Source organism: Carcharhinus amblyrhynchos, chromosome 7, assembly GCF_965287045.1.
Source record: "Carcharhinus amblyrhynchos chromosome 7, sCarAmb.v2.hapA, whole genome shotgun sequence".
Classification (NCBI taxonomy): domain Eukaryota; kingdom Metazoa; phylum Chordata; class Chondrichthyes; order Carcharhiniformes; family Carcharhinidae; genus Carcharhinus; species Carcharhinus amblyrhynchos.
Window position 1 is genome coordinate 46,721,264 of NC_137330.1, and position 230,042 is coordinate 46,951,305.

Here is a 230,042-nt window from a genome sequence, read left to right on the forward strand (position 1 = left end):
CGCCCACCCAAACATATTGAGACCCCTCACCCACTGTCTCCTTCACCCACACAAAGTAAGACCGCTGCTCACTAACTCCCTCAACCACACACTGTAAGCCCCTCACTCACTTTCTGCTCCTCCCCCCCACACACAAGACCCTCACCGACTGTCTACCCCACCAAACAGTAAGACCCTCGCTCACTGTCTCCCATACACAAAGACCGCTACTCATTGCCTCTCCAGCCACACACACATTAAGACCCTCACTCACTGTCCCCCTTAACCACGCACAATAAGACACCCACTCACTGTCTGCTCCATCCACACACACAAGATCCTTGTTTCCCCTACCCACATGAAGTACGACTCTCACCCACTGTCTACTCCACCCACGTATGGTAGGAACACACCCACCCCTCACTGTCTCCCTCACTGAGACACAAGAAGCCCTTATTTCTTGTCGAATATTTGCCAATGGTTCGAAGGGGGTGTGTCCACCAGCCCAGCTTCAACAACCATAACGCGATCGTGCTCAGAATTCTGAGCTTTCGCCTGTAAGTTTTATTGGTGATTGGTTGAGTATTTCACACGTGGCTCGGACTAGGGGCTTTAAGTTTATTCAGACGGCTGCAATTTCCAAATTAACTGCAAAACTCACGGATACTTGTGAGAAAGAGAAGGGCAGTGAGAATAAGAGACATACATCATGAAGCAGTTGTGGAGTGGCGTTCTCTGCTGTGTCCTTATGCTGATCCTCCAAGTTCGTGGACTTAATTACCGTTTTTACAGGGTCCCGACCCAGAGAAATCGGATCTCACCGCCGGTCAGATATACCAAACCAGCTCTTCCACAGCGCAGTAATGTTGCACAAGGTACATTGAAAAATAATAGCAAGTTTCGCTCTTTCACCTGTACGCAAGATCTTACTCGTCACTCACTTGATTGAAAAAAGTCATCTATCATTTCGTACAAGTGGTTTCTGCTTTCAATTCTAATCGTTTGAGCATGAGTAATTCCAACTGTTTACATTTGACCGTTGTAAAATGTTTTCGAGGTTTATTTATCTGCAAAGAATGGTGGTTGTCTATTTGACAAATAGATCCTCCCCAAAATAAACAGACATTACAAGGCAAGCTGTTCGAGAACCACGCTTCAATAAATGTTGATCTCATCAAATAGGTGTAACTTGCTTAAATTCCCCTATTTGGCCACAAACAGGATATTTATCGAAAAATATCTTGATGAGAAATAAATATGTTGGACACTGAAGCAAATATTATTATGAATTTCACGTTTTCCCACGTATGGTTCTGACTGGTCAGTTTTATAATTGTAATCGTAATACATTTGGGTTCCATTGTATATGTTGAGAAATTGATTTTTTTTTCAATCGTATTTGCAGCTGTGCATCAATTGGTCAATTTTAAAAGAAATGTTTCACATGCCGAATTAACAGAACACAACAGAATACAAAGAATCAGACCGCTAAGTGTTAGACTGCAATAATTTGTGGGCAATTTGGGTAATAACTGAGTATGTCTAATCAAAATATTGTGCTGGGCATCATTCTGGCATTGTATTCCTTCTGTTTCTCTCCATCACTTCTTCATCTGCACTTGAACTTGAGAGATCCGGATCCTCCATGTCTGAATTCCGACTCCTGTAATTGGTCACCTCTGTAAGTTAAGGATAATTATCTGATTTAAACATTCCTAAACAACCTGATAATCCTCCAGGTTCTGCACATTAATTCTTGATATCTTAAACTTAGAGCTTTACCGATCAGATGGAATAAAGTAGAAGCCAGATTGTTTAAAAGGTTTAATGCAAAAGTAAAGATACACTCAATTCTTCCCATTGCTACATACTCGATTGTAATAGGAAGGGTGGCGGGGGTGGTGGGCGGCGCTGGAGGGAGACAAACTACGATAATCTTTGCAACACTTGCTCGGGATGGGAGAGCCGTTTTCTGCATCGCTTCTGAAATTCATTTCTGATCTCAAATCCGGGGGTAAAGTGCACCTTTCTTAAAATCTCCAAACACAGCCATGGGAGGGCTGTTATTCTCCCCAATACCCTGTGTACTCATGTCCAGTTGCCTTGCATATTTTGATATCCCCGTGCCCGTACCAATGTGCGGCAAAGTGCATTCAACTTCAGGAAAACCTGGAGCCCATCATCTGAGAGAGGTAACTCACACGCTGCCAATTAGTGCACATTAGTGGCGCTGCCACTCCAGCATTTATGCTTTCACGCTCACAAATTTTAAGAAGATTTACAGAGAATCCAGGCCTTTTCTAAATTTTAAACGGCAGCCAGTGGCTGAAAACGGAAATAGAAACAGAAAATGCTGGAAATACTCAGCAAGTCAGGCGGCATCTGTGGCGAGAGAAGCTGAGTAAATCGTTTCAAGTCAGTGAGCTTTCACCAGATAGAAATGTAATGATGCAAAAGCCAGAGAGACTGGTGTTCGGTAAAGACACAAAGATGGAGCGAGAATGGTTTTATAGCAGCTATCCGAATGCAATATGAAGGCCTAAAGAGAAAATAAGGCAGCAAAAAAGACCCCAAGAAACGGGAGCACAGTGATTAGCACTGCAGCCTCACAGCAATGGGGACCCGGGTTTGATTTCCGGCTTGGGCCACTGTGTAAGAGTCTGCACGTTTTCTCCGTGTCTGCGTGGGTTTCCTCCACGTGCTCTGATTCCCCAAACTCCGAATGACGTGCTGGTTAGGTGCATTGACCATGCTAAATTCTCCCCCAGTGTACCCGAACAACACTGGCGACTAAGGGATTTTCAAGTAGCTTCATTGCAGTGTTAATGTAAGCCTACTTGTGACACTAATAAATAAACTTGAACCACCTCTCCCTTTCTTACTCTCCATTAGACTGTAATTTTGTCTAACTCATCACTGTCAAACATTCAAATACCTTTTTAACCATCTTGTCTGCCTTTTGTCTTTCCTTCATCTTTCTGACCAGCTTTTATTCCTTTAGTCTAACTGACTCGACATGCTGTCCCTCGGCCTCCTCTCAGTCCACATCAGGTCGTCCTCATATGGAACTAAGCCATTACTCCGCAAAGACAAATTCTGAAATGATTGTCTATTTATCTCGCAAGCTTTGAAACCTTGGGCAAAATGTAGTGGTAATCAGATAGCAAGATTGGCATGATCTGTGAGCAAGGAAGGACGAGTGCAGCTACACCTTTGTCAAAGAAAGAAATCTTTGTAACGTGGTCACCTTGTTCAGCATTAGCCAAACTCAGCAGTGTGAAAGGAAGACTGACACATTTGATCTGCCTAACGATAGGAGCTAGTGCAAGGAGGCGAAATTCATAAATGAATGATAATTCACCATTAACAGAAACAAATGACCACCAGAGGCTGCACTGGAGTTTCTGACCTAGAATCATAAAATCCCTACAGTGCAAAAGGAGGCCATTCGGCACATCAAATCTGCATGACACTCCAACAGAGTGTCTTTACCCACCTCCCCCATGTATTTACCTGCTAATCCCCTTAACCAACACATCTTTGTTCAGTAAGGGGAAATTTACCATGACCAATCTACCTCAACTGCACACCTTTGGACTGTGGAAGGAAACCAGAGCACCCAAAAAGACAGACACAGGGAGAATGTGGAAACTCCACACAGACAGTCACCCAAGGCTGGAATTGAACCCAGGTTCTTGGTGCTGTAAGGCAGCAGTGCTGACTACTGTGTCACCATGCCTTCTGGCGCCAACTTCTGTTTCCGTTTCATTTAAGTGGAACCTTCCCCTTGTGAATTTCTGAGGGGTTCTCCAGCTTGTCCTTCAACAGGAGAGAGGCATGATCCCATTAAAAAGCTGTAAATATTTCTGCTGGTCTGGATCTTCTTGTTAGTGGTGAAAGAACCATTTGGCCAGGCTATAGAATGGAGGCATCCTGACAAGGGGTTTCTGTTGCAGCATTCTGTCATCTTCAGGTGCCAGGGCATGATCCGGTAAGGCTCCTCAATCAGTCCAAATGAATAATCTGTACTGAGCTATGCAGGAAGTATAAAGCAGTGCAGATTAGTGTGAAACCATCTACAGAAAGCCAATACAGATTGGGGAGAAGCAGATTATCTCTGGCAACAAGTTCTGAATTTCCACTCATGCACACGAGAAGTTGCTGACACATCTGTCATATAATAATACCGCACTGAAAGTCTATATGATACTATTACAGTAAAATTGACTACAAATTAAATTCAAATTATATGTAAAATTTGAGATAAAATTAAGAAATACATAGATTAGGAGGTGAGGTGAAAAACAGAAAAAGCAAAAGACTAATACTTTATTTAATTATAATTTTCAACATTAACTTACTTCTGAGGGAATGAGATGCTACACTTGTAAAAAAAAATTAATTCCCAGAGCTTTGGTTTAACATTTTGTTAAAAACTCACTTACCATTAGACATACAAGCCCAAACCTTTTCAGTTATCTTTAGTGAGGAACTAAAGGGCAAGTACGCAGGTTTATGACATTACAGTAATGTCACTGCGGTGATTATAGGGAGACTCTGTGGCACAGTGGTTAGCACTGCTACCTCACAGCGCCACAGACTTGGGTTCAATTCTGGCCTTGGGGTTTTTGATAAGAGAGGGGACTAAGGGTTATGGGGAGAGGGCGGGAATGTGGAACTGAGCCATGACAGATCAGCCATGATCTTATTGAATGGCGGGGCAGGCTCGAAGGGCTATATGGTCTATTCCTGCTCCTATTTCTTATGTTTCTTATGTCACTGTCTGTGTGGGTCACTGTCTGTGTAAGTTAGACAAGTCCTCAGGACTGGATGGAATGCATCCCAGGGTTCTGAAAGAAATGGCAGAGGTGATAGCGGATGCCTTAGTAATTATTTATCAAAATTCGCTGGACTCCAGGGAAGTGCCGGAAGATTGGAAAATGGCTAATGTTATGCTGCTGTTTAAAAAAGGTAGCAGACAAAAGGCAGGGAATTATAGGCCGGTTAGTTTAACGTCTGTAGTTGGAAAAATACTAGAATCCGTCATCAGAGAAGAAATAGCGAGGCACCTAGAAAATAATGATTTGATAGAGCAGACGCAGCATGGATTCGTTAAGGGGAAGTCGTGTTTGACGAATTTATTGGATTTCTATGAGGATGTGACTAGTGTGGTAGACAGAGGGGAACCGGTGGATGTGGTGTTTTTAGATTTCCAAAAAGTGTTTGATAAGGTGCCTCATAAAAGGTTGCGGCAGAATGTTAGGGTGCACGTAGTTGGGGGTAAGGTGTTAGCGTGGATAGAGGATTGGCTGTCTAATAGGAAGCAGAGAGTTGGAATCAATGGGTGCTATTCTGGTTGGCAGTTGGTGACTAGTGGAGTGCCACAGGGATCGGTGCTGGGACCTCAACTATTTACCATTTACACAGATGATCTGGAAGAGAGGGCTGAGTGTAGGGTGACGAAATTTGCTGAAGGCACGTAGCAAATTGATGAAGCAAATTGTGTGGAGGGTGTGGAAATCTGCAGAGAGATCTGGATAGGCTGGGTGAGTGGGTGAGAACCTGGCAGATGGAGTATAATGTTAGCAAGTGTGAGGTTATCCACTTTGGTAGAAATAATAGTAGGAGGGATTATTATTTAAAGGGTGAAAAGCTGCAGCATGCTACGGTGCAGAGGGACCTGGGGGTCCTTGTGCACAAATCGCAAAAACCCAGTCTGCAGGTGCAGCAGGTGATCAAGAAGGCAAATGGAATGCAGGCCTTTATAGCGAGGGGGATAGAATATAAAAGTAGGGAGGTCTTGCTGCAACTGTACAGGGTACTGGTAAGGCTGCAGCTGGAGTACTGTGTGCAGTTTTGGTCGCCGCACTTGCAGAAGGATATATTGGCCTTGGAGGGAGTGCAGAGGAGGTTCACTAGGCTGATACCGGAGATGAGGGGGTTGGCCTGTGAAGAGAGACTGAATAGACTGGGTCTCTACTTGTTGGAGTTTAGAAGGCTGAGGGGGGATCTCATAGAGATGTATTTGGTAATGAAGGGGATAGATGGGGTAGAGGTAGAGAGATTCTTCCCGCTTAGAAAGGGTAGCAGGACTGGAGGGCACAGCCTCAAGATAAGGGGGGTGCAGTTTAGATCAGAGTTGAGGAGGAACTTCTTCACTCAAAGGGTGGTGAATCTCTGGAATTCTCTTGAAGTGGTGGAGGCTACCTTGCTGAATATATTTAAGTCACAGGTAGATAGGTTTCTGATAGACAGGGGAATTTAGGGTTATGGGGAGAAAGCAGGAAAGTGGAACTGATCCACTTTAGATCAGCCATGATCTTATTGAATGGTGGGGCAGGCTCGAAGGGCTAGATGGCCTACTCCTGCTCCTATTTCTTATGTTCTTACGTTCTTATGAGTTTGCATATTCTCCCTTTGTTTGTGTGGGTTTCTTCCCACAGTCCAAAGATGCATGGGTTAGGTTGATTGGCCATGCTAAATTGCCCTTTAGTGTCAGGGAGATTAAAAGAGTAAATACTTGGGTTTACAAAGATAGGGCCTGGGTGGGATTGTTGTTGGTGCAGAATCAATGGGCTAAATGGTCTCCTTCTGCACTGTAGGGATTCTAAAGGCTCAAAGAGTGCACTCTGTGGAAGAGTAGCATATCTCACAGCAACTTCTGCCTTTCTGCAATTAACCATACATATACAGATGCCAGAGGTTGCTATCAGGTTTACCTTGCAATAGTGGTGAATATAGATGTCTGCCTCAATGTTATTATAACAGAAAAATCTGAGTCAATAACTTTTTTATACAGTCATATTTTTTATCCTTCTTTGGTACATACTGGAATTGAAATGCGATTGGGCATGTCTTCACTTTAAAAAAAATGTCAAACTTATTTAAAAGGAAGGTGAGCCTTCTTATTTTTTTCCCTCTTTAATACCAACCATTGGGTATGCCATCAAAAGAGATCTGACAGCTATTCTATTGAGGTGAGGATTATGCTCCTGCAGTTTTGAACTTTCAAAACTCTACTTCACATTCTGTTCCACAACATATCTCCATCCATCACTCTGCTTTCACCAACCTCAATTAACTTCTACTTGAGGACACAGATTTCAAAATCCTCATCTGCACCTACAAATCTCATCACATTCTCTGCCTCCTTTTATTGGCAATCTTTGACAGACCAGAGGCCATAAGATGTAGGAGCAGAAATAGGCCATTTGGCTAATTGAATCTGCTCCACCATTCAGTTGGTCATGACTAATCTGATATGAACAGGAGGAATTTGTGAATAAGTTCTGATTAAGCACAGTACTTAAAGATTAAGTGACGTCAAGTAGATGTAGAATCCCATTCGCCAAGGTGAAAATTAGCATGTCATGTACCAAACTACCGTTGCTGCTTTCCATAATGGCAAGCGATGAAAGGTAATTTGTTATCTTACTTCATGCTACTGGCATAACATCCACTTGAAATGGTAGCCAGTGGAGGTTATTTGCAGAAAATGTATTGTTTTGCTTTACAGGGTTACTGGTGAATCCCTGAAAGCGGAAGGAGTTAGAGAAACAGTTTTCCCACTTGCAGTGAATATAGGAAGGACAAAGACAAAGAGATACAAGTAAAATAATTAGGTGGGTGTGTGGGGGTAGGGGTTGCTGATGCAAAATCCAATGTACCATACTCACCCCTCCCTACCATTCACTATAGCCATTCATCCTAGCTTTTACTGGATGGCTATGCCTGATTCACTGTATCCCCCTGATTCTGGCCTCTTTCACATTCCACTGCCCTTTCCTACATCAGTGGTGATAAACTTCACAGCCACATGGACCCTGCAGTTCATAAATCTCTGAGCTTTTCAAAACTTTTCAACCACTGTTCACCATCTATTTCAACTCTGTGAAGCGTTCTGGATAATTTAAATGTACTGTATAAATTTAATATTCTCTTGTGATGCCTCACAACAATTGTTGTGAAACCATTATTATTTATTAGGGAAGGCCAGTTACATTGAATGACGTTTTGTCTAGAGCTTCACTTCATCACTTCATTGTCACTGGGTTTAAATCCTGAGATTCCTTGAGCATCTTTACGATGTAAACTGCAGCATTTCCATAGATGGCCACCCAGACTTTCTCAAGGGCAATTCGGGATGGACAATAAATAAGAACATAACATGACAACATAAGAAATAGGAGCAGGAGTAGGCCATCTAGCCCTTCAAGCCTGCTCCTCCATTCAATAAGATCATGGCTGATCTGAAGTGGCTCAGTTCCACTTTCCCGCTTTCTCCCCATAACCCTTAATTCCCTTGTCTGTCAGAAACCTATCTACCCGTGACTTAAATATATTTAGCGAGGTAGCCTCCACCACTTCAACGGGCAGAGAATTCCAGAGACTCACCACCCTTTCAGTGAAGTCCTCCTCAACTCCGATCTAAACTGCCCCCCCCCCTTATTTTGAGGCTGTGCCCTCTAGTCCTGCTAATGTTGAGCTTGCCTGCAAATAACATATAAAACAAAAAAAATACTTTGAAGAACCTTCCCTCAGAAGATTAAATACATAATTGTGATCAGTGATAAGATGTGTTTGTCTGTCACAGGAAGGACTTTGATAAGCTGAATATTTTTTATGTGCTTGAGTTTATGTTAGTGATCTCTAACAATATACAATTTACTCATATTAATAAAACGCTATTCAGTTTAAAGAAAAAAGTTGAATTTCAAATGTGTGTGTTTTAGAATACATCAAGAACAAACTTTCAACGTTTTAAAGCATCAATAAGAACATAAGAACATAAGAAATAGGAGCAGGAGTAGGCCATCCAGCCCTTCGAGCCTGCCCCACCATTCAATAAGATCATGGCTGATCTGTCGTTGCTCAGTTCCACTTTCCCGCCCTCTCCCCATAACCATTAATCCCTTCTCCTATCAAAAACCCATCAACCCGCGTCTTAAAAATATTTAGCGAGGCAGCCTCCACCACTTCAACGGGCAGAGAATTCCAGAGATTAACAGTAACTCAGGTACTGCAGGTTGGGATATTTGTTTTTCCTCAATTGCACTGCCATTCATTTTTCAGCACTGGATCATGTTAGTTATCATTCCCAGAAAGAGTCTTAAACACTCCAACATATTACCTTTTCATGTGACTACTGGAGCATTGTACAAATGGCAGGTTAACTGTATTCTTTTAATGATAGATTTGCAATTGACTTATAGATTTGCAATTTGATTTTTTTATTAGGAAGAAGCCTATGGTGCTTGACATTGTTATAAAAGTAGTGAAGATGCTAACATAGATCAAGAAGTAGCCATTTCTTAATATAATCTTTGGATTTTCAAAGTCTAGATTGGAGAAGGAAGGAAAGCAGTCCACAGTTTTAAGCAGTGGGAAAGAATGAGTTCTATTATGAAACACTGCCAAGCCACGATGCCAACACAGCAAGTATCAGGGAAAAAGTCAAAAAGAAAATATTTTAAATTTCTTTTACGATTGCATAAGACATGCAATACACGTCTTAATTCTTGCTGTTCTGACCTTGGTTAACTTTCTGTCAATGCTTCCCATTGCAAACTGCTAATTTAATATTTTGAATTTTGCTCGGGCAAATATCTCAATGTAGTTGTCGATTCCACCAGGAGGTGGCCTTGTAAAGTGAGTTTCTGATGTCTTTCTCCCAACACTTTTCTCACCTCGCACACAAATGAACGGTATGTATACCACATCACTTTTTTAAAAATATTGTAATGCTACACATGTGTACCTTTTTTATATTTCTTACTTTCACAGAAGCACAATGTAAAAGTCGACCCCACGATTTGGTTTTTATCATTGATAGCTCCCGTAGTGTCCGACCTCAGGAGTTTGAGAAGGTGAAAGTCTTCCTAGCTAATATGATTGACACATTGGATGTTGGACCAGATAGCACCCGAGTGGCAGTTATCAACTACGCGAGTACTGTGAAAGTAGAGTTCATGCTCAACACCTACAATAACAAGAACGCCATGAAGCGGGCAATTTTAGAAATTGAGCCCCTTTCAACCGGCACCATGACTGGTTTGGCCATTGAGAGTGCGATGAACGAGGCTTTCCTGGAGTTGGCGGGAGCAAGAGCTGAGGAACATGGTATCTCCAAAGTGGCCATCATTGTGACAGATGGGAGGCCCCAGGATCAAGTGGCAGAAATATCTGCAAGTGCCCGGGCTGCTGGAATTGAGATCTATGCTGTTGGGGTGGACAGGGCTGACAAGCAGTCACTCAGACTAATGGCCAGTGAACCACTGGATGACCATGTCTTCTATGTGGAGACATATGGTGTGATTGAAAAGCTGACTTCTAGATTCATGGAGACGCTTTGTGGTAAGCTATTTCTGTTGTCACTAAAATGCAGTGATGTAAGTTAAGCAAGTAAAGTAGCAATCTAATAATGCACTGTGCTTCCACACTATCTAAAATTGTTTATAGTACTTTGCAAGCCCTGCTATCTGGATTTTGTAGATCATGTTAGTTGAACGAAAGAAAAAGTTGAAGCAACTTCTCAGAGAAAATGGGCGTTCCTCAGAAGAATGACAAGTCATTTTAAAAACACTCATTTCAGGTTGAAGAAAAATCTAATAAAGCGTTCAAGAAATGGGGAAAAACATAATGAGCTAAAGAATCCATCTCTGTACAAATAGAAATAATAAGACATTGGGGGAGAACTTACATGGAGGGTTTCCTGTCATCAATTGTTAGTTTAGCAGAAGAGCCACAAAAATCTGAAAAAAATTAAGCAAATTGGTAAAGTTAGAGCAGAAAAGGGGCAGAAGTCTCTTGAGAATTCCTCAATTCACAAATACACATGTCCACTTGATATTTTTGGATAGATTCCTTTATGAGTACAGAAGTGAATAGATGGAACTGACTTGCCCAATACTATTGCCTAAACTATCCTATAAGTGTAACAACTCACACATCTTGAGTGTAGGTAATGGTCTGGTGATATTATTGTGAGACTATTAATCCAGAAATTTAGCTTATGTTCTGGGGACCTGGGTTCAAATCCCACCATGGCAGCTGGTGGAATTTGAATTCAATAAAAAATATCTGGAGTTAAGAATCTACTGATGACTATGAAACGATTGTCAGAAAAACCCATCTGGTTCACTAATGCATTTTAGGGAAGGAAATCTGCCTTCCATACCCAGTCTGGCCTAAATGTGACTCCAGAACCGCAGCAATGTAGTTGACTCTCAACTGCCCTCTGAACAAGGGCAATTAGGGATGGGCAATAAATGCTTGCCAGCCAGCTATACCCATGTCCCACAAATGAATAAAATAAACTGAAGTTTGGCCAACTTATTAAATATGAAAATAAGAATTAATTTTCAGTTTGAAAATATACCTTTTTATGCTAACAGCATGATTTTTAAAGCTATCTACTCTCCATTCTGTCACCATAGCTTCACCAAAAATGCAGTATAAACCCTAGTTTGCATATTGGCCATCAAAGTTTAGGAAGGATGTCAAGGAGAAAGAATAGAGGGAGTTTACGAGGTTACATGGAGAAATTGGAGAAGAAACTCATTGTTCTCTTTAAAGATGAGAAAGTTAAGCAGGGAAGGCATTAACAAAGGCAACAAAAATTATAAGAGGCTTTGAAAATGCGAATTGGAAGAAACTGTTTCATTTGACAGGTGGTTTTGTAACCAGAGGATATAGATTGAAAATAATTGGCAAAAGAACTAGACAGGAAATTGAAAGAAATATTTTCACACAGAGAGTTGTTAAGAAAGCACAATGTGAAAGTGTGGTGGAAGGAAACACATTCAATAAGAACTTTCAAAAGGCAATTTGACATGTACTTAGAGGAGACTAATTTGCAGGGTTATGGGGAAAAAGCTGGGATATGGGATTTGACAGTTCTTTTAAAGAGCTGGATACAGGCTTAATGGGCTGAACGGCCTATTGCTGCTGAAAGATCTATGGGTCTATGTTCAGAATTTAAACCACAGGACAATTAGTATCTTGTTGCACTTCCGGTGAAGTTATAGCAGTGAAGACAGCTCCAAGGAAATCCTAGGCCATCAGTTTCTAAAATAAATTTTCACCGGACATATGTGCTGCAAATATTACATAAATGCTCATTTAAATTTAGAGTTACGCAAGACCATAAGATATAGAAGCATAATTAGGCCATTTGGCCCTTCGCGTCTGATCCACTGTTGAATTATGGCTGATGTGGAGCAATCTCAGTTTTGCAACCAAAATGGTGGAATGTAAATTGTGTGTCAATGCCCAAATTGACTTTGAGGTGATGGGCTTAACATCCCCATCAGTGTGTTTCTCTTCTGATTGCTCTGATGTCAGGATAAGCTCTGATAACAGATTCTGATACTAATGAGTTTCAAGTTATACTTCCAAATGCCTACTCAAAAATAAATGCAATTCATCCCGTGCCAACATCTAATCAGAGTCAAATGATGAGCTCCAAAGATTCTATGTGAAAAATCTAATTTCAAAACAAATAATTTGTTAAACCATTGGCCTAGAAATTCAATCATGCAATGCTTGTTTTAAAGAGCCAAAATGAGTACCTAATGGTCCAGTTTAGTCAATGGCATGCATGCATTCATTCTGAGCTTCAGGTTTGGCACCTGACATTTTGGTTAAGGCTCCTACATAGGTACCTAATACCAAACTGGAAGTATTACAAAGCATTATTATAATACTTAAAAGTAAAGTTAAAGTAAAATTTATTTATTAGTCACAAGTAGATTTACATTTACTGTGAAAATCCCCAATCTATAACCATAAATGCCTTTGTGAAATTGATTTGTCATTGTGTCTGACTCACCAGGTGATAGACTTGCTTGGGAACTCATGGTGGCAACAGGCAGAAATGATTGAGTTTTCAGCTCTTCAGGATTGTCCTGGAAGCTTAAGAAATTAAAGGTTAATTTCCAAGTCATTGATGTGAGCCATCCAAGAAAGGAAACAAAAGGGCCAAAAAAATTGTATTTTCATTTATTTTTCTTTGAACACTTTTGTTCATTGGTCATAAAAATCTCGGATATTGAAGAAAACTCTGTTTGATTGACTGTCATGAATCATCTGTAAGAAAAAAGCCAACACTTTCCAATTGGTTGAGAAAGTGGAGCATTGAGTTTGACCATGGTGGGCCATCGATGTCAGGAGTGTGAGGTTGGGTGGGATGGTGGGAGGCAGGAGATCATTTGATGACAACGGGACAGGAATATGTCTAACCAGAGATGACAATCCTAAAGAAAGATTCGTCAGAATCCCAAATTCAAGGCTCATCCACTACATACGACTGAGTTGCTGCATCATCCTTTTAGGCAGCTGGTTAACTTTGGAGAATTTTTGATGACATTCAAGCCTTTAACAACTCATTTGCGAATTACGTTAATTGGCCTGGATTCTCCCAGAAAAAAATCCATGTTCCCAATTCGCGTGAAAATGGGAATAACACCCGCCAATTTTTTGTTTTGGCGTGATTTTCAGATTGAATCTCTTGACACTCTGTGCATCATAGAGTGCCCTGGCAGGATTCCCTCTGAAATTCCCACCCGAGAGGCTGCAGCATGGCGCTGAGCGGGAAACTGCGCATGCGCCAATCTGTCAGAGCAGAGATCAGCGTTTGCGCAGTGACCCCCCCCCCCCACCCCCCCCACTTTTGCTGACTAGACCTGTAAACCCTCCCAGACCTCCCTGGGCAAGCCCCGGTGTACCCTCCGCCGCCCACCCCATCCCACCCTTGGCAGCTCTGACCACCGCAACCCCCCCCCACCACCAGCCCGGTCCCAACGACCCCCCTCGCTACCCCCACCGGCACATTGGATAGAAACGTCTGCCCTTCTCCATGGTGCATCTGGTATTGGAGCACATTTAATTGGACAGAGTGGTGGTGGGTGAGGGAACTGCCATCTTCCAACCTGCATCCTGATTAGTCTGTGGTGGGAAGGTCTGTGGATGGCTTTCCTGCTCCATCCCCCTGTAAATTGCCACTGTGACTTAAGGGCCCCAATTCCACCCCCTCACCCTTCCCCATCAGCTGCTGTTATTAGCCCAGTAGCAGGGAGGGGTGTGGTGTGGTGAGGATGACCACAGGTCTGAATCTGAAACCTGTGTAGGGTTTCTTGTGGGCTCCCGGGAGAGTAAGTCTCTCATTCAAAAGCACCAGGCACTGGGAACGGTGGGGGCGGGTGGGTACCTGCTGAGAGCCACCCTCTGCCCATTCTACTGACCTCCACCCCCTCCCTCCTGTCATCACTCATCTCTAGTCTGGGATCCAGTGACGATCTTGGCTGAGTGTCACATCAACAGCAGCCACTGCCTCCCCAGTGACAGTGCCATTCAGTAGAGCCCCGAGGTGCCAGAACTCAGAGAACCATCTCTCTCATTCCCGAAGTATCCCACCTTGTCATGGTTGACTTTACGACTACCATCCAAAGCATTGTGGATGTTCCTACAACACATTGACTGCAGCAGTTCAATAAGGCAGCACACCAGCCCCTTCTCAAGAGCAATTAGGAATGGGAAATAGGCAATAAATGCTGACCTAGCCAGTGGTACCTATATTCCATGGTCAAATTTGAAAGATCCTCCTTTACATAGAAACATAGAAAAACTACAGCAGAATACACACCCTTCGGCCCACAGAGTCATGCCAAACATGTCCCTACCTTACAGATTACTAGGCTTACCTATAACTATCTTACTAAGTTCCATGTACTTATCTAAAAGTCTCTTCAAAGACCCCATCAAATCTGCCTCCACCACCATTGCCGGCAGCCCATTCTACGCACCCACACTCTCTGAGTGAAAAACTTACCTCTGACATCTCCTCTGTACCTACTCCCCAGTACCTTAAGCTGTGTCCTCTTGTGGGAAGCATTTCAGCCTGGGAAAAGCCTCTGACTATCTGCTGGATCAATACCTCTCAACATCTTATACACCTCTATCAGGTCACCCTTCATCCTTCTTCTCTCCAAGGAGAGAAGGCCGAGCTCCCGCAACCTATCCTCATAAGGCATGCTCCCCAATCCAGGTAACATCCTTTGTAAATCTCCTCTGCACCCTTTCTATGGCTTCCACATCCTTCCTGAAATGAGGCGACCAGAACTGAGCACAGTACTCCAAGTAGGGTCTGATCAGTGTCCAATATAGCTGCAACATTATCTTTCGACTCCTCAACTCAATTCCTCATTTGATGAGACCATACTGGCCTTCTTAACCACAGCTTCAACCTGCGCAGCTACTTTGAGCACCCTATGAACTCAGACCCCAAGATCCTTCTGATCTTCCACACTGCCAAGAGTCCAACCATTAGTATTATATTCTGCCGTCCTATTTGACCTGCCAAAATGAACCACTTCACACTTATCTGGGTTGAACTCCATCTGCCACTTCTCTGCCGAGTCTTGCATCCTATCAATGTTTCACTGCAACTTCTGACATCTCTCCACACTGTCCACAACACCTTCAACCTTTGATTTTTTTAGTTCAGCGTTACGAATCTTGCTCTCAACTGACTTCAAGTATCGGGTGGAATTCCCCAGTCTCATCTGTATGCAAGAATGGAAAATTTGGCATTCTGGTCAAATTCCATATACTTTCAATGGCATCGGAAAACCCCAGCCACAAAGAAGAATGGAAGATTTCGGCCATTAACACAAGCACACATTTTGAATAAAGACAATAGCTAAATTCTATCTGCTTTACCATATTTAACGGGAATAATTAAAAATTATCTGTGAGCCCCCTGTAATTGTGTGTTCATTTATTGTGTGTTCATTTACCTATCCAAGTTCTTTAAGGAAGTGTTCCCCAGTGGTTACAGCTTGGGAATCAGAAGGCTGCTGTGTTTCTACTGGGGACACTGCAGATGGCCAGTCTAACTTTGATCAGATCTGGACCCCAAGCACTTGTTTGCAGGTTAACTTGGATTGGGCATTCTCGCCCAGCTGGTTGTGTGGCACTAACAGTGGCACTGGTGAATGCTATGGAACGGGCACACGATCATCCTGAAAGATCTCCATAGGTAACTTCTCCACAAACCAAAAACATTGTGGAAACTCCTGCCATTACAGGCCCTCAAAGTCAATGTGATTGACCATTCACTGCATGTTGGACAGAATGGTTTCCATTCTAATGGTGAAACCTTGATACAGGTTGGAGCTAGACCCTATTCATGCTCTGAGCCATTACACAGAAGTTCACTGGTAAGTTTCCATTCTTCTGTATCTGGGCTCTCAAAGTCAACATCTGAGACTGCTGCAGGTGTGCAACACCCAGCAAGCCTCCTAGATCCTGCACTCTGCAGTTCACCATTTGCAGATCCCTCCTTTAGTCTTGCCTCTAAAGTATGCATGGTTCCAATATCTGAGATCTTGCTCACGAGGGCCAGACTGAACAATGATGTAACTATTGGAAGGATGACTTCCCCTCTCTGGAGTGTACTGTGGGTGCCAACACTTTTAGGACCTAGAATGAAAGAACAGGTCAAGGCTGAGATTTTCGTGTGAATGAGAGCAAAGGGGGATGAGTCACTGTTGGAAGCATCTGCAGCTTGTAAGGTGCGATAAAATAAGAAAGTGAAAAAGGATAAAGAAGCCCTGGACAACATTTTCCTCTATGTTGCCACAAGACACTTACCCTGCCCATAAAGGCACATTTCCTTCTATCGCAGACAGAGTTTGCATGGAGGCATGCTCAGATTCCTCTGGTCACAGCTTCCTGCTGAATGTAGTGTGTCGATGTTCTCCAAACAAGAAGAAATTGTATTGTTGACATGCTTGTGAGGTGTTTTGAGGATAAATGAATAGTTTGTCTGGTGTGTGGAAAATGTGTCGGTTGAAGATTTATCAATAGTAATATCACAGGATGTCAAGAAGAGGTAGTTAAATTTTATCTTGTTGTCAATGTCATTGTCTAGCACTAGTGAGACACTATAATGAGACATTACAACCAATTGACACCAATTATCCCGAGACACTGGAATTTTGTGATGGCTGCAGTTAAAAACAAGTGGCATGACTTACCTGTGCCTCCAAAAAGCGAACCAATTAACCCTCTTGGGTTTGTCTGCAACCTGCTAGGGAGCCCCCGTCAAAGCCTCCACTCCTCCCCCCGACTGGCCTTATGTCCAACTTACCTGACCCACCACCAATCTCTGGTAAAGACCCTGGGGCACGATGGGCAGTGTCCACTGCTCCCAGTTGTATTGCCAGCCTCTAATTTCAAAGTAGTTTTTTGGGGAGAGGGTGGGGGTGGGGAGGTAGGGAGGGGTGGTGGGGCCTTTTATTACAGTTTTCAAAATTATTAAACGTTCTGATGAAGTAACTGAGGGGAAATTGTTTCCACCTTGAAATGGGCTGATTATCAGAAGTTGTAGATTTTAGATAATTGTTTAAAGAACCAAAGAGGAGATTAGGAAAACTTTTTTCTACACATCAACTTGTTATGCATGGCCTGAAAGAGTGGTATAGAAGATTCAACTGTAACATCCAGAAGCTAATCAGCTAAATACTAAAGAGGGAAAATCAGCATTGCTATGGAGAACAGGCAGAGCAGTGGGACCAATTAGATGTTTTTTTTCAAAGAGGCACGCGATAATGAGGCTGAGCGCCATCACAGGCATGATGGTCCCAAGGCCTGTGCCATATCTTTTCCATGATTCTGTGAGTGTTTAATGTCTGACAGTAGATAAAACAACACAGGATTATTTGCTAGAAGTTAAGTGATGAATATTGTACAGCTTAACCATGTTAAGTACTGGGTCAATAAATGTATTATTGCCATACTGTCAAACATTCATACTGAATGCGATCACATTTTTATTAATAATTATAATCATCACATGTTTTAATGAATATTATACTGATAATTAAAAATACTCCTATAATACCTAGCGCAAATACTGCAGGAGTTCCTTAGGGCAGAGTCTTAGGCCTAAGCATCTTCAGTTCTTTCACTGATAACCCTCCCTTCAGTATGAGGTCAGAACGGGGTGCTTTATAATTGCACAGTGTTCAGTTCAATTTGCAACTCCTCAAACAATGGAATAGTCTATGTCCACATGTAGCAAATCTTGGACAACACTCAGCTGTGGGCTGACAAATGGCAAGTAACTATAGCATCTCACTAGTGCGAGACAATGACAATCTACAACAATATAAACTATCTCTTCCTGACATTCAGTAATATTATTAGTGATGAATCCCCAACCATCAACATCCTTGGTGTTACCATTGACAAGCAACATAACTGGATAAGCTACATAAATATTTGGCTCCAAGTGAAGGCCAAAGGCTAGGTACTCTGCTGTAGGTAACGCACCCAAAGCTTTTCTACAAGGCACAAGTCAGAGGTGTGATGGAATACTCTCCATTTAACTGAATGAGTGAAGCTCAAAACACCATCAAGGACAAACCAACCCACTTGACTGGTATCCCATCCACCTTAAGCATTCACGCCCTCAATGCAAAGTGGCAGCAGTGTATACCATCTACAAGATACAAAGCAGCAACTCGTCAGTATCATCAACAGCATCTCCTAGAACATGTGATCTAGAAAGTCAAGGACAACAAATATATGGGAAGACCCTCACCTGTAAATCACACAGTATCCTTGACTTGGAACTACATCAATGTTCGTTCACTGCTGCCAGGTCAAAATCCCAGAACTTCCTTCCTAAAATCTCTGTGGATGTACCTACCTACACCAAATGGACTGCAGCAGTTCCAGAAAGTGTCTCACCAACTTTCTCAAGGGCAATTAAGGATGGGCAATCAATGCTAACCTTGCCAGGGATATGAGCAAATATAGAAAAGACAAAAAAAGGAAAATAACACATCATCAAATTACAAATCATTAAATTTAACTTTCAAATAATTTTGCAAAGATTGAATAGATAGAATATAAATAAATGAAAACTGACATTTCCCATTATAGCATCATTTTAACAATGTTGTACCTACAAAGTATCAGTGAAAAATGATAGATCCCTTTTGCTAAAATATTATTGAATGTATTATCCATACAAGGGGAATGTGGTGAGAGCACATTGTTGTTTATTTATTTATACTTACATTAAAAGGAGATTGTGCGTGCATTTGTTCAAATTTACAGTGAATAGTGTAATTGGCTGACCTAAGAGCCCTGATTAACATATTACTCGTAAGAGCTACATAATACTGATTTCATATATCACATTTATTGTTGATATACCAATAAGAAATTTATTTGTGTTATCAGTGTTTTTAATATAGATTATTTTTCATCTAATGTTGCTGTCAAAGCCTTTAAAAAATATCTGTTTCAGGTGTGGATATGTGTGCCATTGGAAACCACGATTGTCAGCAAATATGTGTGAGCACTACAACATCCTATTACTGCAGATGCCGTCCTGGTTTTATATTGAATGAAGACAAGAAAACCTGCTCACGTAAGCTACTTATTACAGGGCCGGGGGGGGGGGGGGGGGGGTGGTGCTTAGCCATTTTATGAAAATCTGAGAGGTTATAGCTGGTAGTGGGTGGAATGAACATGCCTTAGTCCCGATGAAAATCATTAGCAAACATTCTTTTCTCTTTTCACAGTTCTTGGCAAGATTTAATAACCTTTTTGTATCTGTACCACGAGCATAGGTACTGATTTGGTAGGTTCTATTTGCCAATAGGTTTTACACTAAAAAGATATTGAATGAATTTCCCAAAGAAAATGGGCTGAGCTTTCCCAGATCATTCGCAACAAGCTGGGAGGTGGAGGGTAAGCAAATCAGGAGGGGAGCATATCGTCTCTCCACTGCTATGCCATATTGCTACCAATGGGAAGATTAGCAGCCCTGTGGCTCACTGAGAGACCAATTAAGGATCACTTCCAGCATTCGCAAGCATCTTGTCCAAGTTGAGAGAACTCTGGCAGGTCATGGGGGGCCCTCTCTGATAGGCACACCATGTTCCATGGGACACCACCCCCAGCCTCCTGGAAATAAAGGCCAACTGTGCAGGGACAATGCCACCAGTGTTTAACATAAGAACATAAGAAATAGGAGCAGGAGTAGGCCATCTAGCCCCTCGAGCCTGCCCCGCCATTCAATAAGATCATGGCTGATCTGTTGTGGCTCAGTTCCACTTTCCCGCCCTCTCCCCATAACCCTTAATCCCCTCTCTTATCAAGAACCCATCAACCCGCTTCTTAAAAATATTTAGCGAGGCAGCGTCCACCACTTCAACGGGCAGAGAATTCCAGAGATTCACCACCCTTTGAGTGAAGAAGTTCCTCCTCAACTCCGTTCTAAACCGCCTCCCCTTTATCTTGAGGCTGTGCCCCCTAGTCCTCACATATGCCACCAGGGTCCTGTTGCTAGTCCAAAAAGAATCAGCTCACACTTTTTGCTTGGCCACAGGACTTCATCATTCAGCCCAATGTATTTTTAGATACATCCCGATAGTTATTTAATGTTCCACTCCAGAGAAAAATCAAGAAGTATAAAACAACACTTCTGATTTCATATTGATAGAATAAGTATAACAGATCCCGCTTTCCCATTAAATTTCTCACTGGGTCATCTGCTGTTTTATGAAACTGGTGTCAGTAGGAAAGATGCAAATAATTGAGTGTGCCCTTTATGTGACCAAAGGAATAGGGCGAGTGAGATGGGTTAAATGTTATTCCTTCTCATTTCTATCTTCTTGTGTTAATATAACTGATAATACATCAGTTACCAGAGTTATAGGTAGAGATTTATTTTGTTGTCTTTATTTTTGTGCAACTTTTATTTTGCTAAGTTTTCTTTGTCTAAGCCATTCCGCTTGACATACTCACCAAATAGTAATAAAGTCATCAAATCCATGTCTTCTGTATTCCTGCACCAGTCTGGATTACAATCCACTCACTCAAGGGTTAGAAGAAAATATTGGAACTGCTGTAACTGATTTCTAAAAAGCTGAGTTGTTCAGTTTGCAAACCAGTGCAGCATTCCTGAAAACTGGGAATCATTGTCCACAAGTTTCAAAACTTGTGGACAATGTTTGATATCTTTGATATCTTGTTACCCAGGTAACATTTACTATTCTCTCCGCCCTTTCACATTTATTCTTGTGCTCTTCCTCGCATTATTAATGTTGACGTCAACTAAACTTCATATGGCCAATATTAATAGTTTGTGATTATTGTCACGATTAAAATACATCAATGAATTTCAAGTTGCTTTTCTTCATAGAATCTTATGGATGATATACATTAATTTTGATGAAATATTTTAGGTGAGAATGCATGCGCCTCTGGGAACCATGACTGTGAACAAATTTGCGTGAACACTACAACGGGCTTTCAGTGCAAGTGTCGTCCAGGCTTTAGATTGAACGAAGACCAGAAAACCTGCTCACGTAAGCCACTTGCCATTAAGGATTTGCCACGTTATGTTGAACATGGATTTTCTTGTAGGATCGTAGTTGGTTGTGGGTGATAAAAGCCATTGCTTTGTGCTTACAATTTGAAAACAATCATCACCATTCATTCTGTTGCATAGATTTTTGCTGCAAAATTCATTCATGTAGTGCCACTTCTCATGGTGCTACACAGACTGCACTGTGTACTATTCTTCAATGATTTGGTAGCAGGCTGTTGTGTTCACCAGAATACATTCAATCGCAGTTATCCTGATGTCACACAGCCCAACCTACTGATGTGACGCTGGATTTCCAGCTTTGAGCAATGCAGTCCTGGCAACACCTATATTGTCCACTCCTGAAAGAAAACAAAGGGGAAAAAACAAGGTTGGGCCCATTGCAACATTAGTTAAAGGACCAGCACCTTTTGCAGGTGAGCTAAATGTTTGGAACCTTTTCTATTGGAAAGCATCCAAAAGTACTCTGGGCTGTTTTTGAAGATATTTCGGTGCATTTGCCAGAGTGTTGCTGCATCTTCACAGGGTTGTCAGAACAATAGATGACCTGTCCTTACAAAGGCTATAAGGGCAGCTGCAGCAGTCCCTCTTCTGCAGCACCACAGGCGGATGAAGCAGAGGCTGTGGAGAAGGCAAGCTCTGCACCGTGCCATCTGTCAAGTTACAACAGGATTCTTCTATGTTCTTTAACTGTAACAGAAGGCTGTCTGGCAAACAATGCACCCAGTATCTTGATGCGCATGTCTATCAATGCTGTCCTGTGTGCTGTCCACCAACGTGTTCATGAATCCTCTGCAATGCATGCAGAGTCACTGAAGTCACAGAGTCAATGCATGAGTCACTCATGCCCAGTGACTCACTATTTGCTAATCCCTTTCTAAACTAAGTGTAATGCCACTGTCTGAGCTGGAGGCTGCAAGTATCAGATCATGGGCCTGATTTTACCATTTTCATTCTAAATGCTGAATCTGGGCACAATTCAGATCCGACTTGGAAATCTGCTTTCAGGCATACATACTTAGCCTGAAAAAAATCGCTATGGACAGGGCTGAGCACACCCAAAGTAATAGGAACTCTGAACTGCGCACGCACAGTTAGAAAAAAAAATTGAAAATCACGCCGCTGTCACATCGCTCCTGGGCCGCAAAAAGCAAATAAAGCGGCCTGGAGTGAAAAGCGGGAGCAATGGCCCCCGTAGTTTTCACCCCCATCCCCATAGCTTTTCTTTGAGGCAAAACCTTCTTTAAGAGGAGCAAGTTATCTGTCCGCAGCAATGTGGCATCGCATCCTGTGTGCACAAAGATCGTTGGCAGAAGAAAGCAACCTGTAATTGTAGGAATTTACATAAAAATCATTCAGCTGAGGCAGGTGGACATGTTTTAATTCTTATCCATGGAGATCAGAAAGGGCATAGGCATGCCACAAATTACAGACCCCATGTCACAAACTACAGACCCTGGGGCAAATTAATTTGGTTGCCTTTGTCTCTTTCTTTGTTGTCACTTATGAGTGTAGGTATGATATTTGTTAAAATTGCTAATAGGTTATAGACTAAAAATAAGTTGGATGGATTGTCCAAAGAGGAGAATATATTTCTAGATACTTCCTGTAATAATGTCCAGGAAGAATACTTGAGGTCCTAACACAGGAAAATGTTAAGAAATATAAAACTTTAAATTAGCTTTCACACTAATAGAAACAATAGAACAGATCCCATTCTCTCATTTGGGCTATTAGAATGGCATCTTTGCTATTTTATGGATCTGGAGCCAATAGGGAAGATCAAAAAAGGTAAGTGCTTCCTTTACATGGACCAAAACAGGAGAGTGAGTGAGATAGGTTAAATGTTATCTTCACAATTCTTGTGACAATATAGTTGGGAATAAACAAGTTTTGGTGCTATGGACATAGATTTATTATGTTGTACTTTCTTTCATATTGTATCTTTCTTTTATTTTCGAACTTGTTCTCTGTTCAAACCTCGGCATGTCACCCCATTTACCACACTCACCAAACACTAATAAAGTCATCAAATCCATATCTTCTGAATTCCTGTAGCGGCCCTGATGCTGTAATTAACTGATTCATGGATTGCAAGTAAATACTGAAACTGCTGTTCTGATTCCTAATAAAACTAGTTAGTTCACTTTATAAATCGACTCAACATTCCTGATACTAGGAATGACTAGTAGTTCTAGGGCACATTTGCACTGATATTTTGAAATTGAGGCAGTAGTCACTATTCTGTAATTTATCATGTTGACTTTTGTTCTTCCTCTCATTGTCAATGTTGGAGATCAATTAAATTGATTCATAAAAATGTTACCAATTCATTCAGAGGTATATAATTCCATATTGTGCATTATATAATAGCAATATATTCCAGTGAAGATTCCCTGATTTCACTTCAGTGCATGGGAGGAAATAGTGAATCGATTTTTTTTCAAAACAGCTCCAGATGAAGTTCAAATACTCAGCACAATACCAATATTCAACTATGCAACTTGCAATTACATAGCACCTTTAACAGTATGTCACTAGGTGTCTCACAGGAGCGTTATCATATAAAATTTGTTATTGAGCTACATAAAAAAGTAGGTAGTTGGCCAAAAGCTTGGTAAAATGGAAGGCATTTTGAAGGAAGAGTAAATAGTAAAGAGCTTTATTTAATTTGAATTAAACACTATCTAATCGATTTTAATGCCCTCTGAAATAGCTTAGCAAGTAACTCAGTTTTACAAATAATCTCTAAGGAGGTCCACCACTTTTTCAGGGCATGAATCATATCTTTGTTCCCATTACCTGCATTAAATTATAATAAAAAACATTATATCTGGACAATGCTAGCATTTGTGTTGGGGTGTTAATCGCCATTAAAATACAGGTTTAGGGTGTGTTGCTTCACCAGCTTTTATGGATAATATACATTAATTTGAATAACATATTTCAGGCAATGATATGTGCGCCGCTGGAAACCATGACTGTGAGCAAATATGTGAGAGCACAGCAACATCTTATTACTGCAGATGCCGTCCAGGTTTTGTACTGAATGAGGACCAGAAAACATGCTCACGTAAGCCAGTAACCGTTGTGTTACCTGTCCAGAATTTAATAGTCACAACCACCAAATACCATCCATGCCTTGTGAATTGTTGCATCAGTCTGGATATTACGATCTTTGATTCCAAGTTGAAAGTCAATGCAGGAATTATTATTCTGATTCCTACTGAAACTAGTGGTTCAATTTACAAATCAACATTTCTATTAATAGCAAATGATATTCTACCAGTTTCAGAACACATTGGCCTGAAGTCTCCTGCCGATCACATCCCATTGCCGCTGTCAGTGGGGACGGAGAATTTAGTGCTCAGCCAAATCTCTGATCACTGCAGCAGGACCAGAGAATCCCACTAGTGTGAATGGCCAGAGAACCCTGCCCATTGTCTTTGACATTTTGTTATCCAGGTAACTCACTGCCCTCTACAGCCTTTCACACTTAACATTTTATTGGAAGTTATTCTTCCTCTCACTGCTGATGTTGAAAATCATTTGATTTGATTTATAAAAAGGATAATGAATAACTCATAATTCCAAATGTATTGTATTTTCTACTATAGCAAATCTCAGTGAAAAATTGCCTAACTTCACTTCGGTGCATGGTGGGGAATAATAGGACAAATCCTTCAAAATGAAAAGAAACATCTCTAGTTGACATTATGAAGTTCACATATCCGGCAGAATACCTATACTCAACAATAATAACTTGCATTTGTATAGCAACACTAATGTAGTAATACATCCCAAACTGTTTACAAGAGCATTCGCAAACCAAGTCGCACAAGAACATATTAGGACAGTGACCAAATGTTGGCCAACAAGGTAAATTTGAAGGAGTGCTTGAAGGAGAAGACAAAGATGGAGAGCTTCATTATATCTAGTCAAGCATGACATTGTTGGATTTAAATGCCTTCTGATCTTCCCAAGTAACTCAGTTGTGTAAATAATCCCCAAAATGGCCCATCACTGCCTTCTTGGGACACCATTTGTAGCTATTCACACCTCATCGACATTAAATATTTTCAATTGCTTTGCATGAAAGATGTTTTGTGTTTTTCATTATTGCTACCATTAAAGTACCGTGATTAATTTTAGGTTGTTTTTCTTCATAAAAATTACATTACATTTAATTAAATATTTCAGCTGCCGATATGTGTGCTGTTGGAAACCATGACTGTGAGCACATATGTGTGAGCACGGCAACATCATATTACTGCCGGTGCCGTCCTGGTTATATATTGAACGAGGACCAGAAAACCTGCTCACGTAAGACATTTATCATCATTGCATTCTTTAACCAAATTTCCACAGGCCACTTAACAATCCCACCAAATACTAACAGAAATTATTGCTTAGCCAAGTCTTGGGAAAATCGTTGGAGCCTCTACCATCACTAACTACAGCACCAATCCACAACATGCATTGAAAATCTCATTTTCCTTCAGTGCATGGGAGGAAATCATGAAACAGAACGTCAAGGTGGAAATTATTATATTTGGCTGACACAAGTTCACATACTCAGCACAATACCAATATTCAAAAATAGCAACAACTCGTATTGTATAGCACCTTTATATAGCACCTTTAACATGGTAATATGTTCCATGGCACTTCAGAGGTGTGTTGCCAAATAAAATTAGTCACAGGGCCCAATTTTACCATTGCAGGCACGAAAACATAATAAAGACAGGCGTGAGGCCATTAACGTGATCTGTGCCCTCGTCCGCACAAATGCCCAATTTACCCAGGAATAGCCATGATCCGATTCATGCCCGAAACAGGTGCAATGGAGATTTAAATGCCTTTGCGTGCATTTAAATTGAATTAATGAACTGCCCGCCCAACTTCATCAGCATTTCCCTCTTTACCACTGCATTTGCCAATCTGGAATTGGGCTGAAATGAACATGCTGAATAAAAGTCTGTTTCAGGTACTCCAGCTGCTGAAGGTGTGAGTTCAGAGCTTCCAACGGCTCTCTGACTTAGATCGTTGTCTGATTGGTGGGGGGAGAGAGGCAGGCCAGATCATCCTCTGATGAGGGACTGGGGAGGAGGAAGAGGTGGGTCAGATGTACCTCTGGGTGGGGGGGTGGAGGAGAGAGGCGGATCAGATATATCTCTGTTGGGGGGGGAGGAGTCCAGATGGATCTCTGCTGAGGGGGATGGGGACGTTGCAGAGGAGTCCGCTGCCACTCTGCGGGCGATCGATGGAGGGGAAGGGGACAGGGGATCGTGATTGGTCTGGGTAGCGGGGTGGGGTGTGTGATAAGGGGGTGGGGATGATGTTTGTGGGATCCATTGCTCCTGCTTTTTGCTCGTGAGCTGCTTCCTCTGCTTTTTACGGCCTGGGAATGCTGTGACAAGGGCATGCTTTTCCAAATTCTTTTCTAACCCCGCATGAGCAGTTCAGAGCTCTGATCAGGCAAGCCAAGCCCTGCCCACAGCACAATTCAGACCCACAATTTTTTTTCAGGCCAAGTGCTAATGGGGGTGTCTGGGAACAGGTTTCCAAGTCGGATTTGAATTGCGCCCAGATTCAGCACTTAGAATGAAAATGGTAAAATCGGGCCCACAGTGTCACCTATGAACAAGTTAAAAACAACTTAGTCAAAAAAGAATATGTTGAAAGAGGAACCAAAGGTGGACAGCTTCATTTAACTCTAGTCAAGCTACATGGTTGGTTCTGACTGACCTTTGGTGTAGTCTTGCAAGCAACTCATTTGTACAGATATATGACCCACTAAGTCATCCCACCACCATCTTCACAGCGCATGGAGGTAACTTTTGCCACTTTATCCACATTAAATATTTTTAAATGCTTTGCATGAAATATATTAACATTTACTTTATTATTGTTGCTACCATGAAAATGCAGTAATGAAATTAAGTTTTCTTGTTCACTATATTTTAAGGAAAAGGTATAATAAATTTTCTCAACTATTTCAGTTGCGGATATGTGCGCTGCTGGAAACCATGACTGTGAGCACATATGTGTGAGCACAGCAACATCATATTACTGCCGGTGCCGTCCTGGTTTTACATTGAACGAAGACCAGAAAACCTGCTCAGGTAAAACACTTACCATTTACACATTCTTTAACCAAATTTCCACAGGCCACTTATCAATCCTGCCAAATACTAACAGAAATTTTTGCTTAGATTTGCTTAGATAATGATGGGAAAAGAGTTGGAGCCTCCACATCACTAACTTTTGTGCCAGTCCACCACATGCATTGAAAATCTTCTCATTTTACTTCAGTGCATGGGAGGAAATCATGAAACAGTATATCAAAGTGGAAATTACCATATTTGGCTGAAATAAGTTCACATATCCAGCACAATATCAATATTCAAAATTAGCAACAACTTGCATTATATAGCGCCTCTAACATGGTATACATTCCATGGCACTTCAGAGGTGTGTTGCCAATCAAAATTAGTCACAGGGTCCAATTTTACTATTGCGGACGTGAAAACTTGGTAAAGTCAGGCATGAGGCCATTAGCATGATCATCGCCCGAGTCTGCACAGACGCCCACTTTACTGAGGCCCAGGAATAGCCACAATCCGATTCATGCCTAAAACGGGTGCAATGACAATTTAAATGTATTTGCATGCATTTAAATTGAATTAGTGGGTTGCACACCCAACTTTATCAGCATTTCCCCCTTTACCATCACATTTGCCAATCTGGAATCAAGCCGAAATGGACATGCTAAATAAAAGCCTGTTTCAAGCGCTGCAGCTTCCAATGGGTCTCTGAATCAGATCATTGTCTGGAGGTGGGGGTTGGGAGGGGGCGGAGGGAGGCCCAATTGTTGTCTGACTGGGGAGAGTGGGGGGAAGTGGGCCACATCATTCTCTGGAGAGGGGGTTGGGGAGGGGGGGGAGGAAGAGGTGGGTCAGATGTATCTCTGGTGGGGGGGAGGGGAGGCAAGATGGCACTCTGGTGGGGGGCCGGGGGTGGGGGTCGTGGGTGGCAGGGGATCCGCTGCCACTCTGCAGACGATCAATGGAGGGGAAGGGGGCACGGGGTTGTGCTCGGTCTGATAGCGGGGCAGGGGTGGGTGGATAAGGGGGAAAATTATGTTGTGGGGGTGGGGATGATGTCTGTGGGGTCCATCGCTCCCGCTCTTTGCTCCTGGGCCGCTTTCTCTGCTTTTTGCGGCCCAGGAGGGATCTGACACGGGCGTGCTTTTCCAAATTTTTTTCTAACTGCACATGCACAGTTCAGAGCTCTGATCAGGCAAGCTAAGCCCTGCCCACAGTGCAATTCAGACCCGCTACTTTTTTTCAGGCCAAGTGCTAATGGGGGCGTGTGGGAACAGGTTTCCAAATCAGATCTGAATTGCGCCCAGATTCTGCGCTTCAAATGAAAATGATAAAATCGGGCCCACAGTGTCACCTATGAACAAGTTAAAAACAGCTTAGTCGAAAAAGAATATGTTGAAAGAGAAACTAAAGATGGACAGCTTCATTTAACTCTAGTCAAGCTACATGATTTGTTCTGACTGACCTTTGGTGTAGTCTCGCAAGCAACTCATTTGTACAAATATATGACCCACTAAGTCATCCCAACACCATCTTCACAGCACACAGAGGTAACTTTGCCATTTCATCCACATTAAATATTTTTAATAGCTTTGCATGAAATATATTAACATTTACTTTGTGATTGTTGCTACCATGAAAATGCAGTAATGAATTTAGGTTTTCTTGTTTACTACATTTTAAGGAAGAGATATAATGAATTTTCTCAACTGTTTCAGCTGCAGACATGTGTGCTGTTGGAAACCATGACTGTGAGCACATATGTGTGAGCACAGCAACATCATATTACTGTCGGTGCCGTCCTGGTTTTACATTGAACGAAGACCAGAAAACCTGCTCACGTAAGACACTTATGCATTCTTTAACCAAATTTCTACAGGCCACTTATCAATCCTGCCAAATACAGAAACTTTTGCTTAGATAATGATCAGAAAAGAGTTGGAGCCTCTACATCACTATCGTTTGCACCAGTCCACAACATGCATTGAAAATCTTCTCATTCTACATGGAGGCATGGGAGGAATCATGAAACAGTATATCAAGATGGAAATTACCATATTTGGCTGAAATAAGTTCACATATCCAGCACAATATCAATATTCAAAATTAGCAACAACTTGCATTATATAGCATCTCTAATGTGGTATACATTCCATGGCACTTCAGGGATATGTTGCCAAACAAAATTAGTCACAGTGTCAACTATGCACAGATTAAAAACAGCTTAGTTAAAAAGGAATGTGTTGACAGAGGAACGAAAGATGGAGAGTTTCATATAACTCTAGTCAAGCTATGTGGTTGGTTCTGAATGTTCTCTGGTGTAGTCTCACAGGTAACTCACATGTACAAATACATGACCCACTAAGACGTCCCATGCCATCTTCTCAGGATACAGTGGTAGCTTTTTCCACTTCATCCATATTAAGTATTTTTAATAGCTTTGCACAAAATATATTAACATTTAGTTTTTGATTTTTGCTACTTTTAAAATACAACAATGAATGTTAGACTGTTTAGCTCCATCAATTTTTAAGGAAAAGGTATAACAAATGTAATCAAATATTTCAGGTAAAGATACCTGCTCCATTGGAAACTATGACTGGCAACAAGCTGGCAAAGCAGTTGGCACTGCTGCCTCATAGCTCCAGTGACCTGGGTTCAATTCTGGACTTGGTTGACTGTCTGTATGGTGTTTGCACATTCTTCCTGTGTCTGCGTGGGTTTCCTCTGGGTGCTTCAGTTTCCTCCCACAGTCCAAAGATGTGCAGGTTAGGTGGATTGGCCGTGCTAATTTGCCCCTTAGTGTTAGGGGCACTAGTGGTGTAAATATTTGGGGTTCTGTGGATAGGGCCTGGGTGAGATTGTTGTTGGTGCAGGCCCAGTGGGCCGAATGGCCTCCTTCTGCCCTCTAGGGATTCTATGACTGTGAACAGATATGAATGAGCATGACATCATATTACTGCCAGTGTCATCCCAGTTTTATGTTGAACGAGGATCAGAAAATCTGCTCATGTAAGACACATACCATTAACTCATTTGGTAACCAAATTTCCACAGGTCACTTAACAGTCCCACCAGATACTGACTAAGTTTCTTGCTCTTACTCTCAATGGTAATGTTGAAAATTGATTAAATTGTTTATAAAAATATGAATAAATCTCTCATGGGTATGTAATTTCAAATTGAAGGTGCTTTACTCAATAGGATGGGAAGGTCTTACAGCACATTAGATATGCATCCCACCCACTGAGTTAGAAACTTTGAGATCAAGTCCCACTCCAGAATTTGATGGCCAAGGTTCATAATGCAGCCAAACAGGTGGAGTATCAGCCTGTAACTCATTTCAACACACGCCACTAGCAGATTGTAAGAGTGAGAGAGATTATTGCCCAATCAAGTGAATGAGAAGTGTTGGAACCTCTACCATCACTATGCATAATTCCAATCTGAAATTGTATGTTGTATGACAACTTGGATTTCCAGAAAAATCTGTAACACCTCGGCACCAGTTCATTAGAATATCTGAGTGAATGTCTCCTAAACTCACTTCAGTGCATGGGATGAAATCATGAAACAATACATCAAGGTGGAAATTGCTGGGGGCGATTCACCTGAATTTGGCTCTAATTGCCCATGCTGGTGAGAAAACTGGAGAGCTTTCCTCTGGCATTAGAGCAGCAGCTGCGAGGTGGAATTCACCCATCCTAAACATTGAAATGGTGCGTTAAACAGTCGGTTTGGCTGTTCACAGATCTGGGTGCCCTTTCTAAAGGGAAGCCCGATCTTTGTGTTCATAGAGAGGCCTTCTTACCCCTACAATGGAGATGATGACCACCCAATGACTAGGGAGAACCCCAGCCCTCGATAAAGAGGAACATCCTCTCTGCCCCTCCCCCACGCTCCCCTCCCCCACACCACGCAGTCATGAGGATGACCTGATTCACTTCCCTGAGCCCCTCTCATCCTCCCTCCTCCTTGGAAATGCCAGCCTTTTACTACCCCCTAACATTTACACCCTGGCAGTGACAACTTGGCTTGGTTTGTTGGATCCCTCAAGGAGCCAAGGAGATACGTCCAGTGCCCATGTGCTCCTCTGCTGCTGCCTGGTTAAAGAGAGAGGGTCCCTCAAGGGTCATGGTGTTTTATGAGCTTGGGCTGGGGCAAAGTGTTGAGCTTAGCAATAACCCCTGGGATGGGGATCTACTGGCTAGATGGCCCCTTGGAAACCTAGAGACTCCTGGCATGGTGATTTCAGGCATCACACTGAACAACATGATCATTCCTGAGTGTCAATTATGAATACTTGAGGTGACCTGGTCACTTAGATTGCTATGCCCCCTGGACAGCTGACAGGCTTCAAAATCCCAGCAGTATTTCATTCAGCAGAAGTGATGCCCCTTTCTCTCTCTCAGAAGTTGCAAATGTGAGAAGACCCCCATCAGTCAGTCACTTTCACAAGTGGGGATTCTCTTCTCCACACCTACTCACTCAACTCCATTTCATTAACAGAGCACTTTTTCAACTCTCTGGGCCTTCCTAGAAAGTTCACAACCTTTGAAATCCCTTCAAACTCTTGTTTCCATTCAATTTCCATCAATTCCTTTTAACTTTCTTTTGACTGACAGCTCAATGATTTTAGACAGCATATGTGGTTAGCTTTATTTTATTGATCTTTCCTTTTACAGTTGAATGCTTCTTACGTACTTACTTTCCCCCGCATCCCCCATCCCCTGTTCCTAGCAGCAGTGTTTACACAAAAGATGAATTGAAAGCACTTAGCTGCTTTTGAAGTTGCCTGCAGCCGTGACCACCAAGTCATCTAAGAACAGTCTAGGAACACCTTATTCAAAAATAAATATGTTGAGAATGGAGCCAAAAATGGAGAGCATCTTCTAACTCTCTGCATAATTGGTTATAGATGTCCCCTGATCTACCCCACTGCATAACTCAAATGTACAAAGAATCCTGAAGATGTTCCACCACCATCTTCTCAGGTCACTGGTGGTAGCTTTACCCAAAAGAACAAAAACAAACAAAATTACAGCGCAGGAACAGGCCCTTCGGCTGCCCAGATGAACTAAAACTCCCTACCTTTCCAGGGACCATATCACTCCATTCCCATCCTATTCATGTATTCGTCAAGAAGACCCTTAAAAGTCAGAATCGTATCTGCTTCCACTACCTCCCCTGGCAGCAAGTTCCAGGCACCCAGCACCCTCTGTGTAAAAACTTGTCTTGTGCATTTCCTTTAAACCTTACCCCTTGCACCTTAAACCTATGCCCCCTAGTAATTGACTCTTCCACCCTGGGAAAAATCTTCTGACTATCCACTCTGTCCGTGCCCTTCATAATCTTGTAGACTTCTATCAGGTCATCACTCAATCTCCGTTGGTCCAGTGAGAACAAACCAATGTTTCTCCAACCTCTTCTCTTGGCTGATGTCCTCCACACCAGGCAGCATCCTGGTAAATCTTTTCTGTACCCTCTCCAAAGCCTCCACATACTTCTGGTAGTTTGGCAATCAGAATTGAACACTATATTCCAAGCGCGGCTGAATTAAGGTTCTATACAGTTGCAACATGACTTGCCAATTTTTAAACTCAATGCCCTAGCCAATGAAGGCAAACATGCCATATGCCTTTTTGACTACCTTCTCCAACTGTGTTGCCACTTTCAGTGACCTGTGTACCTGTACACCCAGATTCCTCTGCCTATCAATACTCTTAAGGATTCTGCCATTTACTGTATATTTCCCATCTATATTAAACCTGCCAAAATGCATAACCTCACATTTATCTGGATTAAACTCCATCTGCAATCTCTCTGCCCAAGTCTCCAACCAATCTATATTCTGTTGCATCCTCTGATGCTCCCCATCGCTATCTGCAAATCCATCAACCTTTATGTCGTCTGCAAACTTACAAATCAAACCAGTTATATTTTCTTCCAAATCATTTATATATATTACATACAGCAAAAGATCCAAGCACTGATCCCTGAGGAATGAAACTTGCCTCGGCCTTCCATTCAGAAACGCCCACTTCCACTGCTACCTCTGTCTTCTATGATGAGCCGGTTCTGTATCCATCATTCCAGTTCGCCTTTGATCCCATGCAACTTCACCTTCTGCATCAGTCTGCCATGAGGGACTTTGTCAAAGGCCTTACTGTGTGTGAGGTGATCCACTTTGGTAGGAAGAATGGTAGGAAGGACTATTACTTACGTGGCGAAAAACTGCAGCAGGCGACGGTGCAGAGGGACCTCGGGGTCCTTGTGCATGAGTCGCAAAAACCCAGCTTGCAGGTGCAGCAGGTGGTCAGGAAGGCGAATGGGATGCTGGCCTTCATAGCGAGGGGGATTGAATATAAAAGTAGGGAGGTCTTGCTGCAGCTGTATAGGGCATTGGTGAGGCCGCAGCTGGAGTACTGTGTGCAGTTTTGGGCGCCGCACCTGCGCAAGGATATTTTGGCCCTGGAGGGAGTGCAGAGGAGGTTTACTAGGCTGATAACGGAGTTGAGGGGATTGAGCTATGAGGAGAGGCTGAATTAACTAGGCTTGTACTCGTTAGAGTTTAGAAGAATGAGGGGAGATCTCATTGAGACGTATAAGATGATGAATGGGATGGATAGGATAGAGGTGGAGAGACTCTTCCCGCTCAAAAAAGACAGTAGGACTAGGGGGCACAGCCTCAAGATAAAGGGGAGGCGGTTTAGAACGGAGTTGAGGAGGAACTTCTTCACTCAAAGGGTGGTGAATCTCTGGAATTCTCTGCCCGTTGAAGTGGTGGAGGCTGCCTCGCTAAATATTTTTAAGAAGCGGGTTGATGGGTTCTTGATAAGAGAGGGGATTAAGGGTTATGGGGAGAGGGCGGGAAAGTGGAACTGAGCCACGACAGATCAGCCATGATCTTATTGAATGGCGGGGCAGGCTCGAAGGGCTAGATGGCCTACTCCTGCTCCTGTTTCTTATGTTCTTATGTTCTTAAGTCCATTAGTCAGCATTCACTGCCCTACCCTCATCAATCATCTTCGTCATTTCCTCAAAAAACTTGACCAAGTTAGTGAGACACGACCTCCCGTCCACAAAACCATGTTGCCCCTCGCTAATATGTCCACTTATTTCCAAGTGGGAATAACTCCTGTCTTGCAGAATCCTCTCCAATAATTTCCTACTACTGACGTAAGGCTCACTGGCCTGTGATTAATTACTTGGATTATTCTTGCCCTTTTTAAACAAAGGAACATCAATAGTGATTCTCCAATCCTCTGGGATCTCACCTCTAGCCTGTGAGGATATAAATATTTCTCTCAAGGCCCCAACAATTTCTTCCCTTGTCTTTCTCTGTAATCTGTGATCTATCCCATCAGGCCCTGGGGACTTGTCTGTCTTAATATTTCTCAAGAACCCCAATACCTTCTGCTTTTTGATTTCAGTATGACTTAAACTATCTGCACACCCTTTCCCAGACTCATCATCCACAAATCCCCTTTGGTGAATACTGACACAAAGCACTCATTTAATACCTCACCCATTTCCTCTGCCTCCACACATAGATTCCCTCCCCAGTCCTTGAGTGGGCCAACTCTCATCCTGGCTACCCTCTTGCACTTTATATATGTATAAAAAGCCTTGGGATTTTCCTTAATCCTGCTTTTTGTGACCCTTTTAGCCCTTCTTACTCTTTGCATAAATTTCTTTCTCCTTTCCTTGTATTCTACATCTGCTTTGTATTTCCCAGCCTCCTATCTTTGACAAATGCTTACTTTTTCTCTTTGACTAGGCTTACAGAATCTCTCCTTATCCTAGGTTCCCAAAACTTGCCATACTTATCCTTCATCCTTTGCCGGCCCTGAATCCCTATCAACTTGCACTTGAAAGCTTCCCACATGCCAGATGTTGATTTGCCCTCAAACATCTGCTCCCAATCCACATTCTTCAGTTCCTGCCTAATATTGTGGTAATTAGCCTTCCCCCAATTTAGCACTTTAAATTGAGGACTACACTTATCTTTATTTCAAAGCTTACTGAATTGTGGTCACTGTTTCCAAGTCGCTCCCGACTGAAATGTCAACCACCTGGTTAGGCTCATTTCCCAATACCAGGTCCAGTATGGCCTCTTCTCTAATTGGGACTTTCTACATACTGTTTCAAGAAGCCCTCCTGGATGCTCCTTACAAACTCTACCCAGTTGATGCACCCTAAATATTTTTAATATTTCTGCATGAAAGATGTTATTTTGTCATTGTTGCTATCATTAAAATACAGCAATTCCTCTTCACCATGTTTTAAGGAAAAGATATATTAAATTAATTAAATATTTCAGGTAAGGATATGTGCGCTGCTGGAAATCATGACTGTGAGCACATATGTGTGAGCACGGCAACATCTTATTACTGCCTGTGTCGTCGCGGTTTTATATTGAACGAGGACCAGAAAACCTGCTCACGTAAGCCAATTAGCACTAATGCATTCTTTAACCAAACTTTGAGAGGTCACCAAGAGTCCCACAAAATACTAACAAAGATCTTTGATCATCCACTCATTCATAATGTTGAAAATTTGTGAAATTATTTCATAAAGATATGAATAAATCTCTCACATGTTTGTAATTTCATATTTAGGGCATTTTATCTCAATAGGACGGGAATGTCTTGCAGCACATTACATAAGCATTCCCGCCTCTGAGTCAGAAGCTCAGAGTTCAAGTCCCATTCCAGCATTTGATGGCCAAGGCAGAGGCATTTATCATATAGCCAAACAAGTTGAGCATCAGCCTGCAAATCCTTTCAACACATGCCACTAGTAGATTGTATTAGCAAGAGGAATCATTTGTCATGATGAGAAGTGAGTTGGTGCCTCCACCATGACTACGCATAGCTCCAATCTGAAAGTGTATGTTGTATGGCAACTTGGATTTCCTGAAAAATCTTTAACACCTCAGCACCACTTCATTAGGGTACCTGAGTGAATGTTCCCTAAATTCACTTCACTGCATGTGAGGAAATCATGGAACAATACAGCTAGGTGGAAATCACTGTTGTTGGCTAACATAAGTTCACATATCTAGCACAACACCCATATTCAAATGTAACAACAACTTACATTGTGTAGCACCTCTAATATCTTAATACATGCCATGGCACTTCAGAGGTGTGTAGTCAAACAAAATGAGTCACAGAATCACCTACAAGCAGGTTGGGAACAGTTTAGTCAAAAAAATATGTTGGAGGAGGAGCCAAAATGGAGAGCTTCATTTTAATTCTAGTCAAACTGCAAGGTTGATTCTGAATATCCTGAATGTCTCATGTGCTTCCAAATAATCTCAAAGAAGACCTGTCACCACATTCTTAGAGCATTAGTTATTGATTTGTTCAAGTTAATCACTTTGAATACTTCTAATAAAACATTTTTTTGTGGGCAATGTTTACCTTTTTGTTTGTGATTGTTGCTATTGTTAAAATACAGCAATGAATTTAGGTTGTTTTCTTTCACCAATTTTATGAAAAAGGTGTATTAAATTTAATCAAATATTTCAGAGAAAGATATCTGCGCCGTTGGAAACCATGACTGTGAACACATATGTGTGAGCACGGCAACATCATATTACTGCCGGTGTCGTCCCGGCTTTATACTGAACGAAGACCGGAAAACTTGCTCACGTAAGACACTTACCATTAATGCATTCTTTACCCAAACTTTCAGAGGCTACTTAATTTAACTGTCCTTCCAAATACTAATAACACTTTTTTCTCTTTCTCTCATTGTTATCACTGAAACTTAGTTAAATTGTTTCATAAAAAAACGGATAAATTACTCCTGGTGTGTGATTTGATATTTAGGATATTTTACTTTAGTAGAATATCTTGTTGAAAGTCTTCTAATTTCACTTCAGTGCATGGGAGGAAATCACCAAGATGGAAATGAGTATTTTTGGGTGACATTACGAAGTTCACATATCCAGCACAATACACATATTCATCCATATCAACAACTTGCACAATATAGAACCTCTAACATGGTAATAGATGGCACTTCAGAGGTGTGTTGCCAAACAAAATTTGTCATTAAGTCACCTAAGGATAGACTACAAATAGCTTTGTCAAAAAGGAGTATGTTGTAGGAGGAGCCAAAATTGGAGAGTTTCATTTAACTCTGGTCAAGCTACATGATTGGTACTGAATATAAGACATAATTGTAGATTTGCTCACATTACTCACTTAAAATATTTCTAATAAAATAGCTTATGTGGGAAATGTTAATCTTTTTGTTTGATTATTTCTACCACTAAAATACAGCAATGAATTGTTTTCCTTTTCCATTTATTGTCAATAAGATACATTAAATTCAATTAAATGCTTCAGGTGAGGAAATTTCAGGTGCACCATTGGAAACATATGTGAGTGCACAGCAAAGTCCTATTTTTGCAGGTGCCATTCCAGTTTTATACTCAACAAGGATCTGAAAACCTTCTGAAATAAGCCACTAGCCTCTAGGTTTTTACCATGTTATGATGGACATTGGTTATTCTATGTGATTGTAGTTGGTTGTAGGTGTTGCGAGCCTACGTGTTGCCTCGGTCCCTCTGATATTAAAATGTGATCACCATCGATTCTTTGCCCTTTACACAGTTTGTGGAAAGATTTATTCCTTCATTTTGTACTCATATTGAGTGTAGATATGATAATTATTCCATTTGCTGAAAGATTATATCCTAAAAATATGCTGAACTAATAGACTATGGAAGAATTTTTTTTAGGTACATCCCTCTGTAACATAATTCTGTTTCATTATAAGCAAACTTCAAAAAGTATAAAGCATTAGATTTGCTTTCACACCACAACACAAAATACAGCAGATCCCACTTTCCTGCTCAGGCCAAGAGAATGACTTCTTTTTTGTTTTATGAATCTGAAGCCAACAGGAAAGATAAAAATGTTTGAGTGTGTCCTTTATATGCATCAATAGGAGAAGGTTAAATGATATTTCTTCATATTTCTATCTTCTTGTTATTGTATAATAAATGAGTTTGTCATTTTGGATATAGATTTATTTTATTGTTTTCCTGAAAATTTTATTTTCAAACTTGTTTTCTGTTCTAATTTCTATAGACCAATTCACTTCACACATATATCAACTCCATGTTTTCGGAATTCTGTTCACATTGTTCTTTTCCTTGTAGTTGAAGCCTTTTTCTGTCCAGTTTGTATATCCTGGCTTCCTTTTCTCTCTGGCTTTCTCTTTTTCTTTCTAATGGAATTCAGTTCAAGTGTTTGCTCTTCCCTTTCTTTCTCAAACTCAGCTGGCATGTTCTTACCACCCCATCCCACCCATCGATTAGCGCGGCAAAGCGGGAAAATAGCATGCAATGTGAGAAACCAGAATCGTGTTAGGTGGTTTGCTATCTTCCCAGCCACTATTTCCTAGCATGAATGGTTTCATGCCCAAAATGGATGTGAAGTCTATTTGCATGTATTTGAATGGATTTCAATATCATTAGCAAGCTTGGCATGGCTGCTTCCCCACCTCTCAGATGCTTCTCACCTTGTTGGTGAGGCGTCACACAGCATGAATCCCAGCTGCTCTATAAGAGTCTGGGTTAGGTGCAGCGGTAGAGAAGGGGAGCAAGGAGTTGAGTACCACTGAGCACGATGGAGATCCACAGTGTACAAGATCTGCATGTCCTTTGATGGGCTGCTATACAGTGAATACTGCCACAGGCTCTGGCTCAGTAAGGAAACAATGCAGCATCTATGCCAGGTTCTCGAGGACCGGGCACTTTGTGTCATAGGGACACCTGCTCCAGTGGCAGTGAAGATCAGAGCGACCCTCAACCTTTATGCCACCAGGTACTTCCAGGCAGGTGACTACATCAACTTTGACCTGAACCAGGCCCAATAGGAAACTTGGGCTACAGGCTACGTTGCCATCACTGGCATGCCCCATGTGCAAGTGACCATGGACGGCATGTATATTGCCCTGTGGTCCTCATATGACCAGGCAGGAATGGGTTCCACTCCTGAATGTGCAGATCATGTATGACCACAGGATGATTATCATGTAGCTGTGTGCATGACAGCTTCATCCTGCGCAGCTCCAACATCCCTGGGCTCTTCAAGGGATGGCCCGTAGGGACAAGGGATACCCACTGTGTCATGGCTGATGATGCCAGTGCAGAGACCTGAGAGTGGGGCAGAGACCCGTTATAATGAGGCCAACGCTGCCACCTGGTCCATCATGGAAGGTGCTTCGGGCCGCTGAAGATGTAGTTTTGCTACCTGGACCGCTCAAGGGGTGCCCTCCAATACAGCTCCATGCAGGTCTCCCACATCATCGTGGTCTGCTGTGCGCTCCACAACCTGGCACAGCAGTGGGGTGACATCCTGGAGGAGGAGGAGGATTGGAGATGGGGGTGACATAGTGGTGGGGGCCCAGCAGGATGTGGAGGAGGAGGCCAAGGAAGAGCCAGTGGATTGAGGGTAGGCATTGGCAGCAGGGATCTGGCAGGGCAGGGTGGCATGGGAGGCCCTAATCACAGAAAGGTTCTCCCAATAAGAAGTGTGGGGTCTATCCTCAGCCTCCCCTGAAATCTCCAGTGTGCGCTTCTCAAATAGGGTGAGGAGACGCAGCTCAGGAACCCCACCTCCGGTCTTCTCCTGCACCTGATGATTATTGACTTGCACAACTGACTATATCCATGTTACCATCAGGTACCCATTGATGAACCAGAAAGGCTAATTAACAGGAAGGTTTATCGCTCCTTGAATGTGCAGTTGGTCTGAGACCACATGCATATGCATGCTTTCATTATCCACCAGTTAAACTTTCTGCAGCCTCTCCATCTCACCCTCCAGGTCAATAGATAGCTATTAGGGGAGTAAGGTTATTCTGAGAAGTTCCTCACTCCTCTACGTGTGCTAGGAACAGAAGCACTGAGGCATCACAATGAGAGCCATCTGCTCACCAGAATAGAAGTCTATCAGGCTACTAATGATGCAGTTTTGCTGTCTGGAGAGCTCAGGTGATGCTAAGCAATGCACATCTGCAAGGGGCTCATAAATAGTCGTGATCTGTTTGTCCTTCACACTATGGCCATTCAAAAAGTGATCCTTAATGATGTAAAACAGTGCAAGGTCTGTGCTGGTCAGAGGAAGTGGAGGAACAGGACATGGGAGAGGATGGGACAGAGGAAAGTGGAAGGGGAAATTACTGCAGCATGAGGTGCTCTGACCAAACATAGACAGGTGCCCAGGCCTGGTGTGTCAGAACAAAGACTTCGCAGAAAGCATGATTGTGAAAGATCTCTGATCCAGCAGAAATTTCTTCGGGACTTAGCAAAGGTTATGAATTCTCCAGATCTGCGCTTTGGCAATGAATGTCAACAGTCACTCAGGACTGTGCAAGCTTTGCCTCTTGGAGATTGAACTACTGCCTGGAATCTTCACTGTCACTTCACTGGTGAGGAGCTACCATTTTGTTTACATACTCTTATTAGTCTTCGACTTCTAATATAATTGTGCATTTCACTTTATAAAGATTTTTTCTTTGAATTCTTGGCCCATCAAGAGAGGAGATATTCCAGTGTCTCAAGCAAACTGCAGCAGGACAGGCAGCAGAACAATTTATTAACTACCTTCCAAACACTTGCCAGCAACCTCAACAATTGCTCCTGAGGTGGGCACTTTGTCTTATCTGCTCTGGTGACGGATCATTTCCATTTCTTCCTCCTATTTACATGCTCCCGTGGTAAACTTATCCCTTACCTCAAGACGTAACAAGTTCTCTGATTGATAGTATGAAGTTCACATATACAGCATATTACTGATAGTCAACAACAACAGCTTAACCACTGGAGTGTGCCATAAGGGACTTCACAGGATTGTTAGCAAATACAATCTGTCATTGACCAATTTAGGACCAAAAGCTCAATAAAATGGTATGTTTTAAAAAGGCTTTTAAAAGATAGGAGAGAAGTAGAGAGCTTCATGTTACTTTGCAACAGCTCACATTCTTAATGCCTCTGATGTGTCCCAGTCTGGTTGGACAAATAATCTTTAAGAATACCTATTTCTCATGGCTTAAGCCTTGCTTACATTACCCACACAAAATACTTCAATAAAATGTTTTACATGGAACATGTTAATGTTCTTTGCTTTGACAAAGAGTCGTCTGGACTCGAAACGTCAGTTCTTTTCTCTCCTTACAGATGCTGCCAAACCTGCTGAAATTTTCCAGCATTTTCTGTTTTGGTTTCAGATTCCAACATCCGCAGTGATTTGCTTTTATCCAGATGTTAACATTCTGGTTGTGCTTATTCTAGCACTGAACTTAAGTTGGTATTTTTCACCAGTTTTTATGGTGGAGATGCATTAATTTTAATGAAATATTTCAGGTGAGGATATGTGTGCCATTGGGAGCCATGACTGTGAGCAAATATGTGTGAGCACAGAAACAGACTATTACTGCAAGTGCCGTACAGGTTTTATATTGAACGAGGACCAGAAAACTTGTGCAAGTAAGCCACTTATCTCTGTCAGAATTTGATTCCTTCAGAACACAATTCCACAATATTACATTCTCCATAATTTTACAAGATAACGTGCACTCACTTCTTCTATTCTTGGTTCTGGTTCTTTTTGGGTTATTGCTGCTTTGATATTAATTAATTTGAAGGATGTGTGATTGTCTTGCACCAATTAACCCTATCATGACTTGTAACTTCCGGAGTTCTTTGACTGAATTCTTTGAATTTATTTTCCTAACACCCGCCTGCCTCACTTTTAAAGTGTTATTGTCAAACAGTATTTTACTGACCAATTATGTACGATGATTTGTGATTTCAATGATTGTCATTTACTTTGTCATTTCTGCATAAATAATTTTCATTTAAAAAATATTGAATGATTTGCTATTCCATTTTACAAAAGCAGTTCAATTATTAGTAAATAAAACTGAGTTGGTGGCTTGTTCATTATCACTGAATAGAATTTTACTTCGCAGAAGAAGCTCAGAGAAAAATCACTATTCAAGATCCGTGCGAGTGTGAAGCTCTTCTTGATTTCCAAAGGAATGTCCAATCTAATTTTCAAGAGCTGGCTAGTAAAAATATCCTTTTAGTATTTAGTTAGTTACCTTCATCCAGATTATTTGTTGCAGATTGCTTAATGGTTTCTGTAACTGGTTTTCTTGAATCTGTAAATCTATCAGAAGCTAAAAACAGTTGCTGAAGAAATAGTAGAATACAATAAGCTGAATGAAGAATGCTTTTCTCTTGGTTACAGTTGTTATACAGTACCACACAAACATCACCTTTCTGAGAAGCCTGATAGATGTAGCAGAACACTTTGCACATGTAAGGGTGATACTTGGCTGACCTCAACGGAAAAATTTAGCTGATATTATTGAGTGGCAGTGGAAAAATTCAGCACAGGTTCATAACTGTTCATTTTATAGAGTATAGAATCCTTGCAGGGCAGAAGGAGGCTGTAATAAGTCTTCAGCAGAAGTCTCTTCATTTACAATTCTAACAGCAGAACACAGAGTGCTATCAGTCAGCAGTCTACCTTCAGAAGTGCCAGAAGAACTGACATTCCCAGTTAAATACAAGGGAAAGACTCCCTGATTAGCCCATCAATTGAGTCCTTAATCAGGATGTTCATATTTCATTAGGCCAACTTTAATAGCCTGATTGAAGCCATTACAGAGTCTGCTCGGCCCATGGAGTCTGCACCAATTCTCGGACAGAGTATCTTATCTAAGCTGATGTAGATGGGTGCAGATGGAGTATAAACAGTGTTGAGTCTAATACTACTATCATGCCTGTAGGGAAGGATCAGAAAGGGAATAAAAATCAGAATTAATTGAAAGAAAGAAAATATTTAATTAAGTGCACATTTTTAATGTATAGATAATTAAACAGTTAGTACAGTAATATACAGTTCTTAACTATTGTAAAATTATTTTGAACAACCTACTGTCGTAATCCTTAACTTATTTTATACTAGATCGTGTAACAAAAAAAATGCAAGCATTTGAATACCAACTGGACCAATACTGAACACTCTGTGAGCATTCTGTTTAAAGAGTGCATGCACTACTCGTCAACCGTTTCATTGAGCATAGTTCTTTCCAAGCTTTTACTGTAATCTTGATCTGACTAGTTACTTTTACTTCCATGCTGCGACTATAGGTTTTAAGAACTATAACAAGGCATAGAATATTAACATGTGCCGTGAAGCAAATTGAAGCCGTTCATTCAGGTTTTACTACATACTAGCTCAGCTGCTGAAAGTATTGATTTTACAACTGTGATGTATTGCATAAGTGCTATTTATCAACATTTGTCTTGACTGTATACACTTCACAAATGAGTAAGTGGGTAGACAAAATAAATTAGAAGTAAAAGAATGCTTAAATTTATTATGTAAGAAGATCACTACCTGATTGATTTTATTTGTCATTCAAAGCCAATCTCTGGACTTAACTGACCATAATTTCTTATCACTGATAAAAAGTGATGCTATTGACAAGAATATTCATAATGTATATTTGAGTTCAGTTTTAATGTATTCTATGTTCAAATCCAGTAAAATGTATATTTGACAGTAAAGAAGTTCAATGAATTGTGTTTCATTCCATAGTGTTAGTGTTCCCAATCCAAATATAATCTGTAGCTTATAAAAGGCTATGTGAAGTTCCTGACTCAGTAAGAATATGAAAATGCACCAACCCACTAGTTTTCTGTTCATTCATTTCCACAAACATGTATTAAAACTTGTATTTAATTTTATTATATTGTGTCTTTATTCAATCACTTTGCTTTTGTGCATACTATCTCATGATCTAACCTAATCTGGTCCTAACATTTACCAGGTGATATAAAACAAAATATTTTCCTATCACCCTTCAAACTTTAGCTTAAAATTAAAAGTCTATATTATTTAAGGCATTTCTTAGTAAAGCAAAATGATAAAGCATAGAACATTTGCACTCTCCCTAACTGATTCTTCCTGCCACATAATATCTCAGTATTCCAGTCCTTATCACCAGAATCACTGGCAATTTCTTCTGTTAAGGATGATTTTCCCTTGTGGATGGCTAGGTTTAGCTGAGACATCAGTGTTAACTGTGGGTTCACAGATGGCTAATGAGTTCTTTCTTGGCCTCACAGACTGTCCAATTACAGGCCATAGGCCAACAACGTGGTGGTGGATTGTGGACTTGAACAGCTGCCCTTGCTTTCATTCCCTCTACTGTTCTCTCTCAGTGGCTGCAGTTCTTGGATTGGAAGGTCTTGAAGCTATTTTTGATGATGGATTACTATTCTGGTCATCTGCTTCCCATGTTTTGATGTCAATAGAGCAGACCTTCATAGAGGTTTGTCTTTGAAATGTTTCTTTTGGGCTCCATGTGAATAAGCTCTATTGTGCAGCTGACTAGAGTACCTGTTTGGGCAGTCTTGAGTCGGGTATTCTAATGAACTGTCCTGTTCATCCCAACTAATAAGATTGTCATGGCTTCTATACTTGGCGAGTGTTGTGTTGGAGGATGCTCATTTTCTTTCTTTTGTTCTCTCACTTGATTCACAAGATCCTTCTAAGACAGCACTGAAGGTGTTCTCGGGCTTTGGTATGACATTTATGAGTTGTCCAAACCTCAGCACATTAGGGTAGCATGGCAATAAGCACTACCTGATCCTTGCCAACATGATTTTCAAGTTTGCTGATGACACCACCATCATGGGTCAGATCTCAAACAATGATGAAACGCAGTACAGGAAAGAGATAGTGAATCTGGTAAATTGATAGGATGACAATGATCTCTCCCTTAATGTCAGTGAAAGAAAGGAGACAGTCATTAATTTCAGGAAAGGTAGTGGCCCTTTCTTTCTTTTTCTTCAGGAAAGGTGGTGGACACATGCCCTGTTGACATCAATGGGGATGAAGGTGGAAATGATTTAGAGCTTCAGGGTTTCTAGTTGTCCAGATCGCCAACAACCAGTCCTGATCCCTCCACGCTGACACTATAGTTAAGAAAGCCCACCAACACCTCTACTTTTTCAGGAGGCTAAGGAAATTTGGCATGTCCAGTACGACTCTCACCAACATTTACAGATGCACCATAGAAAGAATCCTTTCTGGATGTATCACAGCGTGGTATGACTCTTGCTCTCACCAAGACCGCAAGAAATTACAAAAGAGTTGTGAATGTAGCTCAGTCCATCACGCAAACCATCCATCCATTGGCTCTACACGTCCCACTCCCTCGGAAAGGTAGCCGGCGTAATCAAGGACCACATGCACCTCAGACATACTTTCTTCCACTTTCTTCCGTTAGGAGAAGATACAATTGTGAAATCACGTGCCAACCAACCCAAGAACAGCTTCTTCCTTACTGCCATCAGATTTTTGAATGGACGTACCTTACATTAAGTTGATCTTTCTCTACACCCTAGCTATGACTGTAACACTACATTCTGCACTCTCTCCTTTCCTTTTTCACATGTACTCTATGAATGGTACACTTTCTCTGTATAGCGTGCAAGAAACAATACTTTACACTGTATACCAAAACATGAGGCAATAATAAACCAAATCAAATCAAATCCGTACTGAGTCTGATACTGAGTATCCAAAAAAATTCCACTGACTCTGTTCTATCCAGCCATATGTTTCAAAAAATAGCAGCAGGAGAGCCAGTGTATAACTAGATTATGATGCATACTATAGTTGATTTATTATATGTGTCAGACACCACACTGATCCTGCTCAAGTATCCTTCACTAGCCTGATGCGATAATGGACCAAATTTTGCTATTGCAGGATAGCTAACAGCATCTATCATTAGCTAGACTTGAACAAGTACATGTAAAATTACACAAGATAAACAATACAGAAACAGGTCATTCAGCCCAGCTTTTCTGTGCTGATGTTTATAAACCACAAGTCTCCTCCTATTCCATCTCAGTCTGTCACTATAACTTCCTATTCCCTTTAACTCACGTAATCAGCTAGTTTCCTTTTGAAAGAATCTAAACTATTTGCTCCAACCTTACCATTTTGATTCTAAGTGCTGGGTGGACTTGAAACTGGGAGAGTTTCAGATCCAACTTTTAGACCTGTTCTCAGGTGCCCCCAAATGCAGTCTGCCTACAAAAATATCAGTGATTCCGAATTGCGCTGTAGAAACCTGTGGGTGAGGCTTACCCTGCCCGAAACCCTGCAGCTCTGATCAGCGCCTCCAACTGTGCATGCACAAAAATAAATGATAAAATGTGATTCCCCTGACACATCACTCCCGCGCTGGATAATGCCTCCTCCTGGCCCCCACAGACATTGCCCAACCCCCACAACATTACTGACCCTTTATACCGCCACCCCTTCTGCCACCCAAACCAATCACAGCCCCCAACTCCCCTCCACTGATCTCAGGCAGAGTGGCAGCGTACACCCCCATCCCTGCACTGTTCATAGGCAAAGTGGCAGCAGGCCCTCCTTCCCCCTGTCCCCACCAATCTCAAACAGAGAGCCTCCAGATCCTCGGCATTTACCTCCTCACTAGTTGGAGCACCCAAATTGGAATTTTGTGAATCATGTTTGTTTCGTGCCAAATTTGTATGGATGAGTGCATTTAAATGGTCGTTGTGCCCATTCCAGGTATGGTCCTGATCATGGCAATTCTTGGGTAATCGTGGATCACGCCACTCATCTGACTTTACCAATTTTTCGCACCTAAAAATAGGCGCAACTTGATGATAAAATAAGGCTCAGTAAGTTTATTATACTAACTATTCTTTGAGTAAAAAAACCCTTCTTATTTCCCAATCTATCTTGTATTTATTGCCCCCTTCCTTTTGGATTCTCCCAGAAGTGGAAACATTGTCTCTACATCTTACTCCACTTGTAATTTTTGTAATTCCATTTGGAATTTTAAAAACCACCATCAGGTCTCTATATTGTCTCTACATGTTCTTGCTACCAAAATGCATCACCTCACACTTTTTCACATTGAACTTCATCTGCCACCTATCTGCCCACTCCGTCAACTTATTATGTCCTTTTGAAGTTCTACACTGTGCTCTTCACTGTTTACAATACTGGTAAGTGTTGTGCCATCCTGCAAACTTTGAAATTGTCTCTTGCATTCCATGATCTAGACCATTAATATAAATCAGGGAAAGCAAAGGTTCCAATATTGACCCCTAGGGACACCACTACAAACCTTTTTCCAGCCCCAAAATATCCACTGACCATTACTCTCTGCTTTCTATTATTCAGCCAATTTTGTGTCCAAGTTGCTACTGCCCCTGTAGAACTTACTGTACTGTAGAAATTATCTATATTCACTCATAACTATTGATGAGGTTTACATCATGTATAAGGTATGAATACTATTAACCAATCACAGCATGGGCCATCTACTTGATTATCATATCCAATCAGTGTAAAGGTTTGAATATGCTATCTGGTTTGATTTATCACTGGCTACAATGTCATTAACATAACTTGTGTCTGATTGTATATATCAATTATTCTCCCCATGTCCAAGATCCCTCATGTTTGATGAATTCTCTTAGGATAGGGAGATTCGATAGATAAACAAACCCTATATTCAAGCTGTAAACATTGTTGCCTCCCTATGTTATCTTTAGACCTTTTGGTTGTTTGAACAAATTGGAGAACATCCCCTCATTGTTTCAGTCTGCGAAGGTTGACACCTACAATGTTTCTGCCCAAGAACTAACAGCCTGCAGTTTGTGCCCTTGGGCACTTATTCACAGCTAGCAGTGCATTTGATTTTTTTTGCTAAACTGCATCCTTTAACCCTTTCAGTGAGCGTGATTATTAGTATAGCTACTAGCTCCTTCAGGAATAATCTGAGTTTATTGCTCAACCGTGACTGGATCCCTACTATGTTGCCTTCTCCCTGTATCTGGTGTGTCCCTAATCCAGTGAGCAATCCATGTGCCCCAGCAAAGTCCCAATCTCATCCTTAATGAGCTCACAATTTCCTCCTCAATAGGAATAATTGGCCTCAGCCCAAATTTGGCAGACTTTCAGGGTCCACTTTTCACTCAAGGAAAATCATCAGTGGCAGGAGCAGCAATATCAACTGACGAGCCAGTTTACCGTATTATTTTTAGAGCCCTCCTCCCTCCATTTCAGCCTCAATCAGGACCTAAAACTCACCCAGTCAGGTGTCTGGGACCTTCATGAAGAGAAATTTTAGCATATAGCTTTAATCAATCAGATTGAAGAATTGAGAAATAAGAAGGAAGTGTTTGAGTGGATGGATTCAATGTCAAATCAGGTGCACAAAGAGAAATAAAAAGAGGAAAATAAAGCATGGGTGAATGGAGAGGGCAAAAAGATAGAAGGGGGAAGAGAAAAAGATTAAATAGAATTTTACATTTTTAAAATCTCCAACAGTTAAAACCTGGAGAAATGAGTGTTCACAGTAAAAAGTCTGACAACACCAGGTTTAAGTCCAACCGATTTATTTGATAGTAAACTCACAAGCTTATGGGGTTAGTCCCTTCGTCAGGTGAACACACCACGAAATGAGTGTTCACATTTGTAATATTAACCTTCAGTGCCAACAAGTTTGATCAGTATTGACAACACTTACCATGCTGTTAAAAGAGTACTTAGACTGAAATGTTTTGTCACAGCTGCCTGAGGCAAGTTTTAGCATGTATCTACAATCACAGCAATCACATGCAATTTCATGCATTTCATTGTAAATCAAGAATTTTTTTTGTTATTTTGTGTATAAGGACGGTAGCTTTCTTCAGCATCTGTTTCTGTAAGAGATTTTATTTAACTGATATTAAGATTACTGCCTCTAGCCTCATCACAGTCACATGACTATGGAAAGCCAGAGATGTCAATCAGACTGGTTACATTTCAAAACCCAAACATTTATTTATTTATTAAGCCTTATTTATTAGATTCCCGAATGATAATAAATTTAACTTCAAAGACTTGTTTTAAGTATGTGTGTCACTCTTTCTCCAAGCCCCAACATATATTTTATTTTTCTTGTCAATCTTCCACCCTTTATTCTCTGTCCTGAAAGTTTTGTCTATTTTCAGAGATGTAGTGGTAGACACCCTTTTGTACAAGGATGTCAGCAAGCTATTCAAGTCTGGAAGAATCACTGTTGTCTCCAGTCCTGCCTGCACCTGATTTGCACATTTCTGGCAGGGATGACTGGAAAATGATCAGGAGGAGTATGAATCCTAGATGACTTTTCCTTTCGCAAATTCAGGACATAGAGGCCAATTGGAGTTCTTGTGCTGTCACCTCAGATATGATTAACTAGCTTAGCATAAACTGGAAACAAATTATTTTTCATCCTGTGTATCTACGTGCTATGCATAAGGTGGAAGTTCCTTTAGAAATAAAAGATAAACTATTGTTCCCTCCTCCTTTCTCTCCACAACGACACTGAAGAGATAAGATTTCGATTTCCGAGGCCGTACTCTATCGTGCAGCCACAGTCAAGGCTGTTAAACAGTTCACTCACTTCTGCAGCATTAACACTATTCCTTTAACAATATCTATACAATTACAATGAAGGTTTATCACTATCATGATTGCCTTATTGCAGGTACCTGTACTGACATTGCTTGTATTAACATATACCTGTATTAACAATGTTTACATTTTGCATACTTTTCTCCAGAGTCGTGACTCATCTCACATTTTTGCTAAGGATGAAAGATGTTAAAAAAGGAGGCCAATATGACACATTTCCACACAGTTATCATTATAGAAAATATGAGCAGTATTCCCAGATGCCAGAAAAAAAATGAGCAAGCAATTAAACATTCATTTAAAAAGGAATACTTGGATGTTGATAAACTTGGAGGGCGATTCAACCAGCCCGCTGCCCTGTAGTGCGGTGGGTTGGGAGACATCGGCAGGGGCCTGTAGCAGGGCTCGGGACCACTGTCTGGCCAATTGAAAATCTCACAGGCCCTTTCTTTGACATAATCAGTCTCGCACCAGAAATCAACGCAAGGCTGATGACCATATTGAAGTCTCAATTTCAATATGATTAGAAAGCCCGGGACTATAGTCTCTAGACCTGTTAATGTCTCTCCACCACCCACAGCCCCCCAGGAGAAGTTTTCACCAGCTGGGTTTACAATTCATCTCCATGAAGGGGGATCGTGCGTGATCACCCCATTGGTAGGACAGAGACCATTGAAGTACGCCCAGAAGGTCAGAGACAGGTGAGCCTCTTGGGCAGTACCAGCCTAGCATCCTGGCACTGCCCACTGGGCACCATGGCACTGCCCACCAGACATTCTGGCATTAATCACTGGGCAGTGCCAAGGAGATGGGGCCAGAGGGGCAAGCCTTACTGGGGTGGAGCCGATCGGTGGTGATGGCGGGCAAACCTGCTGCACATTCTGCAGTGGCTGGGAAGAAATTAGAAGACTGGCAATCAGGAAGCCGGCAATGGGAGAATCAGTGCACATGCGCTGATCTCCCTACTGACAGATCGGTATGTATGCAATGGCTGGCTCAGCATGTTGATTCCGGATTTTCCTGTGGGAATTCCACAGTAACTTCATTTGTGTTAAGGTAAGCCCTACTTACTCACTAATAAATAAATTTTATGAGGCCTCCCACCCCCAACTTACCGGTGTGAGTCCCCCTGAGGCAGTCTGTGGAGCACAGAGTGCCGGAGATTCATAAAACGAAGTACACTCATTTTCCCGTCTGTTGGGCACTTCATTGTTTAGGGAGAATCACCACCCCTACCCCACCCCCCCCAGCCCCCGGCCCCCCACCCCCACCCCCCACCCCCAGTTACACTGATAAAGATGTCAGCTGCCCCTCTGTTGGTAACACTCTTTCCTCTGAGTCAGAATAATGTGGGTTTAAGTCTCGCTCCAGAGACAAGCTGACAATCCAATGGAGTATTATGGGAGGGTTGCACTGTTGGAGGTACCATCGTTCAGATGTGGCGTTAAAGCGAAATGCTTTTTGCACTTATTCTGATGGAAGTGGAGGGGAGTTATTCCTGGCGTTCTGGCTAACATTTAGCTCTCAATCAACATCACAAAATAAGACTATTTGACATTGTCATATTGCTATTTGCTGGAACTCACCTTGTGCAAATTGGCTGCTGCATTTCCTACATTACAGCAGGGAGTACAATTCAAAAGTACTCCATTGATTGTAAACTGCTGTGAGGTGTCTGGTGGTTGTGAAAGGTACTTTTCAAATGCAAGTATTTTTGGCCAAGGTGGAACAGACAGTCCGAAAGTAAATATTAGCTGGAGGGGAGGGGATGTGGCAGCAATTTTGCTAACACAAATGTGGACAAGAATGATAGAAGGTTAAAATTCTTTCTGTGTGATGAAAGTTGGAACTGTGGTCTCAGAAATTATAGGCTCCTTAGTTTGACATTTACTATGACAAAATTATTATGGCTTATTATAATGGAAGTAGCGGACAGACATCTAGGGCAAAGTAAAGGCAATAAATCCAAGACAACATGAAATATAAAAAAGTAGTATTATCCACTGGAATTTTACAAAAAATTCCAGACACCACATCTTAACATCTTAAGGTGTCACTTTAGGCAGTGTGCCATTGACATATCAAATAGCAGGTTCAACTCAAAATGTCACTAATATAAGCTCTTTTGCCAATCACAATTTTTTTCTGTTGTTAAATATTCTTGACCATGTTGGTGTGACATACTAATTATTACACATGTGAGGACGTTGAACATAACTCAAAGACCTAATAAAGACATTCTTTCTATTTCCAGCATATGGTTTGAAAATGGTCCACTATCTACTTGGGTTGGGCAGTACATCTACATTCCCTGGTGATTGAGTTGGTTGTATATGGGAAATTGTGAGAATGATCAACCTTTCCAGTCCAAGAAGAATATTGTTAAATGATGCTCTATATATTATTCTGTTTCCTCTCTTTAATATTTTAACTATTTTTCTATAAACAATTTGATTTCTCAGAGGTCAAGAAATAAAGTTCAAAAATGGAGCAGAATGTCAGGAGAGAAGTTGAGCAGATATTAATATATATGGCCAGATTTTAATTCTGTGGAACTGGGTGAATTTTGACTCAGCTATATTCTGATCCACAGAATCACAGAATATAATTAGAGCGTTACAGCGCAGAAGGAGGACATTTGACCTGACATGCCTCTGCTGCCCTTTTGGAAGTGATCCAATTCATCACACTGTCCTGCCCTTTCCTTCTCGGTATGCACATTTTCCTTCTTCAACTGTGTATCCAATTCTCTTCTGAAAGCTGTTATTGAACCTGCTTCCATCCCTTTTTCAGGCAAAGCATTCAGATCATTACAATTCATGGCATATAAGATGCCTCATAAGTCACTTCTGATTCCTTTGCTGTCATCATCTTAGTTCTGTATCCTCTAGTTACTGACCTTTCTGCCATTGAAAAGTTTATTCTCATTTACTCTCACAAATAAACTTATCATAATTTTGAAGATGTCAGTCAAGTTATCCAATGTTCCTTTGCTCTGAGGAAAGCAACACCAGATTTTCTTCACGTAACTGAAGTAGTATTCTGGTACTATTCTGGCAAATTTCTTCTGAACCCTCTCTTTGGTCTCGATATTTTTCCTAAAGTTGGTGCATTTCCCAACCTCAGGATGTCCCAAAACACTTTACAACCAATTAAGTACTTTTGAAGGGTAATCACTGTTGTTATTTACTTAGATAAATTTGCACACAGCTTTCTTATCCTTCCGACTATCTTACCTAGGCCCCGTGTAATTTTGTACACCTCAATTAAATCTCCCTTCAGCCTCCTCTGTTTCAAAGAAATCAACCCTTGCCTATCCAATCTTTCTTTGTAGGTTAAAATCCTCCATTACCAGCAAAAACCTTATAACCGTCTTCTGTATCTTCCACAATATGATCGCAATATGTAATGCAGTGACCACAACAATACACAGTACTTTAGCTGCAGTTTCAGTATAACCTCCTTCCTTGTATACTCTATGCCTTGGCCAATAAAGGAAAGTAGTCTGTATACCTTCTTGACTGCCTCAAGCACCTCTACTACTACTTTCAGGGATATGTGAATATGCACGCCAAAGACCCACTGCTCATCAACACTCTGATAATTCTACCATCTGTTGTATATTCCCTTGCCTTGATTGTCCTCCCCAAATGCGTTACCTATTATTTTTCTGGATTGAATTTAGTTTGGCATTTTCCTGCCCACGACTTAATAGCAGGAGAACATAAGAACATAAGAAATAGGAGCAGGAGTAGGCCATCTAGCCCTTCAAGCCTGCCCCGCCATTCAATAAGATCATGGCTGATCTGTCGTGGCTCAGTTCCACATTCCCGCCCTCTCCCCATAACCCTTAATCCCCTCTCTTATCAAAAACCCATCAACCCGCGTCTTAAAAATATTTAGCGAGGTAGCCTCCACCACTTCAACGGGCAGAGAATTCCAGAGATTCACCACCCTTTGAGTGAAGAAGTTCCTCCTCAACTCCGTTCTAAACTGCCCCCCCTTTATCTTGAGGCTGTGCCCCCTAGTCCTACTATCCTTTCTGAGCGGGAAGAGTCTCTCCACCTCTATCCTATCCATCCCATTCATCATCTTATACGTCTCAATGAGATCTCCCCTCATTCTTCTAAACTCTAACGAGTACAAGCCTAGTTTATTCAGCGTCTCCTCATAGCTCAACCCCCTCAACTCCGGCATCAGCCTAGTAAACCTCCTCCGCACTCCCTCCAAGGCCAAAATATCCTTGCGTAAGTACGGCGCCCAAAACTGCACGCAGTAGTCCAGCTGCGGCCTCACCAATGCCCTATACAGCTGCAGCAAGACCTCCCTACTTTTAGGCCATTTAATCCTTCAAGCCTGCTCCACCATTCAATAAGATCATGGCTGATCTGAGTGTGGTCTGAACTCCATATTCCTGATTACCCTCAGTGACTTTTGATTCCCTGCTTCGTCAATAATCTATCTCAGTCTTAAAAATATTCAAAGACCCTGCTTCCACTGTTCTTTGGAGAAAAGAGTTCCGAAGACACAGAAAAAATTCTCACCCCTGTCTTAAATGGGAGACCCCTTATTTTTATACCATGTCTCTTAGTTCTAGTCTCTCTCACTAGAAGAAGCATCCTTTCAGTCTCCAACTTGTTGAGGCCCCTCAGGATCTTACACGTTTTAGTAAGATCACCTTGTATTCCTCTGAACTCAATGCACTGAGCTCTGCAGAACACACTGGGGACAGTCTTTCAGTCACAAAAACACACAATGACCATTGACGTTTCGAAGCCAGATGATGCTTTGTCAAAGCTAAAAGGCATAGAAAGTGGGAGATATTTATAATGCAGAGTGAGGGAATGAAAGATGAATCATAGCCACAGAAACCAAGGGAAGAGGCTGCTAATGGTAGTCCATAGAGAGAAAAGAGGGTGTGAATTGCGAAACAGCGGAGAAATCGGAGGGTAAACTGTGACAGATGAAAATGTGGGGGGAGGGGGGACACTCTTTCTCCCTACTTTATCCCTCCTTTCCTTACTTTTTTTCCCTCTTTGCTTCTCCTTTCCCTTTTTCTCAATTTTACCTCTCTCCCACCCATTTCCCCCCTCCTCCCCCATCTTCATCTGTCACAGTTTACCCTCTGATTTTAGCTTCTCTGCTGTTTGGCCATTCACACCTTTCATTCTCTCTATGGGTTGCCATTAGTAGCCTTTTCCCCTAGTTTCTGTGTCGATGACTCATTTTCCTTTCCTTACTCTGCAGTAGAAATATCTCCCATTTTCTATGCCTTTTAGCTTTGACAAAGGGTCATCAGAATGTCAGCTCTTTTCTCTCCTTACAGATGCTGAGAGATTTTCTAGCATTTTCTCTTTTGGTTTCACATTCCAGCATCCGCAGTTATTTGCATTTTTACACAATGACCATTGCCCTTTGCTTCTGCCACTGAGGCAATTTTAGATCCAACCTACCACTTTCCTTTGGATCCTGTGGGCCTTTTCTGACCAGTCTGCCATGTGGAATCTTGTTAAAGCCTGGGAAAATTGATATAAACTGTATAAAACCACTACTCTCAACAACTCTTGTTACTTCATCAAAAAATAAATCAAATTAGTCAAACACGACTTTCTCTTTATAATCCATAGTGGCTACCTTAGATTAATCTATGCCTCCCTAAATGATGGTTCATCCTTTTTCTCATCACTTTTTCCAAAAATTTGGTCACCACTGAGATTAGGCTAACTTGTCTATTATTATTAGGACTATCCTTTCCTCCCATTTTAAGCAATGCTAAATACCTCGATACTTCCTATCCACCTTATTTATTCCATCCAATATTTCATTCTCCTCCTTTTCCTTATCAACAATGTCTGTTTCATTTCTAGTTTTAATAAAATTGGACACAAAGTATTATTTAAAATTCATGTCCATGTCTCCTGCCTCCTATCTTAAGTTACCTTTTTGGTGTCTAATTGGTCCATCTCTTTCCATAGTTATCCTTTTGCTCATTATGTATTAGTAAAACATCTTTGGATTGTCCTTGCTAATATTTTTGCATGCCTCCTTTTGGTTTCCTAACTTGTTTCTTTCATTATACCCCCTAACCTTTTTATGGTTCTGTAGCATTGAACTTTTGGCACTATCATTTTTTTTGTATTATTGTGTTCCGAATGCTCTTTGAATCATTCTTTGAATGCTCATAGAATCCCTGCAGTGCAGAAGGAGGCCATTCAGCCCACTGAGTCTCCAAATCTCTGACAGAATATCTTACCCAGATCCTCTCCCCTGCCCTATCACTATAACCCACGCATTTACTGTAGCTAATTCACCTAACCTACACATCTTGGGACACAAAAGGGCAACTTAGCATGGCCAATCTACCTAATTTGCACATCTTTGAACTGTGGGAGGAAACTGGAGCTCCCAAGTAGACTTAGGGAGTATGTGCAAATTCTGCACAGGCAGTCACCCAGGACTAGAATTGAATTTGGGTCCCTGGCTCTGTGAGACAGCAATGTTAGCTACTGTGCCACCATGCCATCCGTAATTTGTGAGTCTGACTCTTTTTGTGGAAACATACTTGTTCTGCATTTCTTCTGGCTCCTCCATGAATGTGCCCCACTGCTCTAGCACTGATTTATCTTCAAGTAACTGTTTCCAGACAATTTTTACTGTATCATGACTGGGATTTTTCAAAGGGGCTCTGAAAAATCACAGTCCCAGAAATTATACAAGGATTGCAAAGCTCTAGGGCAGTTTCACATTTTGAAAGAGCCAGCAGGGGAAATGAGCAGGGATTGCACCCACACTTTATTAGCCTTTGGCTTCTTAAGGAACTTGTTAAGATCTCTGTCAGAACAGAATACAATTTTCAAAGTTCTCTCTCGTAAATAGCCTTCTATCTGCCAAAATTCATTATCTAAAACTAAGTTCCAAACTGTACACTATTTTGTTGGGTTTGCTACCAGTGGCTTGTATACCAGTCATTGAAAGCAAACATGAAGGTGCAGCAAGAAGACAAATGGTATGTTGGCTTTCATTGAAAGAGGACTTGAGTACAGGAAAAATGATGTCTTATTGCAGATGTATGGGTCCTTGGTGAGACCACAGCTGGAGTATTATGTGCAGTTTTGGTCTCCTTATCTTACTTGCCATGGATGGAGTACAACCAATGTTCACCAGACTGATTCCTGGAATGGCAAGATGTCATGTACAAAGATATTGAATCGACTAGGCCTATAAAGTTCTCCCAAGCGCATTTTAAGAATTCTGCACCCTTCGTACCTTTCAGAAATGTAAAAAATAGGAGGAATAGACATTTGACTCCTGGAATTTATTCCATCATTCAATGTGATCATGGTTGATCCTCTATCTCAATGCCATCCTCCAGTTCTCTCCTCAAATCCTTTCACAGCTTTAGTGTCTAGAAATCTAACTATTTAAGTATATTCAGTGACTTGGCCTCTACAGCCTTCTGTGGCAGAGAATTCCACAGGTTCACCACCCTCAGAGTGAAGAAGTTTCTCATCTCAATCCTAAATGCCTACCATGTATCCTGAGACTGTGGTTCCCTTTCCTAAATCCTCCAAGCCAGAGGAAACATCCTCCCTGCATCCAGTCTGTCTAGTCTTGTCTGAACTTCATATATTTTAATAAGATTCCTCCTCATTCTTCTAATTTCCAGTGAATACAGGTCCAGTCGACTCAGTTTCTCCTTATACAATATCTTACCATCCCGCTGTGGTCTCACTAAGGACCTGTACATCTGCAAAAAGACACCCTACTCCTGTACTCAAATCCTCTTGCAATGAAAACCAACATACCGTTTGCCTTCTTACTACACCTTCATGTTTGCTTTCAATGACTGGTGTGCAAGGATACCCAGACCCCTTTATGCAACAACATTTCCAATCTATCACCCTTTAAATAATACTTTGCCATTCTGTTTTCCCCCACTGAAGTAGATAACTTCACTCTCATCCATGTAATACTGCAACCTCCATGTATTTGCCCATTCATTCAACAGTCTAAATTGTGTTGAAACCTCTTAACATCCTCCTCACCACTCATTCCCAACAAGTTTCACATCATCAGTGAACTTGGAAATAAGACATTTGGTTCCCTCACCCAAATTATTAATGCGTATTGTGAAAAGCTTGGACCAAAACACTGATCTCTGCAGTACTCCACCAGTCACCTGCCACTCTGAAAGGACCCACTTATTCCTACTCTCTGTTTTCTGTCTGCTAACCAATTTTCAATCCATGCTGATATACTACCCAAATTTCATGTGTGTAAACTTTGTACATGAACAACCACTTATGTGGGACTTTATCAAAAGCTTTCTGAAAATCCAAATACACTAAATCCACTGTTCACCCTTCACTATTCTGCTGGTATGGTGAATTCTGCTTTTACATTGAATTTACCCAATTAATGTTAGGGTAGCTGAAATCCCATATTACTATCCTTATGTTTCAGTACTTCTCTGCAATTTGCCTAGGTACTTACTCTCCTAACACTCTACGTATTTCATAGCACATCCAGCTATGCAACACTCATAAGGCCCGATTTTACCTTTGCATCGCGCATGTTTCTGGGCGCGAAAAAATGGTAAAGTCAGGCGTAAGGCTATTAACGCAGTCCACGCCTGTGTCCATGCAGATGGCCACTTTACCGAGGCCCGGGAATGGCCACAATCTGATTCATGCCTGAAATGGGCGCAAGGGCGATTTAAATGCATTTGCATGTATTTAAATTAAATTAATGAACTGCCTGCCCAACTTTATCAGCATTTCCCCCTTTACCACCGTGTTCGCCAATCCGGAATTGGGCTGAAATGGACATGCTGAATAAAAGTCTGATTCGGGCGTTTCATCAGTGAGGATTGGTGAGGAGGTGAGTTCATGGCATCCAATGGCTCTCTGCTACTCACGGGCGTTCTGTTGTTGTGGCCATTTTCTGTCTTGGGTTCGTGGTGGCTCTGCAAGTCTGTGGAGGGGTGGGGAGCTGTTGCTCTGCAGGGTCTCTGATGTTTGTCTTGCAGCATGGACCCGGGTCTTAACACTGACCTCGGGTCTTGCAGTGATGTGGGTCCCAGCACACTCAGCTCACTTCAGGCTGAAGAATGTGCACAAAGCCCTTGCAGATAGCACTGCTGCAGCCTCTCAACTTTACCAGGAGCTGAGATTGTGGGGAGCATGTGGCTAGGGGGATTGGGGGGCATGGGGGGTGGTGGCTGCGATTGTCGATGGGCTAGGGACAAGCAACATTGCATGACTTCCACATTTATTCATCTCCACCTCCCCCCACCGCCCTCCCCTCCCCTCCCCTCCCTTTCAGAGTAACGAGGTGGCTTGCTGTTCTTTTCATTGTTGCTGGAGTTGAGGAGGAGGAACTGGGGGAAGACCGGAGGGAGACGACCACCGGAGGAAGGAGGTGGCCACCATTCACCCAGTGCCAGGGCATGGGAGAAGGAGGGAGCAGAGACCCCGGCAGCTCTGTGCATGAGTGTCCTTCGAGAAGATGTTGGACACTGTGTGCCACCAATGTCTCCAACTCCGAAAGGATACCATGTGACACCTGTGCAACCTGCTGCAGGACCTGGCACCTAGGGGAAGGGGGGTAGGTTCCCACTCTTGTGGCTGTCAGATTGACAGCCGCTCTGAAGCTTTACATGGCTGGCTCCTTCCAGAGCCCGAGCGGAGATGTCTGTGGCATCTCCCAGTCTTCAGTGCACACCTGTGTCAAGCAGGTCACTGAAGCCCTGTATGCCCGGGCTGGACAGTACATCAAATTTAACCTGGACCAGTCCCATCAGGAAGCCTGGGCTGCAGGATTCGCTGCAATTACGGGGATGCCGAATGTGCAGGGGGCGATCGACTGCACCCACATCACCCTCAGGGCCTCCTACAGACTCCATAATGATTTGTTAATAGGAAGGGGTTCCATTCCCTGAATTCATGTGCGAGCACAATATGACCATCATGCACGTCTGCGCCAGACGTCCAGGTAGTGTGCATGGCAGCTTCATTGTCAGGAGCTCGGATATCCCAGAAGTATTTGACGGGGAGTCCAGGCTGTGGGAGTGGCTCCTAGGTGATATGGGTTACCCGCTTTGGACATAGTTGATGACGCCTGTGTGGATGCCTGTGACTGAGGTGGAGACCTGCTACAATGAGGCCCATTTAGCCACTCGCACAACAGTCAAGAGGTGCATTGGGCTCCACAAAATGCAATTCCAGTGTCTGGACCGATCTGGAAGGGCCCTTCAGTATGACCCCCTGATCTTCTCCTGCATAGTGGTGGTGTGCTGTGTCTTGCACAACCTGGCTCTGCAGCGAGGTGACATGTTGGAGGAGTAGGCCGTGGAGGGTGACCAGTTGGCTGTCACTGGGGAGGATGACCAGCAGGAGGAGGAGGAAGAGAAGGAGGAGGAGGAGGAGAAAGAATGCCTTGGAACACCAGCCAGGTGGTGGAGGGCTGACATCTCACCTGAGGCATGCAAGGGCACAAGGGAAGTTCTGATAACCAGGTGGTTCAGTCACTGGGGATGGTGATTGTGTGTCCCCCCACTGCCACCAAATGCCTTCTATTTATCCTGCTCGTTGTCATACCAGAGTGATGGGCCTGGGTACTCTGTGTTAGTGAACTTTTTGCCAGGCAGGAGGGGGATGACGACTCGCTAAGCACCATGCTGATGATGCCCTGGTGCAAACTAGACTGACTCCTACCTGAGCTCCACATGCACACTGGCACTTGGGCCCACATCTGTCAAGTGGATAAAAAATCTGAAACCCCCATACAGGTCCTTGGGGTGGGTGGGGTGGAGGACGAGAGGTAATCGCTCATGGGGTATGAGAGACCAATGGATTCCTTTTCTCAATGACATTGCATTGAGGGGCCACCCCAACTGATATCACCATGAGGTATCTATCGGGTGATTGTCAGTGGGGCAGGAATCATAGTCGAGACAACTTGTTCGCAGGTGGTTGTTGAGAAAAAACATGTATTTACAATAAAGGCATTCAGATAAGCTGTCGTAACATAACAACTTGTGAAAAGAAAATGTAAAGGTGCTTAGATTTCTTCCTAACTAGTGCAGCTCTTCACCCATGCCATCTCAGTGCAATTACAACTTCCTAACTTTACGTGGCCTACCATTACGTCTCAGGGATTCCCAGAATGTACATTGGAGGTGGAGGGGGCCAGCTGCCTACCTCGTCCCATGGCCTGTGATGCGCGTGGCGGGTGTCCTCTGGAGGGCCTGGACTTTGAGCGCCCTGGCCGGTTTCCGGGTGCTTGGGATGTTTCCATGGCACCCTCTTCATCTCGCTGCTGCTGAGATGCCCTGGTGTCAGGAAGGGGGGAGTCAGAAGGTTTGCCATTTTCACAGTCTCCTGGCTGGAAGGCCCAGGCATGGGCTAAAGCTCTTCCTCCTCCCTTGGGGTCCCTTTTGGCGCCTGGGTGCTTCTGCAATGAGGCCCAGAAGCTCTGGTGTCACTTGGCACTGCCAGTCTTGGAAGACTACTTGTGTCCTACCCATGGTGGTCGACCCTTCCACAATGGCTGCTTGAGTTGTGGGCCATCTCGCAATGGCCACAGCAAGGGCCCCTCTAGGACAGGCCCATGCTTTGCAAGCCCTCAGCTGTGGCCCTCTGAGACTGGGCCATGCTCTGCAAACCCTCAGCCGTGACCCTCTGAGACTGGGCCACCTTCTCAATGATTGCTGCCATTGCCCACTTTGTCATAGTGCTGTCGTGCTGGGTCTCCTGCAACCTTTCATGCCTCTCACCCATGGGCCGCAGAATCTCCAGATTCATTCATTCCTACATTCACTTTGAGGCAACTTCTTGGGGGCATGAGTTTCAGGTGCAAAGGGCAAGATGTAAAGGAGATGTGTGAAGCATGTTTATTTGCATAGAGAGGATAGTGGATGCCTGAAACTCACTGCTGGGGGACATTGTGGATGCAGAAACGATAGGGACATTTGAAGGGCATCTCTCCAGCTTTCTGAATGGGACGGAAATAGAGGCATATGGCCCCTGGAGGGTAAAGGCATGATGTGGAGATACCGTCTTTGGACTGGGGTAAACACTGTAAGAAGACTCACAACACCAGGTTAAAGTTCAACCAGTTTATTTGATAGTAAACCCACTAGCTTTTGGGGTTTGCCCGTTCGTCAGGTGAGTGGAGAGTTCTGGTCTCAGAGCGTATAAAAGGCACACACAGTTTACAGAATACTGATTAGAATGCAAGTCTTTACAGCTAACCCGCTATTCAAGTCTTAAAGAAGCAGACATTGTGAGTGGAGATAACATCGGGCACAGGCTAAACAGATGTGTATTGTCTCCAGACGGGACAGTAAGTGAGATTTTACAAGTTCAGGCAAGTCATGGGGGTTACAGATAGTGGGACACGAACCCAAGGTCACGGTTGAGGCTGTCCTCATGTGTGCTGAACTTGGCTATCAGTTTCTGCTCAGCGACTCTGCGCTGTCATGTGTCATAGAATTATAGAATTCTACAGTGCAGAAAGAGGCCTGTCACGAAGGCCGCCTTGGAGAACGCTTACCCGAAGGTCAGAGGCCAAATGCCCGAATGCGAGTCTTTACAGCTAACCAAGTCTTAAAGGTACAGACAATGTGAGTAGACAGGGCATTAAGCACAGGTTAAAGAGATGTGTATTGTTTCCAGGCAGGACAATTAGTGAGATTTTGCACGTCCAGGTAAGTCACGGGACTGATAGCTAAGTTCTGCACAGATGAGGACGGCCTCAACCGGGATCTTGGTTTCATGTCACGCTATCTGTAACCTCCATGATTTGGCTGGGCTTGCAAAATCTCACTAACTGTCTTGTCTGGAGACAATACACAATCTTTAACCTGTGCTTAGCCCTCTCTCCACTCACATTGTCTGCACCTTTAAGACTTGGTTACGTGTAAAGACTGGCATTCCAACCATCATTTTGTAAATTGAGTTTGCGTCTTTATATGCCCTGTTTGTGAACCGAACTCCCACTCCCCTGATGAAGGAGCAGTGACTCAAAAGTTAGTAGCTTGTGCTACCAAATAAACCTGTTGGACTTTAACTTGGTGTTGTGAGACTCCTTACTGCGTCTGCCCAGTCCAACACCAACATCTCCATATTTTAGCTTGGACGCGGGGTCGAGGGGGGCAAAATCCCAGCAGCCATTGCAATGTCGACGCTGACGGCCGCCCATTGGCTGAAGGTTCCTCCGACTCTCATCTGGGATTGGCTGGGCAACAGTGCGCAGCTAGCTGATTGGCCAGCCACGGTTACCAGGCGACGCGGCGTGGTCCCCAGCAGCGAAGGGAGGGGGAAGCTGAGCTTGGGCGGGGGGGAAGAAAAGGGGAGCGCCGAAAAGAGAGCCGCCTGCTCCGGGACCTGTCTGAACCATGTTTATCTATTTGAGTAAGAAGGTGAGGTGGCCGGTGCTTGTTCCAGGCGAGGCCGCAGGAGCTCAGCGGGATTTAAAGAACAACGGCCCGTGCTCGAGCATCAGCCGCACGGGGAGTGGGGCGCACGCGCAGTGCCCTCTGCCGCTGCGGAGCTGAAGGAAGGGATTGTTTGGGCAAAACATTTTCGTTTTAGTTACTCAACTTATCAAGCAGCCTCTGTTTGCAATGTTTATGATTTTAATGACATTTGTTTTTCCACTCCTCCAAATCCTTTTAAGCTGTTCCCCCATGTCCCCCCCCCCCCACCCCCTTATAGCTCTCAAAATCACCATTAAAACAGTTTATGGAGTCCATCCCTTCAACTTGGAGGATTTTTTTTCTCCCTCCCCAAAGTTTGAAGATGAATGACTGGTATTTGATATTTTGCTTTCATATAATTGTACCTGGCCAACCAAAGGCACTGTCAGAACTAAGTGCAGAAGGGAAGCTGTGCAGATTTGTAAACAAGTATATATATTTGTGATTCTGTGGGTGAAGGCAGTTTTGGTTCTTATCGGATCTTTTAAGTTAATCCTCTCTAAATTATTTTTGTTAATGAATGTTTAGTCAGACCTTGCAACTAATAAATTCCAAGACTGTTTACAAGAATTCCTACTTTGCGTATGATCTGTCAGTTGCCAATATCAGTTTGAAATGACAACAGTTTATGTTTATGTTCTGTATCTGGGAAAAACAAAGGAAACTGATGTTTAGCTAGTTGGTAGACCTAGAAGAGAGAACTGGAAATTTACATGCAAGGTTTAAGAAGATTTTTAAAAGTGCAGAGAGAAAGTGGGTAATGATGAACTTTGAAGTTCAAGACACTGCCGCTGAGGTATCTGAAGACACCACTGCTGATTATCTGATGATTCGGAGTACTAAAGACTGCAAGTTTGGACATCACAGCAACAACATATATAGCACCTTTAAATTAATGAAATGTCAAAAGGCATCTCAAAGGAGAATCAGAGAACAAGATTTGATACTGAGCCATAAAAGGAGATATTAATTCAGATGCCCAAAACCTTTTTCAAGAGGTTCTGAGATGATTCTTCAGGAGGCAGTTGAGTGGTATTCCAGAGTTTTGGGCCATGGTGACTGAAGGCACAGTTAACCAATAGTGGCGCAATTAAAAGAAGGGCTGCTCAAGAGATCAGAGTTAGAGGGGTGCAGATACCTTGGAGACTTGTGGGGCTGGAGGTGGTTACAGAGATACAGAGAGGTGAGGCCATGGAGGGATTTAAAAACAAAGTGAAGAATTTTGCAATCAAGACATTGCTTGACCAAGGCCAATGTAATGTCAGTGAGCTAAGCACAAGGGGAATGGTACCTATTAAGACACAACAGCAAAGTTTTGGATAACCTCAAGTTTACAGCACATAGAATGTGGCAGGCCAGCATTGGAATAATCAGAACGAAAGATAGCAAAGGCATGAACAGCTTTTCAAAAATAATGCAGAGTTGCAACAAGGGAGAAATTCTGTTGTTGCAGAAGTGGAAATAGATGATCTTAGTGATGGCGTGAATACACGTTCGGAAGCTTTTACTAGAAATAAAATTGAGATTAAATGCAAGTTCAGAGAAAATATTTGTAAAAGCTTAGAAAAGATAGATTTGTAACGTAATGAGGGAAAAAAATCACAAATTCATTCTGTCACAATTATGCCTGTTTTTAGGGTATTGTGGGATATTATTTGTGAACAGGAATAACATTTATGGGAAGTTCCTGCTTTTGCAAATAATGAGTTGATCTTGGTATCAAATTAGTAGCTAGATTGGCTATTGGAATACAGGAGAAAAATTGTTGAAAACTAATTACTTGTTAAATTCCCAGTCAATGTTGTGGTACGCAGAAGCACAGTATTGTTACAGTGCAGAGCTATTTGGCCCACAGTGTTGTCCAAATGAGCACTTCTATTTGTGCCATTCTCCTGTCTTTTCCCTGTAGCCCTGCACGCTCTTACTTTTTAGATAACAGCGTAATTCCCTTTTAAATGCTGTAATTGAACCTGCCTCCACCACACTGTTAGGCAGTACATTCTAGACCTGAGCCACTTGTTGGGTTACAAAGTTTTTTTCGCATATCACTTTTTTGCTTCTTTTGCCGATTACTTTAAACCTGTACCCTCTTGTTCACAATCTTTTCGTAAGTGAAAACAGTTTCTCCCTATCTACTCTGTCCAGATCTTGCTTGATTTTGAATACTTCTATCAAATCTCCTTTCAATCTTCTCCAAGAAAAGCCTTAATTCTTCTAATTTATCTCCATAACTGTTCCTCATCCCTGGAACCATTCTCGTGAATCTTTTTCTCTATTTTTCTGTATAAACCATAGTGACTGTTTAGGTGACTGACTGGTGTTGCTGCGTATGAGGATTGGGAGGCATTTTCTGCTGCACTTGTTCCCTGGTATGACATGTTTTCTATGTTTATCTATTCTCTGAGCAAGAGGAAGAAATGGATGAAGAAATAAGTTGAGATTGAGTCTGACCCAGTTAGCAATAAGAAATCAAAATCTGAAATAAGATGGCGTTTGTGTCAGCTGTGACAAGGAAACCATGGGTGACTGCAGTCTTTTCAGGAATGGGGTGAACAGTCTTCAATAAATTTGTATTTTGTACTGTTAATGGTTGGGGAGGTTCTTTTTATTTAAAGTTGCAATTTCCTCGCTAAAGAATGTATTTGTTATGTATGTATTTAAAAATTCCTTATTTACTACAGTGTTCTATTTTGTTTCAGATTGCCATTCCTAATAACAGTCAGTTGAGATGTGTTTCATGGAATAAAGACCAAGGATTTATTGCTTGTGGTGGGGAAGATGGTCTTTTAAAGGTCCTGAAACTTGAAACGCAGACAGGTAACAAAAACTTAGAAAGCCACAATATATACAATAAAACTTTGAAGAATTGTTGCATAAATTTTATGATATATTTCCAAAACGCATGCTAAAGTTATTCAGTACATTAGTTTGAATGTACCTGAAGAACTGTGTACTCCTCTGTTTTCCATGATATGGAGGAGGAAAAGAGCAATCAGATTATTACATTGAAATAGAGTCATCAACTATGAAGAATGACTTGATTCAGCCTTGAAAAGAAAGAAGGACTTGGATTTATGTAATGACATGCCAAATGTTATAGAAACGTTTGAGCTATTTAATGGATGAGGGGAAGTCAATCTGGAATATATAGGTCAAGGGAGTAGGACAAGGTGCATAATAAAAAGATTGTGAAAGGAATGCTTGGGCCAGAGTTAATTGATTTAAGAAGCATTGAGATGTTGTACTGAGCAGTGGGTAGAGTTGGATCTTTGCTTGTGATTTTACATGTTGTAGGTCCATCTCTAAAATATATTAGATAATGATCGCTTTCTAAATCTGATTATTTTGAAAGAAAAAACTTGTATTCAAATTCTGAGCTTCATGCTTTCGAGATGTATCAAAAGGAAACATTGCAATCAGTTATTTTTGAAGTGCAGCCGACGTTGATAGCTGGATAAATGTGACCATTAAATTTTACATAGTTCAAAATAAAAATAGCAATGAGAACAATGACCAGATTTTGGCCCACATTACATAATAGTTATGACAACAAAACTGTAAGCCCTCCTTGTCATTTAACATCTGAAACTGACAACACATTCTGGAGTCTGCACATGTGTGGTTAAATGGTCAAATATAGATAAATAGTGAAATCTGGAAGTTGCCATCAGTGATTCTGAGTTTCTCTTGAGTGTGTGCTGTTGAACTCCCTTCAGAACACAGTCAACTAGAAATCGTTGAACTAATAAGAACTTCCACTCTTGCACTTTTAGAACCGCTTTAAACACTCTTGCAGAAGTTACACCTTTTGGATGAAATGGTGTTAATGTGTGCCAAGTTCATAAATTACTATTAAACAACCTCACTGGTGCTGAAAAAGCTAATTTTATATTTTTTGAATGTCAAATATATCAATGATCAGAAATTCAGCGCTTTTAGAAAAACTACTTTTTATTTATAATGATTTATTTTTATTTTAATGGATGTGTATATCCCAATCATTTATTTTACTACATGTAAAATTTTAAAAGCGAATTAATTCAATATTTTTTGTTTATTTATTGGTTCGCTTTATGTGCAAATACATTGGTGTGATTGGCTGTTTAACTTTCTTTATGGATGCCTTGAGATGTACCTTGGCTTGGCATCAGGGAAGGGCAAGTTTGTGCTACAGAGATCCCTTGATCCTTATGGGCAGCTATCTTTGATTTGATTTATTATCACATGTATGGTATACAGCGAAAAGTATTGTTTCTTACGCTCATCAGGCAAAGCATACTGTTCATAGAATAAACAGGGGAGAAGGAAAGGTGAGGGTGCAGAATATAGTGTTACAGTCATCGCTAGTGTGTAGAGAAAGATTAACTTAATTTAAGGTAGGTCCATTCAAAAATCTGACAGCAGCAGGGAAGATGCTGTTCTTTAGTCGGTTGGTCTTGATCTCAGACTTTTGTATCTTTTTCCCGACGGAAGAAGGTGGAAGAGAGTATGCCTCGGGTGTGTGGGATCCTTGATTATGCTGGCTGCTTTTCTGAGGCAATGGGAAATATACACAGAGTAATGGATGGAAGGCTGGTTTACATGATGGACCAGGCTGCCTTCACAGACCTTTGTAGTTTCTTGCGGTTTTGGTCCGAGCAGGAGCCTTATCAAGCTGTGATACATCTAGAAAGGATGTTTCCTATGGTGCATTTGTAAACGTTGGTGAGAGTCATAGCAAACCTCTTAAATTTCCTTAGCCTCCTGAGAAAGTAGAATCTTTGGTGGGCTTTTTACACTGTAACGTCGGGGTGGCGGGACCAGGACAGGTTATGTGATGTGGACACCTAGAAATTTGAAGCTGTTGACCATTTCTTTGTCAGCTGCTAGCAGATTGTTTTGCTACTGACTGCAAAGAAAATCTGTTTTCATGTTACTTTTTTTCAGTCCTGGCACATTTGAAGGCCTTTTGTACTGCTAGATGACATCTTGTTTTAACATCTCATCCAAAAAATCAGCACCACTGCCTCTGTATTGCACTGAAGTATTAACTATATTCCATGATCAAGTCTCTGATGTGCTACTTGAATCCACAACCTTCTGACTCAGAGCTAAGACTGACACAAATGAATGTTTATTTTACTAAGGTGGGGGATGTTAAAATGATCTCATGATTTTTAAGGAAAGGTCTAAATTGACAATAGTGACCAACTGAAGCATTCCATAGGTTTCGTAAGTGAACCATAGGACTGTCATGGTGGCACAATGTTTCGCTGTCTCACAGTGCCAGGAACCTGGGTCCTGCCTTGAGTGACTGTTCTCCCCATTTCTGCATGGGTTTCCTCCAGGTGCTCTGATTTCCCCTTACAGTCCAAAGCAGTACAGGTTAGGTAGATTGGCCATGCTTAATTGTCTCTTAGTGTTCAAAAATGTGTAGGTTATGGGATTAGTGGGATAAATGTGTGAAGTTACTGGGTGGACCTTGGCAGAATTTTAAACATGCTATGTCTAATATGCATTAATGGTAGTTAAATGAGTTGAACAATTAATCTTCATCTATTTAGATAAAATATATTGTGGCTGATTTTCCCAAAAAAAGGAAAGTGTCCAATGGGTGGGAAAATGGGAGTCATGTCTCCCCCCACTGTCAACTTCCCAGGGGCCTCAATGACCCTGGTCCCGCCAGAGAGACCAGCAGGTCAAGTCCTCATTGCTGAGGATCAGCTGTGATTCCCATTCGTGTGGATTTCCACCAGCGATGTTGGAAACCTTAGCGAGCCCGGACAATTGCATCCCAGGCTCACCAAAAGGATTTAAATTAATAAATGAGTATTAAAATCAGCCTTATGCCATGGAATGGCGTGAGGCTGATCATGACAATAAAAGTGGCCTCCCACTTGTATTTCCCATACCACTATGTTACTTGACCAGCATGATGTGGGTATGCCGGCGTTGGACTGGCGTAAACACAGTAAAAAGTCCGACAACACCAGGTTTTAGTCCAACCTATTTATTTGATAATAGACTCACAAGCTTTCGGGGTTAGCCCCTTCGTCAGGTGAATGGAGAGTTCTGGCCTCAGACAGAGCATATAAAGCACAGACAGTTTAGAGATTACTGATTAGAATGCGAATCCATACACCTAACCTGCTGTTCAAGACCTGAAGTGGCTGACAATGTGAGTGGACATTGTCAGCCACTTGTCACATTGTCAGCCACTTCAGGTCTTGAACAGCAGGTTAGGTGTAAGGATTCGCATTCTAATCAGTAATCTCTAAACTGTCTGTGCTTTATATGCTCTGTCTGAGGCCAGAACTCTCCATTCACCTGACGAAGGGGCTAACCCCGAAAGCTTGTGAGTCACTTGACCAGCATAGCAGGGCAGGAAAATCCCACCCATGGTGTAATTTTGGTGCTTTCCTTCAGCCTTGATTATTTACATAATTTAGAACATAGAACACTACAGCACAAACAGGCCCTTCGGCCCACAAGTTGCACCGATCACATCTATACCTACTAAGCCATAGACCTATCTATAACCCCCAATCCCATTAGATCCCATATACTCATCCAGAAGTCTTTTAAAAGACCCCAGCGAGTTCACCTCCACCACCACCAATGGCAGCCGATTCCATTCACTCACCACCCTCTGAGTGAAAAACTTACCCCTAACATCTCCATAATTTTGGGTATGTTCAAATGGTATTCCCCATGGAGCTTAACTTGTTGATGTTAGCAAAATGGACTCTAGAAAAGGTGCATTTTCGAGCTGAACATTTGGCCTGCACCCACAGAGGGAATTAACTACAGGCCATTGCTTTTAGAAGAGAGGGAAGAGAAAATTGGTTTAGGGAACTATACCATTCTGGCACTTTTGATCTTTTTGATCCCTGCTAAGTTTTTTTTTTGTAAGCATTCCTGATTTATATTTAGAACAACAATAGCACTATTGTGAAATGGCATTTAAGTTTAAGTTCTAATCAAACATTGTGGATTTCTGTAGATGATACAAGATTAAAGGGATTGGCCGCACCCAGTAACCTTTCCATGAATCAAACACTGGAAGGGCACAGTGGTAAGTTTTATTTTGTATATCTATTTGATTAGGAATGCACTTCAGTTACTTCAGTTTCAGATATTAATTGAATCAGCTGCTGCTGCTATGGTTACATAAGAACATAAGAACATAAGAAATAGGAGCAGGAGTAGGCCATCTGGCCCTTCGAGCCTGCCCCGCCATTCAATAAGATCATGGCTGATCTGTCGTGGCTCAGTTCCACTTTCCCACCCTCTCCCCATAACCCTTAATCCCCTCTCTTATCAAAAACCCATCAACCCGCTTCTTAAAAATATTTAGCGAGGCAGCCTCCACCACTTCAACGGGCAGAGAATTCCAGAGATTCACCACCCTTTGAGTGAAGAAGTTCCTCCTCAACTCCGTTCTGAACCGCCCCCCCTTTATCTTGAGGCTGTGCCCCCTAGTCCTACTGTCTTTTTTGAGCGGGAAGAGTCTTTCCACCTCTATCCTATCCATCCCATTCATATAGCAGTTAGAATATATAACCAGAATTTATTGGTCTGCCTATACAGAAGGAAATTTTCATTAGTTTTTTGTTACAGAATAGACTTAACACCATTGCACTGATGGACATTATAGCTGTGTGATGATGAAACGTGGTGGTGACTGGGGGAGCATGGGGAAAATAAATTGAATCCTTGGAGTCACTCTGCAATGCATAATTTTGTTGCTTAAAAATAATATTTCTGCCTAACCTATCAGATCAATTACTTACCACCAAATGTTTGATGTTAATTAATTAATTATCTGCTGAAATTATCTGTGGGCAACATCCTGTAAACTACACAAAGTACTGCTCTTCATTCACTTGCAGTTGGGTTATTAAGTGTGCCTATTGGTGTTTCATAACCTCTTCATGATACATATGCGGAAATTTGGAATTGGTTTCTTTGAAGGAATATTTGTTTATAAACACTTTTTCTCCCCATTTATTCTTATTCATTTGTGCCAATATTTCCTAACTGTTTTGTGCATTACAATTTTTTCAAAATGTAAGTATTCACTCTCCTTTTGTCCATATTTCTCTTTCATTTCTAAGAGTCATGTCTAATTACTAAATGGATCCGTTTTGGCAAAGTTTAATTTGACACAAATTATAAGTGACTTTTGGCGTAAGTAATAAAGGAACTAGATTGAAAATATCTTCTGTTGGACAGTTATCTTCATTAAACTATGTTTGATCAGGTGCTGTACAGGTGGTGACTTGGAATGAGCAGTACCAGAAGTTGACAACTAGTGACCAGAATGGTCTCATTATTGTGTGGATGTTGTATAAAGGTCAGTTAATTCTTCTTGTGGTATGCAGTAAAATTGATTTTGATATGAACGGAATGCTTATTGGGCAGCATTACAATTTGTAAAACTGATTTTCATAGATGGTGATCAGTTGGTGTCAGATATGAATAACACAGTATAGCATTTATTAATTAAAAGTGAATTGACTTATAAATTGCATAGGACTAGTCCTTGCTGGTATTTATGCTCCAATCAAGCAACCTTCTATTTTCCCTTATCTAAATCTATGTCTTTCTCCTTCAAATGCTTTTCTACCTTCCCTTAAATTCTTCTCCTTAACCTTATTAATTTCAACCATTCCTTGTGGTAATGAGTTCCACATTCTTACCACTCTTTTGGGTAAAGAAATTTCTTGTGATTCCTGGATTTCTTGGTGAGTATCTTATAATTATGGCCTTCGATTATGCATTTTCCCTCAAGAGAAAACATTTGCTCTCTACTGACTGTATCATTACCTTTCATAATTTTAAAGATCGTTATTAGGTCACCAATCAAAAGACCTAGCCTACCAATCTTTTCTTGATATGTAGATCCAACGTTTGATACATGTTTACTATAATTCTGTACTTTTTTACTACTTGTGTAACTTGACAGGCTCAAACTAAGAATTGTTGAGTTGCTAACTTAAGCTGTAGATCTGTGTGGAGTCACTGGGTTACACAAGACATTTCTCCAAAGGGAATGGGAAGATGATTGCAGACAGATCTTGCAAATATCCTTGTAGTCAACTCAAACCCTAGGAGCATATTTTCCTCCCCTTTTGATAACAGTTGGTCATTGAGTCATAAGCAACACAGAAGAAGGTAATTCAGTCCATCAAATACTTGCTAGTTCTCAGAATAATTCAGTCACTCTCATTTCTCCACTCTTCCCTTTCGCACTGTAAGTTTATTTCCTTCAAGGAGCTATCCAGTTTCCATTAGAAAGTTTAATTTTCATCACAAAGGAAAGGACGAATTTCTGGGGATTGCCTGATCAAGGGAATATCTAGTGTTCAGTGAAACAACACTCTTACTTTGCCTTGGTTCTAGACACCAAAGTAATTTTTCCCCTTTATTTACCTACTGACTGTAGGGCAGGAATCATTTAAACTTACTCCTTGGATTAATTTCACTCTATCTCTAACTCACTTGTGAGATCAGTGTTCGTTTGAGATTTGGATTCAAGAGTTGGCCAACCACCCACACCTAACATCCTTTCTTATTCTGAGTAACACTCTTTAAAAATAGAGGATTTTTAAATTGCAAGTGAGGCTATGTAGTTTGAACAGAGATGATTAATGTATCTCATCTTGCATTTTCATTCCAAAGGAATAGTGCTTTGGGATGGATAAGAGAGAAACAATCAGATGGAGGTTGTTTGAGGCACAGTCTTATTGTAGTTATAACAGAAAGAAACATTTAAAAAAGTAGCAAAACTACAAGGCGAAAATAAGGAGGAAAAAAAAGGGGAGCAAAATCGAGTAAATGGTGAATTATAAGTTAGTAACTTACTTTTATCTTGTGTTTTTATATCAGAAACACACATTTAAAAAAGAAGGTACCATTGACGTAGGTAGAAAGAGTGAGGAGGTCCTAAACAGAGAGTATAGAGAGCTTGGAAGGAAGTTAAAAAGCAGGACCCCAAGGGTAGTAATCTCAGGATTGCTACCTGTACCACGTGCCAGTGAGGGTAAGAGTAGGATGCTTGGGCAGATGAACACGTTGCTGAGGAATTGGTGTAGGGGGCAGGGTTTACGATTCTTGGATCATTGGGACCTCTTCTGGGGTAGGAGGGACCTGTACAAGAGAGAAGGATTACACGTAAACTACAAGGAGACCAACATACTTGCAGGGAGGTTTGCTAGTGTTATTGGGGAGCGTTTAAACTAGATTTGCAGGGCGATGGGAACCAGAGTGCCAAAGCAGATAGTGGAGAGGGGGTAAAAACACAGGTTAGTTCATGCAAAATCACAAATGGAAGGGTTGAGTGTGGTGGAAATAATCTTTTGAGGTGTGTCTGTTTCAATGCCAGGAGTATTGTGGGGAAGGCAGATGAGCTGAAGGCGTGGATTGACACGTGGAAATATGACATTATAGCCATTAGTGAAACTTGGCTGCAGGAGCGGCAGGACTGGCAGCTGAATGTTCCAGGGTTCCAATGTTTCAGGCGTGATAGAGGCAGAGGGATAAAAGGTGGGGGGGTTTCATTGTTGGCCAGAGAAAATGTTACAGCAGTCCTCAGGCAGGATAGATTAGGGAGCTTGTCTACAAAGGCCGTATGGGTGGAGCTGAGAAACAGGAAAGGTATGACGACTTTAACGGGGTTGTTTTATAGACCCACCTAGTAGAGAGAATTGGAGGAGCAAATCAGCAGAGGTAGCTGACAACTACAAGAAACACAAAGCTGTGGTAGTGGGGGATTTTAATTTTCCACATATAGATTGGGACTCGCATATTGTTAAAGGTTTAGACGGGGTGGAGTTTGTAAAATGTGTTCAGGAGAATTTTCTACATCAGTATATAAAGGTGCCGCTAGAGAGGATGTGATATTGGACCTCCTATTGAGAAGTGAGTTAGTGCAGGTGATGGATGTGAGTGTGAGGGAACACTGTGGATCCAGTGATCATAATGCCAATAGCTTCAACCTGATCATGGATAAGGATAGATCTGGTCCTCGGGTTGAAGTTCTGAACTGGAAAAAGGCCAAATTTGACGAAGTGAAAAGGGATCTGGGAAGTGTGGATTGGCACAGACTGTTCTCTGGTAACGATGTAAATGGAAAGTGGGAGGCCTTCAAAGGAGAAATTTTTAGAGTGCAGAGTTTGTATGTTCCTGTCAGGATTAAAGGCAAAGTAAATAGGAATAAGGAACCTTGGTTCTCGAGAGAGATGGTAACGCTGATTAAGAGGAAGAGAGAGTTATATGAAATGTACAGGCAGGAAGGAACAGATCAGATATTCGAGGAGTATAAAAAGTGCAAGAAGCTACTTAACAGGGAAATCATGAGGGCTGAAAGAAGACATGAGGTTGCTTTGGCAGATAGAGTGAAGGAAAATCCAAAGAGCTTCTACAGGTATGTTAGGAGCAAAAGGATAGTGAGGGATAAAATTGGTCCTCTTGAAGACCAGAGTGGTAGACTGTGTATGGAACCAAAATTGCTGGGGGAGATATTAAATGGTTTTTTTGCATTCGTATTTACTGAGGAAACGGACATGGAGTCTACGGAAATAGGGCAAACAGGTAGGGAGTTCATGGAACCTTTACAGATTTAAGAGGAGGAGGTGTCTTGAGGCAAATCAGAGTGGATAAATCCCCAGGACTGGACAGGGTATTACCATGGACCTTGAGGGAGGCTAGTAGTGAACTTGCAGGGGCCGTGGCAGACATATTTAAAATGTCAGTATGCATGGGGGAGGTGTCAGATAATTGGGGCATGGCTCATGTTGTTCCGTTGTTTAAAAAAGGTTCCAAAAAAAATCTGGGAAATTATAGTCCAGTAAATTTGACGTCGGTGGTGGGCAAGTTATTGGAACGTGTGATAAGGGATAGGATCTACACATATTTGGATAGACAGGGACTTATTAGGGAGAGTCAACATGGCTTTGTGCGTGGTAGGTCATGTTTGACCAATCTATTAGAGTTTTTCGAGGAGGTTACCAGGAAAGTGGATGAAGGGACGGTGGTGATGTTGTCTACCTGGATTTTAGCAAGGCTTTTGATAAGGTCCCTCATGAGAGGTTAGTTAGGAAGGTTCAGTCGCAAGGTATGCATGGGGTGGTAGTAAATTGGATTAGACACTGGCTCAGTGGAAGAAGCCAGAGAGTGGTTGTGGAGGATTGCTTCTCTGAGTGGAGGCCTGTGACTAGTGGTGTGCCGCAGGGATCGGTGTTGGGTCCATTGTTGTTTGTCATCTATATCAATGGTCTGGATGATAATGTGGTAAATTGGATCAGCAAATTTGCTGATGATACAAAGATTGGAGGTGTAGTGGACAGTGAGGAAGGTTTTCAAAGTTTGCAGAGGGATTTGGACCAACTAGAAAAATGGGCTGAAAAATGGCAAATGGAATTTAACGCAGACAAATGTGAGGTATTGCACTTTGGAAGGACAAACCAAAGTAGAACGTACAGGGTAAATGGTAGAACTCTGAAGAGTGCAGTTGAACAGAGGGATCTGGGAATACAGGTACAGAATTCCCTAAAAGTGACATCACAGGTGGATAGGGTCGTAAAGAGTGCTTTTGGTACATTGGCCTTTATAAATTGGAGTATCAAGTATAAAAGTTGGAGTGTTATGGTAAGGTTATATAAGGCATTGATGAGGCCAAATTTAGAGTATTGTGTACAATTTTGGTCACCTAGTTACGGGAAGGATGTAAATAAAGTTAAAAGAGTGCAGAGAAGGTTCATGAGGATGTTGCCAGGACTTGAGAAGCTGAGTTACAGAGAGAGATTGAATAGGTTAGGACTTTATTCCCTGGAGTGTAGAAGAACGAGGGAAGATTTGATGGAGGTGTATAAGATTTTGATGGGTATAGATAGATTGAATGCAAGCAGGCTTTTTCCACTGAAGCTAGGGGAGAAAAAATACCAGAGGGCATGGGTTAAGGGTGAAAGGAGAAAAGTTTAAAGGGAATATTAGGGGAGGCTTCTTCACGCAGAGAGTGGTGGGAGTGTGGAATGAACTGCCAGATAAAGTGCTAAATGCGAGGTCACTTTTAACATTTAAGAAAAGCTTGGACAGGTACACGGATGAGAGGGGTGTGGAGTGATATGGTCCAAGTGCAGGTCAGTGGGATTAGGCAAATAATGGTTCGGCACAGACAAGAAGGGCCAAAAGGCCTGTTTCTGAGCTGTAATTTTCTATGGTTCTATTTTCTTATTTTCTAAGGTGATAAATGAGAGAAGGTTTAATTAAGATGTTATAACTCTGAACTCTGGGGCAGCATGGTAGCATAGTGGTTAGCACTGCTGCTTCACGGCACCAGAGACCCAGGTTTGATTCCTGGCTTGGGTCACTGTGTGGAGTTTGCACATTCTCCCCGTGTCTGCAGGGGTTTCCTCTGGGTGCTGCAGTTTTGTTCCACATTCTGAAAGACATGCCGGTTAGGTGCATTGACCCGAACAGGCGCCGGACTGTGGCGATAGGGGAATTTCACAGTAACTTCATTGCAGTGCTAATGTAAGCCTTACTTGTGACTAATAAATAAACTTTACTTTTTACTTTACTTTGTCTGGGTTAACTATATCAATGCATTTGTTTAGGAAAAATGGAAAAAGCAAAGTTCTTATGCACTTTAATTGAAGGGTGCTCACTGCAGCAGTTTTCCATTTCTTCTTTGAACAAAATTGAATTAGTTAACTGTTTTTTTATTACACTCAAAGCTTGTGAATTGATTGTAGGTTCTTGGTATGAAGAAATGATCAACAATAGAAATAAATCTGTGGTTCGCAGCATGAGCTGGAATGCTGATGGACAGAAAATCTGCATTGTATATGAAGATGGTGCTGTCATTGTGGGTTCGGTGGACGGTAATGTATTTTAGACTGAAAAGCTATAAAATGAATTAGATTCTGACATTCAGAAATGCTGAACTTTTTTAATGGACTACACAAATTAATAAAGGAGTGGGAAAAAGAGGGAAGCCATTCCACCTCTCCTCATCTGATTGTGACAATAACATTAGCGGTTATTTATTCAATGTAGGTCATTATGTTAACATTTTTTCAACTGCTGCCTTTCTACTATCCGTAAAATTTGTTGCTAACTGCCAATATCTGCTGGCTTCTTGATTTTTAACTTTTTTTAAAGATTGTCTCATGTTTCCTGTATTTTGTCAGGTAACCGTATTTGGGGCAAGGAACTGAAGGGCCTCCAATTGACTCAAGTTGCATGGTCACCGGACAGCAAAATTCTTATATTTGGCATGGCTAATGGAGAAATACACATATATGACAGCCAAGGCAATTTCATTGTAGGCTTATAGTTTTTTTTATGATTGTTTGAATTTTGTTGCCTTTATAGAACTTGTGGATCTACTTCCAAATTCATCGAGAATGAATACAAGAGAATGCAATTTTAACTAGTGCCAATGATTTCAGCCGATTCAAATTTGCGTAGTTAGTAGAGTTTTAAGTAGGATTAGCACTTTTTTGTATGTATTGGGGAAGGCATACATTTCTGAAAATTAACAATTATGAAGACCACTTAAAGAAGAATTACAATTTTAAGATTAGTTTTGACTTCAGCTACTGAGTCACTGGCCTAAATCCACTGGTCTCTGGATCATTAGAGACTGGACTTAAGACCCGATATCTGAACTGGGATCCTGCAGAAATCCTGATATGCTGATCTCCTTGGGCATTGCTTGAGAAGTTTGAATTTTTGATTTGCAATTCCCCTGCTGCCTGGCACTCTTTCTGATTGTAGGTTAAACTTGGTGACCTCAGATAGTTCTGTGGGTTTTACGAGTAGTCAGCCAGGAAAAGTTAAACAGGAAAATCAGAGTCTAATTCCTCTCCCCCTGAGCAGACTTGACTATACTCAAGTATCCCTTCTACCTGACCTGACTAGCCCCTGTACGATGTGACTCCCCAATCACCCACCTGACACACCTAGTCTGCTGACACACCTAGTCTGCCTACCCACCTCACCTATCTGCCATTTCATCTACCCTACCCACTTATCTTTCCCATTCACCCATCCACTCATCTACTCACCCATTCTTTCATCCATTCACTTTCTTTCATAATGTAGTATATTAAACTTACCGTATAGTAGCTAGTGCCATAAAAAGGGACCTGTGTTCTGTTTTGTGGGTTTTCTCCGGGTGCTCCAGTTTCCTCCCACAGTCCAAAGATGTGCGGGTTAGATTGATTGGCCATACTAAAATTGCCCCTTAGCGTCCCGAGATGCGTAGGTTAGAGGGATTAGTGGGTAAATATATGGGGGCAGGGCCTGGGTGGGATTGTGGTCAGTGCAGACTCGATGGGCCCAATGGCCTCTTTCTGGGTTTCTATTTCTATGTTTCTCAACTCTACAGTACTGTGATGGAGCTCTTGGAGGAACACTGCACTTCGCATTTCGGAATAAAGTAGGCGTGGAAGACCTGGCAAGAAATGTGAAGCAGTTTTGAGGTGGGGAAAAGTTTGAACAGAGTGGCTATCCAACACTGGTTGCTGCTGCTCAGAAGATCTGGGCCATATTTAACCAAACTTAGTTGATTGGGAGCAGCATGGAAAAACAATTGTATACAAATGAGTACAATGACAAAATTTTATTTTGATTTGAAGAACTGTTTGATATTGAGATTAAAACCTTTTCATATGCTCATCTGTAATCTAATTTTGTATGTGTTCTGTATATCTCTGTGCCTTTTAGGTGAAGTTGGTGCTACAGTGTCTTGCTAACGTAACTGGTGCAGTCAGCATTGTTGGTATCCACTGGTATTCGGGAAATGAAGGTTATGTTGAACCAGACTGTCCCTGCCTAGCTATTTGCTTAGACAATGGCCGATGTCAAATAATGCGTCATGAGCATGATGAGAGTGAGTATTAAACATAGAACATAGAACATTACAGCGCAGAACAGGCCCTTCGGCCCATGATGTTGCGCCGACCAGTTAAAAAAAAACAACAATGACCCACTAACCTAAACCAATCCCTTTTCGTCCATAAACCTGTCCACAGACCTCTTAAACGCCCCCAAACTAGGCGCATTTACAACTGCAGCAGGCAGGGCATTCCAATCCCTCACCACCCTCTGGGTAAAGAACCTACCCCTGACATCTGTCCTATAACTACCCCCCCTTAGTTTAAAGCCATGCCCCCTCGTGCTAGATTTTTCCATCAGAGGAAAAAGGCTATCACTATCCACCCTATCTAAACCTCTAATCATCTTATATGTTTCAATAAGATCCCCTCTTAGCCACCTTCTTTCCAGCGAAAACAATCCCAAATCCCTCAGCCTCTCCTCATAGGATCTCCCCTCCATACCAGGCAACATCCTGGTAAACCTCCTCTGCACCCTCTCCAAAGCCTCCACATCCTTCCTGTAATGTGGGGACCAGAACTGCACACAATACTCCAAGTGCGGCCGCACCAGAGTTGTGTACAGTTGCAACATAACGCTACGACTCCTAAATTCAATCCCCCTACCAATAAACGCCAAGACAATGAATACATTTGGGATAGATTCAGGAATTTTCTTTTCATTTAGTTTATTCGTCATTGCACACCCTTATTTGAAACTAATACTATCTATTACGAGCCACTTACGAATATTACCAATATTAATGTTAGCAGCACTCCCAAATCCATTTCAGGGCTTGAGCACAAAAAGCTCAGCTAAATGTAATAATGCCTGTGGCACTATTTTGGATTAAAAGGAAGTTATATCCAGTATTATAGTCAATATTTAGCCCTCAATCAACATCACAAAAACAGATTATCTGGTCGTTATTACATTACTGTTTGTGGGAGCTAGCTGGCTATTATTTCATATGTTATAATTGTGACCACACTTAAAAAATACTTCAAAGGCTGTGAAGTGATTGCAACCTCTGATGGTCAGGCAAGACAAGTATTCCCTTTAATTCTTGTACCTTTCCAAATTAATCAACAAGAGGTAAACTTTAAATTTGATTCAATGTACAGGGGATTAATTGTCCACCACCATTCATGAATGGATGTGGCAGGACTACAAAGCTTAGATCTGATCCATTGGTTGTGGAATTGTTTAGCTCTGTCTATTACTTGCTGTTTATGTTGTTTGGCACACAGTGGCCTGTATTTTCTAGGCCTTCATGCTGTTGGACTATTCCAGTCCCGCCAATGTGAATGGAGATTTCAATGGCTCATTGGTAGGTGAGGTGGTGGGGGATAAAGTGGGGGGGAATAAATGGGAGGGGGAAATTGGGGAAAATTCTGGCCAAGCAGGTGTTGTAGCTTCACCAAGTTGATGCCTATTTTTAAATAAGTCTGTGTCGCTCTTGGCATGCCCTCCTATACTTTTCATTGAACCAGGGTTGATCCCCTGGCTTGGTGATAATTGTGGAGCGAGGTATATGCCAGACTGAGATTGCGGATTGTGGTTGAATACAATTCTGCTGCTGTTGAAGGCCCACAGCTCCTCATAGTTGCCCAGTATTGAGTTGTTTTATCTTTTTGAAGGTTATCCATGGTGTGAGTGCACTACAGTGTGATGGAGGGTATCTTCAATGTGAAGACAGGAATTTGTCTCCTTGAGGACTGTATGTGGTCACTCCTATTGGTACTGTCATGGACAGATATATCTGTTGGTTCCTTCACCATTTGTTGCAGACCCAGTCTAGCAGCTATGTCCTTTAGGAATCGGCCAGCTCATTGTAATGGTGCTACCAATCCACTCCTGGTGATAAAAATTGAATCTCCCTATCCAGAGTGCATTCTGCATCCTTGCCACCCTCAGCGCTTTCTCCAAGTGATGTTCTATGTGCTGATTTATCAGCTGAGGAGGACAGTAAATGCTTATCAGCTCATGTTTGACCCGGTGCCCTGAGACTTCATGGAGTCCAGATTCATTGTTGAGGATTTCCATACCTCTTTTGGATCAGTCCTGCCCAAGAGACAGGACGTACCCAGGGATGGTGTTGGTGGTCTGGAACATTATCTGTAGTTTTGATTCTGTGAATATGACTATGTCAGGCTGTTGCTTGACTAGTCTTTGAGACGTCTCCGAATTTTGGCATGAGGCTCCAGTTGACTATAAGTAAGACTGTGCTGGGTCGACCATTTTCAAATGGGCTAGTTCCTATCCATTTCAGGAAGCTAATTCAAATTGCTTTTTCAGGCTAAAAGCTTTTTTATACTTCTAACAATAGTTAATTTCCTAAGAAACTGTGTGTCCCAGTGGAACTAGTAAATGTTACAATATAGTTTTTTCAAGGCATCTATTTTTTTAATGATTTAAAATCAGGTTGTTTGTGGATGATGGACTAGACTTTTTTTTATTAAATTGTTTGGAGCTCAGTTTTACAGCTGTTATGGTCCCTGCCACCGCCCCATAGCCATTTTAACGTTGAAGCAGATTTCCACCCTTGTCTGGTGATGAAGTCCAGCCTCTGAGAGCTGCCAGCGAGTTAGATGGCTGGCAGTCTTCTCACCCCATCTGCGCTACCAAGAGTGATGTTTGCTGCTGAGGCTATATCCCATCCCAGATATCAAGGAGCCAGTTGTGAATTCATTACCAGGGAAGGTGGGGGAGGTTTGCAGCGTGTCCCTTATGAGTCCAAGGTCCCATCAAGGAGCTATCCCCTCCTTTTTGTCCATCACCAGCCCACACAGTCTGTTGGGGTTTTACCTGCAGTGATGGAATGAGGCCCTTGAGTAATCGCTCAGTGCCCACTTAAGGACTTAATTGCCCAACAGAGGGAGGGTTGCCTAATGGCTCACCCAGCACAAAAATATATTGCAGAGGGGGCAGGCTCGTGCTGCCCACTGGATTTTTTGCCTTCAAATCCACTGGAGGGGAAGTGTAAAATCCAGATTTTTTTTTTGTGATATATCAATTTTCAAGTTATCTTAATAAAGGTTTCTTAAACACATGACTGAATTTTTTTTGTGCAAAGCAAATATTGTTGAATTACACTGCCTGATTGTACCATGTTGTGGAGATTTTAAATTGGTGATTATACTATACCTCAGTAGAAACTTGAAATGTAACTTAACCAACAAACGAACACATGCTCAAGTTGGATGTAATTTTCCAATTGCCATCAAAGTGGAAACTCCATCCCACATCTGGAGTAAATAATGCAGTACTCTCATATTTTTCATGATAGACCCTGTCCTGATTGATACTGGTATAAATGTGGTTGGCATTCAGTGGAACTACTGTGGGAGCGTACTGGCTGTTGCTGGTTCCCAATTGTCAGCTGGTCAAGACAAGCAGATCAATGTTGTGCAGTTCTACACTCCTTTTGGTGAGGTGAGAATTTTTATTTTTTTTTGTACTAGTGGGAATTTCAAGTCAACTATACCCATCATTGAATAAAAATCTTCAGCTTTTCTAAATAAGAGAGAGGAGGGTTTTGCTTGTTTGGAATCACACAGCCTGAATAACGAAGATGATATTCCAAGCAGTTGAACTAAAATCTTTAGCATTGTGTAAGCAAATTAAAATCTTGCTGTGCACAGATTGTTTTCATGATGTGGATATGCCGGCATTGGACTGGGGTAAACAGTAAGAAGTCTGACAACACCAGGTTTAAGTCCAACCGATTTATTTGATAGTAAACTCACAAGCTTTTGAGGTTAAGCTCTTCTTCAGGTGAATGGAGAGTTCTGGCCTCAGACAGAGCATATAAAGCACAGACAGTTTACTGATTACTGATTAGAATGCAAATCTTTACATCTAACCTGCTGTTCAAGTCCTAAAGTGGCCGACAATGTGAGTGGGTGGAGCACTGATCACAGGTTAAAGAGATGTGTATTGTCTTCAGACAGTACAGTAAGTGAGGTTTTGCAAACCCAGGCAAGTCACAGGGGTTACAGATAGTGCGACATGAACCCATCTGTAACCCCTGTGACTTGCCTGGGTTTGCAAAACCTCACTTACTGTACTGTCTGGAGACAATACATATCTCTTTAACCCGTGATCAGTGCTCCACCCACTCACATTGTCGGGCACTTTAGGACTTGAACAGCAGGTTAGGTGTAAAGATTCGCATTCTAATCAGTAATCTGTAAACTGTCTGTGCTTTATATGCTCTGTCTGAGGCCAGAACTCTCCATTCACCTGAAGAAGAGCTTAACCTCGAAAGCTTGTGAGTTTACTATCAAATAAATCGATTGGACTTAAACCTGGTGTTGTCAGACTTTCTACACAGATTGTTTGCCATTGTAGCAGATAAAGCAGTGAGCATGTCTCAAAGAAATTGGCTGTGAAATTTTTTAGGAGTTTCTAAGGGAATGAAATATACTGTATTTAAATACAAGGCTTTTAATTTATTTATCCATAAGGTTTGAAGAGTTGTTGTGATTCCTTTTATAAAGCTTTTAAGCCAAAGTACATGAAATAATTATGATCACCATCCATCGACAGACTAATAATGCCATTGCTAAATTTGAAAACTTGTATATTATATGTTACATTCTTAGTATTTCTCTCACTTTGCCCTTTTCTTCAAGCATTTGCGCACATTAAAAGTGTCTGGCAAGCAGATGTATGCAGCATCATGGGAAGGAGGAGGGCTGAGAATTGCCCTTGCTGTTGATTCTTTTATTTATTTTGCCAACATCAGACCAGATTACAAGGTAAACCTACCAGTATCCCTAAATCTTTTTGTGTATTCTGAAGTTAAGTAGATGTTTTTTCCCATCATACTAAATGTTTACATTTGGTATAGTTAGGAATTGTGCAGGTAGGGATCCCACCCTCTTCCCTCTGTTCGGTTCAGGCAGGAAGGCTTGCACTAGAGGCCCTTGAGTGACCACTTAAAGGCCTCATCCTGCCATTGGTATTCAGCTGTTGGTGGGCAGGGGATTTGGCATCTGAGGGTGCTACCCAGCAAGTTCATAATGGAGGTCTATTGTTCTCAGGCACTCTGTGCCTGATTGGGAAGGGGGGATGGTGGCTACTTCCATCTCTGCAATGTTCTTTGTCTCTGCCTTAGACTCAATTCATTTGATGCTGAAACTCTCATCCTACCTCTAGATTCTATTATCCCGGTGCATCCCTGGTCTGCCTTCCATCTTGCATTCACTGTATATTGGAGTTCTTCCAAAACTCTGTTGCCCATCTTATAAATACACTAGTTCCTGTTAACCCATCTCCCTTGTGCTCACTGGTCCATATTGGCTCCCAGCCTGGCAACACTTCAGTTTCAAAATTCTTACCCTTGTTTTCAAATCTTTCTATGATCTCGCCTCTCCATTTTTCTGTAACCCGCCCCCCTCTAGCCTGACTAGCCATCTCGGCATTTCTTGAATTTTAGTCTCACCTGATTATAATTGCTTTAATGGATTTAAGCTCTCAATTTCCTCTCTAAAACTCCCTCTGCGTTCTTCAGTTAATCCTCTTCTTAAATTATAATTCTTTGTCCAATATTTTGGTAAACAGTTTTAATATCCTATATGAACAAATGAAAGTCACAGACTCCTTATTCTAAAACTGGTTCTCGGTTCCCTCATGAGGGGGAAGATGCACTCAGCATCTATCTTGTCAAGTCCTCTCCGAGTCTTGTATGTTTCAATAAGATCACTTATCATTCTTCTAAATTCCAAAGAGTGTAGACTCAACCTTTCCACATAGGACAATTCTTTTAACCCTGGAATCAGTCTAATGTGCTTTCTCTGGGCTACCTCCAGTGCAGGTATATCATCCTTTAATGATATACCAATACCTCAGAGAGTTGTAGCAAAACTTCCTTATTTTAATACACTGTCCTTCTTGAAATAAAGGCCAACATTCCATTTGCTTTCCTAATTACTTGCTGCACTTGGATGTTAATATTTTGTATCTGCCATTGTAATTATTTATGAGGCCAAAGAAGTACATTTTTATATGAAACAATTTTCTTTCAAATTTTAAGCAAACATACTGATCCAATTTTTGTCTTTTGGCAGTGGGGTTATTGCTCCAGCACAGTAGTGTATGCATATACCAGACCAGATCGATTGGAATACTGTGTAGTCTTTTGGGACACCAAGAACAATGAAAAGTATGTAAAGTACGTAAGGAGTCTGATTTCAATAACAACATGTGGAGACTTTTGCATTTTAGCGACAAAGGCTGATGAGAGCTCTCTGCAGGTAAGAGATTATTTTTACTGTATACTACTTTTCAAATTAGTATATAACTGAAATACTTAGTCAACTGTCCATGCAGCATTTATCCCAGAACTGACAGAGTGCTTGCAATACTGAAATCAATAGACCTTTGGTTTGAAAGGTATCAGAGGGTGTGGAACAATGACAAATAAATGAAGTTCAGATACTAATCAGCTATGATTTAATTGAATGGCAGTGCAAGCTTGATGGATTGACTGGTCTACTTCAGTCTAGCTTCATATATTTCCTTGACAGCAGATTAGAGTAGCAAGATACGGGGAGAGGCAAGGACATAGTATCCTCAGGTGTGGACAAGAAAGCCTCAGATCCCACAAAATGGTACAATTGACATAAATACACCAAAAACATACTGCTCCATTTCAGGCCCCAAGAGTACCAAAAGTTCTTGTCTTAAGCTGAACCTACAGCTGTATGTTCAACCTAGAGATCAGAAGCATCTTGCTACTGATAGAAATGGATGACCAGAAAGTTTCAATTCCTTCTAAAGATGGATGGGTGAGGCGGGGTTGGTAGGCAACACTGCAATTTAGTAAATAGGCTAATTTTCAATTTTTGACCTGACCCTGGGATTCTCAAGGGTCCTCTGTACTGCAGTAGCGCCATGTTCTCTGGCACCCCTACACTTGGGCATCCAGCCAGTGAATGGTCTAGAAAAGAAGATGGGAAGTTAAGAATGCCCGATTTGCATTTCTGTTTTTGAATCTCCATCCCATTTATCTGACCTTGCTGTTTGGAGGGTCAATGCTCAGGAAAATTGGCTGATTTTTTTTTCTTTTTGTAAGCAGCTGTTTCCTACTTCTGTAATTCACCAATCATCTTAATTTAATACTTTCCTCCCTAATAATATTCTCTCTAATCATATGTCCATACAATCATAATCTAGCTAAATCAGAATTTTGAGAGATACAATCTTAACTTCCCTTACTCTAAATCCTAAAATCAAAATATATTAAATGTATTTTCTAAAAATCACAAAAAAAGTTAGTTTTGTCCATGAGATTAATTTTAACAGCTTATTCATAAGCAGCAATTGTACCTCTTGAAATTAGTCAGAATTTTAGACCACAAATACATTAACAAAATCATTTTACACTTGACTTTACAATGTATCCAGCGCAGCATTTCCCAGGAACTAACAGCCTTCAGGAGAAAAATCCCATGCAGCTTTTCAACCACCCCCTAAGTAAGTACTAATACATAAGTAAGACACTACTGATGCTGGAGACCTGAATTAAAAACAGAAAAATGCTGGAAACACTCAGAAGGTCTGACAGCATCTATGAAGAGAATTAGTCACCTTTCATCCCACTAGTCCCTGCATTCATCACGTCATTATCTACCATTTCCACCACATTGAGTATAATGTAACATCCAAGCACATCTTCACTGTCCGTTTCAGCAATGCAAAGGTGCTGTTATCTCCCCAATACTCTGGTCCACTCCCCAACACGCTTTTCCCATTCTATGCTAGCATCAGAGAAGACCTGCTCTTATTTTCTCTCTTCTCCTCGTCCAAAGCCCCAAATAGTCTCAACAGGTGAAAGTGACTTATTTGCAGTCTTTCGGTTTATTTACTGCTCATGATATGAGGTTCCCCTCTACATACCAAAGACAAAGACAAAAGAGAAAGGAAAGGATAAGGAAAAGCGATGTGAAGAAGAAGCAGTTTTTAATGACTTGAACACAAAGTTATTCATAATGATACCAGCATAACTGATTTTGTTTAACTTATAATTTTTGCCTTTAAGATACCTTGTTCCTAACAAATCAGTTATGGTTTCTTACCACTGCTTCTATTGGTACATCCCACAATGCCACTCCCTCATGTTGGAAGGGCACAATGTGATTGAAACCATCAAGGACAGACAAGGTACTGGGTGGGATTCTCCCAAAAAAATTCAAAGTGTCAAATTCACATAAACACTGGAGTAAATCCTGTTGGTTTTTTCTGCGGGATTTTCAAAATGAATCTCCTACACTAGGCGTTGCAGAGCGCACTAGCGTGAATCATGCAAAAGATCAGTGGGCGGGGTCCATTCCCACCGGAGAGGACGGCAGCATAGCACTGAGCAGGCCACTGCACGTGCACTGTTCTGTCAGTGCCAGGGTTGGTGCATGTGCAGTAGCCCCGCACTGCCGGCGTCTTGATTGCTGGCCTCCTTCCCTCTGTCACCATGCTCGAGTTCAGAGTGGCAGCAGGACGGCCTTGCCCCCTCTGGCAGTGCCTGAAGCCTGCTGGGCAGTGTCAAGGTGCCCCTTGGCCATTGCCACTTTGCTTCTTGGACAGAGCCAGGAGGCCAGGCTAGTACTGCAAGCTGGCAATGCCCATGGGGCACCCATCTTACCCTCAACCTCCTGGGGGGCCTCCATGGGCTCCCTTTACGCCAACGGGATCAGGCTGCAAATGGGGAGCTATTATAAACCATGCTAGAGTGAAACAGTCCTGGCGGAGGGGAAGAGGGAGATTGTAGCATGCCCGGAGACTTCAGTCCCAGGCCCGGTAATAAGATGCAAATTCTGATTTAAATAGGTTATACTGCTCCAGCCGATTTCTGGTGCGGAGTTGACAGCACCGGAAATCTGTCAGCTGGAGACTTGCAGACGCCTTGGCACCCAGCGGGAGGCCCAATAAAAGGCCTCGGCTTGAATCTCCTGACTGGGAGAATTGTCCCCACTGTGTTTCATTAGCAGAGGGATTTAATACTAATCAAGAGGTGGTGCATTTGTAAAATGCATTGGTTAAGGCCCATCTGGACTTTTATGTGCAGCACCTTCTTAGAGGAATTATAATTGTGTTAGTGTCCAGTATACGGGACAATGATCACCAGCTTTCTGGAATTGAAAGATTGGTAAGATTGAGAAAATAGCAAAAGAGAAAACTTCAGTCTTACTTAAAAGAGTTTACAGCTGTGGTAATGACTGAAATTTAAGGGATAGAATGGGAACATGAAACCAAGGTCAACAAAATGGAGTAAATGGGTGGTACAGTGGTTAGCACAGCTGCCTCTCAGCGCTAGAGACCCAGATTCGATACCTGGCTTGGGTCACTGTCTGTGCGGCATGTGCATTGTTCTGTGTCTGTGTGGGTTTCCTCCCACAGCCTGAACATAAGAACATGAGAAATAGGAGCAGGAGTAGGCCATCTGGCCCTTCGAGCCTGCCCCGCCATTCAATAAGATCATGGCTGATCTGTCGTGGCTCAGTTCCACATTCCCACCCTCTCCCCATAACCCTTAATCCCCTCTCATCAAAAACCCATCAACACGCGTCTTAAAAATATTTGCTAGTGTGCTAGTTAGGTTCATTGGCCATGCTAACTTCTCCCTCAATGTAACCAAATAGGCGCCAGAGTGTGGCAAATAGAGGATTTTCACAGTAAGTTCATACTTGTGACACTAATAAATCAACTTTAAGCTTGCTGGTCAAATGACCATTTCCTTTTCCTTTTTTAAAATTTATTCAGTCACCATGAGTACATGCAATGGTAAATGTACTTCAGCAAGCAAATTGTTAAATTAGTAGCTTTGTTATTGGGCTAGTAATCCACCGGCCTGGAAATGATCTGGGCACGTGAGTTCAAATTCCACAAAATCAGCTAATTAAATTTAATTGACCACTTCTGAAATAAAAATCTAGTATCAGTAATGGTGAAACCTCTAGATTATTAGAAAAACCAATCTGGTTCACTCATTTCTTGGGGGGATGAAAATCAGCTGTTTTTATCTGGTCTAACCTATAACTGACTTCAGTCACAAAGCAATGTGATATTTTCATCTGATATACCTATCAAGACACTCAGATGTAGTCAAGAAGGTGGCTTATTGCCATCTTCTCATGGACAATTAGGGATGGACAATAAATGCTAGCTTTGTCAACAATGTTCACATCTTGTGAATGAATAAAAAAACTACCCAAGTATCTGTGAATTTTTTATAAATAATTATATACAGATTTGTGCTTTACAAATAAAGACATCAGGACAAGACCAATGAAATCTTCTCATGAAGCTTTTACTTACATTTTCCACAATTTCTTTATCTTATTACTTAATATGTTATATAAGTTTGAAAGTAACTATAAAAATATTGTCAATTCTGTTTTGTAACTTACTCTTGTTACAGATTAATTTGTTTTTTTGTTTGTGCTGCATTTGAAAGGATGAGAATGAGATGGAATCTGTAGTTGCTATGGTAACAATTTCTGGAATTTATTTCACTGCATCAGTGTGGGGGGATGGAGGGGAGGGAGTGGTAGAATTGTACCTGGCTCCAGATGGATTGTAGGAGATGGGTTTAGAGGTATGGAAATGACTAAAATTAGAAAAAAATGACACTGGACATGAATGCTGATGTGTTTCTACCCCCTACTGTTTCTCCAGGGGTGGTTTCTGTGCAAATAGGGTAACTTACCTTGCAGAAACGAGAAACCAAATGCAGTTGCTAATAAGGCATTTAGCAGCCTTTTTTTCAAGAGCAATGGAATTTGACCAGTGGCCCATGGAATTTCCACAGTGTTTGCAGCTCATAACAGGCGGGTGCACAGTGAGAAGCCAAAGTGTCATGAAAATTATATGTAATCTACACGGTAAAAGAGCAAATCATCATGCCTCAAGTTAATCGCAGGCAAAGACTTGCCATTGCTGTGGAGGTGAGGTGAAGAAGTGGCTGCTGCCTCTTCTATAGAAATCAAGGGATTTGAGGGGAAAGCAGGATCAGGATATTGAATTTGACCATCAGCCATGATCATAATGATTGGTGGAGCATGTTCAAAGGGCTAAATGGTCCACTCCTGTTTCCATGTTTCTGTGTTTCTTACGGCCATTTTGTGCTTCCATTTCATCTTGCCCTCCCACATCCCAAACATCTCAGCATTCTCATGGTAGACACTGTGAATACTGCTGGCTGCCCTTTCAATCACACATGCTGAAATTTTACTGCCTCAACCCACTTGTTGATTCTAGTTGAACAATGAGCCCAGAGGCATCTTCTTAATTGGGTGCTTCCTGGAAGATTATATCAGCAGGCCTGCAGTTATGACAGTTGGACTGACAAACCAAAAATGGTACTGCTATCCAGAAAAAAAATCTTAAGGTGGGAATATTCAGTAACCAATATCAGTATAAATGCATTTGTGTACATTTTAACTGCATGCCAATTAAAATACAGGCTACATAATGCTATTGTTAGAGATGCATTTGATTATTTTTAAAACTGTCATAATTTCCTGTAATTTTCTCCTGTTTTAGTATGTTCTAGTGTTGTGTAATTCCATTGGAACACCCTTGGATTCAAAATATATTGACATTGGTGAGTGTACAAATTTAATTTATGGATGAAAATATGGAAATTATTGTTTCAAGTAGTGTTAATGACTTGTGCTCAGGAAGTTGAGAGTTGCAGTTTGGTTGCTTTAGTCAATTTCTTCTGATGTGACTGATATAGATTTAGTTATACTTCAACCAAGGTGGCCAATGTGACAAAAGATTTTTGTCTGCTCAATTAAAAGTATTGGCTGCAATTTTATGAGTGCGCAAGAAGTGACTCTGGGTAGCAAAGGGAGATGTAAAATGGATTGAGATGGTGGAGGTTTACATTAGTCTTGTTCTCCAGTGCCATGCCTGTTGCCTTACTGCCACCACGAGGAGTTTACCGTCCTTTTGGCTGTCCTTTAGCAAATTGAGGCCCTTAAGTGGCCACCCAGGTGGAAATGTTGCCAGACAGAGGACTTTGGTGATTGCCTTGTGGGCATGGGGATATATGGGAAAGGGGGGGGAGGTGTACCCGCTGGAAGACTGCCTCTCGGGCTTCAGGATTGCATCCCTCCCCTTACACACGAACACACACACACCCCTTTGTCAGACTCCTAATAATTGACTACAGCTTGGGCCTCAATGCCATTATTACTACAAAACACATCTCCAAACTTTGTGGCCTGGGGCTCGGCCCCTCGCTCTGCAATCAGATCCCGAACTTCCTAACCCACAGACTGCAATCAGTAAGGATAAGCAACAACACCTCCTCCGCAATCATCCTGAACACTCATTTCCCACAAAGCTGTGTCTTCAGCCCCCTACTGTACTCATTCACCTGTGACTCTGTGGCTAAATTCCCCTTCAACTTGGTTTTCAAGTTTGCTAATGACACCACTATAATGGTCAGCTCTCAAACAATGACGAGATGGAGTTTGGCAAAGAGATAGAGAATCTGGTGAACTGGTGCAACAACAGTAATCTCTCCCTTAATGTCAACAAAATGAAAGAGATAGTCATCGACTTCAGGAAGAATAATGGAGGCTATGCCCCTGTGTACATCAATGGGGATGAAGTAGAAATAGTTGAGAGCTTCACGTTTCTAGGTGTCCAGACCACCAACAACCTGTCCTGGTACCCCCACGCTGACGCTATAGTTAAGAAAGCCCAACGCCTCTACTTTCTCAGAAGACTAAGGAAATTTGGTATGCCCACTATGACTTCCACCAACTTTTACAGATGCACCATGGAAAGCATTCTTTCCGGTTGCATCACATGTTGGTATGGCTCCTCTCTATCTAAGGCTGCAAGAAGTTGCAAAGGTTGTGAAGGAAGCCCAGTCCATCACTCAAACTAGCCTCCCATCCATTGACACTATCTACATTTCCCGCCATCTCGGAAAAGCAGCCAGTATAATTAAGGACCCCAAGTACACTGGACATACCCTCTTCCACCTTCTTCCGTTGGGAAAAAATGTAAAAAACTGAGGACCTGTACCAACTGACTCAAGAACAGCTTCTTTCCTGCTGTCATCAGATTTTTGAATGGACCTACCTTACATTAAATTGATCTTTCTTTACATCCTAGCTATGACTGTAACTCTACATTCTGCACTCTGTGTCCTTTCCTTCTTTGTGCTTTGTCTGTATAGTGTGCAAAAAACAATATTTTTCACTCTATACTGATACATGTGACAATAATAAATCAACTCAAATCAGTCTGGGACTAGGGGTCAGAGTCTAAAAACTAGATTCAGACCTTTCAGGAATGGACTTAAACACTTCTTCACGCAAAGGATACTGAAAGTTTGGAACTCTTTCCACAAATGGCAATTGATGCTAAATCCTGGAAATTGGTCAATAGTACCGTGACTCCACTGTTGCCTAGCCATTTTGTGCACATCTTAGGAAAGGCTATTATCAAAAGAACTGTTAATGTTTGAGTGCTTGTTCAAAAATTTACTTTCTGAAGATCTTAGAAGAGTGTGCCATAAAGATCTGAAATGTGAATATTTTTAGCGACCCAGTAATGTTCTGTACAATTTGTTCATCTTTATAATTTGCTGCTTGACCAGAAAATGGCAAAATTATTGATGCTAATATTATACCCCATTAGGTTACTTGCCTGATAACTTAATTTGGTTCAAATGGCCAACTTAAAAACCCTCGACAGGATAAGTTACAACATGGTTACCTGTACTGTTTATACATACCAAGAGAGCAAATCTCATAACTGGATGGCCTTTCACAGGGAGTTTTGTTATTTAAAGAGTGATGGCCATTTATTACAATATAAAAGATGATGACCGGAAAAATAATCAAATTAACATAGTGTAAATGGTTCTAGGATAGTGAACATGCTAAATACCTCTCTTCAAATACACTGATTTTCAGTATATTTTACTTAGAGTGGGAAAATGCCTAGGACACTGCAGTAGAAACATGCAGAACAGTAACATTAACAGTTTAGATTATTACACACTTTTAATACTGGCGAGACAGCAATTGGATTGGGAACAGTTTTTTTGTGAGTTATGTATCTATTGCATCAATTGTGTGGATTTGAAAATATTGATGATTTGAATGATTAGATTCAGCCTAGAGAAACAAACATATATGATATTTGTGGATTAGTGCAGTCTCATTTGTTCTGTTGTATGCTTAATCACATTGAAAAGCAGTTGATTTTTTTTTACTGCATTGCTATTAATTCGCTTTCGCACAACTCAGCTATCGGTGTTTCAATAATGAATACCTTTAACTTGATTGAAGGGTAAGTATGGTAGGTTGAAGTTGTTTTTAGTCTTGGTTCTGAATGAGTTATGTTGTCTCACTAGCCTATGTTTTAACAGTAAAACCTTTCATCGGTACGTTACAGATGCAGCCAAGTATTCTTCTCTTTTTCTGTCTCAATCACATCCTGCAAAATTCTTTTTCAGTGTGGTAAGCCTTCCGTACACAAGAGCACTAGGATGTTGAGAATATTTAATGTGTTTAGTTGACATAATGCTGGAAATAAAATGGTGTAAGATTTTGAGTTCTCAGCCACTACTTTGAAGTCTAGCCAACTTCTCCATTCAGACATACTTGGTGTCCAGCAAGTTGGAAAGTATCTATCAGTAAATTTTTAAAAGTTTGCTAGCATTCTATAAGAATTGATGATACATACAAAATGTTATATTTCCTCTATTCAGTAAACATTATTGTACTTTGCTAAAAGCCAAAAAACATTCACACTTTGACTTTACTATTAATTTATTTTTTTGCCATGGTGGACAATTTGTACGTAAATCAAGTTTTTTATATTGAGAATATTGTCCATGAAAAAGTTGTTAACTTTCTGTGTGGGTTTATTATTTTGAATTTATTTTCAGACTTGCACAGAAAAAACTGTAGTTTAAATTATTATACAAAAACTAACACATTTTAATTCATATTCCATAAAACTGTAGATATGCAAAACCTTAAAATAAAATCACTCAACCCTTAATTAACAAAAATGCTGTCAAAATTAACAATGGTTCCCAAAGCAACCAGACATTAAATTCTTCTACCACTCAGTTTCCTTTCATTGTCTGTACTTGCTCTTAATTTTTCTTTTAAATAAACTTTCTATCAATTTCAATATTATTGTATTCACCAATTTTTCAATATTTGAATTTGTGGCGTTTCTAATAATTGCCTATTTGTAGTAATAATGCTGCCTTTTCAGCATCCCAGTGAGGATTTGAGGGCCAAGAGGTGCTGTTTTTATTTTGTAGTCTAGTCTGTAAAAGTAATTTAGTGATGGGATAATTGGGCTGTTTTGTAGGATAGGATTTGTGGAACATTGTAGCCGTAAGAATTGTTGAATAAATCTTGTATTTAAAGTTAATTCAGCATGAAAACAGACTTGTAACAGTTTCATGTTAAACTGTGGCGATAGTTGCAAGGTATCTCACTATTTAATGGGCTCTAGACTAACTGAAGAAGTCTACCACACATTTTACATCATTAATGCATGACGTAAAATGTTTCTCATAAAATATGAAAGTGTGAAATTACTCATTGTAGTGACTACCTCATATCAAGTGTTGTTGGAGAATGTAATAGATATTCTAACGTGATTACATGTAATACACATTGGCCAGTATTTTATGGCCTCTCCCTGCAGCAGGTTCTCTGGGAAAACAGGGAGCAATGCAAATAGTCGTTCATTTCCTGGAAGATTCTGCTTGTGACCAATGGCGAGATTTTCTTTTCCATTGCTAGAAGACATGCAGGGAGAGGGGTGCAGAATCACAGATGTTGTCACTGCAAAAACTGGCCTGAAAATGTGCATTTTTATAAAGAAGTTGGATTTCTTCAATATTACCAGTGTCATTATTTTCAGTTATTGAAAAAAGTAAGCTAAGATTCTCCTCAAAAAAAAAGCAGTTTCCCTGGAGAATACCGGGCCTGCTAATCATGTTGAAAGTGGAATATGCGCAGGTCTGATTTCGCAAAAGAAAAGGGCCTGGAAGACTCGTGATCGGCAGAACACTGGTCGCAAATCCCACTAAAGCCACCTTATTGATGTCTCCTGGCCCTCTGCACTACCAAGTGGCATAATGGGCTGGGAGAAACCTGGCCATAGTGAAAGATAGTGACAAAAAAGCATCTTATGAGTTATTTGAGGAAATGATAGAAAAAAGCTTGTATACTGATTTGCAAGTTTAGCTCAGTGGAATGGCAGCGCATTGTGAAGTAGTGCACCAGTGCTTGAAGTCATGTCTTTAAGAAACTTAAAAGCAGGCATTGCTGGGGCTCCTCCAGACCAGCGGTAGCCTCTTGTGGGTTCTGCTTTCAGAATTCTAGAATTGTTTTGATCCCCACAGCCTCTCGTTATTTTTAGTTACTGGTCATCTGACTGGCTCCTGAGAAGAAGCATGAGAATAGGCAGAGCAAGGACAGCCCTTACCTAGTAATCAAAAAGACAAGTCTGTTTGGTAAGAATTAACAGATGTAGTGTATTTTTGATTAATAGAACTTTTTGTTACAGTAAATATATTGTGCAATTTATCTTTGTGTGATCAAAGTAAGGATTCTAAGGAACTATGCCTGATCATATTGTGGATTTGTTAGCTTGCATAAAATGGGAATGAGTGAATTGGGAAGACTGGTGAGAAATCAAGAAAATGCTTAATCAATCAAAGCTTAATTTATTCTTACATATGACATTGGTCACTTGGTGGTGGCCCTGGAACACTTCAACCTACCATGGATTACATATGATATTTAGTATAGATATGGGCCATTCTGCCCAACAGCCCATGCTGGTGTTTATGCTGCAGTGGAACCTCCTTTTCTCATGTAAATCTACCATTGTACCATCTACTGCCTTCTCCTTTAAACACTTGTATAATTTTCCCTTTAAGTACATTCATATTTTTTGCTTGAAATACTCTGTGGTAGGGAGATCCACTTACTACTTTTTAAGTAAAGATTTTCTTTTGAATTCTCCGTTGGATTTCTTGCTGACTATGTTATATTGATGGCTTCTAGTTAGCTCTCCCAAAAGAAAAAATATTCTCTCTGTGCCCATTCCACCAAACATTTCATATTTTTAAAGACCTCTATAAGGTCACCCATCAGCCTTTTTTTTTCAAGACAGAAGAGACCTGGCCTGTCAATCTTCTCCATACATGTATATCATGAATGTGCATACGAACAAAGAACAGTAGTGGGCCATTCAGCCCATTCCATCTGGTCTGCTGTTTAATATGGCTGATCTGATAGTAATCTTGAATCTGCACCCCACCTGCTTCTGATAACGTATCACCGCCTTCTTACTAAGGATCAATCCTTTGCCTTTAAAAATATTCAAAGATTCTGTTCCACCACCTTTCCAGGAAGGGAGTTTCTCCTGTTTTATATGAACTACACCTTATTTTTTAAACAGTGACCATTAGTTTTAGATTTTATCACAAGAGGAAACACCGTCTCCAAATCCACCCTGTCAATACCCTTCAGGATCTTCTACCTTTCAATTAAATTGCCACTTACCCCTACACAAGAATTATCGTTATGGTGACTTTGATGCCCACTGGTAATCCATGCTGATACTGCCTTCTGAGAGGGTCACAAAGCACCTCCTGCCTGCAGAACTCTGTTCTCTATTGTTTATGTTAAAAACATTTTTTGTGGCCAGTTATATTCTGCTGGTGGATTAACAGCATGAGGTTGCCTTGCCCCTTTGTTGATATATCACCTTCCTGCTATCCAAGAAGCCTTCCTGTCTCTCTTTCTTTGTCTTCCTCTAAATCCCAGATGATCCAAAATAAGGCAGCCAGGAGAGGTTACCTCCTCAACCAAACGTACAGTAAGTTTCATCCAATGAATAGAAGAGGTTTAGCAATGACAGCCTATCTTTTCCTTTGGGATGTGGTTAGTACTGGCTAAGTTGGCATATTGCCCATCCCTAGTTATCCTTTTAGATGGTGGTGAATTTTTTCTTGAACCTGATGCAGACCATAGAATTAATGAGGAATCATGTGGAAGCAGGTATAAAGATTTCTTTTTTTTTGTGAGTGTGGTAAGAAACTTTATAAAACTTAAGTTGTTCAGTCACTTTTCTCTTCCTCAGGATTTAACACTATATTTATCTCTTCTCACATATCCTTCACACTCTGTTTAAGATCTACTATTTTTAAGGGTTATGGGGAGAATGTGGAACTGAGCCACGACAGATCAGCCATGATCTTATTGAATGGTGGGGCAGGCTCGAAGGGCCAGATGGCCTACTCCTGCTCCTATTTCTTATGTTCTTATTATGTTCTTACGTTCTTGACAATTTCTTCCTGTAGATATTGTCTCTCTGATCACAGTCATTTATTCATATTTTTACATTTTACATCCCATGCTGATTACCACCTACCACCCTTTCTCAGTTGATAAGTCAAAACTCCATATTGAGGAGTACTTGGAACGAAGCATTGAGAGCAACAAGGATGCAGAATGTACTCTGGGGGCAGACTACGAAGCCCATCACTAAGAGTGGCTTGGTTGCAGTACTACTAACTGAAGTGGCTGAATATTGAAGCTCATAGATATCAGACAGGTCTGTGGAAGGCTGTGAAAGAACCTATGCTAGAGAAAAACTTGAGATATACTTGACCTACATCACCGATCTATTTGTTGTAGACACATTCCTTGCAATTTGCTAGGAGTGATCACTACACAATCCTCGTGGAGAGGAAATCCCTTCTTAACATTTAGGATAACCTCCATCATAAGGTTAGAAGTGGGGGTGTTCATTGATTATTGTGCAATGTTTCAGTTGCATTCACAACTCTCCAATACTGAAGCAGTCAGTGTCTGCATGCAGCAGGACATGGACAAAATGAAGGCTTGGGCAGATAAGTTGCAAGAAACGTTCGTGCCACACAACTGCCAATCAATTGTCATCTTCAACAAGAGAGTCTAATCATCTCTTTTGACGTTCAGTGACATTTCTGTCACCGAGTCACTCACCACCAACATCCTGGGAATTCTGCAAATAACTCAACTCCTCCCTAAAGCCTTTCCGCTATTTACAAGGCATAGATCAGATGTGTGGTGGAATACTCTACTTGTCATCCAACAGCGTGCAGGAGGTTTGACACCATCCAGGACAAAATAGATCGGCAGTCCCATCCAACATCTAAAATGTTCTCTCCCTCTACTACTGGTGCACCATGGCTGTAAGGTGTATAATCATTCAATAGGTGCACTCCAGCTACTCACCAAGGCTTATTCCACACCACCTCTTAAAATCCAACCACCAAGAAGTACAAGGGCAACAGACGTATGTGAATATCACCACTTGCAATTTCCTTTCAAAATAACACAGCATCCAAACTTGGAAATATAATACTCTACCTTCTTCACTGCTGGGTCAAAATGCTATAATACTGCTCTGGTTCAAGAAGGTAGCTCACCACCACCATTTAAAGCATTTAAGAATGAACAATAAATGTTAGTGATGCTCTCATTCCATGAACAGATTTAAGAAAAATCCATTTAATGCTGCTTTTATTCCTGGTTTTTAGTTAAAATATTTTATCACTTAAGGTTAATTTAATATTATACTATTATTTCTCATACTTAGCTTTATTCATCGGCTTCCTAGAAATAGTGTAAATTCTAACTTAGTTAAATATCTGAACAGATTTCCACACAACAATTTTCAGGTTATTGCATCTGTAAAAATGCTTTAATGTTCCTCTATTTTCTTTTTACTGTTCTGCAAATGGATACAAATAGTCCCAATGTTTACTTTATTCCATCATTTTAAAAAACAAGAAATAAATAAATTAATGCTTTATATGTTAGACTGCAAGATTTTTCAATATATTTGAACTTAAAATGTGTCATTTCTATTTAATGTCATGAAATTTTGTTGACATTTTTGGTGCTACATTGTATCATTGCATTTTGCCACTTAGCAGTGATGGTTCCTTCAAAGAATACTTAAATGTTTACAGAGAGGATGCACATGCATTCATATTGCTTTTCTTGGCAATATCACGTCACTTTGTAGTGAATAACTACTTTGAAGTGTAGTTATTAAAGTGCACATATGCAACAGCCATGTCTGTTATAGGAAGATCCCAGAAATGGATTGAAGAGGACAGTCAGATTGTAGAATCCTTTGCCCTTTGAATAGCTCTATGGGCTCTTTACCATCCACATGATTTAACAAAAACAGGCAGTCAAAATCTTGGTTTTAACATCTTAGCATGGGGCCTCCTAACAGTGTGGCAATTACTCTGTTTGGATTTTCTGCTCAAGTTTTTCTGCTGAAGTGGTGCTTGAACTCTCCAAACTGAGAATGCTGTCAACTAAGCCAACCTGAAGTATGTAAGTATATTAGGAACAAAAACTGAATTTAATGATTAATAAAATGCAGCCATTATTTTAAATTTAGTGGTACTTCTACAAAACCTGAATTATCCAAAGTATGATTTTATCAGGAATTTTGTACACTGAGCATATTTGTCACCAGCTTCATGTCCATTTTGTAATGTGACGTTTAGACGATGGATTAAGAAGTCTCTGATACCTAAAATATAACATCCAAGGGAAAGTATGACTGACAGTTGTAAAAGTAGCTATGAATTACCTGATCTGATTATTATATTTATATGTTTAAATTAAGATGCCCAACTGTTCTGTGTGACCTATAGTTGCTGTTCCAGATGTGGAAGGAGTGTGTTTGGTGTGCAGCAGACCAAGATTGAATTTGAGAGGTTTGAGTATGAAGAAGTATTCTGGAGATTGGAAGTTGGGGAATATTGATGCATTACTTTCCCAAAAGGAAAAATAATTGAAGTAGAATTTATGGTATAGTAAACTGTACATGGATTAAGGAAATATCAAATTTAACAATGATTAGCTTGTGTTCAGTGCATTGTTACCTAAATCAAAGATTTTCATTCTCATCCCACCGTAACCTGTTTTCTGTTTCAAGATTACTAATTTTTGTTTAGGACATTTCCCAAGGTTATTGTAACTGTTACTAGGTCATTAAATCTTTTCAAATATTGTGCCAGATAGTAATGGAATATTATTTAGATTTTGCATTACAGGCTGTTCATTGGGACAATACTGTGCCTTTAAGAAAAGTATTTTAGCCATGTTTCTGTGCCAAGTGTGTTTACTCGTCCTTTCCATTAATAAAAGCTATTCTGTCTGGATTCAGTGGCATTATATTATTACGGTAGCAACATATTTGGTCTTAATTCATGCAGTGTTTGTTTTGATCTGAGCTAATGCAGAGTTCTGCTGTTTTGTGTTTTCCCCTGGGATTGCAGAGTAGGCCTTGATTAGGTTGATTGACAAATTGGGTCATCTGACTGGGTACAGCTAGGCTTTCACAGAGAACCCAAGGCAGTCTGCTTTTGGGGTGTTTGACGAGATTGCTTTGTCTGTATCTCTTGCTGTATCTGAAATGGGGACTAGTATCTGCCAAGAAATAAGCCTTTCTCTATGAGATCGTACTGCATGAGGGTTGAATTTCCTCTGGAAATTACTGCATGAGAATTAGTAAACAAGTGTCTCTGGATCACTCTCCGGAAGTGTCAAAAGGCTGGAAATCTAGTACCCACAGAAGCATCTTTCATTTATGTGCTAACTGGTTCTAAAGAAGGGATTCTTGTCTGTGGGTCTACTGTGGGGGAATTTCACAGTAACTTCATTGTAGTGTTAATGTAAGCCTTACTTGTGCCTAATAAATAAACTTTATTATTAAATTGTAACAATAGAGATGGTTAGCTTTTAAGAATTATACTGTCACATTAAGTATTTTAATTGATAAAAGTTATGCTAATTGTTGTTATATTCTTCATGTGTTCTTAAATAAAGTTTGCTTTGCTAAAAGCTTTCTAGTGGGTCACTTGAATCATGCCTGGATTGAAACACTTCATGCTCACCCAAATGCCAAAATCAAATGTAAGTGTTAGGGTCTAGCTAACTTCAGAAAATACCTTGGAGTTTATGATCTGGTCCTTAACACTATGCATTCTGCTTTTATTTTTCGACGTAGGTTCATGATGGACAGTTTGTGGCAGAATTGTTGATGAAATGCTCAGTAGAGTCTCATGAATTTTTCTTGCAAATATCCTAGAAAAGTATTTATAATAAAAAATTTTTAACAAAAAATAGATTAGTCATGTACTAAGCTAAACAAGATACAGTCGTACTGGCATAGCTACATTAGATTTATGATGATTTTACTGCCACTTATTTCTGATTCACTTGAAAACGTATTAAATCAAGCTGTTGTTCTTTTTATAGATCCCTTGTTTATAACCATGACTAAAACACATGTAATTGTGGCCTCTAAAGAAGCTTTCTACACCTGGCAATATCGTGTAGCCAAGAAACTCACTGCAATGGAAATCAACCAGGTGGCACGAACAAGAAAGGAGGGGCGGGAGAGGTCAGTATTATCAATTATTAGGGATATAACAAAGTTCTAACCAGTTTGACAAAGGAATGAGTCACTACATGACTGCAACAACAGCTACAGTTTCCTTTTCTGAATTCTGACCAATGTCTCTGCAAGTATAATTGATGTTGATTAAGGGCTGGACTGGGTGTGGCTGTGAATCCCCCTATGATTAAATTATTTGTTGGCATTCACTGTACAAACCCATTCATGAAAATAACTCCTTCAAGGGTGGTGACTCCTATGGAACTATAGTCCAGCATAAACATAGGAGCGGGAATAAGCCATTTGGCCTCTTAAACCTGCTCTGCCATTCATTTAGATTGTGGCTGATCTTCTACCCCAATACCATTTTTCCTCAATGTTATTTTTCCACATGATCGCCGTACTATTGTCTTTACTATTTAGAAATCTATCAATCTCTATCTTAATTGTACTCAGTAACTTAGTCTCCGCCGCCTTCTGGGATAGAGAATTCCACCTTTTCAAGTAAAGAAATTCCTTCTCAACACAGCCCTGCATGGTGGACTTTTTATTTTGAGACTGTCTCTTTGTTCTAGGCCCCCAACTTGGGGAATACTTGTTTCATCCACCTACTTTTTTGAGCCCTGTAAAGATTTTTAATGTTTCAATTAGATTACCCCTCATTGCTCTAAGCTATAGAGTGTACAGGCCAAGTTTCTGTATGGAATAATCCTGCTGCCCCAGGAATCAGTCTGGTGTACTCCCTCCAAGGCAAGTATACCCTTCAGTAAGCAAGGAGACCAAGATGTACACAGTACTCCAGGTGTGATCTCTCTAAGGCCCTATACAATTCCAGCAAGGGTCTTCTGTACTCAAATTCTCTTGAAATAAAGGCTAACGTACCATTGGCTTGCTGCACCTGCATGCTAACTTTCAGTGATTCATGAACAAAGACACATGGGTCCCTTTGGACACCAATACTTCCCAATTTCTCTCCATTTAAAAAAAACCCTGCATTTCTGTTTTTCCAACCAAAATGGATGACTTCATATTTTTCAATATTGTATTCTGTATGGCATGTTCTTACCCATCAAATCCCCTTGAAGCCTCTTTGCATTCTCCTTCCGTTTCATAAGCCTACCTAGTCTTTGTCATTAGCAGAGGAATTAAATTAAGAGCCAGCTCTGATCTTATGGTTAAATTCACTTTAATGGTATGTGCAAAATGCTGTAGGGTCAGTGAATCATGATCCTACTAAGCAGGTTGCCTATATTGTTTGTTGTTTCCTTTAGATAGAACATTGAAGTTGTCTTCAAAGGGGCCTTAATCTTGTCAGAGATGTGTATACAATCTGATACAAGATGGGTGTTTCTCTTCGAGGCGATTTCCCAGTGTGTTCTTTTCCTTTTCTTCACCTGCCCCTATCATTGCCTCCGCGCGTCTCTCAGTCATGAGATGCAGAGAATTTCACTCGATTTGGATATCAAATTTTAATTAAATAATATATTTAGTAGTTCCTTGTAAAATTAAATTTGCGAAATGCATTTGGTCTGATATTGTATTTTAGTAGTTCAATGGAGACTTAATATCAATAATTAGTTATGACTGAAACTTTCATAAATTAATCTTATTTGAATGTAATTTTAATATAATTGGAATATATTTTACTACCTATAACTTAGTATTTGCATCCTGGATACTTTGGTATCCTTGAATCTAATATTATCAAAAGTAGGTAAATATTTTAATATGTGGGTTTTTAATTTGTTTTCAAAATAGCCTTCTAACGAGAAATTTGATATTTCTCTTTCATACTAACAGAATTTATCATGTTGATGATGAATCATCTGTTGGAGGAGACGGAACACTAGATTTCAGCAAAGCCTTTTCGGTAAGTGTTTCGTTTGTTATTGTTGAAATAACTATGTAGGTTTGTGTTGCTGTTTTTTTTTGTGATTTTTGGATAAACCCTGTGAAATACTTTACTAACCTGCTGCTTATGTGACTGCTGACATTTTTATTTTCAATTCTTTTGCCTGTCTTTCAGGGGCGACTTTGTTATCATATTTAAGTCAGATTCCTGCAGTACAGTTGAGAGCCAGATTTAAATTCAACAGCTGGAAAACCTGACAGATGCCAATTGAATAGTTTTTTTTTTATATAGCACTTCTTTTGGGCTGGGGGGATATAGGAGTTCTTACCCTTGGTACTCAAGGAAATCTTTGACCTCCCTTCTACTATCATGACATGTCCTCACTACCACATTTGGTGATCTCGCTCTTCCACTTCATTCCGTAGTGATCTATAGCCATTGACACAGAATTAGAAGTGCTAATATGGAACGTTTGTTGTGAAAGATATTCGTGAGTTAGGGCATCGAGCAAGGGAGGCTGTGCTGCAGAAGCCCTTGCGCATAGCAAAATCATTGACCTACCCCTTTTCTTTCAGCCACATCTGTCTATGCTCAGGAATTAAATGAGGTGATCTCCTCTGGTTCAAGTTCTTGTTATGTGCAGCCTTCTTCTACAAGGACATAAAAAGAAAAATACATGTTACATTAGGGAATTTATATTTTCAAAGTACCCCATCGAGTAGCCACCTTATGTAAACATGTTGCTTGCAGTGTTTTTGTGTTGATAGAATACTTCAGGTAGGAAATTAATTTACTTCAATTTTTGGGCATGAGAGCTGTGAATCGCCAATCCATCTTCAGGTGGGAAGGTGAGGTAAAAACCACAACTTATGAAAAAAACATTGCCATTTGACCTAAAACTCAGACAGCAGTCCAGCTACTGGTACTGTGAACATTAGAGGCTAGTTTAGAGTTGTGATCTTAACATTATAAATCATTGGGCACAAGTAGGCTGTGACCAGGATGGTGGATTAGTCAGCTTGTGTTTAAACTCATGAGATGGTAAAGCAACAGAAGAGCTGCAGGGGACTCGGGTGAGGAATAAAGAAAAATGCTGATGACATTATACATTAGGATGCTTAGTGTATTAACAAGCCAACCAAATAGCCTGAAGTTATTGGCTCCCTGAATACATCCTGTAAAGCCATCTGCATCCACCCCCAGTGAACGTCAGGAACCTTTCATCATTCACACTACAATTACTGGATTAGTATTATGCATGTGCACCAAGCCAGGTCTGGGCATTTGCAGAACACATAGTAAAGAGGATTTACAAGGGTGCTTTTGTTTATATATGGCTGGATGAATTTGTTGAGTGCGGTTAGTGCTGTTGACCTTTGAGTGATGTTGATCAAGCGGATTCGTCATGGGGTATTTGAAATGAATGTATTGTTAAGGAATGGTGAGCTTCAGAAAGTTCTCTTTAACTGAAGAAAAGTGTCACAATGTGGTCCCTCTTGTTCTGTCCAATCATAAAACCCTACAGTGCAGAAAGAGGCCATTTGGCCCATCGAGTCTGCACCAACCACAATCCCACCTAGGCCCTACCCCCATATTCCTACATATTTTACCCACTAATCCCTCTAACCTATGCATCTCAGGACACTAAGGGACAATTTTTTTAGCATGGCCAATCAACCTAACCCACACATCTTTGGTCCAGTTACATGTGGTGGATGTCATCTCTTCCTCCCCCTCCAATTTCTGTTTATCCTTCCATGGTAGCCTTCAGATCCCTGTTGGCAGTGGCTGGGCCTTAATAGTTTTGACTCATAGGATACTGCTGTAGAAAAGAAGGGTGCTGTTGACTATGAAAGCACTAACAGAGCCACCCTTGTCCTAATTTGAGGCTCCAGGTCATTATGAAGGACGTAAAGCAGCTCTTTTTATGGACCATAGCCTCCCATGAGGCACTATCGCAGTGTAGAAAGTGGTGTTTGGTATCTTTAAGAAAGTCCTCCGTCTTCATCCTCACCGAGGTTCCCCTTTCTGTCCATCTTTGCATGTCCTGCACAATTGGCATTGCTAATCCAGCCCTCATCTACACCTACGCAAGGAAATGTTATTTTATGCCTTTCTGTGGTCAGTAAAAGTTTCCAAATTACTCCAGCACTTGCCATAATGCTTCCACCAATTTTTCATGAGCACAAAAAAGTCAAAAGCACCTTAGCTGTAACTTGTTGAGTGGCCCTTTAAATAGTGCCACAGCAGAGCTCATTTTGCGACCTAATGCTTGTTACTTTAAAAGCAAAAAAGCAAGATATTGTCTCCACGTTCATTGGCCAATTTTGATACCTAGTCGTGTTAACACTAGATACATTATGATCATCCATGTTCAGCAACTCCTGCTACATTCTGTTCACATCCCTGCCTGTCCTACTCCAGTTGGGTTATGCCTTGTGGCTGGGTGGGAAGAGGCCAGAGTTATCTTGCATGCAAAGAGTTATGAGTTAGCATGGGCTTTGTGTCCTTAGTGATTGCTGTATGTCATGGGTGATGGGAGTAATAATTGGCATGGGATGAATACAGAGTACATTTGTGAAATAAAAGCATTCTGTACATTTGGGGAATAATTTAACAGGTAATGCAGTGTCATGCATCACCTTTGTACTGCTGCACAAGGCTAGCAATAGAGAATGATTAAAGTGCAAAGTAAGGAACCATTTACAATCAAGGAATATTTAAGTGCAATTGTTTTAGCAACTCCCCTGAGATTTGCTGCAATTATTTCCTGCAATTTCTGTGTTCAGCACAGGTGAGACTGCAGCCCTTCAGCCACCTCTGTTGTGCTGCTCTGACAATATTTTTGCTCTCCACATCCTCAGTTAGACTTGGCCTTGCAGAGTTTTGTTCATTTTTGTTGCTCATGTTGTTGGGTATGGTTAGAATATAATTTGTTATAATGTAGCTTTATCTTTTATAATGACTGAAAATATTAGTTTACTGTCATTCATTGCATCTACATTCTAATACTTGGATTGATTTTAGAATGCACTTATTAAACTTTTAAAATCTGAAGTCATTTTGTGTTTTGTGGTGAGGGGAATGGGTGTGGGATTGAGAACGACATTAATTGTGTGCAGTTGAATCTTATGTATTTGTTTAATTTTGAAAGGGGCTAGATTGAGGATCAGGTTTCATTTTACCCATGTTTTTTTTCTCTTAGACAACAAAGGATGCGATCTGCTGCATCACTGCATCTGATAAAATGTTGATTGTGGTAACTCCATTTATTCATTTAACTAAGAAGTACTGTTTAATATAAAATGATCTTAATTAATATTTTACTTTCAGAGGTTTGTTAGTATGTTTGCATGGATCTCAATACGGACTAACTTCATAGCTGTATTGGTAAATGTGGCCTTTGCATTCAGACTGTTGTTTCCTCTTTTTTGGGAGCTAACCAACATGTTAAAGCCTCAATATCAAAGGTAGGAACTGCACACATTTCTGGTTCAAGCTGTGCAGCCCAGCATAAAGGGAAAGCTGGAATCAGGGATACACACTGGCAATGTTAAGAGTGAAGACTAAGTCCAGAAAATTAAGGACATGTGCTTCTTAAAGGACTTGTTAGAGATTTTCGTTTACCCAAAGGCTATCTTATAGCTGGATATCAAGCAGTATATGCACAGGCCTCAGCGTGACACACTTGGAGTGCTTATTGAAGTGACAATTAACATTGTATCCAAGAGAATATCTAAGACAAGGAACTGAACTTGTCTGCTAACATTGGTGGTTATTACATCAAAAATATTGCAATGAAATGGTGCTTTTTATGTGCTTTTTGCCAATTTCATAGAATCAAAGAAGCAGTACAGAGCAGATTGAGGCCATTCGGCCCATCAAATCTGCAGTGACTCTGATAAAGTGTCTTTCTTACCCAGACTCTCTTCCCCACCCTATCTCCATAACCCCTCACATTCACCATGGTTAATCCAACCAACTAATCTGTATGCCTTGGGACACTAAGCGGCAAATTAGCATGGCCAGTCCACAGCACATCTTTGGGCTGAGCGAGGAAACTAGAGCACCCAGAGGAAACCTATGCAAAGACAGGGAGAATGCATGAACTCCACACAGACAGCCATCTTTAAAGTTTATTTATTAGTGTCAAAAGTAGGCTTACATTAACATTGCAATGAAGTTACTATGAAAATCCCCTAGTCTTCATGCTCTGGTGCCTGTTCGGATTTAGCATGACCAGTGCACCTAATCCTCACATCTTTCCGACTACGGGAGGAAACCAGAGCACCCACAGGAAACCCATGTAGACACAGGGAGAATGTGCATACTCTGCACAGTGACCCAAGCTTGGAATTGAATTCAGGTCCCTGTCATTGTGAAGCAGCAGCAGTAACCACTGTGCTGCCCTACTCAGGCTGGAATTGAACCCAGGTCCCTGGTATTTTGAGGCAGTAGTGCTAACCACCTCCAAAAGATGGGCTGGAATTCTCTAGAGGCTCACGCCAGCTGCTGTTGCCAGCGAGAATGGAGAATTTGGCACTCAGCCAAGTCTCCTTTCACTGCAGTGGGATTGGAGAATCCTAGCTGTGGGTGAGGTTAAAGAATCTGGCCCACAGTCTGATTTTTCCACTGTCTTAGTTCATCTTCTGCTGAAAGCCTCAATATGCCTTTGTTACCTTGACTCTTAACTATTTCAATACACTGCTGGCTGGTCTCCTTCAGCCTACACTCCATAAACTTTTTGTCATCCAAAACTCAGCTGCATATGTCTTAACTCACAGCTGTTTTCATATCACCTTCATGCTTGCTTACTTTTCACCCAGTCAAACAATGTCGTGACATTAAAATTCTCATTCTTGTTTTCCAATCCCTTCATTGGCTTATCCCTTCCAAATGTGTAATCTCCTCCAACCCCACAACCCTTTTGAGATATCTGCACTTGCTTAATTCTTCTAGCTGATCATAATTGTTCCATGATGCTTTCAGTTGTCTAGGCCCCAGATTAGAATTCCCTCCGTATAGCTCTCTGACTCTATCTCCCTCTCTTTAAAATAGTTCAAAAAAAAATCTACCTCTTTGGCCAATGTTTTGATCATTTGAACTAATATTTTCTTATGTGGTTTGGCGATGTACCTTGTTTTATAATGCTATTATGAAGTGCCTTGGGATGTTCTGTTATGTTGAAGGCGCTATATAAACATAAATTGTAGTAAGTTGAACATTGTGCAGCTTAGTCCAACTCCAGTGATGTGTGAAGGATGCTTCATATACGAACTTCAAAGAAGATCCACCACAAGTCAAAAAATCTGTGTGTCCATTACATGCACTTCTTTTCTGATTATTTTAAATTGTTGAAATTAAGCCAGCGATTTTTAGTTCTTCAGTTTTTCAGGTCATCTGGGTGGGTGGGGAGTTGCTGATGGCAAAGATTTTTTTATGACTCAATTAATGATGTCAACCCTGCTAATAAGAATATTGGAGATAAAAAGGTTTTTGACCAATTGTATCCAAAATGAGTTACACTGATTTGTGTTTTCCAGGGCCGAGAATCAGGAAAAATTCAGAAATATAGTTTGCCAAATGTTAGCCTGATGCAGAAGTATCTGTTCAACTACAGAAGTTATCAATTATCGCTGAACTGTAATTCCAGGTGAGTTATTTCATAAAATAACAAGATATGAAATTGCTTTTTTTATATCCTTTTCTATAAATAGACACTCAACATGTCCAAATTAGTTGTACATTATTAAATGTAAAGCTGCCACTGTGAGTAATTGTACCATTAAAGCCCAAATGGCATCTGCAGTATTTTGCTTTTGGATTAACATTCAGGTTGATGTCCTTTTGTCAGGACTGATGATGATGATTGTGCAAGTTGATTATACCCAATGTTTTGATGGCTGATTGTTGAGTTGAAACATTGGGCCAGATTTTTGCCAATACAGAGGTTGGTTGCTCAAATTGGGAAATTTCCTGATCTGACAGACTTACCTCAGCAGAAAGCAGATTAGTGATAGCCGCAGGGGTAGTTGAGTTCCAAGGCTGGCTTGTTAAAAGGTCCCCCTTCGATTCTCTGGAGTTTTGACCCAGTTGTTGCATTGTGCTTTTTAGTCTCATTGGCCTTTATCCCTCAAACCCCTTCAAGCCACCCCTCTACCCCTCTCGCAGGTACTTCCTGTGTCACCTTGACTGCTTGATGCCAAGTTAGTGCCAACTCATGCCCACTTTATAATCATCATGTCAACTTTTGCCAACCTGCCCACCAGCCTTGGCTCTTACACCCTCAATTACAACTCACCCAGTATCCATCTTGGGCAGACCTCAGGAACCATCTTGAGATGAAATAATCTAAAGTTCTAAAAATGTAAATCAGTCTCCATTATAGTAAAAAAGGATTCCTGTTAATGAAAGCCAATTTAACCCTTTAAAATTTTCTCAAGTGGTTAATGTCCAAGAAAAAAATTCTACTTGGAAATCCATATCAAAATCAGCTAATCCTTTAATAGTGTCTTTGAGCTGTCAGTTAAATTGAACTTTGAAACCTCAACCCCATGCTGAGATAATTCTAGCTTTTGGAAATTGGCCAAAAATTCAGAAAGAGTCCTTGAGGAAATGTAAGCAAATAGCTTTTGTAACTGCTAGTGTTTTAACTTCTCTCAGAAACTGGCAGCTTTTTTTTAACACTGAGCATTTTAAAAGCTTCACATCATGACAATTATGCAGACCTATCTAGCCTTCATGAGCCTTTATATCAACTCAATAGATTCATGACTCCCACTTTGATAGTCAAATCCCTTGTGTCAGCTAGCATGTGATCCCTTTGAACTTGGCTCTTAATCTTAGGATTGAGTTTCCCTCATGTGATTCACGTCACACCAATGCCCCTATTGGCAGAAATGGGATTTGTTGGAAATGGGAATGGAAGTTCTGTAGTGGGCCCTACCCACTATTTTGGAAGCTCTACAGAGTCATGAAGCCTCTGCAAAAATCAGGCCTGTTAATTCTGCATGGTATTTTCCATGTTGGCTCAGCCATAAAAAGCAGCATGTGGTTCGCCAGCTGCATTGCTGGTTTTTCTTACCATATTTTAAACGTTTCGAAAGAAAATGTGGAAGCCTGGATCATTAGAAGCATTTAAAGCGAAGGTGGATAAATATTGGATATGTTAAGAATAGAGGGCTATGGGGAATTGGCAGAGAAAAGGAGTTGAAGCCAGCATAGATCAGCCATGATTGTATTGAATGGCAGAGCAGGCTCGAAGGGCATGATGGCCTACTCCTGCTTCAATCTCTTGTGTCCTTGTGTTCTGCTTCATGTTTGTGAGAAGCAGTTGTAAACCTCACCAATGTGATGTAAGATCAGTAACAGAGAATTCCAAAGTTGTGGGCGGGGTGATATGGTGGAGAAACCCATTAATTAAGGGCAGGAACTTTGATATGTCACTGGTGAGTGCCAGGGGAAAATCGGAAAATGAGATCTCAGCGAGATTCTTGCTTCCAAGTCTTGAGATTTTTATGCCTGAATGGAGGTAGGTGCATATTTGCAGTCTCAATTAATAATTTCCATAGATGTTGCACAAGCTGCTGAGCATTTCCGGCACCACATGCTTTTATTTCAGATGAACTGCATCTGCAGAATTTTCTTTTGCACGCACAATATCTGTAAGTCGAATCATTTAAGACATTTACGCTAAGTAGTATAGAAAAATTGAACTATATTGAGTAGAAGCACTAACAATGTAACTTCTTTGATTTGTCTAGCCGCCTTGCCATCATTGACATTGCAGGTGTTCTGACATTCTTTGACCTTGAGTCCAGAACAACGGACGGTACGGGTCAGCAAGTGGTGGGAGAACAGCTGAAATTTGAACGTAAAGATGTTTGGGATATGAAGTGGGCAAATGATAATCCAGATTTATTTGCCATGATGGAGAAGACAAGAATGTATGTTTTTAGAAACTTGGATCCTGAGGTGAGATTTGAATATTTCCTGAATTAAAGCTAACATGGTATTTCAGGAAACAAAAGCAAAAATGTTGGAAACCTTTATCAGGTAGGGCAACATCTATGGAAACAACAGAAAATTATTGGTTTGCAAACTTCCAAGAGCTGTTCATGAGCCTGCATTAAATTTTGAGACAATATAGATGGCAATGATATATCTGTCAGAGTAGCGATGGATAGAAAATTGAAGTGGTGGGTGATATGGAGCTTGGAGTCACATTGGTGGAGGGAACAAAAATAACAGTTGCCCAATAAAGGAGGTACATTGGGAAGCAGCATATTTGGAAGGATACAAATTGCTGTTTTACCTGCAAACAATATTTTGAGTCCTGATCAGTAGTACGAGTATACGTACTTCCTTCACTTACGTGGGAAGTGACCAAGGGAAAAGAGGTCAGGTGGTAGGTGAGGTGAAAGAATGAATTAGGGTATTACAATTTTAGCTTGTTTAACGTTGACCCTGATTTTTAACCTAGAATTGAATCAGGCAGTAACCTGTTTGCCGGATAAATCCTCTTCTGCCATCTTCTAATAGTCTTGCTTGCTACATGTACTGGCTATTGAGGCTCCTGTTACTACTCCTCTTGTTCCACCTCTGTCAAATTAAACTGTAATAATGGCACTCAGCACCCATAAAACTGCAGGAACTTCATAAGGGTTTGGTGAGGCAAAACATTCTAATAAAGACATAATCTGCTGCCAGCAAGGGTAGGTTAAAGTCACAACTGACATTTTGAGACAGGTTTATTTGGAAAGTCTGACGTATGTTTTAGTTTTATAATATTTACCATCGTGGTGCTTTTAAGCTATAAATTTTCATTGATATATTTGGGAACAGAATGTATTTTGGAGTTCATGCTTCTATTCATTTGTAATGGAGAAAATGCTGAATGCCGCGTAGTAAGTTATACTTTGAAACCAATTTTGTGCTACAGTAGTTTTTTTGGTACTTACAATGCTGGAATTTTCTCTTAATTTTTATAGGAACCAATTCAAACATCTGGGTATATATGCAATTTTGAAAATTTGGAAATCAAGTCTGTACTTTTGGATGAAATTTTGAAGGTAATTTTTAATACAATGTTTATCTTGTATAAGAAATAAATCATGGAAGGTTATTTGTCCAGTTAATGTTGGTAAAGACCATTAATCATGTGCATTTTAATGTTGTTTTTGCTTTCATAATTGATATTCTTAATATTTGTCCATAAAGGATCTTTGTCGTACTCCGTAGCTCATCTATGTTACTGATCCAGCTATATCTAAATGCTTAGCCCCAGTGGTTCAGATATAGCTGGAGTGTTACCACACTCACTCACAACCCCATTGGGGGTGTGAGTGAGTGCGGTGACACTTCTAACACTTCAGCAACCAGAACTTGGTGGGTATGTTGGTGCCAGTGACAGGGAGGGAAGGAAAGAGTTGGCGTTCGGAACTGTGGCTTGGTTGTTGGATGTGGGCCAATTGTCAGTTGCAGTGGTGAGAAGAAGGCATAATTGGCAGAATGCAGGCCAAAGACTTACTTGATGGACTGGGGGGTTTTCTCCTCCACATCCATAAAGACATACTTTAAAAAATATTAATCTGCTGGAGACAGAAGTTCTTGCCTCTTACTTTGCTACTTTTGCTTTCTGTCTAAAGAGGTGTTACATTAGTAACTTTACAATTTGTTTGCACCTTTCCAGAATTTAGGGAATTTTGGAATGTCACAACTAATGCATCTATTATCTCTGTAGCTACTACTTTAAAGACTCTAGAAAACAAGCCATTAGATCCTGGGGACGCATCAGTATTTAGTTTTCCCAGTACCTTTTCTCTCAAGTGATTATTTTAAGTTCCATTCTCCTTTTTACTTCTTGATTCTTGAGTATTCTTGGTATGTTTTTGTTTTCTATAATGCTTTCACCTTTTCCATGCTTCCCATTATTAATTCCCCATTTGCACCCTCTAAGATTTCTCTATTCCTTTTTAAATATTTGTAGAAACTCATATTATCTCTTAATTTCTTCCTTTTTTTTAATGATTCTTTGCTGATTTCTAAAATCTATCCAATCTACTGACCCATTATGAATCTTCACAGTATTGTGTGCTTTTCTTTCAATTTGAAACTATTCTTCCTTAATTAACCAGGGATGGTGCAATCTTCTCAGAGTCTTTCTTTCTCAAAGGAAGATAACTTTGCTTAGAGTTGTGGAACATCTCCCAAAATATCTGCCACTGTTTCTCTCCTGTCCTATCTTTTCATCTATTTTCTTAGTTTGTTTTAGCAGTATAAAGAAAATCAATTGAGGTAGCAAGTTTGACGTACATGGATTTCAGAAGGTTTTTGACAGAGTCGCACATGTCAGATTTGTTAAAAAAATTAAAAGCGCTTGGGATCCAAGAGAAAGTTGGAGGTTAGATCCAAAACTGGCTCAGTAATAGAAAGTAATAGGTAATGATTGATAGATGTTTGTGTGACTGGAAAGTGTTTTCCACTGGGGTTTTTAAAGGCTCAGTTTGAGTCCCTGCCTCTTTGTGATATATATCAATGATTTCAATTTAATTGTGAGGAACATCTTCTAAACTCTAACGAGTACAAGCCTAATTTATTCAGCCTCTCCTCATAGCTCAACCCCCTCAACTCCGGCATCAGCCTAGTAAACCTCCTCTGCACTCCCTCCAAGGCCAAAATATCCTTGCGTAAGTACGGCGCCCAAAACTGCACACAGTACTCCAGCTGCGGCCTCACCAATGCCCTATACAGCCGCAGCAAGACCTCCCTACTTTTACATTCAATCCCCCTCGCTATGAAGGCCAGCATCCCATTTGCCTTCCTGACCACCTGCACCTGCAAGCTGGGTTTTTGCGACTCATGCACAAGGACCCCGAGGTCCCTCTGCACCGTCGCCTGCTGCAGTTTTTCGCCATGTAAGTAATAATCCTTCCTACCATTATTCCTACCAAAGTGGACCACCTTGCACTTGCCAACATTAAATTCCATTTGCCAGTTCCTGGCCCATTCGCCCAGCCTATCTAGATCCTTCTGCAGACTCTCCACACCCTCCGCACAATTTGCTGTTCCACCAATCTTGGTGTCATCAGCAAATTTCGACACCATACACTCGGTTCCCTCCTCCAGATCATCTATATAAATGGTAAATAGCTGAGGCCCCAGCACCGACCCCGGGGCACTCCACTAGTCACCAACCGCCAATCCGAATAGCACCCATTGACCCCCACTCTCTGCCTCCTATTTGACAACCAATCCTCTATCCACGCTAACACCCTACCCCCAACTCCATGTCCCCTGACCTTCTGCAATAACCTCTTGTGAGGTACCTTGTCAAACGCCTCCTGAAAATCCAGAAAGACCACATCCACCGGCTCTCCTCTATCCACCGCCCTAGACACATCCTCATAGAACTCCAGTAAATTTGTCAGACACGACTTCCCTTTAACGAAACCGTGCTGCGTCTGCTCTATCAAGCAATTCCCCTCAAGATGCCTCGCTATTTCCTCCTTGATGACGGATTCTAACATTTTACCTACAACAGACGTTAAACTAACCGGCCTATAATTCCCTGCCTTTTGCCTGGCACCCTTCTTAAACAACGGCGTAACATTAGCCGTTTTCCAATCTTCCGGCACTTCCCCAGAATCCAGCGACGTCTGGAAAATAACTGCCAAGGCATCCACTATCACCTCCGCCATTTCTTTCAGAACCCTCGGATGCATTCCATCTGGTCCTGGCGACTTGTCCACAATCAGCCTCTCCAGTCTGTCGAGCACTGCCTCTCTAGTAACAGTAATGTCATTAAGACCCTCCAGTCCTACCACCTTTCCATCGCTAACACCCGGCAAATTATTCACGTCCTCCTCCGTGAAGACCGAAACAAGAAAGTTATTCAAGACCTCAGCCATATCCCCATCCCCTACCACTAAGTCCCCCTTCTCATCCTCTAAGGGACCAACGTTCACCCTAGCCAGCCTCTTTTTATATATTTATAAAAACTCTTGCTATCCTTTTTTATATTAAGCGCTAGCCCAGCTTCATAGTTTCTCCTACCCTTCTTTATCAACTTCTTTGTCAATCTTTGTTGACATTTAAACCTCTCCCAATCCTCTTCTCGCCCACTACTCTTAGCCACTCTAAACACCTCCGCTTTTAATTTAAGTTTCCTTCACCTCCTTCGTTATCCACGGCTTATTACCTCTCCTCCTATGGTCCTTTTTGACCATCGGAATAAATTTCTGCTGAGCACCAAGAAAGATCTCCTTAAAGATCCTCCACTGCTCCTCAGCAGACCTACCTTCCAATGCGCTCCCCCAGTCCACATTCGCCAATTCTTGTCTCATCCTACCGTACTCCCCTCTGTTCAAACAAAGGACGCGTGTCCGGGAACCCACTTTCTCCTCCTTCGTCTGCACCAGAAACTCCACCATACAATGATCGCTCTCCCCAAGAGGATCCTTCACCGCAAGGTCCCTAATTCTACCCGCCTCATTACATAACACCAGGTCCAAGATAGCTCGCTCCCTCGTCGGCTCCAACACACACTGTTCCAGGAAACTAGCCCGGCAGCATTCCAAGAACTCCTCCTCGAGCCCACCGCGTCCAACATGGGTCGACCAATCTATATGTAGATTGAAATCCCCCATAACTACAGCCGTCCCATTCTTAGGCTTGTACTCGTTAGAGTTTAGAAGAATGAGGGGAGATCTCATTGAGATGTATAAGATGATGAATGGGATGGATAGGTTAGAGGTGGAGAGACTCTTCCCGCTCAGAAAGGATAGTAGGATAGGGGGCACAGCCTCAAGATAAAGGGGGGGCGGTTTAGAACGGAGTTGAGGAGGAACTTCTTCACTCAAAGGGTGGTGAATCTCTGGAATTCTCTGCCCGTTGAAGTGGTGGAGGCTACCTCGCTAAATATTTTTAAGACGCGGGTTGATGGGCTTTTGATAAGAGAGGGGATTAAGGGTTATGGGGAGAGGGTGGGAATGTGGAACTGAGCCACGACAGATCAGCCATGATCTTATTGAATGGCGGGGCAGGCTCGAAGGGCTAGATGGCCTACTCCTGCTTCTATTTCTTATGTTCTTATGAATCTGCAGATGATACAAAAATTGGATGTGATTAAGGGTGGAGAAGAAAGCTGAAGACTGCAGAAAGATATCTGTTGACTCGTCAGGAAGATAGCATTGTGGCAATTGGAAACGTGAGGCAATGCAATTGGAGAACACAAACTGGATGAACTAAATAAACACAATGAATGGTTGAATTCTGGAAACTGTAAAGTAACAGAGGGATCTTGGAATGTATGTCCAGTGATCTCTGATGATATCAGGATAGTTAAGGTGGTCAGAAGGACATATGATGTATTTTCTTTTCTTGGCCAAAGCTTAAGAATATCAGAGCAGGTTATGCCTGGACTGTATAGAACACTAGTCAGACCACAACTAGAGTATTGTGTACAGTTCTGCTCACTAGAAAGATGTGATCTCACTAGAGATGGTATAGAGAAAATTTATGAGGATGTTGCCAAGAATGGAGAATTTTGGCTGTGAGGAAAGATTGGATAAGCTAGAGTTGTTTTCTTCAGAACAGAGGAGGCTGAGGGAAGATTTGATTGATGTGTATAAAATTATAAGATACTTGGATAGAGTGAATAGAAAGGGCTTGTTTCTGTTAGCAAAAAGTACAGAGCACAGATTTAAAAGAACAGGTAGAAAATGAGAGTTGAATCGTAATTTGTTTTCATCCTTAAGGTAGTTAGATTGTGGAGCTCATTGCCTAAAAGGAACCTTCATTTTATTTTAAAAAATGCTTGGTTACGCATTTGAGGTGCTAAAATTGACTTGATGAAATTCTATAATTTGCGACAGGGTCACAGAACCAAGAGGTGGAAGATGCAATTAGCCTGTATATTTATTTTTGTTTGACATAGAAATGGTGGATGTGTTGTAAAACTGGGCACCATGCCATGTGCATCACTCCTGACACCTGCTCACCTCCGCTCCTATCATCATTTTACCAGCAGCAGGGAAGGCATTGGGTGGCTGATCTACTCAGGGCCAACTGGGGCCGTTAAATGCCCAATTAATGGGTAATTAATGGTCATATCTGGGTACCTTCTCCCACTATTGCTGGAATTTCACCCAGATGGGATGACATCAAATAAACAGCTCATTAGATTTCACTGCTTGGGCTGATAGTTAACCAAGGGGGTTGGATGTAGTTCTGCCAATTGGAGACCCACCCATATTCCATTTCACTTCTTTCTGCCCTGTGCACCCTGCTTTCAACCCCACTCATTTCTCCCCTCTCCAGGGCCCGCCAGGCTAGCCTCAGTGATCCTTCTCTCCCTTTTCCTACCTTCTCTCCCTCTGAATTAACTTTGCATCTGCCTCAATTGATAGAACAATAGGACCGTAGAATCCCTGCAGTACAGAAGGAGGTCTATTGAATCTGCACCGACTCTCCGAAAGGGCACCTTCCCAGGCCCACCTCCTACCCTATCCTTGTAACTCCACGCATTTGCCATGGCTAATCCACCTAACCTACACATGTTGTTTGGGTCTGATTGCAGTCACTGCACTGACCACTGCTTGTAGTGAGACTGGAGAGCTGCCAGCCATTTGATTTTCCAACAGCTCTGAGGCAGGACTACTTCCATGATGGGAATGGACGGCCTGCCTCAAATCAGTTAATAGACTGACAGTTAATAAATGACTGTGTGACGAGCTGGCCAAGCGGCAATTGCTTCATCCCCCAACCTTGATGCCGAGTGGCTGTGAACTTTGCCCTACTGCTGTTTATATCTTTCTCAAGAACAACACTACACGAGATCTAGCATTAGACACTTAAATCTTATACAATTAAACCTCAACTTGTTACTGTTGTACATATAATATTTTCATCTCTAGTTCTGAATTGAGCTAAATTTGATATGATGAAATCCATCTTTTACTACTTAGTGATTTGAGCAGGCTCCACCTAGAGTACAGGGCAGCACACATGTTCCCCTGCTCGATATTGACTTTCTGAACACCTTATTGAGCATAAAAATAAATCCTTTTAATTAAGGCGAATAAGTGTTCTCTATCACTGTATTTAAATTTAAATAGAAGTCAGTAGCTTATTTCTGAGTGCTGATTTCTTCATCGGTTGAGGTATTTGTGCTTGGTTTACTACTTCTGGTCTGGAGTGAATCCAAATTACACTAAAAGGTTAAAGCAGTTGGAATTTAAGTCTCCAGTCCAACACCAGTCTGAACTGGTCAGACAACATTAGGGTGGCCTGATTCATAAACATTCAAGAGCAGTTCCTTGTCTGGATCGCTGGTGCCTGAATCACATAGGCACCATTATGACCCAACTTCTAAATGGAGTGATCAGTTTGGTGGTCAGGTCCTCTTGATATACACATGTGAATAGATATTAAACTGTAGGATGACTCATTAATTTCCAGACGGTGTTACATGATGGTGAGTTGAATCTGTATGCAGTTTGAGTAACTATTGGCATTCAAAGTACAATTCTAGAAACTGATATGGGTTCTATAATTTGCCGTCTGCTTGAAGCCACCGGCAATGTTTAGTTTAGTTTGGTTCTTAATCATTAATCTACCACACAATGTAAATAGAACTCATGATTAAGTCTGATATTTTCGAACACATCATCTAAAGAATTAGTTGAATGGATTTTGCATTGTTTTTCCCTTCCTTTGGTAAGAATCAATTTTGAAAGATAAACTGTTTCTCTACAATGAATTTTTACTTTTGGACCTGGTTGCAGTGGAGCAGGCTGGCACTGGGTCAGGAGCCCTAAAGTGTGTGGATGCGTTTTGCTGTGGCTTTTTGACTCAGCCATGACATTAGCACAGTGTTTCTGGGTTTACTGACCAACTAAAAGTGGGCGGACGTGATCTTAATCTGTACCTGACTATTCAATCTTATGTTTCACTGAAACTGAATCTTTATTATGAGAAAAGATGGTGACATTGTTATTAATGTATTAAATCCAACTTAGCCAACATTACCATAAATTAACCCTGTTAGCAATATAAGTAAAACTTCATTGTTTTTGTTTCACATCAGAATTTGTGTAAATATTATAGTTTAATTGTTTAGTTGCATCTTTCCCTAACTTTAGTGTAATAGCACGGTTCTAATGTGAAAAGTAAGAAACTCTATTATTTGATTATCATAAATATTATTCATATGACTGATATTTATGTATTTTAATAAATTCTACTTTTAAAAAATGCTAATTACTTGGAAACTTTGAAGGGCTCCTTGGCAGGGAGAATTGGAGATCTTTTGGTGAGGGTGGGTGAAGGGGAAAGAGTTGATCAGAGATCTGGCTGAGGCAAAAGGGTTTGGAGGCCTGGGAGGGAAGGTTGTGAAAAGGGTGGGGATTAGTGGGGAGCACCCGATCATGGAGGCTCTTCAGGCACACACCTAGATCCTGGAGATACATGTATTTACCTCCCAAGTCCACCAAGTTCTCCATGGATGAGGCTGCCTGGTTTCCTGTTGTTTAGGAAACAGAACGTATGAGAGTTAAAGTTGAAATTCTGAATTACGATAGGGTTCATAATCTCATTATCATATTTAAAGTTCCTGTCTATTTCTTTGGAGTTGGTTTGTCACCCTTCCAATTCCCAGCCTCAGTTGCAGCTGGAAACAGGTGGGTTTGAGGTGGGTTTTGGTCAGGAAACAGTTTATTTATGGAGAAGTGGTGGTATAGTGCTATTGATACAGGACCAGTATTCTAGAGACCCAGGGTAACTTGGGACTCTGGTTAGAATCCCATCATGGAGAGGGTGAAATTTGAATTCAGTTTAAAAAAAAATCTGGAATTAAAAGTCTAATAATGATGTTGATTATCGTTTAAAAAGAAACCCCATCCAATATAATGTCCTTTAGGAAAGGAAATTTGCCATCCATACCTGGTCTGGCCTGTATGTGACTTCAGAACCATAGCAATGTGGTAAACTTTTAACTACTCTTTGTTCTTTGTACCTTCCAAAATGGCTGAGCAATCCATTCAATTCATGGACAATAAATTCTGGCCTAGCGAGTGATGACAACATCCCGTGAATGAATTTTAAAAAAAATCCCCACCTAAACCAAACTTTATCAGTTAAAATCTCCCAACTATCTATAGTCGAATCGACAATTATCTGACACTCAGGACAACATTAGAAAATTATTCTAATTGTAGTAAATTAATAATTTGATTAATTAAGTAATTAAGTTTTGAGGCCCTTGGGTTTAAAGGGACAGTGGCAATTAAAACTCATGGGATTGAAAAGATAGTAGCAGCATGGATATAAAATTGGCTAATGAATAGAAAACTTAGAGTAGTGGAATGAGTGGTTGTTTTTTGGATCAGAGAGAAGAATATAGTGGTGTTCACCATGGGTGAGGACTAAATGTTCTTTGTTATTTATTAATGACCGGGACTTGGGCATACAGTACATGATTTCAAATGATTCGAAACTCTCATACGTTGTAAATGTTGAGGAAGGTAGTAGCAGAGTTCTGAAAAACATAGACAAATTGCAAAATTGAGCAGAAATGTGACAGATGAAATTTAATACAGGGAATGTACTTTGTGATAGGAAAAATGAGCAGAGGCATAATGAACTAAATAGTATTAATTTAAAGGAGAAACTGGAACACTGAAACCTTGGGATATGTATACAAATCTTTGAAAATGGCAAGACAGGTGGAGAAGGCTGTTTAAGAAAGGTATAATGGATGCTTAGATATTATTGCTATCAATAAAACTAATATACATATCTTTAACATAATAAAATGTCCCAAGGTATTTTACAGAAGCATTTTAAACGAACTTTAACATGAGCTGTATAAGGAGATAGATACTAGGCAGATGACAAGAGCTCTTTGAGTGCAGTGCTGTTAGTTGTTAATGTTGCTCAGTACATGTGGTTTCCATTTATGTTTGGAGATATTCCCTACTGATCCATATAAATTAGTGTCGAGTGTCACATGTATTCTCCCTAGGTTACCTGAAATTGTAGGCTGATGTATGATATTCAAGGTTTATATAATCTTTCCTCAGTGTAAACTCCTGTTTACTCTCAATTTGTAGACAGGTATAACTGCTACTGGCTCAACAGAATTTGACTCCTGTATGCATGCTGTGATCAATTGAAATCTAATATGGGAAAAGAGTCTGAAACCAATATTAGACCTTGCTGGAAATGAACCTTGTGCTAGTTTCAAGCTTTTGACCATAACTGCAGATTCTCTTACTAATTTGGCATGTTTTTTTCCCGGTGCAGAATAAATATACACTTGTCGTACGTCATTTTGGACACATTGAGCTAGATCTTATCAAAAAATGGTAGTGTTAGTTTCTGTCCAGAGAAACCAATCAGTTTTCTCTCCAAATCTTATGACATACTTCCAAAAAAAATCAAGAGAGCATGTTTCATGTCATCATACAGGAGTGCGGGGCTTACACATGTCAGCGAGACCCAGCTGTGCAGAGATTGTGGTGTCATTTTTAAAGGCTGTCCCAGTCATAATCTGTATAAACTTAACTTTATAATAAATTGTTCCTGGATTGAGATTTGTTTTAGAGTGTAAAACTGTTTATAGCAAATAAGACAAATTACTCTTTTGTAAATTGCTTATATTGTACTTAGTTATTTTTCTGCATTATAAAGATTTATCAGGTTCATACATATGATAGTCAAGCAGTCTCCAAACCTTTGGTTTATTGTTGAGTCAGTAGTCCATGAGAGTTTAAGGGAAAGCACATTGGTCTGAACTTTCCACTGATAGGTTATCGAAGTTCAGAAATGTACTTTGTATTAAATATATTCCTTTCATTGGTGTCTCACTACATGGGTAAATTCTTTGCATTGTCTTAGTACTATTGTACTAGAATGTAAAATTAATGAAAAATATATGCTATTGATCATTTATCTTGTGGATTTACTTTAATAAAGATGATGCATATCAATCTTTCTTCTAGGAGCCAAGCCAGCCTAACAAAGACTATATAATTAATTTTGAAATTCGTTCTCTACGTGATAGTCGAAGTCTTATAGAGACTGTTGGGATTGAAGATGCCTGCATGTTCATTGAAGAAAACCCTCATCCTAGACTTTGGTAAGAAGTACACCTCATTAACAAATATTTTACTTCTGTTATTTTACTTTCACCTTGGATAATATTTTCCCAGCTTTCAGCTAGTTTCATATTCAAGCAGTCTTCATATGCAAATGAACTTTGTAGTCATCCCATGGAGGAGAGAATACTTGCTTGTGATGCTTCTCTATCCCTGCTATACATGAAGATTCATTCTCAGTTGGATTCGAGGTTTTTTTTCTATTGTCTTCCATGTCACAAAAACTTTGGATAACTTTATGAAGGTTTTTCTTGAGTAATTTTCTTTGCAATTCTTATCTGAACTGCAGAGCTCTTAAATAGAAAGTTCTGTCAAAATTCCATTGGGTTTCTCCAGATTTGTTTGGGAGCTTTAGTCTATGATTTTTTTCAGCTGGTTTTCATTGATTATATCTTGAGTTGCAGTTCAGATCAAATGAACTACTAAGCATCAAAAATTCTTTTCCTTTTTAATATACTCTTAGAGGAATTATTGAGTGCAACAACAGACTTGAATTATTATAGCTAAGAATTGACCTTCCCTTTCAGACCAGTGAAAATTTTGTATTGAAGCCTAACCAGCATGAACCTTGAAAGTATATCACACTACATTCTTTCAAGTACTCAGTAACTTCCAGTCTGAGCAACAAGAGCCTAGCCAGACTTAGATGGGAAGGATGTCATAAGAACATAAGAAATAGGAGCAGGAGTAGGCCATCTAGCCCTTCGAGCCTGCCCCGCTATTCAATAAGATCATGGCTGATCTGAAGTGGATCAGTTCCACTTTCCCGCTTTCTCTCCATAACCCTTAAATCCCCTGTCTATCAAAAACCTATCTACCCGTGACTTAAATATATTTAGCGAGGTAGCCTCCACCACTTCAACGGGCAGAGAATTCCAGAGATTCACCACCCTTTGAGTGAAGAAGTTCCTCCTCAACTCTGATCTAAACTGCACCCCCCCCCCCCTTATCTTGAGGCTGTGCCCTCTAGTCCTGTTATCCTTTCTAAGCGGGAAGAATCTCTCTACCTCTACCCTATCCATCCCTTTCATTATCTTATTCGTCTCTATAAGATCCCCCCTCATCCTTCTAAACTCCAACGAGTACAGACCCAGTCTAGTTAGTCTCTCTTCATAGTCCAACCCCCTCATCTCCGGTATCAGCCTAGTGAACCTCCTCTGCACTCCCTCCAAGGCCAAAATATCCTTGTGCAAGTGCAGCGACCAGAACTGCATGCAGTACTCCAGCTGCTGCCTCGCCAGTACCCTGTACAGTTGCAGCAAGACCTCCCTACTTTTATATTCTATCCCCCTCACTATAAAGGCCAACATTCCATTTGCCTTCTTGATCACCTGCTGCACCTGCAGACTGGGTTTTTGCGACTTGTGCACAAGGACCCCCAGGTCCCTCTGCACTGTAGCATGTTGCAGCTTTTTGCCTTTTAAATAATAATCCCTCCTGCTGCTATTTCTGCCAAAGTGGATAACCTCTCACTTGCTAACATTATACTCCATCTGCCAGGTCCTCGCCCACTCGCTCAGCCTATCCAGATCTTTCTGCAGACTTTCCACACCCTCCACGCAATTTGCTTTTCCACTCATCTTTGTGTCATCAGCAAATTTCATCACCCTACACTCAGCCCCCTCCTCCAGATCATCTATATAAATGGTAAATAGTTGAGGCCCCAGCACTGATCCCTGCGGCACTCCACTAGTCACCAACCAGAATAGCACCCATTGATACCAACTCTCTGCTTCCTATTAGACAGCCAATCCTCTATCCACGCTAACACCTTACCCCCAACTCCGTGCACCCTAACCTTCTGTAGCAACCTTTTATGAGGCACCTTATCAAATGCCTTTTGGAAATCTAAAAACACCACATCCACCGGTTCCCCTCTGTCTACCGCACTAGTCCCATCTTCATAGGAATCCAATAAATTCGTCAAACACAACTTTCCCTTAATGAATCCGTGCTGCGCCTACTCGATCAAACCATTCTTTTCTAGATGCCTCGCTATTTCTTCTTTGATGACGGATTCTAGCATTTTTTCAACTATAGACGTTAAACTAACCAGCCTATAATCCCCTGCCTTTTGTCTGCTACGTTTTTTAAACAGCGGCGTAACATTAGCCGTTTTCCAATCTTCCGGCACTTCCCCAGAGTCCAGCGAAGTTTGATAAATAATTACTAAGGCATCCACTATCACCTCTGCCATTTCTTTCAGAACCCTGGGATGCATTCCATCCGGTCCTGGGGACTTGTCCACCTTCAGTCCCATTAGTCTATCAAGCACTACCTCTCTAGTGACAGTAATCGCATTTAGGTCCTCAACTCCCACCATCCTTCTATCTTTAATATCCAGCAAACTATTTGTGTCCTCCTCCGTGAAGACCAAAGCAAAAAACTTACTTAAAGCCTCAGCTATTTCCTCATCACCCACTGCTAAATCCCCCCTCTCATCCTCCAAGGGTCCAACATTCATTGTAGCCAGCCTCCTCCTCTTTATATATTTGTAAAAACTCTTAATGTCCTTTTTTATATTTAGTGCTAGTTTAGCTTCATACTCTATCTTTCCTTTCTTTATCACCTTCTTAGTCATTCTTTGTTGATTTTTAAGTCTTTCCCAATCTTTTAATCGCCCACTATTTTTAGCCACTCTGAACGCATCAGCTTTTAATTTAATACTCTCCTTTATTTCTTCCGATAACCACGGCTGGTTATCCCTTCCCCTACATTCCTTCTTTACCGTTGGAATATATTTCTGCTGAGTACCGAAAAAGATCTCCTTAAAAATCCTCCACTGTTCCTCAGCCGTCCTACCAACCAATCTGCGGCCCCAATCTACATTCGCCAATTCCGCTCTCATCCTATCATACTCCCCTCTGTTCAAACAGAGGACACAGGTCGAGACCCTACTTTCTCATCCTCCATCTGCATCAAAAATTCAACCACACTATGATCACTTGTCCCAAGAGGATCCCCCATAAGAAGATCCCTAATTCTACTGCCTCGTTACACAACACCAGATCTAAGATAGCTCGCTCCCTCGTAGGTTCCGTCACATACTGTTCAAATGAACTGATGGAGTTTATTTCATCAATATGCTAGCATGGATGAATAGTCAAATCCATTATAATAGTCCTCAGGAATTCCAATTGACTTTACGATCTCAGGATTTCAATAGTTGCGGTGCTACAAAGTTCCAAAACAATTTCTTAAAGGCTTGCAGGATTAAAAACAAGCATTTTGTTTTCTGCTATCATGTGTGGTATCAGAATGGAATATGGAGGTATTTTCATCTTTAGAAGCTGTTACTTAACTTGCAAAAATTCTACTGCTTCTGCTTAACACCAGCTCTGGTGCTACATGGTGATAAAAACACCCTATGAAACAAGCCTGGAAAATACACAAGCTGAATTTGGTTCTGAACAAGCCTGCATCAGAAAAAGTATGGATTGTTTTGAACTGAAGTATTTTTAATTTTGAATAGTGGTGGAAGATAGTGAATGTCTGTACATTATAAAATCAACTCATTTTTTTTCTCATGCCAGGAAGATAGTTCAATAATCCTAATCTTCATAAATCCTAATCTCCATAAATCCTAATTATCATGCATTGCTCAGTATTGTTTAAATTTCACTTGTCTCACAAGTTTTAAGTGATTTCCACTTCCTTATATTACTGTCACTGAAGGTACTGTTGAGTGGATAATTATTATCACAAAAGGTATCATCTAGTGGATGTACAGAGCCTGCTACAATTATTATCCTAGCAATATAAAATGTTAATAATTGTGAGCCTGACTGTGTGAACCCTTCACCAAATATAAAGTATGATGTGGAGTTGATGGCATTGGACTGGGGTAGGCACAGTAAGTAGTCTCACAACACCAGGTTAAAGTCCAACAGGTTTATTTGGTAGCATGAGTTTTCGGAGCACTGCCACCTGATGAAGGGGCAACACTCCGAAAGCTCATGCTACCAGATAAACCTGTTGGACTTTAACCTGGTGTTGTAAGATTACTTCTGTGCAAATATAAAGCAGATAGTGGAATATTTGCTGTATTGCTGTTTACCAGGGCAAGATCCAAAAGGATTAGAACTCGATATTTGTTTTGCCAATCTGCTAAGTATACCATTGAGTGGATAATTATTGTCACAAAAGATATCATCTAGTGGATATGCAGAGCCTGCTACAATTTATATCATAGCAATATAAAATGCTAATAATTGTGAGCATGACTATGTGAACCCTTCACCAAATATAAAGTATGATGTGAAGTTGTTGGCATAAGGCAGTCCCTATTAAAGAAAGATTGAACTAAAGGGTGTAATACCCACTTATCAGATGCTACACAAGCAAGTTAGATTGAAAATGGGGACTAAGTTGTGCATGCACACTTTTTAATAGCATGTGCATATCTTGGTAAAGAGGTTTGAATTCATGAGCGTGGATAATGATCACCAGCAACACCTAACAATTACTTAATTATCACTTAATGCTGAAGATGGAGACAAACACTTAAGCTTTGTTTCTTGCACTTATGTGGTGGTCTCCACTATGTTGTGGAAGAAGTTTAAGGAGCCACTCCCTCACAATTGCTTAGCTACCCACCATCATTACTGGATATTGTAGGGTGAGTCAATTCTGATCTGTTGATTGTGGGGCTGCCTATTTATGTATAGTCTGCATTTTTTGAATGAGATAATGCAGAATTGTAGCTTCACTAGATGTTTACCTCATTCTCAACTTTTTGCTGCTGCCCTTCTGGTCTCCAAAAGTTTCAAGAAATGGCACAACATTATTTTAACTGTGCTAAATCACCTGCATCAAATATCTTGGCACTTTCACTGTTGAAGAAAATTCTGCAAAAATTCTGGGCCATTATTGTTTTGTACAATAATTATGATATGAAGCCATTTGACATTTATTATCTCCTGTGTCATAACGCTCATGGAAGATATGAAAGGTTTTTACATGATGTATCTTGAAATATTCCAAGTTGCTTATTGGCTTTAATGAAAAGCAAATCAGACATGGTTTCTCTGAGAACTAGTGCTTCTCTGAGACAAAAATCGTAAACCATCAAGTCTTCTAAAGATGCAACAAGCACATTCCGAGACACTATGTGAAGGACAAAATGTACACAAGTACTGCTTCACTGAGTGGCAGAAATGTAATAATTTATATATTTGTTTTGTAACTTCTGAAAAGATTGATGTGAATAGGAAGTACATTCTAATTCACATAGGATTTGAAATACCTATGCTAATTTTGACATGTAAAGCAAGAATTTGAGTTTATGATTGAAGTTTTCTTGCTGTAAATTTTGTGTGTGCCTATTTTGATTGGAGTATAGATTTTCTGGTCTAATAGTCACAATCCCTTTTGGTGCTTGGAATTAAACTAAAATATTACAAAAGATTTATACCATGCTCTCAATTGCAAATACATGCTAAAGTTCTCATGAAACTGTCTATTTGCAGTAATAAAGACAGAATTATCCAATAAACTGTTGGATAGCAAAGATTTAATAAGGAAAATATAACAATCTGCATGAAGCCTGGCCTTAGCGACCCCGAAAGAACTCTAATTCTCTGTCCACAGATGATGTGTTCAGAACATTTTTTGTTCTTATTATAAATAGTAGTCTGCATTTTGTCACAAAATTGGCAGACTTTCTTAGTCACATGCGAATGTGCGCAGGGATCTGGTATTGCTAGAAAGTAAGCTTGATATGTACTCTATGGGTGTGGGTTCCATTAGGTTAACAATTATTATAACACCTGCAATGCAAATAGCACTCAATCTTACAGCAGAACCTATGTGCATAATATTTCACAGTGATTAATGGCCTCATAGCGTTCAAATATGTGACATTTAAATAGGCTAAATTTGAAAACCACTGAAAATTGGTACAGGAAAATCATGATGTCAGATTAACCTGCACCTATTGCTTCTGATCTGGGCAGTGCATTAACTTCATTCTGTCTGCTAATATACATGATTGCAGCATGCAGCCCATGCTAACCTTCCTGTTGTTTAACTGCACTCACCGTTGCTGTCAGTAAATTGTGTTTGCAAATATGTAGAATCTCCAACATTTCTTACCATAATGAACATAATGGTGTATTGTGTATCCTGTAATGTTTCAGATTTATGAATGGTTTTTAATAATTTTAACAATACAATATTATTTTTAAAAATATTAATTTAAATCTTTCTTGCACTCTGAATAAGAAAAAACATGTGTTTAAAAAGTTTGAAATGACAAAAAATTAGTTGCAATAAAATGATGGCAACCAGTCTTGCTGTTGACTTTAAATGTTACTATGTTAAAATTGCCTTATCCATATAAGTTAATCTGAGGTTTAATTACTTATAAGCATTCCATCCCTCATTTTTTTATTTCCTGTCTACCTTTAACTATATATTTACTGTACATATTATTCATAACATAATTAAACATTTATCTATTCTGATGACACACCCTACAGATTGTAGAATTACAGGATAGTTGCTCCTTATTTGAATATGCAAATGTTGTTATGGTTAATTTTTTTTGGTCACCTTTTTGAAGTGGACTACAATTGATGTCCTCTTCTTAAATATGATCAGGGATGACATTTTATTCTACTAAGATTGTGCATTGACATTTTTAGTTTCTTTCATGGATATATTCTAACTTTCCTGTACAACTATTTCACTTAATATCTGGTTTCATGGCAGTACGAATATACAAACTTGGAGCAGGCCACTTGGCCCTCGAGCCTTCTCCTCCATTCTATAAGATCACGGCTTATCTGATTTTAACTTCAAACACATGTTCTTGCCTATCCCCATAATCTTTCACACCCTTGTTAATAAGCTACACTTATACTGATAGGGATTGAATTGAATGAAAGTTGTATCTCCTTACTGTGATGGACAGTTGGCAAATTCTTGCCATACAGCAATGTGACCTCCATTTAAACAACACCAAATTAAAACAGAGCTATGCATATGCGTACTTTTATGTATTTGTAGTAGTGGCTAATTTTTAATGTCTCCTAAAATTGTATAAGTTTGTAGAAGCTCCAGTGAAGTTTCTTGTCAATTTTAAAATGTGGCTTTCCACTAGGCAGAGTTGCATTGCTATGGTGCAACATGGTGATACAGACTTGTACTCGTATATCGTTGAACTATATTCTCTGATCAATTAATACCTCGTTTTGAACAAAGAACAACCCAGCACGGGAAACAGGCCCTTCGGCCCAACAAGCCCACGCCGCCGCATCACCCTACACCTATTCTACCCTGTGTATCTACAAATAGAACCCCTGACCTAGCCAGATTCAGGGGAGAATAGTGTCAATTTGGTAAAACCAATCAGCCTAAGAGCACATCTTTGGGGTGTGGGAGGAAACCGGAGCGCCTGGAGGAAACCCACGCATCCACAGGGAGAATGCACAAACTCCCACAGACACAGGCCCAAATCCATGTATCTGCACAGCTAGCAGTGCTAGTCACTGAGCTGTTGCGGCGCCCGTCTACCGGTCCAGGATCAAGCACACACACCGACACGAAGTACTAGGCCACTCCCGGAACCTCCAAGAGCAGCCCACGCACGACCCACTGTGTGCATGCCCCTCGTTTGACAACGAGGTGGACCTCCACCTGCGGAATAAAAGACAAAAACATTAATCACAAGCCTGCCTTTCCGGTGTCTCCCGAGGTTCTAACCCTTATTTAATAACCCCTACCATAACCCTCCATCCTCGTTTCACTCATGTGCCTATCTAACTGAACCTTAAACGAGTCCAACGTTCCCGCCTCCACCACCCTACTCGGTAGCGCATTCCATACCCCCACAACTCTCTGCGTAAAGAACCTTCCTCTCATATTCAAATTATACCTCTCCCTCCTCACCCTTAAATCATGTCTTCTTGTATTTGTAACCAATCTAGGGAGCAGTCTCTCACTATTGACTCTGTCTATTCCCTTCAGTATCTTATATACCTGTATCATGTCCCCCCTCAATCTCCGCCTTTCCAAAGAGAACAGTCCCAGTTTCTCCAACCTTTCCTCGTAACCCAGCCCCTCCATGCCAGGCAACATCCTGGTAAACCTCCTCTGCACCCTTTCCAGAGACTCCACGTCCTTCCGGTAGTAAGGTGACCAGAACTGGACGCAGTACTCCAAATGCGGTTTTGCTGACATGCTTCACTTATACTATTTTGTGTTGTCCTAAAAATGAGGTACTTTGTTTTTAAAAAACTGAAATGTAACTAACTAATTCCTTAACAAAGTAATTTATTTTGTATTTTAGGCGCTTGCTTGCCGAAGCTGCTCTCCAGAGACTTGACCTTAAAACAGCAGAGCAGGCATTTGTCCGTTGTAAGGATTACCAGGGGATTGAGTTTGTAAAACGTCTAGGAAACCTTCAGAGTGAATCCATGAAACAGGCGGAAGTTGCAGCTTACTTTGGAAGATTTGAGGAAGCTGAGAGGATGTATTTAAACATGGATCGAAGGTTGTTCATAATACTTAATATATTCTTCAGCTGCTTTGGGCTATAAATTGCACATGGTGCCTTTGTTTAATTTAACTTTTTTTATCATTTGGAAGTGTTTTATGAATTTCTGTCTTTCAGCATTTATACACTGCTTCACATGTGAATGAAATTTAAGTTCCAATGAGATGTGCGTGTGTGGGATAATGCGGAGTAGAGAATGAAGACATAAAGAATGCCATTGGTGTTTTGATATCTTGATGACCATTGCACTATTTTATTTTTGTTTCCCTTCCCATGACTAATAAATACAGACCACGTTAGGGACTATTTGATTTTCTTCAATATTGTTGAAAGATTCCTGTTTGGCGTGACATGGATTTATACTAGATTTGTTTGAATTTTCAGCTTACTTCACATCCTGACTCTCATATTGCTCATGATCAGATTGGCATCAGATGGATTCTATTCAAGTTGATCATTGATTCTGCTCTGAGTGTTTGGACCCTGTTTGTGTCATATTGAAATGACCAGTTTGAAGTGTTTCAGAAAGGCTAGTCATAGCACAAATCAATTCTGCCCTCTCAGATTGCTTGGATCCACTACAGTTTGCCTATCACTGCAACAAGTCCACAGCAGACACCATCTCCCTTGCCCTACACTCAACCAAGTAGACCTATGTCAGACTTATTTATTGTCTACAATGAAGACTCAGTCTTCAACACCATTATTCCTACAAAACTCATTTCCAAACTCTGTGGCCAGGGGCTTGGCTCCTCCTTCTGCATCTGGATCTTACACTTTCTAACGCACAGACAGCACTCAGTAAGGATATGCAACAGTACATCGTCCACGATCATCCTGAACACTGGTGTCCCACAAGGCTGTGTCCTCAGCCCCTTACTATACTCCTTATACATTTATGACTGTGTGGCCAAATTACCCTCAATTTTCCAGTTTGCTGATGACACCATCGTAGTGGGTCGGATCTCAAACAATGATGAGTTGGAGTACAGGAGAGGGATAGAGAATCTGGTGAACTGATATGATGACAATAATCTCTCCCTCAATGTCAGCAAAACGAAGGAAATGATCACCGACTTCAGGAAGCATAGAGGAGGACAAGCTCCTGCCTATGTCAATGAAGATGAAGTAGAAATGGTCGAGAGCTACAAGTTTTTAGGTGTCCAGATCACCAGCAACCTGGCCTACTCCTTTCTTGCTGAAACAAGAGTTAAGAAAGCCCATCAATACCTCTACTTTTTCAGGAGGCTAAGAAAATTTGGCATGTCCACTACAACTCTCACCAACTTATATAGATGCATCATAGAAAGCATTCTTTCTGGTTGTATCACAGCTTGGTATGGCTCCTGCTCTGTTCAAGACTGCAAAAAACTACAAAGGGTCGTGAATGAAGCTGAGTCTATCACTCAAACCACCCTCTCATCCATTGACTCTGTTTACACTTCCAGCTGCCTTGACAAAGCAGCTTGTATAATCAAGGACCACATGCACTCGGACGTACTCTCTACCACCTTTTCCCATTGGGAGAAAAATGCAAAAGTCTGAGGTCACGCACCGACTCGAGAACAGCTTCTTCCATGTTGCCATCAGACTTTTGAATGGACCTACCTCGTATTACTTTGATCTTTCTCTACACCCTGGCTATGACTGCATTCTGCGCACTCTTCTTTCTTTTTCTATGTAGGTAATGCTTTGTCTGTACAGCGCACAAGAAGCAATACTTTTCATTCTATATATGTGACAATTATAAATTAGTTACAGTGAAGTTTTTCATAGAAACCAGGCAACAATAAATATCTGATGAAAAACTAAAGGAGCTCTTTGTTGTATATAAACTAGTCAAATTATTGTTGCCAGCAGGACCTTGATGTTCCTTTACCCCAAAAATATTGTGACGCTTTCTGCTTTGCCTCTTAAGGAATCATTTGCTTTTATGGAATTGTTTTCCCTTCCCTGATTCCAGGACTTGGAGCTTTAGGCTTTAGAAGAAACTTATAAAGCTTGTGCTCTTCATTAGAGAAAAGTTTCTTGAGCAGAATTTGCTCCATGACTTAATTTGATTGATTTAAGCATGTTATTTGACTTGAAATTGAATACAGACCTATAGAGTTAATGTAATAGAGATTCGAAGGACTATTTAACACCCTGACGTAGCAGGGATGATGTAGGCAAAGGGTTAAAATGTTAGAAGTTATCATGCAACTATCCCCCATATGTTACCACCCTTCCCACTCTACTGGTTTTACTTGTACTAATTTAGGCATTAGTAGTCATTCACCCGTAGCAAATGGGTTGATGTTAAAAAGTCGTGTTTTAATAGCATCATCAGCAACAAAAATTTAACTTCTGGATTTGAGAAGGCCTCCCATGGCCATCCTGACAGCAGAACCAGGGACGGAATCATGGAGAGGACAAAGGAAGTCAAAGTTTTTTTAATATCAATCGTGTCCTGCAAAGACTCTTTAGACCTCTCTAGCACTGGTACTGCCTCACTATCATCAGCTTCCAAAGCCCCTGCTCAGCATTTTATGCAGGAGATGGGGAAGTGGGGACTTATCTTGGACCTTATTCTTCCTTGGATTCCCGATCCAATTTTTGCTTCTGCATGCCAGCCATGACATTACTGCAGGCAGGAAATTATTTTGGTATATTTAACTGTGGCTGGGGAGTTGAAAGTTACCTAGACTTCTCATTATGCTCCAAATGGGATTTTCCATTTGCCCTGCACTTGCTTTGAGAGTACTGATGGTTAAAATTGGCCCTTATTCTTCAGACAACCACTAGTCTGTGTATAGACTCTTTTTAAAAAAAAGCAGCTGAGGCTGCAGAGACAAACTTTTTCAAAGATGAATTATTGAAAATTTTGTGCAGAGTAAATATCCTACTAGGATAGGACTTCCACAAGAGCCAGTGGTTACTCCCTTTTGCAAGTAGGAATTCTATGAATCTACAGGCTAGAGTTTACTGACAAGAATATAAGGATGTCTGAAAAATATGCAGAATTATTTGATTAGGTGAGTGGCAACCAATATTTACACAATATATACTTGGATGAGGAAGAATTCATTATAGAGTAAATTGTATATGATCTCAGGAAGATGTAAATGATATGTTTTGACTTTATGATGGCTTTCAGTTCTGTGTAGTCCGAATTTCACTTTTTATTCTTTTCTGCTTATAGAGATCTGGCTATTGATCTAAGGATCAAGTTGGGAGATTGGTTTCGAGTATTGCAGTTGCTAAAAACTGGTTCTGGCGATGCTGATGATGCCCTGCTTGAGCAGGCTTATAATGCGATCGGAGACTATTTTGCAGATCGCCAGAAGTGGTAAGTAACAGCAGCACTATGCAAGATAATTGAAATAGATAATAGGAGGCCCTGAGGTTCCATGAGCATTATTCCAAGATGGAATTTTCCCAAAAAATGCCAGAGTCTGACTGAAAACCTGTGTGTATCTCTCCAGAAACACAGAAGTTTGCAGACCATGATTTACCCCATACCTCTAGTGGGGCCAGCCCTTATAGAGTTGGAGCCATATTTAAAGGATGCCTTGATCTGCGTTCAAAATAAGTTCGCCCAACTCCTCAGTAGGCACAGAGGACTGCCTCCATTAGCATCGGGACAACCCCACGAAGGGAGTATCAAGGGTCAAAATCCCTCCCCTCTCTTTTCCCCTGGCTCCTCTGACCTTGGAGTGCCAGGAGGCAATACCTGACCTTGGCCCTTAGCCTCCGGGGCTTCCAGGCACTTCCATAATGCTTGCATGGTCATGACCACTGGTTTTCATTTTCAGAAACCACTAATGATTCGTGCTAGCATGATGTCACGCCAACAGGGTGGGCGGGAAGCATTCAATTGGGCCTATGCTATGGCATAAAGCCATTTAATTAAGGCATGAATCTAATAATGTCTTCAGCGAGGAGGGGGAGGGGGAGGGGAAGCAGAAGGGAAGATCTCACACCAAAATCTTGCTGGCGCAAATCCTGTTATGGCCCTCTCATACAATTTAGTGGCCATAATGCAATTTGTTCCAGCAGCGAACGGCTCCACTGACTTTTGCCCCCAGTTACTTGTCATAAATTTGTGGGGGGGATTCATGAATACCTTACAGAAAAATGAGAAAAGAACTGACAGAGGCGCTGAGAAATATCTGACCTATAATGCTTTGAAAGCAGAAGACTATTGGTCTTTATAGCCTACCCTCTAAACCACCTTTCTGAATGTTCCAGTATTCCCTTTCTCAACTAAAAATTGGCCCATCATTTTTTCTAAATTATTCATAATTTTCTTTTCCATCACCCTTGCTGATAAGTCTTATAACTTTCTAAAAACCAAATTTGTTGTTTTTTTTTTCCTTTAACACCAAGATTGAATTTTCTACCCTTGAAAGAAGAAGAAAAAGCTTGTATTAATTACATGGCGCATTTCACATGCTCAGAATATCCCATAGCACGTCACAGCAGAATACTTTCGGCAAGCAAATAAGGCAGCTGATTTGTATGTAACTTCGTCCCTCAAAGAATCGAGAAATATTTATCTTTACTGATGATGTCTTGTCCTGTCCGCAATTCAGACTTCAGTTCAGCAACTTAGAGCCAAAGTTGCTTAAGCTGCAGACACTTTCTGCAGATATAATTGTCTGGGATTGCAGTGCGTTCCACAGAACCCCACATGTTACAGTCACAGCACACTGCCATTTATGTCCAGCTTTATTTAATTAGCCAAGTACTTAGTTGATAATTTACACAAAAAGTAAAAGAAGTTGCACTCACCGAGCTTAGAGATGAGGAAGGAAACTCACCACCATTGGGGGCTGAAAAAGTAGAAAAATAAGTAATTCTTTGCCCTTTTGCCCCTCATTCCTACTTGAACCAAATTCCCAATTCCCCACTCAATCAACATCTCACTCTCATGGTGTCCGGACTTTTTCCTGCCAAAGGTTCAGTTAGCTCAGTTGGCTAGATAACTAGCCTATGGTTCAGAATAATACCAAAGCATGGCTTTGATTTCTGTTATGGTGAGATAGACTTGGGACCTACCTCCTCATCTTGCCCCTGAGGGTGGAAGGCAATGGCAAACCACCACAAACAAAAAAAACTTGCAAGTGAAATAGCTAGGATGAAGTATCACAGCCAAGGACCTGCCTATGGGCAGAACACTCATGGAAATGGAATTTAACATATGTATACATAGACACACACAATTCTACCACTTACGCAACCTTCAATTTAAAATATTAAAATAATTCAGGATTTCCGCTCTCTGCTACATAAACTAGTAAAACATTCCTCCCAATGTGATTTTCCCCACGTTTATTCTACATATGAAACACAAACTATTCTGTTTCACTCTTAGCAAGATACGTTTCAACAATTTCACGACTGCCGAGCAAGACAATATCTAACAATTAACCAATACAATCTATAACAATAATAAACCATAGCTGATTCATAATTCCACACATCTTCTGATCCATCAGATATTTCATCCAATCCTCTAGTGCCATCTTTACGACCAACATTGATGTTGCCATGGAATCCTTACTGATTTTAAATACTTCCATCAAATTCCTCTTTATCTCCACTCTAAGGAGAACACCCAAGTTTCTCCAGTCTTTTCTCATAACTAATTCCTCATCCTTAAAACCACTCTGGTAAATATCCTCTATCTTCTCTCTAAAGCTGCCTTGTGCTTTCTAAAGGAGAGTGTCTTATTGGACGCAATTAAGGCTAAACTAGTTTTATTTGAGTTTAGCATTACTTCCTGTTTTTTTGACTCTGCACATCTGTTTTTAAAGCCCAGGTTCCCAAATGTTTTATTAATTAGGTACAGAGGAGATATCAGGGGTAAGTTTTTCACTCGGAGGATGGTGAGTGAGTGGAATTGGCTGCTGTCGGTGGTGGTGGAGGCGAACTCGCTGGGGTTTTTTAAGAGACTTCTGAATGAGTACATGGGATTTAATGGGATTGAGGGTTATAGGTAGGCCTGGTAGGTTGGGATATGATTGGCGCAACTTGTGGGCCAAAGGGCCTGTTTGTGCTGTAGTGTTCTATGTTAATTGCTTTGTTATTCTGTCCTGTAACCTTCAGATATTTTGTCTAACGTACCATTTACCTTGTATTGTTGTTTCTTATTCTTTCTACCAAAAAATTATCTCCTCACTTAACTGTGTTGAATTTCTTCTGCCATGTGTGTGCCCTTTCCATCAGTCTGCCTATGTCCTCTTGAAGTCTATGGTTACCTTTCTCACTGCACTTTACTATACAACAACAATGAATTATATTTATACAGACTCTTTTAAGGTAATAAACTGTCCCAAGTGCCTAACTGGTGGATTATGTGGCTGGAGGAGATTGCAGAAATAGAATCTTACAGTCATCGAGTCATTCAATGTAGAAGGAGGTCAATCGGCCCATTGAGTCTGCATCGACCACAATCTCACCCAAGCCCTATCCCCACACCCCTATGCATTTACCCTAGCTAATCTCCCTGACACTAAGGGACAATTTTAACATCGCCAATTCACCTAATCTGCACATCTTTGGTCTGTGGGAGGAAACCGGAGCACCTGGAGAAAACCCATGTAGACACTGGGAGAACATGCAAACTCCACACCGACAGTGACCCAAGCCAGGAATCAAACCAGGTCCCTGGTGCTGTGAGGCAGCAGTGCTAACCATTGTGCCACCATGTCGCCTCAGGCAAAGGCAAGGCCATGGAGGGATTTGTAAGTGAGGATGAGAATTTCAAAATTAAGTTGTTTGACTGGAAGCCAGCGTAGGTCACTGAGCATAAGAATGACTAGTGAATGTAACTTGGTACAGGTTATGACAAAGCAGCAGAGTTTTGTATATTTCTGAGGGTAAAATGTGGGAAACCAGCCAAGATTGTTCTGGAATGCTCAAGTCTAGAGGGAACAAAGGCATGAATGAGGGTTTTGGCAGCAAATGATCTGAGACGGATGAAATTGGGCCATATTTTGGAAGTGGGAAAATGTGGCCTTATTGATGGCATGAATCAGTGATTGGAAACTGAACTTGGGGTCCGATATGACATCATTGTTTTGAAAAGTCTGGTTTACTGTCAGATGATTACCAGATTGCGGATGAAGTTGGTAGCTAGGGAATGGAGTTTGGAGCAGAAACTCAAAGAAATGCCTTCATTTTCCCAATATTTAGTTATAAGAAATTTTTGCCTATCCAGTACTGATGCTGGATAAGCAGTCTGACCATTTAGCAACAATGGAGGAGTCAAGCGAGATGGTGGTGAGGTAGAGCTAAATTTATTTAAAAATCAGTGCTTTGTTTTTGGATGATGTTGCTGAGGGTAACGTAGATGAGAAATGGGAAGGTGCAAGGATAGGTCCTTAGGTTTTAACAGGATAATAGTGAAGGAACAGGAAGAAAGGCCATTGCTGATGATACTCTGACTAGAATTGGGTACCTAAGAATGGAACCAGACAAGAGTAGTCCTAACCTACTGGATATAGAAGAGAGCCTTTGGAGGAGGATGGTGCGGTTAGCAGTCTCAAGGCTGCAGGCACATCAAGAAGGATGAGGAGAGATAGTTTTACCTTTGTCACAGTGGCATAGCTTGTCATTTGTAACTTTGATAAAAGCTGTTTCAGTACTGTGGCAGGAACATGGAGTTCTGGAAATGCTGGGCAGGAATTTGATACGTCTCCAGGTTTTGTGTTATTTTTGAATTTCAAAGTTGTTCCTGTACTCCAAGTTTGTAATTGATATACAGTGGGCATAAAAGTTCTCGGATGTCTCTCACACCCAGATACATAGGTATAATGGTCTATCATTAGATTTTCAAGCAAAAATCATATTTAGACTTGTACGATTATGTTGATAATTTTGGATAATTATGAAGTAGATGTTATGCGGAAAATGTTGATACCAAAGAAGACCATTCAGAATAGATGCGATTTAAAATTCCTTTTTCATTTGCAGGATGAATGCTGTTCAATATTATGTTCAAGGTCGGAATCAGGAGCGACTGGCAGAGTGCTATTACATGCTTGAAGATTATGAAGGTTTGGAGAAACTGGCAAATGCCCTACCAGAAAATAACAGGCTGCTTCCTGTAAGTGATGGGCAAAACGTATTCCCATTGGGAATAAATGTAAATGTTCATCTCCCTGTAGAATTGTAAATTCAGTTTAGAGTTGTGATAAATTGTAAGAGAAGTATTAAGAGAATGAAATTAAATTATGGTAGTGAGTGAACTGGGTTAACTTGTTCCACACTAGTTCAAACTATCCATCAATTCAAATGATTAATGAACCTATTGGAATAAAGTGACTCTTAATTTAAAAAGGAATACTTTTGAAAGTTTAGATTTGGATGACATTTCAAGTTTTGATAGCTAATATTGATTCTTCTAAATTAGTTGAAAACTGGCTGAAAGTTAAATATATAACATATACATTGCAATATAAAAGCAAAATACTGCAGATGCAGGAAATCTGAAGTAAAAACAGATAATGCTGTGAAGACTCAGCGGGTCTGACAGCATCTGTGGAGAGAGAAATAGAACTAATGTTTTGAATCCATGAGAGTTTTGATTAATAATTAACATTCAACAGCAACAGAGAACAAAGAAGAATAAAGTACAGCACAGGAACAGGCCCTTCGTCCCTTCAAGTTTGTGCCGATCATGATGCCCTAACTAAATTTAAAAAAAACCTCTCCCTTGCTCGGACCACATCCCTTTATTCCTTCCCTGTTCATATACTCATTTGGTAATTAAATTCATTCTAATGATTGCGTTAATAATATTGTCTCATTGATGCACTGTAGAACTAGTATTACTGTTAATTTTATTAATTTGACTTTTTAATTTATTCTTTCAAGGGATGTGGACTTTGCTGTCTGGGCCAGCCTGTAATGCCCATCCCTAAATCCCCCTGAGAAGGCAGTAGTGAGCTAATTTATTAAATTGGGAAAGTCTTTGATAGTGCATGTTATATAAAGCTTGGTGGGGTAGTGAGTCTAAAGAACTCAATGGTCCTTTGTTAAATTTTTGTTTGTTTTTTGTAGGGCACATATAGAGAAAAAAAATGCTAACAGCTTCTAAAGTTGGCTCTCTAGCTCAGCTTGCTTCCATTTAATAGCATATTCTACCCTTTATCAATTGTCCTAATTTGAGCAGATCAGCCAGCTTTGGTATAGTAGTGGTCCTTAGCAAGGTGGCAATCGAAAGGTTTCTGATCAGGAAAGAGATCTTGTTTCCTTTGAGCTCTAGTAGGACCTCGAGAGAACTTTTCTCTGCAGTGAATATGAAGTGCTGCGAGGGATTTTGAAAGTTCCCAAACCTGCACCAGACACTACAATTGATTCGGGGAGAAAACAATTTAACTTTTTTATAAAAATGAGCTGTTCTGTCAGGAAGCAAAAATCAAGAAAATCTCCTGAGACCTCCTGCCACCTTCAAATGATTTCTGGACCAAGATCAGAGCATATCACTGTTGAAGACAGTAACCTGTCCAGCTCATGGACACCATTCTTGAGAATGGCTTTACTTTGTCACATTTATTGCCTCCCCCTATTTGCCCTTAAAAAGGTGCTGGTGAGCCACTTTCTTGAACCACGGTAGTGTATGTGGTGTAGGTATACCCACAATACTGTTAGGATGGGAGTTCCAGGATTTTGACCCAGCACCAGTGAAAGAATAGAGTTATAGTTCCAAGTTAGGATGGCATGTGGCTTTGAGAAAACTTACAGGTGGTGTTGTTTCCATATATTTACTGCTATTTCCCTTCTAAGTGGTAGAGGCCATAGATTTGGGAGGTGCTGTCAAAGGAATCTTGGTGAATTGCTGCAGTGCATCTAGTAGGTGATACATACTGCAGCCTCTATGTATCGATGGTGGAGGGAGTGAATGTTGAAGGTGGAGGATGAGGGTGCCAGTCAAACAGATTGCTTTATCTTGGATGGTGTCGAGCTTCTTCAGTGTTATTGGAGCCGTACTCATTCAGGCAAGTGGAGAGTATTCTATCATATCACTGACTTACGTCTTGTAGAAAGTGGACAGATGTTGGGGATTCGGGAGATGACTTACTTGCTGCAGGATTCCCAGCCTCTGAATGCTATCTCAGTCATGGTGGTTATACAGTTCTTCAAGTTCTGGTCAATGTTAATCACTAGGATGTTGATATTAGGGGATTTGGTGACGGTAATGGCATAGAATGTCAAGGAGAGATAGTTAGGTTCTCTCTTGTTGGAGATAGTCATTGTCTGGCACTAGTGTGGCACCAATATTACTTGCCACTTATCAGCTCAAGCCTGGATGCTGTCCAGGTGATGCTCTATTTCTGGATGGCACAGTGTCACAGCGGTTAGCACTGCTGCCTCACAATGCAACAGACCTGGGTTTAATTGGGTGAAGTGTAAATGGTTGAGAGCTTCCAGTTTCTAGGTGTCCAGATCATCAATGACCTGTCCTAGTCCCTCCACACACATTCTCTCTGTGTCTGAGCCGGTTTCTTTTGGGTGCTCCAGTTTCATCCCACAATCAGAAAGAAATGCTGGTTAGGTGCATTGGCCATGCTAAATTCTGCCTTGGAATACTCAAATAGGCACCGGAGTGTAACGACTAGGGGGTTTTTACAGTAACTTCATGGCAATGCTAATATAGCCTACTTGTGACAATAATAAATAATCTTAAACTGAATATTAAGTTGATCTTTCTCCATACCTTAGCTATGACTGTAACACCACATTCTGCACCTTCTCCTTACTTTTTCTCCTATGTACTCCATGAACGGTATGCTTTGTATATTTAGTGTGCAAGAAACAACACTTTTCACTGCATACCAATAAATGTGATAAAAATCAAATGGTGGCAGTGTGGTGGCACAGTGGTTAGCACTGCTGCATCACAGCAGCAGGGACCCAAGTTTAATTCCAATTTTGGGTCACTGTTTGTGTAGTTTGCATGCTCTCCCTGTGTCTGCATGGGTTTCCTCTGGGTGCTCCAGTTTCCTCCCACACTCCAAAGATGTGCAGGTTAGGTTGATTGGCCATGCAAAATTAGCAGGGTAAATATGGGATTACAGGAATAGGGCCTAAATGGGATTGTGATTGGTGCAACTCAATGGACAGGATGGCTTCCTTCTGCACTGTAGGAATTCTACGAAATCAAATTAATTCCAGCTTTGGGTGACTGCAAATTCCGCACATTGTACCCGTGACTGCATGGCTTTCCTCCGGGTGCTCGGGTTTTCTCCCACAGTCCAAAGATGTGTAGGTTAGATGGATTGGCCATACTAAATTGCCCCTTAGCCTCCCAAGATATGGAGGTAAGATAGACTAGCCATGGAAATGCATGAGGTTATGTTAAATTGAGCTTCTTAAAATATATTCCACTTATTCCAAGAAAAAACTAAATCCCTTGAAATTTTCGTTGGTGTGTTGAACATAATGAAGCTTTCACAGTGAAAGATTTGTCTTTGTCTCCCTTTCCACTGGGAATTCCTTAAACATTTGGATGCCAGAAAGAATTTTCTTCTGCCATTTAGATCTATAGTAGTTCCTTTATACGGTTGTTAAGGCTTTTTGACACAACATAATTTTTTTAATGCTTTGATTTTTTTTAAAACAGGAAATAGCTCACATGTTTGTTACTGTAGGTATGTGTGAGCAGGCTGTAGTTGCATTCCTGAAATGTAACCAAGCCAAAGCTGCAGTTGAAACTTGTATACATCTGAATCAGGTAGGATATTAAAGAAGAGAAATGTAAAATTTTATGCAATAGTTCTCTTGTGTACTTATTTTTATTTATGAATTCACAAAAATAGAATACATCTCAGTCAATTACTGAGAATCATAGAATTATATAACAAAAAAAGAGGCAATCCAGCCATTGAGCCTATGCTGGCTCTTTGAAAGACCAATCTAATTAGCTCCACTATGTACCTTCCCATTAGCCAGCATGTTTACCCAATCCTCTTTTGTACGTTCCAATTGAATCTGCTTTTGCGACATTATTAGGCAGTGCATTACTCATTATAACTTACAGCATTTAAGAATATGCCCCCAGGTTGCCTTTGGTTCTTTTGTCAATGACTTGAAATCTGTGTTGTCTGGTTGCTGAACTTCTACCATTGGAGCAGTTTCTCTTTATTTATTCCATCAAGCCCTTCAAGATTTTGAACACTTCCCTCAAATCTCCTCTTAACTGCTTCTGTCCTAGGGAGTACACCTGCAAGTTTCTCTAGTCTTTTTAGATAACTGAAGTCTTTCACCCCAGTATTATTTTATTAAATCATCTCGGCAATCTCTAGCCTTGACATTCTTCCCAGAATTGATCAGAATACTTCAGCTGGGGTCTAATCAGTGCTTTATAAATTTTACCATATATTTCTTTTTTTTGTACTCTGCTGTATTTATAAAATTAAGGATTCTGTACAAATTAACAGTTTTCTCAACTTGTCTTGACACCTTCAAACACTTGTGTATGTATGTCATTGCTGTTCATGTGCCCCTGTAAAATTGGTTCATTTAGTTATTATTACCTCCTAATTTTTCCAACTGAAATGAACCAAACGAGACTAATTTTTACTATTTTCTCAAAAATATCTAGTGGAACAAAGCTGTTGAACTGGCCAAGAATCACAATATGAAAGAAATTGGATCTCTTCTGGCTAAGTATGCATCTCATTTGTTGGAGAAGAATAAAATTTTGGAAGCGATTGAACTTTATCGAAAGGCTCATCATTTCCTTGATGCTGCAAAGCTCATGTTTAAGGTAGAATAATAGCATTCATTTTGGGTCAGGAGGAATTTTCCAAATTTCTGCTTGTCCCCAACTAGCTTAGCTCTAAGTTTAACATTTTTACTTTACTTTTTGTTTATTGCCATAATTGAGTACATCTTTTGATTTCTTAGAGGCAGGTAAAACATTGCCCATGTCTTTGTAATTTAGATGTGTGCAATCTGCAATTGAAATTTAAAATTAGGAATATAGCAGCAGGTGAATATCTACAATTTATAAGTTTGAAGCAATGTGACTTTTTGGAAGGATTTGATACTGGCAAGTCTTAGAATATATAGAATATAAATTAGTTATGGTGTTTTCTGAAGATCAGTTCACTGACCAACTATTGCAATTGTGATGCGAATAAATTATGGATCCTGTGATGATTAGAAAACAGTAAGTAGTCTCATAACAACAGGTTAAAGTCCAACAGGTTTATTTGGCCGCACCAGCTTTCGGAGTGCTGCTCCTTTATCAGATGAGTGACGAGTTGGGTTCACAAAAAAGGCACATATAAACACAAACTCAGTTGCAAGATAATGATTGGAATGCGAGTCTTAGTAGGTAATCAAGTCTTTATAGATACAGACAATGGAGTAGAGAGAGGGTTAAGCACAGGTTAAAGAGGTGTGAATTGTCTCAAGCCAGGACAGTTAGTAAGATTTTATAAGCCCAGGTCAAATGATTGCAGGTAGTGTGATATGTACCCAAGATCCTGGTTGAGGCCGTCTCACATGCGCAGAATTTGGCTATCAGTTCCGGCTCGGCGAGTCTGCATTGTCGTCTGTCTTGAAGGCCACTTTGGAGGACGCTTAACCGAAGATCAGAGGCTGAATGCCCTTGACTGCTGAAGTATTCCCCGATTGGAAGGGAACACTCCTGCCTGATGATTGTCGAACAGTGTCCATTCATCTGTTGTGGTAGAGTCTGCATGGTCTCGTCGATGTACCATGCCCTGGATATCCTTTCCTGCAGCTTATCAGGTAGACCACGTTGGCTGAGTCACAAGAGTACGTACCGTGTACCTGGTGGATGGTGTTCTCATGTTAGATGATAGCATCCACGTCAGTGATTCGGCATGTCTTGCAGAGGTTGCTGTGACAAGATTCTGTGGTGCCGTGGTCTCCTGAAGGCTTGGTAGTTTGCTGCGAACAGTGGTCGGTTTGAGGTTGTGTGGTTGCTTGAAGGCTAGCAGTAGGGTCTGAGGACGGCCTTGGTGAGGTGTTCGTCTTCGTCGATGACCTGTTGAAGGCCCCAAAGTAGGTGTTGCAGCTTCTCCACTCCAGGGAATTACTGGGCGATGAGGGGTGCTCTATCGAGCACCGTATCCTTGAGAATATGGCGCTCGACTCATCGATCGACAGTTCCAACACACCACAGTGAAAAACCACAGCGACCTCAGGAGACAAACACGGGACACGGCTGACAGAGTGCCCTTCATCGTCCAGTATTTCCCTGGAGTGGAGAAGCTATGATATCTTCTTCAGAGCCTTCAACATGTCACCGATAAAGATGAACATCTCGCCAAGGCCATCCTCATACCCTCACTACTTGCCTTCAAACAATCATGCAGCCTCAGACCATTATTAGCAGCAAACTACCCAGCCTTCAGGAGACCACAACACCACACAATCTTGCCATAGCAACCTCTGCAAGACATGTCGGATCATCGACACGGATGTCATCATCTCATGTGAGAACGCCATCCACCAGATACACAGCACATACTCTTGTGATTCAGCTGACGTTGTCCACCTAATATGTTGCAGGAAAGGATGTCCCAAGACAGTACAAAGGCAAGACTGTCCACATGCTACGACGATGGACGAATGGACACTGCTCGACAATCACCAGGCAGGAGTGTTCCCTTCCTGTCGGGGGAGTCAAGGGCATTCAGCTGCCGATCTTCGGATAAGCGTTCTCCAAGGCAGCCTTGAAGACACACGCTAACACAGGATCACTGATACCCAAGTTCCACAACCATGAGGATGGCCTCATTCGGGATCTTGGGTTCAAGTCATACTATCTGTAACCATTTGGCCTGGGCTTGCAAAATCTTACTAACTGTCCTGGCATGAGACAATTCACACCTCTTTAACCTGTGCTTAACCTTCTCTCCACTCGCATTATCTATACTTGATTACCTGCTAAGACTCGCATTTCAACCATTATCTTATAATTGAGTCGGTGTCTATACATGCCCTATTTGTGAACCCAACTTTCCACCCACCTAATGAAGGAGCTGCACTCCGAAAGCTGGTGCTAGCAGATAAACTTGTTGGACTTTAACCTCGTGTTGTGAGACTTCTTATCATACCTACCCCAGCCCAATGCCGGCATTTCCACATCATGATTAGAAAACAGAATCAGTGTCACGTTGTATAATCAAATAATTCAACCATGTATTTCCTGACCTTCCCATTGACAAATACGTTGGTCTGCAAGTATATTTATTTTAACACAAATATAACAATTTATTTCTGTCATCTAATAAGATTCTATAATCAGATTGAAAATTCCTCAAAAACTAAAATCTTTATATTCTCTAATGAATATAATGGACAATTAATGGATATAAGGCTTCAGATTTTGCTATTGGCTTAATTATTACTGAGTGATAAATAGGAAAATGACTTATTGGGCCTGATCTTTACCAAAAATTCGGGCCTGTTTTCAGGTGCAAAATTGCAGTAAATTCGGACGTCGGGTCTTTAACGTGATCTGCTCCCAAATCCGAGCAGATCGCAGCTTTACTGACACCCGATTCGTGTGCGGATCCGGTCTATGCCCGAATTGGGCGGCCCAACAGTTTAAATGCATTAGCATGTATTTAAATCGATTTAGTGAAGTGTGCGCCCAACTTTACCTTCTTCTGGTCCGTTCCGGATCCGCATTGTTAGAGACCTCCAAAATAAAAGTCCGTAGCCGATTTTGATTTTGCAGGGGAACCTTCGAAGTGGCTTCAGAGCCTGCAACGGCTCTCTTACCCAGATGATCCTCTGGGAGGGAGGAAGGAGGTGGGTCATAGCATCCTCTGGGGGCAGGAGGAGGCAGGTCAGAGCATCCTTGGGGTGGGGGTGTGGGGTTGGTCAGAGCATCCTCTGGTGGGGGGGGGAGGAGGAGGAGGTGGGTCAGATGTATCTCTGGGGCAGGGAGGGTGAGCGGGCTGATTGTTGTTTGGTAGTGGGGGGCAGGCCCGATCGCTCACTGATTGGTGGGGGGGTGGGGCATATGGATCTTTGGTGGGGGGCAGGGGGGTCTGCTGCCACTCTGTGGGCGACCCCTCCTCTCCACCGGTGGAACGAATTCCCTCCTCCCGGAGTGGACATGTTGCTATCAGGAGCTGCAAACAGGTAATGGACTGATGGAATGTATTTATTGTGTTTAAAAACTGTACTCAGAGCATTTAATAGATTATCTCAACAGCAGACAATCATTCACTTTGCTCATCACAGTATTTCCAGCGATTGTTCAATGTTGCCATATAAACCACCCCTGACCAGAGATCCATTCTCCCTCCCGCCATCAGTGAACGATTGGGCCTCCTTCCCACCACCAGACAACGATTAGCCCTCTCGCCCCCCTCCCCCCCTCCAAGAGGATGCTCTGACACCGCCCCCCCCTTCTCGGCCGCTCTCTTTGCTTTTCTTTCTTTCCTGACCCGGGTGTGCTTTTTCATGTTTCTTTCTAACTGAGCATGCGCAGTTCAGAGCTCCGATCATTCCGGCAGCACTAAGCCCTGCCCACAGCACAAGTGGGATCAGAACCAGCAAAAAGCTTATGGGTGCGCTGCAAAGAGGATTCCGGGCTCAGATCTGTATTACACCTGGATCTGGCCTTTGGACTCCAAATGTAAAATCAGGCCCATGGTGTTTGTACACAGGCAGTTAAATGTGAAAATCAGGAAATTGATTTCAGAGTTGTCCTGCTCCTCCAGATTCCTCATGACACTGATGTCTGTCCAAGAGATTTGATATTCCAATAAATGAAGAATGTGAAGTTGGGCTACTTGCCTAATAAATGTGCCAGTCTTTGTGGGTTTCACTCACTCATTTCTGCTTAAGGTGTAGTGTGCACTAGTTGGCAAATAGGCAGGTGAAGTTCTCAGAGAATTTACAGAATAAATGTTAATAGATTATTGTTGAAGTCTTGATAAAAGGTCCCACAAAGTCTTGTTTCAGAAGATCTCTTCAAACCTCCAGCAATAGGCAAAGAAAAGTAAAATGTGATATATCTTACCCCAATCAGCTGATTGTTGTTGGGAAAGGGCATTGGATCAAGTACTATCCACCAAAATGCTGTGCAGCCTCATGGTTTAGAAGTGGCAGGTAATTTAAGCAATCATCCCTTTGATATTTTTCCAAGCAACTGTTCTTAGCGCAAGCTAAAATGTTGTCTCATGTCAAAACCTTTCAGCTCAACATCCCATCCTTGGTGGAAGCTCTCTAGCAATCAACAGTTACCCTGTGCAAATTTCAATAAGAATTCTTCGAACTGCAGTAGAAGTATCAGATCCCTCATAGTTGCCTTGCTGTTTCAGTCTTTAGTTACTGCAAATGCTAGTTTTATCCTGAATTTTGCTGTCAAAGTAATGGTGGCTTTAATGTCGCTCAGCATTATTAAGTGTAAATTGTTCATCTTGTGACAGGAAAGAAATATTCCATGACCTGTGAATCATTAAGTCTTAACACAGTTGATTAAATGTTAGAAAATGATAAAATGTTTTACCATGTTATGGTTTTGGAATATTATCTGTTTTGTATATTTTTCATCTTCTCCTGAAATCAGTTATTTTGTATTTTTATTTAGATCGCTGAGGAAGAAGCAAAAAAGAGAACCAAACCATTACGTGTTAAAAAACTTTATGTGCTGGCAGCACTGCTTGTGGAAGATTACCATGAACAGATAAAGAACACCCAGAGAGCAAAATTGAAAGGCAGAAAATCAGAGGTATTGCATATTCAAAATAGCTTTGATCCTTGACTTTGGTCAACTTTGAATTGTATCAATATAAAGAAGTTAAATTGATGTGTTTTTAATTTTCTGAGTAAGGGGTATTGATTTTTTAGTACATTTTTGTATCTCTTACTGAGCTAGAGACAGTTGATGGGATACAATTCCATGAATACTGGCTTCATTATACTGTTAAAGTAAATATTCTTTATGCTTGACTACACATATTAAGAACTGATTTTAGTTTGAGTGGAAGCTGAGCAAACAGATAATTAAAATTGCACGTGGGACCAACCTATACTGTTCCATTTTTTGAATATTTTAATCTACTCTTCTGAGCTGGAAAAAGCTAGTCCGATTGTAAGTTAGTGGGGCTTTCTTGTAAATGTTTACTAAAAGATAAAATAAGGATCTATTGGAAATTCATATGAAAGAATGATTTTCTAGAAATATACAATGCTTGTTTATTGCCCATCCCCTAATTTCCCTTAAAATGGCGGTGGTGAGTTTCCTTCCTAAGCTGCTGCGGTCCCTGTGGTGTAGATACATGCACAGTGCCGTTAGGAGGGATTTCCAGGATCTTTGACCCGCCAACAATAAAGGAATGATGATATATTTCCAAGTCTGGATGATGAATGACTTGGAAGGGAACCTCTGGATGGTGGTGTTCCCATATATCTGTTGCTCTTGTCCTTCTATGTGGTGGCAGTTGTGGGTTTGGAATGTGCTGTGAAAGAAGCCCTGGTGAGTTCCTGCAATGCATCTTGTAAATGATACACACTGCTGTCACTGTGTGATGGTGGTGGAGGGAGTGAATGTTTATGGATGAGATGTCAATAAAGCAGGCTGCTTTGTCCTGGATGATTTCTAGTTTCTTGCGTGTTGTAGGAGCTGCATTCGTCCAAGCAAGTGGATAGTGTTCCATCACAGCCCTGACTCGTGCCTTGTAGATTTTGGACAGACTTTGTGGAGTAGTGGATGAGTGGATTCACCATAGGATTCCTTGCCACTGACCTGCTCTTGTATCCACAGTATATGTATATGGCTAGTCCAGTTCGGTTTCTGGTCAATGGAAACACCCAAGATGTTAATAGTGGGGCATTCAGTGATGGCAGTGCCACTGCATGTTGTGGCGATGGTTGATTCCCTCTTGTTGGAGATGGTCAGTATCTGGCATTTGTGTGGCACGAATGCCACTTGTCATCCCATAGCCCAAGCCTGAATGTTATCCACATCTTGCTACATTTGGCCATGGGCTGTTTCAGTATCTGAGGAGTATCTTGAGAAACCCCTGCAGTAATGTCCTGAAACTGAGATGAATGACCTCTAATCACCACAACCATCATCCTTTGTGCCAGGTATGACTCCAACGAGTAGAAGTTTTCCTCCCTAGTTCTCATTGAGATGCCAATTCAATTGGATAAGAGTAAAGCAATGTACTTGGACAGGACAAACAAGGCAAGGCATGATGAACAGCAGGACCCTGGAAAGTACCAAGGATCAGAGGGACCTTGATGTCTATGTACATCCGTTTAAGGTAGCAGGACAGGTGTATTAAGTGGTTAAGAAGGCATATGGTATATTTGCCTTTATTAACTGAGGCATAGAGTTTAAGAGCAGGGAGGTAATGTTGGAACTATATAAAACGTTGGTTAGGCCATAGCTAGAGTATTGTGTGCAGTTCTGAAATCCACATTATAGGAGGGGTTAGCATTATAGCACTGGAAAGTGTGCAGAGAAGATTTACCAGGATGTTGCATTAGCTAGAGAGTTTTAGTTATGAAGAGAGATTGGATAGGCCAATGTTGTTTTGTATGGAGGAAAGGAGACTGAAAGGGATACAACTGAGATGTGTAACATTATGAAGGGCATACATAAACAGGAAGAGACATTTCCCCTTGGTGGATCATTGAATGCAGAGTATAGATTTAAGGTGAGGGCTTGACATTTAGTGGAAATGTGAAGAAAAGCTTTTTCACCCAAAAGGTAGTGGGAGTCTGAAACTCACTGCCTGAAAGGGTGGTGGAGGTAAAGATCCTCATAACATTTAAGAAGTATTTAGATGGTATCTTGTGTTGCCAAGGCATACAAGGCTATGGGCCAAATACCGGAAAATGTGATTAGAGTAAATAGGTGGCTGTTTCTGAGCAGCATAGACACGATGGGCCTAAGTGCCTTTTCTGTGCTGTAGACTTTGATGACTCTATTCTATGACTCTACTAAAATCTGAGGGCTTGTGCCAAAATTGGGAGAACTGCCTCACCGACTAGTCAAGCAACAGTCTGACGTAGTCATGCTCATGGAATCACATTTTACAGATCGTGCCTCAGACATCACCATTACCATCCCTGGGTTATGTTCTGTCCCACGGAGGACAGATCCAGTAGAGGTGGCAGTATAGTCGTATACAGTTGGGAGGGAGTTGCCCTGTGAGTTCTCAAAATCAACTTTGGACCCCATGAAGTCTCATGGCACTAGATCAAACATGGGCAAGAAAACCTGCTGATTGTCATGTACCATCCCTCCTTAGCTTATGAAGCAGTAATCCTCCATGTTGAACACCACTTGAGGAAGCACTGAGAATAGCAAGGGCACAGAATGTACTCTGGGTAGGGGACTTCAGTGCCCATCATCAGGAGTGGCTTGGTAGTACCACTGCAAACTGAGCTGGCCAAGTTCTAAAGGACATTGCTGTTAAACTAGGATTGTGGCAGGTGCTGAGTGAACCAACAGAGAGAAAATATACATGACCTCATCCTCACCAATCTGTTTGCTGCAGATGCATCTGTCCTTGACGTTGTCAGTAGGAGTGACCATTACACAGTCCTTGTGGTGCCAAAGTTCTGTCTTCACATTGAGGATACATACTCTGCATTTTATTGTGTGGTAATACCATCATGCTAAATGGGATAGACTTTGAACAGATCTAGCAACTCAAGACTGGGCATCCATTAGGCAATATGGATATCAGCAACAGCAGAATTGCACTCAACAACAATCTATAACCTCATGGCCCAGCATATCCCCACTCTACCGTTATCACCAAGCCAGGATATCAACCGTGGCTCAATGAAGAGTGCAGGAGGGTATGCCAGGAGCAACACCAGACGTACCTAAAAATGAGATGTCAACCTGGTGAAGCTGCAACACAGGACTAATCATGTGCTAAACAGCATAAGCAGCAAGTAATGGACAGAGCTAAGTGTTCCACAACCAACTGATCAGATCTAAGCTCTGCAGTCCAGCTATGAATGGTGGTAGATAATCAAACAACTCACTGGACAAGGAGGCTGCACAAACAGCCCCATCCTCATTGATGGAGGAGACAGCACATCAGTACAAAAGATAACGCTAAAACATTCATTATAATCTGCAGCCAGAAATGCCGAATGGATGATTCAGATTGGGTTAGAAGCCCTTGGCATCACAGATGTCAGTCTTCAACCAATTCAATTCACCGCACATGATAACAAGAATATGTTCAAGGCACTAGACAGTAAAGGAAAGGCTATGGGCCCTAACAATATTCCTACAATAGTACTGAACTTGTGCTCCAGAACTTGCCACACTCTTGGCCAAGCTATTCCAGTATAGCTACAATACTGATAATGTGGAAAATTGCCCAGGTAGGTCCTGTAGACAAGAAACAGGACAAACCCAACCCGGCAAATTACTACCCCATCAATCTACTCTCAATCATCAATAAAGTGATGGAATGGGCCATCAACAGCACTAGGAAATGGCACTTACTTAGCCATAACCAGCTTACTGATGCTCAGTTTGGGTTCCTTCAGATTTACTCAGCTCTCGAGTTCATTACGCTCTTGATTCAAACATGGACAAAAAAGCTGAGCCCCAGAGATGAATTTAGAGTGACTGCCCTTGACATCGAGGTGCACTTGACGGCGTATGATATCAAGGAGCCCTAGTAAAACAGTAAGTTCCTGCCTGTGAACTTAGTGATCAACCCTCATACCTTCAAGTCTATATCATTTCTATAAACCACAAACAACAGGGCCCAAACACTGATCCCTGCAGGATGCCGCAAGATACAGTCTTCCAGTCAGAAAAGCACCCCTCGGCTATCACCCTCAGCTTTTGCCTCTCAGCCAGTTCTGTAAGGAGGAGTTTGCTGAGTCGACAGGGCAGGGTTTGGCATTGTCATTTTCGTGTGCCTAGGTCACTACTGGGTATGACCAGTTTCATTACGCTTTGTAGTAGTTGAATACAATTGAGTGGCTTGCTAGGCCATTTCAGAAGGCATTTAGAAGTCAACCACGTTGCTGTGGAACGGGAGTCACATGTAGGTCAGACCAGGTAAGGATAACAGGTTTCCTTCCATAAAGGACATTAGTGAACCAGATGGGTTTTTACAATAGCAATGGTTTCATGGTCATCATTAGATTTTTAATTCCAGATTTTATGCTGAGTTGCCATGGTGGAATTTGAACACAAGGTCCCCAGAGCATTACCCCGGGTCTCTAAAGTGACAATACCATTGTGCCACTGCCTGCAGCACTTAATCAATATCTTGAAAAGAGAATGATCTATAAACATTTTGGGTGTGCAAGCATATTTTGTTCCATTTTGAAATTAATTCTCTAAATTTCTGTAGGTTTAAAGATATGGTGCAATAATGTGTACCGTATTTCTTTGCTTTGTTTCAGGCTACAACAGCTCTAGCTGGGTTACTTGAAGAAGATGCCTCTTTATCAGATAATCGTATTATCGACAATGCTTGGCGTGGGGCGGAGGCATATCACTTCTTTTTGCTTGCACAACGTCAGCTTTATGAAGGTTATGTAGATGCTGCAATGAAAACAGGTATGCTTCATTTGATGTACAAAAGACTAAGCCTAGAAATTCTGTCCTGTTTTTGGCATGAAATTAGAATTATTTTGTGCAACAGAGTATGGTGATGGAATGGTAGAGGGTAATGTTGGGAGGATAGATGTGCAGCAGGATTTTCTGGCCCTGACACCAGGAGGCATCACTGGGGAATGGATGGGAAAATTTGGAGAACTATTCAAATTCAACCACTCCTGAATTTTTCTGTCTTGCCTGCAACAATGCTTGCTGACATCATAGAATTCCTGCAGTGCAGAAGGAGGCCATTTGGTCCATCGAATCTGCACCACAATCCCACCCCAGGCCCTATTCCCATAACCCCGTGTATTTACCCTGGTAATCCCCCTGACACTAATGGACAACTTAGCATGGCCACTCAGCCTAACCCGCACATTTTTGGACTGTGGGAGGAAACCAGAGCACCTGGAGGAAACCCACGCAGACATGGGGTGAATATGCAAACTCCACAATGACAGTGACCTGAGGCCGGAATTGAACCCAAGTCCCAGGTACTGTGAGGCAGCAGTGCTAACCACTGTGCCACCGTGCTGCCCATGTTGAGACCGGTAAATCCTATCCTTGGACTTCAGAGGCCCAGCAATGAAAATAAAGCTGTCAGCCTACACTGAAATTGAGGAACAACAGTAGCAGTCAGACAAACATTGAGAATAGCAACAAACTAGTAACCATTGTCGTCCACTCTGCATGGAGAGGGGCTGGGCACACAGCTCCAGGCCAAAGGAAGTGGTGCCCTAGCATGGAATACGAAGACAGAGGGTCAACTTTCTGGATATGATGGATATTATCTCAGGAGACTTAGACTTATGCTGTGGGACTTTTCTGACATCTGCAGGCTCCAAGAATAAGATCTTTTGAGAATGCTAGGTGAGCATGCATAGCCACTGGCCATCAAAGTAGCCACTGGCCATCAAAGTCACCACTGTCTAGAATTTCTTCACTTGCAATTCCTTCTGGAGATCTACTGATGGCATTTCCAGCAACTCAGTCTTCTGCATGAAATCGTACTTCACAGATCACCAATGAATTTTTATCAAGGCTGTACTTATATAAACCCTAACACAGATGAGGCTGATCAAACACAGAAGGCTATCAGACTTGCTACAGTGATTGAATTCCCACAAATGTAGGAGTTACTGATTTCATACGTGACATCCTAGGTGTCCTCAGATCAGTTTAGAGCTTTCGAAAGCCGCTAAGGATTCCTCTCTTTCAATGCTTAACTTGTTGGTGTCCATTGGAAGGTTATATTCATCTGTGCAAGATAAATTGGAAGCTGCCACAATTTACTCTGTGGCAGTCACAATTCCTATAGGTTTTTGTACCTCCATATAGTATCTGTGGATGGCTGCTTGAAGAGAAATATTCTGAGGAACTAACTGGTGATTCCTGCGATGAACCCTACCAATGAGAGGAGCCACATGACCAGAGCAGTTATAGGTTTCTGAAGATACGGTTCCAATGCCTTAGCTGTGGAGGTACCTTTCGGTATGCCACCTCAAGGGTTTCCAGAATGGTTATGATCTGCTATATATTGCACAACCTCAGAGACGTGTGGAGCTTCAGGAAGAGCAAGGTGCAGAGTGATTGGTGTTCTCCTCTTGAGAAACCAAGTGTGGCCAAGGTGCCTGCAGCTGCTCCCAGAGAAGTCCGCAATCACCACATACAGGCATATTTCAGCTAATCTGAGTACATAAGGTCATCTGACAAAGTAATCATAAATCTCCACAATAGAGTTCATTCCAACCTTCACATTCACATCCTTCCCTATCAGAGATCAGTTTAAGATTCAACAAATTAGAGGCCCAGAGAATGAAGAGTTGAAATCAACTGTTTTATTCATTGAAGTAAACTTTTACCATGACCATTGCTAAACCCTCCTAAGTGAATCATCTTATGTATCTATAATGTCTTTCTTGCCTGTTTCCTATTACTGCTACATGGACAACATGTGTAGCTTTGGTAGAGCTAGAGGCAGACTGCTCGATCAGCTGTTCTGACAAATCAGATGCCTATGGAAATTGTCCTCTGAGACTTGGAACCTGTGGCAACTCTGTCAAAAAGTGCCACATGTACACTTGTGTTATCGAGTTGGTTACCTGGCTCTGTCTGTGCTGGTGGAGGTAAGGAGTGAGACAAGTCTGTGCTATCGTATGTCCTTTCTTGTTCTTCCCTGTCATGCACTTCCTTGATAATGAAAAGCTGGAAAGCATATGGCTGCATTTCACTGAAGTGTTGATCCATCAAGCTGAGGCTTTCCTCCATCCTTTAAGTGCACACAAGAATGTGCAATCATTGGTCTTAGCCAATATGCACTCAGTCATCTACTGTGACTGATTCTCAATCAGGTGGCTATTCTTTCCATGAAGGGGACATCAGTGCAAACGTGTGAAACATGACAAGCATGTTAGAAATAGACTCCTCTAATTTCTCTCTTAAGAACTCGAAGCAGTGGTAGGCAGTTCAGCCCCTCGAGCCTACTCCACCATTCAATGCAGTCATGGCTGATCTCATCTGGGCCTCATCTCCATCTTCCTGTCCACTCCCCATCACCCTTCATCCCTCTACTAATTAAAGACATATCAACCCTCAAATTTGTTTAGTGTTCTGGTGTCCACTGCACTCAGGGTAGAGAATTCCATAGATTCACGACCCTTTGAGTGAAGTGATTCCTCCTGATTTCTTTTATAAATCTATAAACCCTTAGCCTAAAACTATGGTGTCTCATTCTTGAATATCCAGCAAGGGGAAACATCCCTCTACATTTCCCTGTCAATCTCCTTTGCATTGTTATATAACTCAATTAAATCTCCTCTCATTCTTCTAAACTCCAGCGTGTATAGGCCTAAACTTCTCAATCTCTATTCATAAAACAAGTCCTTCGTTCCCAGTCAATCTCTCCAAAGATGTGTACTGATTCTGGAAATAACGACAGGAGCACATACTTTCTCATTGCTACTCCACAAGTTCCCTTTTCATGGATGACTCCCAAGGCTCAGCATGTATGTCCAAATAAGCATTTCTTGCAATGTCCTGTACCGTAAATGCTTCACTTAGTTTTACTATACATCAGATGTTATGATCCTCTTGGTGGTAGCAGTATTATGGGCAGCACAATGTCACAGTGGTTAGCCCTGCTGTCTCACAACACCAGGGGCCAGAGTTCAATTCCCAGTTTGGGTCATTGTCTGTGTCGAGTTTGCACGTTCCCCCTGTGTCACTATGGGTTTCCTCCGTGTGCTCCAGTTTCTTCCCACACTCTGAAAGATGCGCTGGTTAGGTGTATTGACCCAAACAGGCTCCAGAGTGTGGCAACTAGGGGAATTTCACAGTAACTTCAATGCTGTGTTCATGTAAGCCTTACTTGTGACTAATAAATAATACTTTAAAACTATTATACCTTAAGATTTTTGACCTTAACTGAAGAATAAAGAAATCTCTTGCTACTGTATTCTTAAATAAGTTAGATCCTGAATTGAAATTAGCACTAAAAAAAGTAGGTTTTTTAGAGCCTCTTAAAGGAGGAGACAGTGTTTTAGGGAGGGAATTCCAGAAATGAGGGCGAATTTCACTCTCAAACATAGCATGTCTACTTAAATGTTTATGGCTGTCACCTAATTCAGCTATTCATTGCCATATGTGGCTAGACCACTTAAAACTCTATCAGCTTATGCTCTCCTCTGCCAAAATTACTTTCTATTCCAAAATCATCCTGAAATGTAAAAGTAACCTGTAGCTTCTCCTTCAGCTTGCCTTCTTAATTATCTCACCACATCCTCGCTGCAGCTGTTGACATGGCTGACCATATAACTCTATTCCAATTCTCCTCTATTATCCAGCTTCGAGGAACTGCTCTTCCCGGTTCCATTTCTATCTATCTAGCCACAGTTAGAGAATCACTTGCAATGTATTCTCTTTCTCTTCCTACACCACGGCTGCTAGTGTCCCAAAAGGAACTATCCTTCGCCCCCTACTATTTCTCATCTGCATGCTACCCACAGCAGCATCAACTGAAAACACATGGGGTTCCACATGTACATTGATGAAAACACCCAGCAATACTTCATCACTACCTCTCCATGGTCTCTGATTTGTCACTCTGCTTGTCTGACATCCAATATTGGATGAGCAGATAAATATCCTCCAATTAAATATTGGGACAACCAAAGCGATTGTCTTCAATGCCCACCACAAACTCCATTCTTTTGGCCAACATACATCTATTTTGCAGTGAGTAATTTACCTCCCAAGATCTTTCTACCATCTACAAGGCATAAGTCAGGCCCAAGAAAACTCTTCATCGACCTGGATGAATGCAACTTCAGCAACACTCAAGGAGCTCTCCTCAAGCCTCTAATTGACACTACATCCACCATCCTAAACATTTGCCTCCTCCACCTGCTGTGTGTGTCCCTCTACAAAATACACTGCAGTAACTTGCCACAATATCTTCAAATGCACCTCTCATATTTGCAACCTCTACCATCTAGAAGGATGAGGCGTATGAGAACACAAACACCACAAGTCGCACATCATTCTGTCTTGGAAATATAATACTGAAACTAACAGCACAGTGGGAGTTATTCCATCACATGAACTGCCATGCTTTAAAAAAGGTTGCTCCCTGCTACCTTTGTAAAGACACTTACAGATGCACAGTGAATAGTAGCCTTGCCAGGAATTACTGAATCCAATGAATAATTAAAAAAAAGAACACGACTGTTTGGAATCTATTCGAACCTGAGCTGAACATTTGACACTGTACCTCCACGTCATGAAGACTGCCTACTTCTACCTCTAATATTGCCTGACTGTACTTGTTCCTTAGCTCATGTGCTGCAAAAAAACCTTCACATACATCTCTGTTACCTCTAGACTTAACTACTCCAGTGTTGTTCTGGTTGGCCTTCCAACTAGCACCTTCCAAAAGCCCATCCAAAACATTGCTTCCTTTACCCTAACTTGCATTGAGTTTCGTTCATCCATCATCCCTGTTGGTTGGTCAATACAACAGTTTCCAATCTGACACTGCCTCGATTTTACAATTCTCATTTTTTAAAAATTGCTGCATTATATCTCCCCTTCCCATCACTGTAAGCCTCCTTTTTGTGTAAAGTGAGCATTTAGGAAGCTGATTTCTGGATTAGCAAGTTGATGAAGTGTGGAAAATGGGTGGCTGGCCAGGAAAATATTGGAGCAGTCAAGTCTAAAGGTAACAAATACATGGATGGGGATCTCAGCAGCTGATATGCTGAGATGGTGGGGGAAATCGACATTATGGAGGTAGAAATCAAGTAAGGTTTATTTATTAGACACAAATAAGGCTTAAATTAACACTGGAATGAAGTTACTGTGAAATCCCCCTGGTCACCACACTATGGCTCCTTTTCAGGACAATGCACCTAACTAGCACGTCTTTCAGACTGTGGGAGGAAACTGGAGCATCCAGAGGAAACCCATGCAGACACAGGGAGAATGTGCAAACTGCACACAGTGACCCAAGAATCAAACCCAGGTCTCTGGCACTGTGAGGCAGCAGTGCTAACCATTGTGCCACAGTGCTGTCCAAATAGATGCAGTCTGTGTACTTAGTCTTATCAAAAAGAGAAATCAGATGCATTTCTTCCTTCATCCTGCCTTGTTTTATACCTGATTATAATTGCTCCAATATATTTTTCTGGTTTTGCTATTACTGATCTGTTTTCTCAATTTAATTCCATTAAACTGCTGACCAGCTAGCTTCCATGTTAGCTGATCTCTGCTCAAGCACTGTTCCCTTCTGCTCCAAGCATGCCATTAACAACCCTCTTCTCAAAAAGCCCAACCCATGACCACTGTGTCCTTGCCATCTATAGTGCTAACACCTCTCAATTCCTTAATCCTGTTGTCACCTTCCTGATTAATATCTCTTTCCTTGAACTTCATGTTCAAATCTATCTGATCAGGTTTCTACCTGTGTCACAGTACAAAACAAGTTGTTATGAAAGCTATAAAGGATTTCCAATGCGACTGTATCAGAGGTAAACTATTGCTCTTAGCTTGTTTTGACCTGACTGCATCATTTGACATGATTGATCACAACACCCTCTTTCAGTACTTCTCCACTGTTGATTGGGACTTCACTCATTGGGTTCCTTTCTTACCTAAAATAAAAACAAAATACTGCCAATGTTGGAAATTTTAAATTTTAATGGAAAATTCTGGAAGATCTCAATAGATCTGGCAGCATCTGTGGCAAGCGTAACAGAGTTAACATTTTAAATCTATTTGACTCTTTTTCAGTTTTAAGGAAGGTGAGAAATGAGATAGATGTTGTACTTTTTAAGAAGGGTGGAGCAAATGGAGCAAAACTGAAATTCAGGGTTAGGAGGAGCTCAGTAGATATTTGACAAATGTGTCATATGCACAAGACAAAGTGAGTGTTATGATGGTGTTAAAGACTGAAAAAAGGTGTCAGTTTCTTCAGGGATGTTGACAACACCCAGCAGAACCTAATCATAACTCTCTTGACCCCATCATTGACTTGCGTGGCATCCAGTACAGGATGAGCAAAAATTTCCTCCAACTAAATATTGAAACAACTGTTCCCCAGCCACTGGCTGCATTCCTCTCCCTGGCAGCTGTCTAAGACAGAAACAGACTATTTGCAGCCTTGATGTCATTTTTGATCCTGAGATGAACTTCTAACCACATATCTATCCCACCACCTCAGTTATATTGTCTGATTCTAGCCCTGCCTCAATTCATTGGTTACTAAAACCCTCACTTGAGCCTTTGGTACCTCTGGCCCATCTCCCATGTTTAGCCTCAAAAATATTCAAACACCCTGCTTCCGCTACTCTCTGGGGAAGAGTGTACCACAGACTAACAACCTTCTGAGAGAGAATGTTTCTCCTCACCTCAGTCTTAAATGGGAGACCACTTATTTTTAAACTGTTACCTAGTTTTTGGCTTTATCTTTCCATCTTTTGAGGTGATTCCTAAAACTCACCTTTTTGACCATGCTTTTAGTCACCTGTACTTAACAGCTCCCTTATCTGGCTTGTTGTCCAATTTTGTTTGATTTTTCTTCTGAATGAAGTTGATCACATTTTCTGCTATTGATCAAATATTTCTACTTTTCAACCAAACAAGAAATAAATTTTTAATCACCACTTAAGATGAGAGTTAACATTCTAGACCACTCAATATCATTTAGAATGCTTATTCTCATTCACATGTCTGAATTATCTCCTTACTGATAGTAATCTAATAGATTTTCAGTTTAAGATGTGGCAGTTCATCTGTTCCAATTTCAGCTGATCTTGGCATAAAATGTACACATGCATCTTTGTATTTTCCAATGAGATCAGCTTCTGTTCAAAAAAGGTTGAGCTAAATTTCGAGCAACCGATTTCTGGTCAAATGCAAGATTGAGTTAGGTTCTTCTGAGCATATTTTCAGGTCATAGAATCATAAAACCCTACAATGCAGAGAGAGGCCATTCGACCCAGCAAGTCTGCACCAACCACAATCCCACCCAGGCCCTACCCCCATTTCCTTACATATTTTACCCACTAATCCCTCTAACCTACGCATCTCAGGACACTAAAGGGCAATTTATCATGGCCAATCAACCTAACCCCACATTTTTGGATTGTGGGAGGAAACTGGAGCACCCAGAGGAAATCCACGCAGACACGAGGAGAATGTGCAAACTCCACATAGACAGTGACCCAAGCCGGGAATCAAACCCAGGTCCCTGGAGTTGTGAAGCAGCAATGCTAACCACTGTGCTACCGTGCCGCCCATACAGGTTGGTTTGAAAACAGCGTTACCCCTTTGCTTAAGAGGGGTAGGAGAGAATTTTTTTTGTACAGTTACATGTATTTCTCATTCTATGTGCAAGTATATATAGTATACAAGTGATGCATGAAAGAGTGAGATGTTTTAAATGTTTTGGTCAGTTCCAAAATATGCAGTGGTATCTGTATCTGAAAGGGTTGTTCTCACATGAACTGTCATATTTGGTTAGCAATATTCCTTTTCTGCTTTCAGTACATTCTACAATACTGTCATGCTGTTCATCTTGTGTAGCGGTACCACAGTGGAATGTCTAGTACATCTTTTATCAACTGTTCTTTTTTACTCTGGTAAACCATCATGGAGACACCGATTTATTTTATTAAGCAGTCTGTTATGTTTTAGGTTGCTACAACACTGCCTTTTCTTGTAAAGTAGTTTGCAGCGCAGCTTTGAACATTGAAACATCTGGTTTTAGTTTAAATATTTATCAATCATAAATGCTTGCCTGTCATCCACTTGCATTTATTTTGTGCCTTTCACGAGCTTAGGATATCCCAAATTGAAGATGTTACAAATAAGCTATAGTGTTTTGCTTTTTTCTAAAACTATCAAATGTCCATCAAAAGCATTAACAGTTCTCAGTGTAGCTTCCTCCATGCATTATTAATAAAACTTGAATAGATGCATGCAAAATAATGAATACAAAGTTTCACACTATAGAAGAATTATTAAATATTTATTGCTTCTGTTACAGTTTCAGTGAAACCGGGACTTTAGTCAACTTTTGGTCAAATCTTCAGATTTTGAACTGTTTTGGTCAACCTTTAGAAATGTATAGTTAAATAGGATAGTTCAAAATTAACAAGGTTAACAGCCAAACTGTTGGATAGAATAAGAAAAAAACTATCATCATGGGTTTTGAAATCTTCTGCAAATGTTTAAGGAAACAAACATTTTAATTAGTTAATTTTATCGCACTTAAAAGTAAGGATCATTATAAAGTTTATTTGTTGTCACAAATAGGCTTATATTAACATTGCAATGTAGTGACTGTGAAAATCTCCTGGTCACCACACTCCAGTGCCTTTTTGGGTACACTAACCAGCACATCTTTCGGACTGCGGGAGGAAACCCTTGCAGACTCCACAAAGTGACCCAAGTCAAAAATTGAACCTGGGTCTCTGGTACCTTGGGGCAGCAGTACTAACCACTGTGTTGCCATATATGGGGTGATGGTGGCATAGTGGTAATATCACTTCACTAGTAATCCAGAAGCCTGGACTAATGTTCTGGGTATAAGGGTTCAAATATCTCCATATCAATTGGTGCATTTTTCAATTTATTTGGAAGGTAATTTGCCATCCTTACCAGGTCTAGCCTACATGTGATTCCAGATCCACAGAAAAGTGGTCAACTTTTAACTTTCCTCTGAAATGGCCTAGCAAGCCAATCAGTTGTACCTAGTTGCTGCAGATGCCCACAGATGAACTGCAGCAGTTCAACAAGTGGCTTGCAGAAGGAGGCTCAATGCTACCTTCTCAAAGTCAATTATGGATGGGCAACAAATACTGACCTCACCAACAATGGCCACATCCCTTGAAGGAATAAAAGAAAAATTATTGCAATTTACCTCTAATCCATTAAACTCTACTATTTGTGGCATGTAACTGTACAGAGGATAACCTGGGTTTTTGCCTTGTTGCCTTCCTTATTATCATTCTTTGATCAAGAATATTTTCCTGATATCTATAACATTGATCATTTTCCGTTCATATCCTTTGAAACCCTCTCTATTCTGTTGAAAACCTTTGATCTCATTCAGTTTCACTGAGCAATCCTTTGAAATAGGCTTTGATTGACAACTTTATGGTTTTCTACCCAGACCATCGCCGCCCCCCCCCCATCAGCTATGTTTATTTATATGTCCCTTCACAGTTGAATGCACCTGAAGTACCCTCCCTCACCTCCCCCCAATGTCCCTGAGGGCATTGTTTCTAAACATTCTAAGCCCAGTTGATGGTTGTGGTTTTGCAGACCACTTATTCTATTTGAAGATGTCAGTCAGGTTTAGCCTGTTTATAAAGCCATTAAGCTGTTAATCATAACCTATTTCAAAAGCCTGAGGCAGAATTCTCCCAAAATATTTTAAGTGTCGAATTCACATGAAAACTGGAACAATTCACGCTTTTTCTTCAGTCGGAATTCAGACAAGAATCTCTCTCGTTCTGTGCACTGCAGAGGCCACCAGTGTGAATATCATTAAATTTCATGGGGTGAGATCTATATGCGTTGGAAAGGCTGAAATCAGCGCGATGAGCAGGCCACTGTGCATGCACTGATTTATCAGTGCCAGCATCAGCGCATACACAGCCCCGCACTGATAGCCTCACAGATTGTTGGCCAGCTCAGTCGCTGGATCCCCAGACCATTCCCTGCCCAGCCTGCCCCATTCACTGGTCTCCCTCCATTCCCGCATTGATCCCTAGGCAGAGAGGCAGCAAGACTCCCTCACCCACACCATTCATCCCTTAGGGTACCCATGCCCAGGAAGCACCACTCGCACCGCCCAGTCCCCTGTGGGGTCCTGCCTACCCCAACCCCCCTTCACCTCAGCAGGATCAGGCCGCTAGTTCCCCGAATGTGGGGATCGAGTTTAATCGGGCCTGGAGACTTCAGCCCTGGGCCAGCTAATCTCATTTTAAATTACATGGATATGATGTTTACATCATTTTACATCTCCCCACCGATTATAGCATGGAGCAGACACCGCCGCAAATCCAGCAATGGAGCATGAATGCACGTGCAAACCCTGCGAATTGGCTGACGCAGGATTCTCACGGCCCGCTGCACTAAAAGGTTAGCGCAGCAGGATGGGAGAATCGCGGCCCTGCAATGAAACTGCATGACCTCAAAGGGAAATCCCTGATGCAGAAGGGAATGCTGCTGTGATGCCAGGTGACCAGGGTGCATACAAATTCAAATGATTAGGCCTGTTCTTGTTGTCTGCAAATTAGCACAATTCTAGTTCATTCTAAAGTTAGAAATAATGCCTTAAAATAGTGTGTAACTCCATTGAACACTGTCTCTCTTTCTACGTTTCCATTATACGTCTCAATAATATTGTTTCCTATTAACCTGTTTCTTATGGAAGTTTAATTTGTGTAGATCACATTTTCTCAGGTAGTGATTTTTATTTTATGTATAAGGAACTATCTACGAACACTGACACTTGCAAGTATTGATAGACTAGTCTAAAAACTGCTGAAAAATATTAGCAACCTTAGGACAGAGATATTGTATATTATACACCTCGAGCTTAACAGTTGCTTTAGATCAAGAGTCAGTAGCAGGCTTAGCTATTCCTTAAGTCCTGTCTTGATACAGAAAGTCCATTACCTAAGGGGATCATCCTGAGCCACATAAGTGAGATTCAAAACATATGGATCAGAATTATCAAAGCAAATACATGTATGGCCTAATATGCTTCAATAAAGTCTAATTTGAGTTTCAATAATTTGGAATTTATCCTTTGGTTCAGATCAGTCTTTTAATTATTTGTGATTATTATAGCAATTTTTTATGAAACCAAACATAATTTCACTTTGATAATTTGCAGCACTTCATTTGCGGGATTATGAAGACATAATTCCATCAGTGGAGATCTACTCTTTATTGGCACTCTCTGCATGTGCTAATCGGGCTTTTGGGACATGTTCTAAAGCTTTTATCAAGCTTGAATCTTTAGACATGTTGACTTCAGAACAGAGACAGCAGTATGAAGATCTGGCCCTGGAGATCTTCATCAAGCACAGCCCCAAAGATGGCAAAAAATCTGATTTGGACAGTCTCCCAGAAGGGTCAGTACAAATTATTTGATTTTTTTTTTAATATTGCAGAAACGTTTGATAAGGATGATGACTGATAACAGCTAGAAGCCTTAACATGGTAAAACTTTCCAAGGTACTTCAATGAGGAAAATGAACGAATGCCATGCAGTAGTGGAAGAGTTAGGGGAGGTAACTAAATGGCCAAATGAAGCTAAGAAGAATTTTGACAGTGGGCTAAGAAGGCAGATAAAGAGAGCATTTCATCATATAGTAGGGGATCAAAATAGCTGAATGCTGTATGACCAAATTGGAGCAGGTGTCAGGGAATATAAATGTGGTCAGATAGGAAGGAGCAGAATGTACATGTTGGTTTTGCAGAGGAAAGGAGTGACAAGGGTATTGAAGAACTTGTCAACAAAGCTAAGGATGTGGAATTCACTAGTATATTGAAAAAAAAGGATCTGGAATTTGGTGTATTGCAAAATGTGAAGCAAACGAAAGATGGTGGGAACAGGAAAAGAACAAAGAAAATTACAGCCCAGGAATAGGCCCTTTAGCCCTCCAAGCCTGCACAGACCATGCTGCCTGACTGAACTAAAACCCCCTATCTTCCGTGGACCATATCCCTCTATTTCCATCCTATTCATGTACTTGTCAAGACTCCCCTTAAAAATCACTACCGTATCCACTTCCACTACCTCCGCCGGCAACGAATTCCAAGCACCCACTACTCTCTGTAAAAAAAAAAAGAAATCTGCCTCGTACATCTCCTTTAAACCTTGTCCCTTGCACCTTAAACCTGTGCCTAGTAATTGACTTCTCCACCCTGGGAGAAAGCTTCTGACTATCCACTGTATCCATGCCTCTCATAATCTTCTATCAGGTCGTCCCTCAACCTCCGCCGTTCCAGTGAGAACAAACCAAGTTTCTCCAACCTCTCCTCACAGCTGATGCCCTCCATACCAAGCAACATCCTGGTAAATCTTTTCTGTACCCTCTTCAAAGCCTCCACATCCTTCTGGTAGTGTTGCGACCAGAATTGAACACTACATTCCAAGTGCAGCCTAACTAAGGTTCTATAAAGCTGCAATGTGACTTGCCAGTTTTTAAACTTAATGCCTTGGCCAATAAAGGCAAGCATACTGTATGCCTTCTTGACTATCTTCTCTATCTGCGTTGCCACTTTCAGTGATCTGTGTACCTATATACGCAGATCCCTTTGCCTATCAAGACTCTTAAAGGTTCTGATATTTCCTATCAGTATTAGACCTTCAAAAATGCATTACCTCACATTTCTCTGGATTAAACTCAATCTGGCATCTCTCCGCCCAAATCTCCAACTGACCTTTACATATCCCGCTGTATCCTCTGATGGTCCTCATTGCTATCCGCAAATCCACCAACCTTTGTGTCGTCCGCAAACTTACTAATCAAACCAGTTACATTTTTCTCCAAATCATTTTTATATAAGTGTGTGTGTATATGTATATTACAAACAGCAAAAGTCCCAGCACTGATCCCTGAGAATCACCACTTGTCACAGCCCTCCATTCAGAAACGCACCTTTCCACTGCTACTTTCTGTCTCCTTTGACCAAGCTAGTTTTGTATCCACCTTGCCAGGTCACCTCTAATCCCGCGCGACTTTACCTTTTGCACTAATCTGCCATGAGGGCCCTTGTCAAAGCCCTTACAGAAGTCCATGTAGACAACATCCACTGCCCTACCCTCGTCAATCATGTTCATCACTTCCTCGAAAAACTGATCAAGTTCGTGAGACACAACCTCCCCTTCACAAATTGATGTTGCCTCTCACTATACATCCACTTATTTCCAAGTGGGAATAAATCCTGTCTTGAAGAATCCTCTCCAATAATTTCCCTACCACTGATGTAAGGCTCACTGGTCTGTAATTACCTGGATTATTCTTGCTACCCTTCTTAAACAAAGGAACAACATTGGCTATTTGGACCTCCCCTGTAGCCAGTGAGGATACAAAGATTCTCTCCAAGGCTTCAGCAATTTCCTCCCTTGCCTCTCTCAGTATTCTGGGGTATATCCCATCAGGCCCCGGGGACTTGCCTACCTTAATGTTTCTCATGAACCCTAATACCTCCTCCTTTTTGATATCAACATGGCTCAAACTATCTACACATCCTTTCCTAGACTTTTCATCCACCAAGTCTTTGGTGAATACTGACACAAAGTACTCATTTAATATCTCGCCCATTTAACATAATAGGAGCAGGAGTAGGCCATCTAGCCCTTCGAGCCTGCCTGATTCAATAAGATCATGGCTGATCTGTCGTGGCTCAGTTCCACTTTCCCGCCCTCTCCCCATAACCCTTAATCCCCTCGCTTATCAAAAACCCATCAACCCACGTCTTAAAAATATTTAGCGAGGCAGCCTCCACCACTTCAATGGGCAGAGAATTCCAGAGATTCACCACCCTTTGAGTGAAGAAGTTCCTCCTCAACTCCGTTCTAAACCGCCCCCCTTTATCTTGAGGCTGTGCCCCCTAGCCCTACTATCCTTTCTGAGCGGGAAGAGTCTCTCCACCTCTATCCTATCCATCCCATTCATCATCTTATATGTCTCAATGAGATCTCCCCTCATTCTTTTAAACTCTAACGAGTACAAGCCTAGTTTATACAGCCTCTCCTCATAGCTCAACCATTTCCCCTGGCTCCATGCATAGATTCCCTCCCTTGTCCTTGAGTGGACCAACTCTCTCCCTGGCTACCCTCTTGCTCTTTACCCATGTACAAAAAGCCTTGGGATTTTCCTTAATCCTGCTGGCCAATGCTTTTTCATGACCCTTTTTAGTCCCGTTCCTCCTTGCTTAAGTTTCTTTCTACTTTCCTTATAATCCACACTTGCTTCGTCTGTTCGCAGCCTCCTTTTTCTCTTTGACTAGGCTCACAATATCTCTTGATATCCAAGGTTCCCAAAACTTGCCATACTTATCCTTCATCCTTACAGGAATGTGCTGGTCCTGAATCCCTATCAACTTGCACTTGAAAGCCTCTCACGTGCCAGATGTTGATTTGCCCTCAAACATCTGACCCCAATCTACATTCTTTAGTTCCTGTCTAATATTGTTGTAATTAGCTTTTCCCAAATTTAGCACCTTAACTCGAGGAGTATACTTATCTTTATCCATCAGTACCTTAAAGATTACTGAATTGTGGTCACTGTTCCCAAACTGTTCCCCCACTGAAGCATCAACCACCAGGCTGGTTCATTGCTCAATACATGTCCTCCAAGGTGTCCTCCCAGAGTACAGCTGTGATATTCTCCTTAACCAGTAGTGCAACTCCCCCACCCCTTTTACATCCCCCTCTATTCCACCTGAAACATCTGTTCCTTGGAATGCTAAACTGCCAATCTTGTCCTTCCCTTCACCAAGTCTCTGTATTGGCAACAATATCGTAGTTCCTAGTACTAATCCGTGCCTTACCTGTTACACTTCTTGCATTGAAACAGATGCACTTCAGTCCAGCAGATTCTCTTTGATTAGTAACTCCATCCTGCCTGCCTCTGGGCCTTGCTGACCCTACTCTCTGGTTCTCTTTCAGCTAATTCACCTTTGCTTTGATTCCCACTGGCCTACCAAACTAGTTTAAATCCTCCCACATGACACTAGCAAACCTCCTGGCCAGAATATTTATGCCCCTCCAGTTTAAATACAACCCGTCCTTGTACCGGTCCCATCTGTTCCAGAAGAGACTCCATTGGTCCAGATCTATGAAACCCTCCCTCCTACACCAGCTGTTTAGCCATGTGTTGAGCTGCACTATCTTACTATTCCTAGCCTCACTAGCACGTGGCACGGAGTAATCTTGAGATTACAACCATATATAGGGCTTGGAGTGGGACAGGATATGGCACATTAAAGTTTATATAGGGTGGACCTCAAAAAATGGTTGAAGTTGAGCCTGAAAGTGAGAAAACTATGGATTGAACATTGGTGGTGGTGAGGGAGAGACGAGAGTGGTGGCAGGTAATGGTTTTGAGCTGTAACTAGGTGATCTTGTTGATAGCTGGGATATGATATTTTGAAGTTCTATGTCATTCAGGACACCAAGTATAGAGACAGTCCAATTTGGCCTGGGGTAAGCAGTTGGAATGGTGTGTATATGTCGAAGGGTGGGGACAGTGTGGTGGTGAAAGTGGAAGTGAAACTTTGCTAGGGGCCAAAGTGGATAGTTGCAGTTTTGCAGATATTAAGTTTGAAAAAATTCTGGCTCACCCATGATTTGAAGTTAAATGAGTAGCGAAAGAGCAGTGGATTCAAGCATCTTAGAAGCTGATGTTGAGACCATTAGCATACATATGGAAGTCAAGTCAACAGCTATGTATTATTCTGCCAAGATCATTCTTAAAGGCCATGGAAAAAAGCCTAGCACTATTAAAGTGACCACGTGGATGGATGAGAAATATTGATGAACTTTTCACAGTACTTTTGAATTAATTCCTGGTAGAAATTGATATTTTGCAACTTAAAGCAGCAATATGAACTTAGAAGAATTTTAATGAATAAAAACTGGGCTGAAATCCAGCAGAATACATTAGGATTTGTGCATAAAAATAGCCACCACATTTGCTTACAAAAGCGACAAGTCCAAACAGTAATTTAAAGTGCTGTTTGGGGTGTTTCTGGGAGATGTAACAAGTTTTCATATATGTGCTTTCTTTTGCTTTAAAAGCTGCACTTTGGTGGCATACTATTACACAAACTTGAAATTGTAATAGTGTGTGAACCATCTCATCGTGGTAGGTATTGTCTGAAATTTTTGCCACTAAGGCAATCTTGGGCATGCCTATTATTTTCTTGCTTTGTCCTTAATTTTGAATGTTAGTAGACAGCGTTGAATACATGATTAAAACAGACATTTATTTACTTTTACTTCTTCTGTAATCTTCAAAATATCACACAATATTTGTTGTAAACTTTGTGTTGATTAAAAGTGTGTAATTTTCTCATTTCTTTCCAGCAGAGGAGAAGGGAAACTCCCAACTTGTGTTGTGACAGGACGGCCAATTGCAGACTACCAGTTCTGGATGTGTGGTGTCTGTAAACATTGTGCTCATGAACAGGATATAAGCAACCACAATTTCTGTCCTCTCTGTCATAATCCTGTGGGATAGATGAGCAAACCCTAAAGTAAACTCTTTATAAGAAATGTTTGTTTAGAAATTTCTGCTGGGCTTTATTATTGCACTGAAATTATTTTTAATCAATTGCCTCCATTTTAACATTTTATGAATTTGTTTTCTTTAAAAGCTAATACTAGAGGTGAGGTGTGCAATATAGTCCCATTTTTCCAGTTCTATGTACAGTATCAGCCATCTTGGGACCTGTCTAATTGGGATTACAAATTAGTGTCATATTCATACTTTTTCTTGGTATGGTTCTATGTAAAATTCACTTTCGCAAAGAATGTTAATAATTTTCAGGGGAGATGTTCATCTCCTTAATCTGATTTAAATTCAAATCCAAGTCTCGGAGATGAAAAGCCGAATATTTTTTACAACATGTTTTATATGACTCTTCAACTCCTTGTAATTTTTACCACTAACATCCCCTAAACTCCTTCCAATCTCAATTCCTTTTGCAGCAACCACCAAAAAAAACACCCCACTTCCCCCAAGATGTCTCTTATGCAATATAAAATACATATTTGCCTAGCATTTCGTTCTTGATTTGCTGCAGTATTTCTATCACTGTCAGTTTGTTCCCCAGCAGCCTCCCATCTTTGGTGTTCCCTTCACAATGATCCCTATCTTTGCTTCCTCAAAGTTCATGGTCTGCAGACTAGAATGTGTCTGGTACACAACTAGCTTAGTAATCCACCACCAGACTTGACGAATCACGTGAAGCACCATTGAGGTGCATTTTCCTTTGCCAAAACCAGTCACTACTTCAACATCATCCTGGAAAACCAAAATAACACCCTGCTTATTTCTTTATTTTTTTTCCTTATTACGAAATGCATCATTAAATCTCTTTGCCTTGCTTCTCTACGTCCAGTAAGAGCTCATATCTGTCTTATCATGAAGATTGACTCCACTTTTTCATGACCGGTGTTTCCTTCCTCTTACCTGTGAACTAATTTCTCCCTTAGTTTCTTTCCTATGTACTCAATGAAATCATCTCATGCACCCTTGACTGTTTTCCTGCTAAACTTTTTGATTCTTGTGCTAGTTGACATTTTAAATGGTTCCCTTCTCTTATCTATAGCCTTGCTCCCTTTAGAAGTCATCAGCATCACCCCCAACTAAATATAAAACATATTTGTCCGTACTCACTGCTGTCCCATTTTCAACCTTACTTCCCTTTCAAGTTGATGAACATGTCACTTGCAAATTCATACCCACCTTTCTCACAAATCCCTGCCTGAATCTCTCAAACCATGTTTCTGCACCTGTTACAGCCCATTGTAATTGTTGTAATCAGAATCAGAAATGACCCTCTGTACTTGTGACTGCCCACTTCTCAAATAATCATAAAATCTTATAGTACAGCAAAAGGTCAGTCAGCCGTTTGTGCCTGTGCTGATTTTTAAAAAGAACAGTTGTTATTAGCCCCATGTTCCTGCTCTTTTATCCTGACCCTGTAAATTATTTAGTAAATCTGTTTCCATCACCATATCAAGTAAAATGGTACAGATCCTGACAACTCAGGAAATAGATTCTCACCTCCCCTCTAAATATTTTGGAAATTATTTTAAATCTATTACCTCTGGTTATCAACTACTCACCTAAGGGAATAGTTCTACTCCAGCTACTCTAGCTAACCTTGTCATTGTCTTTAAACCTCTATTAGGGAATCTTTTTTAACTTTCTCTGCTTCAAGGTAACAGTCCTACCTTTACAACGTCTGCTAATAACAAAGTCACTTATCCCTAGTAGCATCCTGGTAAACCTTTTCTGCATCCATGCCACAACATTTGGTTCATTTGGAACTCTGCTTTCTATATCCTATCCCAAACCAATATTGTGTTTCTTCATCTCACTAATGTTGACTTTACCTATAGTCACCTAGGCCCTATGAGATTCCATTCCTAAATCTTCCTTTCTCTGCTCTGCCCTCTCCTCCTTTTACAGTCCTCTTTTTAATCCATTTTTTTCATCAAATTTTTGACTACACTTTTCATAAAGTCATAACAACATAGGAGGAGGCCATTCAGTATATCAAGTCCATGTTGGCTCTCTGTTAAACAATCCAATCAGTCCCATTCCCCTGCCTAACTTCTTTCTAAGGTATTTACATATTTCCTGTAGTGCGGTGTCCAGAACTCTCTACGACTCTATAGCTAAGGCCTAAACAGTGCTTTGTAAAGTTATGGAATGTTTGCTTTGCTTTATGTTCTATTCCTCTATTTGTTAAATCCAAATAATCTATGCGCTTTTTTAAACATCTTATCAATTTGCTTTGCCACTTTTATGAATTTGTGAATCTGGACACCAAGGTCTAATTGTTCATTTACATCTTTTAGAATTGTGCTATTTACAGTATATTTGCATATTGGTTATATAAAAGTGCATTACTTCATATTTTTCTGTATTGAAACACATCTGTGATGCTTCTGTCTAGTTATTATCCTGTCTGTCTCATCCTGAAGTGTGTTAATATTTTTGTCACCCGATATTTGTATCATCTGCAAACCTTATAATACTGCTCTCTACACCCAAGTCTAAGACATTTAGAAAAAATGCAAAGAATAAGGAATCTGAAAATGACCTTTGGAGAATAGCAGTGCAAATCACCACTCAGTCTGAAAAACATCCACCCGCCACCATCCTTTACTTTCTCTCACTGAGCCAATTTCACATCCAACAATCCCCCACCCCCAATACCATGGCTTCCGTCTTAATAAACTTTCTGTGTGGCCATTTGTTGAATACCTTCTGAAATCTGTATATACGTCTACCTGATTAACTTACTCTGTTAGCTTGTCGAAGAATTTAACTAAATTAATCAGGCAATATTTGCCTTTAACAAATCTAGGGTGGCTCTTGATTAAAACATTTATTTCCAAATGAAAGTTTATTTTGTCCCTATTGATAGGGAAGTTATTGGAAACTATTGACAATGTTAGGCTGACTGACCTGGATTTATCTCTCTCCCTTGTTTGTTTTGAATAGTGGTAAACATTTGCAATCCCTCCAGTCCTCCACACTTCATCTCTGTAATATTTATTGCTCTTCTCCACATGTAATATCTGCTCCTGAAATGCTGAGCCATGCCTTATGCATCTCCCAGGCCATAAAATTTGGTTCATTTGGAACTGCTTTTCATATCCTACATCAAACCATATTGTGCACCTTCATCTCACTAATGTTGGCTTTACCTACAGCTATCTAGGCCCTACGATCATAAATCCCTCTAGCTCTGCTCTGCCCTCTTCTCCTTTTACAGTCCTCTTTCAATCGATTTTTTTAAATCAAATTTTTGACTACACTGCTATTCATTAGTTTGGGTTCCATGTTTTATAATATATTTGTGAGGCACTTTTGAATATTTTTCTATGTAAACATCAGACTTTCATAACAATTTAGTAACATTGTGAATTGTCTTTACAGTTTTTCCAATTGTATTACTTCAGTTGGATTTTGAGGAAAGATGAGATTTATGCACATCACTTTTATTACAGATAACTATTTTGACAACTTAACTACCATAGTTATGAAAGTTAACTAATGAATCAAGTTTTACACAATAGGTGGAAAGGAATATTATAAAGCTCGAGATCTAGAAGTATCCTGATAAATGAATATTACCTATTCCAACTTACTATACTGCAGAGTACTTGTACATAGTTTTTGTTTGAGCTTTGTTAAATTTGTTTTCTATAAAATGGAGTCCAGTGATTTCACAAAAAGCTGTTCTTTTCTCCTGTTACTTTACTGTTTTTACAATAGTCAGCTATTGATCAGGACAATATTGTAAAATTTTATTTTAAATTTTTATTTAACTTTCTGCAATCTGTACAATTTATATTGTATATAGTAGTGTAGTGAGTATTTGAATCAGACTATTTTTATAATATGGCTGAAACGGTCATTTGCTTTCCTGATGTATTTCAATAAAACATTGAGTTTACACTTGAATAGATTCTTCACTGCTACATACAGGTATTGTTTTTGAACATGAGAAAATTTAGAAATGGCTCTAAACTATGTTTTGGAACAGTAAGCTTCAGGAGTTCTGCCACATGTCTTCAGAGTTCTGCAATTCCTTTGATTTTTGGGTATTTTCTTTAGTTACCAAGTCCCAAGAGGGTGTTGGCAAGCATAGACTTCTTGGTCCATGGTTATCTTGGCAAGATACTGCAGTGGTTTACTGTTGTCACATGGCTGTCTTTGGTGTACATTGGAAGGATTTACAAGTTGATACTTCGCCTGTTTGGCTTCATTATGAATACCCATTCTTGGCTATCAAGTTCTGAGCAGGATTTGAATAGGGAGCTTCTGACTCAGATACAGGAACACAATCCACTGGCCACAAGGACTTCAGATCTTGGATATACTACAAAAAAAGTAGGTAGTCAATTAAAAATATTCTAGTAACATTTACCAGAATATAAAGTATGGGCCAATAATTCAATCACTTCATGGACTTCATCAAATCCACTCAATCTCTTATGAAAAGTTACTAACTGCAGCAAACCTCCAAGAATTCTATGAAATTTCCCCCTTGATTTCAAAGAGTAATTTGAAGAGCTTCAGATTTATGATACTCTTGTCTAGTCACATTTGTGGATAATTCATTTAAGATCTCAACAGCACATTGAATTGCTCTGTTACAAACAGCGTTCAATTATCTATAACTGCAGCCCTGCTTTTGAACTGTTTTATCCAAATCTTTTGTTGAAGGAATTAATTAAGAGGACATTTGCTGTAAGTTTTTTCCACATGCAATTTATTTTGTAGAATTTTGCGTGATTTCTAGACATAATTCTGGCTTGCTAATTTAGATCTGATATAGCAACCAACTATGTGGACCAACTTTTAACTTTTCCTCAGATCATCCATCTTGAACCGAAAAGCCAAATATGTCACTCAGTGCTAATACACTGGAATAGCTCTTGAGGTGAACACATTTTACTTTCAGCAGAAAATATCTTTTCAAATTTGAAAAATATCTGAAACATTCCAATTCCAAATGCAAGAGGCTGACTGTATGGTATTACAATTACAATGGCCAAAATGGTACCTATGTTTCTAAAATCTCTTTAAATTTGCTGACATCGACTGCAAACCACGCCGTTTCTGTCACCCTGTGATGCAGTACCTAACACTATAATATGCATTATCTGAAAACAGTTCAACAGAAAGACCATTGATTTTACTTCCCTCAAAATACTAACTTAATGGAGCAGGCAACAAGGAAGAAATGGGAGATACTGTCTTCAGGAGGCTCTTCCCGCCTGCTCCACGATAGCACCTCCAGTCCATCCCTTTGAAGAAGTGTTTTTAAAAAAAGTAGCCTGTCTATTTCTTCCTACTGCCCACACCAACTGCCTTTTATAGGATGGGAAGCATATTATTGGTCAATGACTTGTTAACAAGCTTAATTGAGCCTTGATTCTTTATTTAGATACGGCTGCACCCAACTTCTCATATTATGGTGGTGAGCTCAGCGGTGGGCAGGAAGATGGTGGGGTGGGTATCTGCTCAAGTTTGTGTTTGGCAGTATTTTGACAGGCAGGCAATGGGAACACAAAAAATGCTACCCATTGTCTTACTCGAAAACCTAAGCACATAATTTAAGTTGATATTCCAGTACAGTTCTGAGGGGGAGCTATACTTTTAACTGGGCCATATTTTGGATGAGATGTTAAACCAAAGCCCTGTCTGCCCTTTCTAGCAGTCATAAAAGGTCCTGTGGGACGGTTTTGAAGATGAGGGAAGTTCTTTTTGCCTGGTGTCTTGGCCAACATCTATCCTGCAATGTACATCAGTAGAATTTGATTCGCTTATTAACTGTTATTTGTGGGGTCTTTAAAAAAAAGTTGCATTTATATATTAACTTTAATAACCAGGCAACCCAGAAACCTTGTGGCCAATGATGTACTTTGCAACAGTGATATGTTTCCAATGTATGAAAGACAGCAGCCAAATTTGTGCACAGCATAACTCCTTCAAACAACAATGTGATAATCAGATAATCTTCTTCCAAAGTTGGTGGGTAAGCACTATCCAGGCCAATAGGGTTAACTCTCCTGCTGTGTTTTGATAATGCTGTGGGATCTCTTCACCTGAGAGCAGGCAGGATCTCGGTGTAATGTCCCATCCGAAACATGGCACCTCTGACAGGGTAATGCACCCTCAGAACTGGAGTGTTAGACTATGCAAATTTCTACTACATTGCATAAAAATTAGCCCAGATTCAAGTTCCGACTTCAGGACATGATGGAGAAAACCTTCTGTCCTGTCCTACAGACTTGTTCAGCCTGCAAACCTTGCAACACTCGACATCATTCTCGAAGATACATAAAATAACTAAGCATTTAGGATGTCGCGAAAAGAGCTATCTGGGTGCAAGTTGTTTCTGCGGTTTAACATATTATTGATGAGAGAATCCTCGTGGAAATTCAGTCCCGAAGTTTCTTCGTGCGTCAGTGGAATTAAACCTTGAGGTTTCTGATATTTACAGAGCAGAAAGGATCTGGCAGCCTTCAGTGATTGGTACAAGGCGGCACAGTGCAGCAGTTTAACACACTTTGACATGTTCAATTAATGGCGCCGTTTGAAAATAAAAATACAACATTCCAGGTCCTCTCTGTGACTTCATTTCTCTGGATTCTTAAGAAATTAACAGATACATTCTCATCTGTTATGATTCGGTGAAATGTAGCAGGTCATAAAATGCTTCGGAGCTGGTCAAGATCCTTCCCCCGACTCTGATGTAATCCCGGAAGCAGCTCTGTCTATTACAGGAAGGGAGAGTATGGACTGTCAGGCTGTTCTGAGGGAAGCGGACTCCCATTTTCAGAAGCAGAACTTCAGAACCGCAGAAGAATTCTACACCAAGTTCATTCATATTTGCACGGAGGGGAAATGGAAAAAGTGAGTCTAACCCTTAGATGCAGCCAGGAAGACTTGGATCGTTAACAATGACTTTAACGTGGCTACAAAAGGGGAAAGAGTGACACTCGTGATAAGCAGCAACCTTACCCCTTTATTTTACAGAATCGCCCCTCTTACATTACTTCCAAAGTTGTTAAATGACATTGGTCTAGTAGGCCACTCGAAGTACGTCTTTGTCCTTTTAATTTTACTAGTCACAGTTCGTTCTTGTCAACTTTGTTACATGTACTTTTTAATTTAAGATGCTGCTTTCAATTCAGTCTCCTCTACACTGCAGAGACCAAATGCATATTGACAAATGGTTTTTGCTGAACACCTCCATTCAGTTCGCAATCCTGAACCTGACTCATTTTAATTCTTCATTCCATTCCCACTTTGATCTCTCCAGATTGTCTCATTAAGACATAGGAGCAGAATTAGGCCTCTTGGCCCATCTAGTCTCTTCTGCCATTCAATCGTGGCTGCTTTTTTTCTAACCCCCATTCTCCTGCCTTTTCCCCATAACATGTGAGCCCCTTATTAATCAAGAACCTATCTATCTGTCTTAAAGAAACTCAATGACCTGGCCTCCACAGCCTTCGGCAGCAAAGAGATCCACAGATTCACCACTCTGAAGAAATTCCTCCTCATCTCCGTTTTAAAGGATCATCACTTCAGCCTGAGGTTGTGCTGTCAGGTTCTAGTTTTTCCTACTAGTGGAAACATCCTCTCCACATCTACTCTATTCAGGCTTCACAGTGTCCTGTAAGTTTCAATAAGATCCCCCCCTTATTGTTCAAAACTTCTAAATGAGTACAGATCCTGAGTTCTCAACCATTCCTCATATGACAAACTCTTCATTCTATGGATCATTCTTGTGAACCTCCTCTGGACTCTTTCCAAGGCCAGCACATTCTCCCTTAGATATGCCACCCAAAACTGCTCACAATACTCCAAATGAGATCTGACCAGAGCCTTATACAGCCTCAGAAGCAGATCCCTGCTCTTGTATTCTGGCCCTCGCGACACCATAGTTATGGAAGTTAATTAATGAATCAAATTGTACACAGTAGGTAGAAAGGGGTATTACAAAGCTCGAGATCATGAAATATTCTGATCAATGAATATTACCCACTTCAACTCAACTACTATAGTACAGAATACATAATTTTATTTGATCTTTGTTAAGTTTGTTTTCCATAAAATGGAGTCTAGCAATTTCACAAAAAGCCTTCCCCGCCTCATTTTACCTTTTCCTTCTCTCTGTGCTTGTTTATAAACTTAAATCTCTCATCTTCTTTCAGTTGTCAGAAGGTCACAGACCTGAAATATTAATTATGTTTCTCTCTCTCCAGGAACTGGTTGAACTGCTGAATATTTTCAACATGTTCAGTTATTTTTATGCAGTATCATTGTTTTTGTTCTCTATACTTTCCAATCAAATAGTTGTTCATCTTATGTTTCTGTTGACCATTTATATAGCAAGTTGAATTTAAAAATAATAAGTTGAATAAAGCAATCAAAATCTCATTTAACTTCTGTTTTCAGTCTTTACCTACACAAAATAGGATTAGATGTTTCCTGATTATGAGTACAGTTGCTAGCACTCAGCTTCTTAAAATCTAACTGTTCTGCCTCATAAGGAAGGCACATGATGCATTGAGTCTTGAGATAAAAGTGGTCATTTTCTGAATTGTTTCACCAGCCAAAAACACACATTAAAAATTTGACCACATAATTCATCTGATTTTCTAACCATTTATTGCAATGTAAAGTCAGAAAACTACTCCATAGCGTGCAACATAGGTGCTAATAATGTCTTAGTAACTAATAATACATTTTTTCTTGTTCAGCAACTGCTGTGCTGAGGACCTGGCTAATGCATATAACAACAGAGGCCAAATCAAGTATTTAAAAGTTGACTTTTATGAAGCCATGGATGATTACACATTAGCAATTCAAAACAAAGAAGATTTTGAAATTCCTTATTATAATCGAGGACTGATACGTTATAGACTAGGTAACATTTTATTTTATAGTCTACACGTTTTCATTGTAGAATATTGAAATGAAATCAATCTTGTCAGATTGTTAATCATATATTTTTGATATCAACTGTTTTAAATTCTGTCCTTAAGTTGTGTCTTAGTATACTATTGATCATTCTGGTAGTTCAGCATTGCCAGGGATGTTCTATGTCTTTGAAAGTCTTTGTCTTGCAGATCTTGTATTCTAACCAAATGTCATTCAGAGGCTGTTTTGATACTGAGGCCCAAGAAGCAACTCCAGCAACTGAATGAACAAATCAACACCAACATATTTCTCTGAACAGAAAGAACCTTTGTCGAAGATCTTCCATTTGGTCATTTCCCAAATAAAAATACTTTAGATTTACATCCTCAGTGATGGAACTTACAGTTAGCATTAAAATAGTGACTGCCTCTTTAGCTACCATGCTAACTCTTAGATTTAGCACTAGCTGAAGCAAGGTTATGTCATTGTACCTCAAGCTCAGTATAAGACAAGGCTCCAAAGGAGCACAGAACAATGCTAATGATACCTAATATGGAGATGGTGGCATAGTGGTCATGACACTGGACTAGTAATCCAGAAACACAGGATAATGCTCAGGAGACGTGGGTTCAAATTCCATTGCAGCTGATGAAATTTAAATTCAATTGAAAAGTAGTCTCAGTAATGGTGACAGTGATTGTTGTGAAAACCTGTCTGGTTCACTAGTTCAGGAATGAAATTTTCCATCCTTACCTGACTGCATATCCACAGCAATGTTGTTGCTTCTTAACCCCCTCTGAAGTGGCCTTGCAAGACATTCAGATCAAGGACAATTAGGGATGGGTCATAACCAGCAATGCCTACATAGTGAAATAATGTTTTAAAAACCTAGTGGCCATTTGTTTTAACCAAGTCACCAGAGAGGCTATTTCAGAGAAACTTTCCATCTTCTTTGAAGAGGAAGAGGACAAGAAGAAACTATGGAGAAAGGCATTCACATTTCAGGTCATAAATTAGAAGTCCTTAATATGAGAGTAACCTGGTTTCGTAATTTCTTCACAATAAATTTTTTCCGACTTGACCACAAAATCCCCAGGAAAAATCAATTAATGAACTTGTAGGAAGTTCTGTCGATCATATTCGTTTCAGTGATCATTCTCAGGAAGGCTTTAGCAAAAGTAATTTGGTGCAACCAGTGGATAATCTCGGTTGGCCTTGTTCTATTGTCTACTTGACTGCTCTTTTAGGGCAATTGTTGAAGCTTGTATATTGGTGAAGTCATTTACAGTCAGTAAATTGCTTATAAGTCTAGATCAGAAGAATGGGTGTATATGTTTCCAATGAGAAAGATTTGGAATGGAATTTATTAGAGATCTTGTTAGAAACCCTGAATTGTTTCCTCTTAGCTTTCCTCTTCTAGATCACAAACATAGCAAATAGTTAAGGATGGAGCCACTAAAGGTACATCTCTTCTTCCCTTATTTCTCCTTCGTTAGTTGAAATTCTTAATTTTCCTCTCTCAAATTGGGACTTTCATGTCTCCTTGCTGAATCTGCTGCCAAAAAGTTACTATCTTACATTGTCCTGAACATTTGTTTTCTTTCGACAACTCTTAATTCTTTATGAAGCCTAAATCAATCCAAGATTTAAAATGCTGCCCCCATATCTCCCAGCAGCTGCCTTCTTTTTCTGGGTAAGATAAATGCTAGAATTTGTCTGATAATTGATCCTTTATTCACCTCTAGCTTCCAAACTTTCACAATCTTTCTTACTCTATTTGCTGATATTTCTAAGATTAGAACTCATCTGAACTTTGTTTTATTCCTTATAAACTCTAAGAAATTATCCTATGTGCTCTCCTTCATCCCTATATTTTCCAGTGTGCTGAGAACGTGGCATAGGCTTATATTGTAACTCACCCTTAACAATCTGAGTCTTTCCTTTCACTTTCCTTTGGCTATTTAATTCTTAAATTAGGAGATTCCAAATCACCATTTCCTAATTTAGTTAATTTTCTCTTTCACTCTTTCTAACTTTGGTGATGCCCTACATGGTCCTTGGTGCTTTGTTCCTTATTGAGAAACCAACATATAAAAAGATCCCTGATGGCTACTCCCCACTATGTGGCTCCTTATTTTGGCTGAGACAGTCAATACTATTTGAAAAAATCAGTGTTACCTTCTGTATAAAAGGACTGATTTTGCCAGCCCTTTGAGGAGAGTGCACAGTATACCATCTAGTGGCTAGGCAGAAGTTATCATTGACCCGAAATAGGTATGTGGGCTGACCAGCAAGGGATGCTGAGATTTATCTTCCAATTGGGAGTTCACTTTGACTAAGGCTATTGTGCTTTTTTTTAAATAGATGTTTATTTGCTTGAAAAATATTTTGATTAAGATGAAAAAGTAGTTTGTTTATTTCAAATTTCACTGCAAAAATGTCACAATTTTGTAATATTTTGTTATAATTATTTGCAAAATCTTTCTTATCATCTACATGTACCATCTTACTATATCTTACCATCTTCACGTCCAAGTTCTCTTTCAGGTCACACATTAGGCTTACTTATATTGTTGTTTCTTCATTGTAACTGATAAATTTCCTGAAATTCCTTCACTATTGTGGAAATACCATCATCATAAAGACTGCAGAGGTCCAAGGAGAAAACCCACTGCCTCCTTTCTCAGAACTAGGCATGGGGCTATGAATCTAGTCTTGCTGTGTTACTCAGAGCCTGTGTACAAATTTAAAGCAACCATAGCTAAGCTGTCATATTATTTCATTATTTGTGACATAATGCTGTAAGGGATTTTAACTAATTATAATCTTTAAATACAAAACATTGTCTGATGCCATAATGTTAATTCCTAAGGATTACAGTAGTTTTTCTCAGTTATAAAAAAAACTCAGTGCATTATTCACTGACTTTATGTAACAGAATAACAAAATGACTTGCCATTTTTTTCCTTCTCAGGATTTTTTGACCAGGCATTGGAAGACTTCAAGCAAACATTGACCTTGAATCCAGATTTTAAAGATGCCAGACTGAGTCTTGAACAGACATTACTAGATAAAAATGAGAAAGAAAATAGAGGATACTAGAGATATAGTAGCTAGATTATACATATTGGTTTTGTGTATGTACTGTTTCTAAGTTTAAAAAAATGCAATCCTAAATAATCTTTAATAGAACCTCAGTGTTTGTGAGTGTATATTTAATTAGTGCTGGCATTTCTCAGAAATTACAGAGATTTATATCTGTTCAGAAACGTTATGCCATGAACATTTATTAAATTTTGGCCATTTTTATTTTCGCTGGTGCTTGTGGATTGATACAAACCAGTTTCTGCTGCAAAGATAAAGTAAATCTTGGGAGTTAGCCTGCATGCATGGATATGAATCCAACCTACCTAACCAGGGTAGAGATCAGGACTCCCTGCAAAATGACAGCCCTCACACAGTGCTGTCACATCAGTTCTGTCTAAAGCAGTGGTTGCCACAGGTAGCTCCTCTCAGCAATGATATTCCTGTACTTTTTTTTCACTCTTTCACTCCACTTTGCGAGAGAATTTTGGTAAATTTATTTCCTTACATGCTTATTATAACTTTATTTTTGACCTCAATCATTGATTTTTAACAGAAGTAATGTTTGCAAAATTTCCTAGAAATTTGAATGTGTGCTGTATTCTTTCTTTCTTAAATTCATACGTAACCTTTACAAACCAAGTACCATGTATTTGCACGTGAATGTATAGAGCCGTTGCCAACATCACTCTCTGTACCTTGCACACAACTGGTTGATGAGCCACTGCTTTCACAGCTCAAATTTCATCATTATGGAGGGACAGTATGCTTGCTATTCTCTGGCATGCTAATCCTTAATACTCTTAACATACAAGGAAAGTGCATATTTGAGTAAAAGAATTACATAATGGCTGGGATTTTCCAGTCTCATCTGTGGCGGGAATCGTGGATGGCACGGAAAATTTGATGGACTAGCCAAAGGTCCCGCAAATGGTGGGACTGAAAGTTGTTGGTCTGTGTCAGCAGAAAGAGCAAGGAGACGAATTGCTTCATTTATCGGTTATATGGCAACAATTCCTTCATACAATGCAGTCGTAACTACATAATCATTCTGAATCTGAGGTGTGACTTATCCAGTGTCCCCTTAAGTTTCTCCCAAATCCTTCCTTGGATTTAGTGACAACTATCTTATAATTGTGGAAGCATCTTTTCCACATCAGTCCTATCACACGCTGAAGTATTTTAATACATTAGACCACCCATAGCCTCCCCTTTTCTAGAAAAGAGAGCTCCTGTCTTTACCAGTGATCCGAACCTTGTAATTATGGCATGGTGGAGAGTGTGTTGGAGGCAGGTTTAAGTGAAGGCATTGGATTATTATCTGGAAAACAAGAACATGCACAGTTAACAATCATAACAGAAAATAGGAGTAGGAGTAGGCCTTTTAACGTTCAAGTCTGCTTCATTATTCAATATGATTATGGCTGAACATCCAACTGAGTAACCTGTTTCCAGTTTCCCCCTAGAATTTTATAGGTTATTATGAGATCCCCCATCATTCTTTTAAACTTCAGCAAATACAATCCTAACCGACTTAATTGCTCCTCATGCATCAGTCCCACTATCCTAGGAATCAGTCTGGTAAACCTTCCTCCACAGCTAGAACATGCTTCCTCAGATAAGAAGACCAACAATGCATATAGTATTCCAGGTGTGGTCTCACTGTGGCCTGTATAACTGCAGCAACTATGCTCGAAGACTCTTGCTGTGGCCATCATATAATTTGCCTTCATCACCACTTGCTGCACCTGTATGCTTAATTTCAATGACTGGGATACGAGGACACACAAGTCTTGTGAGCATCCCATCTCTCAATCTATAGCTATTTGGATAATAATCTGCCTTCCTATTTTTGCTACCTTACGTTATACTGCATTAGCCATGCATTTGCCCACCCACTCAACATGTCCAAATCATACTGAAGAATCTCTGCATCCTCCTCAGAGCTGATCCTGTACCCAGCTTTGTGTCATCTGTATATTTGGAGACATTACATTTATTTCCCTAATCTAAATCATTAATATACATTGTGAATAGCTGGGGTCCTAGCACTGATCCCTACAGTACCCACTAGTCTGCCTGCTACTTGGGAAAAGAATCATTCTTGTCTGCCAACAAGTTTTATACCCATCTCAATACATTACCCCCCAATCGCATGTGCTTTAGATTTACACGCTAATCTCTTATGTGGGATCTTGTTGAAAGCCTTATGCAAGTCCAAATTAACCACATTCACTGCCTCCTCCCCCTCTCCCAATCAACTATACCAGTTAAATCCTCAGAGAATTCTATAGATTTGTGAAGCATGGCTTCCCTTTAGTAAATCCATTTTGAATTTGTCCAATTCTGCCTTTTCACATGATAGCCCCATGCACTGGAAATTTTCCTGATTCCCACACAGAGCAGAAGGAGCACACAATGGATTTGCGTTCTCTTGCCATGAATTACTCCTTTAAATTAAATTTTTTGGGAGATACTTAAAATCAAATAATGTAAATGATTCCAGTGCCCTTCGTCCCTAGTTCTTGTTACTACACAATATAACTCTTACAAACTATAAACCACAAAATAAAGAACTTCAAAACTATAAGCGATAACAGTGGTAAATACTTACCAGACCTTATTCCCCCAGTCAGCTGATTCCACTTACCCTGCATCACTCTTGAATCCTGAAATTTCAAACAAGCAGTCGTTGCTTTCAATCTCCTCTCTTACTCTCCTCTTGGGTGTTGCTATCAATTAATGAACATTGAAATCCTTAAAGCCTCAAATGCGAATTCTAAAATAAAGTGAAATCATCAATGGACAGTTCTTGAAATTGTACAGAGCACCAGTAATCTATTACAGAAACGACACCCTGTTATACATCATTGTGAGACAGACAGTGGGATGAGAGCTGGCAGGAAGGTGTCAAGAAATGTCAGGTGGGGGGCAGGGAGTTGACACGTTTAGGGATAAGAGGGTGACTAATAGCTCTTGAGTGGGGGTGAGAGGTGTTGGATAGCTCGGGGGAAAGGAGACAAAATCGGGGGATAACTGATAACGGAGGGAGGGCTGCAACAAAATAGATCAGAAGATCTGTTCGTAATAATAGCGTTCACTCTGGCTCTAACTTCAGAAAAGTATGAAAATGTTAACATTTCTAAATATACGGATTAAAGGATGAACTTAATGCAAAATCAAAACAGAGTTGGAAACCTGAATTAAAAACAGTAAATGCTGGAACTACTCAACAGCCTGCCGACTTAAGGTATTTATTTATCACCACGGGTGCTGTCTGACCTGCTGAGCAATTTGTGTTCTTATTAAAAAATAAATCTGTTCCTTAGTGAAAGTTGCTGTTTGAGTTTAGAAACTTTCATTTAATTGAGAATATAAAATGGCAGTGTTGTACACTCCCATTGGTGTAATGGACATGGTGACAGTGTTGTTGGAAACAGCTCACGTTGTTGAGTTGGGGAGTTGTTGCCGACATCTATCCCAGGAGAGGGAGCAGGAACAGCTCGTGAGAACATTAGGGTAGCTCGATTTGGGGCAGTGATTGCCCTGGGCTGAGGAGTATTTTCGGTTCTTGTTTCCGAGATCCTTCTTATGTTGTTGGCATTTCACCATTTTCAATTGTTCTTGATTTGAATTCATTCACTCGCCTTAGACATTAACAGAGAGCCAAGTCATCTTTCTTGCACAAGTAAGGTATTTTGAAGAAAACAGTCGATCTACGCTTACTGTACATGCATTTTCAGTTCATTTCGGATAGATTGGAAACTGATGTGTCTCCCGTTACATTTTTGTGCGCTCCGTTGTTTAGAAACAGTAATTAATGTTTAAGGAATTATTAAGGGGAGAATATCAAAAGAATGGCAATTTAGATCCACTTCCAAATAATCGCCAAAAGTTTCATATTAATTGTTGTAGTCAGAAATAAATCCCTGCTTTGTACAGCACCTTTAATCAATCCAGGACTTTACAGCCAATGTGATACTTCACAAATACTGCATAGTTACTGTTGTAATTGACAGAACATTCATTTAAACATTTGAATCATGGCACTGGTGTAAAAATTAATTGATCTGATGATATCCACTTGACTTGGTATTTGAATTTGTATTTATTAATATTATTAGCCAACCTCCCTCGTTTCTTTCTCCCTCTGGTCGGTTTGCCTTTTGTCTCTCTCACCCCTTTCTACTTCTCTTTGCCAAACTTCTGTTTTGCTTTCCTCTCTTTCCAACCTTTTTTTGGGGATGACAGTGTTATATGATAAGAACCAAACCATAAGAACTACGAGCAGGAGTAATCAATTTAGCTCCTGCTCCGTCATTCAATGCGATTATAGCTAATTTCATCTTGGCCTTAACTCCACTTTCATGTCGGTTCACCTAGTTTTTTAAACCCTTACTAATTAAAAATCTGTCCACTTCTTCCTTAAATTTACTCAAAGTCCTTACGTCCATCATGCTTTGGGGTAGTGAATTCTACAGACACATGATCCATTGAGAGACTTAATTTCTCCTTATTTCTGTAATGCAGCTTACAATGGTTTAGTGAGGAAAGGACAGTAAGAAGTCTCGAAATACTAGGTTAAAGGCCAACAGATTGATTTGGAATCACGAGCTTTCAGAGCGCTGCTCCTTCATCAGGTGAGTTGACTCCTGATTCCAAATCAACCTGTTGGACATTAACCTGGTGTTATGAGATTCCTACTGTGCACACCCCAGTCCAATGCCGGCATCTCCATTTGGTGAGGAAAGGAATCACTGATGATGGACAGAAACATGTGGGATAGGAGTTCTGGAGGAAACTTGACCGCTCTCTCTCCAGTTAGTCTCATGTTTTTTCCAGCCTGTACTTCCTCCACTCTTCCAGTTCTCTATTCTTTTCTTTTTAACTGTCTGCCATCTCCTGTCATTCACTTCACCAACTGTATTTCATCCACTGAATATTATAATTCACTTTCTCAAACATGCATTGGGAAAGGCTGGAGGCCACTCCCCGTCTACTTGCATCACCTTTTACTTTCTTTTCATCCTATCTGGCTCAAATATGCTATGCTGTATTCAAAATTCAATCTTAGTTAAAAAATCAAATTAGAATAAGGAAAGATGATGTCTATCATCCTTTCTCAATCTTGCTTCTCTCTCTTATAGTGTTAGTAATTACTATCTGTTTCACATGAGTAAGGAATTGCTGTTTCTGCTAACGACATAGCTGGATAATTGACTTGAAAATCCATGTCTTTTGGAGAAAATTGTACATGAATATGGAAATATCTAACTTCCTCTTTCAGCTTAATATACAAAAAGTTTGTAGAAAACAAAACAAAAAAGTTGAAGGTTAGGTTTAGCTGTGAGAGGCTGGATAACCAGTATATTGTAGCAAAATGATTGTCCTATGATTACAGAATCTGGATTTCCACAAAGCAAAATGCTCCATTTAAAAGTAAAAATTTCACTTGGAGTAAAAAAAGTTTCAAATAAGGATTTAAAGGGGAATGCAAATACTGAAAATTATATATTTCAGCACAAGATTACTGAATTATTCACTGAGACACAGCCAACATCAGACACATAATCAAACCACTTGGCTAGACTATGTTATCTCAATGATAAATATTCACTTTATTGTGTGCCATACAGTTTGACACTTTGAATATGAAAAGGTTTATCACAATTCTAGCCAAGAAGCTTCAATAAACGTACCTCTTGTCGCAAAATTATATACAACTGATTTTAAAAATTGCAAACATACATAAAGGCCGGGGTTGGAGTGGGGGTGGAATTTACAATGAAACACAAAGGGATTATAACACTACTGAACCAGAACTGGTTCTTCCTGGATTTTATGAATCTCTCAAATCTCTGTCTATGTTTCCCCAGCTTTGGTTCTATTGCCTGTCTTGTGTTACCTCATGCTTGCTTCGATCATGGGTCAGAGTGCTTTTTGCATTTAACTTTATTTTGCATGATGAAGTTCTCATGATTTTGTTGCTTTTCTTCTTCTTGGGGGTAGAGGTCACACAGCTAAGAAATGCAGCTGAAATTAGCTCTCTGCATTGCTGACATGTGTCATATGTGGAAGAAGTAATTTTAATTTATGTGGTGCTTTTCTGAATAAAAATTTCTCTTTCAGCATAGGATAGTTGGGAATTTTATGTTAAATGCTATTTGTACTAGCAGGTTTGTGAGGAGCATGGAAGACTGGTGCAGATGCCATTACCTGAATGAAGAAACAATTAATCTCTTAAAACATCATGGTTTTTCAACGCTTGAAAGCATAAAGAACATGTCAAAAAATGATATTGACACCCTTAACATAAGTATTGGTCAGAAAACGGTGCTGCGGCATGTACTGCGCTCAGAAAATGCTCAAACTTGGATCCAGGAAAATAAGTAGGTTCTGCGTTATTCACCATCATCTGCATTAAACTTTACCTGAGGATTAAAATGTCTGAGGGAAGTTCTGGCAATCACTTTCCAGTGTCTGGACTAGAAAAGAAATGGAATAAGACTATGTCTGGCTGGTTGAAATGTAATACCAAGCATGCAGTAGGGAGAAAACCTGAAGCATTGTGTTGTTGTAAAGCAGGTTCAGTTTGGATTGATTTCCTTGGCAGGGAAGCAGTTAGGCAATTCCAGGAAATAAAATACGCTCAGGCAAACTTAAGTGAAATTACAGAAATGTAAGTAGCCAAGACCAGGCAAAGACAAATTTCTCTGGTTGAACCTCAAATGAAAAACAAAAAACGGTCAAGAAACTGGACCTGCCTGCTGGTGGAATCTTCATGTTCTGCCAAAGTCAATGGACTTTTGGGTAGAAAATCCCAGCCAAAATAAAGTTTTCTACAAAATTTACAGCATCTTTAAATCAATTACAGAAATAGCACAGCAGTTCGCATTGACTTCAGATTCGAAGATCTTAAAAAAGAAAATTTGAAAGCTCTTCAGATACAAAATGAATAATCCCCAAAATTTTTGAATAGGGACCTCAAATGTTACAAATTCATGATTAACTTTATTTGAGAATCAAAATGGAAATAATAATCTTCAAAATATACTTCATAAAAGCCCAAAATAAATTAACGCACTGAACAGAAATTTACACTGTAAATACAGATTTTTAAAAAATATTTATGAGATTTTTATTGAATTGTTCACCATGCTTAGGCTTAACTGACTGAAAAGCAAGAAAATTAAGAATCCCATAGTCAGTCCTGGAGGTAAAACATTTAAAAAATGTAGAAAATTCAGCCTCTGTCACAATAAGCTCTGTTCTAGGCAATGAGACACATGGATGGGGTGGCTATTTGTTGGGGTGCAGGACAGAAGTGTGCAAACCTGCAAATTCCTACTACCAGCATCAATGCTTCTTTAAATTTAGCTTTTGGGAAGTTATGACGATTACCTGTAAATAAGTGAAAAAGATCTGTTTCAAATCATGCTTTTAACTTTATAATCTTAGATTCCATCTTAAGTGTGTACTAGGCAAGAGGTCAGGTTGTATTAAAGATGTTTTCTTGAAATTGGAAGAATGCATCTCACACTTGTCTTTTTCTTCTGTACTTCAGGAATCTAGAAACAGATGATATTGATTTTGGATGGATACATTACATTACAGACCTCTTTATTTTGTAAATATTGGTAATTTATTATTTTTTCAGATGATCTACAATTACAAAAATTAAATGACACTGAAATTTACTTGAGAAAGGATGTACTGGTACTGGAGGGGGTGCAGAGGAGATTCACTAGATTGATTCCGGAGTTAAGAGGGATGGCTTATGAGGAGAGACTGAGTAGATTGGGGCTATACTCATTAGAATTCTGAAGAATGAGGGAAATCTTATAAAAACATATAAGATTACAAAGGGAATAGATAAGATAGAAGCAGGGAAGTTGTTTCCACTTGTGGGTGAAACTAGAATTAGGAGGCATAGCCTCAAAATAAGGGGAAGCAGATTTAGGACAGAGTTGAGGAGGAACTTCTTCACCCAAAGGGCTGTGAATCTGTGGAATTCCCTGCCCAGTGAAGCAGTTGAGGCTACCTCATTGAATGTTTTTAAGGCAACTATAGATAAATTTTTGAACAGTAAAGGAATTAAGGGTTATGGTGAGTGGGTGGGTAAGTGGAGCTGAGTCCATAAAAAAGATCAGCCACGATCTTACTGAATGGCAGAGCAAGTTCAAGGAGTCAGATGGCCTACTGCTACTCCTAGTTCTTATGTTCTTAAATGTAGAATCACTAGCACAGGTTAACTTGAAATTTTCTTTTCTGCTATTATGGAAAAATACATAACATCAAGGATAAAGTTAGCGACACATGGGAACACCATGGATTGGATGTTTTCCTCTAAGTCATTCACCATTTTGATTTTGGAAATGTATTGGTGTTCCATCACTGTCAATGGAACTTCTTCCCTAATACCACAGGGATAACAGCAGTTCAAAAGGCAGCTCATCTTGTGAATGAATTAAAAATAGATACAAGGTTAAGGTCATGTCTTTCGATATTCCATTGGGTATTGCATAGCTCATCATTTCTATTAAGCAGACTGAACATTATATGGTTAGCAATGCGCTCATACTGTGCAATGCTCGATGGACCCCTTGGATAGATTTTTTGGAAGTGAAGGAAACAAAATGTAGAGCAGATTTAAAAAGGGAATTGGATAAACATTTTGAAAAAAATATATTCTGTAAACAGCTACTTCATGTTGGGAAGAGGAAAAAATTTGCTGAATTTAATGCTTCCTCCTTTGCGACAAGTTTAAAGGCTAGGGGCTTTCAATCAGGCAAGAGGGTGGCAGGTGGGAAACCCACTGCTTTCCTGTCTCCATCCTAATTAAGTCCAGGAGGAAAGGCCTGTGGATGGCCTTCCCATCCCATCACCAATTAATAGCCATTTAAGGCTAGAATACAGGTACAGCAAGTAATTAAGAAAGCTAATAGAATGTTCTTATTTGTGAGAGGAACCTGCTACAAAAGGTTAGACCAGGCATTGGTGAGACCACATCTGCAGTATGGTATATGGTATTGGTCTCCTAATTTAAGGAATGATATCTTCAGAGAAGATTAACTAGACTAATACCAGGAATGGGCAGTTTGTCTTATGAGACTTGGAGCTTTGGAGAAGTTAGGCTTGTATCTTCTGGACCTTCGGTGAGGAATGAGTGACTTGATCATGACCTTCAATTGTCAGGATCTATTGACAGGATGGATGTGGAGACGATGTTTCCCCTTGTGGGGGAATCTAGAACTAGGAGCCACTGTTTAAAAAGAAGGGGTCACTCACTTAAGGCAGAGATGAGGAGAAATTGTTTTTCTCAGAAGGCCGTGAGTCCCTGGAACACTCTTCCTCAAAAAGCATTAGAAGCAGAATCTTTCAATATTTTTAAAGCAGAGCCAAATAGATTCTTGATTAACAAAAGGATGAAAAGTTATTCAGGTCGATAGGAATGTGGGGTTGAAGTTACAGTCAAATCAGCCTTGATCCTATTGAATGATGGGGCAGGCTCAAGGGACCTTATGTGGCCTATCCCTGATCCTAATTCATATGCTTGTATGTTCAGGGTGTCATCTGTTGCTACTGGCATTCATCCAGCAGTGGGTGGGGTAATCATCCTGTGGGAGACTAAAAAGCAAACCCTGTTGGAGTTGCTTGCAAGTCCTGCCATATCCAGACTGTCATCCTTCTAGATCTCTGTATGGCAAAATCACACATACTTTGCCGCTGACAAAAAAAATGTTGCCCAGACCAGAATCCGGCGTTCTCATTAAGAAAGGAAGATTATTTTTGTTCTTAATCCTTGTAGCACCATTTTCTTGTGATTTTAGGTCAATTGAATTGACTAGATAATTTCCTACTATGTCTGCTCAAGAGACAAAGAACATTTAGTAAAATAACAATTTGTCGATAACTGTTCAAGAAACTGTTCAGGAAAATATAAAAATTAAATACATAATTATGCCTGTAATTTCTTCTGACAGCATTGCCTGATTCTATGGTATTAATAATGAACCATGTTCTTAAAGAATTTATAGATATAGCGGGTCATATTTAACAGCACTTTCTCTTTTACTGTGATCTAAAAAGGTGTGATGGTTGTGGAAGAGACCCAATTGTGGGCACCAGATTTGTTTGCACTCAATGTGACAATTTTGACTACTGTGCCATGTGTTTCTACACAAGAAGTCACAAAGACCACCTATTTAGCAGAATTGACTGTCCAGGTATGGCTGTTATCATTCTGGATATATGCCCAACATTATACACACGTTAAGTTTTGATATTTAACCAGATTTCAAGCACTTGTAAGAAATTTGGCAATGGAAGGTATCCTGAAAAATCCTGCAAACGTTCAAGATGTTGAACTAGTGAAAGAAAGGATATTTGCTTATAGATTTCAATCTTGAGACTTAGCGGGGGGTGGAAAGTGAGGGGAGCAATTGATCCAAGCTGAAGTATGAAGGCTATCCTCTAAAAATAATCAAAAGGCAGCACAATTTGGTCATTGATCAATCTAACCCCATGTTTAAAGATAGCCTTCACTTCAGAAAATGATTTCTCAATGTTTATTTCTTTCCCTTTATATTGCTATTATATCAATTAAAATATCATAAATTTACAGATTAAAGGAAATTGTGTGAAATTGCATACTAAAGTTTACATTGTTGTTCTGAAGTGATATTAAATGACACCCAAGCCTGATTCTCCTTTGAGTTATTTTTGGGGCAAATTTGGGCTATAATGTGTGCTTTTAAATATTTCTGTCTTAAATGTACCACAAAAATAAAAATAATGCATTGCTATGTCATAAAATTACTAGGTACTTTTAAGACTCCACAACACTGTTTTGCCACCTTTAAATGGGGTCAAGGGGACATATTTATCCTTTCTTCGCAAGTAATTGCTGCTGCCATATCAACAACAACTTGCATTTAATTAGCACCTTTAACACAGCAAAATATACCAAATATTTTGCAGAAGCATTAATTAACAGACAAAATTTGATAGCGGTATTTAGACAGTTGACCAAAAGCTCAGTCAAAGAGCGAGGCGGGTGTAAGAGACCAACACTATGGGAAGACAGAAATCTTGGAGGATTGTAGGGCTGCAGGAGGATTACAGAGAAAGGAGCGTTGAAGCCATGAAGCTCAATTCTATGAAGGAAATGCTGAGGTTATCACAGTGAGAAGGGAATGTATTGCTGCTGCTAAGAGTAGATGTTTCTCTATCTGCATAGTGACTTTCTTTTGCACTTTGGAGTTAAATTCAACATTTTGTCACTGTTTACACTCAGTTCTACTTGAAGGCTGCAGCATTCAGACCTGGATTTACAATGGGAAGATGTTTACATTGATGCTGTGAAAAGGAGAAGAATAAAGATATGGAAGTGGCTAGGGATAGGAAGCTCTTCAAGCTTTGTAATCATGGAATTATTGCAGCACAGAAGGAGACCATCAGCCTGTTCTGTCTGTGTCAGCTCTCCACAAGGGCAATTCAGATAGTCTCATGGTGGCACAGTTGCACAGTGGTTAGCACTGCTGCCTCGCAGCTCCAGGGACTTGGGTTCATATTCCCGGCTTGGGTCACTGCCTGTGTGGAATTTGCATGTTCTCTCTGTGTCTGCGTGGATTTCCTCTAGGTGCTCTGGTTTCCCCCCACAGTCCAAAGATGGGCAGGGTTAGGTGCATTGGCCATGCTAAATTGCCCCTTAGTGTCCTGGGTTGCGTAGTTTAGAGGGATTAGCCATGGGAAATCTGCAGGTTTACAGGGATAGGGCCTGGGTGGGATTGTTGTTGGTGTAGACTTGATGGGCTGAATGGCTCCTTCTGCACTGTAGGAATTCTATGATTCTTATCTTTTCCCCTTAGCCCTGCAATTTAATGATTTTTAGGTCATTGTTTATTCCTTTTTAAAAGCCATGATTGAATCTGCTTCCATCATACTTTCAGGTGGTACAGTCCAGATTGGAACCATTTGCTGCATTAAAGAGTTTTTCATGTTGCTGGTGGGTCTTTTGCCAATTAGCTTAATAGTGCCACAAATTAGAGACTTCATTTATGTGGAGAGACTGAAGATGTTCCTTAGAACAGCAAACATTAAGGAGGTTTTGTTAAGAATAATAAGGAAAATCTGTTTCCAATGACACACATTAATAGTCAGTATGAAAGGGAAAGTAATGTTTGAACAACCTTGTTGTTTTTTTGAAGAGGTAACATAAAGAGCAAACACAAGTTATCAACTTTTTCAGAAGTTCTTGAATAAGGTACAAATAAAAGACTAATGAAAATCAGAGCATGAGGGGTCTGGGGATAAGTTAGCAGAATGGATAGCTAGCTGCCTTCAGGACAGAAAATAGGGAGTAGGTAGTTAAGGATTGTTATTCAGAATTACACAAGGTGGAAGTGGTGTCCCATGAAATCATGTTGTGACCATTGCCATTCACAATTTTCTCTAATGATTTAGGCCAGGATTTTCCAGCCCCATCCATTGCCCAGATCTTCCCCTCCTGCTGAATGTCAATGGCTAGCCACATTCCCCATGACAGGTCCCTCTTGTTGGGCTGGAAAATTCTGGCCTTAAACTTCAGAATCAAAAACACAATTTCTAAATTTGAAGACAAGTTGAAGAATCAATACAGAGGAAAACTACAAGATTTTCATAATATTAACAAACCTGCAGAGTGAGCATAATTGGCAAATGAATTTTAACATCAACGTGAGTTCTTGGTTTTTGGCAAAGAAAATAAAAAGATTGCGTATTACTTAGAAAGTAAGGCTGAATTTGGCTGAGCCATTGAAATCCCATTCATTCACATCAATGGGACCAGAAGATCCTGCCGGTGCGAAGGGCTGGAAAATTTTGGCCTACCAATCTAAAGGTGATAGAGGAGCAAGTAAAAATACACAATTCATTAAGAGTAATGACACATTAACAAGACCATACCAAAAACAAACCAAGCACAGGTTTATTTCTATATGGAGAGGAATGAAATGTAATATTACACTAAGCGTGTGCTGAACCTTGGTTAGATCACAACTAGAGTGCTACACACAATTCTGGTTGGCATATTATATTAAAATAGAGGCCCTGGAAGGGACACAAAATGATTTACAAGGATGATCCCAGAAGTCAGGATGGGACAAACAAGTTGGAAGTATGAAAGGTTGAAGAATTTTGCAAGGTTTTTATAAAGCAAGTAAAGAAAGAGTGGAGAAGAACATGTCAAGAGGTCATCAATATAAGATAGGCACTGAACCTAACAGGAAATTCAGAAGAAATGTAAAATTCTTTACCCAGTGAGTGCTGATAATGTAGAACTAGCTTCTACAGAGAGTGGTTGAGGTATTACTATAGATGCATTTAAAAAGAAGCTGGATAAGCATGAGGGTGAAGGGACTCGAGGGTAATGCTGATAGATGAGGAAGGACAGGAGGCAACTCAAAAGGAGCATCAACTAGTAAGACCAAACAGCCTATTTTTGTACAGTGTTACCTATGTATATTCCTCTCTCTGACAGCAAGTCAATGGAAGGGAAATTTTCTGATCTCTAACCCATTCCATATAGTTGAAAGTTCTTCAACAAAATGACAGCATTTCAGATTAACAGTCATTTGACCTACCACATTGCAAACCTGTTGATAAGACAGTCCAAATACTAGTCACTCAATTATAAATATTCCCCCATTGCAAGAATATGTTCGTTGTGGATTAGGACATTTTTAAGCATGCATCTTAAATGTTTATGCCTTAAAGTATGTGATCATGAAATCAGGATGTTTATTAAAATAAATGAGGTGTATGTTGCAGTCCCAGAAAGTTTGCTCTCTGACATCAGTCTTCAAATATAATAAAATTGTTGAACTAAGCTTCGTAAAACTGTGGTAGTAAATGACAACCTTGTATGTGTTTAAGAAAGACACATGCCAGCTGTTTCAAACCCAGCTGAGTTTGTTGGATGTACTCTCACCTGATTCAGAAAGCTGTGGGTTCAAGTCTCACTCCAGAGACTAAAAATCTAGGCCCACACTCAACGGAGAATAATCTTTCAGATGATACATTAAACTGAGGCCCCATCTGCTCTCTCAAATAGATGTAAAATGGTCTGTGGCATATGTTAGAAAATGCTGTGGACCAATCAAAGTATCATGTTCAATAAGTTGCCCTTTGATCAACATCAGAAGCAAATCATTTGGTTATATTGCATTATTGTTTGAGATCTTAGTGTACATAAATTGGCCGCTATGTTTCCAACATTCAATGACTGATGCATCAGAAAAGAAGTAGTTTACAGTTCTGTACAATGCTTTTGGCCATTGTGAGGTTACGGGAGCCAAATAAATGCAAGTTTCCCATATTTCCCAGTTCAGTGAGAATTTTTTATTATTCTGGTTATTCTCTTTTAGGCACAACACCAATTTATGCAGGAAGATCAGGAAAAGGAAGACTACTTGAAGGCAAAGGATTTTACTGAAATGCCATCAAGAAGAAGCTTGTTTCCTTTCAAAGAGCAGATCACTTGTAGGAGTTTCATCTCAACATATATCATTTTTAAGAAATGTTGAATAGTTTGCCACTCCATCTAAACAAAGTTGGTTCAGGTTTAAGAATGATGCTATGGAGAAGGCCTCATTGGAATAGCACATCACCACTGATGGTGAAAGTAAATAATTCAGACATTTGTATTTTGGATTAATTTTCAAAATAAAAACGTCTGCACTTTTTGTTGAAAAAATAAGTGAAAATACACCATCAGCCTATTAAGGCTGTAAACTAGTTAGGCCAAATGGCCTATTTCTGTCTGATATGCCCTATGTATATTCTTCCCTCTGACAGTGAAACGATGGAAGATAAATTTTCTAGTCTCCAACCTATTCCATATAAAATAGTAAAAATTCTTCAAAGAAATGGCAGAAACTGCAAAACCAGCAGTTTCTGCCTCTTTCCAACCATATTACAATGGCAATTATGGTATGGATTATCAGCAGAAGAACTACCCTATTGATTTACTGGCTCCTCTGGCAACTGTCTAATCCTGTCGTTGCCCGATCCTATTCTTTCATTACTTTTAAAGCTTTTTACATACAACTTTTCATGGAGGCTGCAAGATTTTCCATTTTGATCCTTTAAGTGCTACCAAAGAACAAAAACAGCCCGGGAAACAGGCCCTTCGGCCCAACGAGCCCGCACCGCCATCTCAACACCACCAGTCCACCTCTCTACCCACGACCCCTGTCTAATGTTTTATGGCCATCCAGATTGAGGGAAACTGATTTAGGGACAATTTATTCCTGCCAATCAGCCTAACAGCACATCTTTGGGGTGTGGGAGGAAACCGGAGCACCCGGAGAAAACCCACGCAAGCACGGGGAGAATGCACAAACTCCCACAGACACCGGCCCAAATCCATGTGTCTGCACAGCAATCAGTGATAGTCACTGAGCTGTCGTCTTGCCCAGTATCTGGTCCAGTTTAGGCACACACTAACGACATGAAGCACTAGGCCAATCTTGAACAACCAAGAGCAGCCCCAGTACGACCCATCGTGTGTATGCCCCTCGTTGGACACGAGGTGGACCGACTTAAAATCTGTGAATGAAAAGAGAAAAAACATTATTATCATACTATACCCATTTACATTACTAGGGATGCCCCAATGCTGATGACCCTTATTTAAAAGGATCTCCTATATCCACCCATCTCCAACCCAGTCATGTGCCTGTCTAAGTTACTCTTAAAGGACTCTAGTGTGTTTGCCTCCACCACCTTACTTGGCAGAGCATTCCATACCCCCACTACCCTCTGTGTGAAAAACCTCCCTCTAATATCTGTGTTGTACCTCTCCCGCCTCACCTTAAGTCCATGGCCCCTTGTCCTACGTGTCTCTATTATAGGAAATAGCTTACCTCTGTTTACTCTATCTATACCCTTCATAATCTTATATACCTCTATTAGATCCCCCCTCAGTCGGCGTCTTTCAAGGGAAAAAAGCGCCAATTTCTTCAATCTTTCCTCATACCCCAGTCCTTCCATACCAGGCAACATCCTGGTAAACCTTCTCTGCACTCTCTCCAGAGTCTCCACGTCCTTCCGGTAGTAAGGCGACCAGAACTGGATGCAGTACTCCAAATGCGGCCTAACCAACGTTCTGTACAACTGCAACATTAGACTCCAGCTCTTATATTCTATACCCCTTCCTATAAAGGCTAACATACCATAGGCTTTCTTCACCACACTCTCCACTTGCACTGCCACCTTCAAAGACTTGTGCACTTGCACCCCCAGGTCTCACTGCGATTCTACACTCCTTACAGGCTTACCCTTTATCATATAACTTCCCCCTACATTCCTTGCAAACATCTAAAGATCAACTAAACCTATAAAAATTAAATACTATCAGTGATTTGTAGAAACTCAGACAGCTATTCAGAACCAGGCTATAGAGAAATTTCTAGGGAGTTGCTAAAGGAGGATGAGGAGAAAACAAGTGATTGACAACAGGAGCTGTTCAGAGCTGGAGGTTTTGTGTGTTTGTGGCAGAGAGTGAGATGAGGGTGGTGTGGAAGTTGAAAGAGGTTGCATATAAAAAGAATTGAGAGAATGTAGTTATTTATGTAGCTATCTCAATGGGGAAGTGAAATCACTTACAGTATAGACAAGAACTCGAATCATGGATGAAATGAGAGTCAACAAGGAGTGCTCTATAGATTGGAATTTGCAGGATTCAATCAGAGTGTTAATCACTGACTAGTGATCGACATTTAATAGTATCATAGCACCATCTACAGGCATAGAGATTGCATGTAAGAATGTGGAAGCTGTAATCCATGTACCAAAATAAATTTGGTAATTTAGGCTTGTGGGAGAGTGTCTAACCATTTTGATGATCATTAACATGATATAAAATTTGGATCAGCTCAGGTAAAAGTGACAACATATTCAGCATAAAAACAACTGTTTTGGAGTTTTGCAAGAAACTTTGCAAAAAGTTTCTACAATTGCCGTGTGTCCTAGAAAGAACATATTAGCTAGGCATGACCATAACTTCTTGCAACTTGTTCTTGACGTTGGGCATTGGATACAAAAAATAAAGGAAGCCAGGGTTGTTCAAGTCTTTCAATCAGATGCCAACACCATTCCTGAAGTAATCCGCTAAATCTGTTATTATCAATCCCATCCTCAACAGTGTAAAAGCAACAATCTGTAAAGTTTTTAGGCAGATTGTCTGGTCAAATGTTGAAGACTGCGAACAGTACAGACTATTGTTCCAACCTGGCTGACTACTAATGCTAACAGATAGTCCATAAGGTTCCACTTGGCAATTTTGGAATGACTGATGTTTCAGTGCTCAAAGGGTTCAAATTTGGATTTTTTGTGTTATCAGATTAATAACGTGTTTCCACACTTGATAAACTTGATAATGGATAATTTAGTTACAGTGCATCAATGCTTTGTCACAGGTGTCACTGGTTTGGTATAGGGCATTGGTGAGGCCGCAGCTGGAGTACTGTGTGCAGTTTTGGTCGCTGCCCTTACGCAAGGATATTTTGGCCTTGGAGGGAGTGCAGAGGAGGTTTACTAGGCTGAGGGGGTTGAGCTATGAGAGGCTGAATAAACTAGGCTTGTACTCGTTAGAGTTTAGAAGAATGAGGGGAGATCTCATTGAGACGTATAAGATGATGAATGGGATGGATAGGATAGAGGTGGAGAGACTCTTCCCGCTCAGAAAGGACAGTAGGACTAGAGGGCACAGCCTCAAGATAAAGAGGAAGCAGTTTAGAACAGAGTTGAGGAGGAACTTCTTCACTCAAAGGGTGGTGAATCTCTGGAATTCTCTGCCCGTTGAGGTAGTGGAGGCTGCCTCGCTAAATATTTTTAAGACGCGGGTTGATGGGTTTTTGATAAGCGAGGGGATTAAGGGTTATGGGGAGAGGGCGGGAATGTGGAACTGAGACACGACAGATCAGCCATGATCTTATTGAATGGCGGGGCAGGCTCGAAGGGCTGGATGGCCTACTCCTGCTCCTGTTTCTTATGTTCTTATGTTCTTCACTTCAGCATTGACCAAATAAATGTGAAATCTTAATAGAACAAAGAACAAAGAGAAGTACAGCTCAGGAGCCCTTTGGCCTTCCAAACCTTTGCTGATTATGATGCCCTAACTAAACTAAATGTGCTGATTCCACTACTTCTTCTGGTAGTGCATTTTAGTCATGCAACACTCTCTGCATGAAAAACATCCCCCCGCACATCTCCTGCACATCTTCCTTAAACATTTCCCCTGTCAGCTTAAACCTGTGCCCCCTTGAAACTGACACTTCCACTCTTGGAAAAAGTCTCTGACTATCCACTCTGTCTGTGCCTCTCATAATTTTGTAGAGCTCTATCAGGTCTCCCCTCAGCCTTCATCTTTCCAATGAAAACAATCCTAATTATTCAACCTCTCCTCATAGTTAACACCCTCGAGACCAGGCAACAACCTGATGAATCTTTTTTGCACACTCTCCAAAGCTCCTACATCCTTCTGGTAGTGTGGCGACCAGAACTGCACGCATTACTCCAAATGTGGCCTAATCAAGGTTTTATATAGTTGCAATGTGTGCTGAGAATCTGCTGCCTCTCAACTGCGTGTCTCTCGCCGGCGGGAGGTGTCATGTTGTTTGCTAGCAGCGAGATTCTCTGGTCCCGGCACTGTCAATGGGAATTCCCATTGACATCAACCTATGCCAGCGGGAAACCCATGGGCAGGGTGCATTGGCAGTGGAACCAGATAATCCCTCCAGCATGAATGGGTGGAGAATTCTGGCCATGATTTCCAACTCCTGTATTCAATGCCCCAGCTGAGGAAGGCAAGCATGCCATATGCCTTCTTAATCACCTTGGCCACCTATGTTGGCACTTTTAGGGAACTGTAGACCTGCATGCCCAGATCCCTCTGTATGTTAATTTTCGTAAGGTTTCTGCCATTTACAATATAATTTGCACCCGAATTTGATTCTCCAAGATGCGTCACCTTGCATTTGTCAGGATAAAGGGAAACTACTGAAGGAGAGCATCAATCTCCATTTGGAGGCGCAAAGCTTGATCAGGGATAGTCAGCATGGCTTCATCAGAGGGAGATTGTGCCTAACAACTTTGATCAAATTTTTTGAGGAGGTGACCAGGTGTGTAGATGAGGCTAGTGCAGTTGATGTAGTTTATATGGATTTCAGTAAAGTCTTTGAGAAGGCCCTGCAAGGGAGCTTATAAAGAAGGTAAATTCACATGGGATACAGAGTAATTTGATAAAGTGGTCTCAAAATTGGCTCAGTTGTAGGTTTACTCAGTTGTAGGAGACAGAGAGTGATGACAGAATGCTGCTTTAGTGACTGGAAGTCAGTGTCTAGCAATGTACCATATGTGTGCCACTAGACATTGATGACTATGTTGGGAGGTAGGATTAGTAAGTTTGCCAATGACTGTAAGATTGGATGGGTGGTTAACAGCGAAGCAGAGTGTCTTGGGCTACAAGAAGATATAGACAGGATGGTCAAATGGGCAGATAAGTGGCAGATGGAATTTAACCCTGAAAAATGTGAGGTGATACAATTAGGAAGGAATAATTTGACAAGAAAGTACTCAATGAATGGTAGGACAATAGGCAGTTCTGTGGGACAAATAGACTTGGCATATTTGCCCTCAGATCTCTGAAAGTGGAAGGGCACGTTAGTAGGGTAGTGAAAAAAGCATATGGGATACGTGCCGTTATGAATCAACTGGCTTTTAAAAGCCTCTCATTTGTCAAATATGGATTTGCCCTCAAATAGCTCCCAATCCACATTCCCCAGTTTCTGTCTAATGTGAATGTATTGGCCATCATCCAATTAAGCACCCTCACCCAAGGGCCACTCTTGTTCTTATCCATGACTACCCAAAATCATATGAAATTATGGTCACTAAGCCCAAAATGTTCCCCCACTGAACTATCAATCACCTAGTCTGGCTCATTTCCCAGCAGCAAGTCTAGTATGGCCCCTTCCCTGGTTGGATTGGCAACTTGCTGTATCAAAAAGCCTTCCTGGACATACCTAACAAATTGCTCTCCATCCGAGTTCCTGGCTCTAAAAGGACTCCCAGTCAATATGGTGGAAGTTAAAGTCTGTCCTCACAACTACCTTGCTTTTTTCACACCTTTCCAGTATCTGACTACACATCTGCTGCTCTGTCTTCTGCGGGTTGTTGGAAGGTCTACAGTACACTCCCAACATTGTGATTTCACCCTTCCTATTCCTGAGCTTCACTCATAACGCCTCACTGCAAGATCCTGCCGAAACCTCCCTCAACACAGCTGTGATCTGCTCCCTAATCAGCAATGCAACTCCCCACTCCTTATGTTTCCCTTTCTGTGGCATCTAAAACAACAATATTCTGAAATGTTAAGATGCCAGTCCTTTCTCTCCTCTAACCATGTCTCTAGCATAATTCCATGCCGAAATCCAGGCTCTCAATTCATCTGTCTTACCTGTTATACTTCTTGCATTGAAGCAAATGCATTCCAGACCTCCAATCCTGAAGAGTCCCACGGGTTCCCTGCTCTTACTCTGTGCTTCTTTCCCAGTCTCTACACTTGTCTGCTGTTGTGGTTCAAACACCACCCACCTCCACCGCCCCAACCCCCTCCCCCCACCAGCCCCCCTGCCTGCTGCATAGTTTAAACTCTCCTGAATAGCACTAGCAAACTTCCTGCTCAGGATATTGGTGCCTCTCCAGTTCAGATGCAATAATCAGCTCTTATTTCATTGTAAATTTTGATAATGTCGCCTTAGTTTCCATAAATAATAAAGGTATGACAAAAGTTAGTTGAAGCTAAAAATCATATCTTCTAGTCACATTTATGTGATGCAGATGAAATTCAAAAACAACATTTCACTTTACTATTCACTCTACCTCTTACTCCATATTTAAATTTTCAAAGATAACTTTCAATATGAAGAATTTAGCATTCTTAGTCAATGTACCTTCACACATTTTAACAGTCTGATCTATCTGGGTGCCGCAGAGTTACAAGCTCCATGTGAAGATGAAAGTTTCCTAAAGTGACATTGAATAGTCTATTTGCTGGTATTGTATCTAGAAGAGGGGGAAGAAATATGCAAAAAATACTTTTCCCAATTAAAAAGGCAGTTAGTGTCAGGAATTTTGCTTATTATTGCTCACAAGTGATGGCTGACACATGAAGGGAGTGGCAATTTGATGAATAACCGTGCACATTGTTAACTTCCACTGATGCTCTACAAATAATTAGGTGGCACAAAATGCTGCATTATCCATGAGCTACATCGTTCCTAAACACAAGTTAAATAGACTGCTGCAACTGATTGAGTTGTATAATTCAAAGAATTTAGCCAGTGACAACACCCCATATTATAATAGCCACCTACTGCGAATGCGAGCAACAATGTTTTTACAATTGCATGACAATGCATACTCATTGTATTGTTTCTGGGTTCAATACTCATTGTATTGTTTCTGGGTTCAGTACAATCCTATTGACTCATACCAATAGAATCATCATAGAATAATTATTTGAGGAAATTAAGCAATGGGATTCTTCTTGAAATTCTCCAGGTAATCTTATTCTCTATGAAGGTAGTTCCGCTTGTCATCATATATGAGATTAATGTTTGTCTCAGCTTTTAATCAATAGGCATAAGTGCAGGGGACTATAAACACAAGTATTCTTCCATTGGTTCTCAGTTTTCAGGTTGATTCATGATGTGCATTTTGTAATGTATTAGTGCTCAGACCCAATATTAAACTTCAATGTATGATTATAACCATAGTATTTTGAAAATGAACCAAAGGAGTCAATGAAATATAACAACAGATGAAACAAACAAACATGGGGAGGTGGTGGCCTAGTATTATTATTGCTAGTCTATTAATCCAGAAATTCAGCTACTGTTCTGTGGGACCCAGGTTTGAAACCCACCATGGCAGGTGGTGGAATCTGAATTCAGTAAATCAACTGATGACCATGAAATCAATATCAATTGTCAGGAAAATCCATCTGGTTCACTAATGTCCTTTACAGAAAGAAATAAGTACGTAAGAACTAGGAGCCAGGAGTAGGCCATCTGGCCCCTCGAGCCTGCTCCGCCATTCAATAAGATCATGGTTGATCTTTTTGTGGACTCAGCTCCCCTTACTTGCCCGCTCACCATAACCCTTAATTCCTTTACTGTTCAAGAATTTACCTATCCTTGCCTTAAAAACATTCAATGAGGTGGCCTCAACTGCTTTACTGGGCAGGAAATTCCACATATTCACAACCCTTTGTGTGACGAAGCTCCTCCTCAACTCAGTCCTAACTCTGCTTCCACTTATTTTGAGACTATGCCCCATAGTTATAGTTTTACCTGCCAGCGGAAATAACTTCTCTGCTTCTATCTTATCTAATCCCTTCATAATCTTATATGTTTCTGCAAGATCTTCCCTCAGAATTCAAATGAATATAGCCCCAATCTACTCAGTCTCTCCTCATAGGCCAATCCTAACAACTCCAAAATCAATCTAGTGAATCTCCTCTGTACCCCTCCAGTGCCAGTATATCCTTCTCCTTCCTCAAGTAAGGAGACCAAAACTGTACACAGTACTCTGGGTGTGGCCTCACCAGCACCTTATAGAGCTCCAACATAATCTTGCTGTTTTTAAAACTCCATCCCTCTAGCAATGAAAGACAAAATTCCATTTGCCTTCTTAATTATCTGCTGTACCTGCAAACCAGCTCCTCGTGATTCCTGCACAAGGTCACTGGGTGTCTGCACCACAGTATGCTGCATTTTTTTACCATTTAAATAATAGTCCATTTTGCTGTTATTCCTACCAAAATGGATGACCTCACGTTTACCAACATTACACTCCCTCTGCCAGACCCTCGTCCACTCACTTAGATTATCTATATTCTTTTGTAGACTACACTTGGTCCCCAACTCCAAATCATCTATGTAAATTGTAAACAATTGTCTTCCCAACACTGATCCCTGAGGCACACCACTAGTCACTGATCACCAACAAGAAAAACATCCAAATACTCCCACTCTTTGCTTTCTGTTAGTTAACCTATCCTCTATCCATGCTAATAAATTACCCGTAACACTGTGCACCTTTATCTTATGTAGTAGTCTTTAGTACGGCACCTTGTTAAATGCCTTCTGGAAATCCAGACACATCACATCCACAGGTTCCCCACTGTCCACCGCACATGTAATGTTCTCAAAGAATTCCACCAAATTAGTCAAACATGACCTTCCCCTCATGAACCCATGCTGTGTCTTACCAATGGGACAATTTATATCCAGATGTCTCACTATTTCTTCCTTGATGATAGATTCAAGCATTTTCCCTACTACAGAAATACTACAGAAACCTGCCATCCTTTCCTGGTCTGGCCTACATGTGACTCCAGAGTCACAGCAATGTGATTAAATCTCAGCTGCTCTCCAAGGGCAACAAGGGATGGGCAATAAAAGATGGCCAGCCAATGATGTCCAAGTCCCCTGAATGAATAAATTCAAAAAAAGGTCACATTAGGGTATGTTCTTGAAACTGACCTTAACAGGTTTGTAGACTGTTAAGAAATAAGTTGCTTACATCACATTCATCACATTGCTTAGAGACATGAATGATATGATATAAAGTGACAGCTTGTAAGAGATTAAATAAAATAAATAAACTGGATTTGTGAGGAAAAGTAGAGAGAGGTTTTCCTCTGAGAGCAAGACAAGGTGTGTACTGTTGAAGAAAACATCCAGTTAATCAAAAATGGCATTATACTCAACAGTAGGACAAGCTACTCCTGTTTCAATCAAGATGATCATCCATTCTTGTTTGTAAAAGATAGTTGATCAAATGCTAGATATTGGCATATTTTCTACCTAGAGAAAATGCATGAATATGTTATGATACAAAATTAATACTTGAGGAGGCAGTGATATATTGTGATATTGTCACTGGACTGGTAATGCGGAGGCCCAGTGTAATCCTTTGGGGACCAGGGTTTGAATCCCACCATGGCAGAATGTGAAAATTGAATTCAATAAAAAAATCTGGAATTAAAAATGAAATCTGCCATCCTTGAGGGAAAGAAATCTACTGTCCTTATCTGGTCTGGCCTACATGTGACTCCGGATCTACAACAATGTGATTGATTCTTAACTGGTCTCTGAAATAGCCCAGCAAGCCACTGAGTTCCAAGGCAATTAGGAATGGGCAACATTTGTTGGCCTTGTCAGTGACACCTACATCCCATGAAAGAATAAAGAAAATAAATGGCAATTGGGGTTGCTGGCCCAACCAGCAACACCCACATCCCATGAAAGAATTTTTTAAAAATTGAAACAATTCTCAGTGCTCATCATTAACAGCTACTGTAGCATTATACTGAGCTCTCAATGATAGCCAAAAAAACTGTTCTGTCAATTCCGTAATGAGCCTCCAAGATTTCATTTACAGTAAAGCTTTTAGTGCCATTAGGAAGATGAAATACAATTTGCCAAACTTTATTTTCAGCTTTCTGTACCTAAAACATCAATATTTAAATGTGAGTTAACTAATGAAATCAGATCATCATCACCGATGAGTCAGAAACTCTCAAAGTATAACAAAGAACAAAGAACAACCCAGCACGGGAAACAGGCCCTTCGGCCCAACGAGCCCGCGCCGCCGCATCCTCCTACACCTACCCTGCCCTGCGTGTATGCGAGTGGAACCCCTAACTTAGCCAGATTCAGGGGAGAATAGTGTCAATTTGGTATACTAATCAGCCTAAGAGCACATCTTTGGGGTGTGGGAGGAAACTGGCGCACCCGGAGGAAACCCACGCAACCACAGGGAGAATGCTCAAACTCCCACAGACACAGGCCCAACTCCATGTATCTGCACAGCTAGCAGTGCTAGTCACTGAGCTGTTGCGGCGCCAGTCCACTGGTCCAGAATCAAGCACACACACCGACACGAAGTACTAGGCCACTCCCGGAACTTCCAAGAGCAGCCCACGCACGACCCACCGTGTGCATGCCCCTTGTTTGACAACAAGGTGGACCGACATCTGCGGAATAAAAAGACAAAAACGTTAACATGTAAGTCTACATTTCCAGTGTCTCCCGAGGCTCTGACCCTATTTAATACCCTCTACTATAACCCTCCATCCTTGTTTCGCTCATGTGTCTATCTCAGTAAACCTTAAGCAAGTCCAACGTGCCTGCCTCCACCACCCTACTCAGTAGCGTGTTCCATACCCCCACGACCCTCTGCGTGAAGAACCTTCCTCTCATATCCAAATTATACTTCTCCCCCCTCACCCTTAGATCATGACCTCTCATAATTGTCCCCAATCTAGGGAACAGCTTATCACTATTGACTATCTATTCCCTTCAGTATTTTATATACCTCCATCATGTACCCCCTTAATCTTCGTCTTTCCAAGGAGAAAAGTCCCAGTTTCTCCAACCTTTCCTCATAACTCAGTCCTTCCATGCCAGGCAACATCCTGGTAAACCTCCTCTGCACTCTCTCCAGAGTCTCCACGTCCTTCCGGTAGTAAGGTGACCAGTAGTAAGATATGTAAGGTATGTTTCCCCGCAGCTACTCACGAACTGGGGAAGGATATCGAACCCACTCTCTTTAGTGCGGCACCTTGTCAAATGCCTTCTGGAAATCCAGATACATCACATCCACAGCTTCCCCATTGTCCAGTCCAGTGACAATATCACTATATACCATTGCCTCCTCCTCCCACTCTCACCATCCACCAAAATGCCAAGAGGCTCAAGATGCAGCGAGATATGCGTTGGCAAGATTGCGATTTCTGATTTTCACCAGTGACATAAAATACATTTCCATGGATTTATATTTCATTAATTCTGTCCCTCCTTGCTGATTATTGAACATCTCACCATATATTCACACTGCACTGATGTGACATCACATCAGCACGGTTTACAACAGGTTCACTCAGGGGCGTAAAGGTGAGCTTAGCCCCTGGGGAAGATGGACATGGCCAGGCAGTGACCTGGCAATGGTCCAGGCACTGGCCCTTAGCACAGTTTGACAGTCAGGTTGGCTCCATGCCATGCTGCCAGTATCAACATATGCCAGGGCAGACCCCAGTGGGAGCCTAATAGACAGGAAAAGTGGAGGGGAATTTCATTATTTGTAAGTGGTGATTCCAGTGATGGCCATTCTGGGGAGGGGGGGGGAAAGAGGGAATGGCATGCCGATTTGGGATAGTGGTGGGAGCAGCCCCTGAAGTCTCTGTGGTGAGCTATGGGAGTAAGGATTATTCATGTTTTGATCAGGGAACCCTTTGAACGTGGAGCCCTGATCTCCGTGCAGCTGGGCTTTGCCAGTGTGTTGCGCGCACGCACGCGCACACACACACACACACACACCTGATTTTTTTTTTGACAGAGTATGGCAAGATCTGGAGATAGGAACATGCCATTCTTCTTAGGCCTTGTGGTTTGGTAAGCAGGCTAGATGTTACTGCCTGGTTTCTGCTGTGATGTTACTTCTGTGTTTTGCAGTGTTATCTCCTTGTGCAAGCAAACAGTTCTTATAATAACTCTTTTGTTGTGAAAGTGGTTTAAGGTCATGTGATAACTGACCATGGTACATGGAAAGTAATCAACAGTCCATTCATTTAAATATGTAGCTTTCATCTCTCATGGTCAAAACACAATGGCAGTAGATAGGAGCCTTAGCACTTGGACAAAATCAATTTCATCAGCTCATCTTTTATTCTGTGCAGTTTTGGAAGCAGGTGATCTAAGACCCTAATTCTTGTTTTTATTTTGTTTATTCTTGGCAATGTGATGTGTAGCATTCCAGAAGGCTGTGGTTATAATAACTCCTAAAACTGGAGTTATGGAGTTTTCATAAGCTTAGCCAACTTAAATTTCCAAAAGTCAGGTGATTAGTACAGCCATTCTAAAAGTCCAATAAGATCTATTTTAAAACAAGGTACAGTTAACAATTTGTATTATTGTTTGGCCTGACAGAATACCTGCTACCCAGTCTTTATTATGATCATTTTTAATTCATGTTATTCTTTAAACTGAAATCTACCCAGTGCCAAAGTAAAAGCTATTTCTAATACAGAACATTACCAGTAACGTATAATATACTCCAAAAACCTAGTCTTTACTAACTATTAACCAAATTTCAGATATTGATTCTGCAAATACCAGCTGTAGTATGACCATTATATTTAAATTCCAATGTGCAGCTTAATTACCTTAGTGGCTACCCAACAGCCTAATCTTTTGCATTATTGGTGAATTATGATCACCAATTCTACACATTTTATCAATAATTTAAATGCAAGAGAACAATTCCTACCAACCCAACACTGCAAATATTCAAATGCACCAGTCATCTACCTTGATGCTTACAACAGATTACTGTGACAAATAGAACACACACCATAATCTTCAACTCTTAGCAATAGTGCCAACCTAGGAGGTGATGGAAACCCTACACTGTTTCCTTTTCCTTAATTGTGAAAGGTCTGGACAGGCAATTTCCCTGTACCATTTTCTCACAATGAAATGTATAATAATGGGCCTTGTCACTGATCACACCCCTTTGATTATACAAGAGGCTGCTTAGGACCAGGCAATTTGGAGATCCACTGCAAAACCTGTAGAATCAAATCCAACAAGGCAAGTCTCTACCCTACTCCATCCAGATATGCAACAGGAATTACCAGATGACTTTCTGGCTAAGATGCTCTTTCGAAGGCTGAAAAGCCTCCTTCTATAGCATAGGGATTCTATGGTTTAGAAGCTTGGTTGAGATCATTGCTCCAAACTGTGAATCTAATGCACTGGAATCCATGTTTATATAGGTTTAGTGGGTACATTTTTAATTATTCCTCAATGATGCTACAGTTTGTTTTGAAAAGTGCTCACAATAAGCAAGGCTCAAAATATTCTAAAAATACAACTTCTCACTTTGATATGAAATGCAGAATCTTCTTTGACAAGATGTCCAGAGATATCCATTAAGATGGCATTAAAAATATTTCACTAATACAATTTGGGAAGAATGGAATAGGGATTGAAATTATATTAGCCCTAGTGCCTTTTCCTATCTGCAGGCAATGTTACCCCATATAGATTCTGCTCACACTGGATCTCTTTTGCCAATAAGAAGTCTCACGATACCAGGTTAAAGTCCAACAGGTTTGTTTGGTAGTAAATGCCACTAGCTTTCAGAGTGCTGCTCCTTTGTCAGGTGAGTGGTGAGTTCTGATCACAAACAGGGCATATAAAGGCACATAGTTTACAGAATACTGATTAGAGAGAGAGAGAGAGAGAGAGAGAGAGAGAGAGAGAGAGAGAGAGAGAGAGAGAGAGAGAGAGAGTCTTTACAGCTAAATCAAGTCTTAAAAAAGGTGCAATGTGAGTGGAGATAGCATTAAGCATAGGTTAAAAAAGAGATGTGCACGTCTTCACTTGTATTGTCTGCATCATTGAGGTACTGGACAGCTACCTGCTCTCAAATGAAACAGTAGGAGCAGTCCATCTTTGTACCCTTTACACAACAGGTGGACCAGACACTATTAACAGTTGTAATCAAATGGCTTCCCACAGCATTTGTTCCTTGTATGTTTAATTCAAGTAACTCTATCCTGTGGTTTAAAATCAAGTAGTTATATTAAAAATGTCTGCTTAATGCCTTTTAACCTTTCATGTGCCAGGTATCCATCTTTGTGACTCTCCCCATCCTTCCACCACCCCACCCCATTACAACACCATCCTCATTTCAAAAGGTCAACATATCCATTTGCCTTAATTCCTTGTATCTACATGCTAAATGTTTGACTGAAGTACAGGACAACCAAACCCCTTTGTACTTCAGGAAAAGCAGATATTAAAATGGAGAAATGCTAAAAATCTTGATTCTCATTCATTTGAATCCTTGCTCCCCCATCTTCATATCATTGGAAGATTTGGCTACAGTTGAAGTCAGTCCCTTTATCCAAGTCTTGAATTTAGATTGCAAATAGCAGGAGGCCAAGCAAATGATCCTTGTGGCACTCTAATAGCCAACTTGACAATAACCCATTTGTCCCATTGTTTCCTATTAGCTATTCTTCTCTGAGAATGTGTCAGCCTCCATGGAGAGGTAGTAGTAGAGGCAGGTACAATTTTATTTAAATGTTTTTTTAAAAGCCAAGTAGGCAATTTGGACTGGCTTAGTGTAAATACTGGGTGGCATGGATAAGTTGGGCTGAAGGGCTTGTTTCTATGCTGTAAACATCCTGATCTCAAAAACTTGTAGCATATTGCATGCTTTTTGGGCATCCAAGATACATCTACAATTTCTCCTTTATGCACACTGAGTTACACCCTCATATCAATAAACTGTCAGTTTTTTTTTAAAAAACCCTATTGACTCATTTCTACAAGTCCTGCTTCACAACATTTTCCCCAATGACCAAGTTTGCAACTTTGTCATTACAACAGGATCTTGAACATCTAGGGAGAATCTTAGACTGCAATCAAAATGCCTACCATCTCTAGAGACCCAGTGGACATACAGGCCATCAAGTTCAGTGGATTTGTCACCTTAGTTTTCCTAGTGTCTTAAGTTCTACCTTCCTTTCAGGGGATGCTTTTTCCAGTCTTAGGTGAAGACTGATACTTTCTGCCACTGTTTTCCATCATCAATTCCTAGTCTCACCCAAGTTGCTTAGCTATTTTCCATTTCATACCTTTGAGACTTAAATTTCTTGCTTATTTTCTCATGCTTCACAGTTTAGTCATTGGGTAGAAACCAGCAGGCAATCTTCTGGATTACATTTTTTGCAGCATCAATTGTAGGTCTTTTCTTCCAATTTGATGCAATTTCTAACTTGCTCAGGTCACCATGGATGCTGTATTGAGTCTTTTAACCTTTGTGCAAATGTGGTCCATCTGCTACTGTACCAGAATGACTGTTGGAACCAGTTTGTTGTAGGTTAAAAGCATCAAATCACAGCCACTGCATTACCTCAGGATTATCTTAATTTTGTTATTGTGATTGGAACTTAACCAGCCTGTATTAGCTGTTCTTGAACTATTCTGCCTATTTCTCCCCACCCCCTGGTGCTCCAGTAGCAAACTGCAGTCAGTTGTGTCCTGGCTGCCAGCTGCTACTGAAATCCAAGCTCTGTTAAATCACTCAAGAAAAGTTTTGACCAGACTTGGACAGTATATTTGAATCTTACACTACAAGATCCCAACACTAAAGCTATGAAGCCATTTTTCAAATCTTTAGATAGAGATAAATACCCTTTAGGGTATTTTGGGAACCAAGAGGAAGACTTGATTAAAAGCCTGTCAAAGCCATCAGTGTACAATTGTAGATTTGCTATTAGAGTCTTTACTCCAAAATGGTTGGAGTTTAAGAATTTAAATACAATGCACCTTTTGGCAATTAAAAATATTAAACACAACTGTACACTGCTATCATCTCCATGATGGAAGGCTCTGTAGTAGACTTGGTTGCAAGAGCAGTAAGGGTGCTAATTTTGCTTCAAGTGGCTCTGATGGAACGAGATATTTTGTGCATCTAATACAGCTAGAGATTTAGGAGCAGGTACAGTAAGATTGTTTACAAAAAACCCACAAGACACCATTCTCAGGAGTAGAAGTGAAATTCTGTGCTTAGCTCTTTGTACAAGAGCTATGAACCCATCCAAGGTCAGGACATTTGCTGAGCTCATCAGTGATACAATAGCAGTTATCCACAAGTTACAGAAAGTTCACCCTAGAGTTGTTCCAACATGCCCTGGAACCAAGATCATTGTTCTGGCCTTGAGAATTTTGCCAGGGTATCCTAATCAAAATGAGAACCCAAGGACACCAACAAATTCTCATGGTCAGGATCTGCAGTGAACTGAGTATGTAGATGGGAATTGGGTAAGCACCCAAGTGGTAAGAAGTTGGTCTTGGAAAGCGTAGGCAGAAAATGAGATAGTCGAGTTTGCTATATAACCATACTATGATAATCCAGGATGGAAAGCAGCAATTATGCCCTTTAGAAAATTTAGCTCAACAAAAACTCAAAAATTTTAAAGAAACAGCACAAATCTCTGGATAAAACCAAGAGCAACTTGATAAATTCAGAGTTTTCTACTGCTCTAACTAGAACTTGAATTCCTGTTGTTATGTAAAAATTAGTAAGAGCTATGAATTCACAGAATGACCAGGGTTTACCATCTGCAGGGAGAAAAACCCCAAAATCCAGGAAGTTATGCTAAGTCAGAAACAGTTCTGAGCAAAGTCACTCAAGTTTCCCAAAAAAATTCAGATACAGGGACCTTTGGTCAGACTTTTCAAATAGACTATTGCAAATCAGCCAGAAATAAAGACAGGACTATCCTAGTTGATTTATCTGCTTTTTGGGCCACTACCATAGCAATAAGCAAACATGCCCCCTCCCCACAGTTCAATATGAAAAGGTGACTGGCTGTCTTAATTTGCAATTGGATGTGAAGTTCTTGTTCTAACTTGTGCTTGAAGTCACGAACATCCATAGGATCCCTACAATGCAGAAGGAGCCATTCAGCCCATCACATCTGCAACTCAATATCTTACCCCAGCTCTGTCCCATTTTACAGTTTGTGACTGTGGGAAAATCCAGAGCACCTGGGAGGAAACCCATGTAGAATGTACAAACTCCACAGACATCACCCAAGACTAGAATTTGAAAGTTCTGGGGAGCTGTGAGGAAACAAACTTATGTCTAGGAGATCACCTCACTGGGCTATTAGTACTTAAAATTAGTCCAAAGTTAAATGTGCAGCCTCCATCAGGAGACTTAATACACAATGTCAACTGAAACATTTAAAACATGTAACTGTTATGCCAAAGCCTGGTAGGGTTAACAGTTGTTTGGTGCAATCTGTATTACAGAAACAAGCTACATGTGATCAGAACTTTCTAGAACTAAACATGCTTTTATACCATTTTCAGCCTAATGATTTAACTTAACATGTAGAAGAATGTTTTTGCATTGGAACATTTAGCTGTGTGATCTGGGCTTGGATCTGTAAGCTCCAAGTCTGTCTTCAATACAATTCCTCAATGTCATGGGGGTCAATGGAGATCTATTACATCATGGCCACCTTACTATCACTGAAAAAGCTGATTACTATGATGATGATGATCTTGTTACTTGCCAAGATCTGTACTGATTGATTAATTACTTTTATACCCAGTTTCTTCAGACAATTGAAGTGAGCCAAAAGGGGTTTGGTTATTGAACCATGCCAGAAATTTGTTCAATTTGCCACTATGAAAGTCAAACCAAGAAATTTATAAATTTGAATAAGAGTTAACATTTATTAAAGTTTAGTGTAAACAAGTTCATTTGCAACCAACTATACCAAACATGATCAAAGCAATGATGATTATTGCTGAGCATCCAATTAGTATCCAGGAATAGGACTTCATGTAGTTATCTAGACAACAAAAAAGTTATTTAGTATTACTGAAAGCATTTCTTCAGCTAGCCAATCTAAAATTTTTTTCTCTCTAAAAACCTTTTGTAATCTTGTTTTCAATAGGGAATTCTTCCAAGTACACTGCTCTTGATGATACATATCCTTGCAGCTTCTGTTCTGCATCAGTGCTCCGACCTGCAGTTGTACACAACTTGTGTCAGTACAAGTGTCACAAGGTGACTATTATTCTGATTTTAGAGTGCCTTACCCATTCGTTGTTTTCCCGGTACACAGAGACCAGGACAGAGGAGCTTGTTTACTGGTTCTGTCCTGCACAAGACTACACTGCAGTGAAAATATACCTAAGACAAAGGCAGCATTGTTAGCAAGGACATGTAGAAAATGCATTGTTGCAAACGATGTTGTGCTGAAGCAATCCTCACCTGCTCCAAGATGTCAGCATTTCCCAAGATAAAAGCAAACATCTTGACTTCAAACCTTTTGAAGTGAGTGGGATATCTGACCCTCTCACTCCTGCTTACTGGATGGAAGATAGTCACATGCATGTCAGCCTTGTTCTCACAGCTGTGAAAATAAAAAGGCAATTGGTTACCCAAATTCAAATCATTGAACTTCCAATGAGAGAAGCAGCTCATTTCTTGCCTGTTGACAACAACTGGCCACTGTGGAATGCCATGTTGGTCTTGTGATGCAGTTGCCCAGCAATCTTGCAGGAACAATTCAATTTGTGGGTCTTCATTGTGCAACAGTTGCACTTCAAAGTAGAGGGGGTCAGCCAAATATTTCACCACTGGATAGTCACTGTCTTCATACAGGTTAGAGTATGACACTTCTGCAAAACAAGCACATGAAAATCATGTCATGAACTTCATTTCAAATTGACCTTGGCTATTAAAACAAATAACGTACTGATATTTGCTTTAGAGCCATTTTATGCAAGTGACTTTTATACTAGCTACTTTTACCTTTGGCAAGCTGCATAGCCAAGACTAGAGGCCCATATCCAGGAGAGACTACTGGCTGAGGATTAACCTGGTGTTCAAACTGGTGATGCAGTGTGTCATTTACATGGTAATGACATGATATTGCAAGCCTAGGGAGGAACAAACAAACAGTTACTTACTATTTCACATACCCACCAAAAAAAAGCCCTTTGCTCAGATTCTTACCTATATATGGGATTACTAGGTGCTGACTTTTTGAAGTATGCCACTTCATTCTCATAGATCATGTAATCCTGCTCAAACTATTAGAGAAGTTAAAGTCAATTAGATGCCTGTTCAGCCTGAAATGCAAGCTTGTATTTTAAAATAGAAAGCCAGTTACTGGCTTACCCGTCTACTTGTTCCACATGAGGCTGCAGTAAATTCAAAGGTGGCTTGGAATTCTGTACTCTCCTTTGGCTTGCAGGCTTTATCTTTCAACATCATTCTGCCATCTATTCCCAATAGTGCTTCAAGTTTTAGAGCAGTAATGACAATTCTTCCATCTGGGAAACAAGCTAAGGAAAAGAAACTGGTCAGTGTCATTCCTATACAGAGACTGACATATCAGGGAGTATGCAAGTCAAGAGCTTACTTAGAAGGTTGCCTATTGAAAAGCTGCAAGAAATAGAGAAGTTGACTAGCACATCCAGGGTTTTATTATCCCTGAGCTTGAAGTCAAATCTATTGCGAAGGCCTTGATTGTTTAATGCCTGCAATTAAAAAAACCACAATTAGTTAGGCTCATCTGAAGTTACATCAAATCAGGATACTGGATAAGCAGCAACTTACTTCATGGACAACTGGAGCTGCATCATGTGGAATTGTGATTACTGAGTGGGTACTGTTCTTGCTCAAGGTATAACCATGCTGCTCAGCATAACGAGGGGTTAGCTGTACATTTCCAATGAAAGGAATCCAGTAATAATCTGATGTTTCATGTGTCACCACCAGTGTGATGTTCTCTTTGTCACAAAAGCCATTTGCCACAGGAAGTGCTGATGGGAACATTTTATTTTGTTATTTCAGAACATTGAAATTGCCTTTTAAATCTGCATTTGGAGAAAAGGCCCTTACCTATTTTGTGCTTGTGTATTAAATGAGCTACATATACAAATGTTAGATTCTCTGGTACCACAGTCAGTGTGTAGATGGCATCAAGGGTATATTGTTCAATGCCATCTCCTATATACTGAGAAAAAAAAGGAAAAAAGGTTAGTAATGTGACCAAGCAGCAGTGTAGAAACAACCCAGATATTCTACATGCATTTTAACTAAAGCATTGATAAGGTTCCACATGGTAGGCTGGTGCCAAAAAAGTTAATCACATGGGATCAAGGGCAAACTAGCTTGGGCATAGCAGTGGAGGTCTTGGATTGGAAAAATGTGACTAGTGGTGGTCTGCAGGGTTCTACTGGGACCTGTGCTGTTTGGTACATAGCAGTGATTTGGAAGATGTAACTGGTCTGATTAGTATGTTTGTGGGCAAAAATTGCTAGAGTTGTGGATAGGAATGAACATTGTCAAATAATACAGCAGGCTAGAAAATTAGGTGGAGAAAATGGCAGATGGAATTTAATCTAGATAAATGCAAAGTGATGCATTTTGGTAATTCTAATGCAGCAGGAGCTATAAGTGTCAGAATTCTCAGGAGTATAGATACAGGGAGCTGGGTGTGCAAATCCATAGATCCTCAAAAAGGTGACACTGCAGGTGGAAGAGGCATATGGCACGCTTGCCTTTACTGGCCAGGGCATAATGTTGGACTATGTTGCTGAGGCCACATTTGGATAGCTGCATTCAGTTCTGGTTGCCACACTACCAGGATGGAGGCTTGAGACTGCAGAAAAGGCTTACCAAGATGTTGGCTGATATGAAGTGTGTGAGTAAACTAGGGTTGTCCTCCCTGGACAGAGGGACAACCCAATAGAAGTTTATACAATGAAGGGTATAGGTGGCTTTGGGGGGGCGTACACACTACCAGAGTGGTTGAGGCAGACACGCTAGGATCATTAAAAAAAGATAGCCACATGAACAGACTAGGAATATAGAGGGATACAAATGGATGGTCTAGTTAGGAACACTTGATTAATGCAGGCTTGGAAGACTAAAAAAGGCCTGTTCCTCTGCTGTATTGTTTTGTTTTCGTTACCTTTCTGTGTACAACTGGTGACTCCATTGGAACTTCAAGAATGAAGATTCTATTTAGGACAGTCTCATTGTTAGTCCCATTGTATACATTAAACATCTGGTTTTCTTCATCCACAGGGAAGGATGAAGTGTCCAGAGTGAGTTTTTTTAGTTCAACATCAGGAAGAAAGTTGCCCAGTGTGACATTGAATAGCCATTGCTCAGGATTGGTCTCTGAAAAACATGAAAAGCTAATTTTGTACAGTGGATGAACAGCAACCACCATGGGCATTGGTTTTTGTTTAGTTGCACTTGCTGTAAATGTCACATGCACAGTTCAATGTTTTTCTGCCATGTTTACCCTTAGCACTGGTATGATTTACAGGAAAAGCATGTGTACAAAAGTTAGAATTTGTGCCATTTCAGATGGAACAAATTTAGCAGAGATTGGGTGACTGAGGCAGCAAGGGCTCATCTGGTGTTAATTTGCAATCTTAATATAGGATGGTCATTTTCAAATTTCAGCTATGAATAATTTCCCCAATTATTCAATGCATTAGGCCCATCTTGTTTTCTTGATAAAAGGTTGAATTCAACAATGGCCTGTGACTATCAGACCATTAAAATGCTCTGACAGTGATGTTTGCACAGCCAGCCATTGCTTGTAGGGCATAGTTTCATCTGCCAAGGCAGATCAATTGCCATAATTAACAAGTCAGATTTAATTCTTAGTAAAACCTTAAGTAGGCTGTGATCTTCCAGATGTTAGGCAACAGTATGAATGCTTCCTCAGGTCACATTCATTGCTAACTGGGGGAAGCTCACCCCTTCCCACCATGCAAAATATGCTAGTTCTGCCATGCTTAGTTTTAAAAAGTACATACCGTCAGTGAAAACCAGGGGCTGAGGAATAAATGGAGTAGTAACTGGACGGATCACATTTATTTTATTCAGTCCCCATGTTTCATCTTCCCATGAGTGTTCCAAGAAGAGGTTAATGCTGTATATAATACCATACTGTCCATCTACCACATGGCTCTGAAAACGTGGAAGACAATTCAGAGTGTTAGTTGTCTATGTTCCAAATTCAGTTTGTTTTAACCTGAAGTGCAGGAGCACAATTGCCAACTTGGAAATTTTGGTGAAAGTGAAGAAATGCTGCTTCTCATATTTCACCACCCCCCCACCCCATCCAAACAAGAAGTTCAAATTGCTGGGGAGATACAAGCATTGAATTTAAAATTTATAGCTTTGTTATTTTGTGTAGTATTATTTCCAAAATTTGTGCATTAGAGCAGGGTTGGTGAGGTGTAGCAAGATGTAATCAACAGTGGCTAGTTAGGGAACATGGACTCCTAGCTAGGGAGCTTAGGCATTGATACACCTGGGGAGGTTACCTGTGCACTTTGGTCCATCAAGGATGGGAAGCAATGAGGCAGAAAGCAACAATGGAATAGCCACTGTCAAGCACGTTTGGTGTTCTTGCAGCTGAAAGCAGGGAAGATGAGGGAAACTCACTACACCACTTTTTGGTGAAGAGGGCACAGAAACAGGAAAGGGAGGGGGGCAGGGGCAGTAAAGACAAAACCTAAAAAAGGTAGTTGTGCTGCAGGGCCAAGTATAGTTAGAGATAAGATACTGTTCTCTGCAGCTGAGAACCATCCAGTAGCAGGGTTAAAGGATACCTCAGGGCTGGACAGAAAGTGGGAAGGTAGGATTTGGTTCTGGTCTATAAAAGGCTAACTAGTGAATATTTAGGAAAGCAAAAATACAAGAGCAAAATTTGGCACAGGAGTGGATGTGCTTTAAAGACTGGAGTGAGAAATAGGAAATGTCCCACAGACCCAAACCTTTCTCTTTCTGCCTCTTTTCCCCCCCCCCCCCCCCAAATATGAGCAATACCATTGGGACAGCCTCACCTTGACAATATTGGATCAGTCTTCACAATTTGCAAAGCAGACAGTAGAGTGTTTCAAAACAAAAAACTGTTGAGGGGAGGTTCATGCAAGAGATTTGGAAAAGGCAATGCAATCATGCCAGATCAGGTGGCTAACCAGTAAATAAAGAGGGCATGCCCCAGCTGCAAAATTTTGTAAAGTGGAGGAGGAGTTAATTTAATGTTTTCCATTATTAATTCCCAATCAACTGATGAAGTGGCAGATACTTGAATATTTTGTCAATGAAATACAAAACCAGGAGGTGAAAAGACTCCAAAAATAGAGATTAGTAAAATGTCCCACATCTTAGGATAGTTTCAGTCCAGGTGGATTGAAGCGTGTAAGTTTTCAGTGTGCCAGTGCAAGTCAGAATGAGACAGTGTGATGTACATGGAAGGGGCAAATCAAGGTCATAAAATCTGTTCAGCTATGATCTTATTCATATGGCAGAGCAGGCTTGATTGGCCTATATATATTTCCTTATTGTGAAATCAGGCTTTGATATTTGTTAGTTGTGACAATCCACAAATAAAAAAGGCATCCAATACTTTACCAACCTTATAATGTCCATCTGGTGCTCCAATTGGTACCCTTATAGCAAGGGTTGTATCATTTTTAACAAGAGTATAATTTTGTTCTGCCATTTTTATGGGGTCCAACTTCATGCCATTGACTCCCATGGAAGTGTTGTCTTGGTGAATGGCACTGGTCACAATTGGAGTCAAGACTCTTGGCAGAGTCCACATGATAATGTCATCAGTAAACAAAATACCATCTGAGGGATTACAGTAAATTAGAAGTTGTTAATGGCAAGATATCTTTAGTCCAGATAAAAGTAAAGGCAACTCCCTGCAAGGACTATAGAAAGATAGCTTGGATTCAGATCAAAAGGAAGACAGTTGAAACTGAGTTTGGGAGTATTAATATTTGGCTCCTTACCAACAGGACAAGCCATTGCAGTGTCAACAACAAAAATCATCCAATACTGTTTGTAAAAGGTACTTGATCGTATGACAGACAAAGGCACACCTTGGACCTAAAAACCAAAACAAGTCATGTGTCAGTCTTGACATTTTGGGTCTCAAGGAAGTGAAGTGGTACTAGTGAACTCACCAAAACAATTTGAGCCTCATTTGTGTGATATGGAGCACGAAACAATATACGTGACACTGTTGTATTGATTTGATAGTTCATTTTTTGGGCTTCTTTCACAGTCATATGCTTTCTGCCACCAGGGATGTGAAATACTACCTGCCATATTTTACTTTCTGCACTAGTTGCCTAGATGAAAAGAGAAATTTTCTATTTTACCAATAGTTGCAACAAGCATGGCAAGGTTTGCAAGTTATTATTCAACATTTAAAATTTGATGCACATGAGCAAAGCCATGGAAGGAATAAAGACCAAGACAGAAGTCCTCAAAAAGGTAATATTTGCAACTTCTGACATTCAGGCAAAGTCTGAACTCATGAACATTAACTACAGTACATTATGAAAAATCAATAATTTTATGCCAAGATAATTTTGGCTAAGTCAAAAATTTTCAATGCAACAATTTTAGCTGCCAACATGGATCATTATATAAAATGCTTTAGCAAAAAGCTATCTGGTTAATGTACTTAGTGACTCCAGACCTATAAGCAATCCGATTGCTCATCTCTTGTTCAGAAGCAGTTGAGTCAAATGCTGGCTATCCAGCAATAAGTCCCACACAAAAAAAAATGCAAGAGTACGAGCAGCATTGAAAGTCATTCCCCACGATTTCTTACTTCTGGAAGTACTAATGACCAGTCTTGAGCATCTTGTGCATAATCTTCCTCAATTGGTGGTATATTTCTTTGCACTGAGACCTGCACATGAAAGATTTGATAACTTGAGTAATGCATTAAAAGTACAAGTTGGTGATAATGGCAGCAAACAAAAGTTAAAATTGTTTGATTAGATTCTACAATTTATTACTGGCTGAATTCTGATCTCCTCAACTGCTATTAAGTCAATCAATAATGCTAATCATAACAAAACATGACTTACCTGCATATAGTTTTCTTCACAGAAAATTTCTCTGGCAGCCCATGGTGAGTACATACAAGATAGAATTTGAATATATGTTGAAGACACTAATCTGCTACTTCCTACTTGTATTTGTACAGTGAGGTTGAACTGTTCATCAGCCTGCAAAAGTGTAAAAGCAGTAAAGGTCACAATTGGACATGGTTATTCTATACACTTTTGCCTATCCCACATTTAAGTAATTCTGGTATCATGGATTCTACTGTCAGATGAAGGTTTACTAATTATTAGAACATCAGATTCAGGTTAAAAATATGACATTCAAATTAAAGTGCATAGAGTCCTAAGCTCAGTTTTCCCCCCCCCACCCTTGAACTCTTGTTTCTGGCACCAGCCCACCCCAAGAGATACCAAAACCTTTTTTTTGGGGGGAAAAAAAAGAGGAAAGCATGTTTTAAAAAAAAATCACATCTTACCACACTATGCACACAACAGCTAAGGATGGAGGCACGGAATTCAACATTATTCCAGGGATCCACTGCAATTGTGTAACCACATTGTGAAGCAAAGCTTGGTGTGACAAGATAGATATTGCCAGCTGGATCTGGTAACAGCAAAAAAATTTGAATTTTAATTTAGATTTAAAACATCTCATTTTATTAGTGCGACTATCCTAAAACAAGACGTGCTTTCAGCTGAGAAAATATACAAAAAAAAGGATCAACAGGTGTATACGAGATCATGTATCCATTCCAATTTGCCTTCTTTAAAAAGAAAACACCCGATAAGATGTTAGTCTGGTAACCAAGCTTGAGCTACATGCGATTGTCAAGGGACAAAGTCACTCCCTGGACAAGGCAGACGCAATTGTGGGGGAGCTGTTTTTGCATTTCTTCAATTGATTACTTTATCTGGATGCACTGAAAGTCGTCAGGGTAAATATCAGGCAACCTAATAAACATTGCATTTTATATCTTTTTGCACGATATGCGAAGCAAATTATTCAAAAAACTTTTAATGCAATAAACTGCATACACGTACGAGAATTAACTTGCTACTGCACTCCACATTTGTTAAACACCCATTAAACTACCAATAAGTGGTTAGCGTCTCACGAAAGAGACACAGGATTACTTTTTGCACGCCCCACTTTGGTTCTTTCAAAGAACTACACTTCTTTGCATTTCAGCAAGCACCATCACGGTACATTGATCCTCAGATTCGGGTGCAGTGAAGTGGCTATAATTCCTGAATTACACGGCCCGTGACACTGCACAAGGTTCCCATTACATTTGTCCCAGTGTTAGAAGCCGAGAAACTTTTACAAGTAAGCGAATAAAGGTAGCAGCTGCTAACTCACCAATAACACTAATCTGCCAAAACTTCCCAGCAAGAAAGTGCTTACTGAGTCCAACCCAAAAGACACTGTCACGGCACTCAGTCTTCAGGAAACCTACAGAAGTGAACCACAGGAATTTCTTCAGTATTAAACTCCAGACCTTGTGAAACGACAGAAGGATACGCGGTTTAGCAGCAACACTGACCTGGAGGCGCAGTTTGCATCCATACGACAGGCGTTATCACAACTACCGATAATATCAATCTGTTAAACAAACAGGGCAGCCGTGAACACAAAGATGGGAAACTCCTTTCCGACTCTCTTCACATTGCAAAAAAAAACTTACCGAAATAACAGGGCAGACGGCATAGTCCAAATTCTATCCTCAAACTGCCCCGTCCACGTCTTTAAGCTGTTTCCTCCGAACAGAAATGAAATGCAGACACACTCCCAGTGAAGAGGCGCGCGCTATTTAACCCGGGCTCCGGGCTGAGAGTCACGCGCTCATCAGCAGCACCTGCTGCGGGTTCCCAGGGCATCAGCCAGTGGCCGAGCCTTGCCCACAATGGATGGGGGGGAGGATAAGCACAGACTCCAGAGACTACAAAAACCATGTACAGTATAGACATATACACAAATGCTAACTATATTCTATAATCATAGGTTTGACTCCAATGCCGGAGTTCGAGGTGTACACTGCTGAAGGCACGAGTGCCAGTAATGGGATAAAGTGAAACAGTCTGAGCAAGCATGGACAATGATGGAGAAACGATGCTGAAGTAGACTGTGTCAAGGACTGCAGAAAAGACCAGCCGGGATAATGTACCAGGGTCACATAGAATACTGTGTGTCTTTGATGTCGGATCATTTTGGTGCTGTGATTGAGAAAAACGTTTTCAGTGATTCAAAGCGAGTTGTGGCCTCTTTTAAGGTCAAACCAAATAAACAAACTCAAATCAGGACAAAGTAAAAGGGGCAGCTCCCCAAAAGGAAGGGGTGTCTTCTGGATCAAACCAAGTAAACAAACTTAAATTACATTCGGACAAAAAAAAAGGCCGGCTCCCCAAAAAGAAGGGGAACAGTCCGAACAAGATCAAAGTACAAAGGAAGCTTAAAAACGTCAAGTTAAAATGTGATTATTAGAGTCGGTCTTTCGGGCCAAACAAGTAAACAAACTTAAATTACGTTCGGACAAAGAAAAAGGGGGCAGCTCCCCAAAAGGAGGGGGAACGGCCCGAACAGAAACAAAAAGTACAAAGGAAACTTAAGACACGTCAAATCAAAATGTGATTGTCGGGGTCTGTAACGCACCTCAGCGCCTGCGGTGCCCAATGGGCGCAGAAGGTGTTAACTGCGCCCGTGGACACCACATGCTCCCTCTCCAGGGACACCTGGCTACGAATGTAGCTGCGTTAGAGTGGCAGACAGTCGATTGCCCGCTGTAAATGACGCGTTTCGCCAGGCCCAGGAGCAGGTTTCAAAGCAAGTTGTGGGGAAAAGTCCATATATGTGTGGGAGGACGTTGATGGGTAATGCCATGTGTAAGCAGCTCAGATAAAAATACGACTGGAAATTAAACATTGGACATAATGGTGATTGTGTTTTTGTGTGTGTGTGTGTGCGCGCGGGTGTGGGGGGGGGGGGGAATGATGAGTGACACCATCTATGAAGTGGAAAATCTTTACAACTTTAACATTTACTGGGACCAGATAAGTGATTATCAAATAGACTGCACAGCAAAGCAAAACACAGCAGATACATTGAGGCAAGTGGTCCTCTTTCGATGTCCTAGTGCATTGAACTCAAGCTGAAAGACGCACTCTGTCCAGTGGAAGCTTGTTGCAGTCGAGATCCAGGTCGGTGTGAAATAACATTTCAAATGTGTCCTGGCATCTGCTGAATCTTCTCCATGAATGGAGGTAGAATTAGGGACCTTGTTGTGAAGGATCCTCTTGGGAAGAGTGATCATTGTATGGTGGAGTTTCTGATGCAGATGGAGGAGGAGAAAGTAGGATCCCGGACCTGTGTCCTTTGTTTGAACAGAGGGGAGTACGATAGGATGAGAGAGGAATTGGTGAATGTAGATTGGGGGCGCAGATTGGGAGGTAGGTCTGCTGAGGAACAGTGGAGGATCTTTAAGGAGATCTCTCTTGGTGCTCAGCAGAAATTTATTCCGATGGTAAAGAAGGATCGTAGAAGAAGAGATAGCTGTGGATAACGAAGGAGATAAAGGAGAGTATTAAATTAAAAGCTGATGCGTTTAGAGTGGCTAAGAGTAGTGGGCGAGAAGAGGATTGGGAGAGGTTTAAATATCAGCAAAGAATGACGAAGAAGTTGATAAAGAAAGGAAGGATAAACTATGAATCTAGGCTCGCGCTAAATATAAAAAAGGACAGTAAGAGTTTTTATAAATATATAAAAAGGAGAAGGCTGGCTAGGGTGAATGTTGGACCTTTGGAAGATGAGAGGGGGGATTTAGTGGTGGGGGATGAGGAAATGGCTGAGGCCTTGAATAACTTTTTTGCTTCGGTCTTCACGGAGGAGGATGCGAATAGTTTGCTGGGTGTTAACGATGGAAAGGTGGTAGGAGTGGAGGGCCTGAATGAGATCATTGTTACTAGAGAGGCAGTGCTCGACAGACTAGAGGGACTGATGGTGGACAAGTCCCCAGGACCGGATGGAATGCATCCAAGGGTTCTGAAGGAAATGGCAGAGGTGATAGTGGATGCCTTGATGATTATTTTCCAAACCTCGCTGGATTCCGGGGAAGTGCCGGAAGATTGGAAAACGGCAATGTTACGCCGCTGTTTAAAAAGGATAGCAGGCAAAAGGCAGGGAATTATAGGCCGGTTAGTTTAACGTCTGTTGTAGGAAAAATGCTTGAATCTGTAATCAGAGAGAAAATAGCATGGCATCTTGAGAAGAATTGTTTGATAGAGCAGACGCAGCACGGTTTCGTTAAGGGGAAGTTGTGTCTGACGAATTTATTGGAATTCTATGAGGATGTGTCTTGTGCGGTGGATAGAGGGGAACCGATTTTCAGAAGGCGTTTGATAAGGTGCCGCACAAAAGGTTGTTATAGAAGGTTAGGGGGCATGGAGTTGGGGGTAGGGTGTTAGCGTGGATAGGGGATTGGCTGTCAAATAGGAGGCAGAGAGTGGGTGTCAATGGGTGCTATTCAGATTGGCGGTTGGTGACTAGTGGAGTGCCCCAGGGATCAGTGCTGGGGCCTCAGCTATTTACCATTTATATAGATGATCTAGAGGAGGGAGCCAAGTGTAAGGTGTTGAAATTTGCTGATGACACGAAGATAAGTGGAACAGCAAATTGTGCGGAGGGTGTGGAAAGTCTGTAGAGGGATCTAGATAGGCTGAGTGAGTGGGCGAGGACCTGGCAGATGGCAATGTTGGCAAGTGTGAGGTTATCCACTTTGGTAGGAATAATGGTAGGAAGGACTACTACTTACAGGGCGAAAAGCTGCAGCATGCTACGGTGCAGAGGGACCTAGGGGTCCTTGTGCATGAGTCGCAAAAACCCAGCCTACAGGTGCAGCAGGTGGTCAGGAAGGCAAATGGGATGCTGGCCTTCATAGCATGGGGGATTGAATATAAAAGTAGGGAGGTCTTGCTGCAACTGTACAGGGCACTAGAGAGGCCGCAGCTGGAGTACTGTGTGCAGTTTTGGTCGCCACACTTGCGCAAGGATATTTTGGCCTTGGAGGCAGTGCAGAGGAGGTTCACTAGGCTGATACCGGAGTTGAGGGGGTTGAGCTATGAGGAGATGCTGAATAGACTGGGCTTGTACTCGTTAGAGTTTAGAAGGATGAGGGGAGATCTCATTGAGACGTATAAGATGATGAAAGGGATGGATAGGGTAGAGGTGGAGAGGTTCTTCCCGCTCAGAAAGGACAGCAGGACTAGAGGGCACAGCCTCAAGATAAGGGGGGGACAGTTTAGAACAGAGTTGAGGAGGAACTTCTTCACTCAAAGGGTGGTGAATCTCTGGAATTCTCTTCCTGTTGAAGTGGTGGAGGCTACCTTGCTAGATATATTTAAGATGCAGGTAGATAGGTTTTTGGTAGGCAAGGGGATTAAGGGTTATGGGGAGAAAGCGGGAAAGCGGAACTGAGCGACTTCAGATCAGCCATGATCTTATTGAATGGCGGGGCAGGCTTGAAGGGCTAGATGGCCTACTCCTGCTCCTATTTCTTATTTCTTATGTTCTTATCAATATTCTTAATGTGGGAGGAAAAATAGAATTGCTACTGTAAAGTTCTCATCTGGGATAACTGGGATTCTGTGGTTGTATCGAAGTATTGGTGTGCGGCTGCATTGCTCTTGTCTAGGTGTCTGTTCATTCTTATAAGGTTCTGCTGACTGAATTGCAGTTAACAATATCTAACTGACTACATTGACTGAATTATAATCGCTACATTAATCTCAGAGCATATTTTTTTCGGTTCTAAAGGAACATTATCATTGATGGGCGGAAGGACCTCTTTCGTGTTGTAAACCTCTAACCTTTATTATTTCCCACATTGGGGAATTAAACGCCTTTTATTTAGTTTTGTCTCTTCGATACTCTAACTCGTATCACAGTCAATTAAAACCCAAACAGTAAGAGCAAAGTAATAGCAAAACACTAGAGATCTGAAATAATAAAGTAATGCTGGAAAAACTCAATAGGTTTATTTATTAGTGTCACAACTAGGCTTACATTAACACTGCAGTGAAGTTACTATGAAATTCCCTTAGTCACCAACCTATGGCCAATGCAGCTAACCAACACTTCTTTTGGACTGTGGGAGGAGCTGGAGTACCTGGGAGAAACCCACACAGACACTTGGAGAATATGCAGGCTCTGCACAGACAGTGACCCAAGCCAAGAATTGAACCCAGATCCCTGACACTGTGAGGCAGCAGTGCTAACCAATGTGCTACCATGCCATTGGTCTTGTAGCATATACATATAGAGAGAAATGGAGTTAACATAGGAGCAAGAGTAGGCATGGATTAAGGATGTGTCATTCTTGCATTGGCAGGCTCTGGGGTACTTAGGTCAGTTCTTTGGCCCCAGCTATTCATAATACATATCAATAATTTGAATGTGGGAACCATATCTAATATTTCCAAGTTTGTGGATGATAGAAAATTAGGTGGGAATGTACATTGTGAGGAAGATGTAAAGTAGCTACAGGAAGATTTGTGTATGGGCAAGAACATAGCAGATGGAATATAATGTGGAAAATGTGTGGTAATCCATTTTGGTAGAAGGAACAAACGTGCAGATGATTTCCTAAATGGTAAGCTAGAAAGTGTAAATGTACAAAAAGAACCAGGTGTCCTTGTCCATAGATCACTGAAGGCTAATATGTTGGTGCAGCAAGCTATTAGGAAGGATGATAGCCTTTATCGCAAGAGAATTTGAGTACAGCAGTAGTGAAGTCTTGCTTCAAATGTATAGAAGCTTGGTTAGGCTGCACCCGGAGTACTGCATGTAACTTTGGTCCCCTTACCTCAGAAAGCGTATTATTGTCAAAGAGGGAGTGCAACAAAGGCTGACCAGATTTGTTCCAGGGATGCAGGGACTGTCTTATGAAAAGTGATTGGAAAAACTGGTCTGTATTCTCTAGAGTTTCAAAGAATGAGATGTAATTTTATTTAAACCTATAAAATACTTGAAGGAATCAACAGGATAGACGTAGGCAAGATATTACACTTGGTTGGGGAGTTTAGAGCCAGTTTCAAGTCTGCATGACTTCTTCACAGTAAAGGAAATAACTTGCATTCAGACAATATCTTTCACATCCTCAGAACACCTAAATATTTGAAATTGAGTCATTGTTGTCAAATAGAAGAAACAATATAATATTGGGATACAGTTTTAAAAGGGGTGTAGGATTAGAGAGACCTGAATGTATGTGTGCTTAAATCAGCAAAGATGGCAGAAAAAGTTGTTTGAACAGTTAATAAAGCATGCAACCTCCTTAGGTGTATTAATGGCAACAGTGTACAAAAGCAAGGGAGTTATGCACAGAACACTGGTCCAGCCTCACTGCAGCATTTCATCCAGCTCTGAATGCCACATTTCAGGAAGAATGTCAAAACATTAGAACGAGTGCAGGAAACAATTGGCGGGATGGGAAACTTCATTTAAGTAGCTAGCTTAGAGGAGTTGGGAGTGTTCTTCTTGAAGAGAAAGTTGAGAGGCAATTGGGTAAAGGTATTCAAAATTGCAAGCGGTCTAGACAGGTAGGGGAAAACTTCCCATTGGTGGAAAGAATGAGAACAAGAGATTTAAAGCCGTTGGCAATAAGCAATGGAGATAAGAGGAAAAGTTTTTTCAGCAAGAGAGTGGTTAAATCCTGGAACACACCGCCTGAGAATGTGGTGGAAGCAGGTTCAATGGACGCATTATCTGA

The 230,042-nt window shown here is 40.8% G+C and overlaps 5 protein-coding genes across 14 annotated transcripts; 4 read left to right on the forward strand and 1 right to left on the reverse strand.

Moving 5' to 3' along the window:
• The first annotated feature begins 546 nt into the window (after positions 1 to 546).
• LOC145345446 (uncharacterized) lies at positions 547 to 44,237 on the forward strand. 2 transcript variants are annotated; one of them, XM_080193258.1, is made up of 13 exons: positions 547 to 854; positions 9,763 to 10,332; positions 19,298 to 19,420; positions 21,243 to 21,365; positions 24,336 to 24,458; positions 25,586 to 25,708; positions 27,388 to 27,510; positions 29,211 to 29,333; positions 35,816 to 35,938; positions 37,029 to 37,151; positions 41,882 to 42,004; positions 42,490 to 42,594; positions 43,491 to 44,237. In XM_080193258.1, exons 1-13 carry the CDS (start codon positions 689 to 691, stop codon positions 43,544 to 43,546), a joined length of 2,004 nt encoding a protein of 667 aa, XP_080049384.1. In that variant the 5' UTR covers positions 547 to 688; the 3' UTR covers positions 43,547 to 44,237. The 2 variants fall into 2 exon arrangements, with proteins under 2 accessions (XP_080049384.1, XP_080049385.1); XM_080193259.1 differs by lacking the exon at positions 41,882 to 42,004.
• A 19,132-nt stretch (positions 44,238 to 63,369) lies between these two features.
• On the forward strand, positions 63,370 to 170,704 carry wdr35 (WD repeat domain 35). Of its 7 annotated transcripts, XM_080192243.1 has the most exons (29): positions 63,370 to 63,450; positions 66,207 to 66,324; positions 70,490 to 70,561; positions 71,750 to 71,842; positions 77,244 to 77,372; positions 77,682 to 77,815; positions 79,222 to 79,387; positions 82,661 to 82,806; positions 84,009 to 84,134; positions 85,446 to 85,631; positions 89,828 to 89,860; positions 90,916 to 90,976; positions 101,712 to 101,856; positions 103,651 to 103,720; positions 106,908 to 106,961; positions 109,246 to 109,355; positions 111,466 to 111,676; positions 112,693 to 112,773; positions 122,704 to 122,840; positions 131,150 to 131,353; positions 134,538 to 134,684; positions 139,316 to 139,448; positions 142,968 to 143,078; positions 143,949 to 144,113; positions 148,932 to 149,072; positions 153,743 to 153,899; positions 165,343 to 165,583; positions 170,263 to 170,329; positions 170,551 to 170,631. In XM_080192243.1, exons 1-28 carry the CDS (start codon positions 63,427 to 63,429, stop codon positions 170,303 to 170,305), a joined length of 3,438 nt encoding a protein of 1,145 aa, XP_080048369.1. In that variant the 5' UTR covers positions 63,370 to 63,426; the 3' UTR covers positions 170,306 to 170,329; positions 170,551 to 170,631. The 7 variants fall into 7 exon arrangements, with proteins under 7 accessions (XP_080048369.1, XP_080048364.1, XP_080048365.1 ...); XM_080192238.1 differs by lacking the exon at positions 170,263 to 170,329 and having other exon boundaries at positions 170,551 to 170,704; XM_080192239.1 differs by lacking the exon at positions 170,263 to 170,329 and having other exon boundaries at positions 170,554 to 170,704.
• A 6,792-nt stretch (positions 170,705 to 177,496) lies between these two features.
• Positions 177,497 to 182,953, forward strand: ttc32 (tetratricopeptide repeat domain 32). Of its 2 annotated transcripts, XM_080192245.1 has the most exons (4): positions 177,497 to 177,631; positions 177,755 to 177,817; positions 179,485 to 179,651; positions 182,619 to 182,953. In XM_080192245.1, exons 1-4 carry the CDS (start codon positions 177,513 to 177,515, stop codon positions 182,744 to 182,746), a joined length of 477 nt encoding a protein of 158 aa, XP_080048371.1. In that variant the 5' UTR covers positions 177,497 to 177,512; the 3' UTR covers positions 182,747 to 182,953. The 2 variants fall into 2 exon arrangements, with proteins under 2 accessions (XP_080048371.1, XP_080048372.1); XM_080192246.1 differs by lacking the exon at positions 177,755 to 177,817.
• A 3,320-nt stretch (positions 182,954 to 186,273) lies between these two features.
• On the forward strand, positions 186,274 to 197,589 carry LOC145345447 (uncharacterized). Of its 2 annotated transcripts, none has more exons than XM_080193260.1 (5): positions 186,274 to 186,416; positions 188,902 to 189,117; positions 190,293 to 190,355; positions 192,818 to 192,954; positions 197,134 to 197,589. In XM_080193260.1, exons 2-5 carry the CDS (start codon positions 188,918 to 188,920, stop codon positions 197,199 to 197,201), a joined length of 468 nt encoding a protein of 155 aa, XP_080049386.1. In that variant the 5' UTR covers positions 186,274 to 186,416; positions 188,902 to 188,917; the 3' UTR covers positions 197,202 to 197,589. The 2 variants fall into 2 exon arrangements, with proteins under 2 accessions (XP_080049386.1, XP_080049387.1); XM_080193261.1 differs by having other exon boundaries at positions 188,905 to 189,117.
• Positions 197,590 to 215,124: 17,535 nt separating this feature from the next.
• Positions 215,125 to 223,990, reverse strand: LOC145345584 (uncharacterized). The gene is made up of 21 exons (XM_080193421.1): positions 223,968 to 223,990; positions 223,827 to 223,885; positions 222,759 to 222,886; positions 222,304 to 222,444; positions 222,042 to 222,122; positions 221,386 to 221,553; positions 221,212 to 221,308; positions 220,830 to 221,047; positions 219,220 to 219,373; positions 218,358 to 218,569; positions 217,283 to 217,397; positions 216,998 to 217,203; positions 216,801 to 216,918; positions 216,557 to 216,711; positions 216,392 to 216,468; positions 216,188 to 216,315; positions 215,865 to 216,054; positions 215,645 to 215,786; positions 215,470 to 215,563; positions 215,301 to 215,396; positions 215,125 to 215,219 (listed from the first exon to the last, which is right to left on the reverse strand). The coding sequence occupies exons 1-21, from the start codon at positions 223,988 to 223,990 to the stop codon at positions 215,125 to 215,127; spliced, it is 2,697 nt and encodes an 898-aa protein (XP_080049547.1).
• Between the last annotated feature and the right edge of the window lie 6,052 nt (positions 223,991 to 230,042).

What these genes read in the sequence shown, in the direction of transcription:
- LOC145345446 (XM_080193258.1), top strand. Translation starts at nt 689, where the DNA reads ATGAAGCAGTTGTGGAGTGGCGTTCTCTGCTGTGTCCTTATGCTGATC. An exon ending in ATTCATGGAGACGCTTTGTG is followed by an intron (nt 10,333 to 19,297) that starts GTAAGCTATTTC and finishes TATCTGTTTCAG; the next exon opens with GTGTGGATATGTGTGCCATT. An exon ending in AGACCAGAAAACCTGCTCAC is followed by an intron (nt 29,334 to 35,815) that starts GTAAGACACTTA and finishes TAAATATTTCAG; the next exon opens with GTAAGGATATGTGCGCTGCT.
- wdr35 (XM_080192238.1), top strand. Translation starts at nt 63,427, where the DNA reads ATGTTTATCTATTTGAGTAAGAAG. An exon ending in TATTTAAACATGGATCGAAG is followed by an intron (nt 131,354 to 134,537) that starts GTTGTTCATAAT and finishes TTCTGCTTATAG; the next exon opens with AGATCTGGCTATTGATCTAA. An exon ending in TTGGACAGTCTCCCAGAAGG is followed by an intron (nt 165,584 to 170,550) that starts GTCAGTACAAAT and finishes ATTTCTTTCCAG; the next exon opens with CAGAGGAGAAGGGAAACTCC.
- ttc32 (XM_080192245.1), top strand. Translation starts at nt 177,513, where the DNA reads ATGGACTGTCAGGCTGTTCTGAGGGAAGCGGACTCCCATTTTCAGAAG. An exon ending in ACGGAGGGGAAATGGAAAAA is followed by an intron (nt 177,632 to 177,754) that starts GTGAGTCTAACC and finishes TTTATTTTACAG; the next exon opens with AATCGCCCCTCTTACATTAC. An exon ending in GGTCTAGTAGGCCACTCGAA is followed by an intron (nt 177,818 to 179,484) that starts GTACGTCTTTGT and finishes TTTCTTGTTCAG; the next exon opens with CAACTGCTGTGCTGAGGACC.
- LOC145345447 (XM_080193260.1), top strand. Translation starts at nt 188,918, where the DNA reads ATGGAAGACTGGTGCAGATGCCATTACCTGAATGAAGAAACAATTAAT. An exon ending in ACTTGGATCCAGGAAAATAA is followed by an intron (nt 189,118 to 190,292) that starts GTAGGTTCTGCG and finishes TCTGTACTTCAG; the next exon opens with GAATCTAGAAACAGATGATA. An exon ending in TAGCAGAATTGACTGTCCAG is followed by an intron (nt 192,955 to 197,133) that starts GTATGGCTGTTA and finishes ATTCTCTTTTAG; the next exon opens with GCACAACACCAATTTATGCA.
- LOC145345584 (XM_080193421.1), bottom strand. Translation starts at nt 223,990, where the DNA reads ATGCCGTCTGCCCTGTTATTTCG. An exon ending in GTGAAGAAAACTATATGCAG is followed by an intron (nt 222,123 to 222,303) that starts GTAAGTCATGTT and finishes TTTCATGTGCAG; the next exon opens with GTCTCAGTGCAAAGAAATAT. An exon ending in ATGAGGCTCAAATTGTTTTG is followed by an intron (nt 221,309 to 221,385) that starts GTGAGTTCACTA and finishes TTTGGTTTTTAG; the next exon opens with GTCCAAGGTGTGCCTTTGTC.